A 288,358-nucleotide genomic window follows, 5' to 3' on the forward strand; every position below is an offset into this window, starting at 1 on the left:
ATTTCTGATTTTGTTTATTTGGGTCTTCTCTCTTTGCTTCTTGGTGAGCCTGGCTAGAGGTTCATCAATCTTGTTTATCCTTTCAAAGAACCAGCTCTTGGTTTCGTTGATTTTATGTATTTTTTTTTTTGGTCTCTATGTCATTCATTTCTGCTTTAATCTTTATTATCTCCTTCCTTCTGCTCACTCTGGGGTTTTCTTGTTGCCCTCTTTCTAATTTTTTGAGATGTAGATTTAGATGATTTACTACCATTTTTTCTTGTTTTTTGAGATTGGCCTGTAGAGCTATAAACTTCCCTCTCAGGACTGCTTTCATTGTGTCCCATAGGTTTTGGATTGTTGTGTTTTCATTGTCATTAGTTTCCAGGATGTTTTTAATTTCTTCTTTGATCTCATTGATAACCCAGTCAATATCTAATAACATGCTATTCAGCTTCCAAGTGTTTGCGTATTTTGGGTTGTTTTTATTGTAGTTTATTTCTAATATTATGCCATCGTGGTCTGAGAAATTGCTTGGTATGATTTCAATCTTCTTGAATTTGGGGAGACTTTGTTTGTGACCCAATATGTGGTCTATTTTTGACTATGTCCTATGAGCACTTGAGTAGAATGTATATTCCGTGGCTTTGGGGTGAAGTGTTCTGAAGATGTCTATTAAGTCCATCTGATCTAGTGAGTCATTTAGGATTGCTGTTTCTTTGCTGATATTTTTGTCTAGAGAATTTATCCAATGATGTCAGTGGTGTATTAAAGTCCCCTACTATGATTGTATTGTTGTCGATCTCTCCCTTGCTATCTTCCTGGAGTTTTTTTTATGTATTTGGGTGCTCCTGCATTGGGTGCATATATGTCTATCGGGGTTATATCCTCTTGTTGTATTGATCCCTTTAGGCCACTTCATAATGGCCTCCCTTATCTCTTGTTATGGTCTTCACTTTGAGGTCTCTTTTGTCTGATATAAGTATTGCTACCCCAGCTTTTTTTTTTCATTTCCATTTGCCTGAAAGATATTTTTCCATCCCTTCACTTTCAGTCTGTGTGCGTCCCTTCTTCTGAGGTGAGTCTCTTGTAGACAGCAAATGTATGGGTCATGTTTTTTTTATCCATTCAGCCACTCGGTGTCTTTTGGTTGGAGCATTTAGTCCATTTACGTTTAAAGTTATTATTGAGCCCTAACTGGTTTGGCTCAGTGGATAGCGCATCGGCCTGCAGACTGAAAGGTCCCAGGTTCGATTCCGGTCAAGGGCATGTACCTTGGTTGCGGGCACATCCCCAGTAGTGGGTGTGCAGGAGGCAGCCGATCGATGTTTCTCTCTCATCGATGTTTCTAACTCTCTGTCCCTCTCCCTTCCTCTCTGTAAAAAAATCAATAAAATGTATTTAAAAAAATAAAAAAATAAAGTTATTATTGAAAGGTACTTGTTGGTAGCCATTTCTTTTTTTGTGTGTCTATTTTCTTTCTGAGCTTTTTATTTCATCTTTTTACACCAGTCCCTTTAGCATTTCTTGCATTGCTGGCTTGGTGGTGATAAACTCCCTTAGGCTTTTTTTGTCTGTGAAGCTTCTTATTTCCCCTTCAATTTTGAATGATAGCTTTGCTGGATAGAGTATTCTTGGATTCAGTCCTTTGCTTTGCATCACTTTGTAAATTTCCATCCATTCTTTTCTGGCCTGATGTGTTTCTGTTGAGAAATCATTTGATAATCTAATGGGAGATCCCTTGTATGTAACTTTCCATCTCTCTCTTGCAGCCTGTAAGATTCTCTCTTTGTCCTGAACATTTGCCATGGTAATTATGATGTGTCTTGGTGCGGGTCTTTTTGGGTTCACCTTGTTTGGGACTCTCTGTGCTTGTGTGACTTATATTTCTATCATCTTTTCTTTTCTTTATAAGCCGTCCCAAATCCCTGGTAAAATTATGAGGTAGTTATGCTTTTATCTACCAATAATATTAACCATTGAGTTAGCTCATGATCTCCCTGTTACTTTAAACAGATCTTTGCTCTGGGAACATTAGCCTTTAAGAGGCAATATATCAAGTAGTTAGAAGTAGTGGACTAGCCTGCCCGAGTTTCAGTTCTGGCTCTGCCATCTACTTACTGTGTGACCTTGAGCAGATTCCTAAGCTCTCTGTGCTTTAGTTTTCCAAACTGCAAAGTGGGGCCCTAGCTGGTTTGGCTCAGTGGATAGAGTGTCAGCCTGCGGACTGAAGGGTCCCAGGTTCAATTCCCGTCAAGGGCACATACTCAGATTTCAGGTTCAATCGCCAGTAGGGGATGTGCAGGAGGCAGCCGATGGATGATTAACTCTCATCATTGATGTTTCTATTGCTCTCTCCCTCTCCCTTCCTCTCTGAAATCAATAAAAATATTTTTTAAAAAATATATAAAAATCAAACTGCAAAGTGGGCACAATGAGAACCTACACAGAATGCTGTGAACACTACATTAGATAATACACATACATGGCTATGAGAACAGTGCCTGGCAAACAGTAAGTGACCAGAAATGGTTCCTATTTTAACTAAAAAGGGAAGTTCAACAAGCAATGAGGTATCAGAGATGGTGCAAAGTTGTGTGTGAGATGTTCAAGAAATGAAAGCAGACCTGACTCTAGGCCTCATACTGCAGAGAAGCTGTAGCTCCAGCCTCTCGCAGGCCCAGGTGGGGCTGCGACCTCTGTGGGGAGGCGAGCGTGGGAGTGTCTCCAGTGTAGGGTGTAGCCAGGACAGCAAAGGCTGCAGCTGAAGGAGTGGCCAGGAGCTGGGAGGTGGTGGCCTCTCCTGCTGTGGGGCTGGGACGCAGTGGGGGACATGCTGGGCTGGGAGTCAGCAAGCCTGGGTTTTCCGGTCACTAACTGTGTCTCTTCTTAAAAAATATATCTTTATTGATTTTAGAGAGGAAAAGGGAGAGGGAGAGGAAGAGAGAAAAACATCAATGATGAGAGAGAATCATTGACTGCTGCCTCCTGCACGCCCCACATTGGGGAACGAGCCCACAGTCTGGGCATGTGCCCTGACCAGGAATCAAACCATGACCTCCTGGATCATAGGTCAATGCTCAACCACTGAGCCATGCCAGCTGGGCTATGTCTCTTTGCAAAAGTCCCGGAGTTACTCTTAGGGACTTGGTTGCAATTAGAGTAGGAGGTTTCTAACTCCTGATGCCCCACACCTGCGGTCCCAAGACAGACTTGCTCCCTCTGCAGCAGGGCAAGGGTCACTTGACTGACTGCTTCTCTTCCCACTTTGACGCATTTCCCTCCTAAATTTTATGAAGTTGGAAGAAACAAAGAGTTAAGATGAATAAAGCCAAGAAAGATACTACATGATGGAATTCATTATAAGCCAATAAAAATGATTGGAATCAACAAGCAGTAAGTTAATGTGTATTTATGATATTGCCTTTAGAAATTGTGCTAAATTGTCTCTTAGGTCACTGAACCCAAGCAGTACCTTGCATAATTGTTTGGAAAATGTGATATATGGCCTATGAGGATGAAGGGTGGTGGTTAAAAGAGAAGAGACCCATTTCCCCAGGGCCTAGTGACCCACTCCCCCCTGGGCCTAGTGACCCATTTTTCCTGGGCCTAGTGATCCACTCCCCCTGGGCCTAGTGACCCACTCCCCCTGGGCCTAGTGACCCACTTTCCCCTGGGCCTAGTGACCCACTTCCCCCTGGGCCTAGTGACCCACTCCCCTTGGGCCTAGTGACCCTATTCCCCCTGGGCCTAGTGACCCACTCCCCCCTGGGCCTAGTGACCCACTTCCCCCTGGGCCTAGTGACCCAATTCCCCCTGGGCCTAGTGACCCACTCCCCCTGGGCCTAGTGACCCACTCCCCCCTGGGCCTAGTGACCCACTCCCCCCTGGGCCTAGTGACCCACTCCCCCTGGGCCTAGTGACCCACTCCCCCCTGGGCCTAGTGACCCACTCCCCCCTGGGCCTAGTGACCCACTCCCCCCTGGGCCTAGTGACCCACTCCCCCTGGGCCTAGTGACCCAATTCCTCCTGGGCCTAGTGACCCACTCCCCCTGGGCCTAGTGACCCAATTCCCCCTGGGCCTAGTGACCCAATTCCCCCTGGGCCTAGTGACCCACTCCCCCTGGGCCTAGTGACCCAATTCCCCCTGGGCCTAGTGACCCAATTCCCCCTGGGCCTAGTGACCCACTTCCCCCTGGGCCTAGTGACCCACTTCCCCCTGGGCCTAGTGACCCATTTTCCCCTGGGCCTAGTGACCCACTTCCCCCTGGGCCTAATGACCCATTTTTCCTGGGCCTAGTGACCCACTTCCCCCTGGGCCTAGTGACCCACTTCCCCCTGGGCCTAGTGACCCACTCCCCCCTGGGCCTAGTGACCCACTTCCCCCTGGGCCTAATGACCCATTTTTCCTGGGCCTAGTGACAACTGGAGGAGAGGCATCAGGCCCTGCTTGTGAGGGTTAATTCTGTGTCAACATGGCTGGGTGACTGGGCCGCGGGCACCCAGATGATTGGTTAAGTTATATGGTGTGTGTCTGGGAGGGTGTTTTTCTGGGTTATATTAGCATTTGCATCTGTAGACTGAGCAAAACAGATGGGCCTCCGCAGGGGTGCAGATCTCATCCTCACCAAATCGTCTGTCTGAGGTCTGAGAGAACAAAAGGGGTGACTGTTTTGGTGCTGGGATATGGGTCTTCTCCTGAACGTGAGATGGAACTATGTCATCAGTTCTCCTGGGTCTCTGGACTTCAGATCGTGGGACTTGTCAGTCTCCATGTTCATGTGAGCCAACTTCCTATGTATGTATGTATGTATGAATGATCTGTCTATATCAGCTGTGGGCAAACTACGGCCCGCGGGCCAGATCCGGCCCATTTGAAATGAATAAAACTAAAAAAAAAAAAAGACCATACCCTTTTATTTTTTATTTTTTTTATATATTTTATTGATTTTTTACAGAGAGGAAGGGAGAGAGATAGAGAGTCAGAAACATCGATGGGAGAGAAACATTGATCAGCCGCCTCCTGCACATCTCCTACTGGGGATGTGCCCGCAACCCAGGTACATGCCCTTGACTGGAATCGAACCCAGGACCCTTCAGTCCGCAGGCCGACGCTCTATCCACTGAGCCAAACCGGTTTCGGCTGTACCCTTTTATGTAATGATGTTTACTTTGAATTTATATTAGTTCACACAAACACTCCATCCATGCTTTTGTTCCGGCCCTCCGGTCCAGTTTAAGAACCAATTGTGGCCCTCGAGTCAAAAAGTTTGCCCACCCCTGGTCTATGTCCTCATCTATCTGTGCACCTCTGTCATCTATCTCCTATTGGTTCTGTTTCTCTGGAGAGCACCAACACACCTGGACCTCAGGGTAGAGAGAGGTTAGTACTTACTGGAATGTTTGAATGCATACTCAGGAATTAGTGAGCCAGACGGACCTGGGCTCCAGGGTGGGCTATGTAAACTGGGTCAGGTACTTACCTGTCCAAGCCTCAGGGTCTTTGATGGTAACATGGAGCTGATGACCTACTTCATAGCGTTACTGCGATGGGTCCATTATGTGACGTATGAAGACCCCTGGGATATGGTGGTCGTTCTACAAAAGCTAGCTCCCCAAGGCCCTGTCTCTCCCACTCATGTGTACAGGAAGTGCTGACTTAGAATGCAAGGACACAGGTGAACGGCTCGGGAGTGTAACTGCTGTCATTCTGGCTGCTCCTGGCTCCCCGAGAGCACGGAAGTATCTCCTCCCATGGGTGTCCACAGCTGTGAGTGCCTGAGCGAGGGAGGAGACTGGCACTGTCAGGGGAGACTGTGGAGGACAGTGGCCTGAATCTGAACAGGAAGGGAAGGCTGTGGGCTGGGTGGGGTGCTGGGAAGGCAGCAGGGCTGGAGAGAGGGGAAGCCAGGCTGCAGGAAAGGGCTCTTAGAGAAAGAATTGGGGACAAGGGCTGGAAGGAGCTCCCATAAAGCTGACACCTGATTTCTCATCAGAAACTCTACACCCAGAAGGGAATAACATGAAGTACTCAAGGTAATGGAAAGCAAGGATCTGAAACCAAGATTATTATATCCAGCAAGGCTATCATTCAAAATAGATGGCCAAATAAAGAGCTTCCTGGATAAAAAAGGTTAAAGGAGTATATCACCACCAAGCCAGTATTACAAGAAATGACAAAGGGATTGCTGTAATGAGAAGAAGAAACAGAGAAAGAAACATAGCCATACAGAAATATAATAGCAATATATAAGTACCTATCAATAACCCTAAATGTAAGTGCATTAAATGCTCTAATCATTCTCACAGCCAGTTGGCCTGGAGGTCAAATCCCCCTAGTATTAACTAAATGCTCTAATCAAAAGGCATAGGGTAGCTGAATGGATAGGAAAGCCTGACTCAACTATATGTGGCTACAAGAGACCCACCTCAGAACAAAAGACTCACACAGGATGAAAGTGAAAGGATGGGAAAAAAATTTCCATGCAAATGGAAAAGAAAAAAAAAGCTGGAGCAGCAATACTCATATCTGACAAAATAGACTTCAAAATGAAGGGCATCACAAGAGACAACAAAGGTCACTACATAATACTAAAGGGACTGATCCAACAAGAGAACATAACCCTGGTAAACATATATGCACTCAATATTGGATCATCCAAATATATAAAAAAAACTTCTAGAAGACTTTAAGGGAGAGATAGACAACAATATAGTCATAGTAGGGAAACTTTAACAACCTGCTGACTCCACTGGATAAATCTTCCAGACAAAAACCTAACAAAGAAACAGTGACTCTAAAGGACACACTGGATCAGATGGATGTAACTGACATTTATAGAACATTTCACTGCAAAGCTACAGAATGTACATTCTTTTCAAGTGCACATGGATCATTCACAAAAATAGACCACATGTTAGGACACAAAACATATCTTTACAAGTTCAAGAAGATTGAAATCAAATCAAGCATTTTCTCAGATCAAAGTGGAATGAAATTAGAAATCAACTACAGTAGAAACTGTAGAGAGCGCCTGGGAAAGGCCCCTGAGCTGATTGTCATCTGAATCCAGCGGTGCCCAGCAGAGCCATGCCCTGGAAACATACCTTGCCAGAGGCAGGGGTGTTGTCAGCATGGCCTTCAGCTCAGACACCAGGGGGTGGGTTTCATTATCTAAATCCAGCCAAGCACAAGGAATGAATATGACTCAGGCCCATCCAAGAATGCACATAATCTCCTTTGTCTTGGGCTTTAGTAAAACTTCCTGGTATTTTGCTGTATAAAATAAATGCGCTATATTGGCTTGGGTCACTGTCTCTTCATCAGCGGACAACTGTCCCACCCGGCCCCAGCTTTTTCCTTCTATCTCTGTGTCTGTCTCTTCCTTTCATTTTCTCAATCCCCTGCTGCCCCTACTCAGGAACCGGACCGCTCTCTAGCCACGCTGGATGTGGGAAAGAGAGAAATATTTATAAAAAACACCTCAAAACATTCAAACACATGGATGCTAAATAGCATGTTATTAAACAACTAGTAGCCCTGTGCACAAAATTCATGCACATTGAAAAGGGAATTAATTAGAGGAACGTAATTTGGACTCACTAGCTAATATCAATAATATGTGAGCGTGAGGCAATCCGCGTTTCTGAAATTCAATGACATGAATTTTAGCTATTACTTTGCCAAATAAATGGGATTTACAGATATCATTTAAAGAGCATTCAGCTTAATATTAAAAACTCTGGCTACCAAGTCAGGTCTGTTTTCAACTTTTTGCCGTCGTTGTATATTGTTTGCAATATCTGCCCATTTGGGGTTGTATGTCATGGTTATGAATACATGGGGCTTGCCATACTTTGTTACAATTGCCATAGCATACTGATATCACTGCTGCATATTTCTGGGACTACCCTCAGAAGATGATGGAAGTATTATCATTTTTCCAATTGGCACATTGTCATTTTCAGATCTAGATTTGAGATAATCCATCAAACCACTATATTTTTCAACTCCCAACTTAGATAGGTTTAATTTGATGAAATTTATCTGATTGGCCTCCATTTTTGAATATGAATCCACGATAAACTGTTGAGTTAATTTTCCTGCATCTAAAATAGGATTGAACGTGTCCCACACAGAGAGATGAAATTCATAATACTGCATTTGTGTGACTCGTGTCCTTACATTTTGTCTAGTATTATTGTTGATGACACTATTACCTCTGAGTCTTAATGCAATATCTGTTCCCCAGCCTTTTTCACCATGTTGAAAAAGAATAGGATATGTCATTGCATCTAATGTAGGAAACAGGATATTGATTTATTTCATTTTAGTGGCATTTGGATTATTGGGATCTGGCTTATAATGAATGAGCAAGTCCCTTTCAAAAGGAGGTTCTCAATCTTCGTTTCTGAATATGACAGCAACCTCGGTTACACGGGGAGAATTATATCTACGCTTATATTTAATCGCCATTGTTACTTCTGTGGGAGAATACCCTTTGCTGCTGCTTCAGATTGGGCTTCCTTTTCTACCTCATGTAGCATCTGTACGATTTTGTTAATTCACTTATTTCATGCATGAGGTTGTTGACGTTGATCATGAGTCTTTCTGAGCAGCCCTGGTTTTCTGGCACTGCTAATCTTTTACTTGTAGCTTCGGCTGTATCCAAAATATAGAGTTGAGCAAACTTCCGAGAAACACCATCCGAAGGGTGTGAAGTTCCAGTAGGGTGATAAACTTGTCCGTGTATTCTAAAACAGTATGGCCCATATCCTGATGGTGATGCAATATTAGCACCCATGGAAGCAAAAGCAAAAGAACTATTTATGGAATGAACATTTTCCATGAAATTTTTACTGTCAGAATCTTCGTTTGTCATTAATCTTTTTAAATATGCCGGGTAATCTGAAAAATGTATATCATTTGGACAGACTTTCCCTCTGCTACAACACGGAGTAAATTTCCCATCGGATGATTTTTCACCAGAGAAATTTAGTGATAGGCAAAATTCACATCGAACAGTCATTCCACCTATGTTCGAGGATTGTATCGTCATGTACTCCATTTTCGCTGAGAAGGCAGTTCCTACCGGTATTGGTAGTACTTGCTGATTACTGTTCTCTAAACATATTCTGTCGTTGCCACCACCTTCTTTCAACTTCAAAGGCACGTTGGTCTTTAGACATTTTCTGTCGATAACACCAGTGTTCTTCGGCATCAGAGCGACGTTTATCCAGTAGCTGGTGTTCAGATACATCCTGTCACAGGCGCTGCCTTCTTTCAAGATCAGACACACACTGCTCTGCAGACACTTTCTGTCGATAATGCCGGCATCTTTCAGCTGCAGAGCTACATTTTATTAATGGTTGTTCTTTAGATATCGTCCCACCTCTCTACTGTCACGGTCTGAGATGCAGGTGAATGAGAGTCCTGGCTATCAGGCCGCTGAGAGCTGTCTGACCAATGGCTGATTCTGGCTGATTCTGTGGGGGTGGGACTTCCTCCTCCCTGCTGTCAGTTTCCACAGCTGTGATGAAGAAGGTGGGGTGACAGAGGGAGCCGCACCCTCCAAGCTGCCCTCTCTCTCCCTCTGCTCTATGCCCAGCGGTCTCCTGCTCTGCCAAGCCCTCCAAAACTCCTGCTCTCCGCCGCCAAGGTCCCAGGAGCCCGCAGGTGTGGCAAGGCGCGGGTGGCCTCGGCTCCCTGACCGGCGAAAGTCCCAGGAGCCCGTGGGCACGGTTACGGCCTCGCCTCTCGGGGCCGGCGAAGGTCCTGTGAGGCCGTAGGCATGGCTAGGCACAGGTGGCCTCATCTCTCCCACTAGTGAAAGTCCCAGGAGCCCGTGGGCGTGGCTAGGCGCAGGTGGCCTCGCCTCCCGGGGCCAGCGAAGGTCCTGGGAGCCCGTGGGCATGGCTTGGTGAGGCAGGCCTTGCCTCCTGTGTGGGCAATGGTCCTGGGAGCCCGCGGCCGCCGTCGTCTCCTGGGGCGCCTGATACCTGTGTATGCAAATTAACAGCCATCTTTGTTGGGTTAATTTGCATAGTCACTCTGATCGGCCTGTGGGTGTGGCCTGTGGGCGTGGCTTGAGCATAGTGGAGGGACAGCTAATTTGCATGTTTCTCTTTTATTATATAGGCCTAGGGGCCTAGTGCATGAATTCGTGCACCTTGAAAGGAACTGTGGACTGTAAGGCTGCGGTGGGCACAGGGGTGAGTCTCAGCCCATCCTCTGCGTCCTTGCCTGGCCCCGTCCACCGTGGCCCCCTGGTCTCCTCTCTGCCAGTAGCCCTGCTCCTGCTGCCACCGCTCCCATGTGCTTATGCCACCAGCCCTGCTTGCACCCGCTGATGGTGCAGAGTGACTGGGGCCAGCACCAGCAGCAGGTTCAAATGGGGCCAGCACCATCAGCAGGTGCAAGTGGTGGTTGCTGCCCTGATTGCCTCTCAGGAGCAGGGGGAGGTGTAGAAACCCTCAGCGGTGATTGGGGCTGGCAGCCACTGCTTGCACCCGCTGATGGCGCTGAGTGATCAGGATCAGTGCCGGGCACTGGCAGCGGGTGTGAGTGGTGGCTTTGGCGCCAGCTGTGGGTGCAAGCAGGGTTGGCACTGGCAGTGGGTGCAAGTGGCAGCTCAGGTGCTGGCAGTGGGTATGAGCAGGATCGTCACCAGCAGCAGTGTAAGAGGTGGCTGCCAGCCCCAATTGCCCCTCAGGAGCAGGGGGAGGTGGAGAAGCCCGGAGGGGCAATCAGGGCTGGAAGCCACCTCTCGCACCTGCTGACGGCGCCAAGTGATCAGGACTGATGCCGGCAGCAGGTGCAAGTGCCGGGTGGGACCGTGGTGCACAGGAGCAAAGAATTTTCAGTAACCACCAGAGGCTTGTCCCGATGATAGCTACTGGTGCCCTGCCTTGGTCTGGGGCCCCACTCACCTGGTCCACCATCCCACTGTGGCCAAAGCCCAACATGTTCCATACTCTGCTGCCTGCTGCCGATGCCTACCATGTTCCACCTGCGCCCCCTGGTGGTCAGCGCACATCACAGAGACCAGTTGTTCGGTTGTTCTTCTGTTCAGTCTATTTGCATATTAGGGTTTTATATATATAGACCAGCGGTTCTCAACCTGTGGGTCGCGACCCCTTTGGGGGTCGAACGACCCTTTCATAGGGGTCGCCTAAGACCATCAGAAAGCATATATAATTACATATTGTTTTTGTGATTAATCACTATGCTTTAATTATATTCAATTTGTAACAATGAAAATATATCCTGCATATCAGATATTTACATTAGGATTCATAACAGTAGCAAAATTACAATTATGAAGTAGCAAAGAAAATAATTTTATGGTTGGGTTCACTACAACATGAGGAACTGTATTAAAGGGTCACGGCATTAGGAAGGGTGAGAACCACTGATATAGATGAATGGGTTACCAATGAGATCAACAAAGAAATCAAAAACTTCATGGGAACAAATGAAAATGAACACACAACAACCCCAAATCTCTGGGACACAGCAAAAGCAGTCCTGAGAGGGAAGTTCATAGCACTAGAGGCCTACCTCATCAACAATAAACTATTTAACCCTACAGCTTAAAGAACTGGAAAGGGAACAACAAGAAAACCCAGAGTAAGTGGGAAGGAAATAATATAGATTAGAGCAGAGCCCTGGCTGGTTTGGCTCAATGGATAGAGCGTCAACCTTCGGATTGAAGGGTCCCAGGTTTGATTCCAGTCAAGAGCACATGCCTAAGTTGTGGACTCAATACCCAGTGAGGGTCGTTCAGGAGGTGGCCAATTGATGATTCTATCTCATAACTGATATTTCTATCTCTCTCTCCCTTCTCCCTTCCTCTCTGAAATCAATAAAAAAATATTTTAAAAAGATTAGAGCAGAAATAAATGATATAGAGACTAAAAAAAAAATACAAAAAAATCAATGAAACCAAGAACTGGCTGTTTGACAGGATAGACAAAATTAATGAACTGTTAGCTAGATTCATGAAGAAACAAAGAGTGAGGACCCAAAGGATTGTAAGGAAATACTATGAACAACTATATGCCAACAAATTGGACAATGCGGATAAAACGAACAAATTCCTAGAAAATACAATCTCCCAAAACTGAATCAGGAGGAATCAGAAAACCTGATTAGGCCAATAACAACTGATGAAATAGAAGCAGTAATAATAATAAAAAAAACCCCAAAGCCCAGCAAACAAAAGCCCGGGTCCAGACAGCTTCACAGGAGAGTTTTAGCAAACATTCAAAGAAGAACTAACACTATACTTCTCAAACTATTCCAAAAAAATCCAAGAGAAAGGAACGCTTCCAACCTCTTTTTATGAGGCCAGCATTACCCTAATTCCAAAACCAGATTAAGACACTACAAAGAGGGAGAATTACAGGCCAATATCCCTATGAACATAGATGCTAAAATCCTCAACAAAATATTAGCAAATCCGATCCAGCAATATATTAAAAAGATCATACACCATCAGCAAGTGGGATTTATTCCATGGATGCAAGGCTGGCACAATATTCACAAATCAATAAATGTGACACATCACATAAACAGATTGAAAGACAAAAAGCACATGATCATATCAATAGATGCAGAAAAAGCATTTGAGAAAATGCAAAACCCATTTTGATAAAAACTCTCAGCAAAATGGGAAGAGAGGGAGCATATCTCAACATGCTAAAGGCCATATATGACAAACCTACAGTGGACATCGTACTCAATGGGCAAAAGCTAAAACCATTTCCCTTAAGAACAGTAACAAGACAGGATGTCTGCTTACACCACTCTGATTCAACAGAGTACTGGAAGTCCTACCACAGTGATCAGACAAGAAGAAGAAATAAAAGGCATCCAATTTGGAAAGGAGAAAGTAAAACTCTCTTTACTTGCAGATGACATGATATTGTATATAGAAAACCCTAAAGACCCCACCAAAAAACTTCTAGATTTAATAAATGAATTTCGCAATGTAGCAGGATACAAAATCAACACCCAAAAATTGATGGATTTTTTATATGCCAATAATGAATTCTCAGAAAGAGAAACAAAACAAGCAATCCCATTTACCATTGCAACAAAAAAATAAAAAATGTAGGAATAAACTTAACCAAGGAGGCAAAAGACCTGTACTGGGAAAACTACAGGAAGTTGAAAAAAGAAAGAAAAGAAGATATAAACAAGTGGAAGAATATACCATGTTCATGGATTGGTAGAATCAACATCATTAAAATGTCCATACCCAAGGCACTCTACAGATTCAATTCAATCCCCATTAAAATACAATGGCATATCTCACAGATCTAGAACAAATACTCCAGAAATTTATATGGAACCCCCAAAGACCCTGAATAGCTGCAGCAATCTTGAGAAAGAAGAAAGTTGGAGGAATCACAATACCAGATCTCAAGTTATACTACAAAGCCACCGTAATCAAAACAGCCTGATACTGGCACAAGAACAGGCATATAGAGCAATGGAGCAGAACAGAGACCCCAGAAATCAACCCAAGCCATTATGCTCAATATTTGACAAAGGAGGCAAGAGCATATAATGGAGTCAAGACAGTCTCTTCAATAAATGGTGTTGGGAAAATTGGACAGATATATGCAAAAAAATGAAACTAGATCACCAATTTACACCATACACAAGAATAAAATAAAAATGGATAAAAGACTTAAATGTAAGTCGTGAAACCATAAAAATCCTAGGAGAAACCATAGGTAGCAAAATCTCAGACATCTCTCATAGCAGTATGTTTATGGATACATCTCCTAGGGCAAAGGAAACTAAGGAGAAAATAAAGAAATGGACTATGTCAAAATAAAAAGCTTCTGCACAGCAAAAGAAACCATCAACAAAATGGAAAGGGAGCCCACTGTATGGGAAAACATATTTGGTAATGATACATCTGATAAAGGGTTAATATAAAAAATATATTAGAAAGTTATACAACTTAACAGAAGAAGATAAACAATCCAATTTAAAAATGGGCAAAGGACCTAAATAAACACTTCTCCAAAGAGGACATAGAGATGTCCAAGAGACATGACAAAATGCTCAAAGTCACTGATCATCCGAGAGATGCAAATTAAAACCACAATGAGGTATCACCTCACACCTGTCAGAATGGCTACCATCAACAAATCAACAAGGGACAAGTGCTGGCAAGGATGTGGAGAAAAGGGAACCCTCATGCACTGCTGGTGACAATGCAGACTGGTGCAGCCATTATGGAAAGCAGTATGGAGTTACCTCAAAAAATTAAATATGGAACTCCCATTTCACCCAATGATCTCACTACTAGGAATATAACCTAAGAAACCCGAAGCACTAATCAGAAAGAATGTATAACCCCTATGTTCATAGCAGCACAATTTACAATAGCTAAGATCTGAAAACAGCCCCAGTGCCCATCAGTAGATGAGTGGATAAAAAGTTGTGGAACATTTATACCGTGGAACACTATGCAGCAGTAAAAAAGCAGAATCTCTTACCCTGTGAGACAGCATGGAGGGACCTGGAGAGTATCATGCTAAGTGAAATAAGCCAGTCAGAGAAAGACAAGTATCACGTGATCTCACTCATATGTGGAATATAAGTAACAAAATAAACTGATGAACTGAGTGGACCCAGAGACTCAAAGCTTGGAAAAGAGTGCAGAATCTTGGAGGGTAGGTGGGGGAGGGTGGGTGGGTGCATGTTTGGCGGTCCCCCTAATAAACATGCTGTCTTGGGTTTGTAGGGGGTCATAACCGCACTTGGCGAGGCGCACATTCAGGCTATCTACGTTTTCCAGGTGGGCAACCCAGGCTCCTTATCAGACCCAGAGAAGCCAGGTTTCCGCCCAAACCGGGTCCTCAAACAAACAACTGCCAGCCGACCTTTACTTGCAGACGGAAAGTTTCTGTGGGAGAGCTCCTGCCCGACTGCCCACAGCTCTGCAGACTGCGCCGGGTGCTGGGCACTAACAGGCATTGCGTTACATGACTAACTCCCGTGGGGCACAGCGCCAATATCTCAGGCCGCGTCTGCACCTTCACCCTCATGGCCGGAGAACAGCCTCCAAGAGCTTCCCCAGTCGCATCCTCACTCATTCCCGTCTGCCTCCGCCCAAGGGGGCATGGATGCAAGCCCCGCCCCCGCCCCAGGCCCCGCCCCTGCCCACAGGCCCCCGCCCACCACCGCCCCCCCCGCAACAGGCCTCGGCACTACTTCAGGCCCCGCCCCTCCCACTATCTCAGGCCCCGCCCCGCCCCTTCTGCCTTAGGTCCGCAGACGCTCGGCGCGCTCCCCCGTCGCACGGCGCCTTTCTCTGACGTAGCCTCGGCCCCGCCCCGCCCCGGGTCGCGCTGTGCCCGCCCTCCAGCCGAGCGGCGGCTCCTGAGGCGGCGGCGGTGGTGGTCGCGGTCCCTGCCCAGCCGCTTCCGCCCGCTGTGGTCCCTGGTCAGCGCGGCGGCCACCCAGCCCCTCGGGCCGGCGGGCGATGGTGCGGCGGGGCGCGCGGACGCGGGCATGACGGAGGATGGAAGCACAGGACGAGGTGTCGGCGCGGGAGCAGCACTTCCACAGCCAAGTGCGGGAGTCCACGGTGAGCGGCGGCCGGGCGCCGGCCCGTCCCTGCGGCCCCCACCCTGTGCCCCTTCCCTGCGCCCCGGCGGCCGCTTCTCCTAGGCCACCTGCGCCGCCGCCCGGCCCACCCCTTCTGCGCGCCCACCCGCCCTCTCCTGCGCGCAGTCGCCTCGAGTCACCTGCCTTCGCGGGCAGCGCTGCGGGACCACCTGCGCCCGCACCGCCTCGTACCTGCGCCCGCACCGCCGCGGCTCTAAGTGGGCCGGTGGCCGGGCCGGCGGGCAGACAGGTGTGCGCGCAGCCCCGCTCCGCCCCTCAGCGGCGGCCTCGGCCCCACTTGCTTTCAGGCCGAAACCTGCTGTGGGTGGGAAGACGGCGGATTGGAGGGGAGGCAGCTCCTCGGGAGGCCACCCTTTCTCGTCCCGGCTCGGTCTGCGCTGCTGCCCGCGGTCCGGAACCGGCGTGGCCTCGGGAGCCTGCTCTGATGCTCTGCCTTTTCATGGTGCACGGAACACAGTGTCGTGCTATTTGTGTTTGCAGGACGGCAAAGACACAGCAACTTCACGCAGTGGCACTGGCCCTTCTTTCTAACTTCTCTCGGATTGTCACACTTGGTTTGAGGTGAAACATTGTGGTTTACAGTGGCCTCATGCGTGTAGTTATTGATCTTGAAAATTGAGAATCACTTTGCCAAGTCATGTTCTGGAATAAAGAGGAGATGCAAAGTCTGAGCTGGTGGAATTTGACACAGTACATTTAGTTTAGTGTTTAAATTGAAGCTAAAATGGCACAGAGGAGTGCACAATCTTACATGAACGGCTTGAAGCATTTCACATGAGATTGAGAAAGGCTGTGACGGGCGTCTGGAGGCCCATCCCTACCCCTTTCCCGTCACTCTAGTCTAGCTCCTGGACAGTAACCCCTCTCCTGGCTTTAATAGGTTAGCGTTGCTTAGTTGTGAACTTGGATATAAACGGAACCTCTTCGTATGCACTGTGTCTAGTTTCTTCCATTGAACAATGTCTGTGCAATTTCTCTGTATTATATGTGGTTGTAATCCATTCAGCTGTAGCTGTGAGATAGTAGCACAGTTCATGTTTGTTTTGCTGTTGGTGCACACTCCCTGATTTTGGCTCCGAATATTCTGGGACATATCTTTTGGTGAACATGGCTGTGCATTTCTGTCAGGTAGATACCTAGGAATGAGACCACTAGGTTACATAGGCTTGCACTTACTAGGTGCTTTTAAACAGTTGGCCAATTTACCCCCCCAGCAGCACTGTAAGGGAGGTGTGCTTGCTTCCCATCTTTACAACACAGTATTTTCTGCCCTTTTTATTTATTTATTTATTTATTTATTTATTTATTTATTATATTTTTATTGATTTTAGAGTGAGAGGAAGGGAGAGGAAGAGAGAGAAGCATCAATCGGCTGCCTCCTGAAGGCCCCCTAATGCTAATTGAGCCAGCAACCCGGGCATGTGCCCTGACTTATTCTTGGAGACCTCTTGGTTCACGGGCAGTAATCTGCCAACTAAGCCACACTGGCTAGGGCTTCTGCCCTTTTAAATATTAGCTACTCTAATGTGTCATAGTATTTATTGCACGAAAGGTTTTACTTGCATTTCCCTGATGATCAATGCATTTGAGAACCTTTTCAAAAATTTATTGGTCATTTGGAAATCTTTTGTGTCTTCAAGTCTTTTTCCCATTAGTTTGTTTATCTTTTTAATATTGATTTACAAGAGTTTTTTATTCGAGATATGATACTTTGGTCAGAGAAATATATATATAGCGACCCCGGCTCCCCCCCCCCCCCCCCCATTGTGTTGATATTTTCTGATGAGCAGAAATTCTTAATTTTAATATGGCTTACTTTATTAATTTTTTTCTTTTATTGTCAGTGCTTTTTAAAAAAATATATTCCATTGACTTTTCTACAGAGAGGAAGGGAGAGGGATAGAGAGTTAGAAACATCGATGAGACAGAAACATTGATCAGCCGCCTCCTGCACACTCCCTACTGGGGATGTGCCCGCAACCAAGGTACATGCCCTTCACCAGAATCGAACCTGGGACCCTTGAGTCTGCAGGCCGACACTCTATCCACTGAGCCAAACCGGTTAGGGCAGTGCTTTTTTGTTTAATGTTCCATTTAAGAAATCTTTGCTTAATCCAAGGTTATGAGGATGTCTCTTGTGCTTTTCCCTAAGTGCTTAATCGATTTGCTCTTCCCATTGAGATCTGAGTTCACCTTACGTGTGCTGTGGAGTAGGAGTCATACGTGTTTCTTCACATGGATGTCCAATTGTTTAAGCACCATTATGAGCTTTGTCACAATTTAGGTAACTGTATATTTGTGGGGCTTAAGTTTGGACTCGATGCTGTTCCATTGGTCTATTTGTGTTTTTTTTTTTTGCTTTATTTTTAATTAATTAGCTATTATGTCATTTGGATTGAGATCTCATGTTATAGTAGCCAGGAGCTTTATTACTTTGTCTATGCCACCCCTTAACTATCACATCAGTCAGGTTTCTGTATGATAACAAGGGGTTAGAGTCAGACTCTATTTAAGAAGGAGTCTCTAGAGAAAATCAAAGGCAACGGGGGCAACAGAAACAAGAACACTAGAGGAAATTCTAGCCTCTGATGCCCACAGTGACATCTGACAGCAAACACAGCCTGACTCACAGCTAGATACATAAAGCCTCACAGTGTAGGTGTACTTACTTCAGTTCTTTTTACCTTATACGTAATGCCTGACTTTCAACAAAAACAGTGCAAGGGATATTAAAAAGCAAACACAGTCTCAAGAGACAAAGCAAGCATCAGAACCAGATTCAGGTATGACAGAGATTTGGGAATTATAAAGCCAGAATTTAAAATAACTGACTAATATGCTTAGGGCTCTAATGGAAAAAAATGCATGAAAGATTTTACTTGCATTTCCCTGATGATTAATGCATTTGAAATGGAAACTCAAAAAGAATGGTAGAAGTCAAGTAAACTGTAATAGAAATGAAGAATGCCTTTAATGGGCTTATCAGTTGACTGCACAGGACCAAAGAAAGAATGAGTGAGCTAGAAGATATGTCAATACACACTGTCCAAACTGAAAAGCAAAGAGCAAAAAAAGAGGTTAAAAAAGGGAACAGAACAGCCAAGAACTGTAGGATAATTACAAAAGGTATAATCTACATGTATTGGAAATGCCAGAAAGAGAAGCACACAGAAAGGAACAGGAGAGAGATTTGAAGCAACAATGCCAGATAATTTTCCTAAAATTAATACAGATACCAAACCACAGATCTAGCAAGCTCAGAGACCACCAATGAGGACAAATACCAAAAAATCTACATCTAGGCATATCATCAGACTGCAGAAAATTAGAGACAAAGAGAACAGAGGAAAGAAGGCAGGGCAACAAAAGCACCTTACAGAATAGAGGATCAAGAATAAGAATTATATCAGATTTCTCTTCAGAAATCATGCAAGCAAGAAAGAGAGGAGTGAAATATTTAAAATGTTAATAGGGAAAAAAAACCCCACATAAATCAACCAACCTAGAATTCTGTATCTAGCAAAATTAATCATCTATAATAATAAAAGTGTAATATGCTAATTAGCTGGGGCTGCAAGGGAAGCCCGAGTCCCGGGTGCCTGCCGATGGCCTGAGGGAAGCCTGGGTCCCAGGTGCCAGAGGGAAGCCAGTGGTGGCAGCAGGGAGAAGGAAGACCTACTCTTGCATGAATTTTGTGCATCGGGCCTCTAGTGTAAATGAAAGGAGAAATAAACACTTTCTCAGACAAACAAACATTAAGGGAAGTTGTTGCTAGTAAAGCTGATACTAAAACCAGATAAAGACATTGAACAAAGGAAAACTACAGACTGCTATCGCTCATAAAGATATTGAGTATAGATGCACAATTCTGCAAGAAAATATTAGCAAGCTGAATTCAACAGTATACAAAAGGAATTACACACCATGACCCGGGGGATGTGTCCTAGGTATGCAAGGCTGGCTCAACATTAGAAAATCACTTAATGTAACCCATTACATTGACAGGACCTTTTTATTTATACACTAGAGGCCCAGTGCACAAAAATTTGTGCACTCAGGGGTGTCCCTCAGCCCGGCCTGTGCCCTCTTGCAGTCTGGGACCCCTTGGGGGATGACCACCGGCTGGCTTAGGCCTGCTCCCTGGAGGATCGGGCCTAAGCTGGCAGTCAGACATCCCTCTGGCAGCCTAGGAGTCTTCGGAGGATGTCCACTTGCCAGCGGGGAGCAGGCCTAAGCTGCAGTCGGACATCCTTAGCTCTGCTGAGGAGGTGGGAGAGGCTCCCACCACCACCACTGTACTGGCAGCCATCAGTCTGGCTTGTGGCAGAGCAGAGCTCCCCCTGTGGGAGCACACTGACAACCAGGGGTCAGCTCCTGCATTGAGCATCTGCCCCCTGGTGCTCAGTGTGTGTCATAGTGACCAGTCATTCCCAGTCGTTCTGCTGTTAGGGTCAATTTGCATATTACCCTTTTATTATATAGGAGAGCCTGGCCAGCCTGGGTGAGGTGCTGATGGCTGTTTGCAGGCTGGCCACAACTCCCAGCCACCCAAGCTCCCAGTGGAGGCTGGCTGGAAGCAGGTATCTGGGATTTGTTTATCTTCTATAATTGAAACTTTGTTGCCTTGAGCGGAGGCCACAGCTGGCTCAGGGCTGGTGGGAAGCTTGGCTTCCTCCATCGCCGGGGCAACCGAGCCTCCTGCTTGCTCTAGCTCCGTGGCTGCTGGCCGCCATCTTGGTTGGGTTAATTTTCATATAGTCACTCTGATTGGCTGGTGGGCATGGCTTAGGGCATAGCGAAGGTATGGTCAGTTAGCATCTTTGTCTTTTATTAGTGTAGATACATGTGGAGATAGGCAAAAATATCTGAAAGGAAAGCTTTCAGCCACTAGCAACTCAATATTCATGTGTTTTAAATCAAACATGGGTTTTTTTTTTCTTGTAAAGCTCTGCAGCAGTGAAATACTGATATATGCTACAACATGGATGCTAAATGAAAGAAGCTAGACACAAAAAGCCACATACGGTACGATTCATTTATATGAAATATTTAGAAGATATTAATTCAAGTCCATAGAAACAGAAAGCAAATTAGTGGTTGCAAAGGGCTAGGGCAGTGGGGTGGCAGTGTATGGGATACATAGGGGCATGGAGCATTGAGTATGAGAAACACTTATTTACTAGAATCTTATGACTTTTAAAAATGCATATTTTTTATTATGTATTTGGTTTGGGTTTACTTTTTCTTTTATGGCGAATTAGTCTCCTAACTAAAGTAGTGTTTTATTTTTTCCTTGCATATTCAATTTTTAAAAATGTGTTTTGGTACTATGTGTTTTTTGGTGCATGCAGATTTTTTCCTCATCATGGCTTACGCCATTGTTCATAAAGTGTCTGACTGTCTTACTTCACATCTTTTGCCTTACATTCAGCCTTGTCTGAGAGTAGAAAAAAATTGACAGCTTAACTTTCTCCTTTGTTAGCATCTGCCTTTTAATAGTTTGTCTCTTTTACAATTATGATTTTAATATGTTCCATATCTAATTACTGTTATTTTTGTGTTTTCCTGCCTTTTACAACATACTGTAGATTTTTTCCTTTTATATTTATTTTCCTGGTCCTTAGGGTAATTTAAGCAATTTTTTAAAATTTAGTTTTAAAATTACAGGTGACATACAATATTATATTAGTTTAGGTGTACAACAAAGTGGTTAGACATTTCTATATCTTACGAAGTGCTCACCCCAAGATAAGTCTAGTACCCACCAGGCACCATCCATAGAGGCCCATGCACGAATTCGTGCACAGGTGGGATCCCTTGGGGTGGCCTGCAGGGATCGTGCCCCAGCTCGCACCCCCAGGCTCGCAGCCCTAGCTCGCACTCCCAGCCTTGCAGCCCCGCAGCCTCGCCGTGGCCTGGTGCTGCCCCCTCACCTGCTCTACCATCCCGCCTGCTGGGCGATCGGTCGGGGCTGGGCCCCTCCACCGGCTCCCCCAGCTCCTGGGAGCCAGGCGACGGCCCTGCATCCTGCTGTTGCCACTGGTTGCCGTCTACGGCAGTGGTTCTCAACCTTTATAATGCTGTGACCCTTTAATACAGTTCCTCATGTTGTGGTGACCCCCAACCATAAAATTATTTTCGTTGCTACTTCATAACTGTAATTTTGCTACTGTTATGAATCGTAATGTAAATATCTGATATGCAGGATGTATTTTCATTGTTGGCGACCCACAGGTTGAAACTGCTGGTCTACGGGGTGATTGGCAGGGCGATTGGGCCCCTGCACACACCTGCCTTAGCCTGGTGCTGTCCGCTCACCTGCTCCACCATCCCTCTGCTGTCCTGCTCTTGTCGGGGCCCATCAGGGCCAACAGCGCCTCCATTGCTGCCTGCTTCCAGTGCCACGTCGCCGATGCCCACCATGTCTGCGCCACCCCCTGGTGGTCAGTGCACATCATAGCGAGCAATTTGCATATTAGGCTTTTGTTATATAGGATTATTAACTATATTTTCATTCCTGTGACTATTTTGTAACTGCCAATTTGTACTTCTTAATCCCTTCATCTTTTTCACTCAGTCTGTCTCCCCTCGGGCAACTCTTAGTTTGTTGAAAGAATTATAATTTTAATTTTAGCTATTGTAGTGGTTAGCTTGTAACTTTAAAGGATAGAACTGAAAGATGGTGGCATAGGTAAATGCCTGTACTTGCCACCTCCCACAACCATGTGAAAATTACAATTAAAATACAGAACAACCATCATTCAGAACCATCTGAAAGCTGGCTGAGTAGAGGTCTTACAACTAGAGAAGTAAAGAAGAAAGCACATTGAGACTGGTGGGAGGGGTGGAGGTGCAGAATGGGCTGGTCTGACACCCACGTGTGGTGTGTTTTTAATCAGGAGGGATAGCTTGGCCTCAGAGGCCTCCAGTGAGGAGCAAGGGGTCCCAGCCCCACACCAGACCCCCAGCCGAGAGTTCCAGTGCTGTGAAGAGAAGCCCTGCAACTTCAGGCTCTAATATCCAGCCGGGATTGTGGCTGAGTGACATGGAGGCTACTGGAGACACAGACAGTTCCTCTTAAAGAGCCAGCACACAAACTTACGTGGTCCTGCTCCCTCTGAGCTCCAGAGCTGGATGGCAGCTTTGGGGGATCCAAGGACATACAGGTAGGAACTGGATTGTTTGGCATCAGGGCAGGAACTCAGCAGCGGCTTTCTCCCAGATGGGTGCTTGTAGGGATCATTGTTTCTATGCTGAGAGCTCCCTTGTCGCAGAGCTGACTGGTAGCCATATCTACATTTCCATCAGCCTGGCCCACACTGTTCACTTTGCCCTGGTGATTCCCTGAGACCCTGCCCCATCCAATTTGCAGCCCCACCCAAGCTGTTTGTAAGGGCCTTCCCATATGAATGGCCTCTCTTGGCTCAGGCTTCAGACTTTTCTAAAATCTCTTAAACGAGTAGCAGTTGGCTTCATCAAAGACCTAATACAAGCCTGCCTTGTTTCACAGGTTGGCCTTGCCTGGGCACTTACAAGCCTAACACAATTAGCTCCTGCTGGCTGGCCCCAGGCAATGGCTGACTTTGCACCTCTGGGATACCCCAGAGCCAGTGCATCCAGTGGACAGCTTCAGACCATACCAGATTTCAACTCTGCCATCCATAAGTGACACACTCAAGGGATAGACTCAGTGAGCACCAAAGCTGCACTGAAGCAAGTCCTACTCCATAGGGGTGTCTCCTGCACAGTAGCTCTTCCACTATAGTCACAGCTAGTCCTCACAGCCAGTTGAACTGGAGGTCAATTCCTCCCAGTGACACCAACAGCAATCAGGGCTCAACTACAACAAGACTGTGCACACAGCCCACACAGGGGTGTACCTGAAGTGCTCAGCTTAGGTGACTGGGGAGACTGAGCCATTGGGCTCTATAGGACACTAACTACACAAGGCCACTCTACCAACTCCAGGAGACATAGCAGCTCTACCTAATATGTGGAAACAAACACAGGGAAGCAGCCAAAATGTGGAGACAAAGAAATATGTCACAAATGAAAGAACAGGAGAAATCTCCAGAAAAAGAATGAAATGAAATGAAATGGAAGCAAGCAAATTACTAGATACAGAGTTCAAAGCAATGGTTTTAAGGATGCTCAAGGAACTTAATGAGAATTTCAAGGAATTTAGTGAGACTTTCAAGGATCTTAGTGAGAACATCAAAAACATGAAAAAGGACCAGTCAGAAATGAAGGATAATTTACAGGGAATCAACAGTAGAGTAGAGGACACCAAGAATCAAATCAGCAATTTGGAATATGAGAGAGCAATAAACACCCAAACAGAAGAGCAAATAAAAGAAAATAAAAGAATCCAAAAATATGAAGCTAGTGTAAGGAGCCTCTGGGACAACCTCAAGCATACAACCATTCTCATCATGGGGGTACCAGAAGGAGAAGAGAGAGAGAAAGATATTGAAAACCTATTTGAAGAAATAATGACAGAAAAGTTCCCCTACTTGTGAAAGAAATAGACTTATACTAGTAAGTCCAGGAAGCACAGAGGTTCTCACATAAGAGGAACCCAAAGAGGCCCACACCAAGACACATCATAATTAAAACGCTAAAGGTTAAAAACAAAGAGATAATGTTAAAAGCAGCAAGAGAAAAGCAGTTAATTATCTATAAGGGAGCACTCATATGACTCAGCTGATTTCTCAACAGAAACTTTTCAGGCCAGAAAGGAGTGGCAAGAAAAATTCAAAGTGATGAATAGCAAGAAGCTACAACCAAGATTACTCTACCCAACAAAGCTATCATTTAGAACTGAAGATCAGATAAAAAGCTTCACAGACAAGAAAAAGCCAAAGGAGTTCATCACCACCAATGCAGTATTACCTTAAATGTTGAAGGCTATTCTTTAAAAAGAGAAAGAAGGAGAAGAAGAAGAGGAAGAAGAAGGAGAAAAAGGTAAAAAATATGAACAATAAAATGGCAGTGAATACATATCTATTGAAAATTGAATCTAAAAATCAAAATAAAGGAACAAAGAATCTAATGAACAAATAGACTGATAAATAAAATAGAACCAGAGGCATGGAACCATGGAGCAGACTGATGTATCTCACAGGGAAGGGGGGAGGGGGGTGGGAAGAGATTAACCAAGAATTTCTATGCATATAATATGCATTCCTATGGACACAGACAATAGGGTGGTGAAGGCCTGGGGTGGGGCGGGAACCAGGTGGAGGGAGGCAATGGGGGAGAAAAGGGGAACATCTGTAATATTCCCAACAAGAAAGATGTTTTAAAAAAGCATACTCAATGTCTCAAATTGTTTTGATTTAGCAACTTTAAAATGAAGCTGTATGCATTGGCTTTCACTTGTCTTCTCTTCCATGATTTTGTTAGAAATGTGTTGGTGGTTGCAGTCCTTGAGCCATTGGCACCCATCTAACTGAGCCACCCGGCCTTGGCGACAGTGTATCTTAAATGTATTATTAGGTTACTTGTTAGCATCAGGACTAATGGGGCTCCAGAGAGGGCTGAAGAGCCTGTCCTCTGGGTCAGCTGGCACAGGACAAGCTCCCTGTATGGTTTCTGCTGGCGAGCTCCCATCGCCTCGCTCTTCCTTCCCCGCGTCTCCTCCAGAACCATGAGGGCCTCCTCTCCTTGTCACAGTTTCCTCCTGTCCGTGGGTAGGTATTTCCTGTTGTCCCACCTGCTATCAGAGAACAGGAGGTGTCTTTGGTCTTGCTTGCATTTCACGCATCTTTTGGGTCTGTCTCTCTGCTGAAGACACTCATTTAGGGGAACTGGGGAAACAGTCCAGCCAGGCCTGTGACGTCTGTTCCAGTTGTATTTTTATTTCCGAGTGAGGAATATGTTTGCTTTTGTGATTGCTAATCTCGCTTCTGCCCTTGAATGACTTGCTTTCTATTAGTCTTTTCGTTCCATGCCACGCACTTTAGTGCCTTGATTTCCTTTTGGTGGTTAACTTTCATGCCTTCTCATCTACCACTTCTGCACTAACTCCCCAGAATTCCTGAAACTAATAAAAAAAAATCCCAAACATCCCTTAAGCACAACCATCTACTTCTCCAGCTCCGTTGCTCAAGTTCTTTTATTGCAGCTGCTTCTCCATGGGATCCTCCGCTCCCATCCATCACCCATCCTGGTTTCTCTGGTCTCTGGTGTACTTAGGGTTCATGGGCAGTCATTTCACTCACTCTTGCTAATGCCTAAACCTGTGTTGCTCAAATAGTGGCCCAGGGATTTCTGGGCATTGGTGGTTAAATCCCTGGGGCAGATGAGGTTACCTATGCAGCTTGTGGAATGAGAATCGATATCTGGTTCAGCCCAGGAATCACAGAGAAGGATGACGTTTAAAGGCTGGCAGGAGGGGGAACCAGTGATGTTGCCTGGGAGCGCAGGAGAGGAGGAGGAAGCATGTGGCTTGCAAGTTGCTGCGTGGAGGTTGAGTGAATTTGTGAACTGGGCTGTTGGGTCGCTGCTGACCACTGCCAGGGCATGCCGAGTTGGGCAGTGGGTGTGAGGTGACACGGCTGGCTGGCAGAGTGAGGGAGGTGGAGTGTGAAGTCTGAAGGTGTAGGCTGTAAAGGACATCAGATGTCTGCCTGCATTGGCCTCAGCTCTGGGAACCAGGCCACTTGTCAGACAGTGCCCCCAGGCCTCCCATGCTGCTTGGAGTTCTGGACTAGTGGGCCTGGAACTTTAAAGGCTATTTCATCTTACCGTGCTGCTCTTGTCTGGTATATTTCTCTACTCCATTTAATCTCCCACTCTCCATGAATTTGCTTCCATTTCGTTGACAACACAGAAGCCACCAGAAGAGAATATTTTGGTCTCCACCACTCACGTGCTTACCCACGCGCAGCGGCACTTGTATGTCTGTCTCCTGCTCTTCCTCCTCTTCCTGCTTCTCCTCTCCCTCCTCTTCCTTTCAGGTGGATTTTATACCTAGTCCCTCACCTTGGGCTCATTTCTTCAGCAAGTCTATGTTTTTTTTTCTCACATCAGTGATTTCTCTTTCCTGGCTATTCCTAGAACCATTGTAACTTTTCCCAACGTAAAAACTGCTCATGATTTCCCAATTCCTTCATATCTCCTTTGCTTCCCGTTATCATAAAACTCCTGGCAGAACTGTCTGCTTATATTTGTTTCCAGTTCTTTCATCATCAGCTTCGGTCAGGCTTTGCCTTCCAGCCCTCCAGATCTCTATGCTTTGCCCTCTCCTCGCCTATGACTTTCCTCAGATGTCACCTTGTTAGTGAGGTGGCCCTCACCCTCCTGGTACTCCCTGTCCCCTCCTCCCGCACTGGTTGTCCTCTGACACTCTGTGGACTGACGCATTTATTATCCGTTTTCTTACTGGAGTGGAAACTCAGTGAGGCGGAACTCGGTTGTGCTCCTGCTGTGCTCTCAGTTCTTGGGAGAGCACCTGGTGTCTGGCGGCCCACAGTGCGTACTTGCTGAATGAAAGAGTTCTGGTCAGCCCCGTCAGATTCCCTTGTCATTTGATCTCTCTGGCTTTGACCTCTTATTTCACAGTGTTTCTGGCCAGTGACTTCTCCCATTGCTCTTCCAGCCTCTGGGACTTGCTTTTCATTGTAGACAACGTGCTGACTTCTTCTGTTTACATTTCTGCACCAATAACTGCTGCCCCTTTCTGACCGTCTCCCACACTGGGGAGGCTTAGGGAGGAGGTGGTGATGGTGGTACCTTCTCTTACCGGCCAGGGCTCCTGTGGGCTCCCAGCAGCAGGCTGTCCTGGATGCTCCTGACTGCTCCTCTGAGTCACTGTCAGTATTGTTTCCTGTCACTGTCCGCATGTAACGGGAGAACTTTGACAGGAGGCTCATAGTGGTCCTCTCCTCCTCAGTTTGTCATTCCCTAGGTTATTAAACTGAGGTTATTAAATAAGGCATGTGGCCCGCCAGCCGCGAGTTTGACATGCTTGCTATACAGTATATGTCCATCACGCAGGTCCAAGGTCGCTCTCAGTTACACACTACCAACTGTTGCTTAGAAATCCACCTATGGGGTGCTCCCTAGACTTCATCATCACCTGAATGCTTTGATTTGAGAGTCTTGAGTCTTTTACTATAGTCCCTGCACTGATGAGCCTTTCTTTCCAGCACACCTGGTCTTTGACTGTGACAAGATCTGTTTCTGGACCCATCCTTGTGGCCTGTCATGTCCCAGATCTGATAGAAATGAAATGGAATTTAATATTAAAGCCTTGTTTAACTGCTGTTTATTCTGATATGTGGTATGCTTATCTAATAATTATTGTCACATTAATTAGTGATGCCTCTGTGTGTATAACATGTTATACCATTTTCATACAATAGACTGTTGTATTGCTCTCTCTGGTGCTGCCAGTACACCTTTTCTATGTGACCAGAGCTTCATGTTATGTTTAAACATTTGGAGTGGGGGGCGCTGGTAGCCTCTACCTGACTTTATTTTCAGAGTTGTCAGTGATGTCCTGGTTTTTATATAGTCACATGATTTTGAAAACAATTTGGTCAAGTTATGAAAAGAAAAATCTCCACTGAAAATGGTATTAAAACTAGTTCACGTAAATTAATATTTCATCTAAACTTAATATTAGCAAAATATTTAAAATGTTCACTTTGTAATAAATCCTTTTTTTCTATAAATACCAAGGATGTATTGTCTATTATTTAAAAAAAGATATGCAAAAAATGTAAATGATGTGTTAAATTTGTTCTGTTTCAGATATGTTTCCTTCTCTTTGCCATTCTTTACATCGTTTCCTATTTCATCATCACAAGATACAAGAGGAAATCAGGCAAGTAAAACATGTAATGGAAACTTTGATTTTCATGCTTGGTGGTCTAGGCCTGATACAAGGCGCCACAGTGCCCGTCCGTGTGGCACTGTATTCACCATGCCCGTGCTGAAGCAAGCAGTTGCCTGGGACTAAGAGCACTAAAATAACCGCCAGGGAACCTGACTACTGTAGGGTCGTCCTCTTAGGCCTTAGCCCTTGTTTGTCACATTCTTAGGGCCCAGCTAAGAATAGCGCGGGCCCTTTCGTTCACTGGAAATTCCTGTGACTGGCTCTGAATTTGAACACACTCAGCCCCATCCCATTGTTGCTCTAACTACCAGAATACTTTTCTTTCTCTAAAGCAGGGGTGGGGAACCTTTTTTTCTGCCAAGGGCCTTTGGATTATAACGTTTGCGGGCCATACAGAATTATCAACTTAAAAATTAACCTGCTATATTGGTCAGACATTTAATTAACTCACTCCGAATGCCTTGCCAGGGCCACACTGAATGATTTCGCTGGCCTTATACGGCCTGAGCGCCCGACGTGCCCCTGCCCCCAAAGTGATACAGAATGTATCCCTAACCCCATATCCTTTCAGTATTTCATATATAGGGTGTCCCAAAAAATGTATACACACTTTGAGTGACTATAAAGTCAGTGTTTATTAACATAGAGTTCATTTTAAAATTTAAAAGAATCTATAGAAATGAATTTTTTTTTTTTTTTTTTTTGTCAATACCTGTTTCCAAACTGATGACCGTTCTGGTCCAGGCTCTGCTGATAACGCGAAGCAATGGAATTGCAAACATCAAGAATCATTTCATTGGGTATTTGTGTGCCCTCAATTCGTTAACTGTTGCCGGTTGTGTACTGTAAACCTTATCTTTTATGTATCTCCACACAAAGTCTAGTGGATAAATTTTCTTTGTTCAAAGCTTAGTTGGCTTCACATATTTCAAATCAGTTAAACCTGAAAAGGAGTGGAAATTGAGTTATCAGCTGTTAAAGTGTGTATACATAATATACACTTTGAATAATTATAAAGGCAGTGTTGTACTTCAACTGCATTTTTAAATCCAGGAGCATTTAGGATGAATTTTCTTTGTTCAAAGCTTAGTCTGGCTGAAAAGAAAGAAACATCAATTGAGCCAGCAGCTGTTACAGTGTGTGTACATGTTTTGGGACATGCCGTATATCCTGTCTCGCCAGAGGGACCACTATATCTTTATTCTTTTTTAAAAGAACTTTTTGCTGCTTAATAATTCACAGATTTTTGTGCCAGGGTTTTATAAGCACCTAAGCAGTTACCTCACTGCCGTCTGTTAAATCTCAGCTGTTTTCCAGAAATGACAGGATCTTCTGCCTGTGATGTTGTGCTAATAAAACTAGTGCTGTATGAGTACTGGGGTTCCATATATCGAAGGTCCCTTGCATTATGTTAGCCTGTCGCACTCGTCTGTCAGACATTTGAAAGCAGTCAGGGACTACTCTTTGCTCTGAGATGTTACTTTAGAACTTGGCTCTGTGACGGCACTGACAGACTCCTGGGATTCCGTAATCTCTCAAAATTTTGCAGACCTGGGATCCAAGACAGTATCTTAGCTAGTTTCAAAGATGTTTTGACATCAGATTTCATAGATTATGGACACAGAAGTAGAGCGGGGGAGAAAGAGAGAGAGAGGGTGGGGGGAGGTAGGCGATATTAATGACTGAATATAAAGCAGTGTTTTAGAGGAAATTAGGGATGATGAGCAGGAAAAGTGGAGGTTTATTAGATGCTTTTTTTGAGTAATCAAGGGGAGGAGGTGATGAGGACTCTGGACCTAGTTGGCGGAGTGTTGAGATGTAATTGACAAAAAGCATTTTTTAAGGTTTGATGGTTGATTGGAGAGGGCACCACAGTATAAAAGTCAGTTGTGACTACATTATTTTGTGGTCCCTTTGGTTGTAAAGCTATTTAGAGCAGCCTGTAATTCGGAATGGAGATTGGACTATGAGAATGGCCCAAGCGGGCCATTGGCAGGGAAGCAGGTGGGCACTCAGAATTGCAGAGGCCTGCAGAGAGCCTTTGAGGACAAGCCCCTAGGCATTGGGGGGACAGGGGCTGGGTGTTGTGCAGTGTCCTTGTAACTGGGTCAAAGTTTCTTGGTAAGTTTACATGGGAGGACAGAGGAGATGGCTGGCAGCCGTGATGGGGGCTGAGTGAGCACCGGCAAAGCGGACATATTCTTGTATGTACCTTGGACGGTCATGATGAAGTGTGGTGCAGTGGGGCCCCAGGTGGGTTAGGGTGGCCTACTGCCAATGACAAACTCAAACTCTAGGAAAGTACATGAGTCCTGAGTTTCTGAATTTTAATTTTATAGCAGACATTTTTTTTTTTTGGCTGTTAACCAGAAAATCTCATTCATTAGCAACTTCACTTACATTTTATAACAGTAAGCGTGATAGTGGTCTTAAGGGCCTACTAAGCTTCATTTTCTTGAGCACTGAATGTTTGGGATATTTTAATTACATGTGGCTATTTTGTTAATAAGGATTTTGATTAATTAAAACACTATTCTTTTAATCATATTCTCTCCTATCTCATTTAATGAAATTTAAATTTGGATCTGTGCTGAAATAAACACAGTGCTGTTTAAAAATGTTTCCATTCAATAATTGCTGCTTTCAATTTATGTTTGTTTTTCATAATGAATGAAACATCTTGTTGGAAGAGAAAATAATGTTAATACCTTAAACATTTTTGCAGATGAACAAGAAGATGAAGATGCCATAGTCAACAGGATTTCGTATGTATTTTAAAGTTTAATTGTTTTGTTTATAATTCTGGAGTCATAAATTCTCAAAATTTAATTCTACTTTTTGGGCAGAAATATGGAAGAAATTTACCTAAGGTATTACAACACTTTCATCAATATTAATCCTATCCTCAGGAAACACACATAGGCAAGTATGCATGAATAATGAAGGATTGATTATCTCCTGTTAAATTAGCTTATTTAAGGAACTGATAGATTTTTTTTGTTAATCCTCACCCAAGGATATATATTTTTTTCCACTGATTTTTAGTTGAAGGGAGGGAGGGAGGGAGACAGAGACACATGGATTGGTTGCCTCCCTCACATGCCCCAACTGGGATCGAACCTGGGGACCCTTCAGTTCTCAGGCCGACACTCCAACCACTGAGGAAGCCAGCTAGGTAGGGCAAGCCGACAGGTTTTAATTTCAGAAGATTTAGCCTGGAAATGGGCTTCAGGTTGGGAAAGTTGCTGGGCCATTAAGAAAGCAAACTCCCGGCTTCTGAATGGTCTGTTGAGCAGCCTGGATGGGTTTAGAGGAGGGGGCACCATCTGTTTGGTTACAGACCTCCTATGAGCAGGGAGATAGTCCTTTCAGGGCCCAGAGCTCTTCTGCTATGGACGCTGGTGATACAGGATAGAAATACCCTTTAATTTTCCTGAGGAATCAAACTACTCTAGGTGGAAAGCAGTGAATTCTTTTCTATCAGGTTTGCTCAGTGAAACTGAAATTCTACAGCTTTGCCTACTACATAGGAGACATCTGTTTTTTGATTGTTTTCATTGATACTTTAAAAATGTTTTGAAGTAGTCAAAAATTTGCAGGAAAGTTAGAAATACAGTACAAAGACTTTTGTTTCCTGAGCCCTTGGAGAAGTTGCTGACTGGATGCTCCATTTTTGCAGGATACTTTTGTATCTAATTCCTATAAACAGTGAATTCTCCTGCAAGTCCACCATCACGAAGTTGGCATTGACACAGTCCCAGCTGTGCTGCTTTCCAGTTTGCTGTTGTCCCCGTGATGTCCCTGGTTAAGAACCTCACACTGCAGGGAGCAGCTGTGGCCCTGTGGTCGCCCGCAGACGAAACTCGACTTCAGTATTTCCTTTGACTCCCTGACCTTGTCATCACATTTGTACATTTCAGGCCGGTCATGTGGTTTGTCTGTTGTCCCTTCATGGTTAGTGTCAGATTACCCAGCTTCTGCTGAGGTGCTGGGGAGGAGGAGAGGAGAAGGGAGAAAGACAGGCAGCATGTTCTCTCTCTCTCTCTCTCTCTCTCTCTCTCTCTCTCTCTCACACACACACACACACACACACACACACACACACATGCATGCACACGCTTCCCCCTACACAGGAGCATTACTTGGCCATGAAGAGGAATGCAGACACCTGCTACCACATGCATGAACCCCTAAGACATGATGCTGGGTGAGATGAGCCAGTCACCAAAGGTCACCAGTGTTGATTCCATTTATGAGAAACGTCCAGAATAGGTAAATTCAGCAAAAGCAGATTGGCGGTTACTAGTGGCTGAGAGGAGGAGAATGGAGAGCAACTGCTTAGTGGGTTTGGGGTTTTACTTTGTTGGGGTGGCAAGAATGTTCTGGTTGCACAACACTGGTAATGTTCTACATCTACTGACTTGTTTGCATCAAAGTGGTTGATTTTACTCAATAAGGCAATGCTTTCAACTAACAAAGGATTTGATTTATTACTGAAAAATGAGTGTGGATGGATCCTGCTGCACTGGATTTGGATTTAAATTATTTAAACACCCAGGGAAAGCAGCTGTGACTCCATCCTGGGCATTCTCTATATGGATTTAATACTTAGGCCCAAAACGTGATGCTTTAAATGTGCAGGATTAGGGATCTTAGGTTTCAGTCCCAGCACATGACATTTGGGAACATTCTTTGTTCCAGTTCCTGCTCCCGTAAAAACACAATAACACACTCACTTCAGAAAGCCACAGAGGGTCCCACACTGGCTGCCCGGTGGGCAGGAACTGTGTCCAGCGAAACCCTCCAGGTTGAAGTACTGAGGTTGCGCCTCTCTCCTCTGCGTGGTCTCTGCTCCACTTTGGTGGTACAATTACTGAAATGTATTTGTAGATCAATAATTTATGAATCGATTAGTGCCGGTCATGTTGGCCATTCCCCTTGCAGTATAATTTAGGAAAATACGCTGTTTCCTGGTGGCAAGGCTCTGGAGGGGCCCCGCCCCTCAACCTGATTTGGCCAGGCGGCGCGGTGTGTCTGAGTGTCATGTGATGACACGGACACCTTCCTGAGGGAGATGCTGTGCACCCACTGCGGAGTGAGGAGGCAGCCTGGAGGGGGAGGCACCCAGTCCATCCCCTGGACCCCTCACCCAGTGCTCTTTCTGTCACGCACTCCCTGTTCTTCCTTCTGTGATGGAATGAGTGAGAACTAGACCTGGGTTCAAATTCTGAACCCGGATTCATTTGAGTCCAGGCAAGATGGAGAAGCTGAGACTTGTGTTTGGCACGTGAGCTGGGCGTGTGCCTGCTGTGTGGTGCTGCTGTGCGGATAAACAGCATAGGCACAAGCAGGGTTCGGGCTTCTGCATGGTGGCCGTGGTCTCAGGGTCGTCCCCTGCGCCCTGACCCTCTTCCTGGCCTTCCTTCCTCCCACTGAAGGGAGCTGTGGGGGCCCTGAAGAGGGTGAAACAGCAGAGGCTGAGCCTGAGCAGGAAACGTGGATATGGTCAGCGTTCTGAGAGTTCTGCAGTACGGTGCCTGCAAGCCGCCTGCACAGAGAGGGCTCCAGGGTGACTCCAGCGCTGCCGGCACGGAACCCCTCCTGTGCCTCCCACCTTGCTCCAGAGCCCACTTTCATGTTCTCGTTTGCTCCTCAGGGCCTTCATTCTGCCCTCTGTCTGTCTCCTTGTGCCCCCAGGTTAACTCCCTCTGCCCTCCCCAACCAGAATTACACTTGCTCACAGCGACTCTCTGCTTGTCACTGGATTGGAATAGAAGTGGTTGATATAAAATGCATGCCTAACTGGCGAAACAGCCTGTGCGGAGCATGCCGAGCCCACGCAGGTGAACAGAGAGCCTCGCACGTGTCCCACCCTGGAGGGTGGTCGGAGTGGGCTAAGGGTTTGAAAGCAGGGAGGAAAATTCCCTGCAGAGGGCGATCCTGGCATGGGGTATCACCTGAGGGTGAGGTGGGACACCACATGTTTGGGGGTGCTGTACCACAGGGAGCCAGAGCCAGTGCAGGGTAGGGAGGGTGTCTGTGCAGGATGGCAGAGCCCTCGAGGCATGGCCTGGCCTGGGTGTGACAGCTCAGGTGGGGGGGGGCATAGGGCAGGAGGGTCCAAAATGGGGGGTCACCTGAGCAGCAGGCACCTCTGCATAGAGTGGGTGTCAGTGTGATGGGAGACTGATCGCGGATGTGGGACCGGTCCCAGTCGGGGCGAGGGGGACGACGAAAGGGAACACTGAGTTGTCGCAGTGGAGTGGGGGTGTTACTGTGGCCCCATGGTTTCCAGCACAGAGAGTTACTGGGTCACTGCAGAAGTGCGTGTGGGTGCGTGCATGTACACGCAGCGCCAGTGCACCCTGGGTTGGCCTGCCACTGGGCCTGGGAGCGCAGCCCCCAAGAGCCGCCAGTGCCTCCGAGTACAGCTTTCAGGACAGGAGTAGGGCCCCGGGAAGCACTGGCTGCAGGGCTTCCGTGTACCTTGTCCTGTGGGGCGCAGGGACGTGCCAGAGGGTGAGGGCGCATGTCAGAAAGACTCCGGCCTTCAAGGGCTTTCTCGCCAAACCAGGGACAGTCTGATCATCACAGTAATGGGTGCAACGGATCCTGCACAGATGAAATAGCGCCTGAGTGCCCATGGCTGTCACCAAAGGGATAAGTTTGACCAGGAACAGCACATGTTCTTGGTTTCCTTAGCTTCCCACACAGTGCTTATGATGAAAGGGAGGAGTAGCTTTACCTTGGAGGGTCCTGGCAGACACCACCTTGAGCAGTGATGAGAGGACATGACCAGTATGGGGCAGGCAGAGAGTCAAGGCCATTGGAGGGCCTGCCATGAGAAGTCCAGAGATGGTTGTGACAGTCGTCTCATGGACATGGCAGCCTGCAAGTGTCCCAGCTGAACTCCTTGTTCCTCTGCTGCAGCCTCCTCCATCGTGGCTGATTAGTGCGACTGTCCACATCCTCAGGCTAAAACCCAGGAGTGGTTCTTTTTTTTTTTTTTTTAAATATATTTTATTGATTTTTTACAGAGAGGAAGGGAGAGAGATAGAGAGTTAGAAACATCGATGAGAGAGAAACATAGATCAGCTGCCTCCTGCACATCTCCCACTGGGGATATGCCCGCAACCCAGGCACATGCCCTTGACCGGAATCGAACCTGGGACCTTTCAGTCCGCAGGCCGACGCTCTATCCACTGAGCCAAACCGGTTTCGGCCCAGGAGTGGTTCTTGACCCCTCTCGTCACACACAGGTACTGCGGTTCTGTCCACAGAGCCCTCCGTGCAGAAGGGGCGTTTCTTTTCTTTTTTTTTTTTAATTAAATCTTTATTGTTCAGATTATTACATTAGTTACTCTTTTTTCCCCACCATAACTCCCCTCCACCCAGTTCCTACCCCACCCTCTGCCCTCACTCCCCACCCACTGTCCTCATCTATAGGTGCACGATTATTGTCCAATCTCTTCCCTCACCCCCACACCCCCCCCCCAAGAATAGTCAGTCCATTCCCTTTCTATGTCCCTGATTCTATTACAATCACCAGTTCATACTGTTCATCAGATTATTTATTCACTTGATTTTTAGATTCACTTACTGATAGATGTGTATTTGTTGTTCATAGTTTGTATCTTTACCTTTTTCTTCTTCTTCCTCTTCTTAAAGGATACTTTTCAGCATTTCATATAATACTGGTTTGGTGGTGATGAACTCCTTTAGCTTTTTCTTATCTGTGAAGCTCTTTATCTGGCCTTCACTTCTGAATGATACCTTTGCTGGATAAAGTAGTCTTGGTTGTAGGTTCTTGGTATTCATCACTTTGAATATTTCTTGCCACTCCCTTCTGGCCTGCAAAGTTTCTGTTGAGAAATCAGCTGACAGTCGTATGGGTACGCCCTTGTAGGTAACTGAGTTTCTTTCTCTTGCTGCTTTTAAGATTCTCTCTTTGTCTTTTGCTCTTGGAATTTTAATTATGATGCGTCTTGGTGTGGTCCTCTTTGGATTCCTTTTGTTTGGGGTTCTCTGCGCTTCCTGGGCTTGTAAGTCTATTTCTTTCACCAGGTAGGGGAAGTTTTCTGTCATTATTTCTTTAAATAGGTTTTCAATATCTTGCTCTCTCTCTCCTTCTGGTACCCCTATAATTCTGATGTTGGTATGCTTGAAGCTGTCCCAGAGGCTCCTTACACTATCTTCGTATTTTTGGATTCTTTTTTCATTTTGCTTTTCCAGTTGGGTGTTTTTTGCTTCTTCGTATTTCAAATCTTTGACTTGATTCTTGCGACCCTCTTGTCGGCTGTTGGGAGTCTGTATAATATTCTTTATTTCAGTCAGTGTATGCTTAATTTCTAGTTGGTTCTTTATCACAACATTGAGGGTCTCATTAGATTTCTTGAGGATCTCACTACATTTATCGGCGGTCTCACCAGTCTTCTTGAAGATCTCACTACATTTATCGGCGGTCTCACCAGTCTTTTTGAGGGCCTCATTAAGTTTATCGGCGGCTTCTAGACAGTTCTTTAAAGACCTTAAAAGTGTGGTTTTGAACTCTATATCCAACAGTTTGCTTTCCTCCAATTCTGTCGTTTGTTTCCTGTTTCTTTGTCTTGGCATTTTTTATGCTTCGCTGTGTCGATAGAGTGCCTTTCTGTGCTAAGTGTCCCAATTACCTGAGGTAGACACTCTTGGTGCACCCTCTTGTGGGCTTTGTGCACAGTCTTGTTGTAGTTAAGCCTTGATTGTTGTAGTTATCACTGTGAGGAATTGCCCTCCAGGCCAATTGGCTGTGAGAATCAGCTGTGTCTGCAGTGGGAGAGCTTCTGTGCTGGAGACACCCCTCTGGGGCTAGACTTGCTTCGATGGGGCTTTGGTGCTCACTGAGTCTGCCCCCTAAGTGTGTCTGTTATGGTTCCACGGAGCTGCAAACTGGATGGTCCCACTCTGACCTCTGGGCTTCCTGGCTCCTGGATCTCTAGGGAGGTGCTAATCTAGCCTTTGCCTGAGGCTATCCAGCAAAAGTCTCCTTGCAGGGCTTGGGTGGAGCGGGTCCCATGGGATCAACAGGGCGGGGTTAGCAATTATGGCTGCTCTCAGTCTTGCCCTCAGAGGCTCTGCTTCTCAGTGTCCCAGTAATCGCTGCAAGCCCCACAGAGAGAAAGCTGCCCTAGAGTTCTGAGCGATGCCAGACAGTCCCGCTTCTCCTGTATGAGTCTGGGTCCCTAGAGACTCGCCCAGAACTGGAGCTCAGAGCCTGAGACTCCCTCCCGATTGAAAACGACAACCGCGCCCTCAGCCGCCAGCCCGCTCCGCATGCACTCCGCACCTTAGTATTTTACTTCAGCACTGCGCCTCCTCTGAGTCTCGGTATGCTTTCTCTTTCCTCCTAGTTGTAGAACTTCCACTCAGCCAGCCTTCCTGTGGTTCTGGATGATGTCTGTTCTGTCTTTTAGTTGTATTTTTGAAGTGGTTGTTCAAGGCAGCAAACTTCGGTGTTTACCTATGCTGCCAACTTGGTTTCCTCCCCCAGAAGGGGCCTTTCTGAAACCGTCCATCACTTCCGAGGGCACTTCCCTGCAGTTCCATAAGCAGCCACCACTCTGGCTACATGGCAGGGCCTCACCTTAGGGCCCCCACGCCAGCACCTTTTAAAAAAAATATTTTTAAAAATTGATTTCAGAGGAAGGGCGAGGGGGAGAGAGAGAAGACATTAATGATGAGAGAGAATCATTGATTGTCTGACACTGGGGATCGAGCCTGCAACCTGGGCATGTGTCCTGACTGGGAATCGAACCATGACTTCCTGGCTCATAGGTTGATGCTCAACCACTGAGCCACACCAGTGGGTCCCCATCGGCTTCTCAGGGGCAGCCCTCTTCCTAGCTCCCCAGGGCAGTTAGGGAGTATGCTGTGGTCTTTTTTTGTGTCTCCAGGGCCAACCCCAGCATTGGAAATGCGGTGGGCTACAGTCTTGGTAAGAGCTGCGGTCCAGTCACGGTGCCCATGTGATCAGGGTTTCCTGGGGCTCTGTGACTTCAAATACTCCATTTGTTTGCCCGCGGAAGCTTTGACAGGTCAGGGCTTTGATATGGAAATTGTGTCTGGCCTTCATTGCTGGGTCTGTGGTCCCGAGTGTCATGGGAGCCAAGAGTGGGGGAAGGGAAATGCTGAGGGATGTATAGGGCGACCCTGGGGACAGAGCCGACGATGGCCCTGGCCTGCAGCCCCAGAACCCACTCACATGTGGGGCACAAGGAGGTTAGGTGACTGACTGTGGGACTGTGGTGGCGGAGAGGGGTGTGGAAAAGCCTCGGTGGCTGTGCAGCACCTGGTGTGACCGGCTGAGGGTTGATTTCATTTCTAGCTTTGGAAGGAGGTGATGGAAGCCAACAGGACACTTCCTCACTGGCTGGAGGCCAAGACCGACGGCCCTCGCTCAAGGCCATTCGCCATCACTGCTGCAGGGGGCAGTGGCCCGGCGAGGCTTGTGCTCCTGCTCTGACCAGGAGACACGTCCCGTTAGCAGAGCCTTCAAGGTCGTCTCCTGGGTCTGGTTTGGATTGTGTTTTGGTGTGCGTCACGTGGTCTCATGTAAATCCATCAGTGACACTGAACAGGTTCCTGGTGGGTTGGCTCAAAGCAGGAAACACTTCTGTGGGCCACCACACGGTGGCATTGCTGCAAAGTTACTCCATCAGATGTGGATTTAGAGCAGGGGTCCTCAAACTATGGCCCGCGGGCCACATGCAAATACAAATATTGTATTTGTTCCCATTTTGTTTTTTTACTTCAAAATAAGATATGTGCAGTGTGCATAGGAATTTGTTCATAGTTTTTTTTTTAAACTATAGTCCGGTCCTCCAACGGTCTGAGGGACAGTGAACTGGCCCCCTGTTTAAAAAGTTTGAGGACCCCTGATTTAGAGCATTTGTGTGATGGTTTTCCTTACATTTTCACATTCTTCCTATATTTTCTTTAATGGGATGACTATTAAATTAAGTTTCCCTCTCTAATGTTGGTGAGACTCCTGTTTTCTTTGCTATTTAAAAAAGATCTTAAAAAATAGCTATAAAAATTTAAATGTTGCAGACGTGGGACTGAGAGTGAGCCCCTTGAAACCCGCTCTCCCCTGGACTTCGTTCTGTGCTGTGCTGGGGTCTCCACCTCTACTTTCCTGTGTGTATTTGTGAGCTCTTTTGCGGGGAGGGGCATGCTTTCTATTTATCATCTGTCTTATCTTCAATTTGTGTTCCTGACTTGTTTTAGACACCTTTCTAAATTAGTACATATTAGAGATATTTTTTAAAATGACAGAATAGTGTTTTAAATACTGTCTAATGATCCCTACTGTTGATTAGTACAATTTATTTACACTTTACCCATTTTAAGGGGTAGCAGACCAGTGGCTTTGTAAGTTTGCTCCTGAAATACGAGTTTTTCATACTGCGTTCACAGGTATTTTTTCACCTAAAACAGTTGTTGCCTTGCTTTTAGCATAGATTGCCAAAGCTATTAATCAAATGCAATGTGAAATGAACATCACATTTAAAGGAGGAGAGAGCCTACAGCTCATTCTCTGCGAGTGTGTGAGGCCTCTGCCTTCGGTACATGTGTCCTCTGGGGCCTCCTTGTTAGATCCACCAATCTCTGCAGAGTGAGGTGCTCTAGAGTTGATGTAGCTTAACTCTTAGGATCACGCATGTGTCATTTGTCTTCCAGTTGCATAGATTTCATGAAATTCTCCCATAATTTTTTTTAGATAAAAATTTCAGAATTTTTATTCGTTTTGAATGATGGTCGCATCCCCTGCTTCCCGGTCGCTGGTGACACGCCTCTCTTCTCTTCCAGGTTGTTTCTGTGCACGTTCACACTCGCAGTGTCCGCTGGGGCTGTGCTGCTCTTACCCTTCTCCATCATCAGCAACGAAATCCTACTTTCCTTTCCTCACAACTACTATATTCAGTGGCTCAATGGCTCCCTGATCCATGGTTAGTATGTGTGGCTTCATCACCACTAATGTTTTAATTTTGTACTACACTGTATTTTTAGGTTTTCCTTTTCATAGTTTCTTCATAATTTGCATCTTTCTTTGATAAATCACTTGAGTCCTTAGTAAAATCAGAAAACCAGATTTTATTCACCTCCCTGTTCCTGTTAGTTGTGAAAGGCTTCTCTGTTTTACTTACTCAAGGAGTAGTTTTAATACTGACCAGGATTCTGATAAGCACATTTTAATTTAAATATTTAGCAAGAGAATTTTGGTTTTATCTGAACCTGCCAGAAGAACCTAACCTCCATTGAAAACCTGAAAAAGGAGCCAAGTCTCCATTGTATTTATTTGCTGTTTCTCTAGACATTTCAAAATGTGTGGTAGAAGGGGAAACTCTTTTATCAAGTACAAACTTTAAAGTTGATGTGGTTTTTAATACAGTCATGAGTTATCATAGGCAACATGGTATATTACTTTAAAGCCAAAGAGATCTATCTGCATTCTAATCTTAGCTCTGCCATTTTCTAGAAATTTTTAGTGAGGTAGGGCATTTTCATTTGTAATATAACTGTCTATCTAAAAAGGTCTAATGTGTATATTTTTATGTCGCATAGTCCCTGCTCCTCTTTTTTTTCTATATTGAACTATGTGATCTCTTTATGTGTCAAACACAGCTTTTATCCGATTTTTATAGATATGTTTTTCTAGTTGTTATTTTGCTTTTGAATTTTATTTGTTTTTTTTATTTATATAAGTTTTACATTTTTATGTTGTACAGTCTTTTTCTTCCTTTGGTTTCTCTAATGGTTTTTGTGTTTAGAAGATCCCTTCGCTTCCTCAGATGTGACAGATACTTCCTTTTTCTCTGTTGGAGTGTTGTCCTGTATAGCTAAAGGGTTGTGGGTTTGATTCCCGATTGGGTTGTGTACAGGAGGCAATTGATTGATATTTCTCTCTCACATTGATGTTTCTCTCCCCCCTCCCCCTTCAAATCAATAAATATATCCTCGGTGAGGATTAAAAAAATTTTAAAAAATGGTTTTGTTTGCATTTAACTGTTTAATTCACCTGGAGTTTATACATATACCTTTTCTCTTACTCCTTTGTATGTATTTAAAGAAATTCATGTTTGCTGTAGAAAATTTGGAAAACAACATTTATAGGGAAGAAAATCACTCTTCTTCACAATCCTTTGTGGTGGAAAGTACTGTGGACACCGTGGCCTGCAGCATACCACTGACGGAGGGCACCTGCTGTGCTCACTGCTGCCTTGTGTCCTTCCCCATCCATGGCTGCAGTGCCACCTAGAGCCATTATGATCATGGTTCTTCCAGGTTTTTAATTAGAAAGCTACAGTTGTCACCTTATAAATAAATATTTGCCCTTAAATTTATGCAATTCACTTTCCAGGTAAGCATACTTTACAAGTTTTTAAAAAGAGATTTCCCCTTTATTCTTCAGAAAAAACTACGAATTTTTCAGGCGGCTTCATCCTGGCCAGTATGCAAGCGTCTGTGTTCCCAGAGTGTGTCTTTACCAAGTTTGGTTGTTAGTGAAAACAAACCTACCAATCGAATAGAGGAAACATTTCCCCTTAAATTTCTATTTCCTTAGTTACTAGTGCAGGTGGACATTTACAAGGCACACTTATAGGTCATTCATATTTTTTAGTAAATTGCCTACCTGTGTTCTCTTTGCTTATTTTCGCAGTGTTTTTATTTTAAGTAATTAGTTGTCTATCAGGTTAATTGCAAACATTTTCCTCCCAATTGTCCTTTAGTATTGCTTAAGCTATTTTTTGACGTAAAAATTTTAAAATTCATCCTAATTGCATATTTTAGTCTGGCCTTGTGGTCACTATCATGCTTGACACTGGAAACAATGGAGTCGTTGACACTCTGAGGACCAGATGAATTCAGTAAGGTTAGGACTAGTTATTAAGTGAATAAAAAAATTACTCTATTTTTCAATTGGTTAGCAATTGAAAAACTCAAATAAGGAAAATAAGGTGTTTACTGAAATGGACACAGAAAGTAAGTCTGAAAAGTCACTGGTTACTCTGAAAGGCAGGAAGCAGCCTGGAAGGTCATGGCTACGGTTCCTGGAGTTGTCTTTAGATGACAGAGCTATTTGTGATGAACTAACACCTTGGTAGCCACATATAATCCACAGGTGGTTCTTGTATGTGTTGTCCAACGTGTTTGGGGAAGACTGGCATGCTTCCCTCTGGCCGCTTTTCTGTGAGACTGTGGGTGCCACGTGCGTGCCTTCCTGAGTGCCGGGCTCCGGGTTTTCACCGGCAGTGAGGTGGCTAAGGCTGGGCTGACCGGTGTGACACGTGCATTTACCTTTGTTTTCAGTTTTATTCGTAGAAATGGCCTTCATTTACTCTAAATCAGGGCTATTTCCTTGTTCTGCTTATGGACAAGGTAAGAGCTATCAACACATGACGTGCCCTATATTTGGTACAAGAGGCCTTCACCTTGGAAGTGATATTTGTTTGTATGGGTTGTCTTTCTCATTATGATGTAAGGGTGTAAGCTCAGGCATGTAATTTTGTTTTTAAACCAGGGCTTAGGACAGTGCTTTCCACAGAGTGGTTGCCCAGTAAACAAGACAAAAGGACGTTAATGTATAGTAAACACATGAGCTGAAAGTTGAGGAGCAAGAGGAAGAAGCATCTAAATGGTGGTATTGCTTCTAAATCGTTCTGGGCACAGTCTAGGCGGCCTGGCTGCCAGCCCTGGGGCTCGCTCTGGAGGCTTTTATGACCCTGGTCTTCCTTCTACTTTGATTCTTTGCTCGATCTGTGTCCTCTGTTGCATGTAGTGAATCTCCTGAAGCTTCCCTCTGGTCTTTGTCTTCTGAACTTAGCGCTTTCTGTAAGCTGTGTCTGACATCCGAAGGAATGCTCACTAGTCCCTCAGGTTGTCTTGAGGCTAAGAGCTGTCAGTCTGAGATGCTTGCTGCTTGGCTTCTCGGAAATGATACCCATTAACAAGGCCACACTGTTGTGAAGCAGACACAGGAGAGCTGATGGTGTCGTTCCAGTCCGGTTGGAAGGCCTGAGAACCAGGGAAGCTGGTGGAGTCAGTTTTAGTCTGAGTCTGAAGGCCAGAGAAGACCAGTATCTGAGCGGGAAGACAGGCAGAAAGAAAGAGTTCCTGTTCCTCGGCCTCTTGTTCTGTTCAGGCCTTCCACGGATTGGGCGGGCCACCACGTGGGGAGGGCAGCCTGCTGTCCTCAGGCTACCAGTGCAAACGTGGATCTTTTATTTTTATTTAAAAAATATATATATATTTTATTGATTTTTTTACAGAGAGGAAGGGAGAAGGATAGAGAGTTAGAAACATCGATGAGAGAGGAACATCGATCAGCTGCCTCCTGCACACCCCGCACCGGGGATGTGCCCGCAACCAAGGCACATGCCCTTGACTGGAATCGAACCCGGGACCCTTTAGTCCGCAAGCCGACGCTCTATCCACTGAGCCAAACCAGTCAGGGCACAAACGTGTATCTTTTAGAAACACACTCGCAGGCAGACTCAGAAATTGATCAAATATCTGGGTACCCTGCAGCCCCATCACATTGACACATAAAATTAACCATCACAAGTCTGTCCTTTGTTACCAATTTTCCAATCACGTTCTTTCCAAGATCCTGACCATCCAGCCAACCTATTGGTTGCAGCCATGAATCAGCATATAGTCACACGTCTGGCCATGTCTCCTTCCAAGCAAAGGAATGACCAGGTGCACTGCTCGAGGTCCCGCCCCCTGGCAGATTTCCTCAGCGCTGCCCCTCAGAGGTGTCCTTAGAAGCAATGCCTTCCTGTGCTGCCTGCACGGAAGGCCCAAGTCTTCTCCGCTGGCAGCTCACTTTGGGGCCCTCCCCACGAGGGCAGGGTGCATGCGGGAGAGAAGGATGGAGACCATGGGCATTTGGGCCAGTTCCTCCCATAGCTCACTTGTGCCTTCAGGCCTGTTCAGGCCTCATGACACATGTGGCACTTCCGTTTGTGTGCAAAGGGCTGCCATGCATGCCCAGCTATGTGCCTGGTGGCTCAGATGACATCCTGTTCACGTTGAGCAGCTAGGTCGCCTGGGCAGCCCATGGGCAAGTGTTCAGTCTCTGCGGAGGCCCAGGGGCTGCAAGAGCTGTTTCTCAAATGGAGGGTAGTTATCCACACAGCACAGAGGCTTTCCTCCAGAATCCTACGGGCTTCACCCATTGGTGCTGTCCAAGGCTCCACACGGCACCCAGGTCTGCCGTGACACTCCAAGCACGGGGGGTCTGCTGGCTCATGTGGCCCAAGGGCAGAGCACAGCCTGGCCCGTCGCAGAGCTTCCTCTCCTGTTGGCCCCACTTGCAGCAACTCGAAGCCTTGCTGGCCACATGGTAAAGGCCCCGAGGAACACACCCAAGTGAGGAATGTTACTGCCAAGATCCAAAGAGGCCACTCGGCATGTGGGTTAGTTTTGGTGGTCGGAGGGTCAGGTGCAACCACATATCCTTCTCCTGGGAGGGCTCTCTCAGGGTGCCCAGACCCTGACCCCTAGACATCACTGAGTAGATGGCCCTGGAGTTGGTTGGATTTCTTTCCCCACCTCTGGCACACAGATGGATTACCCACACATCTAGAGCGGTTGCTACTTCTTGCTCACCAGGTCCAGTCAGCACAGTGCCGTCTGTATAATGGGCCTGGATGATGGGTGTGGAAGGAAAGGCGATCAGATCCCTGCAAACTGCGTTGTGACTCAGGCCTGTAGAGCTGTGGGCCCGAGGTGGGGCAATGGAGGTGATTGCTGGCCTTGCCAGCTGAGCAAACTGTCTGAAGGCCTTAGGGACAGCGCTGGAGAAGAGGCAGCCACAGTAGTACAAACGAGGGGCTGTGTTAGTTTTCTTAGGCAATGACACCACATCTGGTACAGCAGCTGCAATAGGAGGCCATGGCCTGACCAAGCTTACGATGACCCACTGTCCCTCCCCAAGGGCCATCTGTCTCGGGGTCTTTCCCATCCCAGGGGGCAGATTGCTGTGTGCTTTCCTTCCTGGTTGGAGGCAGTGCTGCCATTTGCATGGTAGTAGCCTCACTCCCCAGCCAGGGACAGTGGGGGGTTCTGCCCACTGCTAGTGTGGCCAGTTATGCATCCGGAACTGGAATATGACCACAGAACGGGTTCAGGGACCCACAGTGAGGCATGTGAGACCTGAGATAAACTCCCTGATTCACCTGACTTCCCTAAGTCCCCACTCTGACTGGGGACCACAGGGATGTGGGTGTCCTGGAATTAGTGGCAGCTCAGAGCCGGTGTTTAGTAGCCCCGAAAAGTGTGACTTTTTCCTTCACCCAGTGCAGTTATGTCATCCATGTTCATTTGCCAATCATTTACCATGATTGACAGGTGTGGGATTTTCTTGACTTGTTATTTGTCTTTCCTTTGTTAAACCTTTCATGAACTTATGCAAAATTCTTTTGAGGGCTCAGAATATGTGTTAAAATGTCAATCTCCCGTGGAGCACCAATTTCAGTGCTTTTACACTGAAAATGTTCAATAATGATTCATTGATCAAATGAGTAAAAGTTATTAATTGTATCATTAGGAATACTTAGTAAGAGTGAACTTACTTTGAAAAGAAATTTAATAGCTTACCTTATAAAATTGTCAATATATATGTTTTTGGTTGATTGTGCCTTTAATGTATAAATCACTAATGCTTCAGTTTGTATAAGTAAACTTCCCTTGGTTAAATACACTGTTTGGATTTTGGACATATGGGGTTGAGGTGTTACATGTTAACCAGATTACCTTGGGATGCCACTTCCCTTCTCTGGGCCAGAACTTAGCATCATAAAAAAATAAAATGTTAATCTGAATTCTAAATCTCTGTATTGTGAAGAAAGATATATCTCTTTCTATAAGGAGAAAATCATTAGAACAGCCTGAAGCATGCGATACACAGAAGTGGTGCTGAGGCTGGAGGGAGGCAGGATGGTGGGCCTCTGGCAGCCACTGCTCTGGCCGGGGGTCTTTGCCGCTTGCCAGCATGATGCTGTGAGGTGAGTCCCAGTGTTGTCTCAGTTCGGGCCATGACATGCCAGCAACTGCAGTTTATTGTGGGATGGTACAGGGGAGTAGAGATGACAAATTAAAATGGTAGCTAAACCTTACATAGTTACTTTTGTTGGTATGTATCAATATTAAACGGTAAAATTGGGCAGAAGAAAGGAAGTATACATTTGTAATCACTTTCTGTATTTTGTATATTAAAAATTAAGAAAAATAAGAAACTTCAGTTCCATAAATTGAAAAATGATGATACAGCTGCTTATGGGTTTTCCTTTAGGTGATGAAAACGTTTGGAACTAGATAGAGGGGTTAGTTGCACAACATTGTCAATGCACTAAATGCCACTGAATTGTTCACTTTAACCCTTTTCGGCCCAACCTCAAGGCTAACTCGACAGACCAGGCGCTAAGAGCATGTCCAACGTCGAGCAATAAGAACATTAAAAAGTTCAACATTCAATCCCGTCAATTAATTTGGACCAGACTGTTTGAAATCCAAAAATAACATTGGACCGCAAAGGGTTAAAGTGCTAATTCTATATAATAAAAGCCTAATATGCTAAGTGTCTGGTCATCCATTCAACCAAAGCGTAATATGCTAATGATATGCTAAGGCCACTCAACCGCTCACTATGACGTGCACTGACCACCAGAGGGCAGACAGTTGACCGGTCAACCAGTCACTATGATGTGCACTGACCACCAGGGGGTAGACGCTCCAACCGGTAGGTTAGTTTGCTGGTGGGGTCTGGCCGATCGGGACTGAGCAAGATGGGCCGGAAATGCCCTGGAGCCCTCCTGCAGTCCTTCCCCTGCTGGCCAACCTGTGCCCCTCCCCAGCCCCAACCGTGCACCGGTGGGGTCCCTCGGCCTGGCCTGCACCCTCTCACAATCCAGGAACCCTTAGTGGGTGTTGGAGAGCTGGTTTCTTCCTGATCCTGCAAGCCAGGCCGAGGGACCCCACTGGTGCACAAATTTGTGCACTGGTCCTCTAGTTTTATATAATGTGAGTTTAAAATTAAAATAAAGCCCAAACAACGACACATCCTGGAAGGTAGGAGAGTGGTGGTATTAAAATTGCAGCTTTAAAGTCAGGAAATAATTCTTTAGTTATTGAGGCATTTTCCCCTGAGGGGTTCAGTTTTGACTAAGCTGTCCATTCTTAATTGTGACCAGGGAGAAACAGACTTTTATAATGTGATTGCCCAGTTTGAGGTTTGCTCTGTTGAAAGATAACCACAGTGACTCTGACTAGTCTCTGTGAGGTACGTGTTTTGATTTGTCAACAGGAATAGACAATAGCTGTTTGGGGCACCCTGAAGGACAGTATAAAATCCACTTTTGTTTTATCCATTTTCACATTCCACAGATTTTTAAAAATCCATACTTTTATTTATTTATTTATTTAAATTTTATTGATTTCAGAGAGGAAGGGAGAGGGGGAGAGAGAGATAGAAACATCAATGATGAGAGAGAATCATTGATCAGTTGCCTTCTGTATGGCCCCACTGGGGATTGAACTCATAACCTGGGCATGTGCCCTTGATTGGAATCAAACCTGGGACCCTTCAGTCCACGGGCTGACACTCTATCCATTGAGCCAAACTGGCTAGGGCAAAAAAATCTATACTTTTAGATACTATTTATCTTATGTATAAATATTAAAACTCAGCCATTAATAAATTTAATGTACCTTTGTTAGTTAAATGTTACCAATAATTTCTATTTACTAATTAAATTTTGGTAGATCCAAACAGTGGAGTGCTTTCTTGGCCGGGATAGATGATGGTGTAGATGAGTATTTAATGATACAGAAAGATGTTGAAAAAGTGTTTTTCTCTGGGTGGTAGGATAATATGATATAAAGTTTTAATTTGGTATTTACATTGAGTAATGTTTCTACAGTGGGCATGTGTTGCTTCTTTGCTATAAGAAAAAAGTTATCTATATATATAAAACCCTAATATGCAAATAGACCGAATGGAGGAACAACCAAACAACTGGTCGCTATAACATGCACTGACCACCAGCGGGCGCACGCTGAACATGACGGGCATCGGCAGCAGGAAGCAGAGCAAGGAATGTGGTGGGCTTCGGCCACGGCGGGATGGTGGAGTAGGTGAGCTGGTTGCTGTCATCGAGATGAGCCTCTGATGGTTACTGAAAATTCTTTGCTCCCGTGCGCCGCAGTCCCGCCCAGCGCTTGCACCTGCTGCTGGCGCCGGCCCCGCTTGCACCTGCTGCTGGCGCTGGAGCCGCCGCTCGTACCCATTGATGGCGCATGGCACCAGCCCCAAACGCTCAGCACCGTCAGTGGGTATGAGCGGCTGCTGCCAACCCTGATTGCCCCTCAGGGCTTCTCCACCTCCCCCTGCTCCTGAGGGGCAATCAGGGCAGCAGCTGCCACTCGCACCCACTACCGGCACTGGCCCCACTCACACCCACTGCTGGCGCCGGCCCCAGTCACTCCATGCAGTCAGCAGGTGCAAGCGGGGCCAGCGCCATCAGTGCGTGGGAGCGGCAGCAGTGGGAGCGGGGCTGCCAGCAGACAGAAGACTGAGGGCCAGGTGTGGGCACAGAGGATGGGCCAAGACCTGCCCCTGTGCCCACTGCAGCCTGCAGCCCACAGTCCCTTTCAAGGTGCATGAATTCGTGCACTGGGCCCCTAGTATTAATATAAAAAATTTCACAGATCATTGCTAAAATTGTTCCTTATTTGTTGTTTTCTACGCAAATAAATAGAAGCTATTCTAGTTTTGAAGTTCTCACAATATTGACTCTTCAAACATAAACTTGTCTTTTAAATCTATGCTTTCTTGGTAGAATTTTAAAAATTATCTGAGTCCCTTTTTGACAATCAATTCCACTGAAATATTGGTTTTAACTTAGTTTTGTCATTTTGGAAATTATTGACAGTGGTTGAACTCGGATTCATTTTCTTGTTTAAATTCGTTGAGGTTTCCATGTGATGAAGGTGGGAGCTTAGGTGCCTCACAGTGTTGTACTATCCTGTTACTCCAGCAGATGGCGCTAGAAGTTAACACGTCTTGTGGTGATCTGGCATTCTGTCAGGTGTGGCTTAGTTTGGCTTTAAACTCAGTATTTGGGGATTATTAAATAATCTTTGTTTAAATTCAGACACTTCTTTCAGGGATAGGCATTGGCTGTCTTTCAAAAAGGTTGTCATTGATACTGACTTAGACAAACTAAAGGATTCTGAATTTTTAAGATTCTACTACTGTGTTGGAGCATGTAATTTTAACTTTGTGAAGTGGTGGAATTTGACTTATATTTTTTTTTATCTTATAAGCTGACATGTAATAAAATAAAGGCAGTGGTAGCATGTTATGTTTATTAGCCCTAATTTTTAATTTAGGAATGCTTTATCAAATTATAGGCTATTCTTAGGAACATTATGTGTGTATGTTTGTAAGATGCTGGGAACTTACTAAGTTTTAGATAGTTGTTAAGAATATAATTACTACTTGGGAATGTTTGATAGACCTATTATTTTTCTGTATATTAGATGTTCTCACAGTAACTCTAGCTTTCTATATTTTGCGAAATTGATAATTAAGTTAGCATAAGTTAAGTCTAAAACATTCACATTTATTTACTCTTGTTAATAAACTTGATTTGTTGCATTTAATTATTTGGACTTTGAAAAAAGCTTTTTATGTGGATGATTAAGTAGGATAAAACTATCAACTCTCAAATTCATAATGTTAAGTGAATATTTCTTACAAAAATAAATGCAGTCATGCACAGCTTAACGGCTGGGATATGTTCTGAAAAATGCATCATTAGGCGTTTTTGTTGTTGTGTGAACATCATCACGGGCCTCTGCACAAACCTAGACGGTACAGCCCACTGCACATGGCACGGCACAGTGCTCCTGGCTGTCAGCCTGTGCAGCCCATCGCTGTGCAAACAATGCGAGATTGGAGCAGGCCTGAGAGAAATGATGCCATCAGGAGACACGATCAGATAAACATGAGATGTATGAGGCTACCGCAGGCTTAACACAGCTACTGTTTTACAGTAGACTTTTTATTTAAATGTTGAAAGAGTGCATCCTAAAATAACATTAAAAGTATAGAAAATACATGAAGTAGTACCGTAGTCGTTTATTATTACCAAGTACTATGCACTGTAGGTGATTGTATTGCTGCACTGGGATACAACTGGCGGAGGGTAATATGACGCGTTGCGACGTTATGATGGCTACGAGGTCAGTGGGTGGTAGGAGTTTCTCACTCCGTAACCATGCATGGACTACTGTGTATGTATGATCACTGACCAGTGTGTTCAGATGTGGGCTGGACGGCACAGGGAAGGTCTAGATCAGTAATGGCGAACCTATGACACGCGTGTCAGAGGTGACACGCGAACTCATTTTTTTGGTTGATTTTTCTTTGTTAAATGGCATTTAAATATATAAGATAAATATCAAAAATATAAATCTGTTTTACTGTGGTTGCAAATATCAAAAAAGTTCTATATGTGACACGGCACCAGAGTTAAGTTAGGGTTTTTCAAAATGCTGACACGCCGAGCTCAAAAGGTTCACCATCACTGGTCTAGATCAAGCATGTCAAACTCGCAAGCTGGTGGGCCGAATGCCTAGGCTGCGAGTTTGACATCCTTGATCTAGATTATATCCCTTCCGAGAGCCAGCAGTCATGTTGAGTCTCTGGAGAAAGAACAGATGGGGCGGGGGGGGGGGGGGAGAATAACATTTAAATTCTATAGAATGTATATTTAAAGTTCCACAGGTAAAAGAAGGCACCCGATTTACTGACAGGCTAACCAGTTGGTGTTCAGACTGTACTCATCGATGGTCTTTCTCCCTGGTCCAGCGGACACTCTGCTTGTTAACATCCACAGGAGCAGATGTCTTTGGGTCGCTGTTCATAACTGCCTTGTTTTCCATGTGCTGGCTGCTCAGAGGAGGTGCTTTTACTGCTGTGTGAGCTTTTGCCCCAGGCCGAGTTTTATATCTTAACTTTTGACTTCTAGAGAAGAATTTGAATTTGTAGTTTTCATGGCATGAAAGCGGCATGTATGATCAGAAAGATAAATTCTGGATGCCTGTATATTTATAGATCACTAACAATAAGAAACCTCCTTTTGTGCTATGCATGACAGTTGATTATTTCAAATTGCAAAAACTAAATGAAATCCCCCCCCCCCCCCCAATTATAGAGTAGCGTGGACTCTAAGCAGTCAAGGATTTGCATTCTTGGTTGCACCTTGTTGGGAGCAGTCGTTGGAGCTCCCTGCCATGTGCTAACATGCGACCTCACTCAGGCCAGATTCGAGCTGTGCATCGGGGAGACCGGGGAATTGGTGGCGGTGTGCCGCGGGCCCCCGGCATGCCCAGCTCCAGTCAGCTCTGCTGCCCTCTGCCCTGTGACATAGGGACATGGAGAATTTTGAGTTTCACAACTGGGTTTAAATATATGTGTCATGGTTTTTAAGGGTCTTTATGTGCCTTAAAGAAAACAGAATATGTAGAAGAGCAGGAAGAAAAAAAATCATTGATAATTTTACTATGTTCACATTGTTAATAGTTTGGTGTCTTTCTTTGCATTTTATTTTCTATGCCAGTTTTTGTCATTGTTTTTATATTTGTTAATGCCATGTGCACAGGTTTTTATTGTATACTTTTTTGGTGTAATTAATGGTAACACTTCTTTAGGGAAAGGGTTGGGAGCTAATTTTAGATGTAACTGGCATCACTTCCTTGCCTTGGTCTAAATGCTGGTAGGCATTAGAGTTTTTCAGTGTTTTGGCCACTCGCTGTGTTGAGACAGGGCGGGCTGAGACGCTGAAAGTGTTTAACGTGGTGGTGCGTTATTTCTCTGTGTTCGTCACGAGAGCCCAGTGAGTTAGGGTACAGCGTGTTTTATACAGGAGGAGGCAGGGCCCAGGACAGCTGCAAACCAGCTGGTTAGACAGACAGACAGACAGACAATGCCGTCAGGACGGGGAAGGTTGTTCTGTTGTAGGACATATAGTACACAGTACAGACCCACATTAAATGTTTTATGGACGTGGGATGTGTTTTAAAAAGGTTTTGGTGTGTTAAGGTGTGGGTGTACTTGTGCACACAAATTTGAACAAATACAGAAATATAACCATAGGAAACTGTGGGAAAGAGAAACACCCAGACGAAAACTGACAGGAGAAGCTGACCAGGGCTCCAGTGACATAATGCTCCTGAAGGAAGGAGCGTTCGGAAACAGTTTTGAAAAATTAGCAGCAGGAAATTGTCAAGATAGGTGAAACCTATAAGCCCACTGGTCCAAGAAGCTCAGCCAGCCTTCTATGCCAGAAAGCCTGTGTGCAAGGAACTATGCCAGGCCATGAAATTGGCCAGCACCAGTGACAGAGGGAATCTGGAAGCAGAGAAAAGGACATATAAGTGCAGAGGAGTCAGGATAAGAATTGGCATTTTTCTTGTGGGAAAAAAAGCCAGTCCATCCTAAACCTGCCAACCTAAATCCAGTGAGAATGTTTTTCCAAGACAAAGGCAAAATAAAGGCAGTGTCAGAAATACAGAAGCTAGAGATTCATCACCAGCAAACTGTGCTCCAAGAAGCAGTGCTGCCAGTAGCACAGAGGGAGGAGAGAGGAGTCGCTGCCCTGTGCCAGCATGCCGTTTGTTGGTGAACATACAAGTTTTCCTTTGTCATTTGTCTTATTAAAAGAAGATTAGCCCTGACCGGTTTGGCTCAGTGTATAGAGCGTCGGCCTGCGGACTGAAGGGTCCCGGGTTCGATTCCAGTCAAGGGCATGTGCCTTGGTTGCGGGCACATCCCCAGTGGGGCCGTGCAGGAGGCAGCTGATAGATGTTTCTAACTCCCTATCCCTCTCCCTCTCTGTATAAAATCAATAAAATATATTTTTTTTAAAAAAGAAGATTGTTGAAATAAATAGTAGCAGTGTATTGTGAGTTGTATAACATGTACAAGTACCACAGCAGTACAGAGGCGGGGAGAAGGAAATGGAAACACACTGGTACAGGTTCTGTGCTGCCCACGAAGTGATACTACGGGAGGCGCAGTGTGTGGAGTTAGAGGTGTGCACGATAACCCCCAGCCCCTGAAACAGCTCAGCAAGGAGGTGCAGTCAGTAAGCAAATAAAGGAAACAAAGTGGAGTCATAGCAAAGAGCTAATACGAAGGAGCACAGAAAAGGAAGGAGAAGGGAAGACAGAACAGTGGGTGAATAGAAAACAGAGCAAGCTGGTAGCCTTGAACCTGACCACAGCAGTAGTCTGAACACCCCAGTTAGAAGGCAGAGATGGTCAGATTGAATAAATAAGGAAGACACAAGTAGATGCTGCTTACGAGAAACCACTTGAACTAGAAAGACAACTAGGTTAACAACAAAGGAGGAAAAGGTTTACCATCCTAATGCTAGCAAAAAGAAAGCCAGAGTAGGTATATTATTAGCAGAAAAGAGTAAGGAATAAAGAAGATAATTTCATAATGGTGAAGGGGTTCATTCACCAAAAGAACATAATAAACATTTATCTACCTAATATTAAATATGTGAAGCAAAACTTATAGAAATGAAAGAGTTAACAGTCAACATCACACCTATATTCAGATATATCTATATCCCCTTTTCAATAATAGAACAAGTAGAAAGGAAAACTTGAGGAAATAGAAGACTTGAATAACATTCTTAACCAGCTTGACCTAATTTACATTTATTAGCACTTTCTGCCCAACAGTAGTAGAACACATTCTTTTCAAGTACACTGGGAACATTTATTAAGACAGCCACACCCAATGGCATAAATAAGTCTCCATACTTTAGAAGGATTTAAGTCATACAAGGTATGTTCTCTGACAATGCTGAGATCAAATGGATATCAGTGACAGAACGTATCTGGAAAGTGCCTCAAGTCTTTGGTAACTAATTATCATACTTCCCAATAGGGCATAGGTCAAAGAAGAAGTAAAAAAGGAAATTTCAAAGGTACTTTAACTGAATAAAAATGGAAAGAAATCATTTCAAAATGTTTACAGCACTGAAATGCATGTTTTAGAAAAGAAAAAGGCCCAAATTCCTACAGTTTCCACCTTAAGAAACTAGAAAAAGGAGAGCAAGTGAATCCCAAAGGAAGAAGATGGGGTATTAAAAAAGATGAGAGGAGAAATCAGTGAAATAGAAAACAGAAAATGTAGAACATAGAAGATCAATATCATTGAAAAGCAAAAATAATAAAAGAGAAAACGCCAGTGATCAATTTCAGGAACAAGAGAGGGTGACATCACTACACATCGCACAGCTATTGCAAGGATAATTAGTGCATATTATTAACATTGTTATTCCAGTAAATCCAACAATTTAGAGAAATGAAAAAATTCCTTGAATGGCAGAATAACTGAATCCCTTTCAGACATTGTGGAAATGCTACAAACATTCTCATAAATAAAACTCTAGGACAAGAGGGCTTCACTGACAGCCCTACCAAATATTTAAGGAAGAAATAATACCAGTTCCACACAGACATTTTCAGGAAATTGAAATTAACCAAAGATCTTATATGCATAACCCCTGGATATAGTCAATAGTGTGGTGAAGGCCTGGAGTGGGGGGAGAGGTTGGGCTAGAAGGGGTCAATGGGGAAAATAAGGGTACACCTGTATTATTTTCAATAATAAAGATAAACTTAAAAAAAGAGAAAAAGAAAATGAGGGGACACTTCCTAACTCATTGAGGCCAGTATTACCCTGATGCCAAAACCAGACAGACATTACATGAAAACTATAGACCAATATCCCTTAGGAACATAGATTCCTAAATTCTAAAAAAAATAATAGCAAGTCAAATATAACAATATTTAAAAAGGAGACTAGATCATAACTTATGAAAAAAAATCAGTGAATGTAATTTATCATATTCACATACTAAAGAAGACATATGCTCATCACTGTTTATGTAGAAAAATCATCTGACAAAATTCAGCGTTCATTCCTGATAAAATCTCTCAGGCAGCTGGGCATGAAAGGGGATTTCCTCATTCTAATAAAGAGCATCTAGGAAAACCTTACAGATAACATCATACTTAATAGTGAAAGACTGAAAGCTTTTCCCCTGAGATCAGAGCGAGGATGTCCCTCTCACCACTACTACCCAACATCATTTTGGTGAGTTTTAAAAAGTAAAGAACATTCAGGCTAGAAAGGAAAAAGGAAAACTATTAACAGTTGATATGATTGTCTATATAGAAATTCTGATGGGATTTATTTTTAAAAAGCTATTAGAACCAATAGTTGAATTTTGCACGGTTGCAGGATACAAGATTAGTATACAAAACTCAATTGCATTTATGTATGCTAGCAATGAAAAATTGGAAGTTGACTTAAAAACCAATGCCAGTTAAGTACAATGGCATAAAAAATACGAAATAGCTTAGGGGTGTGTGGACTGCATGCTATAAACCGTGAACACCACTGAGAAATATTAAAGTCTACCACACTAAATGGAGAGATAAACTGTGTTCATGGGTTAGAGGAGAGTACACTTCCAACGCCTGTCCTCCCCAGATTGATCTGTGGATTCAACGCAATCCTACTCAAAATCTCAGCAGACCTTTTTTTGTAGAAATTGACAAGCTGATCTAAGATTCATAAGGGAATTCAAAGAACTTAGAATTGACAGAACAACTGGAGGTCTTAGTACTTGACTCAAAGACTTTTAAAGCCGCAGTAATTGAGACCATGTGGTATCAGCATAAAGATAGACAAATAGCTGAGCTCAGTCGAATATAGAGTCCAGCAAAGTATCCACACATACATTGTCAATTCACTTTCAACAAAGGTGCAAGCTGATTTGGTGGAAAAGGGGTATTTGCCACAAATGGTGTCAGAACAACTGGATAATCATGCACAAAAATGATGAACTTCAATCCATACCGGATCATCTACAAAATGCAGCTCAAGAGGATTGTAGACCTGAATGTAAATCCTAAAGCTGGAGTCCATGTAGGGAACCTTAGGGGGAAGCCTGTGGCACTGGACCAGGCCATAGTTTTTTTTGGGTGGAAATTACTGTATTTTTCCATGTATAAGACACTATTTTTTTCTGAAATCGTTAGACTGAAAATCAAGGGGCATCTTATACACGGAAGTCAGCTGAGGAGGGAGCCTTGAGGGTGCACAGCTGCCCATACCTTGTCAAACAGGCCTCGTCCAATCATGAGCCTTATTGTTACTGATGTCAGCTGATGCTGTAATTGGAGGTGGAGAGTGCAACAGGGACCTGAGCGTTCTGAGCCCATAAAGATGTCAGAAATAAAAAGGTAAATACCGGTAAGCGACCGTCTTACTCTGCAGAATTTAAACTGAATGTGATCAGCTGTGCAAAGAGCATGGCCATAGAGCTGCAGAGAGACAGTTTGGTCCTCCCACTGAGTGTATAATCAGACCGTGTAGAAAACAGGAAGAACAGCTCCTTAAGATGCCAAAAAGGAAGAAGGCCTTAAGAGGAAAACCAGTAAAATGTTTAAAATATTGATTTCTTAATTTTGGGTTGGAAAAGTGGAGGGCATCTAATGCATGGGGGTGTCTTATACATGGAAAAATATGGTACCTTTTAAAGCAAAAAAGAGAATTGATAAACTGGACTTTATAAAGATGAAGAAATTTTGTTCTTTGAAAGATACTGTTAAGAGGATAGAAAGACAATGCACAGTCTGGCAGAAAATGCCTGTGGCTCACTTCCCTGACCCAGGACTTGTGTTCAGAGCAGATAAAGAAATTGCCACACTCGTGACAGGTGAACAGACAACCCAGGGAACAGTGGGCAGCAGATTCGAAGAGACATCACCAAAGACCATAAGCATGTGGCAAGCAAGTTTATGAAGAGATGCCCACAGCCTTATTAGGGAGATGCCAGTCGACACAATAATGAGCTGCCACTGTACCCTCACTGGAATGGGCAGAGACCAATGTTTTGGCAAAATGCAAGTGAAATTTGAACTCTGCTGCTGGGAATGTAAAATTATATAACCACTTTGGAAAACTTGTCAGCAGTTTCTTAAAATGTTAAACATCCACCTGCTATACAATCCAACCACTTTCTGCTCACATATTTACCCCAAAGAAATGAAAGCATATGTCCATATAGAGGCCTGGACAAAGAGTCTGCAGTGGCTTTCGTGGTGAGCGCCACACATTGGCAACGACCAGGGAGAGTTTGCAGGTGAATGGTGCAGTGTGAGAGCTGGATTCCACGGATTCGGATGGAAGGGCCAACGACTGATCCATGTCACAGTGTTGGAAAAGCTCTGGAAGCTGTGCGAGGCGACAGAAGCCAGACAAGACTATATTACACACACTGTGAATATAAAATTCTAAATGTGCTGTCTTTCTGAACTTCGTGTGGACGTTGTGGCTGCCGGGAGGAGGGCTGGGAGTGTCGGGCGCTGTGATTATAAAGTGGGTGGAGGAAACGGGTGTGTGCTCATTATCTTGATTACGGTGGTGCTGTCACTGGTGAGTCCTTAGGTCAGAACTGATGAAATTTTACACCTTCAGTATGCAGTTTATGTCAGTTATCACTCGGTGAATTGGTTAAAATGAATATTTTTAATTTTTATCTGTGTTGTGATTCCCTTCATTGTGCATTGACAATGGAGAATTATTCTCAATCTACTTCCTTAGTTGGCCTGTGAGCTTTTACTGAGGGTGTTTCCTGGTCAACATTGGTGCTACAGAATGTCATGCGTGTTCTGCCACGCAGGATGGAATCCTGGCCCTGGAGCCAGCGCCGGGGTGGGGGGGCACGGTGCCGCCCCGCTGGGAGCCTGGCTCTGGGGAGCTGCGCTGTAGCGTGCAGGCACCTGTGAAGAAGATGAGGGTGTGGGAATGGGTGCTGATATTGCTAAAATGGGGCAGCACTTGGGAAGAGTGGCTGCCGTTTCCCGCTGTGGGCAAAGGCGTGTTTCTGAGCTGGAAGGCATCTGTACGCTAGAGAGCTTACCTTATCAGGGAGAGTTTGGTGTGGTGCCAAAGCATCCAGAACATGCCTGAGATGCTAGGGACTTAACAGGAGATAGAATACACAAACTTTTATCTCTTCAGCACAAATGATTGAAAACCGCAGTTTCCCTGTTTTCCACCAGACCTAATCAAAGCAACATACAGCAGTCACGGTTCTCCACCAAAAGAATATAATGTGCTATGAATCGTCTAGATCAGTGGTCGGCAAACTGCGGCTCGCGAGCCGCATGCAGCTCTTTGGCCCCTTGAGTGTGGCCGTGAAGTTTCAGTCGCACTGGAAGTAACTTACTTGGAAACCCTATGGAGGGAGGTCAAGTGCTGTTGAGCAAAGTGAGGCCAAAGACCACTGAAGTTTGTGAACTTGACCTGGAGGGCACAGCTCTGATTGAGGCCCATCAGCTCTTCGGCACATGTGTGTAGATGGTGCCCATCCCCACCTCTCTTGGGGGAGGGGAGAGATTATTGTTGGACATGTGCAAACTGCTGGTGACAAAAAGCAAGAGCTGATACTCCTGGCAGGAAGGGAGTAGGGAAGTCATCCCGCCTGTTAGCACCTCTGGGGCTGTGGCTGTTACAGAAGCAGAAAGTCACGCAGTGCTTTTGTGTGTGCCAGGTGTGCTGATTGTCCTACGTGCGTTGTTTCACTTAGTTCTCAACACCACCTGTAGGCTGGGTCCTCGCCTCGCTTTATAGGGAAGAACCTGCGCCTCAGTAGGTTGGCACATGGACATGCTGATGGGGCTGGAGCCCAGGTGTCTGACACTCCAGGTGGGGCATTGAGCCACTGTCCTGTGAGCCCTTCCAGTTATTAATGCAATAAAACAATCGACTCTGATGATAACCCCTTTGGGTGATCATGTGTTGAAAGCGAAGGTGTTGAAAGCCTGGAAAGTAGAAAAGTACTTTAGAACAATTTTTATTTTAAAAAGTTCAAATTAAAGTTTTTCCACTGAAAGATGTTTCCCCCCAAAATCTGTGAAACATTTTAGTTCCTGCTAAGTAAGTTGTCAATTTCATTAAATTTGCCTACATTTTTGAATAAGAAACTGTAAGTTGAATTTTTAAATTCTGCCCCCTTCCCTACTGACGGTCAGTCTCTCTATCTAGATCAGCGGTCGCCAGCCTTTCGGACCTCGCGGGCCACCTGCTGGCGACAGCTGCTCTAGAAGCTCCACAGGATGCACTGCCCTTTCTGTTTGTGTCCCCTGCTGTTCCGATGGGGCTGGGCGGTGAGGACTCACGGATGTTAATATGTAACCACCATCTTGGTCCCCTGAGAGCTCACGTGCAGTGTCTGTTGCCTGGATTGAGAGCTGCAACCACATAGGTGTGTGTTCTGCTCTCTAGTGGCTGTGTCCCCAGAGCCCGGCATCACGCCTTGGAAATCCAGGGGGGAAGAAAGCAGGTGCCCGCTTCAAACGCACGGAATTCTAATCATAGCATAATTTTTATCTTTGACTCTGGATTTTGTAAATTTTATAAAGATTATAGCCATCATTTTGAAAATCAGTTTTAAATTTCAGTGTTTTACCTTTTTTAAAATTTTATTTTATTACCAGAGACCTGATGCAGGAAATTGAATTCATACAAGGGGCTTGGCCCTTGTAGCCACGGTGGCTGCCTCAGCCCTTGTAGCCCAGGCTTGGTCCAGATGGTCGTCCAGAAGGACATCCAGAAGGACGTCCAGTCTAATTAGCATGTTATACTTTTATTATTATAGATTTATTTCAGAGGGGACAGGAGAGGGAGACTGAGGGGGGGGGGAGAGAGAGAGAGAGAGAGAGAGAAAGAGAGAGAGAAACATCAATGATGAGAGAGAATCATTGATCAGCTGCCTCCTGAATGCCTCCTACTAGGGATCGAGCCTGCAACCTGGGCATGTGCGCTTGACCGGAATTGAACCCAGGACCCTTCAGTCTGCAGGCCGATGCTCTATCCACTGAGCAACACCAGCTGGAGCTCAGTTTTTTACTTTTAAAAAGTAGGAGGTGTTGGGCCAAGTTCTGTCCCAAGGACACACCTAAAGTTCTTTTTTTCCAAATTTGTTCTTAGTTGCTTTTTACAGGGGTTTCTAAAAGAGTGTGGTGTATGTGAGAACGGGAAAAGGGTATATAAGCTTCCCTTCTCTTTCCCACTTGGAATTGCTTACTAAAACGTCTGTGGTGTGGTGTTTTTTAAAAATCCCAGGAGCTGGCGCAGCCACAGGCTGGCTGTGCACCTCGGCCAGTCTGGTGACTGCCTCCACCGCTGTCGTGTTGGGCGGCTGCTGGGACGAGTAAATGAGTTCGCATCATATCTGTAAATCACTTAGAATAGTGCTTGGCACATAAGGGCTCCATAAATGCTAATTATTACTTTTAGGGTTTTTATGAGGCTTAAATTAAATGAGATTATGCATGTAAAATGTTTAGTAGAGTATCTGGAATTTATTAAGTGCTCAATAAATGCTAGTGGCTCTAATGTAAATATTCAGGTGCCAATATGTCTAAAGAAGCTATGTCTGTGGGTCTCTGCACATGTCATATCTGTAGTGACTTTATTTCAGGGTGTGAGGAAAAATTCATTCCTATCTTGGCTTTTACCAGTAGGTACATGTGACAAAGTTGCACACAATTTAAATAGGTAATTACTTTCTGATTTCTAAGGTTAGGCCATTTGTTAGGCCACTCTCTTCAAGTTTATGTTTATTTCACTGTTAGAAAGCACAGCGCTCTAATGCCACAGCTTAGCGTGGCCATCTCTCCGCCGAGCGTGTCGTGTCCGTCCCTGACCTGGCTGTCCTCTGTGTTGCCCTCTAGGTCTGTGGAACCTCGCTTCTCTCTTCTCCAACCTCTGTTTGTTTGTCCTGATGCCCTTTGCCTTCTTCTTCCTGGAATCGGAAGGTTTTGCCGGCCTGAAAAAGGTGAGTGGCCGTGTTTTGGAATTAAATTAGTTACATGGAGAAGTAAGTACCATTCATGTTGAACTATAAAAAGTTGGCTTAAACAGCCATTTGACGGGAATGTAATAAGTTTAATTAATAACAACATCTTGTTACTATTACTATTAAGAGTATCTTAGTAACATTGCTTATGAACTGACTGTGAGTCCACAGGGACCAGGGCGTCTTTGACCTTTGAGTGCTCCTGGGGGGCTGCTGCCTGGCGGAGTGTGCCATGTGGAATGGGACACCAGCGCAGTAGCTGTTACTCTCTCTTAGGCTCTCTCCTCTCCTTCGGTTTAAAGCATGGAACAAAATTCTAGAAGCTTAGAATGTATCTTGATGGAAGTTATTTCATGTCCAGTGTTTTCAGGATTGTAGCCTGTTAGAGCAGTAGACATGCTCCATTAGACAATCAGATTCCCAGGGTGCTGCAGGCCACTCCTGTGAGTGGGTGGGAGGTAGGAGTGGGCCAATGGGAGACTTCGTAAGAGCATCTCAGTTAGTCAGACTCTCTAAGTGGTAAGGACTTCGTCCATCCTTGAATATGGCATTTTAAAATGAAAGGAATATTTTTTATTTATAGTCTGTGGAGCTCTTTGCTATAATTTTTGGAATATAATGCAAAGGTTTAAGTAGCTAGTACTTTTTGGGTGACTTTTAAACTTGACAAAATGAGCTTGTGTTACAGTTTATTTATAGCACAGCATGCCTTTTCATTTTTAGTCTATTCATGCAACATATGGGGGAAAGTGTGCTGTGGACCTTGTGGAACAGTACTGCAATGTCATGGAAATAAAGTTGGCTTGGGAGATTGTAAACTGTACTTTTTGTTTCACGTCACCTTTTGTGGGTTCTTAGGAATGAGATTGTTTAGCCAGTGTTTGAGGACTCTGTTGTACGCCTGAAGTTCAGCACGGTTTGGGCCTGCTCACCAGAGGGCCCAGGGGAGCCCCTGAGGGTGAGGTGAAAGTGTGTCGGTGGGCCTGCCTCTCTGGTTTCCAGACCTGGTTCATAGGTCAGCGCTTAGTCGCTGAGCCACACTGGCCGGACATCACTGGCTTTTATTTATTGGAGTTGTTTTTTATTGTGATGCGTTTAAATTACCTAAGTCATCTATATAATGTGAAAAATTACATAGTTTGGAAAGCTCTTTGTTGTAATTTCTTGAAGAAATTATAGGAAGTGTTGCTGAAAGGGATTTCGTTCAAACCCTCCTTTTATAAGGAGACATCTGAGGCCCAGCGATATTAAATGTTATTAAATTGTCTACAAAGCTCATATGTGCAGGTGCAGAATTAGTACTAAACCCAGGGGTTGCTGCTGAGCTTCTGAAGTGTTTGTGTTGTTTGCAGCCAGCACTGCAGGGAGCACAGTGAGGGCCATCAGGTGGGAGCCGGCCAGGGACAGTGAGATGGGGACGAGAGGCCAGTGGGTTGGGGAAGGAGAGGCCAGATGATTGGCGGAGGTCGGTAGGGGGTCGCCTCGGGGCAGGTGCTGTGGGTGCAAGGAGTGGAGCAGAGCGTGCTCCTGGACCATCCCTGGTAGTCGAGAACGGCTTGTACACTACAGCATTCAGGAGGGCCGGAAGAATGAGCATCGAGAAGAAATGAGGTACTTGAGAAACCAATTGCGTAGAATTTGGGAGCCTTGATGAATATTCATTCATCTGACAGTTTTACTAAGCATGTACTAGGTAGTAATTATCCTGCTATTATAGAAGCTTGCCAGGGACAGAAATGGAAAGACAGGTTCCTGACTGGAAGGGTGTCGAGGGAAGTCAGGCAGGTGAGTAGACTGCGGGGTGGTGGACTATAGACGGCAGCCGCTGCGGAGGTGCAGAGGAGCACAGGTCCTGGTTCTGCGAGCCCTGAGAGCCCCGGGAGGTACAGAGGCTGCCTGCTCTGGAGCTGGGACCCGCCCGCAAAGCAGGAGGAGTAGGCGGAGCAGGAGGAGCAGGCGGGTGTTGGCCTAGTGCAGTGGTTCTCAACCTTCCTAATGCCGTGACCCTTCAATACAGTTCCTCATGTTGTGGTGACCCCCAACCAAAAATTATTTTCGTTGCTACTTCATAACTGTAATTTTGCTACTGTTATGAATCGTAATGTAAATATCTGATATGCAGGATGTATTGTCATTGTTAAGAATTGAACATGCTCTAGCCAGTTTGGCTCACTGGGTAGAGCGTCGACCTGAGGACTGAAGGGTCCCAGGTTCGATTCCGGTCAAGGGCATGTACCTTGGTTGCGGGCACATCCCCAGTGGAGAGTGTGCAGGAGGCAGCTGATAGATGCTTCTCTCTCATCGATGTTTCTAACTCTCTATCCCTCTCCCTTCCTCTCTGTCAAAAAAAAAAAAAAATATATATATATATTTTTTATATATTTTATTTATTGATTTTTTACAGAGAGGAAGGGAAAGGGATAGAGAGTTAGAAACATCGATCAGCTGCCTCCTGCACACCCCTTACTGGGGATGTGCGCGCAACCACGGTACATGCCCTTGACCGGAATCGAACCTGGGACCTTTCAGTCCACAGACCGACGCTCTATCCACTGAGCCAAACCGGTTAGGGCAATAAAATATATATTTAAAAAAATTGAACATAATTAAAGCATAGTGATTAATCACAAAAACAATATGTAATTGTATATGTGTTTTCCGATGGTCTTAGACAACCCCTGTGAAAGGGTCGTTCGACCCCCAAGGGGGTCGCGACCCACAGGTTGAGAACCGCTGGCCTAGTGCATCCCAGACATGAGCAGTACGTGAGCTTCTCTGAGAAGGGGAATGCCTGGTGCGGAGACTGGTTGAGCAGCCCGAGTCCTCCGCCGGGTTGTTGGGATTTTATGGGTAGGTGGCAGGGAGTGGGCACAGGACTTCTGTAAAGGATTTTTGCATCCACTGTTTTATCTAAGTCACTAAAGGAAGGTGAGACGCCGTGTGGTGGTGGCACCGGCATATGAAGCTGTCTCAGCGCCTGGCCCATCACATAGCGCCGGGCACACGTCCCTATAGTCGCTGTTGGCGTTGGCCTTACACATGCAGAACCCTCTTTTCTGTCTCTGCCGTGTGTGAATCTGCCCGCTGCAGACAACAGCCTGGAAAGCTTAGTGTTAAATACAGTTTCACATTTGGTCTCATAGGTGTACCTACTTTTATGCTTTTTATAAAAGTCTAGTTATTAGTTAAATAATTTTTAAAATCTGCAAATAATTGCCTCCCAATTATTTCCCCCTTCTTGTGAACTAACCAACTAGAAAGGGACTTGGCTTGAATTATTGGAGCTGAATTAGCAACTATCTCTAGAATTAAAAAAAAACTGGACACAAAAACCGTGACATGTCACTCTTCTCTTGGGCAAAGGAAAACCGCCGAGCCCCCGAAGTGTTGTGCTGTAGCATGTGGTGCGGAGGAGGGGTCCGGAGGCGAGGCAGCACCTCACCCCTCCGTTGTGCAGCTTTCTTTTTTAAACTTTATCTTTGTTGAAAGTATTACAGATGTTCCCCCTTTACCCCCGACTGACCCCCTCCGACTCCGCCCCGCAGGCCTTCACCACACTCTTGTCTGTGTCCATGGGTTTTGCATATATGCATAATAGTTCTTTGGTTGATCTCTTCCCAGCCCCCCACCACCCATACAGCATTCTTTCCTCTAAGTTATGTGCTTCCAGTTTCTCTCTACATGAGGGAAAGAACATTCACTCTGTTACTGTCATCAGATCCCTCTGGCTCACCAGCTCCTCTGTGGGATCACAAAGGGCGCTGACGTGGTGAATGAAGAGTTGTGGGGCACGGCTGCCCAAGTAATTCCCAAACAGCCAAGAATTTTAACAGACGGCGAGGAGGCAGCACTCAAGATATTGCTGTTGATCTGACTAGATGGTGGTGGAATGAAGGAGGCTGTAGAAACCAACTCAAAGAGCGGGTCCTTAGTGCCTCTGAGGGAGGAGGGTGACAGTGACGGAGGGAGGAGTGGCCTGGAGCAGGGGAGGCTGAGTGCTGGGGAAGGCCGGAGTGCAGAGGCGAGACGCCCAAGCTTACGGTTCCTCTGAGGTGAGTGGCCTTGTGTATGGGGGCCCAACGGGAGGAGGTCGCATGTAAAGCAAAGCCCGCAGTCCTGGGCCAGCCCCTGGACGTCAGCTGTCCTGGCCGTCCTCCCAGAGCTGCCTGCGTTGACTAGTACCTGTCCTAGAAAATGCAGTGGTGTCGGGGGTCGTCCGAGGCCACTGAGCAGAGGCGGCTCATTGTTCCCACAGCTTGGAGATTGCAGGTCCCATTTTGATTCCCATTTTAGAATGACCTAGACCAGGGGTGGGCAAACTGTTTGACTCAAGGGCCACAATGGGTTCTTAAACTGGACCGGAGGGCCGGAACAAAAGCATGGATGGAGTGTTTGTGTGAACTAATATAAATTCAAAGTAAACATCATTACATAAAAGGGTACGGTCTTTTTTTTTCAATAGTTTTATTCATTTCAAATGGGCCGGATCCGGCCCGCGGGCCGTAGTTTGCCCACGGCTGACCTAGACTGAAGCAGGGTCACCCCTCTGCCAGACTAGGCTGCCAGGCTGTCCTAGGGATGTTTGGGAAGCTTTCCAGGGAAGGTGATCATGACATGTTATTTAAAAATATTCATACTCTTTCGGTTTTAAATCAATTACAGGGAAGTTGTAAGGGTTATTAGCATTGTCCAGTTGAGTGTGAATGTGCACAGGACACGGGAGCTTCAGGCTGTGCCTTTCTGTGAAGGAAGGCAGCAGTATGGCCGCAGGCCCGCCTCCTGGTAAGCTGCGATGTTCTGGGCCCAGCGCTGTAGGGGTACCGGTCACTGGCTGTGGCCTCCTCGAGTCGCTGGCATGTTCCCTCGGCTGGCAAGTACATGTATTTCTGTTGATGCCTTTGAAGCTCTTTGCTCGCTGGTGACGTTGGGCACATCAGTTCCCAGCGACATTGAAGAGAGCTTAGAAAACACCTCTAATTGGTAGCCAGCACAATAACCTGAGTAATGACAAACTTGTAATATGGTTGAGTTCAAGTCGCTTTATATTCCTCGGCCACCCTCCTGGTGCGTTTTACTGTGTCTCAGTCTGTGGTGTCCCTGACGGCCTGTGGCCCCTCCTCCATCGATTCCCCTGGGCATCGATTTTAAAGCAGCCCCTTGCATATTGTGCCGAGATGCGGAAATTGGCCACTCGCCACGGGCGGATGCAGAGCTTGAATTGAAAATCAAATTAAGCAGAATTCTCTACATAGTTTTTAATTAAACCACCATGTTAATTCAGACAGGACATTTCAGGCCTGGGGGGCTGGCCGGGTCCCTAAAAGCCTTTCTCTTCCTTCCCCTGCGGGTTCCTGTGCTGTGGGCCATCTCTTAGCTGTCCCCACTCCATGTCAGCACGGTTGGCGCATGGAAATGGCTCTGAAGAAGCAGCTGTTTCAGTGACTTTTCTCTTGGAGCTCTAACTTATTGTTACAGTGAAATGTGTATCACGTTTAGATGATTTCCCTGTCGTCTACACATATTCTATGTTCATGTGTGTTTGAGCCTGACCCCATGCAGATATCTTAATGTTTCTGATGAAAAGGTCGCCTCTGTTGGTTTTTGTTTGTTTTGTGGGAGACTCTTTCTCTGCAGTTTTTATCTCAATCACTCAGAGGTACACTGAGGGTCTTGGGGCCGGCAGTGCGTTTTCCTGTCGCCTTGCAGGTAGCTGTGCGGGTTTCTCTGCCCGCCTCGCCCCGCCTCGCCTCGCCTTGGGGAGGCCTCTGGACCGCCTGGGCCATGTCTTACGGTGTTTTCCCTTCGTATAAGGACCCTGACGGATTTGGGTGGGTTAGGAATGTGTTCCTTTCATATTGTATTTTAACATCTTACTTTGGATTAAAATGTTGGGAGGAAAAAATTCAACAACTTAATGAAAGTGAAAAAAAACCTCATCAGTGATGGATTAATTCAAAACCAAAGATGTTTCTGGGAGTAACTTTACAGTGTGCCTCACCTTACTGCCCACCTTTTATTTGAAGTCATAGCATAAAATTTAACATGAGTGACAGCAACATCCTGACCAATTACCAGGCCTGGCAGACATCCCCCAGTGTCCAGAGCAGAGCGCGCGGTCTGCGGGATTAAGAGGTTAACTCCTGTAACTTCAAACGGAGTGCTTGATAATAAAAGCAAAAAGTACAGAATTTGGGGTAACTTCCTTCCTAATTAATTAGACTGACCAGGTGGAGCGAGGGGCTGGGTGCTGGTGCGGGAAGTCTATAAAGCGAGCGCCATGACAGCCGCGCACGAGGCCGAGCGCTTTAATATGTCTCTATCCTGTGTCACAGTTTGAGATTGTCCTGGTTTATGTCCCTTTTGGCAAACTTACATAAAAGTGACCCTGTACTGTATTTTATGGCCAGACGGCTCTCCCGCGGCTAATTTGTATCAGGCCTCTGTCTTCAAGGGCCGCAGACGCGAGTAGGAAGTCCAGTGCGGTCCGGGGAGCTTTCATTGCGTTCTTTCATTATTTTTGCTCGTTTTTTGCCACTGATCATCCATAAATTGTTGGAAATGAGTGATTAAGGAAGTGCTGCTTAGTGTTAGTGGCACAGCGCATATTTGGCTGGGCTTCGGGTGGGAGGAAGTCCCGTCCGTACAGAAAGGAAAACGCCTGCTGGGAGCCTTGCACGGAAACTCACCCAGGGTCGCGTTTTGATCTTGGTGTTTATTACGGAAAATGGAGTCATATCTCACTCACTGTTGTTATGTGTTAATTTGATTTCCCCAACACCTTTGAGAAAAAAATCATTCAGTAATTTATTAATAGAATTCCTCTGCCCTCCCCCTGTGGGAGGACTGGTATTTTTCCAGAGCACCAACGTGGACGAGAATGATAATGTAGAGCTGCCCGGTTCTGGCCATGTTATAAGCTGGGTCCCTTTGCACCCTTACTCGGCTGTAAAAGGTGCGACTATAGTGATACACTGAGCGATTCCCACCTGTAAGCATGGCATGGAGCATCTCCGAGGATAGAAAAGTATTATTTTGAGGGAAAGAGTACACGTGTTTCATTTAAAAATTATTTGAGTTTATAAAGATTTTAAACTAACCATCCTTCAGTTCCTGGACGAAAATAATTTTGTCACTGTGTCAGTGCAGTTGTCTGTTGGACGGAGGGAGGCAGCCTCATGGCATCACTGCTGGTTGCCTGGCAGAGGAGTTTCCACCACCCACTCACTCCCCTGCACTTGGCGATAGTCGCATCCTTGGAACTGGAGTTCCACAGGCTTCCAACCTCTCTGCTGCCAGAGCAGGAGCGTCCCACCTCAGCCCGACGCCTCTCCACTGCCTGACAGTGCCGTGCAGGGGCTTGCACCCTGGCGTTCTCCTTGCTGAAGGGTCCTCAGGCGCGTTTTCTCCATGTCTGCACCTGTGGAATGGGCTGGCTGTTCTCACTGAGGGGCACCATCACCTCACCTCTCTGCTTGCGAAGTACCGTGGCCCAAAGCGGCGTGATTGTCAGGGACCAGCCAGGCGTGTCAGCGAGGAGAGTTGTTACAGAAGCACCAGGAAGATTTGTGTGGGATCACTTTCTGTGCTAGCAAAGCAATGTGAGAACTTAGGTGTCACAGACAGAGCCCACTCCATTCATTTACCTTTTGTCTTCTCCTAGTACAGGCAGTAAACAAAGGTATTATGTTTAATAGGTATCTAAACTCCAAACTTTATTTTATATGATGATTAAATTACTAACAAAGGTTTCATAATCCAGGGCTCTCTGTTAAATGAGGAGAAGTTTGGGGAGGGAGGAAATAAAAATCACCAGGTTAGATATTAAAGTAATTGTACTTTTAACTAAACTGGCCCTAATACTTCCAGTATTCATGAAACAATTGAATGAAATAGTCATTGTTAATTAGTCTCTTTTCTAAAACATTTTTTGGGGGAATTGAAAACTATCCACACTTGGTTAGAAAGAACTTTATTTGAAAGTAAAGTTAAATGTCAGATTTAATGCTGACTAGAGAGCTTTTTACATAATTATGATCCACCCCACAGACCTGTTGGACCAGGGCTCACCCTAGAGGCTGGTGTTTGGATTGTTAAAATCTTATATTTATTTGGCATTTAGACTCATATTTGTCAGTAAATTGATTTATTCAGCATGTCACAGTGATAATCTTCTGATCTCTATGAAGTATTGGCCAAGTGTAGCTTCAACTTGGGATGTCACTTTATACAGCCCGTATTTGGCCCATTTCTACCAGCGTCCCCAATGGCTCTTTCTCTCCTCTGTTAGTTTACTGGCCCTTTATCTGGAACATAGTAGTAACTCAGTTATTTGTTAATTTGGGGCCTTTTTTGACCTTTTTCCAAATCTGGAAGGCTTTGTGATCCCTACTTGAATCAGCTCTGAATTTGTCAACGGGTGGGACCCAGTCTTTTCTTCGGGCCTCTGCTCCCGGGCACACAGCCTGGGCACCTGGGCTCTGGAATGGAGCCCGAGCACTTGGGTTGCTTTTCTGCTGACTTGGCTGTCTTAGGCTCCTTAGGTGTCAGCCTGTGGGAAACCCAGAGCTGTGCAGATGCATTCTGTCGGCTGGAGAGGCGATTGATTTCCTCCAGGTACACAGGCTAGCCCCCACATTTCCTTTTGTTGTCCTATTGGATATTAGCCAGTCTTGCATCTATTAGCAAATTGATATTAGCATTTCCAATTGTCTAAGTATATCTGGATTCCTCCAATTCTCCTCTGAGGTGGTTTTAATAAAAACTGAGACCGTGTGGCTGTGAGGAACAGAGAGAGCCGGATGCTGGGGGCCCACGTCAGCACCCAGCACAGCACTGACTCTGCCGAAGTAGAGAGTGTGGGCCCTGCTGTCTGAGAGCTAGGCCAGCACTCGCACGTGTAGGTGGCGCTACCGCGACATCTCACCCCAAACCAGACCCATCGTCCCAAGAGGCAGGAGGTGACAGGACATGCAGGACAAGGGGTCGACATGTAAAGATGAGAGGGACTCTGATGACGACCAGACGTCTGGAAAAGCCAGCACTGCGAGGAGTAGCAGATGCAGTGGACCCACGGAGTTAGTGGACAAGCAGGTTCCAGGGGATTCCAGCTAGCATTCCAGCTGATTTTTAGCAGAAGGAATTAATGCCCTCTCATCCTCAATATTGCCAGAAAGAAACGTTCTACAGACTCATTTTGATAGAAAGAAAATGAGGAACAGACAATTTCCAGGACATTTCTACCAGACTTCAAAGAATAGTTAACTCTAGCAATTTCATACAAATTTGTCTAGAGACTTGGAGATGGAGCACTCACAGTTTTATGTTATGGGACCAGTGTGATCTTGTTACCGAAAGCAGACAGAGATAGTATGAGAAAGGAGCATGGTGCACCATTCTTTATGAATACTTGTGAATCCCAAAATACTAAGCTGAATCCAGCCATGTATACAAAAGATCATCACAGAAAGTGTATTTCATGTGTGCAAGTTGGTTCACCATAGGAAACCTATGACGAATTCATATGAGGAGAGTAAATGCGAATGCAGTCAAGGGATCATGTCCGACGGGCAGTCACCAGTGAGATTGGACAGCAAGCTGAGAACTCGAGAGTCTCCTAACCTGATGAAGACACCCACCCTGAGCCTACAAATGGCATTGTACTTCATGGTAAAATGTTAAAGTACTCATTTTAAAATTTGGAAGCCAACGTAAATATTTTTATTTCCAATAATAAATACCACTGTAGTCGAGTTCTTTGCTAGTGCAGTTAGAGAAGAAAAGGAGCCCAGCCGGTGTGGCTCAGTGATTGAGTGTTGACCCATGAACCAAGAGATTGTGGTTCAATTCTGGGTCATGGCATGTGCCTAGGTTGCAGGCTCAATCCCCAGTGGGGGTGTGTAGGAGGCAGCTGATCGATTGATTGATGTTTCTCTCATTAGTGTTTCTAGCTCTCTATCCCTCTCCCTTCATCTTTCCTAAAATCAGTAAAAACATATTAAAAAATAAGCGAAACAACAAATTGATATTTAAAACAAAAAAGAAGAAGAGGAAAAATGGAAAGAAACAAACAAAATGGTCATTATTAACAGATGATTTGTCTGTTAAAAAGTCCTATAGAATCTAAAGATAAATTGTTAATTCAAATAGGAAAATTTACTGTGGAAGGTGGATATAGAATTAATATAGAAAATCAATAAATAACAGCAACAAATAAAATATAATTTAAAATACATTTTTAATAGCAAGGCAGTCCAAGGTATCCTAATACATAAAAGCCCAGGGTTGTAACGACCGAAGGCTGACCAAACCGGAAGTCCTTCAGTCAGCATTGGGATGCCCTGGCAACCCAGCACTGACGGCCCAGGGGGCTGAGACCCAGAGAGAGAGGCAGGGTTTGGTCTGCAGCCTCAGTGGCAGCTGTTGATCAGTACTTGCCTCTCTCTTTCTTTCTCTTTCTTTCTGGGCTTCTCCAGCAGCCGGGCCTTTCTTTCTCTCCCTGCCTCCATGGGGGCGGCTGTTTAGCCCCGCCTCTCTGATCAGGCCCGGAGATAGGCCTGGAGATGCTGACTGGCATAGGAACCAACCAATCAGAACCAAATGTGGGTGCTGTGAAGAACCAATGGCTGTCTAGGTGGTGGAGCTTTTGACGCTGATTGGCATAGGAACTGACCAATCAGAACCAAATGTGGGTGCTGTGAAGAACCAATGGCTGCCTAAAAGGCGGAGCTTCTCACACTGACTGGCATAGACACCGACCAATCAGAACCAAATGTGGGTGCTGTGGGGAGGCAATGGCTGCCTAGGAGGCGGAGCTTCTGACACTGATTGGCATAGAAACTGACCAATCAGAACCAAATTGGCCAGCAGAGGAGGGCAGTTGGGGGCGAGATCAGGCCGGCAGAGGAGGGCCATTGGGAGCGAAATCAGGTTGGCAGGGGAAGGCAGTTAGGGGTGATCAGGCTGGCAGGCAGAGGCAGTTTAGGGTCAATCAGGCAGTCAGGCAAGTGAGTAGTTAATAGACAGCAGTTCCAGATTGTGAGAGGGATGTCTGACTGCCAGTTTAGGCCCCATCCCACAGGCAGTTGGACAATTGGAGAGGGTGCAGGCTGGGCTGAGGGACCCCCACCCCCTCCGTGCATGAATTTTGTACACCAGGCCTCTAGTCTATCCTATCTAATAATAGAGAAACATGGTAATTAACTAACTTTGCTACCCTTCCCATTGGCTAATCAGCGAGATATGCAAATTAACTGCCAACCAAGATGGCAGCCGGCAGCCTGGCAGCTGAAGCGAACAGGAGGCTTGCTTGCTCCAGTGATAGAGGAAGCTAAGGTTCCCCGCCTGCCACTGCTGGCCTCTGAGCTTGCACTCTAAGCAACTATGTTGCAATTATAGAACCTAAACAAACCCCAGAAACCTGCTTTCAGCTGTCAGAGCTGGAGCGAGCAGGACCGCAACAGTGTTACAATTATAGAACCCAAACAAACCAGATACCTGCTTTCAGCAGCCGAGGTCTCAGAGCTGGAGCCGAGCCTCAGAGCTAAAGCCGGCTCTCAGCGCCAGTGACAGCCATAGAAGGTAAATAAATCCCAGAATAAAAGAAAAAAGAAAAAAAGGAGAGGTTGGGAGCTTCAGTCACCTGCCAGCCTGAAAACGGCCCTCAGCCCCTCACCCAGACTGGCCAGGCACCCCAGTGGGGACCCCCACCCTGAAGGGGGTGTGACCAGCTGCAAACAGCCATCATCCCCTCATCCAGGCTGGCCAGGCACCCAAGTGGGACCCCACCCTGATCCAGGACACCCTTCAGGGCAAACCAGCCGGCCCCCACCCGTGCACCAGGCCTCTATCCTATATAGTAAAAGGGTAATATGCCTCTTAGCACCGGGATCAGCAGAGCCGCGAGGCCTCCCAAACCCGGGATCAGCGGAGCCACGAGGCCTCACACCCCGGGATCAGTGGAGCTGCAAGGCCTCCTAGCACTGGGATCAGCGGAGCCTCCCAGCAGCAGGATCAGCGGAGCAGCGAGGCCTCCCAGCACTGGGATCAGCTGAGCAGCGAGGCCTCACTGCCCCGGTGTCAAGCGGAGCCACGAGGCCTCCCAGCACTGGGATCAGCGGACCCACGAGGCCTCCTGGCCCCTGGAGCAGCGTGACAGGGGGCAGCGCCCAAACCTCCTGATTGCCCTGTGGCTCTGTGTGTGACAGGGGCGGGGCCACAACCTCCCTATCCACCCTTCTCTGTTCGTGACAGGGGAAGGCACCCCAACCCCCTGATCGGCCCTGCTCTGTGCCTGATAGGGGGGAGCTCCCCAACCCCCTGATCGGCCCTGCTCTGTGTATGACAGGGTGTGGCGCCCCAACCCCCCCATGGGCCCTGCTCTGTGTGTGACGGGGTGGAGCCACATCCTCCCCATCGGCCTTGCCCTGAGTGTGATAGGGGGTAGTGCCCCAACCCCCTGATCGGCCCTGCTCTGTGTGTGACAGGGTATAGAGCCCCAACCCCCCTGATGGGTCCTGCTCTGTGCGTGACAGGGGGCAGCGCCCCAACCCCTTGATCGGCCCTGCTCTGTGTGAGATGGGGTGGCGCCGCAACCTCCCCATCGACCCTGCCTTGAGTGTGACAGGGGGTGGCGCCCCAACCCCCAATCAGCCTTACCCTGAGCATGACTGGGGGTGGCATTGCAACCTCCTGATCCACCCTGCTCTGTGCATGACAGGGGGTGGCGCTCCAACTCCCCAATCGGCCCTGCTCTGAGCCCGACCAGGGGCTGCACCTAGGGATTGGGCCTGCCCTCTGCCACCCGGGAGCGGGCCTAAGCCAGCAGGCCGTTATCTCCGAGGGGTCCCAGACTGTGAGAGGGCACAAGTGGGGCTGAGGGACATCCCCCACCCCCCGCCAGTGCACAAATTTTTGTGCACCGGGCTTCTAGTTTATATATAAAAGCCTAAGTGACTGTTATGACTGGTCAACTGGTCGCTATGATGTGCACTGACCACCAGGGGGCAGACGCTCAATGCAGGAGCTGCCCCTTGGTGGTCAGTGTGCTCCTACAGCCAACCTCCCACAGCCGGCTAACCTCCCGTGGCTGGCCAACCTCTTGTGGTCCGTCCCATCCCCTCTCTCCTCCACCCTTGCCAGCCGGCCCAATCGGCCCTGTTGGAGACTGGGTGAGATGGCCTCGATTGGCCCTGATTAACGGCCAGGCCAAGGGACCCCACCCATGCCCAAATTCATGCACCAGGTCTCTAGTGTTGAAATAAATCCAATAAATGATATGTAAAACCTTTATGGAAATAATATATGAAACCAAAAATCCTATTGAAAGATGTTAAGAAAGACCTAAGTAAATGGATAGATATTTCTATCTTTATGAATTTCTTTATATGATGAACATATCAGTTGTCAAATTATTTTTTAGAATCAGTGCAATTCTAATAAAAATTCCAAGAGGTTACCTTATGGAATGGACCAGCAGGGAGTCAGGTTCTCAGGGAAGAGCAGAGAGCCAAGGCAGCCAGAGCAGCTGTCAGGAACATGACAGTGATGGGACTTATCAACATTAAAAAAGGAGCAAAGGACTTACATAAACACTTCTCAAAGGAGGTATGCACATGGCCAGTAAGCACATGAAAAGGCCTCGACACCACCAGTCAGGAAAACAAACAAAACAACCAGAAACAACAAATATTGGTGAGGATGTAGAGAAATCAGAACTCCTAAACAATTTTTTTTATTGATTTGAGAAAGAGAGAAAGGTCGATTGGTTGTTGCACTTATTTCTGCCTTCATTAGTTGCTCTGTGCATGTGTCCTGACTGGAGGATTGAACCCATAACCTTGATGTATCTGGATGACACTCTAACTAACTGAGCTACCCAGCCAGGGCCAAGAAATACACTGTTGGTAAGAATGTAAAATGGAGGTTGCTCAAAAATTAAGAATAGAATTACCATATGATTCAGCAATTCCACTTCTGGTTATGTGCCCAGAAGAATTGAAAGCAAGGACTTCACAGATATTTACACACCCATTTTCATGGCAGCATAATTAACAATAGCCCAAAGATGGAAACAACCAAGTATTCATCAATGCATTATAAATAAAAAAATGTGGTTTGCACATACCATAGAATCTTACTAAGCCTAAAAAAGGAAGGACATTCTAGCACATGCTACAACATGGATGAATCTTAAGAACATTATGGTAAGTGAAATGTCAGATACAATAAGACAAACAAAGTGATTCCACTTATGTGAGGTCCCTCGAGGATTCAAATTCATAGAGACAGAGAGTAGCCTGTGGGGGCCATGGCTGGGGGGAGAGGGAAGAGAGTGAGTGTTTAAGGGGGGCAGAGTTTCAATTTGGGAAGTTGAGAAAGTTCTGGAGATGATGGTGGTGATGGTTGCACAACAGTATGAATGTGTTTAATGCCACTGATCTATACACTTAAACATGGTTAACATGGTAAATTTTATATATATTTTGCCACAATAAAAATGTATAGCAATAATGAACATAACAGTTTGAATTGGTGGTTACCTCTGGGCAGGATGGTGTGAAGGTTTCAGTTGGAAGGTTTCAGTTGGTGATGCTCCTTTTAGTTGGGCGGTATGTCCTCAGGTATTTTACAGCCATACAAGCTACACAATGTACTTTCATTGTTTAAAAATAGAAAGAAAAAAAAGGTGATTTATATCTTGGTGATAGGCTCATATTACTCAAACCGGCTGATAGGTACAGCCAAAATGCCAATCGACTGGTTCTCATTAGAAAACAATGAAATTCTCACACATGTGTGCACCCCAAATAGCTGTTATTGAGCATGGGAGGGGTTGGGCCATGTGTGTGTGTGCGCGCGCGCGCGTGCGCACACGCAAAGGCACATACTCTTCTGTGGTATTTTACAGTTCCTACTGCTTTTTGTGTAAATGCCCTCATTGCCACATAAGCAGTCTGACACTGTTACCTAAATTGCCGTGTGGCATTGCTTTAGATTCTGTCCTGCACCTTCATATCTGTACACTGGGCTGTCGCAGTGTGTGGGACCACCCTGTGATCCTCCTGCTGCAAGTCATCCGGGCTGGCACCTGGCTGTGCCACTTCTGTACGCGAAGTGCCTTGTAGGACTGAGCCTCTGACCCCAGGACGATCTTGCTGTTATGGAAAAGAATGTTCCAGTAGAAGAAGCCTTGGTTTATGTTGTTTGATTTCTTTACTAAAACGGTAGGTTTGCCTTAAGTATGTTTTAAGCATTTCCCTCCTCCCTGTTTCCAGGCCATTTTGTCTTTTGTGTCTATTTCTGTTGGGGTTGGAGGCTCGGGCCAACCTGCCCAATTGTAACCACCAATTCAAACTGGTATGTTCATTACTGATACACTTTTTTATTGTGGCAAAATATATATGATATACAATTTTATACCTTTCAGGGGATGGTGAAGATTCAGTGACATAAAAAGCAGCTGGCAGCTCTTCACACGGTGGTCCCAGGTCCTCTTGTCCATGCAGCTTATAACTAGAGACTTGTTGGAACAGAACTAGAGGAAAGACCCTCTGGCTGACCGTTACCTCATCACAGTGTGAGGCCCTGTACGGAGAGGTTTTCTTCCAAATTTAGAATTACGTTTCAGATTTTTGATGTAAAGTCCCAGCAGTCTTTTAACAATTCAGTTCTTTCATTTACGTTTTGGAAACTTACCGCATTAATTATTTACCTGCAGTCTGGTGGGTTTTTGTTTTGCTAATATCATGAGAAAATTCTGCCTATGAATTTGAGTACAATGCACATCTTAGTTCAGTGAACTAGTGATGTTAGAGTTTTTATTTTAACTTCACCTAAACTACTTTCTTTCTGTCAAGTTTTAAGAACTTCAGCGCTTCATAGTTTAAATTTTCCCTATCTTGTATAGACTACATTAAGTGAGTATGTATATAATAGCTGCAGGAAATATTGATATTGAAAAACATTTCCCTATAGAATTTCACAAAGCTTTCTATAAAGCTGTTTCTTTTTGCTTGTGACCAAAACTCTGGGTGTCCTGCTCTTACAATGACTTTGAGAGCAAAGAGGGCCATGCTGGACCCTCATGGCTGTGTGTGTAAACTTCCTTCGCAGTAAAGAGGATTCGCATCTGCCTTTATTTCCTGTCCCTCATAGAGCTTCTATCCATCTTCCCGCCGGCGGCATGCGTGTTTGGTGCGGTCTGCGTGTCATGCTGAGCAAACCCGATCCTCATGTTACTAAGAGACCCTTTTTGTTAGCTGAAAACAATGGCTCGATATCTATTTTAAATGTCCTGTGAGTGCAGAAATGTTCCCAGGCTTTCCTGATGGGTGGAGACATAGTATATAAAGTGGTGTTTACATGCCGTCCCAGGGGTCAGGATGTCCAGGCCACGTTTTGTTTACATGTTCATCACCATAGAAACATATCAGCGTATTGTTAGTGCTTTTGTAAGTACATTGTGCTTTTTACGTTATTGATGTTTGGTACAGAGCTAAATGTATGGTTGACCAGCACAAAGATTTCAAGAAGCAGTTATAACCATTTTAGTGTTTTAACCTTGCACATTCAGCACTTTTTAAATCTAAAAAGAGATTTACGAGTCTATGTGTATTTAGTTACTAGCTTTTTAAATCTAATTTGAGCTGTTAGTGTTGAGGTATTGTAATTTCCAAAATAATACTGGTATGAGACTATTGTACTTAATTATATAGCCCACTTTTCTTAAACGCTCTATGGTATTTCATTGGCAGAAAGTACTTTGTTTCGATGGTGCTCTTTACTAATATACTGAGTGCTTGTAACCCTACGATCTTAATTAAAGGGATGGAGTTTAATTACAATAAGTTAGATTTATGGTTTGGGGGAGGGATTAGAGTAGGTGTTCATACTGGGGATAAAAATGTCACGAAGTTCATGGCATCCTGGCGCGAGGTGGTAGTCGCGGCCTTCACAGCAGTGTGTCGCGTGCACTGGTGGCGGTAAGTCCCCTGCTGCGGCTCTGAGCTGTTCAGCAGACGCCTTGCTTTTCAGATGAACAGTGGAAGCCTCCTCCTTCTCACAGTGTTTTGGCACTTGGTGTTGGCAGGATGTCTCAGGAAGGTCCTCTGACATCTGGCCCTCTGAGCTCAGCGTATACCAGAGGGAGTTTATGGGAACCTTCCCCTTGGGGCCTCCTTGCTCCCGATTCGGGCTCCTAATGGAAAGATGAGTAGTGGGCATATTTTTTGCTTATATGCTGTCTTGCTGGTGATTAATGGTGGTGATAAAGGCTCCTACAATGCTTTTCATTACTTTGCAGACAGACTCACACACAAAAATTTAAAAACCTCAACACTACACATTGCAAAGCCCATGTAGGCTTTGTGATATTTTTATGATCCCAAGAAAAGTATAGGTAACAGTTGATGTGTTTTGGGTACCTGGATGAGCCAGGCTGAATTAACAAATGGAGCTTCTGGTTATTTGTGGTCCCATCACCCTTCTTCTATGTCCTGAAGTGGTTAAAGGTAAAAATCTGCACATTGCATGTAATGAACAAGTTTATGTTTTCTACTAGTTTAGCTATAGCTCATACTTGTGACACTTGGTTGATTTCAAGTTGAGCTGATTTTGTCTCATTTAATCACAAAGGGAATAAAACTAACAAGAGAGAAACATAATGGTCCTAGCCGTCTAGTGGATTCAGTCAGAATGACAGTTATTTCTTACTACATCGATTATCTTCAATATTTCATGAACGGCACTCACATTCAGTAACGTGGACACCTGCTCTGTGGCAGCCTTTCCTATGAATGTGTTTGCTCGTTTACTCTTTTAAAATGGAGGTTGATAGCTGAAATGGACAGGCTTCCTTCTGTGAGTTATTCACTATCTTTCAAAAGGAATATTAATAAATTTGAAGTAAATTTTTGAAGAGTTTATGATATGCCTGCAGAGGGTTTTTTGTTTGTTAAATATTTCTTATTTGACCACTTAAGCATGTGAATATATATTTCAGACATTTCTTCTTGGTATTACTAATACACCTATAACCGAAACGCATCCTCCTGGAGTTATATAGCTTGTATCTTTTTAGAAAGACTGTTGTTCACATATAATTTTTAAAACACACACAAGTTTTCTTTTGGTGGAGGACTTTATAAGTCTATGTGGACAAATATGTGCCTATTTAATCCTAGTAACACTTTCAGGTAGGGTTATATTTAGGTTGCATTTTAAATACTATCTATTTTTCTAAAGGAGAGAATATACTCTTTTTTAAAAATAGAAGTGGGAAGTTTCTGAATTTAATAGATTTCCTTTTTTTGACATAAATTCTACTTAAAACTCTATATAGAGCTATAACTTGTTGAATGAGGAGGTAACTGTAACTAAACTGCTTTTCAAAGGATTTAAAATCAAGGTTAACTGTAGGAAAATGACCAGAAAGTGCCTGAGAACAGAGCGCTTGCATCGGATTTTGTTAGGGGCAGGCTTCTTACAGTCTGCTCTGACCGGCATGGTGGCCACCACCCAGGCGGGACTGTATGAGCTTAAATACTTAAAATGAAATGAAGTTAAAATTCAGCTCTTCCGCCACAGGGGCCGCGGTCTGAGCACTCAGGCAGCAGCCGCTGCCTGGGGTCTCCCTTGGCCCAGGGAAGCCGCTGTGCAGCGGGCTCTCTGCTGTGGAATTGCAACTCCCCCTCCCTCCACCAGTGGCAGGAGGAGCGAGGTGACTGTAAATGGTAAATGTGTGGCACCTCCCTGGTGGGGGTGGCGCTCACGAGACTGGATATTTCCTCTGTGTGCTTGGGTTCATGCCTCTGTTTCCCAGTTGAGATTGAGAGTGACACGACCCGATTTGCATTTGTTTTTTTTAAAATATATTTTATTGATTTTTTACAGAGAGGAAGTGAGAGAGACACAGAGTTAGAAACATCAATGAGAGAGAAACACTGATCAGCTGCCTCCTGCACACTGCCCACTGGAGATAGGCCCGCAACCAAGGTACATGCCCTTGACCGGAATCGAACCTGGGACCTTTCAGCCCGCAGGCCGACGCTCTATCCACTGAGCCAAACCGGTTATGGCCCGATTTGCGTTTTGAAAAGATCACATTTGCTCTGAGACGGACGGTGCGCAGTAGGACTGGAAGGAGCAGGTGTGTGCATGGGCAGCCGCAGCAGGAAGGCTTGCAGGGATGGGCCCAGAGCTTCTTGCAGAAACAGCAGCTGGATAAGGAAGCACCTAGTGAGGCCTGTGCATGAGGGGGACAGGTTTCCAGGTGGAACGGGGAGTTTGGCTTAGAATTCAGTTGGAGGGACCTGTGAGGCTGGGATTGTGCATCTTGGCCTCAATGGTAAGATTTGGACTAAAGACATAAACGCTAGAGTCCTTGGCCAAATGAGGGGACAAGATCACCCAGGGGAGGAGCAGAGCAGTCTGCAGGGAGCACCCTCATGGGGAGGGCACAGTGCCACCTGGGCTGGTCTGCAGGTGCTGGCGAGCCCTGGGGAATTCTGGTGCTGCTGGAGTTTGAGAGGTGCCGGTCCAGCGTATGCAAGCATGACTGTCTACGGCTGCGCCCTGGGAGAGGACCTTAGCCAGCGGAGGACATAATGATGGAGATGGAGAAACTGAGTGTGGGGGGAGGACGCTGAGGGATGTGCAGGCGGCCCAGCTCTGTCTCAGTGAGGCGGAAGCATGGGCAGCTGCAGCTGTAAGAAAGTTAGTAGGGGTGAGATTAGGACCCTGGAGGATGGAGAACATTTAAAAATCATGAGGGAGTAGCCCTGGCTGATGTGGTAGTTGGTTGTGCACCAAAAGGTTGACAATTCAATTCCTGGTCAGGGCATATGCTCTAGTTTTGGGCTTGATCCCCAGTAGGGGGTGTGCAGGAGACAGTGATCAATATCACACTCTCACACTGATGTTTTTCTCTCTCTGCCTCTTGCTCCCCTGGGTGATTGAGGCCAATATGCATATACCTCTTAGAGGTCTCACAGGTACCTTCAACTTAATTCTAAAACCAAACTCACCATTCCTCTCTCTAAAAATCAATAAACTATTATATTAAAAAATCATGAGGGAGTTGTGAGTCAGCCAGAGATCCATGGAAAGATTGCTAGGTAACATGGGCCCATGTGGGAATGTGGTAGCAAACATTTCTCATGACTGTGTCATTTCTTTAACAGGTTGAGAAGTCAGGAGGGAGCCATTCATGGACTGAAGTGGGGCTGGAGGAAGCCAAGGGGATGGGAGTACTAGAGTGTGGTTGATGCTGGACTATTAAGGTAGACAGGTTCACCATAGGGTCCAGGCAGGTGAAACAGGCTGGTGGAGAGCTAGGGGGCCTGGGAGTGGGTTAGTGGGTCAGAGAGAGAGAAATGTGGGGGAGTGCACGTGTGCGGTTGACCGTAAAATGAGCTGTGTGTCTCTTGGAATAACTGGGGAGGTGGTCAGATGCTAAGAAAGATGGGATTGCTTCCTATAGGTCTGTACATGGTAGTGACGAAGATGGGACGTGGGCGTAAGCTGGCCTTAGAAGGTGGTACACATGTAACTCAGAAGCACAAGTGACCGTGAGCTCCCAAGGCCAACCCAGTGACCGAGGCAGGGCGTCTCAACCGGGCCGGAGCGTTCTCGGCACCATGTCACATATATTAACTCACTTGATCCTGAAACACTGACCAGGCAGGGGCATTACTAATAAACCCATTGACAAAGGGGAAACTGAGGCACACAAGGTTTAGGAATCGCCTGAAGTGGTAGGTGGTCAGCTATGGAACCAGCATTTGCACCCTTGCCGTCTGTGGCTAGAGCTGGGGGGCTGGCCCCCCACTCACTGCCTCGTAAGCGGACTGGGGATGCTTAAAAGGTTAATTCTTTTAAGAAAAAAAATAGGAAATAAAAAATAATAGTTTATTCTCATAGTATTTATGTCATATCTATCCACTCTAGAAAATACAGAAGAGCGCCAGGTATACAAGAAACAGTTCCCCATGGCTGTAGTTGGAGCAACGGGACAGTCCCTTCTGGCTGACCTCGCAGGGCCTGCTGGTCTCCTGTGCCCAGGGCACCCCTTCCTGCTCCTGCCCGGAGAGGAGCTGCCCCAAGCTGCCCATGGGTTATCTCAGTCCCTTCATAGCTCAGCTCCTGGCCTGGGTCAGTGGTTGCCAGGGACCCTTCTCCCGCCTGCTTGAGAGTTCACTGCCAGATCCTGGAGTTTCTCATGGCCATAATCCACCCCTCGTGGCCCTGTGCGCTCTCTAGAGCACCTTGTTCGCTTCTCCCCTTGTCACCCAGCTGTCCCGACTGCAGGGGCTCCCAGACTACTGGCCAGTCAGGTGCTATTGTGATGGCTCCTGGGTCGGAGACAGAGGACCTTGCACTCAGGCCTCAGGCATGGGAGCTGCTGGCTCCTGTCAGTGCCCCGACCCCAGCCCAGAGGCCACATGGCTGGGGCTGCTCCCACAGTGGGCCCGTCCCGCCCAGGAGCCTGAGCGTAGGGAACCATACCATTTAAAATGGCTGCAAGCAAACCCTCCATCCTTTGCTCTGTAGGTTACATTGCCATTGTCATTCTAGACAGTAAAGCCCTGCCCTGCTTCAGAGACTCCTGGCTGTCGTCCGAGGCTTCACAGGGGGGACCCTGGAGCCTCCCCCGACAGCGCACAGGAAAACAAGCTTCACCGCTAAGAAATGCCAGAGGAGCCCTAACCGGTTTGGCTCAATGGATAGAGTGTTGGCCTGCAGACTAAAGGTCCCAGGTTTGATTCTGGTCAAGGGCATGTACCTTGGTTGCGGGCACATCCCCAGTAGGAGGCGTGCAGGAGGCAGCTAATTGATGTTTCTCTCTCATCGATGTTTCTAACTCTCTATCCTCTCTGTAAAAAATCAATAAAATATATTTTAAAAAAAATGTCAGAGGAAGTGCGCAGGCCTACTGGCGAGTCATTTCCTACATGGATCATCATCATCTTAACCCTTATGCTGTACTTGTGGTTACATCATTATAATTGTTTAATATAATAACTAATAGAGGCCTGTTGCACCGATTTGTGCACCGGTGGGGTCCCTTGGCCTGGCCTGCACCCTCTCACAATCCGGGAGCCCTCGGGGGATGTCAGAGAGCCGGTTTTGGCCTGATCCCTGCAGGCCAGGCCAACGGACCCCACTGGTGCACTAATCTGTACACCAGGCTTCTAAGATCTTTGGTTAATCTTTCCCTGCCCTCCCCCCTTCCCTCTGAGATTTATCAGTCTGTTCCATGTGTCCATGCCTGTACGTTGAGCGTCTGCCTCCTGGTGGTCAGTGCGCATGAGCTGCAGAGGAAACACCTTTTCTGACCACTCATTGGCTAAGCTCCCGGTACGCCACTCACAGTATTCTTAGTAACTTGGGTAATAAGAATCCAAGAAGGTGATTTAGGGTTTTTCCACCTCACTCCTCCCCTCCCCTTCGCACCCCTCCCCCCCCCCTCCCCTCCCCTCTCCTGGCCTGCACTTGGCCGCAGTGGCTTGGGCAGGCCCCCCTGTCTTCGTCTCCGCTCCGGGCCTCGCCTGTGCAGGTAGCCTCCTCCTGACTGGTCGTGACTGTTACGGCATCACAGCTAATTTGCATATTACCTCTTTTTATACACACACACACACACACACACATATAATATATTATTAAAACAGTTTTGTTTGGGCAGCGGATCTCAGATAGTTCCTGGAGTACTGTTGCTCCGTTTCTATCTGTCAACACTGCTGTGTGACTTTGCTCATATGTCGCAGTGCTTATGACACACTGTAACATGTTGTGGGAGCCCTGGCACTTCTGGCTCATTGCGGGCGGCTAGCGTGGGGCACACACAGAGCGCCCACTCTTTTTATCTGTCTCACTCAGAGGCTTTCCATACAATATTTAATGGGCAACAGAAAATTCTTGCTTAGAAAAACACATTATTGCCTAGAAAGAGGAAGAAGGAGAAAGAAATCACTATTTTTAAAAATATATATATTTTATTGATTTTTTACAGAGAGGAAGGGAGAGGGATAGAGAGTTAGAAACATTGATGAGAGAGAAACATTAATCAGCTGCCTCCTGCACACTCCCTACTGGGAATGTGCCTACAACCAAGGTACATGACCTTGACCGGAATCGAACCTGGGACCCCTTGGTCCGCAGGCCGACGCTCTATCCACTGAGCCAAACTGGTTAGGGCAAGAAATCACTATTAAAAAGTGGTGTGCTTTGGTGCCAGAGTGCTGTGCCAGGGCAAGGTTCAGAGCTGTGAGACTCTTCTGTGAACTGGGAGTGTGTTCTGTGACCATTCCTACCTCATGTTCCTGTGGAAACAGCCACTGTCCCAGGCCCAGCACTGCTGGGCAGAACCTACGCTTACACCAGAACAGGCGCCTGTCCTGCCCGGGCACTGCATGGGCCTGGGCCAGGGGAAAGGCCATGCCACTCCGAGTCTTCATCGAGGCCGAGGAATGCCACTCTCCCGGTCTCAGGACACGCCCTGTCCCTGTCACACACGAGGCACAGGTGCCACAGTCTAAGGGCAGCCTGTTCCTTTAAACCAGAAAGTGGAAAATAATGTTTAGGGCAGAATCGGGCTAAGTGGGCGTGTAGGTTCTTTATTTGTAACTCATATCTTTAAGTTCTTTTCGATGTGGAAGGGAAGGTTACATGGTTTATTAAGAAACATGGATGTACTTATCATTTTGTTTGTCATGGTAGGTGTAGATTAGTGCATTACAGTATCAATGTGCATCTTTAAGTTCAGCTTCAGATCAGTCATTTGGTGACTTTTCAGGAACATAAGGAAGTTTTTATTTTGCCTTGTCTAGTGGGTTTCAGTTTAAAAATATGGTCTCTAGTTTGGCCTTGAGGCCAGTATTGTTTATATTGAAAACAAATGGTGCATAATGACTGTTAGGTCCCAGCCTCATGGAGTAGGGAGAAGGCTCTAATCCAGCCGTGGGCAAACTACGGCCTGTTTGAAATGAATAAAACTAAAAAAAAAAAAAAAAAGACGGTACCCTTTTATGTAATGATGTTTACTTTGAATTTATATTAGTTAACACAAACACTCCATCCATGCTTTTGCTCCGGCCCTCCGGTTGGAAGAACCCATTGTGGCCCTCAAGTCAAAAAGTTTGCCCACCCCTGCTCTAATGGGAAGGGGAGGCTTTATCTGTATCCCTGGTATAAACAGACCATCTCTGGTCTCTCCTGCCGGGCTAGTCCTCCGCTGCTCACTAGAGGGCGCTGGAGGCCGGGAGCTGCGAGAGGTCTGCTGGCCCAGCGCCTGGATGGGCCTGTTCCCTTGATTAGGATCACAGGTAAAGACTGGGTAATCTGCTTCCTTGATGTGTTAGGAAAGTAATTAATTGTTTAGGATGATTCTGCAAAATGTTTTGGATCAATATTTTTTTGTACTTTCCTCAAAGCTAATGCTAGTTTACATAATTTTGGAAAAATCAGTCTCAACATTACAAACTGTAAGCACTTCATGTTTTTTCCTGCTGATAAATATAAATTTCCGCCCCTTCTCAAGGAATTTTATGCTTTCTATCTATAGCTAGAAACATACTTGTTCATGAGATGTAATACAATATTAAAATCATGCCTCTGCTTACTTTTCAGGGACTCCGAGCCCGAATCTTGGAGACGCTGGTCATGCTCCTGCTCCTGGCGCTGCTGGTCCTGGGGATGGTGTGGGTGGCCTCCGCGCTCGTGGACAAGGACGCGGCGAGCAGGGAGTCTCTGTACGGTGCGCTCACGGCTTGAACCGGTTTCTCCCATGGAGCCCTGCTCACCACTCACTTTTAAAGCATTGAAGTAGTTTTTCGTGTAGTGAGCCCTTGTTAGTTTACAGAAGTAAGAAACCTTTAGAGACATGTAGGAAAGCAAAGACTGCTCAGGTGTTACCTGTGTGCAGAGTATCTTTTTGTTGTTAACTGGTTTCTGTTCTTAAAATTCCACAGAGGCTTTTTTCTCCTTCTAGACAAGTGTTGCAAAGGGGTTATTTTAGGTCTTTTTGTTGTGCTGTTTAGAAATTATATGGTTTAGGCCCAAATAGGCAGTTATGATGTTTACTGTACATTAATTCATAGTCAGCCTCTATCTCAATGTACAGTGTTTTGGATTTACTAAAAAACATTGACTTTTTTCACAGATCTCTGGGAATTCTACCTGCCCTATTTGTACTCTTGTGTATCACTCATGGGATGTTTGCTGCTTCTCTGTAAGTATTTTTCTGACTTAATATTGATCGGAAAAGAGAGTTCTTCTGTGTTCTAGAGAATTATGGGAAATTTTCCATTGACATTCCTTACAGCTTGGAGAGTTTGAAAAAGTTGACCCTTTATTTTTTATATTTTTATTGATTTTAGAGAGGGAGAGAGAGATAGAAACATCAGTGATGAGAGAGAACCATTGATCGGCTGCCTCCTGCATGCCCCACACCGGGGATTGAGCCCACAACCCAGGCATGTGCTCTGACCTGGAATCGAACTGTGACCTCCTGGTTCATAGGTTGACATGCAACCAGTGAGCTACGCCGGCCGGGTGGCCCTTAACTTTTTTTATGTTCAAGGTAAATTTTGATAAACTGAAACCTTGAAATAATAAGTCACTTGTGTTGTTCTCTAAGAAAAACTTCTTTCACAGGGTTGGGGTAAAGGGTGGGTGGAGGGGGAGATACACACATGGTTGCACACATGCTCACATGCAGACACACCCCCCCCCCCAAACACAGACATAGATACACATGTGCACTAGCACAGACACACATTCAGGGACATACACACACACACAGATATGCACACAGACACGTGCACATGCTGGCATTCGCACACACAGGCACATGAACACATAGACACACCATACATGCACAGACATGCACATATACATGCACATAGACATAGACATACGCGTGCACATGTACAAACCCTGCACACACAGACACATCCATAGATATGCACACAGACACACATGCACACAGACATGCACATATTCACATGCACGCACATGGCCCCCATACCCTTAACTATTCTGACACTAGACTCTACTTTTGAATGGTAATGATAGAATTGTGTGTGATCAATTATGGTCTTTATTTTAAAGCTTGATTAGTTTTACTTAAGACGTCACCACATGTCTCAGGGATATTATAAATAAGTGTTGTTATAAGGATTTAAGATGATAGTTGTCACTTTTAGACATTCTTGTCTGCTTCTCAGTTTCATTAGTGCTTGAAATCAGTCTGTTCTTTAGTTGGTTTTCTTTAGCTTCTTGTAAGTGAAAATGCTTATAATTCAGCTGCTAGAGCAGCGGTTCTCAACCTGTGGCTCGCGACCCCTTTGGGGGTCGAACGACCCTTTCACAGGGGTTGCCTAAATACATCCTGCATATCAGATATTTACATTACGATTCATAACAGTAGCAACTTACAGTTATGAAGTAGCAACGAAAATAATTTTATGGTTGGGTCACAACATGAGGAACTGTGTTAAAGGGTCGTGGCATTAGGAAGGTTGAGAACCACTGTGGTAGAGGCTCGCATGTCCTCAGTCTTTAGCCATCACCTGTCCCTCGTCACATATAAGAAGTGACTCGCCAACCTCTTGACCATGCTGAGTAGCTTCCGACAGACACCGCGAGTGTGAAGCGGAGACAGCACTTTCTGAGAGCCAGTCTGACTTCGCGCGGTGTGCAGGCTGGCGGTCTGTGTGCTCGCAGTAAGCGTTGTCTGCCTCTCCCCGCAGTGTGCACCCCGGTTGGCCTGTCTCGCATGTTCGCCGTCATGGGCCAGCTGCTGGTGAAGCCGGCGGTGAGTAGTGGGAACCGTGTTGCATCCCCAGCCTTTGGTTGTGAACGCGCACTCAGACACAGCAGAAGACTATTTCTGTGGGTTTATGATCCAAATTGTGGTTGTTTTAATCCTTTTCATTTTTGGAAAGCACATTTGTTTTTGCTTTTAAAATACTAACTGTAGGCACTCAGGTAAAAAGTCTGTAGAAGTTTTAAGACAAGGTTTACGAATACTTACAGATATTGTAGGTGTTCGTTACCTTAGATCAAATAATAGCTGTTATGTTTCAAAATCTACTACATGGGCTATTTGATTTACAAAGCAGTTATGTTTCTGAAAATTTGCTGCATATTAGATCTTGTCCCTTTATTCTCAGAAGTACTGTATATTCATTTTCAATTAGTACTAACTCGAACAATCTGTCCCTAAGTTTCTTTGGCCTCTAGGTATTTTGTCAAATATTTCATAATATGAAAGCAGTTCTTAGCTGTATCTAGGACATTTGTCACTCAAATCACTGTCATGGATCCTCACTGCCTACAAACTGTAAACTATCAACATGCTACCACACCTTCCACAGTCTCCGCACTGAGTGTACCTGTAGCCGCCACCCTCCTGCACTCCCTGCCCCAAGTGACTTTACCTGTAGACTCCGCGGCCCTGCTGTGCTCCAGGCGCTGTGCCCAGGGCCGCTCCCTCGGCGCCGCCGCCCCCCAAGCCCTGCTGGCCTCCTCCAGTGGCTCTGCGCTCCGCTGCCCTCTGCCACCTCCGAGCCGGCCCCACTGCTTTTAGCCAGAGTAGCTGGGCTCCTCCAGCTCTCACTCCCCTCTGTGGCTTACCAGTCGTGCTTACTACATTTTCATGGTCATAGGTTCGCTTTTCTTAGGGAGAAAATAAGGAAATGTAATAGATATTCTTTTAGTAAATGTTTGCTTAATTTTGAAAGTGTTTTTTGTTTTTTTTAATCCTCACCGGAGGATATTTTTTCCATTGGTTTTTAGAGAGAATGGGAGGGAGAGTAGGAAGAAGGGAGGGAGTGGAGGGAAGAGAGAGAGAAACATTGATGCGAGAGAGACACATCAATTGGTTGTCTCCTGCATGCACCCTGACTGGGGCAGGGATCTGACCTGCAACCCAGGTGCATGTCTTTGACCAGGAATCGAACCCGAGACCCTTTGGTGCACAGGCCATGCTCTAACCACTGAGCATGCTAGCCAGGGCTTGGGCTTTTTTTTAATTTCTTTATTGATTTCAGAGAGGAAGGGAGAAGGAGAGAGAGATGGAAACATCAGTGATGATAGAGAACCATTGATCAGCTGCCTCCTGCACGCCCCCTACTGGGGATCGAGCTCGCAACCCAGGCATGTGCCATTGGCCGGAATTGAACCTGGGACCCTTCAGTCCGCAGGCTGACGCTCTATCCACTGAGCCAAGTCGGCTAGGGCTTGGGCTTTTTTAATAAATGTCAATCTCTTCCTATCTTCTTTAAACTAAAATTGGACTTCTTACTTGCTTCCTAAATGTGCACACAGCAGTTACCATGTACACCAAGCATGTCAAACTTAAAGGCTAACACGGGCCAAATAAACAAGGTTTAAGTTATGTGGGCTGCAAAAAAAATAAAAGCTTCAATTTTCATAGAAATGTAGGTTTATTTCGATAGAGACATGAGTAATCGTTAACATAAAATAATAGAACATTTTAATGAAAATTAATATTTTTTCTTGAACATTAACTTACCAGACACTGAATAACTGCACAAATTAATAAGCGTAACACAAATAAACCTATTTTTCTTGTTCTCTGAAAGCGAAATATTTCCTGTTGCGCACACCAAACAAGTCAGTCCAAGACTAATGATGTGGCCATAGCCTGCTAAAGTATTCGCCGCTAGTATTAGTGGAGAGAAATGGTACGCATGCACGTAAGGTGTGTAAGGGAAATGAATGCAACATGATTATAGTAATTAGTCATTAGTGAACGTTGTAGTTCATTATTAATTATGTATAACATATTATAAAAATTAAGTTACAAAATTTTTATTAAAACATTTCTTATATACCTTTATATTGGCTGGGCCACAAAAATATTCGTTGTGGGCCGCGAGTTTGACATGCTTGATGTACACACAGTCCACCCAAGAACCACTGCTCTTGGAGACAGATGCGGTGGCCCCGCGTGCATTCACTTTCTTCCTTTCTCTGGTTTGTTTACGCATCTTGGCCTCTTTCTCCAGTAGCACCTCCTGCCCTAAATTTTGGCAGAGGTGTGACGTCCCGAGTGTGGTCTCGGGCTGCGTTCTGCTCTCGGAATGGCCACTTCTCCCTCTGTGCCTGACCCTGGTGAGGAAAGGCAGTGAGAACAAGCTCACGCACAAAACCAACACCTTCTTCATAGCCCCTCCCACGCTTATTTTCCCCAGATTTGTTTATTATTAAGAGGATCCTAAAAACACTCATTATCTCTGCTGTGTCCTTGCACACGTAATTCACTCCCTCCCCTCTGGTGGCAGCTGTGCAGGCTCGGGGGTGGCTTCTCATTGGCTGGCTGAGTCACCTGCAGCTCTGGGAGTGGGACGCTTGCTCCAGGTCACAGGCTGAGGGGACAGCAGGGCTGGGTGAGAGCCTGGCTCTGGGCGCCGTGGCCCGCAGAGCTCCAGCATCCTCACCCGCTGCCGCGAGCACTGTGGGCGTGGTGTCACCTCTGGCTGGTGCCTCACTTCCTTTTGGTGCATTCAGCCACCAGGGAAGGCACTGCCACCACCAGCAGCACTGGCTAAGACCTTTCTCCGCAGCGGAGGTTGGGGATCTTTCTTTCCCTGTCCTTCTGTAACTGTATTTTCACTGCAGTTGTGACGTTTAAGTCATGTTTTGAGCTTATCACATCTTTTCTGGGTGCTGGAACACATGCCATGGAGGTCCAGGCCTGTGTCTGACCCGAGTGGTTAAGGCGCAGGCTCCAAAGGCAGATGATTCTTCTTCACCAAACCCTTACTCCTTGGCGATTCCAAGACGGGGTGGTGGCAGTATGTTTTTAGGGTATTGTAGACTCAAGGGCACAGTGCATGCAAACTCTTTCCTCACATACAGGGGTGGGCAGAAGTGGGCCTGCAGCTGTGTGCGTGGAGAAAGGCAGGCACGCTCTGATGCTCGCAGGAGCTTTAGCAACTGTCACCCCACTTCTGCTCCCCCCCGCTGCCCCCGGGTGCTCCCGCCGTCATTCTCACCAGCAGACCTGTGGGTCAGTCAGTATCTGACTGTTGCCAGTGTGAGGACGTCCTTTGTGCGTGTCAGACCTTAGGAAAGTATCAACTGTCACCTGTGGTCCAGACAGGAGGCCCCAGGCGGGAAGGTCAGTCCCTGCACTCCACACACTCAGAGCCCGCCAGGTCCCCCAGCCGCCTGGTCCCCCAGCCCCACCTCCTCTGGGGCTTTTAGGGGAGCCCTCCTTTCCCAACTGGAAGGGACCCGAGTATTGTCCTCAGAGAGCGCTGTCTTCCCATCCCGCCTGGTCCAGGATGCTCCTCTTCTGTAGTTATTGGTACTCATTGCTATGCATGCTTCTTTTGTTATTAGTTCAGGCCAGAGGAGAGAGGCTGTCAGTACTTGTTCAGATCCTGGGAACTGTTGGGTTGCCAGCAGTCTGATGTGAATTCTGCAGACTTGGCACCTGGCGGGATCGTCAGCAGGAGCAGAGAGGCTAGGCGGCTCCATCCTGTTCTGTCCCTGCTCCTCACAGTCACTGCGCAGCTGGGAGAGTGGTCGGGAGTTAATCGCACAGAACATGGTGCCACTCTGGCGTCCCCCCTGTTAGCACAGCTGTGACGGGACATTCAGGGGGATTGTTTTGGGGACAGTGCGGATCACACCCACATGACTGGCTATTGACCGTGGTTTTGTTGTTCCTTATTTGTGTTGGATGGCGTGACAGTGAGGGTGCGTTCGTCAGCCTAGTTTCTCCAGGCTCTTGTCTAAAGGGTGGTCTCAGCAACACCGTGAGGAACATTTGCGGGAAATTTCTAGTGTAGAGATGTCGATAGAAAGCATTGCCTGGTAGTGGGTCAGTTTATGGATTTCTGGTTCTGAACATGATGTGAGAAGTAGAGATGAGGAGCCAGTGTTGGGTGGGCGGCCTGCCTTCAGTTCTACACACTGGCCGGCATGGGGAGCCCCCTGCAGTGAGCCTGCGACGTTTAGAGTCTGCACTTTGTCTGCCAGTGAGAACTGCAGAGTGGTTTCATCCTTTAAACTTAAAAAATACCCAATTAAATATATGTAGATTTTGTGGTTATCAGCTTTTGATGTATGTAGTTATACACTGAAATATTTTTACTTAATTTGTAAATCAAGTAGTTTGAGCATTTTTATTTTAGACTAGAGGCCCAGTGCACGGAATTGTGCATAGGGGGGGTGGTCCCTCAGCCCAGCCTGCACCCTCTTCAATCCAGGACCCCTCGGGGCATGTCCGACTGCTGGTGTAGTCCCGATCCCGCAATCCGGACATCCCTCTCGCAATCCGGGACCACTGGCTCCTAACCGCTCACCTGTCTGCCTACCTGATCACCCCTCTGCCTGCCTGCCTGATCACCCTTAACCTCTACCCCCCTGCCAGCCTGATCACCCCTAACTGCTCTGCCTCGGCCCCCGCCACTGTAGCTTTGTCTGGAAGACATCCGGTCTATCCAGTCTAATTAGCATATTACCCTTCTGTTAGTATAGATTCCTAGTCATTGAATGGTAATCTGAATCCCAGGCCCAACAGCCGCTATTCTCATCAACGTGATTTTGTGACATTGCCGCATTCAACAGCCTGGTCTTCCCTTTAGATTCTGGAGGACCTGGACGAGCAGATGTACATTGTTGCCCTCGAGGAGGAGGCGCTGCAGAGACGGCTCGCCGGTATGTACCAGAGCACTGAGACGGGGACCCTGGCATGTAGCTCAGAGAAGACAGGGTCTGGTGCAGCGTCTCAGGCCTCTGCTCTGCACGTGGCAGCACTCAGAGTGAAAGGGCCTTTGGGAGGAAGGGCTGTGAGACTGGCGGCTTTTGGTCACACTCCCATGATTCCCTGGCTGATCCCCTAAAATTGAGCAGGGCTGGTTCAGTTCCGAGACCCTGGCCACCACGCTGTGCCCACTTCCCTGTCCTTGTGTGGCAGCACCGCGACCCTGGCTGCTGAGGTGGCAAAGCTGCATGTTGTCCAGTGAGTCACACCGCGTCTCATTCCCTCCTGCGGACTCGGGGGTAGACGCATGTGTCCCTGTGGCACTGAGGCTGTGACCTGCTCTGGGTGGCACCTGGGACTCTGCTGGCATGTGGGAAGGCATTCATCGTCAGCTGATGACTAAGTGAGCACAGCACAAATTTTAAAGTTTAACTTCTAATTACTGGTTATTTTTGGCTTTAAATGAAGAACCAACAAAGAAAAGAGTAATGATATGATGAAAAATGACAGTTTGTGTAAGTTTTATTTTTATTTTACTTGGGTGATTTTTACCCTGCACACTTTTCTCTTACAAAGTAATTTTAATGTTGAAAATCTGCCACCAAGTTCAGGTTATGGATAGCTAACTGTATTTCAGAATCCTAATTCAAGGGTAGGTATAAAGTGAAAGGTTACTTTAAGTATAAAATATTGAGAAATAGGAAGACATATATCTACTTTCTTTAATTACAAATAATGAATTTAAATCTTCAACCCAAGAGCGTTCATAACATTTAGAGCGTGTTCTTAGCGGAAAGAATTTCAGGTTGTATCTATTCTAGAGAATTCTTGTCAGTAATATTTGTGCATTTTGATACCAGTAACTTTTAGAGTGGAACTACATGTATCTTTTATCCTTCTAACTTTATTGAAGTTACTTTAAGATTTAAACCTATTTAATTCAAGAATTGTAACTTCAGTCAGTGCTGTTGACTTTATAACATATTAAAGTGGCAAATATAATGATAAATTTGTCTTATTTAGAGAATCATGTGGGTGTGTAATAAACACGCCAGAATTGTAGGAACCAGCGGTCGCCAACCTTTTGGACCTCACGGACCACCAGTTGCCCCCGGACCACCGGTTGGCAACTGCCGGTAGGAACCATGTCGAGCAGACGCCCCAGTATGGGGACTGTTTGCACCAACCCATGCGCTATTTCAACCTCCAGGCCAGGGGCTGCGACCCAGGGAGGTAAAATATAGTGCTCCATGAATTAAAGAATTTGAGTCAAATCTAATCCAAACCAAATCAAATCAAAACCATAGCCTTTACTCACTTTGCCCTTCACAGCAGGAAAATGATGCGGCAGAATCCTTCTAGATGCTTTGGCTGCTCCAATCCAAATGGGTTTACTACACCCAGAGACACTGAAAGGGAAATGTCTGCCAGAGGCTGATGTGTTACAAGAGGAAGCTAAGCCAGAATGGCAGACCCCCAACCAGCTCAGAAATGTCTGCGGCAGCGGGGGCGGTGATGGGAGCACCAATGCTGGGTGGAATCTACCTGCCTCGGGGAGATGGGAGCCAGCACTGAGATCTGTGTCTGCCCTCGGGGAGATGGGGAGAGATGGGGGCCAGTGCTGAGATCTGTGTCTGCCCTCAGGAAGATGTGGGGAGATAGAGAGATGGGGGGAAATGGGGAGAGATGGGGGCCAGTGCTGAGATCTGTGTCTGCCCTCGGGGAGATGGGGGAAGATGGGGAGCGATGGGGGGAGATGGGGAGAGATGGGGGGAGATGGGGGCCAGCGCTGAGATCTGTGTCTGCCCTCGGGGAGATGGGAAGAGATGGGGGGAGATGGGGGCCAGCGCTGAGATCTGTGTCTGCCCTCGGGGAGATGGGAAGAGATGGGGAGAGATGGGGGCCAGCGCTGAGATCTGTGTCTGCCGTCGGGGAGATGGGGGAGATGGGGAGAGATGGGGGGAGATGGGGGCCAGCGCTGAGATCTGTGTCTGCCATCGGAGAGATGGGGGGAGATGGGGGCCAGCGCTGAGATCTGTGTCTGCCCTCGGGGAGATGGGAAGAGATGGGGGCCAGCGCTGAGATCTGTGTCTGCCGTCGGAGAGATGGGGGGAGATGGGGGGAGATGGGGGCCAGCGCTGAGATCTGTGTCTGCCGTCGGAGAGATGGGGGGAGATAGGGGGAGATGGGGGCCAGCGCTGAGATCTGTGTCTGCCGTCGGGATCTACCCTGACCGCTCTGCTGGCGGGTGGGTCACAGTCTCCCCGCCAGACTCCACCTGCTGGTGAGCCAGTGGCTGTAGTTTTGCTGTTTGCCGCTGGTGGACTGTTTCAGGTGGAAACAGGCTTGGAACAGAAATAGCTCCGGGACAGAATGGACATTTGGACTAATTACATGATGGACTGTGAGCTTCAGTGTGTCTGTCAGTGTTGTGCAGAGGGAAAAAACAAGAGGCAACGGAACAGCATTTTATGATTTGCTGTTTTAAAGAAAATGGAGATCCTAGAGGTTAGTAACAGAAATCATCCCCGTGGGTTTATTACTCTAGGATTATGTGAAATGTATTGTGTTGTAGTTATATTTTAAATCATTTTTTAAAATTGAAGTTTAACTTTTTTATTCTGGGCTACTAAAAAGAATTGCAGTATGATCAAAGTAAAAAACACTTAAAACAATAATGCAGATGACACGGTGACGAACCCAGAATGCAGGGCGGTGTTCTGCTGATGGCACACAAGCATGCAGCACGCATCCCATGAGACTCGGACATCCGTGTGGTTTGCTCTGAGCCCCGCTTCCCGGGACCTGGAAAAGCCCGAGCCCCTGCCAGAAGCGTGTCCCTCAGGAGCAGCTCTGCCCGCTTCTGGGAGGCCCTCGACTGCTTTGGGGGTTATGACATCACTAGAGCTGAATTTTTGCGCTGGCTTTTCCAGGCAGCCTGGCTCTGAAGGCTGCCGGCCTGACTTCATGTTCCCGTCTGACACATGAGGGCCAGAGGCTGTGTCCTTGGTGACAGTGTCGCCGCTTCCTGAAGGCTGTGAGGAAGATGCGCTGCCTGCGTGCCACAGTCAGGCAGCATCCTCCCCTCCCGTGGGCTGTGAGGAAGATGCGCTGCCTGCGTGCCACGGTCAGGCAGCATCCTCCCCTCCCGTGGGCTGTGAGGAAGATGCGCTGCCTGCGTGCCACGGTCAGGCAGCATCCTCCCCTCCCGTGGGCTGTGAGGAAGATGCTCTGCCTGCGTGCCACGGTCAATCAGCTCCTCCCCATCCGTCGGCTGCGCGCCTTCTTCCCAGCAGCACTTTTGGGCAGGCGAGTTCCAGCTGCATCCCAAGTCCATGGACTAGCTGCCTGAAGACAGAGGAAAAGGGCGAGAATCTGCGAGACTCTCCGGGACTGCGACACTGGGAAAAGGCATCCTGGGGAGCAGGGAGGAAGCCCAGCTGTGCTGGTTCAGACAGCCCTCCGGCCCGTCCTCACGGCAGCATAGAGACCGTCTCCAGAGCCCCCGCGATCCTGGCAGGGCTCCCGCCACTTCGCCCAGCACCCGGTCTCCCAGCTGGTCAGCCTCCAGCTCCCCTCCCCTCGGACCCTCCTGCATCAGTCAGTCTGGGCGTCGTGCTCTCAGCCCTATAGTGCTCCTGCTTCAGTCGGAGACAAGCCCACCCACCCTCTCCTGCCTCTCCCCGCTGCTGCCCTCACTGTCCCCTCCCGCAGGCATCCAATGGTTGCCTCCCTGCTGCCCCACCCGCCCTGTCTGTGCCCCTTGAGCTTTTGGACTTGAGTCCCTGTTGTGAAGCTGATGCTGCCGCCACCCCTCCCTCCCCCTCATGTCCTGGTCCTCCCACTCTGTCCTCAGCGCTTTCCACCAACTGACTTCCTGTCTTCCTTTTCCCGTTGTGTCTCTGCAGTGGAGCAGGGACACCACAGGGCAGGGGTTTCTGTTTGTCCCTTCCGTGCCCCTGGCCTTGGGACATTGCCAAATGGCGTGGTGTGGTGGAGGGTGGCACTTCCCCAGGAGGTGAGGAAGATGCAGGGTGTGCTGGGGGCATGAAGGCAGAGTTTCAGGGACAGAGCCCAGGTCCCACAGCAGGGCCCCTGAGGACAGGCCGGGTCCAGGGGTGTTCCCTAGGAAGCAGAAGTAAGGGGACATTTCCCAGTTGGTCACGTGCAATATGAGCAGTGAAGATGCCTTCTCCAGACCCTACAGAGGAGCCCCATCGGTAGCTGTGGTGGGAAGCCCTTCGGACCTCCTGCCCAGGGCCGCGCACATCCTCAGCACACACACAGTGGCAGCGAGGCAGGAGCATTAGTGGAAATAGCGAGCCTTTGTGTGCATAGCCGATGGGTGTGCAGGTAACTGAGAAGCACCGCAATGGGCAGGGATTGGTTTTTGTTAAGTTCAGAACCTTCACAGTTCTTTTAATGTAATTTATTTAAATTTAATGTAATTTATTTTAAAATGTTGTAGGCTTTGAACTTGATTCAGTGCAGTTTTGTTAGGTACGATTTTTACCTTCATGATGAAAACTTAGTGTATCATTTTTGGTAGCAATTACTTTCCTGCTTGATTCTAACCTTTTTCAAAGCCTGGTCCTCCAAAGCTTCATTACTCCTTATTCTCAGAGGCATTTTCCCTGAGTGTCAGGTTGTAATGCCTTTGTATCTGAAGAATAAAGACTTTCAGGAATAACACATGGCCCTTCCGTGGCACGGGCGGCCGGCAGCATTGTGTCCTCAGTCCTGGAGTCTTGCTGTTCACAGCTGGGTGAGTTGCTTGGCGCTTTTAGGTGTTTGTGCTGCTCTAGAGTAATGGGTCCTGTCAGAGCACCTCCCAGCTTCCTGGGCAGACAGCTGGCTGACCGGTAATTACTTGCCTTACGTCTTCTCCTAACACCCTTAACAGTGTACAGAAGCTGAGGTCAGATTTCATCTGATGGCCTCCACCTCACTTTCATCTCGACGCTACGGTTCTTCTACGCCAGCATTGGGTATTTTAAGAATCCTGTGTACTGTGGGGTCTATCACGGAGTGACAGTAACTCAGATTTGCCGCCTCTGGGCCCTGGTGGTTTGGGCGTGGACACAGACAGCAGGCATTGCTGTGGGGAACGGCCCTTCTTTGGTAAGACTGTGATAGAGGAAAGTGTTTAGTAATATCCTGACGTCCCTAGTGCACAGAAACGAATATCGATCCTACTGGTAAAACTAGTTAAATGGCTTCTTTCTAGTAAGATATCAACGTTGTTTGGGTTTAAGGGTCTGAAACAGGAATTCTTTGTTACAGTTCATTCAGTTTTTAGGGTCATATCATCACTTTCTAGATAATAAAATGTGGCCCAAACAGATTGTTACCAGTGAGACGATGTGGCTGAAGAGATGTCAGCTAATGGGGAATGCTTTGGAGTAACCAGCTATAGAATATATTTGAGTCAGGTGTCATGTAGTCTCTGAAACTCAGAGAGTGATCGCTCTAAGTAATTGGTCCAAATTTGTTAGCAGAAGATGCATTTCATACACATGGGCTACTTGTTCAGCCACAGCCTGCTTGGATAACAGTATTCTCGATAGTAACATGTATAAATAAATAAGTTTGAAAAATAATCCAGGATAAGGTCTATCAGTAACTTATCTAAAGTAGAAAAAAGCCAAACTGTTACTTTAATTGTACATTTGTTTCAAATTTTCTATCTTGCATGTCATCATTGAAAGTATATTTACATTTTCAAAATTGTGCTGGATGTTGAAAGTTTTATGTTCCTTACTTAGCCATATATTTGTGGCTATGTCAGAAGTAAATAGAAACTCAAATTGTAACAAATATTAGCATTCTCATGGAGTAGAACTAGGGCTTCTGAGTGTGTGGTTGTCTGTCTCTGAATAGTAACAGTGTCTGTCTGTCCTGTGGAGGTGCTGTGGAGAGCTGAGGGTCCCGGCTTCAGCTTTCACAAGCGAGGCAGCACCTGGAGCTCGCTGGTGCTGGCGGAGGGGATGGAGCCTGTTCACTCTGAGTTATCCGGAGCCTTGGGATTTAACAACAGAATTGTTTGCCTAAATGATTTGAAGTAATTAGAAGTACTTGAGTGACTCCACATTCTTGGTTGTAGAGACCACCTTGGTCAGTTTAAAGTACAAAGTATAATCAACACTGTAAAGAGTTATTACTTAGATTTTCTAATCAACTTTTTTTGGTTATATGCTAAATTAAAAAGTTAGCTATGAAAATAATCAGTTTATTCTGGAGGTATCTACTTCCAAATATGTGACTAAGTTTAGGGTGCTGCTCGGCTTAGGGCTACCTGCCTATTGCTTCATGGTTTTGGACTGTTTACATACCAGGCTGGAGACTTACATTTGTTTTAAGAAATGCAACATTGTATATTTTAAATTAAATTGTTAGTGTCTGCTCTTGAACACATGAATGTCAGTTAGGACTGTCTTGTGTATTAAGAAAACGTATAAGGTCAGATTAGTTATTGAAGAAATGCTGGGCTTTGGGAAACTCTGCTATCTTGGAAGTAAAATATGAAAATATTTTCAATAGCACACTAGTTTTTCAGCTGGGAAAAGTTGCCTTCAGCTATTAGTTTTCCTGCATCCAAAGAGACGGGTGGAGCAGGATCAAAAATACTTATTTGATCAAAGTTATTGGCTCTGAAGTCATTCTTACCAGCGTGAGGAAGATGAAAGGCATTGTTTTTACTGCACGCTAGTAACAGCGTAATTTTGTACTAATTGGTGTTGAACTGCCAATCACCTGGGGGAATGCAAATAGATACTCTTACAGGTTCCTTTGAGGTAGGGGAGTCTTGTGTCGAGGCTGGAAGGAAAACAGAATAATACCGTTAAATTGACCTTAAATGAGCTGCCTTGTGGTTGTCTTGGAGAATCCCTTTTTATTTTTCCTGACTAGCCCCAACAGGCTTTGTCTACCAGTTTGACTTATGGACTAGACAGTGCTGACGGTGAACGTTCAGAAGCGTTTTGAAATAAAGTGGTGATGATATAATTCTGCAGATATCGTGGTGATTTCGTTGGTGCAACTTACGTGTGTGACATTCCAGGGTTTGTTTGCAGTTGTCATGGTTCCTCCCAGCAGCCATCCTGTCCTCTGGTCACTTACAGTGGAGCATTCTGCCCAGACAAAAGGTGGCTGTTCTCACGGGGATGGCGATGTGTACAGTAAAGGGCGGGGTGGCTTTGAAATCTGTTATTCCAGACGAAGCTAGTCATTTCATGAAAGCACCATTTTTCTGAGGACGGTCAGAATGTCTTCTTGATTTTTGTGTGCAAATCAGTATTTATTAACTGCCTACTGTGTACCTCGTATGTGTTACCCTAAAAAACTACAGCATTTCAGAATACCGCTTTCATTATTTTACTTGGAAAAATAGCACACTGGTTGGTCTAGGTATTTGTATTGAGGTTTGTAGACACCATGCCCACCAAATAGTGTCTCGCTTCTTAATTTTAAAGTGGCAGCAGCAGCCCAGTCTGTTCTGACAGCTGCCTCCTTTCAGAATTCGGGATGCTCGTTGGATGATTTTTGTAGTCCTGGGCTGGTTGCTGGAATAGCTCTTCTGTACAGGCAGAGGGAATGGGATGTATTTGGAATTGTATTGGTAATTAATCACATATAGAAGTTAAATGAGCATCACCCTATAAAAAGTAAAATATACTTATCTCTAAGACTATTCAAAGAGACTTGAAAATGGTACACTGCTCTGCCCCCTTCCTGTAGATCTCCTGTTAAATGGAAATATCCATTAACTTTGTAACTTAATTCCTTCCCTTTTTGCTTTGGCTACCAGAAACTCTGTATTTTCGTTGTTAAAATTGAGTAGTTTTGGGACATACTACCTGAATATCTCTGTACTCTCTTCATCCCCATTCTCTTATAATTGCATACTGAGCGTAAAATAATTAAACTCATGAGTTCTGGGGACACTGTGTATCATCCAGGGCATCGGAGGCCTCAGTGCCCCGAGCGAGAGGGTGTTGGGTCTGTCTCCAGTGAGCGATGGAGGGACAGTTCTCATCTCCTGGAAACCAAGGCAGGACTGAGGGCTCAGGAAAGAGGCCCCCGAGTCTCCTAGTGCACGCCCACTCCATGCCTGTGTGGGGAGCAGGGGAGAAAGGAGTGCTGCTTGCGCCCCCAGAGACCACATAGCACTCTAGGCTCCTTCCTCCTGAGTCCTGCTTCTGTCTGTCCATCCCGTCCCCAAGGACAGACATTGTGGGGCCTCCCGGCGGTTTCCTTGAGGCCCGTCTGACCTGACGAGGTGTGCAGGGTTCAGGCAGCGGGAAAGACAAACGACCTCTCCCCAGGCTGGTCTGTCTCCATGGGCCCCTTTTCTGTCCTAAGCAGTCAGTCCATTGCAGTGGCTTATGACAGTGACTGCTAACGGATAGAAGCTCACCCTCAAAGTATGTATCTTTCTCTCTCTCTCTCCTTCTTGTTTCTTATATGTAAGTAAGGCAGGTAAAAGCAAGAAGAAAGGGGAACTTAAAGTCCACAGAACAGAATTTAAGTTGCAAAGCATTAAATCAGAGGGTCGTTATGTGCTAATAGAAGGAGTGGTCCATAGGAAGCTGTAACAGTCCTGTAGGAACCAAAAGCACACACGCAGGACAACTTAGACAGATACAAACACATAATGAAAGTCCAAAACCGGGAGGGAGCCTCTCCCAAGGACAGCTGTCGTAGGGACTTCAGTTGTTCTGTGCCAGAGCTCAGCAGATACGAGAGAAAGAATATGGAGCTAGATAGACCTTCAGAGAAACCAGCAGGAAACACGACCAAGGCGAGCCCAGGTGTTGGATAAACACGAAAAGGTGACTGACCACCTTTAGGGAAATGCAAGTTAAGGTAACAATAAGGAAGCGTGGTGACAAATCAGATGGGCAAAACTTCAAGAGTTATGACATCCAGGCCAGGGAAGAGTATGGAAAAGGTACTTTCAAAAGCTGTTGATAGAAATGTAAATTATTGTGACAATATAGGCTATTATAATAAACTAGAGGCCCGGTACACGAAATTCATGCATGGGTGGGGTCCCTCTGCCTGGCCAGCAGTTGGGGATTGGGGCCGATCAGTACCATCTCACCCAGTCCCGATTGGGGCCGATCGGGGCCGGTGGCTGGGGAGGGACCATAGAGGGACCGCAGAAGGGCTCCAGGCCGTGTCTGGCCCCATCTCGCCCAGTCCCGATCGGTTGGACCCCAGCAGCAAGCTAACCTACTGGTTGGAGCATCTGCCCCCTGGTGGTCAGTGCACATTATAGCAACCGGTCGGTGGACCGCTGGGTCGGACACTTAGCATATTAGGCTTTTATATATATAGATTGTAACTTACAGCGCGGAATGCTCAGCATGCACTTTCCTTCCAGTCCCTGGTCTTAGAAACCTCATGTCCTTCCAAGGCTCTGCTCAGCCTCTTCAGCTGCCACATGAAGTTGCATCGTGTGTGTGGAAACCCTTTGCAGGCTCCATGGGTGTGTCTTTACTTCTCTTCAGTTCCAATTACCCAACATAAGGAGACACCCTCATTATCAGATAACACTGTCGTGGTAAGACCCCTGCTCAGCCTACTGCAGTGGTTTTAAATAGGTCATAGGTCACCCTAGATGGTTTGCCTCAGTGGATAGAGCCATGGCCTGCAGTCTGAAGGGTCCTGGGTTCGATTCTGGTCAAGGGCACATTCCTGGGTTGTGGGCTCAATCCCTAGTAGGGGGTGTGTGGGAGGCAGCAGATCAATTCTCTCTCATCATTGATGTTTCTCTCTCTCCCTCTGCTTTTCTCTCTGAAATCAATAAAAATGTATTAACAAAAATAATAAATAGGCCATGAATCAAACGTTGCTGCTCTCCTTCCAGTCCCCTCACCCCTCCTTTGTCTTTGCTGTCCTCCCCCCCCTCCCCCCCCACACACACACGTTCTGCTGGGGTCTGTAAAAGGATCAGGATTTCAGCTTCAACCAAGGATGACATTTCCACACGGCCCTCCTTCCCCGCCCATCTCTGTCCCCAGTCCTGTGGGGTCTCTCCTTCCCTCCCCTCCATCCAACTTGGTGGGCCCTGCTCTGCCCCCTCCTCCTGCAGCCTCCTGTCTCCAGCTTCCCCCTTTCTCCTCTGGGGGCAGAGCTCCCCAAAGGCAGTGTGGAGCAGGGCTGTGTGGGGTGGGGTTGTGTGCAGAATTGTGCGGGGGCTAGCCCAGGCGGGGCCTTGGAGGAGAGCTGGGGTGACGGGTCACAGGGAGGAGGAGGGAGGGATGTGGAGCCTGTCCTGTGGGAGAGGCACCAGGCTCCTCGGCTGCCCCCACCCAGCAGCTTTTTTAGGCTCCTTTGCAGCTGTCACCCTCCCCCCTCACTGCCTCCCACTTCCTTTCAAGTTTTGGACTCGGGTTTCTCCGACTCAGGCCCCCCCCCCCCCTCTGCTGAGTCCCCAGGAGCCCGAGGCTGCCCCTTGGCCTCGGGCAGGTGCACCTGGCCTGTCACCCCCCCCCCCCCCATGGTGCTACCCACTCTCTTGCAGTAGTTAGTGAAACTTAATAAAAAGAAGCAGCTCTGAAGATTATAAAGTGCATACTGAGAACACCACAGGCTGCGAAGGGCTGCCAGTCCACAGCTCTCGGATCAGGCCTCTCAGATCATGTGTAGCAGCCTCCCGTGCCAACCAGCCCCTCCTGGCTCCTGCCCGCCTCGCCCAGGGCTCGGGCCAAACCCTGGGAGCTTCCTGACGGCTCTCACCTCACACCTCACTTTCCAATCCAGCGCCTGCAGCAAGCTAGCCTATTGGTTGGAGCATCTGCCCACTGGTGGTCAGTGCGCATCATAGCAACTGGTCGAGGAGTCGAACTCCCAGTGAAATTCTGGTCGAGGGGACAATTTGCATGTTAGGCTTTTATTATATAGGATTATAATATTTTGGGGGAAGTAAACCTTTAACACGTTAAACGCCCAGTCAGTCACCAGTGACTGATACTATACTTTTTGTCCGGAAGACAAAACAGGCTGGGCGCTTAACGTGTTAAATATCTCCTATATGTCAGTGCTCACACCCTTTGACTCAGCAGTGTGTGTTTTGGGAATCTGCACTACAGAAATAACAGACCAGAATGACCTGGGTGTGCCTGTAGACGTGTGTACTGCAGCATTGTTTGTATGCATCCCATCGGAGGAACTTGACTATTCATAAGTGGAATAATCTTGAATAAAGCTGAAGGATGTCCACACTCTGGAATATTATGTATTCAGCTGTTAAGGACTTGTCACTGTCAATGTGGACACATCATTGACTAGGAAAGCAAGTGGAAAAATAATGCATCTGATTCAACCCATCCTTATAAACCCCATGTAAGATATATGTGAATGTGTGAATACGCACCTGAATATGAAGAAAGGCGTGGACGCATCAACCACATGGTCAACTGTTGTCACTGTAGGAAGGTGGGATGGAGAAGAGATCTTGATTTTCTTTGACTTTATAATAAGCACATAATACTTTTATAATTAACAAAAATTAATAATAGATCCATTAAGAATTTTACCAAAGTAATACATTTTCTAGGAAATGTAGTGTTTCATCATGGATGTTTTAAGTGGTTAAAAAATGTATGTACTTTTCTGTGAATCACAGCAGCATTTGTTTTCATTCTCTATAATCAGTATTTGCAATGTGTTATTTTTATATTTTAATGGGATGTGAGGGCCACCTGTTCTATACTTCTAGGTGTTCTGTTGTTTTACTTCTAAACTATGTTTGCTTTCCACAGGACTGTCTTCACCAGCGGACTACAATGTAATGGAGCTGGAACAAGAACTTGAAAATGTAAAGATTTTTAAGACAAAATTAGGTACATTTTCCCCCTTGACTTGATTTCTTATTAAAGTCTTTCCTGTAGTCTGAAATATTTAAAAACACATTAAATCTTTAGTTTATGTTACAAGCTTCAATCTGTCCAAGCCATTTGGGGAGAGGATAAGCATGCATCAACTCACTTTTTGTTTTGTTTTTTCATGTTTACAAAATGAATTTTGAAAACAAACTGATTTTTAAAGGTGTCGTTCTATTGTCTTTTCACTTGCATTATTCCTGACAAGTAATCATCTGTCATCTTTATCTTTTATTGTGTCTTTATCTTCTTTTCAGATCTCCTCTTTATCATTGATTTAGAACAATTTTATTGTGATGTGCCTTTGAGTAATTTTATTTATGTTTCTTATCCTTTGGGTTCATTGATTTTTTTTTTTGACCTGGGAAATTATAATTGTCATCTCATGTGGAAACTTTTTGCCATTACTTTTCCAAGTATTTTTTTCTTCTTCTGTCTGTGCCTCCCTTTCCAAGGACTCCAATTTCATGTACAGTAGCTCTTATAAAGTTGCCCCATAACTCAAGGATGTTCCCTTACTTTTCTTGTGGTTTGTTTTCCTCTGTGTGTTTCATTTCAGATAGTTTGTATTGCTATGTCTTCATGTTTACTAATTTTTTTCCTCTCAGTGTTAGTCTGCCTTTAATCCCACCTATTGTATTTATTTCTCAGACACTGCCATTTTTATCTCTTGAAGTTCTGTTTAGGCCTGTTTTATATCTTCCATATGTCTAATTAGCATCTTTAATTTGATACCCACCTTTTTGAAAATATGGAATACAGTTTTAATAACACTTGTAATGTTTTTGTCTGCTAATTCTAACATCTATGTTTATTCTAGAAGAGTTTCAATTGATTGACTTACTATATTTTTGTGCCTGTTTGCATGCATGGCAACTTTGGGTACTAGCTACTGTGAATCTTACATTGTTCGGTGCTAATGTTTTTGTATTCCTGTAAGTGAGGAACTTTGTTTTGGGATGCAGTGAAGTTACTTATAAACAGTTTGATATTATCAGGCCTTGCCTTGAAGACTTGTTAGGCTGGGCCAGAATGACATTTCGTCTAGGGCAGCGGTTCTCAACCTGTGGGTCACGACCCCTTTGGCGGTTGAACAACCCTTTCACAGGGGTCGCCTAAGACCATCCTGCATATCAGATATTTACATGACGATTCCTAACAGTAGCAACATTACAGTTATGGAGTAGCAACGAAAATAATTTTATGGTTGGTGGGGGGTCACAACATGAGGAACTGTTTTAAAGGGCCAGAAGGTTGAGAACTACTGGTCTAGGGCTACTAGTAGTAGTTCCCTGCTACATCCTACCCAGTGTCCCAGTGTCTTGAGGGAGCAGCATGGTTCTTGACCCTTTGTGATTGTTGTATGCTGTTCCTTTTACTCATTATGGGGTGGTGCTTTCATCAGCCGTGGGTGCTTTCTTCACATACCAGAACTGATCATTACCCTCCTTCAGTCCTCGGGGTTTCTCTGTGCAATAGTCTCCTCTCTGGCACTTGCTCTGCAAAATCCTGCTGACTTGGTCTCTCCAGACCCATTGTATGTCCTCAACTCAGGGATGGAACTGGGCTCTGCTTGGGTTCCTCCTCCCTGCACCAGGGCCCGCCTGGGAGCTCTCCCTAGACAGTGAGCTGGGGCAGACACAGGGCTTGAGGGTTTGTTCCCCATCTTTCAGAGGCCATTGCCCTGCAGTGATCAGATGTCCCAGGCTTGAAAGCTGTTGTTTCATATACATGTATTTTTTGGTCTTTAAATTGTTTCAGGCTGGACAGTAACTCTGGTCCCCAAGACAGTTGTTACTCTGTCTTCAGAAGGGCAAGCTGAATATTATGTCGTTGAAAATCATATATGCAGTTCAGTCATTTTCATTTCGTAAACATCATTACATTGCTGCAGGTTACTTCCTTCATCCTGCTGTTGACGGATGTTTGAAATGTTTCCAGTCTTGTGCTAATGTGAATACTATTGGTATAGACATTCTTCTACGTATCTCTTGGTACAAGCGAAATTATAGGGTCACTGGGTGTTTCTGTACAACGTTTTCAGACAACCCCAAACCTTCCCAGGTAGTTGTGTTACTTCGTATTCCTGTGAGGCACCAGTAAGGCTCCCTGCTGCCCCCCATCCTTGCCAGCAATCCGCGGTGTGGACTTCCCCATTTGTCCCAGTTCAGGGCATCCGATTTGGTGTTCAGTTTGCATGATCCTGATTTGTGTTCCCAGTGTTCATTTAGCTTCTGCTTGAAAAACATTTGTAAGTATTTCATTTAGTGCTGGTTTGCTGGCAACAAATTCTCTCAGTTTTTATCTGAAAACATTTTTACTTTGCTTTCTTGTTTGTGGGGCATTTACATGGAATTTGAACTCTTCTCGGGCAATTTTCATCATTGTAAAGATGCCATCCAGAGTTGTCTCAGTGCCCTTGGGTCGGGCTGCTAGATTTCCTTTTGTCTTTGTCTTTCTACTGATCTTCCTTCACTTCTTTTCAGCTGTTGTAACTGTCGTCAAAATGATCACACTCTTATCTTTAATTACAATATTTTTCAGTTCTAGAAATTCCATTTGATGATTTTTCTAGATTCAATGTGTGACATTTGCCATCTCATCATTTGTCTTAGTGAGCATGTTCCTCAGTTACTTTAAGGCCACTTCCTGATAAGCCCACTATCTGGATCAGCTGAAAGTGTTTCTGTTCTTTTTTCCTTTGTCCTGCCTCCGGTAATATTTGAATAAATGCTAGACACTTTTTATGTGTCACTGTAGAAACATGGTCATAGTCTCTTCTTTTTGAAAGGACTTCCTTTAGCTTCTGGCAGGCAGTTAGAGTAGGGACAGATCCCTTTAATCTGAGATAGTTGGAGACTGGGTTTTGGCCTTTACTAGGGGGTCTATTTCCAGTTTGGTGTTGCTCCTAGAGTATAGCTTCTCCTTGGTCCTGAAAGCCTGGTTGTTTCTTGTTGACTGTTATGCTGTCTTCTTCATGAACCTTGAACTCTAGTTTTACCTTTCAAGAAACATAAGCCCGATGGAGCTCAGCTTGGCTTCTCTACCCCGAGCCGCACTCTCTGTTCCTCTCCTCAGCGCCGAGCTTTGCAGGGGCAGTGGCTGCATCGGGCTCTCCTTCCTCTCCTCTTCTCTGTCATCCTAGCCTCTCAAGTGCTGACGGCCTCAGTCGCCCCAAACTTCAATTTTTGTCTCCTTGGCTCTGCTGAGTTTGCTGAAAGCTTTGCTTTAGGAAAGTGGGTTTTCTTTCACCCACTGATTTCTGCTTATTTCTCAGCCTTGTGGGTCCATGCAGTTACATCTGGAAAATGTCGGGGAAGGAGTGTGCCTTCATTTCACAGACACTGGCCCCTCAGTGTTGATTGTCATGGTGATTCTGACACCTTCATACAGATTTTCAATAAAGTGAGTTTGATCCACCTTCTCCAGGTGTTTATGGCCTGGGGCAGTGTGACGTGAGGGAGCCCCTTGCAGCCCAAAGTGGAAGTTTGCTCTCAGCCTCTAGCAATGGGAGTGATGTGAGAGTAGAGGGGATTTTTACTCCTGTTACTTTAGTCATTCAAATCTGTATCAATATGTAAACCCATGTCAAATAAAAATATCTCTATATTTTCAGAGTAAGCTATAAATTAGCATTTTATTTCATTAGCAATTAAAATGCCTTTAAAGAGCTAAAATTTAAGCATCACAGGACTAAGTTGTTTAATGTAGCAGACTAACTCTAAATCTCTGATTTTTATGGCTTGTGGAGGAAAATGTAAAATAATTTGTGTTTTTTAAAAATTATATAAAAATAATGCATTCTGGTTATAGTAGTAAGGAATAAAAATGGGAATGTGAAGAGGATTTTGGGCCGTTTCTGAAATCTTCTGTTGTGTTGTTTCTCCTACTAGAGAGGCGGAAGAAGGCGTCGGCTTGGGAAAGAAATTTGGTGTATCCTGCGGTCATGGTTCTCCTTCTCATTGAGACGGTAGGAATTGATTTGCCTGGTTGCATAAAGCAAATTATTTGATATTTACTTTACTGTTTGAATATGGCAATTCCCTCAGCGAAGTGCAGGTAAACTGGTTTTCTATTAGTAAGATTAAAATGCATCCATGCTTCTATGTGCAAAAACTTGATAGAACCAAAATAGAAATGAATAGTAATTTTTAAAAAGTCCTCAAGCTTATCTATTTCTTCGTGAAAGCAGGAAATTCATTCTTTGTTTCATTGAAAATGCAGAACAGAGGAGGTGCTGGAAACACTGTCAGCTCACGGGAGGCTGTGGGCGGGCGTCAGGGAGCCAGTTCTGATGGATTATAACTATTTGTAACTTGGGGTGGGGGAGGTTGGATTTCCAGTTGGTGAGATCAGTGAATAAGTGGATCTGTGTTATTAGCATTTGTCACAAGTTTTGAAATTATAATAATTTATAGAATGTTTTAGAATTTGTTCTGGGGTTTTGTAGACAGTCTAATGACTTTAGGGTTTTATGTAGAATTTTTGTTTGGACTACTTTTCTCTCCTCTGAAGCATACAGTTGGTTGGCCACTTAGATTTTAATATATACGTATTGGCAAAATGTCTTTGAAATGTAGAACTGACAACTGACTTTTTGTGTCGTAGTCCATCTCGGTCCTCCTGGTGGCTTGTAATATCCTTTGCCTGTTGGTTGATGAAACAGCAATGCCAAAGGGAACGAGGGTAAAGTAGAATGTTTAACATGTCTTTCTTTTGCAAGAGTATCTGCATGTACACCCTGAGTGCTTCAGATAAGCCAGTTAGTCACCTTTCTTATGCGTATACTTTACATTGTGTGAATTTCTTTATGCAAGGGGCCTTCATAAATAGCATTTATAAACTACTATAGGCCCAATGCACGAAATTCTTGCAAGGGGCTCAGCCCTCGCAGCCACGGCTGCTGCCTCGGCCCTTGCAGCCCTGGCTTTGTCTAGAAGGTCGTCTGGTCTAATTAGCATATTATGCTTTTACTAGAGGCCCTGTGCACCGGTTTGTGCACCAGTGGGGTCCCTCGGCATGGCCTGCAGGGATCAGGCTGAAACCAGCTCTCCGACATCCCCCGAGGGGTCCGGGATTGCGAGAGGGTGGTTCTTGGGTGACACACCCAGAATCGGGCTCATCACCCGAGAACCGCAGTTGCTAAGTCACGTTAGCTTGGCAGCTCCTGTGTTGAGTGTCTGCCCCCTGATGGCTCAGAGCAGGGCCGATTGGGGAGTTGGGGCGCCGCCCCCTGTCATGCACAGAGCAGGGCGGATTGGGAGGTTGCGATGCCACCCTCAGTCATGCTCAGGGTAGGGCCGATTGGGGGGTTGGGGCACCACCCCCTGCCACACTCAAGGCAGGGTCAATGGGGAGGTTGTGGCGCCACCCCCGTCACGCACAGAGCAGGGCCAATCGGGGTTGGGGCGCTGCCCCCTGTCACGCACAGAGCAGGGCCCATCAGGGGGTTGGGGAGCTCCCCACTGTCACGCACAGAGCAGGGCCCATCAGGGGGTTGGGACACCGCCACTCTCACACTCAGGGCAGGGCCGATGGGGAGGTTATGGCTCTACCCCGTCACACACAGAGCAGGGCCCGTGGGGTGGGGGGGTTGGGGCGCCGCACCCTGTCACACACAGAGCCGCAGGGTGATCAGGGGGTTGGGGAGCTCCCCCCTATCAGGCACAGAGCAGGGCCGATCAGGGGGTTGGGGCGCCTTCCCCTGTCACGAACAGAGCAGGGCCGATAGGGAGGTTGTGGCCCTGCCCCTGTCACACACAGAGCCGTAGGGCGATCAGGGGGTTTGGGCTCTGCCCCCTGTCACGCTGATCCCGGTGCCGGGAGGCATATTACCCTTTTACTATATAGAATAGAGGCCTGGTGCATGGGCGGGGGCCAGCTGGTTTGTCCTGAAGGGTGTCCTGGATCAGGGTGGGGGTCCCCACTGGGGTGCCTGGCCAGCCTGGATGAGGGGATGATGGCTGTTTGCAGCTGGTCACACACCCTCCAGGGTGGGGGTCCCCATTGGGGTGCCTGGCCAGTCTGGGTGAGGGGCTGAGGGCTGTTTTTAGGCTGGGACTGAAGTTCCCAACTGCTCCTTTTTTTCTTTTCTTTTTTTTTATTTTTTTTATTCTGGGCCAGCTTTAGCTCTGAGGCTTGGCTCCAGCTCTGAGGCCTCAACTGCTGAAAACAGGTATCTGGTTTGTTTCGGTTCTATAATCGAAACTCTGTATCAACTCCAGCTCTGAGATCCCGGCTGTCTGAAAGCTGGTTTCTGGGGTTTTGTTTAGCTTCTATATTTGTTACAATGTTTTTTAAACTGCAAGCTCAGAGGCCAGCAAGGCAGGTGGGGAATGTTGCAGTCCTCCGTCACTGAAGCAAGCAAGCCTCATGTTTAGTTTAAGCTGCCTGGCTGCCGGCCGCCATCTTGGCTGGCAGTTAATTTGCATATCTTGCTGATTAGCCAATGGGAAGGGTAGCGGTCGTACGCCAATTACCATGTTTCTCTTTTATTAGATAGGATTATAGATGGCTTTGTTTCTGGTATCTGGATTGGCCGGGCCTTTTATCAAAAATCAGATACACTTCATATCAGAGTTTATCTTTGTTTTACTGAAATTCATTACTTGTGATTTTTTTAAAAAAAATGTACACTCTGAAATAGTGACATATGAAGAGTTTATTAAATGGGTTCATTGGGTTTGTGAGAGACGCAACTGTGTGGTTGATGGGAGTCCCACTTCAGGAGAGTCTACACTTTATGACACTGAGTCAAAATGTTCAGTTACTGGCGAGAGTAAGAGGTATATCTTTTTATGAGTTAACTTAGTTTTCTCTCGTTAAAAGATTGATGATTTTATTAAAATCTGTCAATTAGCTGATTTGAATATATTTTCATCAAGAAGGTAGTTACTGCTAAATATTCATAGTTGACATAGTTTTTCTAGATATCTCTAAACTTTTACATACTTAAAGTAACATTTAAGTTTTGACATTTATTATATTTTTCCAAGTCAGCCACTTTCCTATTCCCCATAGAAATGACTTAAAAACTTTTAGACTTTTGATGCCCTTCTCTCTCTAATACACCTGTTCTCTCATAGAGAAAAGCCATTGTCTATCTTAATTCCTTCCCTTCGGTCTATGATGAAGATACCCTGTTCTTCCCAAAGCTAATTCATTCAGACCTAGTTCTCGATTTAGATCCCTCCTCACACCATTGTCCCTCTTGCCATCTGTCCCTGCCACTCTCTCCACAGGGTGAGCTACCAGCAGGCTCCAGGTGCCTCATTCCACTAACAAGCAGCAGCAACAGCCAGCCTTCTCCTACAAGTCCGGTCTTCGTCTTTTGTTTACTCCCAATCCCATTGATAAGAGCAAGAAGTCACCTACTGTGTTGACTTCTAGCTACTTTTTAACCCATTCTTATATACTATATACTAAGTAAATCTTACGTCATAGTAGAGAGGGACTTATACCTGGTAGGCTCCTTGCATGATTGTGTAAATAAATCAGGTCACCTTAATCCTACCTGTGTAGGCCTCTGAAGACAGGGAATAGTTCCAAAATGTTTTTTATCACAGTTGTTGGGGAGGAAAATTTTTTTCTTCTACCCTTCTAGGTTCATTTGTCTGGTCTAAGAATTAAATTGACAAAGAGACAGAAAAACAGGAGAAAATAAAATTTAATTACATAAGTATATAGAGACCCCATAGAATGAGATCTCAAGAAATGATCAAAGTAGGGAATATGTATACCATTCTTAGACAAAGAAACAGTTACTTATGAAGATCGCACAAAACAGAGAGTTTGTGTTTGGGTTAGGGACTTAATTGAAGAAGTAACAAAGTTTGTTTGTATAGCGACCTCGGCCCTGAACTCCCTCTCTCTGGCACAGGGAGCTTTGTTCCTTGTGTTAGGGGAACAGGAGGCCAGAGTGTGCTTCTTGTACTGGCGGGCTTTCCAGCAACTAATTTGAAATGACCAACATGCCGCCGTGGCCTATTTCGGGGCAGCCTGCCCGAGTCCCATTGCAGTCAGTATGCTTATTATGCCTAAGTTAGAATGTATAGAGAATATTTATTATTTCTTGTTTTTGTTTTCTTAGTGTGACTATACATTTTTTTATCCTGGTATTTCTCTTAGATGTAATAGAAGCTGATGGTAAATAAGTCATTCATATTCATATAGTTGCTTTAATTAATAAGCTATGGAAATATTGTTCCCACTTCATTAAGAAATAATTTTTCTCTTGTTTGGTCTCATTGACAAAACTACTTCTCTGTTTGTTTTTTGAGTCCTAGATAAAGATAGTTTTTGAGAATAGGTACAATGTTTAGGAAAAAATTTATAGCATTACATTTTTTAAAATCTGGGTTTATTAAGTTATATCTTTTAAAACTCCCAAGTTTCCAAGGAAGATTTGGGGAAAGGACATTTCTAAGGGTTAGAAACAGGGTATGCACATTCACCTTCTTTCTGTGCTTAGCTTACTTTTGACATTTTTTTAATTGTATAATTTTTATATGTCGCCTCAGGGTTCGGATAATTATATATTTTATCCCTATTGTACTGTTATTGAAAGGTTAGCATGGAAGGTTAGCATGGTGGTCTGCCCGGGAAGGCTAAATAGCCACCTCTGAGGGTGATTAAGGAAAATGGAATTTCTTTAAGAAAAGGGCTGCACAGCACTGAGCCGGGGGACGTTGGGGTGATGATGGCGGCTCCAGGAGCTGAGTGTCATCCTTATACATTGTCACTGGCAGGACACTGCCATCAGTGGTTTGGGGGCTGAGTCGTGGGCTTGGAATGTGGGTGGAATGCATGTGAGTGATCAGGTGCCTTCAGGACAATTTCAGTTCCTTGTATGGTCTGACTCCTGGTGTCCGGCATCATGTTCCTGGTCTTTGTCTCCGGTTGGGGGAAGTGGCCATTAAGGGTTGTGTTGCCCTTGTTAGCGTAAGAAACATTCAGACCTCTGAAGAGTTTTTGTGAGTTTATTTGAGCCAAACTGCTGACAATTGCTGGGAAGCAGAATCTCAACATATTGGGATCATGCTCCTGAGAATGGCGGTTTTTCACCTAGTTTTGCAGGTTACCTCAAGGAGGAGATGTAAGTGGGTTACCTGAAATCCACGGGTGATCAGGGAGGTGAGAGAAAGCAAAGCGGGGAACCTCTGGGATTGGGGAAAAGTAAAATGATAGACACTTACCTACCATGATCAGGAAGCTGGTTTTCCCAGGGCGATGCTTATCCATTGCATTTGGATGTGCTGGCCCCTGCGATTTCCCAAAACACATAAAGTGAAATGATAGACACATGCTTCTTTTGCATAGGTGGGTACAGGATAGTTGACAGTCAGCAATGAACCTGATAACAGTAACAATGAGGGAATTTTTGGTCTCCATCCTGGTGCATTGGTTGTGCCCTAAGGGGTCCCCAAAAAGGGAAGTTACAAGTTACCCTGACATTCCACAGGTATGTTATCATAGATGCAAAAAGACAATAGGCTTGGTAGAGACTAGGACATGACTACCCACTGTAAATTTTTTAATTTAAAAAAGTTTTAATTTCAGGCCATCCTTTCTGGTTACTTTAAGTCCCTGAGTTAGCAAGGCCTCCACGCAGGCCTTCCATGAGCTAGTCAGGTTAGCATGTGGCCCCTTTTCGTCCACACCCTGTAGTCCTAACATATATTTTTAAAGGATTTCTTCCAAGCATATTGAAGAATTCACAAAATGCTCATATTATTTTGATAAGTAACTTAAATTTAAAATAAATCAGAAATATTTTGAGCCTGTTAAAATTGTTAACATGTGGTTGAGTTAGTTGATGAACTCTGTCTAATGTCAAGTTTTATTAGACCAAGTTCCTAATTTCAGCTGTCCTATATTTGTGAAACAACAATTTTAGGGAAACCAAATATAATAGTGTCATTGAATTCTGAAAAGTGTTTTTCCCCCCAGGGGCCTGGGATAGGAAATGCCTCGCTCTCAGCTTTTGGTTTTGTGGGAGCGGCACTTGAAATCATTTTGATTTTGTATCCTTTCTTTCACTGAAGCTCTGTCTGTTAACAAGTTTTCTGTCCAGTTTTCTGGGACAGTGGTAATTTACTAAGACACTTGCCCCGAGAAAAAACAAGGCATTCTTCCCCAGGCACTCCAAGTGGCTTTTGGTTTTGTTTTGAGTTTCCTTTGGGCCTTCAGACTTGGAGACTACTGAGAACTGAAGGCAGCTCACATTCTTTGGAGGTGTTTTCCTTGATTCTCACAGCTATCTGATGGTGTCCTCTGTCGTCGGTTTCTATAGCCTCCGCTTTTTTGGAGACTTTATTCCCAAAAAGGATGACACGACCATGACAAAGGTAAGGTGGTCTCGGGCGACGGTGCCTCCCCTTTGCCTTCCAAGCCAACCCGTGTGCTTTATTTAGTAATCGCCCTGCACGCTTCCGCCCAGCAGAGGCATTTGTAAATTGCGCAAACACAAACTGGAAGGTTTTCGGGTGGGAGCTGCCAGGGTGCCCTGTGTGGCTTGGACGACGTCCATTCACTTGTAAATGCGGAGGAGCCTAGCTTGTTAGCTGGCACAGAGGCTCTGAAAAGACGCTTTTCCTCCAAAGAAAATGCTCCGCTAATGAGTCACTTGGGCTGTGCTGACTGCACTTCAGGGAGCTCCTTTGAGATCTGAAGAACCTCTGTTGCTACAAGTAGTGGAGACAAAGTGTTTCAAATTTGAATAATTAAAGCAAGACGGAAGAGGCCTATTCAGAAACATTTTGCAATCTGAGGCTGATTTGACTTCCTACAATATGTCCTTGGCTACGGGAATAGCGCAGGCTGTGGCACAATGGGTGCTGCTCTGTAAAATGTTCCCACCGGCTGAAATGAGCGGCAACTACAGGAGCTGTGGGCTTCTTTTATGTTATTAAATATTCCATATTGTTATCCTATTTTAAGAGGGAACTTATTTCCTGTTCATCTCTCGATGTACCTAACACACTGTGAGTTTTTGAAACTCTGAGCGTAGCTTAAGTGATCACAGGTCTGATCAGCATTTCCAGCTCTTATTTATGATGAAGGAACTAGAGGCCTGATGCATGAAATTCTTGCAAGAGCAGGCCTTCCTTCCCCTAGCTGCTGGCACCGGCTTCCCTCTGGCACCCGGGACCTGGGCTTCCCTCGCAGCCCTGGCTTCGTCTGGAAGGTTGTCTGGAAGGACATCTGGTCTAATTAGCATATTATGCTTTTATTATTATAGATAAGCATAGGGTACATTGAAAATGAATGACTGGAATATATGTGTTTTGGATTTTGAGCTTTTTGATATTAAAATCTTATAACGTCAACATGTTAGAAGTAGATCTTATATAAATTATGAGCAGTAGTTGGCTTTAAAAACAGAGTCAGATATTAAGTGCATTAATTATTTAAAGAAATATATTTTTCTTGATTTCAGAGAGGAAGGGAGAGGGAGAGAGAGATAGAAACATCAATGGTGAGACAGAATCATTGATCCCTGGCCCCTGCACACCCCATACTGGGAATCGAGCCTGCAATCAGAGTATGTGCCCTGACCAGGAATCGAACCATGACCTCCTGGTTCATAGGTTGATGCTCAACCACTGAGCCTGGCTGGCTGGGCTAGGCATTAATTCTTTTTCACTTGACAAGCAAGCTGTTTTGAAATTGGCAACATCAGTCAATGATGTAAAATGCATTGTCTGAGGTAGAAAGTAACTTAAGTGTTCTGTAGCTTTACATTTGTGCCAGGCACTACCAATATTTTCTAGAACATACAGGTAGCACGTTAAATGTCTATAGGCAGTTTCTTCTTATTTTTCAATTCTATTGTGAAGAGTATGATTAAGAAGTTAGCAAGGTGCAGTAGGCACCTGGAGTGAACAGCTTCCCAGAGGGGATGGGTTCCGCTTATCATCCCGGTGCGTGACCGCCTGCTGCTCTTGTGTCTCCTGGCAGATCATTGGGAACTGCGTGTCGCTGCTGGTCCTGAGCTCCGCTCTGCCTGTGATGTCCAGAACCCTGGGTGAGTCCAAGCGGGATGTTCCACTCCACTCCACTCCTTCCCTCCAGTTTCCAAAGATCATCCTTCGAGAGACACCACTTCCTACTTCACGCCTTTACTCCTGCACTTCGTGATTTAGGGCTACACCAGAACACGCTTCTATCAAACGAAGGCCACTGATTTTTTAAAATTCTAATAATATGTCTTCTCAAACAGTGGACTTCTTTGTTCACTGACTAGTTAAGCTTTTGAGTCTCTAGTGAGGAAACTGATTTTTACTTTTAAAAATGTTTAATGTTTAGAAAATATTAAACTAATTTTTCTTAATATGAAATGTTTTAAAACATAATTGTATTTTAAAAAATTGAAAATCTGTCAGACTAATTTTAAGCTGCTCTATGTCATGAAGTGGGCATAAAGGCAGAGAGGTCTCGGAGAACCACGGGGACTTAAAGGGCAGCCTTTAGTTTAAGGATCTCATGTGCCTGTCATCCACGAAGTTTTCCTGTTTACAGAATTTTGATTCTCTAAAAGGAAAGCGTCCCACATTCTAGTGGCTGGGAAGCTTCCTGTGGCCCCTCCCCGCCTGTAAAGCCCTGTGGGCTCGGGATGCTCAGGGCTGGGCTTAACTATTACTCCGCGTGTTCAGTAGGAGCTCCGTTTTCCAGACTTAGGGTTTGACCTGAGAGTGTTCACCAACGATTAGGAAAAATCCCACCATTCAACCTCAGCAACTTGCTCACAACAAAAATGACAAGTCCGAGCTGCTTTTGTTTCAACTGGTGTATCGCATCATCATTTATTCAAGACCCACCCATCAGGGATGCGGGCGGTGCCAAAAAGCAGGCGTTATCCTCGTCTCTAATTCTCACAGGAATTTCATCTTTTAATAAAGAGTGAAATCTCCAATGAGTAGAGAGGGACCCCTCTCCACAAACTGACAGAGCTCGCTCACGCCTCACTCTTTTGTGTTTGCTTACAGGGCTTGTTATTGTTTTGACATCTGCTTATGGTGTGCTAATCTTGAAAATGCCAAAAATCTGCACTTTCGTTACTTGATTTGTAGCTAAATGTCATATGTATCATGACAGTCCAACAAATAATTTCTGTGTTATTACAGCTACCCTACCATTAGGTCACTTATGAAACCTACTGTGCTCTGTTATTTAAAATTGTTCATAGCAGTACTAGTATATACTTGTTTACGGAAGAAAATTACATGCTGAGTATAGTTTTAATACAAAGAAAACGAATGGCAAAATTTGCTTTTTTAAAGATCAACACATTAAATTCCTGAGTAGTTTGCCATAGAGATAAATAAAAAGGAGAAAAGGAAAGATGGAACAATTAAAAGGCAGCTAACAAATGCCCGGACCCAGCTGTCCAAACAGGATTAATGGCGTGCATTAGGGCGCAGTGGTCACGTGCTCCGCCCGGCACAGCACGCACGCACTACCTGTTATGCCAGTGGCACTGAATAGATGAAAAGGAGTAAGTGCACTGAACAGAGTCACAGAGGCTTTTCACAGCGTTAAAAAAGCAAATTTCTAGACAAAAAGAATAAGCTTTATTTAGTATTATGGGAAATGCAAACTTGGGAGTTACTTTGTAATTCCTCGGTTAACTCTTTAGAAGTGAGTCTTTGATTCTAAGAAGATAAAATATAGGGAATTGTCATGACTATTATCCTACAGTATAACGGGACTTTGATTTACTGGCTGAAAAGCTTATCAGACCAGAATAGAGGGTGTGCTTAAGCACGGATTCCAGGCTGTGGCGTCTCCTCTGTCTCATGCCTCCCACAGGGAGAGCCTGACCCCAGGAACTCAGCCCGCAGCAGCCCGCCACTCACAGTTAAATGAGACGCGAAGCAACAAGGAGCCTCATCACCTCCATTACTTGCAGCTCTTCTCTTAGTTTAATAGTTTTAAGTGATGATTATAAATTCAATTATAAATTGAAAATATATTGAATCCTGTATAAAAAATTAATTTGATGTTCTGGGAGGTTTTTTCTTTTAAATTTGCCAACTGCTACTGTTACTGTGTGGTAGGCATAAACTGTAGCTTTAGACTTACATGTCTGGTGTGACATGACACTTTTATTAAGAAATTCCTTTGGAATAGTTTCTTATATTTGAATATGGAAAACTGCACTAATTGAAAAATTAGTGCCAATTATGCTAATTTAAAAGTGACCACTAAGTAGATTTTATAAGCATATCATTTGCCACAAGGTCTGTGAAAAAAATTTTGACCTTTTATTTTCAGTCAAATATAATTAATATAGATGATCATTTTGTCACTTATAGGAAACACAACACATCTGTGCTTAACATTGTTTATTCGAACTCTTTAAACCCTTTGCGAGTGAGTAATGACACTCCTGGAGTTGGTGACCAGACTGGCTGGCTGCATGGTCAGACTTCAGTTTTGAAGAATGCAACATCTGGGGGATTTGGTGGCCAGATATTTAGTAAACAAAGGGGTCTCAAGGTGATTAGAGGAGATGGTTGACAGGTGAAATTAGAACATGATCAGGCCTAGTAAATGAACTATGGATGCTGGAGTTTTCTATAATAAAATATTTTAAAGGTAGCAGAGCATTTTGTAAGAACAGATTTTGTCTGGTTGCTGACATGTTCTTTTTTAAAAAAATATTTTTTTTATTGATTTCAGAGAGGAAGGGAAAGAGAAAGAGAGAAATATCAATGATGAGTGAGAATCCTTGATCCGCTGCCTCCTACTGGGGATCGAGCCCGCAACCCCACCATGTGCCCTGACTGGGAATCTAACCATGACCTTCTAATTCATGGGTTGATGCTCAACCACTGGGCTGCACCAGCCGGGCTGACGTGATTTTTATTATGCTCAATCAAGAAACAACAGAAGGATTGACATTTTTTGCATTCTTTATTTGAAATCTCCTTGAACCAGAAAATTTTTCTCAACTGTAACCAAAAGACTTTGTAGTACTTCTCCTAATTTCTATTTTAAAATTATTTTCTTCATTTTGAGGTTCTTTCTGTGACTTGTTAGTGGTGCAGGTTCCAAATGCAGATTTAAAAAATGTGTTTGTGGTATGAACACAAAAACTCGTACCCTTTTGAACCAGCCTGTTATTTGTGTCCTGTGCCCGTATTTCTCACTGGGGTCTCATACAGGAGAGCAAGTGCATTATTTGCTTTTGTTCTTTGATGAAAGAGTCCTGTTTCATTTCTGTCCTTTTGGAGAGGTTTTCTTTTGGGGTTTTGTAAATATATTCCTAATTTTTACACTGGGCCTTCTTTCCTTCTCCAGTTCTCAGTGTGAAATAGAAGTATAAATTATCATATAATTATGACTTTGATATAGAAATACTTTCAAACCTCATATTGAAAATTTCTCAACAAAACAATGTGTATATGACTTAGTCATGGTCAGTTATTTTGTAGAAAATAATAAATGAGTGGTACTGATGAACTTTTTAAAAAAATTTATTGACTTCAGAGATGGAGAGGGAGAAAGAGATAGAAACATCAATGATGAGAGAGAATCAATGATTGGTTGCCTCCTGCCTGCTCCCTCCTGGGGATCGAGCCCGCAATCCAGGCATGAATCTAACCTGGGACCAGAATCTAACCTGGGACCCCTCAGCCTGCAGGCCGATGCTCTATCCACTAAGCCATAACAGCAAGGGTACTGATGAACTTCTGATTGATTACTAATGTCCTCATGTCTGAACAGTCAGTTTGTATATCTAGTTAGGATTTTTAATAAAGAGGCAGTATTCTGAGTCAAATGTCTAAGAGTCTGGAAAGTAACCATGGCTCATGCTACACGCCCTCATTCCCAGTACCTTGTCATGTTCTGACACTGTCCTAGTTTTAGGGCTCACAGTCGCTCCCAAGAAAACATCAGGGCCACACATTATCCAAATAACTTAGCCATCTGTTGACACACAACCAAATACCTTAACTTTTAGTTTGTTATAAAATAATTTTCATATGAAAATAATTCCAGTTAGGATTATTTTGCTTGAAGAAGCCTTAAGATACAGTTTTAGAATGTTAACAATTAAAACTAGACTGTGAACTATAGTGAGGGACTAATTTGTACCAAGAATCAAGAGTGCTAACCTGGCTGAGAATATACATAGTATTGGCTGCCTCTTGCATGTCCCTCTGGGAGATGGAGCCCACAACCTCGTGGTGCATGGGGTCAAGGGTCAACCACTGAGCCACAGGCTGGGCGTTATGATTATTTTTTAATTGACCATATTGCTATTTATTTTCTATTTGACCTGTCTCTTCTTTGTTCCCCTTTATCTGCATTCTTACCTATTTAGTTGGCCTACTTGCTATAACTCCATTGTATTACTTGGATAGTTGTTTTATGGTTTATAGTATACATTTTATTATTATTTATATTTTTTTATTGGTTTCAGAGAGGAAGGGAGAGGGAAAGAGAGAGAGAAACATCAATGATGAGAGAGAATTATTGATCAGCTGCCTCCTGCACACCCCCTACTGGGGATCGAGCCCATAACCCAGGCATGTGCCCCTGACTGGAATCGAACCCGGGACCCTTCAGTCTGCAGGCCGACGCTCTATCCACTGAGCCAAACCAGCTAGGACCATTTTATTATTATTATTTTTAATAATTCTTTATTGTTGAAATTTTTATATATGTCCCCTTTTTCCTCTCATTGACGCCTCCTTCAGCCCTCCCCCGCCACCCCCCATCCCTGCCCCAGGCTTTCAGCACCCTATTGTCTGTTTCCATGGGCCATGCATATATGCATACAAGGTCTTTGGTTGATTATCTCCCACCCACCCATGCTCCACTGCCTTCCCTCTGAGATTCCGCACTCTGTTCCATGCTTCCATGTCTCTGAATCCACTCTGTTCATCAGTTTATTTTGTTATTTGGATTCCACATATGAGTGTGATCATGTGACACTTGTCTTTCTCTCACTGGCTTATTTCACTTAGCATGATACTCTCCAGGTCCCTCCATGCTGTCTCACAGGGTAAGAGATCCTTCTTTTTTACAGCTGCAGAGTGTTCCACAGCCTTTTTATCCACTCGTCTACTGATGGGCACTGGGCTGTTTTCAGATCTTAGCTATTGTGAATTGTGAATTGTGCTGCTATGAACATAGGGGTGTGTACATTCTTTCTGATTGGTGCTTCGGGTTTCTTAGGATATACATTCCTAGAAGTCAGATCACTGGGTCAAATGGGAGTTCCATATTTAATTTTCTGAGGAAACACCATACAGTGTTCCATAATGGCTGCATCAGTCTACATTCCCACCAGCAGTGTACGAGGGTTCCCTTTTCTCCACATCCTTGCCAGCACTTGTCCTTTGTTAATTTGTTGATGGTAGCCATTCTGACAGGTGTCATTTTAATTTGCATCTCTCTGATGATCATTGACTTTGAGCATTTTGTCATGTCTCTTGGCCATCTGTATGTCCTCTTTGGAGAACTGTTTATTTAGGTCCTTTGCCATTTTTTTTTTTTAACTGGGTTGTTTGTCTTCCTTTTGTTGAGTTGTATGAGTTCCTTATATATTTTGGATATTAACCCTTTATCAGATGTATCATCATCAAATATGTTCTCCCATAGCATGGATTCTCTTTTCATTTTGTTGATGGTTTCTTTTGCTGTGCAGAAGCTTTTTATTTTGATATCGTCCCATTTGTTTTCTCCTTAGTTTCCTTTGTCTCAGGAGATCTATAATAATAAAAGCCTAAGCAACCATCGCAACCGAACGGACGACTGAACAGGCTGCGTGGGGCGACCAGGCCGGCAGGGGGGTTAGTGAGGTGCAACCAAACGACTGAGCAGCATGCTGCGTGGGGCGACCAGGCCAGCAGCGGGGTTAGTGAGGGGCAACCAAACAATTGAACAGCAGGCTACATGGAGTGACCTGGCCAACAGGGGGGGCAGTTGTGGGTGACCATGCAGGCAGGGGAGGGCAGTGAGGGGCGACCAAACAACCCAATAGCAGGTTGTGTGGGGTGACCAAGTTGGCAGGGGGGTTAGTGAGGGGTGACCAAACGACTGAGCAGCAGGCTGCGTGGGGTGACCAGGCCTGCAGGGGGGCAGTTGGGGGCAACCAGGCAGGCAGGGGGTAGGGGCAATAAGGGGCAACCAGGCCGGTGGGGGGGAGAAGTTGGGGGTGACCAGGCCAACATGGGGGATAATTAGGGGCAATCAGGCAGGCAGTCAGGTGAGCAGTTAGGAGCCAGTGGTCCCGGATTTGAGAGGGATGTCCGAGGGGTCCCGGATTAGAGAAGGTGCAGGCTGGGCTGAGGGGAACCCCCCCCCCCCCCATGCACAAATTTTGTGCACCGGGCCACTAGTATATCTGTAAACATATTGCTATGAGAGATGTCTGAGATTTTGCTGCCTGTGGTTTCTTCTAGGATTTTTATAGTTTGACAACTTACATTTAAGTCCTTTATCCATTTTAAGTTTATTCTTGTGTATGGTATAAGTTGATGGTCTAGTTTCATTTTTTTGCATGTATCTGTCCAATTTTCCCAGCACCATTTATTGAAGAGACTCTCTTGACTCCATTGTATGCTCTTGCCTCCTTTGTTAAATGTTAATTAAGTGAAATGGCTTGGGTCAATTTTGGGGTTCTCTGTTCTTTTCCATTGATTGATACCTGTTCTTGTGCCAGTACCAGGCTGTTTTGATTATGGTGGCTTTGTAGTATAACTTGAGATCTGGTATTGTGATTCCTCCAATTTTGTTTTTCTTTCTCAAAATTGCTGCAGCTATTCGGGGTCTTTTTGAGTTCATATAAATTTTTGGAGTATTTGTTCTAGATCTGTGAAATATGCCATTGGTATTTTAATAGGGATTGCATTGAATCTGTAGAGTGCCTTGGGTAGTATGGACATTTTAATAATGTTGATTCTACCAATCCATGCACACGGAATATTTTTCCACTTGTTTATATCTTCTTCTATCTCCTTTTTCAATGTCCTGTAGTTTTCCAAATACAGATCTTTTGCCTCCTTGGTTAAGTTTATTCCTAAGTATCTTAATTTCTTTTGTTGCAATGGGATTGTTCATTTAGTTTCTCTTTGTGAGAATTTATTATTGGTGTATTAAAAACCATTGATTTTTGGGTGTTGATTTTGTATCCTGCTACATTGCCAAGTTTATTTATTAAATCTAGTAGTTTTTTGTTGGAGTCTTTAGGGTTTTCTATGTACAATATCATGTCATCTGCGAATAACGAGAGTTTTACTTCCTCCTTTCCAATTTGGATGCCTTTTGTTTCTTCTTCTTGTCTGATCGCTGTGGTTAGAACTTCCTGTACTCTGTTGAATAGAGTGGTGAAAACGGACATGCCTGTCTTATTCCTATTCTTAGGGGAAATGCTGTTAGTTTTTGTCCATAGGCTTGTCATATATGGCCTTTATCATGTTGAGAGTTTTTATCAAAATGGATGTTGGATTTTGGCGAATGCTTTTTCTGCGTCTTTCGATGTGATCATATGATTTTTGTCTTTCAATTTGTTTATGTGATGTATCACGTTTATTGATTTGCAAATATTATACCAGCCTTGCATCCCTGGAATAAATCCCACTTGGTCATGGTATATGATCTTTTTAATATATTGCTGGATGTGATTCGCTAATAGGTTATTGAGGATTTTAGTATCTATGTTCATCAGGGATATTGTCTTATAATGGTCTTTCTTTGGTTTTGGAATTAAGATAATGCTGGCCTCATATAAAGAGTTTGAAAGTGTTCCTTCCTCTTGGATTTTTTGAAATAGTTTGAGGGGGTATAGGTGTTAGTTCTTCTTTGAATGTTGGATAAAACTCCCCTGTGAAGCCATCTGGACCTGGGCTTTTGTTTGCTGGGAGTTTTTTGATTACTGCTTCTATTTCATCAATTGTTATTGGCCTAATCAGGTTTTCTGATTCCTCCTGATTCAGTTTTGGGAGATTGTATTTTTCTAGGAATTTTTCCATTTCATCCACATTGTCCAGGTTGTTGGCATATAGTTCTTCATAGTATTTTCTTATAATCCTTTGCATTTCTGTGGTGTCAGTGGTTATTTCTCCATTTTTGTTTGTGATTTTATTTACTTGGGTCCTCTCTCTTTGTTTCTTGATGAGTCTGGCTAATGGTTTATCAGTTTTGTTTATCCTTTCAAAGAACCAGTTGTTTGTTTCATTGATTTTTTTGTATTTTTTTTTTAGCCCCTATGTCATTTATTTCTGCTCTAATCTTTATTATTTCCTTTCTTCTACTTACTTTGGGCTTTTCTTCTTTTCTCTTTCTAATTCTTTAAGTGAAATAGTTTATTGTTTAAGTTAAATAGTTAGGGTTAAATAGTTGTTTTTTCTTGTGTTTTGAGGTAGGTCTGTAGTGCTATGATAAGTTTGTATATGAACTTCCCTCTCAAGACTGCTTTTGCTGTGTCCCAGAAATTTTGGGTTGTTTTGTGTTCATTTTCCTTTGTTTCCGTGAAGTTTTTGATTTCTTTCTTGATCTCGTTCGTAACCCATTTGTTGTTTAATAACATGCTATTTCGCCTCCATGTGTTTGAATGTTTTTGGGTGTTTTTTTTTCTGTAGTTAATTTCTAATTTTATTCCACTGTGATCTGAGAAAATGCTTGATAGGATTTCAGTCTTCTTGAACAAGTAGAGACTTGTTTTGTGTCCTAACATGTGGTCTCTTTTTGTGAATGATCCATGTGCACTTGAAAAGAATGTATATCCTGCAGCTTTGGGGTGAAATATTCTATAAATGTCTATTACATCCATCTGATCCAGTGTGTCCTTTAGAGTCACTGTTTCCTTGTTAGGTTTTTGTCTGGAAGATCTATCCAGTGAAGTCAGTGGGGTGTTAAAGTCCCCTACTATGACTGTATTGTTGTCGATCTCACCCATAAAGTTCTCTAGAAGTTTTTTTAAATATATTTAGGTGCTTCTATATTGGGTGCAGGATTACCAAGGTTATATCCTCTTACTGGATCATCCTTTTAGTATTATGTAGTGACTTTTGTTGTCTCTTGTGATTGCCTTCATTTTGAAGTCTATTTTGTTGGATATGAGTATTGCCACTCCAGCTTTTTATTCTTTTCCATTTGCATGGAAAAAATTTTTCATCCCTTTTACTCTCATCCCGTGTGTGTCTTTTGTTCTGAGGTGGGTCTCTTGTAGACAGCATATGTTGGCTCATGTTTTTATATTCATTTAGCTACCCTATGCCTTTTGATTGGAGCATTTAATCCAGTAACATTGAGAGTTTTACTGATAGGTACTTATTCATTGCCATTTTAATTCTGTATGGCTAGGTTTCTCTCTCTGTTTCTTCTTCTCATTACAGCAGTCCCTTTAGCATTTCTTGTAACACCAGTATAAGCCCCCCCCCCCTTTTTTTTTGTCTTGGAAGCTCTTTATTTGACCGTCTATTTTGAATGATAGCCTTGCTGGATATAGTAATCTTGGTCTCAGCTCCTTGCTTTCCATTACCTTGAGTACTTATGCCATTCCCTTCTGGCCTGTAGAGTTTCTGATGAGAAATCAGGTGTCAGCCTTATGGGAACTCCTTTGTAGGTAACAGTTTTCTTTTCTCTTGCTGCCTTTAAGATTTCTCTTTGTCTTTAATTTTTGGCATTTTAATTACGATGTGTCTGGGCATAGGCCTGTTTGGGTTCTTCTTGCTTGGGGTTCTCTCTGCCTCCTGAATTAGTGTGACTTTTTCCTTTACCAGGTTAGGGAAATTTTCTGCCATTATTTCTTCACACACATTCTGTATCTCTTCTTTTCTGCCTCTTCTGGCACACCTGCTATTCTAATGTTATGTTTCCCACAGCTCCCTTAAGCTATCTTCCTGTTTTTTAATTGTTTTTTTCTCTTTGGTTCTCTAATTGAGTGATATTTTTCTACCCTGTTTTCTAATTTTCTGATTCAATCCTCAGCGTCCCCTAATCTGCTGTGCATTCCTTTCCTTGTGTTCTTTGTGTTATGTCATTCTTTATCTCAGATTATTCTTTTTTCATGATTACTATATCTTTTTTCATGCTGGTGGGCATCTTTACTATCATTACTCTGAACTCTGTTTCAGATAAATTTCTTATCTCTGCTTCATTTATCTCTTCTTCTAGAGAATTCTCTTATTCTGTCATTTAGGGGTTGTTTTTTTATCTCTTTATTTTGGCTGTCTGTCTGGGTTTGTGACTATGTATTAGGTAGATCGTCTATGCCAAGCATGTCAAACTCAAAGGCTAACGGGCCAAATAAGCAAGGTGTAAGTTTATGTGGGCTGCAAAAAAAACCCAAAAGCTTCAATTTTCATGGATATGTAGGTTTATTTAGATAGAGACATGCTGAATACAAAGGGCTTAAATAAATGAGTCATCGTTAACATAAAATAACACTTTAATAAACATTGATATTTTTTCTTGAACATTAACTTACCAGACACTGAATAACTGCACAAATTAATAAGCATAACGCAAATAAACCTATTTTTCTTGTTCTCCGAAAGCGAAATATTTCCTGTTGCGCACACCAGACAAGTCAGTACAAGACTAATGACGTGGCAATCAGCTGCTAAAGTATTCGCTGCTAGATTTAGGGGAGAGGAATGGTGCACCTGCCATAAGGCGCGTAAGGGAAATGAATGCAACACGATTATAGTAATCAGTCATTAGCGAATGTAGTAGTTCAATATTAATAACTAGAGGCCTGGAGTACAAAATGAATTCATGCATGGGTGGTGTCTGGCTCCCCGCCCCTGATTGAAGTGGGGGGGGGGGCGGGCGACGAACGGGGGCTGGGTCGGTGGGTAGAGTTATTTCTGTCAAAGATCTTTGCAGGATGCGTACACGTTTGCTGTTGGCTTTTGGATGAGTTGAAGCTTCAAAGGCGCTTCAATGTCAGGGACACTTACAGCTTCTGTTTCTAAGCCTCCCCCTAGACAGGTCATGCAGGTTAGTTCCCTGCTGACAAGCCCTGTAAAGAGAGGCCATGGTGTGATGTGGCTGCCCTCTTTGGTAGGAAGCAGTGGAGAGAATGCAGGAAGATGGTGGTTGTGCTGGGCACCTCTCCTGGACACCTGACTGACGGTGCTGACCATGAGCAGTTTTCCTCCTGATCACTTGTCATTCAGGTTCCTGGTCTATGAAGGCTGGAGAGTGTTTACTTACTTAGAATCACTGAAGGTCACACTTCAGTGATCGGGAGTGGGGCGGGAGAGATGGTCGTGGGCGGGGCTGGCAGGATGGAGGGGCCGCAGGCAGTTGGCTGGCCGGGCCCAGCCCCGATCAGGCTGGTTGGTCACTGCAATGTGTGTCATAGCCACCGGTCATTCTGGTCGTTCTGCTGTTCGGACGCTTGGCATATAGATAGATAGATAGATAGATAGATAGATAGATAGATAGATAGATAGATTATGTATAACAGGATATTGTAAAAATTAAGTTGCGAAATTTTTATTAAAATGTTTCTTACATATTGTTACATTGGCTGGGCTGTAAAAATATTCATTGTGGGCCACATGCAAACCACGGGCCATGAGTTTGACATACGTGCTTTATGCCCCTCAATCTCTTGTTTAGGGCAGTGTTAAATGCTGTTTCTGACTGATTAGATCAGGCAAAGACTCAAAGCTTCCAGAGATCGCTTCGTCAATAGACGATTGACCCTTGAAGAACAGTCTGCCTACAGACTGATAGGATTCAGATATGAATTGCCCCAGGCAATCATCCTCAGGTGTGGAGACTTTTTTCCAACAGGGTGGGGCAGTTGCTCCTGCCTGGAGACTAGTTGTTACTTATAGTCTCTGAAGTGCCTCAGGGAAAATTGTTTTCCAATAGGGTATGTCATTGTCTTCCCCCAGGCAAGGCAAATGTCTATTTGGCAAAGATGTCCTCTGCTGCATGAGGGAATGATTCAGCACAGGAAACCGGGGGTGTCTGCCTTCTGAGTTCTATACTCCCAGTTCCTAGTCCTGAGTTCTGCTCATATAGCTCCAGTACACTTCACCCTCCCTCTGCCGGAGCACAAGGTGGGTGGCTCCACAGGGAATTTTGTGCATTGACCCTTTAAGAGGTTGCCTGGATTCCCAGCTTTCTCCCTGGCAGAAAGCACCCCACTGCTTTTCATAGCCAGATATTATGGGTACCCTCTTCAGTTCTGGTGCTCTCTGCTGGGGGGCCCAGCTTGGGGATTAGGTCCCAGACTTCTCAGTGGCCCCCCCCCCCCCCCCCCCACAGCTGAGATATCTCTCCGGGACTTAGCTGCTGTCTATGGGTACCTGGCCAGCCCTTTTGCACCTCTGCCCCTCCCACCAGTCTCTATGCCGTCTCCACTTTCAGTCCTCAGGCATCAGGGTTCTCTCCTGTGAGTCTTCTGTTGATTATTCAGGAAGTTTTTCCTTTGCAACAGCATGGATGGAACTGCAGATTATCAGCAGTGATAATTTAAAAGAAGGCTAGGATAGGAGGGTAGGCAAAGCTTATTCTATCAGCTAGCTGCTGTCCCAAGTCCTTAATCTATAGTATACATTTTAAACTTATCACAGTCTACCTTCAGGTTATAGTTGGTGTAAGAACCTTATAACAATAGACGATTGACCCTTGAAGAACATAGGGGCTACGGGTGCCAAACCACTGCACAGTCAAAAATCCACATATAACTTTTGACTCCCCCAGAATTTATTTGTTCTTAGGGGATTGGTTCCAGCATCCCCCCAGGTATCAAAATCAGCAGATGCTTAAGTCCCATATATAAAAAGGTATAGATCAAAGCATACAGCCAGCCCTCAGATTTCCAACTGGGATCAAAAATAGTACAGGTGTTTATTTAAAAAAATATGTCTATAAGTGGGCCTACACAGTTCAAACCTGTGTTGTTCCATTTTTTCCCTATCAGCTTTTGTGCTACTGTTGTCATACATTTTACTTGTACATGTTATAAACCCCACTAGAGGCCCAGTGCACAAAATTCATGCATTGGGTGAGAGGAGGGGAGTCCCTCAACCTGGCCTGCTCCCTCCCCTGGGGGAGTGGGCCTAAGCTGGCAGGTGGACATCTCTCTCACAGTCCAGGACCACTTGCTCTTTACAACCCACCTGCTTGCTGCTCCTTACCACTCAGCTCACTGCTCCTTAGTGTGAGGTTGGCCTCTGGCTGAGCAGGGGGAGCACACTGACCTCCAGGGGACAGCTCCTGTGTTGAGCGTCTGCCCCTGGTGGTCAGTGTGCATCATAGTGACCCGTTGTTCTGGTCGTTCCGCTGTAATGGTCACTTAGGCTTTTATTATATAGACTAGAGGCCCGGTGCACAAAAATTTGTGCACTTTTGGGGGGGGGGGCGGCCCTCAGCCTGGCTTGTGCCCTCTCGCACTCTGGGACCCCTCGGGGGATGACCACCTGCTGGCTTAGGCCTGCTCCCTGGGGCGATTGGGCCTAAGCTGGCAATCATACATCCCTCTGGCAGCCTGGCAGCCCTCAGGGGATGTCCACTTGCCAGCAGGGAGCAGACCTAAGCTGCAGTCGGACATCCTTAGCGCTGCTGAGGAGGCAGGAGAGGCTCCCACCACCACCACTGTACTGGCAGCCATCAGCCTGGATTGTGGCTGAGCAGAGCTACCCCATGTGGGAGCACACTGACACCAGAGGGCAGCTTCTGCTTGAGCGTCTCCCCCTGGTGGTCAGTGTGTGTCATAGTGACCAGTCTTTATGCTGTTAGGGTCAGTTTGCATATTACCCTTTTACTATATAGGATAGAGGCCTGGTGCACAGGTGGGGGCCGGCTGGTTTGCCCTGAAGGGTGTCCCGGATCAGGGTGGGGGTCTCACTTGGGTGCCTGGCCAGCCTGGATGAGGGGCTGATGGCAGTTTTCAGGCTGGCCACACCCCCTTTAGGTTGGGGTTCTCCACTGGGGTGCCTGGCCAGTCTGGGTGAGGGGCTGAAGGCTGTTTTCAGACTGGCCGGAGACTAAAGCTCCCAGCCTCTCCTTTTTTTCTTTTTTTTTTAATTCTGGGATTTATTTACCTTCTATAATTGAAACTTTGTTGCCGTCACTGGAACTGAGAGCTGGCTCTTGCTCGCTCCAGCTCTGAGGCCACGGTCTGCTGAAAGCAGGTATTTGGGGTTTGTTTAGCTTCTATAATTGAAACTTTGTTGCCATCACTGGAGCTAAGAGCCAGCTCCAGCTCCGTGGCCACAGCTGGCTGAAAGCAGGTAGGCATCTGGGGTTTGTTTAGCTTCTATAATTGAAACTTTGTTGCTTTTGGAACTTAGATCCGGGCCGTGGCAGGCGGGGAACCTTGGCTTCCTCCATCACTGGAGCAAGCAAGCCTCCTGTTCGCTTCAGCTGCATGGCTGCCGGCCGCCATCTTGGTTGGTGGTTAATTTGCATATCGCCCTGATTAGCCAATGGGAAGCATAGTGAAGGTACGGTCAATTACCCTTTTTGTCTTTTATTAGATAGGACTAGAGGCCGGTTGCACAAAGAGATTCGTGCAATAGGCCTTTCCTTACCCTGGCTGCCGGCACTGGTTTTCCTCTGGCACCCGGGACCCAGGACTTCACTGCTCCACCCAGAGCCTTCAGTCTTTGCGGCTCCAGCCAGAGCCTTCAGTCTTCCTTCCGCCGCTTTGTGCCTATGTATGTAAATTAACCGCCATCTTTGTTAGGTTAATTTGCATACTTTCCTGATTGGCTGGTGAGCATAGCGGAGGGCTGGTCAGTTTACATGTTTGTCTATTATTAGGTAAGATGGTACATTGTTTTTATTTTTGCTTCAAACAATGATCTTTTGCAGAGATTTCAAACTAAAAATTTTTTTCTGTGTAGCCACATAGTAATCATTTCTGTTGCGTCACATTCACTGTTAGCTCACACCAGTGGTTTCAAACGTGGAGTCTGGGCCCCAGGAATTCACAAAGGAAGACTTGGCTGTGTGAACAAATCAGTAGAACTTGCGTTTACCTTTATTTTTGGGACTTTTTAGCTGAGCCTTTGTTTTGTCTATGTGTAATGTGTATGCCAGTGAATAGCATCATTTATAAATAATTGCACACACATCTGTTGGGTATATGTGCTCTCATTTTGTTTTGCTAACGGTGCTGTCTGATCAAGAAGGTTCAGACTAGATAAGGCTCTGAGGAGTGTCCGGCAAGGATTCTGTCCTGTGGCCTTCCAGCTCCTCCATCAGTGAGTGTCATGATATGAAAGATTTGTGCATTTATGTGCTTTCTTATGAAAAGAGCCATGGTTTCCACTAGATTCTCAAAGGCATCGTTGGCCCTGAAGGTCAAATATCTCTGGGCTGAAACCAATGAAGCTTGTTTGGAAGGACTCAGTCTTGTTTACAGATACCTTCTTAGGCTAAATTAAAGGGTATTCTATTTGAAAAATAAAATATATAATTAGACATGTATTCCTTTTAACAAGTAAATTTTCACCAAGACTTCCGAGGAGCTGCAGCCACGGCCATTGCCATGGTCTTGTGGTGTGGGGCCGTGCAGCATCCCTGGCTGGACTCTGGGTCCCTGTTGCCTTTAGAAAGATTTTGTTGTTTATATGTTTTCATTAATCTTCTGGCTCCTTAAAACATTATTGTAGATTATTGTCTCTCAAAGTCAAAGTCATTGGCGCTGGGTAGATGTGACTACAAAAGAGTTACTTTTGGAAACATCTTGTTTTCCTGCCTGTTTGGTATGAAGAGTTTTCTGCTGTCTCTATGGGTTGCTTTTGTAGAGTCTGCCCTGGGCAGGTGATGGGATTGCATTGGGGTGGGGATGAGAGTGAAGTCTGAAAGCTGGCTGACAAGGTGAAATGGAGGTTAGTCAAAGTCTTTCTTGAAACCCTTAGAGCACTCATAAAATAAAGGGTTGTGTTTTTAAAAAAATATATTTTATTGATTTTTTTACAGAAAGGAAGGGAGGGGGATAGAGAGTTAGAAGCAAAGATGAGAGAGAAACATCGATCAGCTGCCTCCTGCACACCTCCTACTGGGGATGTGCCTGCAACCAAGGTACATGTCCTTGACTGGAACCGAACCTGGGACCTTTCAGTCCGCAGGCCGATGCTCTATCCACTGAGCCAAACCGATCAGGGCTAAAATAAAGGTTTTGATTTATAGTCCTTTGTGGTTAAATTTTTATATGACCCTCTGTAGCTCTTTAAGTTCTTCCTTGAGAGATGGCAACAGTATACCAATGGTCAGAAAATCTTACCATTCACACATCCTTTTCAGTAAGTATGGGCCAAGGCACATGCTCATTGAAGAGAAGGGCTATTTAAATTATTGCTTTTATAAGCGTGTACAGGTGAGTTAAAGGGACTTCCTTGCAATATGACACAACCACGCTGCATTTCCAGCTGTGCCATTTTATTCGTCAAACCTGTAGCATCTGATTCCCATGAATGATTTTTTCCTGAAAAGGCCTCACCTGTGTGTTTATTAATTTACTAGAGGCCCGGTGCACAAGATTCATGCACTCAGGAGGGTCCCTCAGCCCAGCCTGTGCCCTCTCACAGTCTGGGAGCCCTCAAGTGATGTCTGACTGATGGCTTAGGCCACTCTCCCCCCCACCCCTTCCCGGGAGCAGTCAGACAGACATCCTTAGCACTGCCTCGGAGGTGGGAGAGGCTCCCGCCACTGCTGCTGCATTTGCCAGCCATGAGCCTGGCTTCTGGCTCAGCGGTGCTCCCCCTGTGGGAGCGCACTGACCACCAGGGGGCAGCTCCTGCATTGAGCATCTGCCCCCTGGTAGTCAGTGCGTGCCATAGCTACCAGTGGTTCCACTGTTCAATCAATTTGCATATTACCCTTTTATTATATATAGGATTATTATATAGGCTGTAGTAAGTATTGAGTGTATGCAAGGCTTTGCTCTGGCATTGGGACCACAGGAGTCAGAAAGATGAAGCCCCTGCTCTCAGGACTCATCCTGTGGGGAAAGGAGGCAGTAAAGCAGCCAGAGGAGGCAAAGCTGTTCCAGGTCACATGTGCGATGGAGAAACAGAATTTGAGTCGAGGGCATGGAGAGGCAGGCACCCTCTCCAAGGACATGGACAGGCGGGGATGGGGAAGGAGTGGGTTGTCAGGTGTCTTTTTCTATCAGACCCCTGTTTCCTGGGTCAGTGTTCACTCGCCCCCACATCCTCCTCCCCCCCCCCCCCCCCCCAGCAGCAGGGCAGTTCTGGTCAGTGTGAGCATGACCTCTGTGTGACCTCTGTGTGAGTAGCACGTGGGGGAGCAGGCAGGGCGGACGGGTCTGGTTCCACAAGGCATAGTCACTGACAGAAACGGGAAAGGCCAAGGAATTGATCTGATTTGCACTTTATTTTGTGATGTCTGTGAACACATCATACCTGATTTTAAGGGCTGTTTGTTTTTAACAGGAATCACTAGATTCGATCTTCTGGGAGACTTCGGAAGGTTTAACTGGCTGGGAAATTTCTATATTGTGTTATCCTACAATTTGCTTTTCGCTGTGGTGACAACACTGTGTCTGGTCAGAAAATTCACCTCTGCGGTCCGGGAAGAGCTCCTCAAGGCCCTAGGTAATCCGCCGGTGCTGCGTGGTTTCTCTCTGCCTACTAATTCGTAACTTCACATGAGAGCTAATTTTCAGTTTTCACTCACTCATTTCTCCAAGTGTGTGAGCCCTTGGAGGTCACAGTCCTAACCCTGGTGTGAGTCCTCCCTCACCTGTCAGGCTCCTCCTGAGGACTGCGGGGCGACAGACACACTTCTCAGGAGGCTGAGCCCGCCCTGCGCGGTCGGAGCAGGAGGCGGCAGCTCTTTGTCTGTGCCGGGTGCTGGGAGGGAGTGGGGAGGGCGGGAGGATATTTTCTGGGAAGGACACCGCCTTCTGTTTCTGTGCAGGATTTTCATGAGCTTTGGGTTTTGCAAGTGTCAGGCCGACCCCCAGTTCTCTTCTGTGAGCTCCACACAGCTCAGGATAAAGCACAGTGTTCTCGCATTCCTAGGAGCGAAGCATCCTGACCCCGTCTCCATGGCCACAGGACAGTGGGCGCGACTCCTCAGTGGGTGTAAATGTGTGTTGGTCCAGCTTACGTCAGCAGTAACCTAAGCACGTTCCAGCCTTTAGGTGTTGGGAGCCCCAGGTCAATAGAAAGGACCACACATCAGCCTTCTGGGGTGTGGGCATGAACCTTTATAGCAAAAAGGGAAAGGCAGCAGTTGATGCTTGACAGTCCTGACGTGAGCTCACCCCCTGCACTGGCCGCGCTGGGCGCTTACACTCCACGCTTCACTGTGTTTCCAGCTCCTGGACAAGGCAGCCTGATGCTGGGCTCACTGAGGCCTTCCCAGCCCAGGGATTGAAAGGGTGACCTTTGGGCCTGGCTGGCGTGCTCAGTGGTGGAATGTGAACCTAGGAACCAGGAGGTCAGGGTTTGATTCCCGTCAGGGCACATGCCTGGGTTGTGGGCTCAGTCCCCAGTGTGGGGCGTGCAGGAGGCAGCTGATCAATGATTCTCTCATCATTGATGTTTCCATCTCTCTCTGTTCTTCTCTGAAATCAATTATATATATACACACACACACACACACACACACACACACATTTTTTAAATAAAGAAAGGGTGACCTTGGGGAAGGAGAAAAGATTTCGGATTATTTGTGTTTTACTTTATACTAACCCTGTAAGGAGGTGGCTGATGAAATATTGGCCCGAAAGGGAAAAGTTACGCCTCACTTCAGCCGGAGCACCAGAAAGTGTGTGGGTCCCTGCCCAGGTGTGGGATTCTGGCTGTGGGGTCTGCACAGTGGCTGGGATCAGGCAGTTCTGGCAGGCAGTGTCCAGAGTTAAACCGCAAGGCCGCCGAGCTGTAAGCTCACTCAGCTCCCGCGGGCACCTCTGCGAGAGGGCGGCTGTACCCGCAGCGGGGCCGCTGCATGCAGGGTCCTGGATGCCCCGTCAGGGCATCTGCACACAGTGGACGCTCAGTTTAGCTACGGATGATGGTGCCCATGGCGGCTTCTGCACAAGACAGACACTGGTTCCTCCAAACCCCAGCCCAGGCAGCACCCATGTTTCAGAAGGAACCCCCCACCCAGGAGGGCTGTGTCCTGTCCCCTCTCCCGCGGGTGCAGTGTTCTGTGTTGGGTTCCGTGGAAGTGGTGGCTCAGAGGCACAGGTTGCTGTGACTCACATAAATACTTTTTATTCTCTGAAATATCATCTTTGTTCAACTTGTTGCTTTGCCATTTCTTTTTCTTTTGGGAAATGTTTTCCATTGCCTTTCTTTTTAAATACGTGCTTCATATTTTGCTGTGTCTGTCAATGCATTTTCCTGTGTTCTTCATATGTGTGTATTTTGAAACACAAATGGATGATGCTTGTTTGGGGTTGGGCTCCCTGGGAAGCGCCCTTGGGGTAGGAACAGGCTTGCAGGAGGATCAGTGCTGAGGGTGGGTGAGTGGGGCGGGACCTTCATGGGGCGCTATGTGTGCCACGGGGCTGGCCCGGGCCCAGGTGGAAGAGCGACCCCTTGGAGGTGTCCCCAGCACCGCCACCCCCACCCGCCTGGGGCAGAGCCTCCTCTCACCATTTCCTCCTCCCCGCAGGACTCCATAAGCTGCACTTATCCAGGGCGCCCCGGGAGTCGGACACCGCCAAGCCGTCTGCCAATGGGCACCAGAAAGTCCTGTGAGGCCGCTCCGCTCTCAGCGCAGATGCGGGAGGACTCGGACATTCCTGGTCCCAGGAGTGGCGGCCCCACTCACTTTCTAATTGTCCTCTGGGAACCTGCGGGGCGTGGGTTCCAGCCCCACACCCACGTCTGCTCTGTCGGGACGGCCACCAGAAGGCAGCCGGGAAGCTAGGGCTTCCGAGGACTTGCTCCAGCCCAGGACCTGCACACGTGGAGGCTGCTGGCGGCACCTGTTGCTGGGACAGGAGGTGACCAAGGGCGTGGGGCGAGGCCAAGGGCGTGTACAAGGTGCGGGAATGTCTGTGCCTGGGACGTGGGAGCTGGCATGGCGCCTGATATTTTCCACGTCCTTGATGCAGGAACAAAGCACAGTTCAGATTTAGTTACGGATGTGAGTCCAGGGGACACAGGGAACTCTTACCCCCACGCTTGGGCAACCCTGCGTCAGCAAGGTGGGATGGAGGGGCCAGCCAGTTCCAAGTTCATGGCCAGTCAGTGTCACCTCTCCTGGCACAGCTGCCAGTGTGAGACCCTGGGACCAGCGCCCGCCTTACAGGCTGTATGACACCATTTTTTAAGCCCTTTTTTCTAAACTCCCTTAACTCCTCATGCTCCTCCGTCCATCCTAAACTAAGCCCTCTGGGTAGAAGCCCCTTTCTTTTGCCGCTGCTTCAGGCTTCGCTACTTTTGCCATTTAAACCTCAGACCCGGAAAAGCAACCAGTTTAGCACCAAACGCACAGCATTTGGTTCTGGCATAAGAAGAGTTTGGCCGACTATCGTGATCTGCTAGCCACTCAGTTCTTAAGCTGTAAATAATTCTCGGGGTCGTGTCGTGGCCCCACGTCCACTGAATAAAGTTGTTCCCCAGGAGACCGAGTTCTGTCAGTCGAGCGTGCAGGATCCGAGGGCCCCCGCACAGCCCCACACCCGGTCTCTACATACACACGTATGTTCACATGTCTGTAAATACATACACATATTCATGTGCACTGTGTGTGTGCGATGAACCATCTATGCAGGCAACAGTAAAATAACTTTTTTCTCAAATTGTTGCATTTAAAGCTTTTTTTTTGAGGGGAGGGAGCAATTATGAAAACCAGGCTGTGTATATTGGACATCAAAACATTTCCACTTAGAGTCAAAATATTAAGAAAAATGAATGGTTATGTTTGTAAGCTCCACTGACTGCCTGTCCTCCATGTACACCCACACTTCCTTCGGAGCCACGTGGAAATGCAGGCCGCTTAAAAGATAGTTGAGGATTGTGAACAGCACTCAGTAAGCCTCGTGCTCGCGCTGGTGACGGCCAGCATGGGACGCGCCCGAGGAGGCGCACGCAGGCGTGCTTTCTCGTTCCTGCACCTGCCCGTGTGGGCATCAGCTGCCAGCTGTGGCTTTCGCGGGAACTCTGGGAGTCGCCCTGGGACAGACGGCCATGGGAGCAGACACTCTTCTTTCAGTAGAGTGGCACTGCCCAGTCAGCCCAGTTCAGGCACGTCCCGGGAGAGTTCTGGGCCGGGGCCTGCAGCCACCTGTCAGTGAGGGCTGGTGAAGGCCAGCAGCCATCCCGAAAGTGGCGCTGCCCCTCGTGACCACAGGCCTCCCCCTTCCCATCTCCCCCGTCTTTTCTTATGGCGTTAGGCCTGGGGGTATAGGTTTCTTGAGGAGACTCAGCTAACTCCTGTCATTAATTGGTTCTGCATATTTAAATATTTTAAAATTATAAAACTTACAGATGATAACTTTTGTAATGATTTTCCAACCTATTTCTTAGATTTAATGTTTTCTTAGCTTTATGAACATTCTCTCTAAGCTAGATCTGTTCTAAGTAAACACAAACACATTCACATTAGCGCTCAGTGCACAGTGGGTTGTGGGTGGGAGGGAACTTTCCCGTGTTCCTGACTCCCAGGTGCGTTAAAGGTGTGCGCACACCTGGTCTTTGGGGCACCCGCACCTGCCTGACTTTGCTGGGCCACAGTGGTCCCCCATGGCCTCGGTCACCCTGAATCTGTCCACAGCACAGGTTGGAAGCCTTGTTGCTTTCTGGTCGTTTGCATAGTATTTAATGAATAAAGAGAATTCTTACAGTAATTTTAAAAAAATATATGGGCGTATATACAGTACTGACTTTTTAAACTTTAAAAAATCTGGTCTGATGTTACTTTAAAAATAATGTTTGGAGGCACTGGTAGATTTGTTTACAGGGCATTGTTTTTTTGTTTTGTTTGTTTTTTACAAATTGTTACTCCTGTTTCTATGAGATATTGTCAGTGTGACCATTTAAATGTCTTAGAAATTAAAGTTTTACAAAAATGAGTGCTTATAAGCACTGAAATGTGTTTTTCTAAAAAATCGGAAATACCATCATGTCTAAAACTTCAGGGTATGTATAGGTACTTCCATTTCCTTGTATAAAGAGCAGTAATTCTGGTGAGACACTGAATGGAGGCAGAAGCCGCTCTTTTCTCTCTTTATGGTGGAGATACTGGTAGGCCAGTTTCTTGCACTCTGAGATGGAGCCTCAATCGCGGAAATGATGTGTTATCCTGACTGAGTACCTAGATTTGTGTGCTTCCCCTGGTCTCTCCCACAGAAGGCTCGGCCGCACTGAGTGTGGTCCAGGCAGCGCAGCGAGCGCTCGGGACAGGACGGACGTTAGCCGCTGGTGCAGGCACCGACAGGCAGTGCTTTACGCTTTCTGACCACAGAAGAGACACACTGTACATGTGAGTCAGCACGCGCAGCCACACGCACACACTTCTGTCCGTATAAACGAACATTTAACCAGGAGGGCCTCCTTTCACGTGTGTGATGTATGCTGGCATTTTCTATTCCATTTCGTTATTTTTTTAACATAAACCACTAAGTCATTTCCTGACCTGTATTAATGGATGGTAAACTTTAGTTTGAAAGACACCACGTTGAGGGCTGTGAAAATTGTTCATCAGATGAAATGTGTTATCCCAGATACCTGAGGCAGAAGTCCTAGGCGTGCAGAGTCCTTGTTGCCCGCAAAAATGTACTTAAAATCAGTCGAAATTGCTGAACCGCTAACACATGGATTATAACATTTCAAAACTAGGTGATTGATCCCTATGTCTGGAAGGGGAGAGCTGGGAGCTAGTTTTTGAGAGAAGTGATTTAACCTCCTGTTGTGTGTAACTCAATTAGGAAGGTGTCTTTCAAGTTCAAATGTAACCAAATAGGAAATCCAGACGGAGACAGCTCCTCTTGGTGTCTCACTGCTCAGCTCTCCCAAGCAGAGGCCCAGCCGCCGGGCCAGCAGGACGCCGGGCCGGGAGCAGGGCCGCCAGTGTCCGCCACGGGGCAGGCCCTGGCTGGGAGTGAGGCCGAGGCGGTGGTCACTGCGCCTTGTCTATGAGACGCTGTTACTGAAGACGAGGCCGCTGCAGGGATGAGGGGCAGCCCTGGAAACTGCACGGTTTTTTGTATCAGCAGACGGTGGATTTGGACAGTCAAGTGCCAGCTCCTCATGCGATGCCAGTGTGGTCGCTTCCCATGTGGCCCTCGGTCCTCTGGGCGCGTCTCCGCCTCCAGCATCCACAACGGCCGCCTCCTCTCGCTGTGTCCTCACTGTGGCCTTGGAGGTGCAGCGGCGGCGGGGGCGAGCCTGCCGTTTGCGGGGAGACCTTGGCCTCGGTCTCCCCGGTCTCCCCGAGCGCAGGCCCAGGCCCTGCTGGCGTCGGTCGTGGGGTGCCGAGGGGTGGGGACGTGGCAGCAGCCGGCCTCCGTGCGCTCGGCTTGCCCAGCCAAAGGCACTGGGTTCCAGAGCGAGGCTGCCAGGCGCTCCGCAGCGCTGCCCACGCCAGGGGATGGGAAGCTGGATTCTAAGGTGAGACTGATGTTATGTATGTCGCTTGCAAAAGGGACCGCCTGCTTTAAAATAGTGATGACAAGAACACTCCCAACAGCAGCCACTTGGTGCTCCCGGCGCCAGGCTTTGCTTTAGCGTTTAATTTGTGTGAAAGTGCATTTACATATGTCATTTATTCAGTCCCCATGGTGACCCTGTGAGGTGTGTACTGTTAGTAACAGTATTATTCCCACTTTGTAGGTGAGGAAGCTGAAGCACAGAGAGGTTAAGTAACCTGTCCAGGGGCCCACAGGATTCAGAATTCAAATCCCTGGCCAGCTCCTAAGTCCTGCCCTTAACCACTATATACACCACCTCTCAGAGACGTTTTACTCCCACTGACGGCCAAGGAGCGTCCCCCCCCCCCCCCCATTCCCAGGACTGGATGACAGAGCCCCTCTACCTCCAAACAGTTTCCGCTCTTCTAAACCAAAAAGGCGTGGCTCAGAGCTGTCACCTCAGTCTTGGTGGGGACAGTAAACCAGGTAGAGAACACGTGTGAGACATTTGCGCCTTAAGAACGCTACTTGATTGCCTTGAAAGGAATTGTGAGAAATCCTCACCTGTCCGAATTCAAGTAACGGACTCAGAGACAGAAGTATGGAAAAAATCAGACTTTTAATAAGTTCTCAAGAGCGGGTGCCTGTCCAGTTGTACAGGTACATCTGGGGCAGCAAACACAGCCTGTTTATTCAGTCCCTCCTCCGGGTCCTCATTGGCTGAGTACTGTGGGGTCACCTGTTTCCTCATATGTCGCCTAGGTCTTGCTGTCTCCCATTGGGCCATTTAAAAAAATTGGGCTGAAGCCTCTTCTAGTTGCCTCCACCTCCCCCAGTCTAGTTGAGGCAGGTACCTCGGGGGTTTCCACCATGATGCTGGCCGCAGTGCTTTGTTCTATATCCTCCTCCCTCCTCCCTACGGTCTGCTTGCCCTGGGGAAACTCAGCAACCATTTCCATCAAAAGCCGACCATGCTGGAGATGGGTCACGGAGGCCCATTTCCTACAGAAGGAGGTGGTTGGGAAGTTCTCTTTGGCTCCCGCTTGAACGCACAGGCCCAGATCTGGGGACCTGCAGCCCCAGGACGGGTGGCGGAGGCCTGGGCTTCCTGTGCAAAGCGGCTGTGCAGAACCTGGGCTGTGAGGAGGACCAGGAAGAGTGGCCACAGCCACCGCACTCACCTCCAAGGGCAGAAGTGGGACGCGGGAGACTTGCATGTTGACAGCATTTTACACGGACACCCGCCCTGCGTGGCTGACGCGTCTGAGTGCAGGCGCTCGTTAAGTGTCAGCTGTTATTTGAAAATATTTAAATATTTTAATTGCTCGGCCTTTCTGAGACAATGTCGTCATTAGCCTATAAAGGACTGTAGCCTTTAACTTTTAGCAGTGGGCTGCTAGAAACAGCCGGCAACATTTAAAAGTCCTTAAAAGTCGTGCAGCGCTGGATTCGGTGCTTCAGAACATTGCTTTATAAAACCCTGTGATGTGGATATGAAATATTTGCTGGGTGTGTCGTTAATACTTTTCCTGGTTATTTTTTAACTTTATTTTTGATTATTTTTAAAGTTTATTTTTATTGTTGACACTGTTATAGGAGTTCTCATTCCTGCCCTTTGTTTTTGGGTGTTAGGAAATTTAAAAATTTGAAGTCGTCAAAATCTGAAATTTCCCATGAGTACTGAAAGAGCCCCCCCTCCCCTACGGTGTGAAAGAATCCTGTTGGTTTTCTTCCTCACTAGTTCATTGAGACGTAATACACATCCATAAGGTCGCTCTCCAGCGCAAGTCGGTGCTCAGGGCCCTGCTCTGCCCCGCGGGTCTGTCTGTGCCCGCACCAGCCGGCTGTCAACAGGCTCACACACTGAGTCCCACGTTTCGGGATCACAGACCTGACTGACCATCGCCTCCCTCACCGTCGGTCAACTGGTGGCCACCGCTGCAGCAGAGCCAGCACCAGAACCCCGAGGATGTGGGCAGGGGGTCCTGGAGCTGGGGCTCCCCTCAGAGCTGGCGGCCCGTCCCCAGGACTCTGGCCCCACCTCGGGGCGCACCCCGTGCACGCGGGCTTCCCGCGGGAGAAGCAAGCCTGCTGCCTCCAGGGGCGGCGCCCTCACTGTGAGTCGCTCCATCAGAGAAGCGGGGACAGGCCGCGCCCCTAAGGCCCAAGCGGCTCAGCCTGGATGGCACAGGGTCCCCATGGAAGCGGCAGTCACCCGCCCCGTGAGGGACACGGCAGCCTCTCCCTGAATCTGCACCTTCGTGTGGCACCAACAGGAACCCCATTTTGCTTACGTCCCCCAGTGGCCGTTTTGTGGGAAGCCATGTCTGAGCTGAGTATGAAGCTGTCTGGGAGGCGGTGCACCTTCGGGCCGGAGCACCTTTGGGCGAACCTATGGTGGGGCCTCGGCCTGGGTGCCCAGCAGCGGCGGGAGCAGGTGCCAGGAGGGACGTGAGCCTCGGGCGGGGTGAGGGGCGGCTCTGCCCACACGCTGTCCTCTGGGACCCCCAATAGCACTCGTCACTGAGGGAGTGACACTTGCCTTGCTGTCACTCGGGTCGCAGGTGCCAGAAACCCAAGTCCAGACGCTCGGGGTCCTCAAGTCGGGTGCTGAGTCATGTGCAGTGCGCCCAGGGGGCGGGAGCCGGGACCAGGAGCGCGTGGTCTTGGAGCCGTCGGAGGGGCAGCGACTCCACGCACCCACCTCACTGCTTTGTGGTCAGCTCGGAGTGGCTGCACGAGACCACCTGAGCACTCGGGGATCGCTGCCTCCCTCCCCATGGCCACTGCACATGACTTGGATCGGGCTTGGGGAGTCTCCCCACCGGGAGACCGGTGGCTGGCGATGGGTTTATACCAGCGGTTCTCAACCTGTGGGTCGTAAACAATGGAAGGAGGGGGAGCCACAGTGCGCCCAGGGGACCCCCCCAGACCAGCCAGCCCCACCCGATGGTGGGGAACATGTGCTTGTTGTGACACCATGACAGCAAAATCGATTCCCTCAGCACATGAAACAAAACTGGAATTTACTATTAAAAGGTAACACGATAGGCAACCACCTGAACTGCAAACACGCTACTTCAGTGATGGCGAACCTATGACACACGTGTCAGAGGTGACACGTGAACTCATTTTGGTTGATTTTTCTTTGTTAAATGGCATTTAAATATATAAAATAAATATCAAAAATATAAGTCTTTGTTTTACTATGGTTGCAAATATCAAAAAATTTCTATATGTGACACGGCACCAGAGTTAAGGTAGGGTTTTTCAGAATGCTGACACGCCGAGCTCAAAAGGTTTGCCATCACTGGGCTACTTTTAAATCACTCGGGAGACCGGTGGCTGGCGATGGGTTTATACCAGCGGTTCTCAACCTGTGGGTCGTAAACAATGGAAATACATCCTGCATATCAGATATTTACATGACGATTCATAACAGTAGCAAAATTACAGTTATGAAGTAGCAACGAAAATAATGTTATGGTTGGGGGTCACCACAACATGAGGAGCTGTATTAAAGGGTTGGGGCATTAGGAAGGTTGAAACCCTGTCACAGAACCGCGCTCCTAACCCCCCTCCCCCACCCCCCCAGCTCGCTTTCCTTGGGGCCCAACTCCCTCCTGGTCACTGACCTGCTTTCGCACCTGGAAGTTTGCAGGAGCCGGGACCAGGAGCGCGTGGTCTTGGAGCCGTCGGAGGGGCAGCGACTCCACGCACCCACCTCACTGCTTTGTGGTCAGCTCGGAGTGGCTGCACGAGACCACCTGAGCACTCGGGGATCGCTGCCTCCCTCCCCATGGCCAGCCCCAGGCCATCCCCCCGGCTTCCTGCAGCTGGTGCTTGTTGGTCAAGCCCCGGTTGGAAGAACAGAGGATGTGGGCAGCTCACAGACTTGGGGAAGCTGGAGATCGGGCTTGGGGAGCCCAGGAACAGGGCCCCGGCGCCTCATGGCGTGATGCAGGCATCGCTGGCCTCCCTCTAGATCCCAGGTTTGGGGCAGTGGACTTGCCTGCTCTGGCCACGGCGACCCGGCTCTGCCCACCGGTCAGGGCCTTCGAAGGGGACGGCGGGGCCAGTGCCCACTCCCCCTGGCTCTCTGTTGGTCAGACCGTGCGGTCCGTCTCCCACTGGGCGACGCTCCGTTGGAACGGCGCTCGAGCTCTGATTCCTGAGTGGTAGGAATCAGTCCAGAGAAGTGAAGAGCACGCTAGCGTTTTAAGAGGATGAGAATAGTAATGAGGAGGCTGTGCATCCCAGCATTCGGTCCCATTTGGCGCCCTTGACAGGTGCACCCTTGTCACCCTGTGTGCCCACCGCGGGCTCGCGGGCTCCCCGCCTGCCCTGGGCTGTGGCTGCAGTGATGTGGTCCCAATGCCCACGCACGGTCCATGGGCATCGCCGCCTGCTCTTCCCAGCGGTAGCACCCTTGTGGGGACTCGGGGGACGGGGGAGAGCCACGAGCTGGGCGGAGCCATGAGTGGAGCGGTGGAGGGCTGAGAAGGGCTGGTCTGCTGCAGGGGTCCCAGGGGCAGGACGCTGCGGTAGAGCAGCTCCTGGGGTTCCTCAGGGCTGAGCTGAAACGGGATGTGTGGCCCTAAGTTGTGAACATGGGATTGACCATCTTCCGATGCCGACCCCCACCGAGTATTTTATCGTTTACACATTCCAGGGCTGAAGCACAAGGGGGATTTCTTACAGAGCAGGGAAGCACCCAGGGAGCCAGCAGGAGGATGATGGCGGGGCCTCCAGACCCTTGTTGGTCAGACACCAGCCACGGCAGCACCGCGCTGTGTGGGTGCCCAGCAGAGCCCCGTGGAAATGGGCCAGGTAGACCTCCGGAGAGGAAGGGGCACTTTCTGTTCTGAGCAACCCCGGCCAGGCCACTCGGCACAAGTCAGCAGTTACAGAACCTCAGGAACTCAAGTTACATCCGTCCCTCTCCTGTTTCAACGGATTAAACTCATGAATCTGGAATGTTCTTTTTACAGAGTGAAGACGGACACTGGATGAGTTGTCAGCTTTTTAAATCTCGTTATGTTTCCTATGCACAACTGTGAGGGTCCTTCCCTGGAGAACAAATTGCACTGCAGCACTTAACCCCAAATCCCCACGGTTTGTCAGAAGTTAAGGTAGACTTTGCCCCAGAGTGGCGCAACTTCTCCCTGACCATGACATTCAGCTTTGAAGAATTTTCTTCTGGTAGCAGGCGCGGCAGAGGGGGCAGGCGTGGAAGGGCGAGCTGTCGCCCCAGGAGAACTGCTCCAGAGCGAGCAGGCACACGTGGTGAAACACGTGGGAGCAGGACAGCAGCACGGCCTCCCGGGGGCGCCGGCCGCTCCCCGCCAGCGGCGCCAGGCAGATGGAGCACTCGGAGGCCTCCCGCTGCAGGGCCTGCAACACAGAGGGAGAGCCTCTCAGGGTCTCGGTTCATCCAGATTAGGAGAGACCGAGGTCCTGAGAGACAGGGATCTGCTCAAATGAATGAGTCTCGTCCTGTGTTAAAATAACGCTAAACACATGTTAATTCTATACACATCCTGTTACTCCTGTGAAAATGAAAGGGGGTTGGACCCGTCTGTGGTAAGACATTTAGAAACAAAATCCTTTATAAAATACTGAGCATCGACAATACAGAATTACTTCTAATTAAGCAATAGAATGGTCTTTTTCAGAAAACAGCTCTATGTAGCTGTTAAACATCATTATAAATGTTCTTATTTTTATGACATTCAAGTAAGTTTTGCCTCTGTTGGATACTCAGTGGCCCTTCCTCCCATGGTCCCTGCAGACCCAGGGGGAGCGCATGGAGCGGTGAGGTCGGTGGCGCCCGGGCAGTCCGTTCCCTTTGGTGTTTCCACTGTTCACAAGTTGGCATCATCAGAGCAGAACTTCAGAGGAAGGGCCTCGCAGTCACCCAGAGCCGGTGTGTGTGTGTGTGTGTGTGTGTGTGTGTGTGTGTGTGAAGGTCAAGGTCCTTAGGCCTCCCTCCAAGGTCGCCACTTCCCTGTGGAGGGCCTACCTGTGCCTGGATCTCCTGCCAGTCGTCGTCCGTGAGCCTGCGGCCACACTGCCCGTCCAGCTGCTGCAGGACGCTGCGGTTGATGGCCAGGCAGTGGTCGATCTCGGCGAAGAGCTCGTCGATGTCGGTGTGGTAGGAGCAGAGCATGCGCCGGCTGATCTCTGTGAACTGGGAACGGAGCGCCGGTGGCTGAGCGTGACTCGGTGCGGTGGCAGGGGGTCGGCCACGCTTGTCACCAGCTCCCCTCAGGCCTCTGCCTTTGGGGAAACGGGCGTCTGGCTGTCCGTCTGTCTAATAACTCCTTGTCCAGGTAATTCAGGCCGAGAGGTTACCATAAAGATCCCCTGGCTGTTAGCCTTGATGGTTGTCAGCAAGGAATACACAGAAATCAAAAGTTGACAGGAGAAAGCAGCTGGGCTTTTACGAACTTAGTCACCTACCACCTGTGGCACCACTTACTGTGCCTTAGGGAGGACGGTCACGCACAGGCCATGATCTCCTGCTGCGACCATAGGCAGCGGAACCAGTGCTGGTTCTTGGTGTCTGCTGGCCATCTTCCCTCTGTGGTCGCTGATTATGAATGATCATTTTTGTGTGGCCATAGAAAAGGAAATCAAGCCCTAGCGGGTTTGGCTCAGTGGATGGAGCATCGGCCTGCGGACTGAAGGGCCCCAGGTTCGATTCCAGTCAAGGGCACATGCCCAGGTTGCGGGCTCGATCCCCAGTGTGGAGAGTGCAGGAGGCAGCCGATCAATGATTCTCTCTCATCATTGATGCTTCTGTCTCTCTCTCTCTCTCTCTCTCCCTCTCCCTTCCTCTTTGAAATCAATAAAAATATATTTTAAAGAAAGAAAAGGAAATAAAAAGACAGATGATCACCTTCTGTTAAACTAACCATTCCGTTTGCTTTCTCGCCAAACTCTGAAAGCACAGTCTGAAACCCACTGTGTAAGGACCTACAGGGTTCTTACCAGCCAGTGCGATCCGTTCACGGATGGCTCTGTCCCTTTGCCACAGAGCACAGCGGGCGCAGCATTTTACATTTCATGGCAAACACTGAAGCAGTGTGTTTGACGGTAGTGTGCACAAGTGCAGTCTCTATTGCTCCCCACGCCCAGTTCTTTCTTTAAGGTACTACCGTTTCCACACAAAAAGATTTAGAGAAGCTTGGCCACCTTGTGACCAAGTATTTAACTGGACATTATTGGCTGGTTGTGGCACAGCATGTTATCTCCTCCTGCTGGCAGAAACCGGAATTGCAAGCATGAAGCAAGCCGATTGCAGGCCTGGCTACAATGTGCATTTGCTGCTGTGTGATTAGTAAAGTGCAATGTTTCTGGATAGTGTGGGTAACGGACTCAGGGGTGACTGCCCTTGGTAGGCCCCATTGTAACCTGGCATCCTTCAGTGTCCTTGGGACTCTGTTTGGCCATGCACCCCAATCACTATGTGATTCTCCCTGATCTCTGTGATTTTAAAAATATATATTTTTATTGATTTGAGAGAGGAAGGGAGAGGGAGAGAGAGATAGAAACATCAATGATGAAATAGAGTCATTTGCCTCCTGCACACCCTCCCAGCCCCACTGGGGATTGAGCTCGAAACCCGGGAATGTGCCCTGACCAGTGACCTCCTGGTTCATAGTTCGACACCCAACCACTGAGCCATGCTAGCTGGGCTCTGTGAATTTTTGTTGTTGTTGTTAATCCTCACCTGAGGATATTTTTTCCATTGATTTTTAAAGAGAGTGGAAGGGAGAAAGGGAGAGGGAGAGAGAGAGAAACATTGACTTGAGAGAGACACACTGGTTGCCTCCTGCACAAGTCCTGATGGGGGTGGGGTGGGGGAAGAAAGAGAGCAAACCTGCAACCCAGGTACATGCCCTTGACTTGGAATCAAACCCAGGTCCCTTTGGTCCTTGGGCGGATGCTTCAAACACTGAGCAACACCATCCAGGGCTCTGAATTCTTAAAAATTGATTCTTTTTTTGGGGGGGTGGGGTGGGGGGAGAGAGAGGTGAGAAACATCGACTTGTTCTTCCACTTATTTATCCATCCATTGGTTCATTCTTGTCTGTGCCCTGACTGGGGATCGAACCTGCAATCTTGCATTTTGGGATAATGCTCTAGCTGTGCTACCTGGCCTGGGCATCTCTGAATTTTAATATCCAGAATTAGGAACCATCCATCCTTTTGTAGATACCATCAACTCCTTCCATCAAGATGCCATCAACTCCTTTTTCAAAAGGTGAAGTCCTATAGTTATTGGTTTATTAGGAATTTAATGTCTTCAACTTTAGTAGGGCTTTAAATAAGCACAGTGATTGCTTTTGTTAGTGTTTTGGTTACAGGTGTACATGTTGCAGGTGGTTTGCCCATTTTCCCATGAGTCCTGCAGGGTTTTTCAGGAGGCGATGATGAGGTGATGAAGGCCAGCCTCAGGTGGCTGCGGAGGAGGAGCAGGGTCATGGCTTCAGTTCAGCTGTGCCGGCCCGGAGTCTCGGGGGCAGAGGATGACCTCGCTGCTGAGCATGTCTTATGAAGAAAGATTGGGAAGAGCAGGGGCACAAGGGGGGAGGGGGGGAGGCGCAGGGTGCCATTGGAAGGCCAATGGACTTTGATATTCAGCAGGGCTGAAAATCAGCATAATATTGCCCTGCTGTGGGCTCAATGGCTGAAGGCAATTCCCTAACCTGATAACCCTTTTACTGTTTACCAAACTTTATCTTTGATATGCCTGTACGCATTCCTAAAGGGCAAATGTATATTCAAGTGAATAAAAGCAGACAGGACTGAGTTTTCAGCGAGCTTCTGCACCAGAGGGAAGTTTCCACCTGGCCCCCATGCCTTCTAAATTCATATTTCTTGTCTAGTGTTTTCATTTGTGCACGGCTCCTTCTTCAGATCCTGAACCCTAGCCGTAAATGGATATGGCACAGGGTTTGGGGGTGGGGGGTGGGGGGGGGGGTAGGACTGTATTTGATTTCTTTATTTTCCTCTCCCAGTCATCTCAAAGTGGTGTATGATATACTGAGAGAAAAAACTTCTTAGTGTAATTGTTTTAAGAACTTTCTAAAATTTAAGACTTGGGAACTTACTCTAGGTTGGCACTGCCCAACAGAAATGTACCCTGAGCCACATCTGAAATCTTAAAACTTCTAGGAGCTGGATTTTAAAAAGTTGAAATTATTTTTTTGACAGTTGAAAGGGGGCCATTTATTATCACTGTTCCAAATGTACAAAAAAAATTAGAAAATAACCCCAACTCAATTCCCTCCACGCCCAGCAGCACAAATAATTGTTCCCAAAAGCACAGACATAAACTGGTCCTGGTATTTCCACGAATAGTGCAGCTAAGAAACAGTTTAGAGAAAATTTAACAGGATTTAGATAATATGCATCTATCCTCTCAGCCCTGAGAGGTAATAATCCCATATGGGTACCAGTCCTTCCCTAACGGTTTTCCCAGCTCTGGTGGAGGAGTTCTTTACAAAGTGGCATGTTTGGCTGCTGCTTTAGAGATCCTCCTGTCCGCTGCCTTCTTGGTTTTCTTCTTGAATTATAGGGGGTTTGTAGCCTCTCGTTGCTGTAGATAGCTAATAAAATTACCTAATTCATGGCCACCTTCATATTTCTTTGGATCTAGCTTCTTGTTGGCTGGAGAGAAGTAGATGGTAGGAAAATCTCTGACTTCATATGGAGAAGGCACATCATTGGCTGTGGCATCCATCTTGGCTATAATAATATTTGGGTCTTTTCTGAGCTTCTCTCCCAGTTCTTTATACTTAGGTTCCAGATTCTTACAGTGGCCACACCAAGGAGCATAGAATTCAATCAGCACATCTTTATTTACATCATTCACGATCTCATCAAAATTCTGCTAACACTACCTTTACGGGCCCATCATTGCTCTCTGTGATTGGCTCAGATTTTAGGTATCTCTTCAGGTTGCCATCAAAGTAATTGTGCAGGAATCTCTCAAGAGCCTTGCCATCACGCAAGAATTCCTCCTGCATGACAAACTTCTCACCTTCTGCAGTTCTGAGAGCAACAACAGGAGTCCCTCTGGCAGTGCTTTCCAAACCCAAATCGGAAAGATCATGGCTAAAGCTTTTGCAGCTAGCTACAAAGTTAAGTTAGTGTCCAGCATCCGGGAATTTCTTTGCTACCATCATCACTCGGTTTCTCCAGTCGCTGGAACCATTAGCATTCTTTTCGTAGCCCACGTCATAGTCCGCCACAAGTAAGTCCTTGCCCTGTATTAAGTCTTTATCTATCTTCTGTCATGTGAGGGCAGATACCAAAAATGTTTTCCTGGATAATTTTTTTAAATCTTGCCCCTGGTCATTTTCTGTACTTTATATGCTGAAATTTTGTCTTCAAACTTGTTCATCAGATGTGAAGGATGAAGCAAGGTGATACCTTCTCCATCATCATCATCATACTTGTTCACCAGAGACTCAATATTGGTGTGTGCAAATCGGTAGTTATCCCTCACGTTGCTGGCTGCTTTTAGAAATTCAGAGTGAGCTTCACTGAATAAATCCTTGGAAAAACCCACCACAGAAGCATCTCTATCACCAATGAACTTGTCACCTTCTTCCTCAGGCCTGAGAGGAACTGCAGCTGGTCGGCTTGCTTCTTCAGGGGGCTGCCGATCCCACCAGCAGGCCTGGGCCATCATAAGCACCTGAAGAATCACCATCTCTAAATACCTTCGGGGTTGGCTATCCGCTGACTCCATACTTGTTACAGGTGTTTGTGTTGGCAGCACAATCAAACTTTGCTAATGGGACTGTTCCTTTTAATCGAGTAGCTGCAGCTTCATGCTCGGAGTCCACACCAGCAGGAGGCCCGCAGGGCCGGCCGGAGACGCGACTCTCGAAGCTGTCCGTGAGTTCCAGCGTGGGGGGCGTGGGGGGGGGGGGGGCTCCTGTCGGGCCTCCGAGGCTGCGCTCGGCGCAGAGGAGTGTGCGGTGTGGAGGGCGGGGCCAGGCGGCCCACCCCTGGGTCTCTTCCTTGCCCTCCCCCAGCACGGAGCGGCCCACAGAAGTTGCGCCTCACCCAGGGGCCACATGTCCGGTTCCCCGGGCCAGGCGGGGCCACATGGCTCTTCCAAGTGGAAGCGGGGTGTCGGGAGAACACACCGGGCTCCGAGGCCCAGGGGATGGCCACGCAGGAGGAGGAGGGCTAGTGCGCCCGCTGCACTGCGGCCGGAAGCCTCCATCTTCAGTCACGGCGTTAGGGGTTGCTCCTTCCAGCCACGGCCCCTGGCTCCTGGTTCACCTGTGTCTCCGGGAACTGGGCTGAGGAACCAAGCCCCGCAGAACCACGCAGACGCTCAGACGTGTGATGCGGGGACATACGTTCTATGCGGTTGGACTTCGCACCTTGCAGTGCAGTCACGTGCCGCTGAGCAACGGATGGCTGGGAAGGTGCTGTTCGATTCCGTCCTTGTGTGAAGGGCCCCGCAGACACACACAACCTACACGGGCCGCCCCGTGCACAGCGGGCTACACACCGCAGGAGGTTACATCAGGGAGCAGTGCCGCCGCCAGGAGGTCACCGGCCACTGCTCACAGCAAACCTGACTGGAGAGCGCGCTCTCTGCAGTGTGGGGGCCGCAGGCACAGGCAGCAGAGGGTCGTGGAAGGCGCTGCACGGGACTGCTTCGCGGTCCTTTACACCCGGGGGGCACATGGCTGCTTCCTGTGCGCGCCCTGCCCAGACAGGACCGCACGCTGGGCTCGGACCGTGCTGCCCGTGGAGCCGCCAGGCCCCCACCTCCCGGCCCCGCCGCCCTGCCCACTCTGCCCCCGCCCACTCTGCCCCGCCCACTCTGCCCCGCCCACTCTGCCCCGCCCACTCTGCCCCCGCCCATCTGGCCCCGCCCACTCTGGCCCCGCCCACTCTGGCCCCGCCCCTGCCGGCCCCCCTCTGCGGCAGCCACTGCAATCACGCGGGAGGACGTCAGGTCAGAGGTCAGGCACCTCAGGCTGCGTGGGGCCAGGGCGGTGAGGGCGGCCCAGGCGAGGTGGGTGCGAGTGGTCACATTCCCGCTTCTGCTCGGTCCGCGGTCCCCATCCCAGGATGCACCGCACCGGTTCCCCTGAGCAGGTCCCTGGACACGGAGGTGCCGGGACGCGTGGCGCCTGGGTCCCTCAGGTGGGCTCTCCCGAGGGCACCTGGGCACCTGTGCACCTGCGCCCAGGAGCGCTCCTTCCTGCGCAGCCGCAGTCGGCCTGGGCGCGGTGCCGACTTCACGGGCCCCCAGGGGGCGCTCCACCACGCAGGTGATGGAGGCACCCGCGTCCTCCCGCACCGGTGGGTTCTTCCCGGAGACCCCGCAGTGGACACGGCTCCTGACACCTGCGGGCCTTCTGAGCGGCGAGCCGCATCACGGCGACTCGGTGGCCCTGACACGGACCTGACTGTCAGGGTTTTCCCGTCACTGCATCACTCGCTCCGGCCTTGGTGGGCGCGGACGGACGTCGGTCCTTGTTGGAAGTCAGTTTTCTGTGAGCCTGAGCGCGGGGTCTGAATGCTAATTGGCGAAGCAGCAGAAAGGCAGGCGGATCGGCAAGGGCTGCGTGTCAGAACCACAGCGCTGGACTCGGGACCGCACCTTGTGCGGAAGCAGCAGCCATTGCTGTAGTCTCAGGCCGCAAATCCTCCTATGTGTTTTGCTTTTACTTCAGAGTATTTTCTAGCTTTTCAACCCAAACCGCCCTTTTCCAGTAATTTACCAAAATGACTACCACAGAGGGAGAACAGAGAGGCTCGCCATGCCCTCCGGCCTGTGAGGGAACAGGGAGTCGCTCCTTTGGCCACATAATGTGAGTCCACAAGAACGGCGCTGTGTGGACATCGAGGGAATGGGCGCTGCTCAAAGGAGTGCCCCGCAGGGTTCCCTGGCAAAACCGGAGGAGCCCAGTGTCCCCCAGCCTGCGGCGGGCATCGTGGTGGACACACAAGGGAAGGGTGAGGTTCTTCAAGAGAATGAATGTAGGTATTGAGCATGTGAAGCACGAAGAGCGAGACAGCTTCCTGAGCGTGTGGAGGAACGTGACCTGGAAGAGAAGGAAGCCGGGGAGTGGACCTGGGTGCCCTGGGCCCAGCTGCTCCTCCAACATGGGAAGGACCATGACCAGGAAGAGAAGGAAGCCGGGGAGTGGACCTGGGTGCACTGGGCCCAGCTGCTCCTCCAATATGGGAAGGACCATGACCAGGAAGAGAAGGAAGCCGGGGAGTGGACCTGGGTGCCCTGGGCCCAGCTGCTCCTCCAACATGGGAAGGACCATGACCAGGAAGAGAAGGAAGCCGGGGAGTGGACCTGGGTGCACTGGGCCCAGCTGCTCCTCCAATATGGGAAGGACCATGACCAGGAAGAGAAGGGAGCAGGAGAGGGGACCTGGGTGCACTGTGCCCAGCTGCTCCTCCAACATGGGAAGGACCATGACCAGGAAGAGAAGGAAGCCGGGGAGTGGACCTGGGTGCCCTGGGCCCAGCTGCTCCTCCAACATGGGAAGGACCATGACCAGGAAGAGAAGGAAGCAGGAGAGGGGACCTGGGCGCACTGAGCCCAGCTGGTCCTCCAACATGGGAAGGGCCATGACCAGGAAGAGAAGGAAGCAGGAGAGGGGACCTGGGTGCACTGAGCCCAGCTGTTCCTCCAACATGGGAAGGAACGTGACCAGGAAGAGAAGGAAACCAGAGAGGGGACCTGGGTGCACTGGGCCCAGCTGTTCCTCCAACATGGGAAGGACCATGACCAGGAAGAGAAGGAAGCCAGGGAGGGGACCTGGGCGCACTGAGCCCAGTTGTTCCTCCAACATGGGAAGGACCATGACCAGGAAGAGAAGGAAGCCCGAGAGGGGACCTGGGTGCACTGGGCCCAGCTGCTCCGCCAACATGGGGAGGACCATGACCAGGAAGAGAAGGAAGCAGGAGCGGGGACCTGGGTGCACTGGGCCCAGCTGCTCCACCAACATGGGGAGGACCATGACTAGGAAGAGAAGGAAGCAGGAAAGGGGACCTGGGTGCACTGAGCCCAGCTGCTCCGCCCAGAGAGGCTCCTGTGGGGACCAGTGGAAAGGAGCCGGGACTGCGGAACCCACTCCCTGTGAACTCGTGGCATGGTAAGTGCAGGAGAAAGACCTCTGCACTGGTAAAAAAGACAAAATCAAAATATTTTCTAATTTCCATTGCAATATGTTTTGACTAGGTTATTCCTAATTTGCAAACATCTGAAATATTTTTGGTTCTTAAAAAATTATTTCTAAAGCACACTGTGTCAGACAGAGAGCATGCTTTGTGCATTTTAAATAGCTTAAACTATGATGAAGAATTTTATGGTCGGTGTTTTGAAGTGCTCTGTTTGCACTGAAAGAATGTGTGTTCCAGCTGCAGGGGGCAGTGTTCTACGCTGTGAGCGCTAATGCTTGGCTCTGATATCTGTCTGGGACCAGAACTGCAGCTCTTCCTATTGCGTTCTCTTGGTAAGTACATATAGTCACACTTTATTTCTATTTTTTCGCACGTATTTCTTTTATAGCTGCATTTATTTTTTATGGGCACATTCAGTCCAACCTGTAATTACCATCGACTGAGCCCGTCCTGTCCCGTCCTCTAGTTGTCCCACCGTTGCTTGGTCTTTATCTCTGCTCTTCTTCCCAGTGGACATTTGCTATCTCAGTTTTGTCTCTACTGCTTTGAAGGTTAGAACTGTGTTTGTGTTCTTTCAGCTGTTACCCTAGAGATGCATTCAGGATTTTTGTCCTCATACAGTGATCTTCTCCTGGGTTAGGTCACTGTCATTCTTGCATTGAGTCAGTGTCTGTTGGGTTTACCCACACTTTGCCATGTCCCTTCACTGTACTCTGCATCTGGGAGCCTGATGCCATTCTCTTCCTCACGAAAGGCACCCTAGTTCCCTTTGATGAAGGCATTTTGGTGGCACTCTCCCAGCTTTTGTCTGAAACTGCCTTTCTGGTGCCTCCGCCTGACTGGATTTCCATGTACGTGTGCAGTTCTAGACTGCTGTCCCATCTCTGTCATGACCTGTGATGTCCTGCTAGGTGTTCTGGCTTCTGCTGCGGTTGCTCCTGGGAGCATCGCCTGCCCTTTGCTGTCCTGCTTCGAGAGTTCTGCCTTCAGTGTTGTGCAGCTTCTGGACAATCTGCCGCTGTTGCCTTCATCATGGTTGTCCCCTCCCCTTCCCCTTCCCCTTCCCCTCCCCCTCCCCTCCCCTCCCCCTCCCCTACCTCTCCCCCTCCCCTCCCCCTCCCCCTCCTCCTTCCTCTTCCTTTTCCTCTAAACTGTACTGGAGTTCCTTGGGCTACTTAATCTGTGTTTGTATTGCCTTCTGATCTGGCAAATTCTTAGCCCTTCTGCTTCCAGCTACAGCTACTGTCCCCATGTCCTATTTTTCTTCTGAATTCTGGTTATGGATGGAACCCTCTCATGTCCTTGCTTGGGTACATCCCTTCCCTGTAGCCACTCAAACTGAAAATGATGACGCTGGAGAAGAGGGACACACGGTAGATGCTGCAAATAAAAACCATGTGACAACATGACATAGTGAGGCTGCCACAGAAGGAAGTTCCACATTTAGTGCCCTTAGTGGCATTTTCCTCCAGACTTTGAACAGGGTGGCTTTCACTGAGTATGGTGTCCCCTGCGTTCTCTCAGCCAGACCCTAAGGGACCAGGTAGAGACCTGCTGCTCTCCCCCGGCGCCCTGCCCCTCCACGCAGACACCCACTGGCACCACCTGCCCGGGATGTGAGGGCTCTGTCACCTCCCACAGTGCAGGGGAACCTGCCGCAGCGCTGGCAGTCCAGCCCCCAGGTTCACGCAGTTCAGCTTCTCACAGCTTCTGTCACAACTAGTCACTTCCCCTCTCTGGACACAAGCTGTGTCCTCCACTCTCCTCTGGTCTCAGCAGCCACTCCCAGGGCCAGGACTGGATCTTGCCAGGCCCGCCTTGCCTCATCCCTCTAGTCTGTCGTCCCCTGGCCTGGCCATGCTGGCCTCTGTCCCTCACATGTCTGATGTCCCCCTCTACCTGGAAAACTCCTCACCTCCATGCCTGTTCCTCACTCAGGACCGAAGTCTGCGAAATGCAGGCCCAGCAGGTGTCCTCGCTGGAGGCTACTAGTTAGATTTAATTTACATGTTCATGTCCACTCAGCTTTTATAACAAACACATCACACCCTTGCTAACAAAGCATTAAAAACTTTCATTTAGCCCTAGCTGGTTTGGCTCAGTGGATGGAGTGTCAGCCTGTGGACTGAAGGGTCCTGGGTTCGATTCTGGTTGAGGGCACGTGCCCAGGGTTGCGGGCTTGATCCGCAGTAGGGGGTGTGCAGGAGGCAGCCAATCAGTGATTCCCTCTTATCATTGATGTTTCTATCTCTCTCTCCCTCTCCCTCTCTCTTCCTCTCTGAAATCAATAAAAAAAATTGTCATTTAATCCTCAGTTATATGCTTTTCATCGAGAAAAATAATAATTTCTTTTATATGTAATGGTGGCTAAAGACTATTAGCCTAGCTGGCAAGGTTCAGTGGTTGAATGTTGACCTACGAACTAGGAGGTCACGGTTTGATTCCTGGTTAGGGCACGGTTGTGGGCTCAATCCCCAGTGTGGGGCCTGTAGGAGGCAGCAGATCAATGATTCTCTTTCATCATTGATGTTTCTCTCTCCCTCTCCCTTTCTCTCTGAAATAAAAAAAAACACATTAAAAAATAAAATAATTTTAGCTTTATCATGTAGTGCTTGCACAGTGCGTGATTGGAAGGCCTGGAACAGTTCCTAAAGTTGTTGAGTCAGCAGTTTGGGAATCGCAGAGCTACTTTGGGTGGGCTCTGTGCCAGCCCGGGCCCATGTGACCAGGACCTTTTTCTTTAGCGACAGGGCTCCCACATAGCAGGAAGGCGGGGTGGGAGCACCAAGAATCAGGAGGCGGGAGGGGCAAGCAGGTGTGTGCCCAGGGAAGGGTGGCTGTGCGGCAGGATGTGCACCTGATGCCCATATTACCACTGGCATCACCCTCCCCACATTTCACTTATCCAACTTCTCCTTTGCATACCCTCTAGAGCAGTGGTTGTCAACCTTCCTAATGCCGCGACCCTTTAATACAGTTCCTCATGTTGTGGTGACCCCCAACCATAAAATTATTTTCATTGCTACTTCATAACTGTAATTTTGCTACTGTAAACAATATGTAATTATACATGTGTTTTCCGATGGTCTCAGGTGACCCCTGTGAAAGGGTCGTTCAACCCCCAAAGGGGTCGTGTCCCACAGGTTGAGAACCGTTGCTCTAGAGGCTGAGGGTCTATGGGCCTCGCGCCAACACCCCTCCCCGCCTCACTGCTTTCCTGCGTGAATCTTCAGGACTGGCCAGCCTCCTTCCCTCACTCGTTTCCATGACTCCATGCCTGTGCGTCCCTGCTCTCAACTCTCTGAGTATCTCTGGCCCCTTCCTTTGCCACCCCTCAGGGCTGGATGCTGTTATCTTGTTCCTGTGTGTACTCACTGCTCCAGTGAGTTCCGTAGATTCGGGGAATCACCTCATTCATCTTGGTGAGGCCCTTAGCATTCAGTAAAAGTTTGACTTTAAATTTGCAGTAGTTAGAAACGAGGACACACATGCCCCGTGCACATATTCTGATGGGATGGATGGCTGACAGTTTTCTTTCTGGGGTTAAAAAACAATAATGTTTGTGTGCAATGATTTTAAAGTTACTGTCAGTTTCAAGATTCCATAAAAGATCAGTGTTTAGCTAATAACCATAACATTGACATTAGCTTGTTAATAAATGTACTGAAATCCTTTAGTGTATATTTAAGGCAAATTTCTGAATGTGAACTGGTGTGACTTTATTCTTATAGTTTCAAGTATTTGGAAGTTCATAAGGGAAATATTTTAAGATGTTAAATCAACATATATTTATTGACTACCTACTGTAACCCATTCAAAGCCATGTCCAAAGTGTAACTTTTATGAAATATTTCTTAAATGTCAAATTCTCACATGCTCAGTGTCCACCTTCCTGTACTAACTCCCTCTAGGTTACATGGATCAGATGCCTTAGTAAGTGAAGAGCAAGAACTAGCAAAGAAAAAAAAAAGACACAAGTGCAAGTTTTTAAATGAATGGCTATTATTAATTATTCAGAAATGGAAAAATGCATAACATTTTCAATTTTAATAAGAATGACTGTCTTCATATAGTTTTCCTTCTAAGTCTCATATTTCAGATATTTGATAAGTAATTAAGAGTTCAGGTTATGGATATATAAAGCAATTTCTGGTTATTTACAAGTAATGTACCGACGAACCATTAAAAAAAAAGTATGCTCACAACAGTACCCAGGTGAACTCTGACTGCCCAGGAGGCCTCTCGGAGTGATCCATCTTGATGTCAGCAAATTGCTTACTAATGTGTTGACTTAGGGCCACCCTCCAAAGCAAAATGAAAAGCCTGGAATTTACAGCATATCAATGAATCAGTTGATAAGCTTTTACTGGTTTAATATCCTCACAGTCTTGCTGCTTGGAGCCACTTCAAGTTAGCAACAGAATGTTTGCCATCTCTATGTGATAAAGGAACTCAAAGGACTAAACAAACTTTCAGACCATTACGCTGTTTGGTGAGATGTAAATGAAAAAAGTAGGATAAATCTCACGCAGGAGGGTGCGGGAGCAAGCAGCCCCTAAAGTCAACCAGTGTCTGACAAATCACTAACTTTTTACACAATGGTCAGGACTTTTAGCTGGGGTGGAGATGATATAGTGCATTTGAAAAGTTTTAATTGCAGTCATAAAAGGCCATGCCTCAATTATATGACATATGCTAGCAGAACTTCCAGATAAGGATCAAAGGCTTTCACCGAGCAGCCGCTGCATTCTGGGCAGCACTTGGCCTCCCTGTGGGCCGGAGGCAGTCATGGGCTCGGGACCTCTGCAGGTGGCTTTGATCTGAGCTCAGGATGCACCAGGACAGCCATGTTGTCCTCACAGCTCTGCGTCCTCCCCGACAAAGCACTGCTGACTCAAGGTCAGTTCTGGACGCTTGCTCACGGCGCAGAGCTCAGCATCTGATCTGCTGGTTCTTACTCAGGACACTGTCTGTCTGAAAGAACCTACAGGCAGCATGGCATCGCTTTGCTCGGGTGTAGTCTTGTTAGGAATGTGCCAGGGTCATCTTAAAGCAGTGGGGTCATCTTAAATTCTCAGTGTGTGGAGGCATTAGTATTTGTAGAAAGACGGCCTCTGTATTTTACCCAGTAACACCCAGTAGATGCATGAAAACCAAGCAGGAAGAGACTTCCTGAATCCCCCTGTAGGACAGGAATGGGAATGCACGGCCACAGCTCTCCCAAGGGAGACAGACTGACTCATAAAAATAACGGGCCAAGCTCAGCTGGAGGGTTAAACACATACCTGTCTTCTCCCACTCCTGGAACTTTAAAGGAAATAAGCACTTCCTAATTTACTGTGCCTAAGAACACCCCATTGTTGCCTCTCTTTTCTATTGATTAGACTTTTTCCCTGACAGTAACTTATTGGTCTCAACCAGTGGTTCCCAAGGGCAGCAAAGAAGTTTTCACCCACTTCCAGGATGAAAGAAAAAAATAACTTCAGTGGAGTGTTTTTATACAGCTAAATGTCTGCAGTGTAAAGAGATCTCCTTCAGTGTGTGGCCAAATATTCCTCCTCTTCTGGTGTTAAAATAGTCTTTCTTAAATGAGATGATTCTGATGGTGTGTCATGTGTTAATCCCAGCAGTCTGGAGACAGCGGGTACAGCACCGCATGGGCTGCTGGTTCATTGGCTGGTGAGGCCGTGGAGCCGATATTTACCACCGTTGACTACGGGATGTAGCACATGATTTATTTTTCCTAGTAATGTGCAGTTTCAGTTTGCATGAATTTAACATTCACCAGTGGTCAGAATGGAGCTAGCGCTTAGGCATGTGGCTGCTGGGTGCACGTCACCCCAGAGCAAAGACGGGCTGCTCCACAGGTGACTGAGAATCGCCATACCCGATACTGTGGTTCCTGCGCAGTGTGCTTTGCAAACTCTCCAGTTTCTAAAGTTGGACAGTAGGTCTCTAGTGGCTCTGTGCACACGTATGTTGTGGGAGGGTGACGGGTGAGGCCTGTGTCAGAGCCGAGCTGAAAGGCAGGCCTCTGCAGGCATGTCACCGCCTGGGTCACAGAGCAAGTCTCCCACCCAGGAGCCTCAACACAGCCATTGTTCATTTTAGCTGTGGGATTTCTTTATTTTTAAGTGGGTGTATTCCCAGGAAACCTGCAGACACTGGCTCTTCTGAAGTTGGAGTTTAGTACACGTGTCAGTTCTGGAAAATGGGGGTGAATATTGAGAAACCCAGACCAAGAGTTATAGTTATATTTTAAATATCTCAGTCTGTGACTTTTAGATTTTAATTGACACATAACATTGGGTAAGTTTGAGGCATACAATGTGATGGTTTGATATACTTATATGTTGTGAAATTATTACCACAGTAGGGTTAGCTAATACTGCCAACACCTCACATGATTTTCTGTGGTAGGTAAGATTTACTGTCTGAGCAACTTCCAAGCATATAATACAGCTTTGTTAACAGTAGTCACCATGCTGTACATCAGATCTGTAGAACTTGTTCATCTTATAATTGGGAGTGTGTATACTCTGACCAATATCTCCCAATTCTCTGGCAGCTACCATTCTATTCTCTGGTTCTGAGTTTGACTGTTTTAGATTTCACAGATAAGTGGCACTGTATAATATTTGTCTGATTTACGTCACTTAGCATAATATCCTCAAGGTCCATTCCTCGTGTTTTTGCAAATGGTAGGATTTCTTTCTTTCTCATGGCTGAGTAATACTCTATCATCTGCCTGCCTGCCTGCCTGCTTGCCTGCCTGCTTACCTGCCTGCCTACCTGCCTACCTACCTACCTACCTACCTACCTACCTACCTACCTCATCTTCTTTATCATTCATCTGTGGATGGACCCTTAAGTTGTTCCCATGTGCTAGCTATTGTGAATAATGCTTCACTGAAGGGGTGCAGATATCTCATTGTTGTCCCGATTTCATATCCTTTGGATCAGTACTCAGAAGTGGGATTGCTGGGTCACATGGTAGTTGTATTTTTAATTTTTAAGGAACATCCATACTGTTTCCATAGAGATTGCACCAATTACATTCCCACCACCAGGTCACCGGGTTCCCTTTTCCCGTGTCTTTGCCAGCACTTGTTATCTCTTGTCTTTTGATGACAGCCATCCTACCGGGTGGGAGGTGGTTTCTCATTGTGGTTTTGGTTTGCGTTTCCCTGATGACTAGTGATGTTGAGCACCTTTTCATGTACTTGTTGGCCATCTGGATATCCTCTTTGGAAAAATGTCTGTTCAGATCCTCTGCCCATTTTTTACCGGTAATCAGATGTGGATTTTTAAAAACTATTAAGTTGTATGAGTTTCTTATATATTTTAGATGTTAATCTCTTATCAGATACATGATTTGCAAATATTTTCTGCCCTTCTGTAGGTTGTTTCCTTGCTGTGCGGAAGCTTTTTAGTTTGATGTAGTCCCATTTATTTATTTTTGCTTTTGCTTTTCATGTTACATTCAAAAAATCATTGCCAAGACCAATGTTAAGGAGACTTTTCTCAATATTTTCTTCTAGGAGCTTTATGGTTTCAGGTCTTAAGTCTTTAATCCATTTTGAGTTGATTTTTGTTATATCCTCTTGATGAGTTGACCCCTTTATCATTATATAATGATCTTTGTCTCTTGTTACAGCTTTTGAGTTAAAGTCTATTTTGTCTGCTAGAATATGCAAGACTGCTGTCTTTTGTACGGAATATTTTTTTCCACAGTTTCACTTTGAGCCTGTGTGTGTCCTTGAAGCTGAAGTGAGTCTCTGGTTGGATCCTGTATTTTACCCATTGAGTCATTCTATGCCCTTTGATTGGAGAAATTAACCTATTTACATTAAGAGTAACCATTGATAGGTAAGGACTCACTAATGCCATCTTATTGTTTTATAACTGTTTTGTAGTTCCATTTTATTCTAGAATATTCCACAGTGTTTTTTTTTTTTTATTTGTCTTTATGGCACTGATGTTTTATAGTCACAGCCAGCTGTTTTGCAGAACAGTCCTCATTTTGGATTTACCTGATTGCATGTTTTCTCATGACTGGGTTGGGTTAGCATTTTTGGCATGAAAGTGCACAGGTGATGTTTTGTCCCCACGCACCTGCCACATTAGGGTCACTGGTGTCAGTTCACCCAGTTATTGGTAATCATGTTCGTTGAGTTTAGGAGATGTCCACCAGACCTTTCCAATTTAAAGACTTCTCATTCTATTTGTAAATTATAAGTGATCTGTGGTTGGTACTTTTGAGACTGTGGGAGTATCCTATTCCTCAACAGTCCTTCACCCTGTAATTTACAGTAATTTGATTTATTGACATAAGTTCTCAAACTATCATTTGTGTAATAATCATATAGTTTGGATGCATCTGTAGCATCCTGGGTAATGTGACAGTGAATAATATAGTTCAATAATCTTGGAGATTCCATTAAAATATACTGGCATTTTAAAATTGTAGGTTAAAATTATAGATTTTTATTTCCTAGCCCATGCCTATAGCTCACAAAGTGAATTCTATCAAGTTGGAAAACATAGGAAAAATCATGAAATTGCGAGAATCACTCAGAAATGACTAAGAAGCCTCTGGGCTCTGCTGGCACAGGTGTTTAAGTACACGAGGCAGCTAGGAAGGAGGCAGGCGTGCACACCTGCCGCTAACACAGTGTCTGGCATTGGATCACTTCGTCCATTTAAGGTGAGGGTTTGGTTTGCAGGTTCACACGTTAAAGGCCACAGGGGATGAGGGAGCTGGGGAGGTGTGAAGGGATTGCAGGGAAGACGGGAAGTGAGCACACGTGGCGGGGATTCTGTAACTCATGAAACACAGGAAGCACAGAATATACAGAATGCAGAGGCCTAGTAAAAGCTCCGTGTGCAACAGACTGGCCTCACTGACTCATACTTTTGGTGAAGAAAGATCTCAGTTGTGTGTGTATGTGCGTGTGCAGATGTACAATCGGTTGAGTCTCATGGCACTGCTTTATGTGAAAGCAAAGTGTGGCCTATGTTTTTAAAAGTTCAAGTGTGTGCAGATGAAACAATATTTATACTCATAAGGTAAAATGACTATCAAATCTGTAAAATTCTGTAACAGAAAACAAGTAAATTCTGATTGGAGAGCCAACACTATCATACTCCGGAATTACGAAGTAACTCAGAGGAAACGGGATGGAGCAAAGCCTGGAGAGGAGTCGGAAGGATGAAAACAGGTGTGACCTAAGAATGAATGACAACATGAGATGACCAGTCCCTGATGAAGGAGGAAAGACATTGCTGAGAAGATGATAACTGTCCAGAAACCAGGTTTCCTGCAGGGAGTGAGCATGAAGGCTGTAGGTTGGGCTGAAACGTCATTGTGGTCAAGGACAAGGACTTTTTAAAAGTAGATAAACTCTGAGGAACTGCGATCCAGAGAGGAGGTGGCACACTGTTTATCCAGAGGCTCACCAGGACCGTGCTGGCTGCGCCCTCCTGCCAAGCAGGGATGCCTGAGGGAGTTAGACGGCCTTTCCCTGGACCCTGTCCCCTTTCCCTAAGTAAGGGGCATGGCTGAGTTGGACATATAACTTCCTCACAGACATGTCGAAAAATGTGTGCCTGCAGCCCCTCTGTCCATGGCCTCTGGGTTCCCTCTGCGGCTCCCCCCACAGGGCCAGCCCCACCTGTGGAGGGGACACCTCCAGTGTCGGGACAGGGACGGCACTGCGGCCTCTCAGCCAGCACTCTGACGCTCTTACTAGGGAAATTCCTCTCTCCACCCCTGGCAGCAGCTTTGTCATCAAGATAAGCAGTATTTTAGGTCATTTGCTCACATAGTACATTTTGTGTTATTCTGCTGCTGAGGGCAAATCAAGTATATTTCTTGATTAAATCTGAGGCATAATGATGTCACAGCAAGCTAAGAGTCTGACTTTCTTGTGCATATTCTGGTACCTCATTGCTGGGACAGCGACCTGAGTGACAGGAAGGGCACTGGGAGGACTCTGTTGTCCACTGCGGCAGAGTGAAGGCCACGGCCACTGCCTGCAGGATGCCTGTGCAGCCCTGGGACTAAGTAAAGGGACGGCGTGAGCCAGAGACCAGCTCTTTGGGCTGACTGGGCATCTGCGGAACCAGGGCTGCATGTGAACATCACCTTTTCTCCCCAAGCTCAGGACGGGGCCACTTGGTTTCGCGCTCAGCGCAGGACAGCGAGAGACAGAGGGTCCCTCTATGGATGGAGCAGTTATGTCACTCTTTACCCCATTTGGAGGGCAGGGAGGTGCAGACGGATCTAAACCCCATGCACAGTGAGCCTGGACATGACCGCGAGGGTCTGGCCCTGCCTGAGGGTCTGGGCCAGTGTCCTGTCTGAGCGGCCAGCTCCCCTGAGCTGCTATGATAGAGACGTGCCTGAGCACATAGGAACATAGAGTAAATACACTTCTAAGCGCCTACTGTGTGCTAGGCCTTTGTAGACACTATAGAATAGCTCTGTAAGGTAGAAGTCACTCCTTCATGTGACAGATGAGGAAACTGAAGCCACAAAGCTGGTGGAACACCATTAAACAAGCCAACAAAAGGTCAAAATAAAAAATGGCTAAAAGAAAAGGTAGAAACGGAAGTTTCTGGAGAATTAAGGGTCTGTACTTACCTTTTCTTCAAAGAATTTTCTCCTCAACTTGGTATCTGTGGGTGGCATCGTCCTCCTCAGATCCTGGTACCACTTCCTAACCACGTGTCCCCTCCAGCAAGCTTGGATCCTAGAACATGGGTTGGAGAGGGCTGATCAGGTGGCTGTCCTATGCGGGGTGGGAGGAAGGAAACACCCCCCCAAAAGGAAACACCCACCCCCACTGTGACACCAGCCATTGGCGTGACCTCTGAGCACCTCCTGCCACTGTGGGTGCCCTGGACGGGGCCTTCTCACCGGATCGCACACTTGGCTTTGAAGAGCCGGGCCGCGTCATGGATCACTCGGGTTTGATACTGGCTTTTCCTGCAGAGGGGACAGGTCTTCTTACTTGTGAACTTCTCGAAGGCCTGAAGGCACGCCTGCGGGGAAACATTTCCCTTAAATGACAAGTAATTACTCAGGCACCACGTTTTCACTCCTCATGTAATTACAGTGTTCTGTTCTCGTAATTATGAGGCTCCATCCAATTTAGATCATGAAGAAGTTTCAACAGATGTGAACACCTTCCTCACGTAACTTGTTCCAAATGATCTTTTACAAGAATACACACGCACATACATCAAAACCTTCTGAAAACAAGTCCCGTGCAGGAGAGGAGACTGTGGGCGGTGACCGCAGTGAGCCCAGGACCTGCTGCCCACGCTTGTACTGCCATGCAAACGTCTGGGGTCCCGTCCATAAAATTCACCACTTTCTAAGCAGGATGAAGTGCACGGTAGCCCAGAGTCACATTTCTAGCTGTGAAAGATGATTACAGATAAAAACAGCGGGCCTGTGAGCAGACTTAGCAGGATGGCCCCGTCTCCCGAAGCCACAGGCAACGCTTCGCACACGTGAGCACAAGCGCAGCTACTCACCCTGTGAAACACGTGGGAACATGAAAGCAGCACCTGCCACGGGAGACAAAAAATGTTTGAAGTTTCAATTAGTGTAACAGAGAAGCAGCATAAATGCATTAATTAGAAAATTCTGAGTGCTTGAAAGGTAAGCTTGTTTCTTTGAAAAATTAAAAAAGCAAATTAATAACCTCCATATTCATAATATTTAGTGTTTTTAGTATGGCACAGGTATATAATCTCAACAAGAAAAGCTAAGTTAAACATCAAACACACACATGAAATTTGCTATTAAGCCATTAAAAAGAGTGTATATTTAAAAATGAAACAGTTATGAAGTGGATGCATTTCCTGGGCAGATCCTGGGCGGGGGGAGCGGGGGAGAGAAGCAGAGAAAAATACCTTTTTCAGGCTTTGTACAACTACATTGCACTCTTTAATTTTTTAAAATCACAGCTTTATTGAGATATAATTCTGACACTCTAAATCAGTGGTTCTCAACCTTCCTAATGCCACGACCCTTTAATACAGTTCCTCATGTTGTGGTGACCCCCAATTTCATTGTTACAAATTGAACATAATTAAAGCACAGTGAATAATCACAAAAACAATATGTAATTATATATGTGTTTTCCGATGGTCTTAGGCGACCCCTGTGAAAGGGTCATTCGACCCCCAAAGGGCTCGCGACCCACAGGTTGAGAACTGCTGCTCTAAATAGTAATAAGTGCTGGATACATATGAATCAGTTGTTTTTTTTTTTTTTTTTTTTTTTAAATGTAGGGAAAGTGTGGTTAGGAGAAAATGTTCCCTTTCTGTGACCCAGATTCCCACAAATGGTGATATTCTGGGTTGTGACAAAAGACAGAAGCTTAGACCCAATAAAGAAAAAGGTAGCTGGTCTTCCGGAAGGGGAGCTGGGCAGGGCAGGGCTGGGAGAGGAAGGAGGGATGGGGAAATGCAGGCTGGTTGTGGCAGAACAGTCCTGGGTGGAAGGTGCAGCAGGGGGTGCCATTGATAGTATCCTGATAACTAGGTCTGTGTCGGGTGGTGTGAGATTTACTGAGATGACCACTTTGTGACTTGTGATGTCTAATCTTTGGGGTGTACACCTGAAACTAATATAATACTGTATGTCAACTGTAATTAAAAGTAAAAAATGATTTTAAAAGCTGAAGAAAATTAAAGAAAGAAAGAGGTTGCCAGGCCAGCAAGACAACCATGGCTTCATTAACTCTCTTCTACACTAAAATGCTGCCCTATCCCAGATGGTAATCTTGTAGCTTAAGGGCTAAAATCTTTTGAAATACCCAAGTTTCACAGACATAAGGTTAGGTCCTAATGGAGAACTGGAATATAACCAGTAGTGAATTCAAATTAGTAAAGACCAACAATTTTATTGTGAACTAACTCATTAACAGTAAACCTTTGAAAAGAAATGAAGTTTGAGATGTTATGTGCCAGGGAGCAAGTGAAGCAGGCTCTTGACTCTGCTGCATATCCCAGCAAACATCAAGGGCCTACCCATGGGAGGCACAGCCTTGAATGGAGATGACTGGGACGGAAGGGCAGGTTACAGTTAACCAGGCACACGGAATCAGCATAAAGAAACACCGTGACAGAGGTAGAGTATATATACTCTATAGTGTGACAAACTCTCATGAATAAAGTTAGATATTACTTAGAGTATCTTCCACAAATTATTTCAAGACACTCAAGCCTAATTTTTCTTTTATATTTCAACTAGAGGCCCGGTGCACGAAATTCATGCACTCAGGAAGGGGCCGTCCCCCAGCCCGGCCTGGGCCCTCTTGCAGTCCAGGAGTCCTTGGGGGATGTCTGATTGACAGCTTAGGCTAAACCATCAGTCGGACATTCTCAGCACTGCCGTGGAGGTGGAAGAGGCTCCTGCCACCACCGCTGCACTCACCAGCCGTGAGCCTGGCTCAGGGCTTCTGGCTGAACAGCACTCCCCCTGTGGGAGTGCACTGACCACCAGGGGGCAGCTACTGCGTTGAGTGTCTGCCCCCTGGTGGTCAGTGCACATCATAGCAACTGGTTGTTCTGCTGTTTGGTTGATTTACATATTAGCTTTTTATTATATAGGATTCACATAATAGCTTAAAAATGCCTTCTAGCTTTCATGCTTTCCACTTGGGGACAGACGCTCCTGTCGGCATCCTGACTGCTCAGGTCTTGTGGCTGGTGGCACAGGGCTTTCTGTCCAGTCTTTGTGCTTGAGAATTACTGTCCAGTCAGTGAACAGCATTGCTAACTACAGTGTTTAGCTCTTCCTCACACATGTAACTTTAGTAAATGGACAAGAAAATGTAAGTTATCTGAGGGTCACAGGAAGAAAAAACCTGTGTGTGTGTGTGTGTGTGTGTGTGTGTGTGTACCTAATGCCTCCTATTAAAGTGCACGGGGAAGAACATGGGAGTCTTAAGCTCCAGCTCAGCACCTCCCAGCGAGGGGCCCAGGCTGCTCACCTGGCCTCCTGCTACCCACCTGGGGCTGGAGCTGGAACTCCTCCCTGCAGATCGGGCAGGGCTGCGAGGAGTCCCCCTGCGAGGTGGCCCTCCACTTCACCTGCTCCCACTCATCTGAGGAGAGAGGCACCGGGGGAGGCTCACACAGGCCCAGCTTCTGCGCTAAAGTGAAAACAGTGCGGTGTGAGTTAACGGCTTACCATGTGGGCTCACTCACACCTTAATGACACCGAGCCTCATCTGGAACACAGCCAGTGCTGTTCGCGGTTTAGAGCGAAACAGGAAGGTGCTCCGGGTATCGCTGTGGCAGCGGGTCCCCTCCACGTGGTGCCCCTCCATCTGTCACACGTGCGCGGGGACACAGTGCCCCAGACACACCTATTTTCTACTCCCAGCATAATTTTTAAATATTTTCTATTTCTCACTTTCAGTTTAAAATAATTTCAGACTTGCAAAAGGTAAAACAGTTAAAGAGTCCTTGTGTCTCTCACCAGCTTCCCTGCAGTTAACGTTTTCATAGCCCGCATGCAAGGGTCAAACCAGGAAAAGGGTGTTGACCTAACCCTGCCCGTCTGTTCCTGTCTCACTCGGCCCTCTTTTCTGACCCGACTCCACTCAGTGGCCATGTCTCTGTAGCAACAGAATGGTGTTAGACATGCGTCTCCTGCCGCCTGCGCCAGGGCCTCCATCTTTAGCTGCTTTTCTTAACACTTGGGAGGAGTGCTGTCCAGGGACCATGTCGAGTGTCCTTCAATTTAGGTTTGTCTGATGTTTCCTCAGGTTAAATTCGGATGTGCACTTCAGTGAGGCTACCACAGCAGGGATGCCGCACCCTCCCGGCGCCACCAGCGGCACCAGTGGGGGTGTCTATCGGGGTCAAGTGCAGTTTGCCCCATGTTACCCTTGTAAAGCTATGGTTGTGCCCTTGCAATGAGCGTGTGCGTGTGGGACCGTGTCACAGCGTGACTTTCCCACCCATGGTGTCATCGCTGTACTGCTTGCCAAATGGTGCCGTTCCAGTTCTAGCCCTGCGCCTGGGCTTCCGGGTGTCATTCTCCGGCAGAAAGAGTGTTCACTTCCCATCGGCCACATCATCCCTTGTTTCTGTCGGCGTGGATGAGTGATGTGTCATTTCACGATTTTGCTTATTCTACTGTCATAACTATCGCTATTTACTATTTAGTTGTCCCCATCATTGCTTTCAAACTTTAGCACATACACATTTTTCTATAAGGTCACACATTTATAGACCTCAGCAGAGAAAATTTTACTTTTAACCTCAACCAAATTCTTTAGCTTGAATAAGCCAAACATGAAGGGCGAGGCCAGCTTACCTAAAGTTAATGGAGGCGGCTTTGGATCAAGAACATATTCTTTTTCTGGATCTTCCTCTTCGGGGCCTTGTATAGTCTTTTGAAGTCCTGTATCTTTAACAGCTTTCATATTTCTTTTTAGAGACTTTGATGTGTTCTCTCTCTTCGGTACCTTTGTCTTGGAATGATCGGCCACTGAAAGATTCCGCAGTTGAAGATCATGTAAAATGTGATCTTGTAAAGCAACTGCAGTGACTGCTAAGTTCTCTCGTTTAGATGAATGACCCTGAAAAGTAGGAACAAGGCCATATAGACAGAACATTCTGTAACATATCGTTTAGAAGAAAGCCGAGGCTTTCCTACTCCACCTGGAAAGCCTAGACCCAGTGTCCCAGGAAAGGCTGCTCCACCCCTTGTCGCTGGATGGGAGCAGAGCCGTCTCCTCATTATGGTGATAACATAGTCACAGCTGTTCATTTGGCCTCTGCGGATTAATTACAATGCAGATAAATTCATTATGACCTAGAAAGCGGCAGTCACCAACCGGTGGTCTGCGGACCTCTGGCGGTCCGTGAGGTCCAACAGGTTGGCGCCCGCTGCTATACAGGGTGTGCGTGCCTAAACACATTCTGTCTCACTCTAATTAAGTTAGACTGCAGGCCAATCTTGCTCTGCTATACCAGAGCATCTTGCATTTAGTAGATGCTTTTTTGGTGAAAACTCAATGGAATAAAATTGCCATGCAGCTAAGAGGTGCTGTGAATACAGTGGGCAGTTCCTCAGTGAAGTGAGGCTTGCCAGCTGTTTTTATACTCTCACATAGCTGAAGTAAAGCACATCCATGACCACAACCAGGTGTATGTTTCAGAAAAGAGTTGTATACCTTATTTTTTAACATGCTAAGTCAGAGTGTTGCCACTTGCTTGGCTCTATCACATTCTGTCAGCATGGCATTGCATTCCTTTCATTCTTCTGCTTAGAAACATAGTCCACAGCAGGTCAGGGGGAGACTGCACAGGAGAGCGAGACGACAGAACGGTGTTACACAGGAGTGCAAAAACCTCTGGTCAGAGACTCCTCCAGAGAGAGCACTCGCTGGGGCCTGGAGGACGCCGGGAAGTGAACACACTACAGCACGTACACGAAGAGACTCAGCACGTGTTTCTCGCCCTGGGGAGAAAGGGGACAGTGAATGCAGTGAATGCAGGGGGCAGAGAGGAACGCTGGCTCACCTCAATGTGGCCACCGCGCACACACACACACACACACACCCCCCATGTGGGGGCACCCTGGGGGTCCAGCCTTGCCCCACCTGTTTGCCGGGCAGTTTACTTTGCATATGAGTCAGCGTCCTTACCTTTAAACAGGTACAATAACACACACACACTTTGCAGGGTTAGTGTTATGATTACAGGAGGCAGTTTTTGCAAAGTGTCTTCTGCAGGCCTTTCACACCCAAGATACTCTGTGAATGGTCATTATTGCCCACGTCCCTCCAGGCTGCTGCAAGACTGGGCTTGGCTCTTAGAAACTTAACCCTTGCCCCATATTAAGAGCTGAAGTTAATAGGAATATTCTTTCTTTGTAAACTCCAGTATTACCAAGAGGTAGGTTGGTAACGAAAAATACCATTGTGGTGACAATTAGTTACCAATTTGTTTAAGTGACCTTAAGCTAATTAATAAACGTGCCAATTAAAAACACGCACATAAGAGATATACCATTTTAAGTACAATTGGCCATACTGTCTTATTTTTCGTAACTTGTGAATTCCTTGTTTGCGTGTTTTTGGTGAGATCACAGCTGGTACGGCCAGAAGCATACAGACAAATGTAAAATTAAATTGTTAAATTCTCTGCAAAAACACGGCCGGGCCTTTGGATTCGGTTCCCTCTTATTCCCTCTTAAGTATCGGGTAGCGATAGGTTTCAAAAATCACCGATTTCAGACTGTTGATATTTTCAGGCCTCACCAAGGCAGGTCACCCTGGGCTGCCCTGGACGGAGGGGCTCCCTGCCGGGCAGGCGTGGCCCAGGAGCCAGCCCCGCCTCTTCACCTGCTGCCGACAGCGCCCTGCGGCTCACCTCTAGCTCTGGGTGGTACCCGCCCAGGTAACGGACCCCAGTCCTCCGCGCCCCCACCACGGCCTGCTTCCCCACCTTTGTGACCGCTCGCCGTTGCCTAGCAACTGCCGCCTCCGCAGTCACCCCCCTCCCACCCAGTGCGCATGCTCAAAGGCCAGTCTTGCCAGCGACAAGTTCTGGACACGGCCTCGGGGTCAGGCACAGCCCCTCTCTGCACATGGCTACTCTGCGCATGCTTGCCGGCCCCCCCCCCCCCCCCCCCGGGCACAGGGCCGCACTGCGCATGCTCCACTGGCCGGAGGGCCCCCACCACGCTCCCTAAAATACGGTGCTTCTAGGGGCCCTGCGGGTTTTCTTTTAAGCTTTGTGCTGGGAGGTCACTGGCTTCTTGGATCTGCAGTTTTCAGGACATTTGACAAAACTTGAGCCATTTATTTTTATTTTTTAAATATGTTTTTATTGACGAGAGAGAGAGAGAGAGAGAGAGAGAGAGAGAGAGAGAGAGAGATACAGAACATTGATGAGAGAGAAACATCGATGGGCTGCATCCTGCACCCCCACTGAGCCTGCTACCCAGGCATGTGCCATGACCAGGAATGGAACCGGCGGCCTCTTGGTGCATGGGTGGATGCCCAACCGAGTGAGGTACACTGGTCAGGGCAGCCATTTATTGGCTCCACTACCTTTTCTGCCTCTACCCCACCCTTCTCTGCTCTGGATTCCGGTTACATTTATATCAGACTTCTCTGTATGTATATGTGCACACGTCGGCAACATGCTTTTTCAGCTGGACAGTGGTGCGAAAGCGTGTGCATTTGGTGGAAACCATACGCTAACTTTGAATTTGCACTTGCCCAGGCTGGGGATAGGCAGTAAGATGCTGTGTGGTGCTGGGCAGCGTCGGTAAGCCGCAGCCCCGGTTAGCCAGGCCACCATGAGGCACACAGCCAGTACTCTACAGCGTAGTGTTAAAATCCGTTTTCCACTTACGGCATTTTCAACTTACGATGGCTTCATTAGGTTGTAACCCCATCATAAGTCAGAGAGCCCTGGGGATTCTGGGATGAAACGCATGACCAGCCTAAGCTGGTCAGGAGATCACAGTGCCCTGGCAGCACTACTTAATTGGGATGGATATCTGACTGAGGCAGGCTGACTGGATGGACTCAGTGTGTTAGTGGAAGCTACTGGAAAATTCCTTTAATTCTTCCTACTGAGGATGAACAAGAAGAGCCTGGAGATGACAGTGGTGCTGGCTCTCTCATCCAGTGAGAGCCCGGAGCTGCTGAGGACCCGCCAGGGCCTCGGGGCGCCTGGGCAGGGGTGGAGGCTGGGGCGAGGCCAGCCCTGGCGCTGTCGTTTCAGCCTGCTGCTGACACGTCTCTCAGTCTCCTCACTCACCCGAGTGACTGAAGTCCCTTCACGCTTCAGCCAGTTTTGGTCTGTTTTTCTGTTACTTGTAACGGGGAGTATTCAGTTGATAAATAGGTGTACTATCACCACCGTAGGGCTGAGGTGTGATGAAAACCTCCCGTGTGTGTGAACTCTTTATATCCATGTATTCCTTTCCTCTATCCACATATTTAACATTTCACGACAGTTTTACTACCTGCATGCTCTATCCCAAAGAAATGGGTGTTTCTTTTTTTTGTTAATCCTCACTGGAGGACATTTTTTTCTATTGATTTTTTTTTTTTTTTAAAGAGAGCGTGGAAGGGAGGGAGGGAGGGGAATAAGAGAGAGAAACACCGCTGCCTCCCACACTCACCCTGACCAGGCTGCAACCCAGGCAGGCACATGTCCTTGAACAGGAATGGAGCCCAAGACCCTCTGGTGCATGGGCTGGCACTCTAACCCACTGAGCACACTGGCCTGGGCAGACATGGGTGTTTCTTGTTAGCTACACGGAATATTTTTCTGCAGGCCTTTGTTTGAAAATTTAACCTTGCAGCTATAACTTTGTAATTCTTGACAGAAGCCTGGCTGACAAGATGGGCATCTTAGTCCTCCTCCAGATGCAGTCCCATCCTTGGCCTAAGACACATGGCCGGGAGCGGGTTCTTGGATGGGGATCATTAGCACGTTGCACTCCGCGCGGCTCTCAGTGGTTGGTGTTTTATGTTGGGTTAGCGTTTTTGCTTGGTTGTTTAAAGAGGGGCCTAGGAAATGGCCCGGATGCAGAGCATGTGCGACTTCCAAGCACCCTCTCTGTGCACACCTCGTCCCGCCCAGACCCGGGTGCAAGCCCTCGCACGGCGCGTTTATTGTAGAATTCCGGTCACAACGGGATACTCTGATACTGGTCTGAAGAGGAAGTTAGAGAACCAGTGGGCAGCAAGACGTGTCGGCTGCTCTGTTGAGTTGCTTGGAGAAGGACACGGATGTGCTTAGAGCAGCGTTTCTCAACCTGTGGGTCGCGACCCCTTTGGGGGTCGAACGACCCTTTCACAGGGGTCGCCTAAATACATCCTGCATATCAGATATTTACATTACGATTCATAACAGTAGCAAAATTACAGTTATGAAGTAGCAACGAAAATAATTTTATGGTTGGGAGTCACACTATGAGGAACTGTATTAAAGGGTCACGGCATTAGGAAGGTTGAGAACCACTGGCTTAGAGTGAACAGGCTGCGCCCACGCCCCCACTGTGCTGAAGAAATCAGCTGTTCTGTGGACTGTATTTAAGGGCTATGTGTGTACACACGTGACAAGAAAGGTCATTGTGCCGCACATCTCATAGGACGGGCAGCCGTGATGGAAGGGCTATGTGTGTGGGTAAGTGTTGGATGAAGGGGAATCTTACTCTGTGTCTTGTCTGTGCAGAAGCAATGCAGGAATGTGGCCAGGTACTGACAGCCATGGAGCCTGTCTTCTGGTTGAGGAGGAGGTGGTCCCACACTTACACTAGAGACAAGTTTGTCTTTTGCTTTTTCTGTGAAGTGATAGATATTTGTCATAAAATTCCTCACACTATGCAGTTATACAAAGAAGAAAGTAAACATGTTTGCACCTAAATCTCACAACCCAGAGTAATTCCCAAGAGCAGATTCCCAAGGCCTGTGCATAGCTAAAATAAAAAGTATCGAGTTTTAGATAAAAATCTTGTACTACAAATTTTTGTTTCTAAATGATCTTTCTAAAATGTGGGGGAGATTAAGAAAACATGAAGGTATTGATATCCCCGTTGCATTATCCCATTGCTCTGCTCACCCATTTATAAAATGAGCTCTGTGCAAACACCCTCCCACGCCTCGCTGTCACTGTGCCATCGGCCTCTTTGTGAGTCTCACAGACAGAGGACACCATAAACTGTTAAGAATACAAGGCAAATAGGTTGCAAAGCTGAATGACAAGCCTTGTGAAAGACTCGGGATTTAATGTAGCTGATGAAAGTGCCGGTGGACTCCAGGTAAAGCCGTCGCTGACTGGAGATCTGGGAGAATTAGGCCAGGTGATGATTTGACAAGGGCGCTGGCCGGGAAGGAGCTTCAAAAGACCAGGTTTGCCAGTCGAGGGATTAAGAGGAGCCCTTGGGAACACACTGAAGAATTTAAAATCATATGTAAAGAAAAGCCTGCTTTAAAAGTCCAAGTTGAAGTGAGCGAAGGTCACTCTGGTTTTCAGTCTGGTCCTGTTTATTCACACAGCCATGGTCTGGCCCGGGGCCCTCCTTTGGCTTCTGGCCGTGGCTTTGTTGTCGCCTGTAATCATGGCCCCTTCTCGACTCCTGCCTGTTCTGGAGACAAGGGACTCACAAGTGAGCACCCAGGCCCTTCATTCAGAGCTCGCTGGGCCAGGGCGGGGGTAGGGCACCGCAGGGGGAACGGGGCGTGGGGTGCCTGATGCAGGCAGTGGGCATGGGGGGCCGAATAGAAGAGGGACACTTCTCCGACGGGGCTGGGTGTGTCTGGCTTTCTCGGCTGGTCCCGAGTCCAGACAGATAGAGGCTGCAGTCACCACCGGGTCCGCCGTTTGGGGCTGGCTGCTGCTGAGGTTGTGGCCTCAGTTCTGTGGTCATGTCCGACTGGCCATCGTCCATTTGCATACTCTCCCCCTCAGTGTTTGTGCTGCGTCACTGTCTGTTGTGACCATAACACTGCAATGCAAGCCCCTCTCCCCTAAACTCAGCGGTTTCAAGCGAGAGGCTTTGCTTTACTTACGAGGACGCCTCAGGCGGGCACTAGGGGCTGGGCTGAGTGGGCGCCGACATCACTTCCCATCTGCACAGGCCATTGCAGAGGAAGCATCCAAGAAGAGAGGCCATGTGCCGGCTCCGGAGGCCGCTGCCTGCCCGGGCCGCCGAAGCGTGCCCTCCTCCAGCCGCGGCCTGTGCCAGGCGGGGCGCTTGCGGAGCGCCTGTCGACACGCCTGTTAGATGCCTAGGCCAAGCAAGTCACGTGTGGAGCCCAAACTTAGGACGCGGGCTTGCAGGGCTGCCCAGTGGGCGCGTGGGTGCAGAGAGCAGGGCGATGGCCAGCTCTGCCCTGGACACGGGCCCGCCGCCCTCACCCTGCGCGACCACAGTTTGCTCTGTGCAGGCAAGCGAGACGTTGGGTGTAAGAAAGCAAGGAGTGGGCCTTGGTTGTCAGTTGTTCTCAAGTATGACAGCATCAGTGGCTTTCCAATGGGGTCTTCGCCCCTGAGTCCAGGACTTGTTAATTTGCAGGTCAGATGTTCGCATAGATCACGAACCTGCTTTTCTGTAGTTCACATACGTGTTTTGTTCAAAGCATAAGTAATTGGAGGTCAAAGTTTTTGTGAAACTCTGATGTCGTATGTGACATGGGGGCAGGATTTTCACCATTACTTGCCTCCTCTCGCTGGTGGTGAAGGCTCCATTCATTTCTTCTGCATTGGCTTTCTTTCTTAGTCATGAGCCTTTCGGTAGCAACTGTCTCGCATGTTATACTTCCCATTCCTATGAAGTCCTATTATAATAACTGTCACTGTCTCTTTATTACCTTCAAAATGAATCCTAAAGCCAGGGAGCGGGGGCCTGAAGGGCGGCAGGTGTGTGCATCTGGGCAGATGGCATCACATCTGTGTACACAGCAGTGCCTGGGGCGGGACTGAAAGGGTCCAGCCGCCCGGGCCCCAACAGCGCCCCATTGTGACCGCCTGGAAACGCTTTATGACCCTTGGCAGACTCACGCCGACCGGAGCAGACACTCTCTCAGAGCAAAGGCCGTGGAAGAGCTTTTACCAAGTCGCACCTCTTTAACAGAAAGAGGCTTAGTGACACGCAAGTGCCAAAAGACACTGAGAATAAAGGAGCGATACAGGCAGTCCTCTTTTTCTGAAATTGCTCTCTTTTGTTATAATCCTGTCAGTGGTTTGGTGTGTGAGTATTTTCATGTATATTTAAAACAAAATTTTCCTTTTTTTTTTTTACTTTTCAATTGCAGTTTACATTCAATATTATTTTGTATTAGTTTCAGGTGTACAGCATAGTTTCCATGTGTATTTTAACTGTTGTCCATTTCTGTGTTATTCTCAGCATAACAATATGCTCAGTGTGGCTCAGCGGTTGAGCGTCGACCTATGAACCAGGAGGTGATGGTTCTGTTCCAGTCAGGGCACATGCCTGGGTTGCGAGCTTGATCCCCAGTAGGGGGCGTGCAGGAGGCAGCCGATCAATGATTCTCTTTCATCACTGATGGTTCTCTCTCTCTCTCTCTTTCTCTCTCCCTTCTTCTCTGAATCAATAATATATATATATACACACACATATATTATATATATAATATATATACTTCTTTTACAGAGAGGAAGGGAGAGGGATAGAGAGTTAGAAACATCGATGAGAGAGAAACATTGATCAGCTGCCTTCTGCACACCTCCTACTGGGGATGTGCCCGCAACCAAGGTACATGCCCCTGACCGGAACTGAACCTGGGACCCTTCAGTCTGCAGACTGACGCTCTATCCACTGAGCCAAACCGGTTACAACTGTGTGTGTGTATATATATATATATATATATATATAAATAAATATAATTTTTAAAAGCATAACCAAGTTAGGAGAACAGGTTGCTCTGTCTTTACTTCCAGGTTTGACCCATTTGTTCCCCTAATACTTGTTAAATGCCTGTTGTGTGACAGTACCACACCGGGACCTACGGAGACCACCAAGTGAAATCAGTTCAGAGCCAGCTCTCAGGTCACAGACTGGAAGGAGAAGAGGAATGACATGAAGACCTGGTGCTATTCGGTGGCAACGGGGGACGCGGGGCCAGTGCGGGGAGACACGGCCATCACTGCACTGTGGTGAGACTGACCGCCGGCAGGCGCAGAGTCCCCGGAAGGAGGGGCGTGGAGCTGGGCAGAGCACTCTGCAGGCTGAAGGTGATGGAGCCAGTGTGGGGGAGGGGGCCCAGGCGCTCTCCGTGGCCGGGCAGTAGGGCAGGTTCCTGGGAAGGAGGCAAAGGGGCTTCGAGGGTCGGGTCCTTGGAGGGTCAGAGCCCAGGTGTGTGGAGGAGTGAGGGCATTCCTACATCGATTCAGGTGACCAAAGCTCATTAAAAATAGTTTAATGTGAAAAGAAAAGAGCTTTAGATTCCTAGTTGAAAGTTTTCTTATCCTTTTTTTTCCTGGAGGGATTTCTAGAATAACCTTTAAAAAAGATGTTGACAGCTGTACAATGTAAATATCACTGGGGAAGTCCAGTGGGGGGCTCTGAGCTTGGGCCGGTGCTGACGATGCCTTTGCTGTCCCCGCCAGCGTTTGGTCAACGGGCGTTGAGACGCTGGTCGCCTGCCTGCGCACAGTGCCGATGGGGGGGGCCAGCAGCTGTCACTCAGCAGTGTGCTGTTTCTGCGTTCGCTTTGGTGATTACCAGTTGCTGTCCTAATCACACAGATTGTGTTCGCTAATTATTCAGGGTCATTGTAGGGGCCAGAAGCGTTAGTGAAAGCTTGAAATGTTGACTGGTTAGTTAAATTTTAGATCTACCAATTTGTAGTTTCTAGCAGGACATCTGAATCCAAAAATACATTTTTCAGATAAATCCAGAACATACTTCTCTGAACAAAATAAAAAAGAACTCGCGTTCTCAGTTATGGTACCCCCAGCATCCTGTCAGTACCCCGTCTGTACCCAGTGAGTTTTGTTGCATTCATAATTTTCCACGTTGGGAGGCCCATGCCATTTAAACCACTCTGGAAGGGGTAAAGTAGGGGAGCTTTTAGATTCAGGAAGGCGTTTGAAAGAAAAGATCAGTGCATCACTTCTTAAGCCATTATAGTCACTCATGTGTATTAGAGTGAAATGTTCTTACCCTGGTGCCACAAAGCTGGGGTTTTGGAAGTAAAGGGGCGTAGTTCAAACCCAGGCTCTGTCACTCACTAGACGTGTGTGATCCGGGGCAAACTATTTAACTTCTTTGTGACTTAGTTTCCTCATCTGGAAAATGGGAATAATGATATCTACCTCGCAGGACTTCTTAGAGATTATATGAGGTAATATGTGTAAAGCACTGAGCCAGTCCCTAGCAGACAGCAAGCGCTCAGGAAACAGTCATGGTCCTTGCTGTTCGTAGTGGTCACAGCCCAGGTCCGGCCAACCCCGGCTACCTTTGTCTCTGTTCCAGTTACTTAATTACCAGTCCTTGCTCAAGGGCCCCTCATGATAAACGTTCACACAGGAAATGAACAGGTAGTTGCAGTGCTGCTGAATCATTTAGCTTCTTTTGATACAGTTTGTGGGGCACAGATATACCACAAATTACTTTTCAACCAAGAACAGAGACACTTTAACATGTTTTATCTGAACGTGCCCTACTTGGTTTAAATATTGCAGCGCGTTTCAGACAAGAGCGAAGTGAAACCACAGGCCTTTGAACAGCGAGACTCAGCGCTTGCAGAATGTGATTCTTCTTACGTCTTCTCCTCATTTAAAGCTCTCTGCTCTTTGAGAATGTGGCGGAGCTCTGTCATTTCAGACTTCAGAATTAGCACTGAAAACAGGGGATTCTTTACCTGGATGGATGAAAGTGATTTATTGTTTGCTGGGTCAAACACAGCATGCTATTTGTCACACTGTGGTTTGTGTACTTTCTAGAAGCTTTCAACTTTGATCTGAGTCAAAGTACACTCAGTAGCACAGATGACAGAGTTAAAAAAACCCCGTGATGTGCATTGTCACTCATAGAAACTCTAAGTCAACAAGTACAGAGACGCAGAGTCAAAACCTATTCCTTTAAAGAGGCTTGTACGTTCTTGTGAGGAGCAGACCCCTGCCTTTCTTGGGCGAGACAAAGGTGTGGGACAATTTATTAGTTAAAGATTGAGTTCACGATGTGCAATCAAAAGGCGCCTCTTCAAGGCCAGCTCCCAGCCCTGGCCTGTAGTTTTAGGTAAACACCCGCGTTTGAAAGGCCTTGCCGAGCAGGGCTCCGGGCACATAAAAGCGGCTTTCTTAAACTGTCATCAGAGTGGATTTCAGGACGTGCTTTTAATACTTACAAGGTTGATGTTTGCCTTTTAAAAAATGCTATTCGAGATAGCTTTTTATTTAACTTTCCCCCCGGCATGCCTTTCACCTGATCGAGGCAGCATTAAGAAACTCACCTTGTTGTGAGACCAGACAAAGATTTAGGGAAATGTCGCGCATGTGACCTTTTGAAAGTCAAGGCTTAAAAAAAAGAATCCTTGTTTAAACACTATAAAGACGAGGCGGGAAACAAAGGCACATACTCTTCAGCTGGACATTTGGTTTCAGATTCTTTTTCTTGTGCTTGGGTGGATGACGCTGTGAGGTTGTTTTCCAGGATGGCTCTGTGCTTCCATTTCCTCTGGTTTTAACAAGCCATGACTCAGATCAATGAAAAGGCGAAACACAGAGGTTTGGGGTATCTGCACTTAAGTCTTGCTCTTCTCCATTATGGTTCTCTTAAAAGAAATTTATCGCTGCTGCTCAACCTGCATTTGTAGTTAATGATTAGTAGGAACTTTAAGCTTGATTATTAATATTAATAGCTGCAATAGAATACACCATATGAATGTAGCATTATTTATTTAGGGTGACTGTATTTATTAGTATTCCTTTTACTTCCTGTTTTGAAACAACTTTCCTATAAATTTATATTTCTATTCTAGTACATTGTTAAATCAAGTATGTTGAGGTAAAAATTATATACACCTTTTAATTGTACAGTTTCATGCATTTGATCAAAGCAAATAGTCACTGAACTACCATCAAAATTAAGATTTTAAAAATACCCACCACCACAAAGAGTTTACCTGCCTCCATTTATAATCCATACCAGCCTCCCCCCTCAGCCTCTGACAGCCACTCATCCGTTTTCTGTCCGCATAATTTTGCCTGTTCCAGAGGGTCTCATACACGAAATCGTACAGTATAGGACCCTTTGAATATGCCTTTCCACGTTAGCACGATGCACGCGAGAGTCAATCATGCCGTGACATGCATGCGCGCTTCCTTTTCATTGCTGAACCTATTCCACCCGTGAGCGTACCTCGCTCTGGTTGTCCACCCCCAGGCGGATGGACAGGGGGCTTGTTTCCAGTTCTTGGCAATTATGAATAAAAGCACTGCAAACATTCGGGTCCCGGTGTCTGTGTGAGTATATGTTTTCATTTCCGTGGGTAAACATTTGGGCGTGGGATTGTAGGGTCTTATGGTCAGTGCTTATCTTTGTAACACACGGTCAGCCGCTCTGTCAGAGTGCATCGTGGGAATGGCGGGCGCTCGAGCTGCCCATCACCTGGCGGTGCCAGGCTTCCGCTCAGGGCCAGCCCCGCAATGCCTGTGGCGTGGCTTCGGTTTCTGACGATGCCGTTGAGGTCCAGAATCATCTCGGCTGCTCCTTTTCCATCTGTAGATGCTCTTTGGTAAAGTATTAGTTCAGGTCTTTCTTTGCTTGTTTTTAAAAATTGGGTTGTTGTAAATTTTGTATTTTCTGTACACAGTCTTTTATTGGATCACTGATTTGCAAATATTTTCCCCCAAGTCTACAGCAGATCATATTGTTTTCTTAACAATGCTTTTGCAGAACAAATATTTCTCGTTTTGATGATGCTCAAGTCGTCAATTTTTGTTTTTCATGGATTGTGCTGTTGGTGTCATATCTAAATTACCTATCTAAGTCCAGGTCACAGATACTGCTTCTGTGATTTCTTCTAAAAGTTTTACAGATTAACATTTTCTGTTAGATCTCTGATGCCCTGGGTTAATCTATATATATAAAAGCCTATCTGACCGAACGACCAAATGACTGAACCACCGGTTGCTATGACGCGCACTGACCACCAGGGAGCAGATGATCAGCACAGGAGCTGCCCCGTGGCGGTCAGTGTGCTCCCAAAGTGGGAGTGTTGCTCAGCTGACTGCTCCATCCTGGTGACCCACCAGCCCAGTGGCAGCCACTCACTCCCTCAGTAGTCCTACAGGTTCAATCTCTGGAGAATGGGCCAGGCACCGACGCTGGCATGATCCTGACAGCACCACTGGCCTCCTGGAAGTCAGCCTCGGGCACTGCAGCTGCTTCCCCTCCCTAGATGCTCTGCAAGGAAGAAATGATCTACTAAAAGTGTCTGCCAGGTGGCTCCCAACAACCGGCGCGAACATCAGTGAGATAGATCCGAATCCTGGGCCTGCAAGGGCGTCCCACCGCCCGCCTGGAGGGCCGATTGCGTCCTGCCACCCCCACCCCCCACCCTTGGGACAGGCGCCAGACGCAGGGCTCATGGGTGGCGAGTGCCGCTGTGGCGGCGCCAGCCTCTCCTGATCAGGAATGACTGGGCACGAACCCGCTGCAGGCACAGTGGGGCTGGGATGAGTGGGAGTGGCAGGCAGGAGTGGCAGGCGGCATTGGACTGCTGGTTTCGGCCCAATCCCCGCAGGCCACACTGAGGGACCCCACCCATGCATGAATTCGTGCACAGAGTCTCTAGTTTTTATATATGGAGTGAGGTTTAGATCACAGTTATTTTTTTTGCATAGGGATGGTCAATTATTCCAAGTAGCATTTGTTGAAAAGACTATCGTTTTTTCCTCTAAGTGTCTTTGTCCTTTTGTCAAAGATTGAATGGTTGTATTTGGTGGGTCTATTTCTGAACTCTATTCTGTTGCACTGACACCTGTTTCTATTTCTGTGCCAATACCGCACTGTCTTGATTGCTGTATCTTTATAACTTGGACTAGAGGCCCGGGATTCATGCACTGGTGGGGTCCCTCAGTGTGGCCTGTGGGGATTGGGCAGAAACTGGTGGTCCAACACTGCCTGCTGCTCCTGCTCATCCTGGCCCCGCTGCGCCTGCTGCCGCAGCTCGGAAGGCTCGCTGCCACTCCGCTGTGGTCTCCAGGCTGTGGCGGCCAGCCATGAGCCCTGCATCTGGTGCCCGTTGGTCAACTGAGCAGTACTCCCACTGTGGGTGTGCACTGACCACCAGGGGGCAGCTCCTGCATTGAGCGTCTTCCCCCTGGTGGTCAGTGCATGTCATAGCGACTGGTTGACCAGGGTCATTTGGTTGTTCAGTTGCTTAGACTTTTATATATATAGATAGCGGGAGTCCTCCAACTTTGCTCTTCTTTTTTATAGTTGTTTGGCTATTTTGGATGCTTTGCAGTTCCATAGCAGTTTTGGGATCAGCTTGGATGTGTACACAACAGTCCTGCTAGGATTCTGATTGGAATTGCATTCAGTCTGTAGGCTGGTTGGGGTCAGTCTTCCAATCCAAGAAATTTGTATGTCTCTCCATCTAAGTAGGTCTTCCTTCCTTTCATTCATCAGGATTTTATAATTTTCAGAGTATGTTTGTACTTATGCCTAAACATATAATTTCTGGAGCGATTGTATATGGTATTACTATTATTTTTGTTTGTTGTTGTTAAACCTCACTGGAGGATGTTTTTCCCATTGTTTTTAAGAGAGTGGGAGGGAGGAAGGGAGGGACAGAGAGGGAGAGAAACATCGATGTGAGAGACAAATTGACTGGGGGCCTCCCGCACCCATCCTGACCAGAAGCGGAGAGTGAACCTGCAACCCGGGTTCGTGCCCTGGACCAGGAATTGAACTCGAGACCCTCTGGTGTACGGCCAGTGCTCTAACCAGTGAGCACACTGGCCATGGCAGTATTGTTTTTAAATGTTTTCTTCCTCATGATTTATTGCTTATATATAGGGTGTCCCAAAAATGTGTACACACTTTAACAACTGATAGCTGTAGATTCGATTACATTTTGAAAATAAAATGTATTTTAATAGACACTGCCTTTATAATGTGTATACATGTTGGGACACATGATTTTTGTGGGTTGACCCTCTTGCTAAACTCACTTATTAATTTTAGGAGGTGGTTTGGGACATTCTTTGGGAACTTATACAATCATGTCTCATGAGAATAGGGCAAATTTTCTGTATGCCTGTTCTTTTCTTCCTTTTTCTTCATATTGAACTGGCTAAGACCTCCAGTGTGATGGTGAATAGGAGTGGTGGGTGGTTTCCTTGTTTTAAGCAAAAGCATTCAATCTTTCATTATTACATAAAATGTTAGCTCTAGGTTTTTTGTAGGCGCCCCTTATCAGATTAAGGATTTTCCCTTTACTCCCAGTTTACTGAGTATTTTATCATGAGCTGCTGTTGAGTTTTGTTAAGTGCTTTTCGGCATCCATTCATGTGACCGTGTGGTTTCTTTTGTTGGCTTGTATGATGGATCACTGTGATTGATAAGCCATCTGATAGTGGAGTATTATCCTTTTCCATGTACTGCTAGATTCAATCTGCTAGTATTTTGTTGAGAATTTCTGCATCTATATTCATGAGGGATATTGGTTTTCGTTTCTTATACTGGGTTTGCCTGGTTTGGTATAAGGTAAGGTAGGGTTCAGTTCCTTTTTCTTATCTATTATGTATAAATATGCATGTGAAAGTTTAATAACATAACATGTGAACCCACGATGGCAACGTTGGGCTGAAAGATTACCAGTCCTCCTCCGTGCATCCTGTCCATGTGTTTCTCTTCATCGAGGATCATGTACCTTTTCCTTGGGTACTGATGTATAGTGCTTTATGTCTTCTGAGTGGGGGTCCTTTGCCAGTTAGATGTGAGGCTGATGTCCAAGGGTGTGAGTTATTTTTAATTTTCTTTATATTATTTTTTGATGAAGAGAAGTTCTTTTTTCCCCTTCATTAAATAAGATATTACAAATATGTCCTTATCCCCCCATGTCCCCTCATCCCCCCAATCCTGCCCTCACCCTCACCCCCTGTTGTCCACATCCATCACTTATGCTTATATGCATGCATACAAGTCCTTTGGTTGATCTTTCCCCCTGATGAAGAGAAGTTCTTAATTTTATTTATTTTTTTACAATGCAAGCATTCCAGTCACCTGCAAATTGACATTTTTTAATTTTTTTAAAAATATTTTTATTGATTTCAGAAAGGAAAGGAGAGGGAGAGAGAGATAGAAACATCAATGATGAGAGAGAATCATTGATTGGCTGCCTCATGCATGCGCCCTACTGGGGATCGAGCCCACAACCCAGGCATGTGCCCTTGACCAGAATTGAACCTGGGACCCTTCAGTCCCCAGGCCAACGCTCTATCCACTGAGCCAAACCAGCTAGGGCAAGTTCTTAATTTTAATGTAGTCTAATTTATCGAACTTTCTCTTTCTAGACCTACTTTTTCTGTTTTGTTTAAGAGTATTTCTCTACGCTGAGATCATGAAGATATTCACCTAAGTGTCTTTGATTGACTTGGAATAGAGTTTTATTTATGAGATACTGTAGGGATCCAAGCTGATTTTTTTTCCTGTATAGATACCTAACTTTCCCAGGACCGTCTAATAAGTAGCTATTCTTTCTTCAGTAGTTTACAAAACTGTCTCTGTTTTCTATCAATTCTCCATGCATGTTTGGGTCTAATTGTGGGCCTTCTATTCCTTTCCACTGGCCAGTTGTCTGGCTGTGTCATCACCTTGCATAGTCTACACTTACAGCATTTCTTGTGACCTGGTGGGCACCTCCCCACTGTCCCTGTCCTGGGGGGAATCGTGGCTGCTCCTGGCCTTTGGTTGCCTTGTATGAATTTTAAAGTCAGTCCATCACGTTCCGTAAAAACCCTCATCCAAACTGAGATTCTGACTCCACGGCGCCTGCATCAGCTGCAGGGAGCTCACCTGGGCCGCTCTTCCTGTGCATAACAGTGTGTCTCTTGCCACTTGTTTTGTGGTTATTTTTAAAGCCTTTCTTTAAAAAAAAAATAGTTTTATTGATTTCAGAGAGGAAGGGAGAGGGAGGGAGATAGAAAAGTCAGTGATGAGAGAGAATCATTGATCGGCTGCCTCCTGCACGCCCCCTGCTGGGGATCGAGCCCATAACCCAGGCCTGTGCCCTCACTGGGAATCAAACGGTGAGCTCCTGGTTCATAGGTCAGCACTCAAGAGCCACGCTGGCCGGGCTTTAGTGACTTTCAATCAAACTTGAAGAAAATGTTTCCATGCAGGTTTTGCCTGTCTCATGTCAGCCTCATCCCTCATGATCTCTAGAGGTTTTTCCCTGCTATTTGAATGATATTACATTTTTTCCCTTTCTGTCACTGGTCAAGAAATAATGTTGGTTGTTGTATGTGGATCATATAATAAGCTATTTTGATAAACTGACTATTTTGATAAACTCTATCAGCTTATCTGAATATTCTTTTGGGGTTTCTGGACAGCTGGGTAATCTGTAAATAATAAAATCCCTTTCTTTTAATTCTCACGTCTTTAATTTCTTCCTTCCTAACTATGCGAGCCGCGCCAGTGTCCCCTGGAAGAGGGCAGCATGGCTTCTGGTGGGGACGTTTCACACCAGCGCCTGCGGGGCGGGGCTGCGGGAGCTGCTGTCGCTGAGCTCAGCTGGTGCTGGGCTCAGGTATGACCTGCTCCTGGGGAGTCTGATGAAGTCACGTGAAACCACCTGAGTGTGGCGTTTTCTCAGGGGAAGAACTATTGATTCCATTTCATGGTTTTGGGACCCTCTCAGGCTTTATTTGATTTCCTGAGTCAGTTTGCTTAGTTATATTTTTTTCCAATATTAGTTACATGTTAGGAATTTTTCAGTTTGCTCCGAATTCTCACATTTGTAGGTACAGTATTGTCTTATAACTCCTGAAATGTCCGTAGTGATGTAGGATTGTCATTCCTGGTGTTGGTGGTGTGTTCCTTGTCTTTATTCCCACTTTTTCTTTCTTTATTTTTCCACCCCCATTGATACCCTCTCTGCCCTCTTCCACCTCCCTCGCCTGTCCCGCAGTCACTGTCCTGCTGCCCACGTCCACGAGACTCTCTCGGTTTTCTCTTTGCGCAGCCCCGAGCCGGCTGCTGCTTTGAGTCTTTATTTATTTTTACTTTTTTTGTTTTTTTCCTTTATTGATTAAGATATTACGAATGTGTTCTTATCCCCCCAATGTCCTCTCATCCCCCCAATCTGCCCTCACCCTCACCCTCACCCCCTGTTGTCCACATCCATCGCTTATGCTTATATGCATGCATACAAGTCCTTTGGTTGATCTCTCCCCCTCCCCCCTCCCCTCCCCTACCTTCCCTCTGAGGTTTGAGCATCTGATCGATGCTTCTGTCTCTAAATCTGTTTTTGTTCACCGGTTTATGTTGTTCATTATAATCCACAAATGAGTGAGAGCATGTGATGTTTATCTTTCTCTGACTGACTTATTTCACTTGGCATAATGCTCAAAAAACTGGCACATCTACACGATGGAATACGCTGCTGCTGTAAAAAGAAAGGAACTCCTACCATTTGCAACAGCACGAATAGAGCTGGAGTCTTTAGATTCTTGTTCGGGGGTCAGGAGGTTGTGAACCTCACTAATCACGTCAAAGAACACACGTTTGGCCTTCGCTTCTCCTTATCGAACATTTGCTTTTATTAGATAATTTCAGCTCTTTATTATTTCTTTCTCTTCTTTTCTTTGGTTTATTTTACATTTTCTTCTTATTTTTTTGAGATGGATGCTTTGCTCATTTATATGTGGCTTTCTTCTTTTCTAACATACATTTACTAGTAGGACTACAGCTTTTCCATTTTGATGGCTCTAGCTGAAGTCTATAAATTTAATATGTAATATTTTCTTTATGATTCTTTACTACTACCTTTACCTCGAATCTGCTGAAACCTCTTCAAGTGAATATTTTCTGTCTTATGTATTATCAGCATGGGGCTCGGGGGGAAGGACAGGCCCTTAGTCCGTATGCACATGAGCACTTTGATGGGAGTAGGTGGCGCAGACGCGGTAGGTCAGGGCGAAAGCTAGTTAACTATCCCGATGTTGATTGACTGAGGTAGCAAGGGGAGGTATCGAACAACGTGACTGCTACAGAACTGCCTGTAAGTCTGTCAAAGCATAAACATCACAGAGCTCGTACAGTCAGTGTGACAGTGCTCACCAGCTGTTGCACACATGCAGGACACGCTGACTTCTTGGAGTTGGAAGCTGAATGGACACACTTGCTGCCTGTGAGCACCTGGGATTTCAGGTGGACCTGGTCCCAGTCTGTTTTTTCCCTCTTGGAGGCGGCAGGATTGGGGTGGGGACATGTCGGGGTTACATTTCATGGTAAGTAATGAAGCTGTGATTCCAGTCACTTAAACACAAGGAATCTGGCAGACGGGGGCCAGAGTGGCAGCTCCCCCAAATAATCTGACCCTCAAGATCCTCCTTTTCTGCTGCTGGAGTGATTGCATTCTCGAGGTCACTGCATCCGCTCAAGTAGCTTCTGAAGCTGCTGCCGTCTTGACAGAGGAAGGAAAGGAAGAAAGAAAGAGACCTTTCTTAGCTGGTTGGCTCCCTCACAGACCCCCCCCCCCCGCCTGCCCCCCACACACACACCCTGGCCGAATGCAGGCACAAGCCCACCCCTAGTTTCCAGGAAGGATGGGGAGCATGGTCTTTCATTCCTGGGAGCGAGGTGCCCAGCCAAAACCAGGCTGTTACGAGGAGGAGGGGATGGGCGTTGGGTGGGCCGCCAGCAGCCCTGGCCACAGCGAACAGGTCACAGTGGGCGGCGGGGGTGGGGAGGCAGAGACAGAGACAGAGCCATGAAGCAGCCGAGCTGTTTTTAGGAGAGGCATCTCCACGTCCAGCCCGGTTACTAGGTTATACAGTCGGGTGGGGGTAGGTAGACTTGGTGTTCTTGGCCCAGTCATGGTTTTCCATGTAACCTCCTCTAGGTTCGTGGCGACTGACGTGGTGCTGAGGGGCTGGGCTTGGAGAGCCCTGGGTCCCGTGGCCAGAAGTCATGACAGAGGTCCTCTTTGTCTCTTTATTTCCAGCAATTAAGAAAAACCAGCCCGGCCGGCCTGGCTCAGTGGTTGAGTGTCGACCTATGAACCAGGAGATTGCAGTTCGATTCCTGATCAGGGCACATGCCTGGGTTGTGGGCTCAATCCCCAGTGGGAGGCGTGCAGGAGGCAGCTGATCAATGTTGCTCTCTCATTATTGATGTTTCTATCTCTCTCCCTCTCTGAAATCAATAAAAATATATTTTTTAAAAAAGAAAAACCATATGCTTGATGTGTCAACTGAGTAGTTCAGAGGCCAGCCGCTGCCATCGATGGTAATTGAACTTTTCGTAAGTCATTGTGCTCAGCAATCAGGTGGATGAAAAGACTGGAAAGCTGAACAGGTGAGTTCACTTTCAAGCAGACAGGGCACTGTTCACGTGCTCAGTGGCGACTTGTGTATTTTCTGTGGAGAAATGTCCATTCAACTCCTCGTCATTTGGGAATCGGGGTGTTGAGTTGGGATTCTTTATAGATGCTGGGTATCTACACTCCCTGTGAGGTCTGTGGTTTGCAAACACGGCCCCCCACCCCATGGGCTGCCTTTACCTCTGCTGATATTCTCTGCTTTCCCTCATTTTTTTTCTTTTTTCTTTTTTGCTGATAGTCTCCTTTCATGCACAGAAGTAATGCTACCTTGAAGATTTAAAGGTGTAGAAGCCTTTCTTAGAAATAAATGCATTTGCAAAGTACAATTTCCTCACTGGCTTGCTTCATGGGGCATTACAAATGTAATCATACTTATAAGTCCCCTCATCCACAAATTAACAATGACAGTGTACAATTCCGGGAAACTGTTACTCCTGGGGGCAGTGAAAAAACACACGAATCGTCAGCTCCGTTTCCAGGGGAACAAGTAGAACGCTGTGCGGGTTTTTTAGTGTCCCGGCTCAGTGCTGCCATTTTGACCTGGGATCCAGTCAACACGAATCTCTGTGTTGAAACCGAGGAAATGTGGCCTCACTCTGTGGCGTCTTCACTGCGAGTGGGGTTCCGCCAAGCGAGGGCGCGGTTTGAGTTCGTGTCAGATCCCCGCTCTTAATCACAGCGGCGTTAAAGGGATCGGCGCGCAGGTGGCCGATGGGCTTTGCAGCTGCTGTTTTATGGAGCTATTAACACAGAGACACCATTACTTAAATGTAATTTTTATTATCACAATTAAAGACTGATTTGATTTTATGAGATCATGCATTCTTATTTTATGAAAGCCTTATAGTAAATTCAATTTAAAAGATGGCTCTGTGTTTAAAGTAACATATAAACAGGTGTAGTATTAAAGTTGTACTCTACTTCTTTTGTAAATTTGGTGTTAAGTTTTCATGCAGAGGGTGACTTCGGTAGGAACAAGTGTTTCCTGTTCTAACTGCGTAAAAACGATCTTGGCTTATTTTATTTGTGAAATTACAAGCAATTGTTTGCCTATTAAATACATCATTAGGCATATTGTCGGTTTCTGTGAACGCCGCTTTCCTGGCCCCGATGGATCGGGGTGCGCGCTCACCGCTGTCTCCCTGCGGGCAGAGTGGCCTCAGTGGCTACCGGCCCTGGTGCCGACACCTCACAAAGGGCGGCGTTTAGGAGCTGAGACCTGCACAGTGATCACGTGGCCGGGCCAGCTTAGGGGTTTGGAAGTTTGCATGCTGTATTTGCAGGCTTTTTTGTTTTGTTTTGATGGTGGCAAAGAATGTAAACGAGTGTTTGCACTAAATAGAATAAGCTGTTAGTAAACACGTCCCTTTAAATTAACTGATGTGTGGACAAAGGAAGTGCTTTGTTGTTGTCAGCTGGGCTTGCCTGCAGTCACAGGGACCAACAAGTGGGGCCGGGCCCTCTCTACACCTCCTGGGAGGAGGTCAGAGGTTAATCAGAAAGGGTCTGTGAAGCGAGAAATGGGTCGGATTCTCCCTCCCACTCACGGGGCTGAAAGCTTGCTCTCCTCTCTCTCCAACCTTTCTTAGGGGAAACCTGGGTTTCCAATATCAAGTCAGCATCGGAGCAAACTGCTCTGCAGTGTGAGTGCCTTTCAAGGTCTCGGCACTTCGTCCTGCGTGTCAGGTCTGATGGCACGCCCCTGTGGCCGTCCCAGCGCCTGACGGTGATCATTCACCTCACCATCAGCCGCCACACAGAGGCCGCTTGTTCCTGCTGATGGGGGGCTGATGGGGGGCTGGTGGGGGGCTGATGGGGGGCTGATGGGGGGCTAAAGGCTGGGCCGAGCCCTAAGAGGCTGGCCTTGTGTGCTCACCCTTTGCGAGCACACTGCGCAGTCACTGGACCTGTCACTTGTTTGGGAGAGAAAGGGAAAGAGAGGGCCTGGGCTCAAGGCCTTTGTGGGGAAGGTCCTGGAAGGGGATGTGGCCCAAAGGAGGAGAAATGGCCCTAAGACCCGGGCATGAAGGGGCAGCGTCTCCTCAGGCCCCAGGGTCTGGGCGGAACATGGCGAGTGTCCACCACGCAAGAGCCAGCGCTGAGGTCGAAGACGTGGGCGCGGAGTGTCTCCTCCATTCCATCGTGTCTGCTTAAGGAGTAACTAGTCAGTGACCAAGTGAAGGTCGGGCTGTCCATAGTCGGGTTCACGAGGAAAAGTGGAAACGCCTGAAAGGAGGCATCCTGGGTCTTTCCAGCAGAATGTCAGCTTCCTGCAGGAGGTCTCAGAAGCTGTGGGCGAAGGGAAAGGCCCCGCTCCCCGCCCCAGGCCCTGCAGGGGCGCCCTGGAGGGCACGTCTGTAGACAGGCAAGGGCCTGCGATGCAGGTGTACCCCTGCTCTGGAGGCCTCAGCACCCTGGGGTCGGACTCTGTGCTCATTTCCCACGTGTCAGCGGGAATCCGAGCTGAGTGCAGGGCCTGGGGGACAGGGCCTGGATCTTTTTGTGCTTTTGAGGCCTCCCAGGAGCTTGTCATCTCAGAGTCTTGAGCTCACAGGGTGGTCATGTTCACTGATAACAACAAGCGGACTTGGCTGTGACAGGGCTTAGTGCACGTTGCCCCCCCCCCCATTCCGGAGTCCAGCCAGTGTAGATACTGTGCCCCCCCCCCGCTTCCCCCCTCCCGAATCCCGGAGTCCAGCCAGTGTAGATACTGCACCCCCCCCCGCTCCCCCCCTCCCGAATCCCGGAGTCCAGCCAATGAAGATACTGTGCCCCCCCCCGCTCCCCCCCTCCCGAATCCCGGGGTCCGGCCAGTGTAGATACTGCACCCCCCCGCTCCCCCCCTCCCGAATCCCAGAGTCCAGCCAGTGTAGATACTGCGCCCCCCCCTGCTTCCCCCCTCCCCAATCCCGGAGTCCAGCCAATGTAGATACTGTGCCCCCCCCGCTCCCCCCTCCCCAATCCCAGAGTCCAGCCAGTGTAGATACTGCGCCCCCCCCCCCCCCCGCTTCCCCCTCCTGAATCCCGGAGTCCAGCCAGTGTAGATACTGCGCCCCCCCCCCACTCCCCCCCTCCCCAATCCCGGAGTCCAGCCAGTGTAGATACTGCGCCCCCCCCCACTCCCCCCCTCCCCAATCCCGGAGTCCAGCCAGTGTAGATACTGCGCCCCCCCCCGCTCCCCCCCTCCCGAATCCCGGAGTCCAGCCAATGAAGATACTGCGCCCCCCCCCCCCCCCGCTTCCCCCCTCCCGAATCCCGGAGTCCAGCCAGTGTAGATACTGCGCCCCCCCCCCCCCCCGCTTCCCCACTCCCCAATCCCGGAGTCCAGCCAGTGCAGACACAGCCCCGCACATCCTCTCGCCCTAGCTCTTGTCTCACACTGAGTTTTGTTGGCTGTTTCTGAATTTGCAGCATCTTTACTTCTTAGCCCTCATGACTCAGATTAAGACCAGCCCAGCTGGTGTTGCTCAGTGGTTGAGCATCGACCTATGAACCAGGAGATCACGGTTCGATTCCTGGTCACAGGCTCGATCCCATTGTGGGATGTGCAAGAGGCAGCCGATCAATGATTCTCTCCATCATTGATGTTTTTCTCTCTCCCTCTTCCTTCCTCTCTCAAATCAGTAAAAATATGTTAAAAAATAAAAAGAGCATTAGATGAGTCACTGCTCACCTGTGACTCTGTGATCTTGTCACGACACATGATCACCAGGTCACCGCCCGGAGCAGGGCCCTGTCTGCAGCCTCGCCGGCCAGTGACGGGGCAGAGCCCGCCGCACACGGTGCCATCGCCACGCCCTGTCACTCAGGTGTGGTCACCGGAGTGTAGCCAGGGAACGTGAGCAGAAGGCTGGTCCTGCTCCTGGTCTGATCCTAGACACTTCCCAGGATGGAACCTCTGAACTGTCCCCATCTGCATGGACGTGGGCACCTGACCAGCCTCAGCAGCCACAGACCAGATGGGGAAGCCCAGCGGCACTGACCCTGGAGGCACACTTTCTTTCCACAACTGGAGGCTGGTCCCTCAGTCCCTGTGCCAGAAGACAGCAGCAGCGTTAATATTTTCTTTATTCTCATTTTTAGGCTAACTCCAAAGTTTGTGTTGTTTTATTCTAACTTTTTAAGTGATCTGAGGCTTCAGAGAGAGCTGCAGACCGCTTGTGGTGGCTAAGTGTCTATCACCAGCTTCCTCTTGTGCCAGCTCACAGCCATCACTCAGTAACCCAACCAGGCATTCACGTGGGCACAACTCTACAACAGAACCGCCGATGCCACCAACTTCACCCGCTCAGGGACCTGGTAAGACATGGTAGGAGCAGAACAGGCGGGTGCTCTGTAGCTTGGATCATAGACGCCAAGTATGGTTTGCACGTAGTGGGACGACAACCAGCCACGCTTGGGGTGATCAACAAAGAGACTCCGCAGGCAGCAGACACGTGTCCTAAGAAAACTGATGAGCCCGCGTGATCATATGTGCCCTGTGGGGCTTGGCGAGGTGAGAGACATGATTTGAATGAAGCTAGCCATTGATGACATGCAGGGTCTGCAGGTGCACACAGGTGCAAGTGAGGCCTGTGCACACCTGCTGTGGGGCTGGTCGTGCCTCTCCAGTGCCTGGTGGAGGGAGCGGTGTCCAGGTGGCACCATGTGTCCCCGCCTGTGCTGCTGCCACCCCTGCACTGAGCTGGGAGCTGGGTGGGGCGGCCTCTCGTCAGAGCAGCTGGGCATCCCATCGCGTGGATGCTGCCTTTCCCCTCCCCGTTGTCTGGAAGGTGAGGGGCACCTGCCTGGGGCGATGGGCTGTGGATATGACAGCAGAGTCTGTCTGAGGATGCTGAGCTTCCTCGTGGGCTCCAGCTGCCCTTCACGGGAGCAGCACCCCGCCCCCTCCATTCCCTTGGCGCCTCCTCTCTCACACATGAGGCTGCACACACAGGACTGCTGGGTTTTGGGTTGAGGGTGGGAAAAGGCTCTATGTAGGAGCTGCTAGAGGGGTCAAGTGGGAGTGGGAGGAGCCATACTTGGGGGTTCCCTGGGTGCTGGGAGGGAGGGGAAGGTCCAGGAAGAAGGGGAGAGAGGCAGGGTCTGTGTCCTGTGGTGTGGACTGCACCCGTGTGTTAGTGTCCTTGGGCTGTCATACAAAACACCACCGACTGTGTGGTCCAAGCAACAGGGATTTAATTCTCAGAGTCTGGGGCGATAAACCCAAGCTCAAGGTGCGGCAGGCGGGCTTCTCCTGAGGCCTCTCTCTCTGACTTGTAGGCGGCAGCCTGCTCACTGTGTCCTCCATGGTCGTCTTTGTGAGCCTCCCGGTCTCTCCCTCTTCTCATGAGGACACCAGTTGTACGGGACCAGACCCCACCCTATGACCTCACTTGACCTTTATTCCTTCTCTAAAGGCCCCGTCTCCAAATAGGCTCACATTTGGGGTTAGGGCTTTGGCGATAGAAGTTTTTCTTTTTTGGGGTGGGGGACACACACTTCAGTTGACAACAGCCACATTGACTGTGTGATCAGTAGATCTGAGCCATGGGCTAGGATATAATCAGTTTTGCATGAGAATAGGGGACACGCTTGCCTACAGAATAACCTATCTGGTAAATACTCAAATGGCCCTTTCACTTCTGAAGCCTCAGATGCTAGAAACAGAAATCAGCCAACGTGCCAACAGGCGCGTTCCACACAGAGCGCCGACCTGGAGTCACTCCCGAATTTTCCGTTTTGTATGGAAACAGCGCCCCAGAGGGAGAGTGAGAGTGGGAGTCCCACCCCCAGCTCTGCCCCAACAGTTCGACTCGATCTGCCTCCCCGCCTCGTAGGTCTTCCTGCGATGGGACCAGAGTGTAGAAGATCCTACAGTGAAGCCCTTGGCTGTCCGGGGACTGAAATAACTCAGTCTGGCTTTTGGATTCCATAGCTACTATTTATTGAGAGTTTACTATCTTCCAGGAGGTATTGGGGATACAAAATGTAAAGGCATTTTTTTTCTTGTTTTCAAACCAAAGGAAGCCCAGGGGGCGGTGACCTCATACACAGGTCATTTCAGGAGGGCAGAGGCGGGCACGACATGCTGTTTGGGTGGACAGCTGGCTCAGCCTGGGCTGGAGGCGGGTGGTCAGAGAGAATTCTAATGTTAACCTACTCACCTAGTTGAGGTAAACTGGAAACATAATTCCTGCATATTTCTTTAAAAATAGAGTCATCATTGCTACTGAGGAAATCACTCAGCAAATAGAAAATAGTTCAGAGATTGGATTCTGATACTGCACAAATAGTGTACATTGGAAACCCAAAGGAACCTGCAGGCAAACTTAGAATTAATAGGGAGCTTTTAAGGTTGCAGGACATAAGTTAATAGTAATTGCATTTCTGCACACTGTTTTTAGACAATTAGAAATAAAGTTTTAATAAAGTACCTGTAACATCACAAACGTGAAACACCTAACCGCAGCCACAGGAAGATGGGCCGGCGCCCTGCGCGCGCTATGAGATGCTGCTGGAGCAAATGAAAGAAGACCCCTGCCTGTGGAGACACTTGCTGTGTCATCCATGAATTGGAAGCCACATTTCTGTAAAAACGTCATTATTCCCAAATGCATCCGGTAGGTTCAATGCAATGCCAGTAAAAAGCCTGCAACGTTTTATGGAAATGAATTGAGTCTGAGTCTGTGAGAAAATGAAAAGGGCCAAGGATAGCAAAGGCAGTTTTGAAGAAGAAAAATGGAGAATAACATGTCTGGTAAATACTCAAAGTTATAGATTAAAATGGCCCAGGGAATCCATGGAGGCCACGCGTTGTAAAGCAGGTGAAGCCTCGGGAGGCCTTTGTGCTTGAGCTCTCCCAGGCCTTGCGGTGTGTGCAGGAGCTGGTGGCTGCCAGCCTGGTCTCCAGCCCCAGGTCCAGGGCCCCAAAGTGTCTGGGCACACTCCCCTCTGGCTTCTCTTTTTACTCAGCCTCTGGGATTTTTTTTCTTTCTGTGAGCTCAGCTGTGTTCAAGCATAGTTTTTAACAGATACATATGTTTTTATTGATTTCAGAGAGGGAGAGGGAGAGAGAGAAACATCAGTGCTGAGAGAATCATTGATCGGCTGCCTCCTGCACCCCCCCCCCCCACACTGGGGATGGAGCCCACAACCCGGGCATATGCCCTGACCTGGAATTGAACTCTGACCTCCTCGTTCATAGGTCGATGCTCAACCACTGAACCACCCCAGCTGGGCTTTCCCCCGCTTTTTCTTAAAGTAAAGGACCCACCTTCAACTGGCCGGGAGTGAGGGAGACTATAGTAAAGAAAAAGTAGTTTGTACAATTCAACCTATACTTTCCCAATGAAAACTTGAATTCTGATTAAATTGTTGGCATTAGCATGTCCCCTGCTCGGCTACGTGTGGCTGAGGCTCAGGGACCTGCCACTTCCTGCAGCCTGCTGAGGGGGTGAGGCTGGGTGTCCACCAGGAAGAGCTGCTATTCCCCGGGCCCCGGCTCTGCCCACACACATCGCCTGTCTGCTCACCTAGTACTGCCACGTGCAGCTGGGCCCCTCTCTCCTCCGTGCTTCCTTTCCGTGTTGATTGAAGTGAAAATCCATTGAGGACCAACTATATTTGTAGAAAATGAAATCCTGAAGACGTCTCAGGACCCTCTGGGAAGAAATGGGTCGCCCTATAGAAATGATCCCCGGAGCATATTAAACAGTCTCAGGGAAGTGCCTTTGGGGCACCTAATTATTCACACCCTCTTCCTTTCCTGTTTTGTCGACTTACATAAAAAGCTCAAATGATAAAAGTGAAGCAACTATCTTCACGTTGGCTGCCTGCCTGGAGTTGTGTTAAATTGGATCTTATAAATATTCCATAAGCCCTAGCTAGGCAATGGCTGCTTTTTACTGGCAGAACGCCTGTGGGGATGGCATCAAACATTTATGCCATTTTTGCAAAACTTGACAAAAACATTTCAGGCATTAATAGTTGTGTTAATAAATTACTCAGCACCAAAAACTATATATTATTTAAGAAAGTCCTTGGGACCCACAGCTCTGCTGTTTTATTTTTGACTCTTGGTAAGACATCGCAAGCCTACAAAGCATCTAGTCCTGTACCTCGGAGGGAGCCCCCGGAGGCGCTGCTGTGAACCCCGAGGAGGAGAGCAGCGGTCAGAGGGGGTTGCTGGTGGCCCCCGAGTTCACCCCTGGCCCCCGCACGTGGGCCAGACAGCTCTCAAGCCGTCAGGACGTCCACAGCCAGGCAGCGAGCACACGGGCCATTGACGCCAACGCACATTTTCAGACAGAATTTAAACTGCCTCAGGAAATGGAGGCGAAAATAACATCCTCAAATTGCATTATGTTCCATGTTTAACGCATTGGAAAATATCGAACCATTAAGACATTGGTTCATGTTTCTAGATTGATCTCCTTTGGGAAACTAAGATGAAGACACCCATCCTCTGGGAGCGCACATTGAACCCCTTACAAAGCTTATTCATCTAAAGAGGTACAGTCCCCAGTGATCACTTTGCAAAAACCCCGAACAAATTCAGGCTTGTGGTTCCTACTAACATCAAATTCTATAAAAGATCATGCAACCCCAGCGCGTGTGTGTGGTGTGTGGTGTGTGGTGTGTGTGTGTGTGTGTGTGTGTGTGAGTGTGTGTGTGTGTGTGCGCGCTGTGAACGGCTCTGTGGTGTGTGGTGTGTGTGGTATGTCTGTGTGTGAGTGTGTGTGTGTGTGCCGTGAACGGCTCTGTGGTATGTTGTGTGTGTGGTATGTCTATTTGTGTGTCTGTGTGTGTGTGTGTGTGTGTGTGCCGTGAACGGCTCTGTGGTGTGTGGTGTGTGTGGTATGTCTATTTGTGTGTGTGTGTGTGTGTGCCGTGAACGGCTCTGTGGTATGTTGTGTGTGTGGTATGTCTATTTGTGTGTGTGTGTGTGTGTGTGTGTGCCGTGAACGGCTCTGTGGTATGTTGTGTGTGTGGTATGTCTATTTGTGTGTGTGTGTGTGTGTGTGCTGTGAACGGCTCTGTGGTGTGTGTGTGTGTGTGTGTGCCGTGAACGGCTCTGTGGTGTGTGGTGTGTGTGGTATGTCTGTGTGTGTGTGTGTGTGTGTGTGCTGTGAACGGCTCTGTGGTGTGTGTGTGTGTGTGTGTGTGTGCGCCGTGAACGGCTCTGTGGTGTGTGGTGTGTGTGGTATGTCTATTTGTGTGTGTGTGTGTGTGTGTGCTGTGAACGGCTCTGTGGTGTGTGTGTGTGTGTGCCGTGAACAGCTCTGTGGTGTGTGGTGTGTGTGGTATGTCTGTGTGTGTGTGTGTGTGTGTGTGTGCTGTGAACGGCTCTGTGGTGTGTGTGTGTGTGTGTGTGTGCGCCGTGAACGGCTCTGTGGTGTGTGGTGTGTGTGGTATGTCTGTGTGTGTGTGTGTGTGTGTGTGTGCGCCGTGAACGGCTCTGTGGTGTGTGGTGTGTGTGGTATGTCTGTGTGTGTGTGTGTGTGTGTGTGCTGTGAACGGCTCTGTGGTGTGTGTGTGTGTGTGTGTGTGTGTGCGCCGTGAACGGCTCTGTGGTGTGTGGTGTGTGTGGTATGTCTGTGTGTGTGTGTGTGTGTGTGTGTGCTGTGTGCTGCTCCTTGGAGTGGGAAGCAGCTGGAGGGTTTACTTGGACGTGCCCAGCGCTGGCCTGTCATCAGTGGTGCCGTTGCAAGCGGACCCCAGCTGGGGCCCTGCCTGGTGCTCCAGGGAAGTGACGCCTCGTTATCGTCTCTACTAGAAAGTAGGGTGACGCAGCGCGAAGGAGCTGCTAGGAGCCCAGCGCTGAGGTGAGGGCTTGGCCCCCTGAGGCAGTCCTGGCCCCCCCTCATGCCGGTCCCTCACACTGTCCGGGGCCCCTCATGCCGTCCCTCATGCCATCACACTGTCCCTCACACCGTCCCTCACGCCGTCACACTGTCCCTCACGCCGTCCCTCATGCCGTCACACTGTCCCTCACACCGTCCCTCACGCCATCACACTGTCCCTCACACCGTCCCTCATGCCGTCACACTGTCCCTCACACCGTCCCTCATGCCGTCACACTGTCCCTCACACCGTCCCTCACGCCGTCACACTGTCCCTCACGCCGTCCCTCACACCGTCCCTCACACCGTCCCTCACACCGTCCCTCACGCCGTCCCTCACACCGTCCCTCACGCCGTCCCTCACACCGTCCCTCACGCCGTCCCTCACACCGTCCCTCACGCCGTCCCTCACGCCGTCCCTCATGCCGTCCCTACACCGTCCCTCACACCGTCCCTCATGCCGTCCCTCACACCGTCCCTCACGCCGTCCCTCACACCGTCCCTCACGCCGTCCCTCACACCATCCCTCACGCCGTCCCTCACGCCGTCCCTCATGCCGTCCCTACACCGTCCCTCACACCGTCCCTCACGCCGTCCCTCACGCCGTCCCTCACGCCGTCCCTACACCGTCCCTCACGCCGTCCCTCACGCCGTCCCTCACACCGTCCCTCACGCCGTCCCTCATGCCGTCACACCGTCCCTCATGCCGTCCCTCACGCCGTCCCTCACGCCGTCCCTCACACCGTCCCTCACGCCGTCCCTCACGCCGTCCCTACACCGTCCCTCACACCGTCCCTCACGCCGTCCCTACACCGTCCCTCATGCCGTCCCTCACACCGTCCCTCACGCCGTCCCTACACCGTCCCTCACGCCGTCCCTCACGCCGTCCCTACACCGTCCCTCACGCCGTCCCTCACGCCGTCCCTCACGCCGTCCCTACACTGTCCCTCACACCGTCCCTCATGCCGTCCCTACACCGTCCCTCACACCGTCCCTCACGCCGTCCCTCACACCGTCCCTCACGCCGTCCCTACACCGTCCCTCACACCGTCCCTCATGCCGTCCCTCACACCGTCCCTCACGCCGTCCCTCACGCCGTCCCTCACGCCGTCCCTCACACCGTCCCTCACGCCGTCCCTCATGCCGTCACACCGTCCCTCATGCCGTCCCTCACGCCGTCCCTCACGCCGTCCCTTACGCCGTCCCTCACGCCGTCCCTCACGCCGTCCCTCACACCGTCCCTCACGCCGTCACACTGTCCCTCACACTCACGCCGTCCCTCACACCGTCCCTCACGCCGTCCCTCACGCCGTCACACTGTCCCTCACACTCACGCCGTCCCTCACACCGTCCCTCACGCCGTCCCTCACGCCGTCACACTGTCTCTCACACTGTCCCTCACGCCGTCCCTCACACTGTCCCTCACGCCGTCACACTGTCTCTCACACTGTCCCTCACGCCGTCCCTCACACTGTTCGTCACGCCGTTCTGCCCCCCTCCTGTGTCCAGGGCCCCCTCAGCCTCCGGGGCGCAGGTGCAGGGCCCAGGGCAGGAGGCGCCCAGCGGGTGGGAGAGCCCGCACTGCAGCGCCTCCGTGTGAGGCGTGGGCCTCCTGCTCTCACCCCGCCCTGGGGAGTGTGCTTCCCTCACGCAGAAGCCCCCGCGGCCTTCCCACCCCGCAGCCCCATGCTGAGAGAGAATCATGGGCCGGCTCCTCCTGCGTGCCGCCCCCCTCCCTCCCCGGCGCACCCCCTGGGGATCGAACCCGCAACCCCAGGCACGTGCCCTGACTGGGAATTGAACCGTGGTCTCCTGGTTCCTAGGTCAGTGCTCAACCCCTGAGCCACGCCCGCCCGCCGGGCCCCCTTGATGCTTTTAATTAATAGCCTGTCAAGGGGCAAAGTTCAGAAACGTGACCTAAGGCCAGGGCTATGGTTGGTGGATCACCACGTCCTCATTAGCTTGTCTCCTTGGGGACCTGCTCACCCAGCGGCTCGACGGAGGGGAAGACCTGCGTGATCGGAAAAGATATTTTACAGAACTTTCGAAAAATTTCCAAGAAAAGTTGATCCTCGGGTGACAAAGAGTGGGCGCTCTGCCTTTGTAGTCATTCCCCTGGCTATTGGGAAGTGACACGAGGGGCTCCTGTTTTTATTCTTTTTTTTTTAATATATGTATATATAGATTTCAGAGAGGAAGGGAAAGGGAGAGAGAGAGAGAAACATCCATGATGAGAGGGAATCATTGATCGGCCACCTCCTGCACGTCCCCTACTGGGGATTGAACCCGCAACCCGGGCATGTGCCCTTGGTCACAATCGAACCCGGGACCCTTCAGCCCATAGGCCCACGCTCTACCCACTGAGCAAGACCAGCCAGGGCTCCTGTTTTTATTTGTGAAGAAGGAGCAGGGCTGCGCAGTCCCGGGAGTGTGCTCTCCGCCCGCCCTCCGGGCTCATCTGCTAAGTGCAGCGTTACCTCGCCCGCGGCTCCGCTGTGGATTGCCCATAAATCTCCCCGGCCCACTGATAACCGCTCCGCACACCAGGCGGGCAGTGCTTATTAGCACTTGAGGCGTTACTGACGCTCATCTTGATTAATCTTCTCGTGGCCCCGCAGTATTAATTCTGGGGAAGAGACCATGCTCTGCCCACGTGGGGTTCACATGGCTTCCACCCCAATTCCAGGGCTCTGGGTGCCCACGGCCACAAGTCCCATTCTGGCTTTTCTAGGACAGATTGTTTTGGGTCTCTATGAACAATGAGCATTTTAAAATTAATTTTCAAGAAATGCCAGTAAGATGAAAAGTATGGCCAAAAAGAGTGTTTTATAATTAAGGGTGAAAAGGAATTTTTAATTTGTGCTTTAAAATAAAGTTTACTTTTTTTGATTATATAAATTTAAAAACATGTATCGTTTTTTTGGTGAGTGGGTTATTTTGGTGGTGACTTTTTTTTTTTGGTAATGTGGAAATTCTTTAAACATTTTTATTTTATTTTTAAATTTTCGATGACAGTTGATATACAGTATCATGTTAGTGGAGGTGTATAACAGTGTTAGACATTTATATACTTTACAGAGCGATCCCCCATAGGTCTGGCACCATACTTGTGACTGCAATGTTACCGAAGGCATTTCTATGCTGTACTGAGCATCCGCAGGGCTATGTCTATGGCTGGCGATTTGTACTTCTCATCCCTTCCCTGTTCCCCCACCCTGACGCCAGGGTGCTGAGATCACTGCTGGACGCTGTGGGCACTAGAGCTGCAGCGTGTGTGTGTGTGTGTGTGTGTGTGTGTGTGTGTGGTGGGGGAGGGGGGTTGCCTGGCGGGTGAGGAAGCCCCTCGCAGGGAGCAGGGAGTCTGGGGGAGGTACAGAGGGTGTGGGAGGAAGGGGCAGGGACAGCCCCTGGCTTCAAGCAGGGGCATTTTGAAGCTACATTTGCAAAGCACTTGATTTAAAACTTGTGAAAGTAGGGCCCGCTGGTCCCGCCCCCCCCCCCCCCATTTCTGCTTCACCACTGTCCTAGGACCGGTGGCTGATCCACCCGGGTGGGGGGTGCTGGCTCGAGGCAAAGTGTTTCCAAGTTTCCTCATAAAGAACAGTGTCTTCTGGGTGGGGCCACACTGTCAGCTCCTGTCCCTGAGCTGAGACTGGTCTGCACTTCCCGGCATCAGCGCCCGTGTGTGTGATTCACCTGAACCAGCCTCAGTCAGGCCATTAGTCAACACCTGTGGCGGGGGCACCTTCGGGCGGAGGCCCCCGCAGAAGGAGCGGAGGGACGGGAGGGGTGGGAGGCAGGGCCCCACTTCTGGCCCTGGAATCTGGGCCGGGTCACTGGGCAGCTCTCGTCACAGTCTGGGTTACGATGTGAAACGTGATCTGATTTAACGGCAACAAAGGTACATGCAGCGGACACTGACGTGTCAGAATTCTATTTGTGACTCTTGTTTCCAGCTTCCATTAAATCACCTTTCCTCAAGAAGGGCCATTTTTCAGGGAAGTTTTAGGTAATGTTTGCCAACGAATGTGCAAATGTCATGAATCTGAAATGCCTTCTATCTCTGTCGTCATTTTGCAGGTGATGAAACTATGGCGAGATGCAGAAATCTGCCCCTGACCGCGAGGCCCAGCCAGTGGCCCAGCGCTGACCTCAGTTGGAAAGGCAGTGGCGCCGTGTTGGCGCGCGGGTTCGGAGCTGTGGCTTCTGCTTTCAGCTCGGTTCCTCTCTGGTCTGTGCGCTCTGGGACTGGGATTCATGTGTAAAGGCATGTTCTGATTAATTGAGAGGTAAACAGTAAAGCTCATTAGTTTTTAACTGATATCCAAATTCAGAGAAATATCTGATTTGAACACCATTCCCATTGTTGACCGGCTTTTTAAACTCCGGCAAATTACTTACTCTCTCATCTGTGCCTCAGAGGGTTCTTGTGAGGATTAAATTGGGAGAAATGGGCCCAACACTCAGGTGATGCTCAAAATGTTGTAGCTCTTATTTACTGATGTGAGTTCTCCTGAAAGCACCGGCGGAAGTAATCAAATCCTTCTGCAATGGCTGGTGTCGGACTAGCTCCGTGGTTGGCAAACTGCGACTCACGAGCCATATGCGGCCCTTTGGCCCCTTGAGTGTGGCTCTTCCTAAGCCTTAGGAGTACCCTAATTAAGTTAATAACAGTGTACCTACCTATATAGTTTAAGTTTAAAAAATTTGGCTCTCAAAAGAAATTTGAATCAACAAATCAACAAACGACAAGTGCTGGAGAGGATGTGGAGAAAAAGGAACACTTGTGCACTGCTGGTGGGAATGCAGACTGGTGCAGCCACTATGGAAGACAGTATGGAGTTTCCTCAAAAAACTAAAAATGGAACTCCCATTGGACCCATTGATCTCACTGCTAGGAATATATCCCAAGAAACCAGAAACACCAATCAGAAAGGATATAGGCACCCATATGTTCATAGCAGCACAGTTCACCATAGCTAAGATCTGGAAACAGCCTAAGTGCCCATCAGTAGATGAATGGATTAGAAAACTGTGGTACATCTACACGATGGAGTACTATGCTGCTGTAAAAAGGAAGGACCTCTTACCATTTGCAACGACATGGATGGAACTGGAGAGCATTATGCTAAGTGAAATAAGCCAATCAATGAAGGAAAAATACCACATGATCTCACTCATTCATGGATAATAGAGACCATTATAATCTTTTGAACAAAAATAGATACAGAGGCAGAGCAGCCTCAAACAGATTGTCAAACTGCAGTGGGAAGGCCGGGGAGGGTTGGGGGGCAGGAGGGAGGAGGGTGGGAGATCAACCGAAGGACTTGCATGCATGCATATAAGCATAACCAATGGACATAAGACACTGGGGGGCAGGGGAGGCCAGGGGATTGTCAAGGGCGGGGGGAAAAAAAGGACACATATGTAATACCCTTTGTAATACGTTAAGCAATAAAAAAATAAATAATAATAATAAAAAAAGAAATTTGAATTGTACTGTTGATATTTGGCTCTGTTGACTAATGAGTTTGCAACCACTGGACTAGCTGATAGCTTGTGCCAGGAATCGGGACCATAAAGACAGGAAGTCCCCATACCCCGGGGCCACAGTCCTGGTGAGCCTTTACTGGAGCAGTAAGTTCCTGGGAGCCCCTTCTCTGGGGCTGACAGCGCGGACAGGGAAGCTGAGGGCTGGCTCCCGTGGCTGCGGAGAAGGCTAAGGCTTGAAATTCTTGTCTTCAATTCAATGTCCACTTTCTTCCTGACACAGGTGATGCCGATGAGAAAGGTGGAGGCTGGGGCTTTTCAGGCTTAAACAGGTGAGATGTTAAGATTTGGGAAGAGAGGAAGCGGCAACAGGAAAGCCCAGAGGTATGACATTTCCGGATGTGTTTCTGGGATGATGAGCAGGTCTGAACATTAAGAAGGAAATTAAGTCAGCAAGGAAATGGCTCTGATGGTTAAAGGGGAAAGTGGGCCTGGAGAGAACTGTGTCAATCTTGAGTTTCATCCCAGCTCAGTAGAGAGCCCCTCAAAGGCAGTCAAGTGGCTTTGCTGGAACCATGTGTAACACGACAGCTGTCCTGCCATCTGGGCCGAGAGGATCAGTCCATCTGGAGCAGTGGTTCTCAGCCGTGGCTGCACATTAGAATCACCTGGGAATCTTTTTAAAATCCTGATTTCTGGGCCTCATCCTCCGGAAATTCTGTTTCTTTGTTATGGGGTGGGGCCACAACATTAGTAACAGAGAAACAGAATTTCCGGAGGATGAAGCCCAGAAATCAGGATTTTAAAAAGATTCCCAGGTGATTCTAATGTGCAGCCACGGTTGAGAACCACTGGTCTGGAGGGTCTGGGAGATTAAATTGGGAGAAATGGGCCCTAACACTCAGGTGATGCTCAAAATGTTGTAGCTATTATTTACTGGCGTGAGCTCCTGCCCTCCCCTCCCCCCTCCCCCACTTTCTTTCTTCCATGGAGGACAAAACTTTTTTCCTGGACCCTCCTAGGGTCCATGCTGGGTCTGACAAAGACACATTAGCAGGGGAAAAGCACAAATTTATTTATGATAACCAGAACCCCAAATTCGCGTCTTTAAAAGTTAGATCTTTCCTAGCTTCTCTTAGCGGCTATTTGTGGTTTGGATATTATCATTTTATCCCAACCATTCTGAAATCCACATCCATTTTCTGCTTCCATTACCCCCTGAGGTAATGAATTTAATCAATGGGGTGTCTGTGGAGTTTACAGGACTGGTGGTGAGCCTGCTGGGGTGAAGATAATGGGGGAGAAGGAGAAAAGAATCATAGATAGAGAATGAAGCATAATTTTGGGGGGACGTACATACCCACTCTCCACAGCCCTGAGGAGTGGGTAATGCAATTTTCTAGGGCAAACGCATCTGTTTTGCTCAAGCTCACCAATTCCTTCTTTCTGGTTTGGATCAATCATCTTGAAAGCCTCTTGGAATTACTAAATTCACGACGAATCTCCTGTGATTATTACGAATGTGAATGAAGAAGAAGAAATCATTGCAATTTAATTATTTAGTTTAATTAAACCGAAGGGCTGGGCCTGGCAGTCCTCCCTACCCTCACTGAGCAGAGAGAATGGCACACACATATGACTCAGGACTACAGTGAAGTAAGATAAAGACATCTCTCATCTTATGATAGATGTTAGCATAGATCACTAGCTCGAATGCATTTTCTTCCTGAATACTGTAGGGGCACATGGGGAAACTACAGAATAGGCACATTTAGGGGGCATTTGACCACTGAGCCAGCCTCCTGTCTTTGAGTCCCTGACACATGCAGGTGCATTAAGTAAAAGACACATTTGGTGTGGCCTGACCACTGTGGCCCAATGGATTGGACCAGTGCAGACACTGACTTAGGCTCAGCCAATCAGATTCTCCAAAAGGTTTGAACTTGGAGTCTGCTTCCACCTGGACTGTAGGAGCAGCTCATGAGCCGAGAAAGGTCAAGGCAGCCGAGAGAGGGACCGAGTGGGAGGCCTATTGAGGGCTGGGTCTCCTGCAGTTCCTCCGGTCTGCGTGGGTCTGACTGTGTGTTAGGAAAGTGGGCCACCAGGCTTCTCCAGTCTCAACCGCGAGAGAACATGCCATTGGATGGAAAGTGCTCTTCCCACAGCAAGAGCCTGGGTGAGGGTGGGTGGCATTGCCAGGGGTGCACTGCACCGGTTCCCACCCGGTGGGCCAGCTCAGTCTCCCCACGGGCTTGCTTGGTTTTAATGTTTTCCTGTCTTCGAGTGGACAGTAGTTGAAACAGATTTATTCTCTAAATTATCCCTCAGTTCAGGATTCACTTAGAAAATTGGGCCATAAAATGAAGCGTCCACGGCCCAGTGCAATCTGGGGGATAGGCTAGTGAAGGCCAGTGCCCACCACCCAAACATGCCCTGTGGAACATGAAGGAGTTCTTCACATTTGGAAAGCTCATAATATTATAAATTGGGTGTAACATCATCCTTTACCTCATTTAGAAAGATTGTCAGAAGGTCCAGGCCATTGCAGATGTGGTACTTTCAAAAATGACTGGGGCCCCGGGAACACTGGCCTGGATGATACCTGATAATTTTCTCTTCCTTCCTGTGGCTGCACTCGTCATCTCTCTTCCTTCCCTGGAGTTAGTCCTTCCCAGCTCTCCTTTCCCCTTCTCCCCTCACACACCTGCCTCCTGAGAGTGTCTAGGGGTCACCAGGCAGATTCGCCCCTTCCCATTCTGCTCACCCCCAGGTACAAAGTTCCCTGGACCTCACCTCACCTTCTTTCCCATGAGACTCCTAGTGCTGAGAGAAATCCCAGGAGATCCGCTACATTGATGTTTCCTCTGAAAAAGGTAAATCTTCCTCTAGCTCTTCATCCAATATTTGGTAAATGCCTATAGGAGTGCACTTAGTAGGTCATAAATCCTGAGGATCCAAAAATTAAATTAGGGAGTCACTTATTCCTGGGAGCCTAATCTGTATGGGAAGGCAGACTAGCCAAAGATCCTAATAAAATAATTGTTGTAGAGGAGACAGATTCTGAGGAGGGCTTCCCAGTGGCCTGGGGGAGTAGAGTGGCTACTACAGACAGGAAGCAAGTCACAAAAACCTGCAAGCTGAGTGAGCACATGTACACACACACACACACACACACACACACACACAGTGGTGGTGCAAATAGCTGAGAATCACTGAAAATTATAGTGTAAGAAAGGGCATGAGGCTGGGAGCTGGGTGGGGCCAGATGATAAGACCTTTCCTGCCCAAAAAGGAGTGTAGATTCATCCCAGAGAGCTATAGACACTCAGCATGTTCACACCACAGTCAGGGGAGCAATAGACACGCAGCATGTTCACACCACAGGCAGGGGAGCTATAGACACGCAGCATGTTCACACCACAGGCAGGGGAGCAATAGACACGCAGCATGTTCACACCACAGGCAGGGGAGCTATAGACACTCGGCATGTTCACACCACAGTCAGGGGAGCAATAGACACGCAGCATGTTCACACCATAGGCAGGGGAGCTATAGACACTCGGCATGTTCACACCACAGGCTGGGGAGCAATAGACACTCAGCATATTCAAACCACAGGCAGGGGAGCTATAGACACTTGGCATATTCACACCACGGGCAGGGGAGCTATAGACACTCAGCATGTTCACAGGGCAGGAGAGCTATGGACACTCAGCCTGGCAGTGTTGAGGGGATGGCCAGGCAAAGTTCATGTGGCTGTCTCCCAAGACATCTTGTGGGATGGCATCATGGTTTCTTGGGGTTCAGGATCTGACCTTAGAATTTTGAAAGTCTCAGGAACAAATTTACCCTAAATAAATGTGTGATACGAATGCATAAAACCAGAGTGCTGCTTATCTATCTATCTATCTATCTATCTATCTATCTATCTATCTATCTAAAGGCAGTGACCGTGACGACTGAAACGACTGTTTGACCGGTCACCATGCGGTGCTAGCATAGATGCGTAGACACAGGTCAAGTCTATGAGTGAACTAAGAATGAACAAGACAAATGCTTGCCTTCACAGAGCTCTCACCGTAAGAAGGTTAGGTCAGGGACGAGCATTCAAAGTTGCCACCAGCACAGACCTGAGGTGCCGCTTCTCAGAGCGGCCAGAGATACACCTGGTAGCAGACTGGAGGCATGACTGAAGGGCTGGCGCCGACATGAAGGCTGGGCCGTTCTGGATTTCCCAGAGGAGCCAATGGCTGCCTAGGAAGTGGAGCTTTTGATGCTGACTGGCATCAAAACCAATCAATCAGAACCTAATCTGGGTGAACTGCGAAGGCAGAACCTAAGGTGGGGGCTGAAGAGGGGTTTTAAGGGCAACAGCTGTCTGGTGTAAGGTGTAAGAAAGCTTATTCAATTTTTAAATAACCGGTTTGGCAGTATAGTGCATATGGCTGGCTATCAGTCCAGATATAGGGGTTGTGTGTTTTTGTCTGCCAAGAGCATCTCCTCCTGCTGAAAAAGGCTTCCTTCCTCTCCCCTCCCCCCATTTAAGCAATCCTATCCTATATAATCTATCTATACTGATAAAAGGGTAATATGCTAATTAGATCGAGTCGACTGGCCATCTTCCAATGTTCGACTTCCTTTTGGACAAAGCCATGGTGGTGGGGGATGAGGCAGAGGCAGTTAGGGGCAAGATCAGGTTGGCAGGGGAGGGCAGTTGGGGGCAAGATCAGGCCAGCAGGGGAGGGCAGTTGGGGGCGTTAGGCAGGCAGGCAGATGAGTGGTTAGGAGCCAGTGGTCCTGGATTGGAGAGGATTCAGGCTGGGCTGAGGGACACCCTCCACCACGCATGAATTTCGTGCAGCGGGCCTCTAGTCCTATATAATAAAGAGCTAATATGCAAATGGTCATCATGCCCTCACTCTGTCATGCGGTAATGGCTCAGACACTCAACACTGGGAAGAGAGGAATGGGACCAGCCAGGCACAAATGAGCTTGCAAGAGAGGAATGTGGACCAGCCAGACCCAAATGAGCTTGCGAGAGAGAAATGCAGACCAGCCAGACACAAATGAGCTTTCGAGAGAGGAATGCGGACCAGCCAGGCTACGGCCCAGTAGAGGGACAAGCTGCCCGCCTGTAGTCCCCTGCAGTTGGCCCGGGCGAAGCTGGCCCGGATCCTTGGTGCCTGCGGCTGGCCAGAGGGAGGGAAGCCCGGGTCCCAGTGCCTGTGACCAGCCAGAGGAGGGAATACTGGGTCCTGGGTGTGGGGCAAGGCAGAAGTGGTTAGGGGCGATCAGGCCAGCAGGGGAGCAGTTAGGGGCAATCAGGCAGGCAGGCAGAGGTGGTTAGGGGCTATCAGGCAGGCAGGCAGGGGTGGTTAGGGGTGATCAGGCCGGCAGGCAGGCGAGCGGTTAGGAGCCAGTGGTCCTGGATTGCAGGAGGCAGTCAGACATTCCCCAAGGGGTCCTGGACTGGAGAAGGTGCAGGCTGGGCTGAGGAACCCCCTCCTGTGCATGAATTTTGTGTACCGGGCCTCTAGTTAATTTATAATGCAGAATAGCAGTGGAGGTCTGAGAGTTCTAGAAACATCTACATGGAGAGTACACTTTCTCCCCTGTAGGCCAACTTACTGAATTGTGGTCAGAGGGCTGGTGAGCACACCCTGAGGGAATGTGGAGGACTCGCATGCCCCCCACAGAGATGACTGTGTCACCCAAGGGGAAGCTTTACCCAGGGGTCTGGGTTCTCAAACTTTCTCTGCCCAGGACATGCTGGTTTGTGCTGAGCCAAAACTTATGTCTGAGCTTGTATGTGGATTGCATGGTCAACCAAGTATGTAGACCCCCTGGGTGTTGCCTATAGACTAGCATGTCCTATAAGGCCAGAGAGAAATGTGGCAAGCTTGGGAGGCACGCTCCTTCAGGTGGCGTAGGCACCTAGGAAGGCAGTATCTGGACCAAACAGAAAGGACAGTGGCACGAATTCCCTTTATTTGTTGTTAATCCTCATCCACCTGACCGGAGGATATTGTTTCCATGATTTTTACAGAATGGAAGGGAGGGGCTGAGGGCAGGAGAGGGATAGAGAAAGAGGGAGGGAGAGAGGGAGGGAAAGAGGAAGAGAGAGAGAGAGAGAGGGAGGGGGAAGCATCGGTGTGAGAGACACATCAATTAGTTGCCTCCGGCATGTGCCCTCACCAGGGCGGGTGTGGGGTTGGGGCGGGGGCGTCAAACCTATAACCCAGGTACATGCCCTTGTTGGACTGATGCTCTAACCACTTTGCTAGCAACACTGGCCAGGGCTGATTCCCATTATTTTAAAGGAAAACTTCTGAGATGTATAGATGTGGGACTGATTCAACTTAAGCCTGTGCTAGGTCTTCATTTTCTGCTGGTGCAGTTCTTAATGGGAAAGCAAGCTGGGTCCCAAGCCATTCATTTGTGCACTGGAGTGTGCAGGCCCTGGCCAGGGTCTTTCTCCCCACAGGACCTGCCCTCCCCAACCATGCCCTCCACTCCACCCCCTGCCCTCGACCCACCCATCTGCCCAAGGCTTGTTCCACCAGCAGCTCTTTTGCCCCCAAGATCCAATCAGAGAATCTAATTATTTTAACAATTACTTATCTCATTCAAGGATCCAAATTTAAAAATTATAAAATTCAACACATTTCTCTGACTATGTCATGCCGACTCTACAAATGCCTATTTACTTTTTAACACAAAACTCCTGGATGGATTCTAAACATAAACAATATCACTTTTAGGTGGTTCTCTTTTTCAGGGAGGAAAAAAATCACATTTTATAGGAATCCCAATAAATATCCTGTCTGGCACCTACTTCACTTAATTTCCAAATTTAGATCATAAACAACATTAACAACCAACGAAACACCTGTCATAACATGCACCGGGAAATCCTGGGACGCTTTTATGAAAAATCGTTACGCCTACACTTTCTCCTGTCTTCTGTGCTCTTTGCATTGACTTCCAAGGCGCCCGATGCCCCTGCCTGCTTAAGTATGCATCCCCACCAGCTATGACATCACAGCTCATTAATCAGGCGACCAGCCAGCTGAGTGAGATCAGAATGTGGGGCGGCCAGCGTTCCCGAGTGATCGCCAGGTGTTTGATCAGTGTGGTCACGGGCTGGGTGCTTCTGCCAACGGAATACCTTCACACCACAGTGTCCACAGGAGCTGCTGTGAAGGCGAGGGGTCAAACACACTCATACCCGCCTTTAAATCGGTAACTAAAGTGGTGGATTAGCAATTAGTGAATGATCGTTATGGAAAGCTCAGCGAGCAGAGGCAGCTTTAGAGGAAAAAGGAAAATCACTCAGCTCGTACTATGTATTAACACTCATTTAAAAATCCTTCCAGATTTTTTTGTTATGAATACACACAAAGGCACTCTCAAAGGACATGAAACATTTATGCCAGGTTTATTATTTCATAACCTGTTTCTCATGTTATATTTTGAATATATTTCCAATTCAGCACATAGACTCATATCATCATAATTGATGTCCGCTGACCCTTCCATTGTCTGATGTAACCTAATTTTTTATTTTCATTTTGGCACTTCTAATTTTTGCTTTAAAATTTTTAAAAATTTTAGTTGACATACAACATTATATTAGTTTCAGGTGGGCAACATAGTAACCTAATTTATGTAGTGGTATTGTTTTAATATCCACTTCTGTTGTTTGCTCTGATTCTCTCCAGCCTGTGTGACGGAGCAGCGCTGCGGGCGGGCATTCTGGGTGCTCGCGCGCGCCTAGGTCGCGGTCAGTGTGCTAAGCAGCCTGCAGAGCGTCCACGCCAGTCAGATCCGAGACGTGTGGTCTCTGCCAAAGGTCAGGTGAGTTGTAAAAATTAACCTTTATTGTTACATTTTTCTCCAGAAAGTTTGTGTCAACTTGCACTTCTTATTTTAAAGGTTTTTATTTATTGATTTTAGAAAGAAAAGGAGGGAGAAACATCACTTTGTTGTTCCACTTATTGATGCATTCATTGGTTGATTCTTTTTAAAAAATATATTTTTATTGATCTCAGAGAGGAAGGGAGAGGGACAGAGAGATAGACACATCAATGATGAGAGAGAATTACTGATCGGCTGCTTCCTGCATGCCCCACATTGGGGATCAAGCCTGCAACCCAGGGAATGTGCCCTTGACCGGAATCGAACCTTCAATCTGCAGGCCGATGCTCTATCCACTGAGCAAACCAGCCAGGGCCATTGTTTGATTCTTGCATGTGCCCTGAGCAGGGATCAAACTCACAACATTGGTGCATAGGAAGGACACTGTCCCTGCTGAGCCCTGGCCAGGGCGTTTGCACTTCGCACAGCATCCAGTTCTTCCAGCTCCTCCCACATTAGCGGCATTTTAGAAAACAGAGTTTTACAGGAAGTTTCAAATTACTAACGCAATTTCCTTTAATTTTTTTTGCACCTCTCTGCATTTTTAAATTTCTTTTTCAGTTGATTGTGTATTTCACAAAATTCATAAATTTTGTGTAAATTGTTAAAACATTGTCATAAAGTAGTTCATAATATTTCCCTGTTATCTTTATGATATCTGTAAGATTTATTGTGATTTCTCTTTTATTCCTAATTCTGGAAATGTGCATTTTTTTCTCTTTCTTTCTACCTAAAATTTATTATTTTATTAATTGTTCAGAAAACCATTGTTTTTTTTCTATTGTTAGTTTATTTTTAAATTTTATTTTAGCTCTTTATTATTTTTCTTCTGTCTACTAACTTTGGGTTCAATTTGATTCATATCCCTTGATCAACCAAAATAATTTATTTTTTATTTTATCACAATATAACCTTATAAAACATCTTCATTGTAAAACATTCGAAGGACATACAGGAGAAAGTAACTTCCCTGCAGTGCTGCGCAGTAGTGGCAAACCCCAACATCCCACAGACATTCCAATGCACCCAGTGGGTGCAGGTGGAACCTTTGCGCGCACGCACCCCTTCCCCCCCCCCCGCCCCTCGTCCACTCCCCGTGCAGTCCTTCTGAGGGTTCCTACTGCTCCACGTGCCTGTGCAATAACCAGCACATATTCTGGCATATATATTTTTTGAATCATTATTTTATAGAAATACATTTACAGTGGGGCCTTGACTTACGAGTGTCCCGACTAACGAGTTTTTTGAGATACCAGCTGTCTCTCGGCCGATTTTTTGCATTGAGTTGATAGAGTAATTGAGTAATTTGAGTTAACGAGCTCCTTAACGAGCTCCTTAATGAGCTCGGTCTCGGAATGAATTAAACTCGTAAGTCAAAACCCCACTGTATATTCATTTCCATATGTCTTACTTTTTCTTATATATTCCTTATAATCAATACATAATCAATAAGTAATAGACACAGCAATCCTTCCAAGTTCATTGGTCAAGTTCTGTCTCATCCTTTTTAATGGGCTGCACGCGTTGTGCTGTGTGTACAGCCAGACCCAGTGTTAGTTCCCCTCCTTGTGGCAGGGAAGCCAGGCGGCTGCAGCCTGTGTGTCTGCCTCTGCTCCCATCGCCACTCGCAGCTCCTGGGAGAGGGATCCAGCGGGAGGCCGATGGGGAGACACGTGCCTTCCTCCTGTGCCGCTAGGTTTGGTTGTAGAAATGTGTAACAACACATGTTTCTATACTCAGCCAACGAGCGTTCCCTTTATCCAGATCTCACTTTCATAATTTACCGCAATTCTTCGATTAACACTTTGGACGGGTCTTCTTTATTTCATTGTACGACTGAAGATTTAATTTCAATATGGTGATATTTCTATTTTCATTTTAATCAGTAAACAGTGCTTTTGGCACGCAGATATTTTACACCTCACTCCTCCAGCCTTTATGGTTCTGCTTTGATGTCAGTCTTCGCTGCCGTCACCTGGAGATTATAGGCAGTCATCTAATTACTTCTGCTATCTCTCCGGTCTTGTTCTCTCCCCTTTCATCTCCAGTCTACCTATAATTTATTTGAATATAAGGCGTGAGAGATGGATCAGACATAATTTTTTTCCAAATGCAGTTGTTCTAAGAAGCATTTCTTGGGTAGGCCGTCTCTCCCGCAGTGAGTGAGCGCCTCCTCTATTGCAGGGTTAGTTCTGGGTGTTCTGGGGTCTATGTTTGGAGCCCGTTTTTGTTCCACTGATGCAAATAACCATTTCTCCCACGTGTTCTGCACTGTTATGGTCCTTGTTTGTCTGTGTAATTACCTGGTAGTACAAGCCCCCTTAATTTTCCTCCTTTTTGTATATATGAAAGGCTCCTGGTGAATTGCACAACTGTTCAAATTTCTAAAATAATCTCATTAAGAGTCATATGGAAATTATATTACTTATTTAGGGAGAAATGACATTCTTTTTGTTAATCCTCACCAAGTATATTTTTCCCATTGATTTTTAGAGAGACTGGAAGGAAGGGGGGAGAGAGAGAGAGAGAAACATCAATGTGAGAGAGACACATTGATTGATTGCCTCCTGCACGTACCCCAACTGAGACTGGGGGATCGAACATGCAACTCAGGTAGGCACCCTTGACCGGGAATCGAACCCATGACCCTCTGGTGCTCAGGCTGAGGCCTGGCCACCGAGAAAATTGTATTTGTTCTATTTATTCTATAAATTGGCATCTCAGTCATTCTCCTACTGTGGCAAAGTGAGCTCTCAGGAGGGCCTTAGTGTGTCCGGTCAGGTCAGCTCCCCTGGGAGTGCAGAGTGGGGGCTTCTGGAGGGCACCCCACCTTGACCTTCCCCCTGGCAGGTCCTGCGGGAAAGGTGAGGAACATGGTTGGTTGTGCATCTGTGAAGGACGCACGCCGAGGCCTGCTCAGCCCAGCCAGGCTCAGGCAGACCCACTGCCTCGGGGCGGGTGATCTGTGGGGTCCAAGCGCTGGTTCTTGGGGTTCTGAGTTGGCTCCCTCACCCCCACCGTCCTACTAGTTTCTGGAGAATCGGAAAGCTGCCGCTGCGCCTGGCGCTCCTGCACCTGGGCGTGTGGCCTGCACCTGAGCTGGGGGGGGAGACAGCGCAGCCTCCGGCCGAGCACGGCAGAGCCCACTGCCAGCCGGGCCCTCAAGGGGCAGAGGCCACAGCGGGCAGCACGACTGTACGTGACACAGGAGAGAAGCACGCCGTCTCTGCAGCCCGCTGTGGGGCTCTTCCTGGTCAGCCGCCTCCTCCGCAGCAGGAGGCCCCAGGAGGCAGACACTGTGCCTGTGCTGGGTACTTGTGGGCCCTGGGAGCGGCTGCAACTAGTGCGTGTGACCACCCGGAGCCGGAGCCGGGGCTGAGCACGGCCTCAGCAGCCACGACGCTGGGGAAGCGTCTCGGGAAAATGACAGGTTTCAGTGCGTGTGGATCCTTCCTTCCCACTCACAGTCACGCGCTGCGAGAGAGCACGGCCGGCGAGGACTGGCTGCGCAAGTAGAAAGGGAGGGCCCTCCTGTGAGGCCTCCGGACCTGTGACATAAACCATGCGCTGGTTTTAAAAACGGATTTGTTGCCCTGGCTGGGGTGGCTCAGTGGGTGGAGTGTCGTCGCGTGCACTGAAGGGTCATGGGTTTGATTCCAGGACAGGGCACATACCCAAGTTGCGGGTTTGATCCTCAAGAGTATGGGAGGCAACCGACTGATCTCTCTCTCTCTCTCTCTCTCTCTCTCTCTCCCCTTTAGTTTGGACACTCTCTGTTGACCTGTCTTCTGTTCATGAGCCTTTTCTTTTATTGCATGTCATCTCCTGTCAAGCCCATCTTTGGAGTTCTCAATTTCCATTACTATATTTTCCAGTTCTAAAATTTCTAGTTGATTCTTTTTAATGGGTTTCAATTTTCTGATGAGATTATCCCCTTTTTTCATTGTTTTCCCCACCATTTCCTTGAACATATTCATAACTATTATAAGTTCCTTATCTGATAATTTCAGTATTTCCATCAAATGTGGGTCTGTTTCTATGAGATTGATGGTTTCCTTGACATTTGGTTAAATGGTTTTGTCTCTCTCTTTTGAAAATCCTCACCTAAGGATATATTTATTGATTTTTAGGGAGAGAGAAAGGGAGAGGGAGAGAGGGAGGAAGGGAAGGAGGGAGGGAGAGAGTGAGAGAGAGAGAGGGAGAGAGAGAGAGAGAGAGAGAGAGACATTGACTATCGCAAGTAGGGATCAAACCTGCACCCTAGGCGTGTGCCCTTATGGAAAATCGGACATACAACCTTTGGATGCAGAGGACGATGCTCCAACCAGCTGAGCCGCTGGCCAGGGCTGAATGGTTCTGTCTCTTTATACACAAGACGCTTCACCTCCCTGAGGCTGACGCTGTATATGAGCAGCTGTGCCTCCTGCTGTCTTCCCTCCAGAGGCTCACGCGTTCTTTGCTGGGAAGCCAGGTGGGGTGTGATGGCCTCTGTGCAGCCCTGTGCTGAGCTGACTTGATTCTGGGCTGTAACTCTCTTGTCAGCCCTTCTACCAGGTATTTTAACTGCAGCGATCACCTGGGCGCCCCCCCCCCCCCCCCCCGCCCCACGTCATCCTCACCTCTAATCCTTGACAGGAACCACTGGCTGCACATCTCAGCGTGGCCTGCTTCCTTTTGACGCAGTGCTTCCTGCCTCAGCACTGTCACCCAGCACGTGCCTGGAGGAGAGCTCTGGGCAGCAGGGCCCTGCTCATCCCTCCCTCCCTTCTCACTGGGGCCTGGCCTCCCGGCTCTGCTCTTCCTCTCTGTGTGCGGGAGGCGCCAGACCTGGTGGGTGTCTGACTGATCGTGGCTGTCAGGTGGCCCCTTGTTTAGGTCCACAATCTCGCTCTGTACCAGAGTCAGCAATTGCATTGATTGAGGAGCCGCAGATGCTGCTCCCCTCCCCTCTTCCCTCCCCTCCCCTCCCCCTCCCCTCCCTCTCCCCTCTCCCTCCCCTCCCCCTCCGCTCCCCCTCACCTCTCCCCTCACCTCTCCCCTCACCTCCCCCCCTCACCTCCCTGGAGAAGCCACAGATGCCCCTTCCCTCCCCTCTCCCCTCCCCCCTCACCTCCTTCCTCACCTCCCTTTTCCCTCTCCCCTCCCCCTTCACTCCCCCTCACCTCCCCCCTCTCCTCCCAGGAGAAACCACAGATGCCCCTCTCCTCCCCCCTCACCTCCCCACTCAGCTCCCCATCACCTCCCCGGAGAAGCTGCGATGTCCCTCACGTCCCTGTGTGATTTCCTGACCTGCTTCCCCAAGTCCTCGTTGCCGCAGTGGCTCTCCAATGTTTTCAACAACTTTTTGGGTATTTCCCTCCCAAATTTTCCATTTATTCTTGGAGGGACCAGGGTTTGCCACCAGCTTCTTCACCATCGTTGGGAGGGAAGCCCACTGTAGGTTCTCTGTGATCTTTCTTGGGGGTAGAAAAATTTAAGTTAAGGAAATACCTTTCTAGTGTCTATATTGTTTCAACACATGAATGATGGTTAATTTTATAAAATGGTAGCTCTAAATCCGTTCAGGCAACCATATGGCTTTTCTTTTTAAATCCAACAGGCTAATTTGGTAGATCACCTGATTAAATGTTCTGATGCTGAACCACTTACATTATTTTTTAAAAAATATATTCTTATTAATTTCAGAGAGGAAAGGAGAGGGAGAGCAGCAGAATCATCAATGATGAGAGAGCATCATGGATCAGATGCCTCCTGCACGCTCCCTACTGGGGACCCAGCCCACAACCCGGGCCTGTGCCCTTGACCGGAAACGAAGCACGACCTGCTGGTTCCCAGGTGGATGCTCAGCCCGGCACCAGGCCGGCCGGGCACCGTGTGTCCTTAAGCGAGGCCCTGCTTTGTCCGATAATGTGTCTGCCAGTGCTGACGGTGGGCTTTATTTGGAAGCTCTGTGCTGGGGCGAGGAGGAGGAGGGGTGCCCGCCGCTCCTGTCCGCACTGGCGCTCTGCTGCATTTTAAACCAGCCAGATGCCCGCCCGGGCTCGGCCGCTGTCAGCTCCGGGCGCTGGCGTCGGCAGGTGCTGCCAGCCCGGCCCGGCCGCCTCCTCTCGGCTTCACCTTGGGGGCACCGTGGCTCACAGAGCTTGGTCACCGCATTCTGTTGTTTCGTGGCGGAAACATTGGAAAGTAAGTCTCAGGTTCTCCATCACCTCGCTCGGTCCCTCACGTGCGGCCCCCGAGCGTCCTGGGCCTGGAAGCAAGCGCCCCGGTGGCTCCGGACAGGCGGCCCCTCGCTGCTCCCGGGCACAGCGCAGCCAGGGCGCCCGTCCAGCGGCGGGTCAGTGCCGCGGCCTTGCTCCCGCCTTCGCTCCCGGCCAGCCCTGAGTGAGCAGCGAGCGGCGCAGGCCTTCGCGGTGCGTGTGCCCAGGCCGGCGCGGCTGCGAGCGCGGAGCCTGGGGCGCTGGGGTGGTGCCTGGTGCTCGGACAGGCGGCTGGAGAACCGACCCGTCACCTGCTTCCGTGCGACCGGCAGACGCAGCCTCAAGTGTTCCACGCTTGGGTGTTATCCTAACGGCTGTTAACAACGGGACGTTTGACATCTTCAACTCAGAGGACAAGTCTGGCTGCGTTCATTCCGTCTGTGGTCTGTGCCTGGATGCGCGCTTGGGAGAGCCCCTGGGCGGGGCCTGTGCCGCCCGCGTGTTTCCAGGGTCCGTGATGCGGGGGCGCCCCGCACGCCGCCGCCGCGCCTGGGCGCCGAGCTCCAGGGTGGGAGCCGGTTGCTGACCGGTCCGTCCAAACAAACACATCAGCTCCCGGCGACCGGCGGTCCCGAGGCTGCACTGCCGGAGGCTCCCTCTCCTCGCCTGCCTCAGGTGGTGTGTCTTGGGACTGTGCAGCTCCGTACTGAAGGCTGACACACTGCCTGCGGGTAGCTCGGTGGTTGCAGCATGTCCGTGCACCGAAAAGGGTGCAGGTTCCATCCCCCGTCGGGCTAGGGGTTCAATCCCCAGTCAGGGTTCATACTGGAGGCAACAGAGCGATGTTTCTCCCTCCCTCCTCCTTCCTCTCTCTCTAAAATCAGTAAAAACATATGCTCATGTGAGGATAAAGAAAAGAAAAAGGGGCCCTAGCTGGTTTGGCTCAGTGGATAGAGGGTCGGACTGTGGACTGAAGGGTCCCGGGTTCGATTCTGGTCAAGGGCACATGCCTGGGTTTCAGGCTCGATCCCCAGTGTGGGGAGTGCAGGAGGCAGCCAATCAATGATTTTCTCTCATCACTGATGTTTCTATCTCTCTCTCCCTCTCCCTTCTGGTCTGAAATCAACAAAAATAAATAAATAAAATCAATAAAAACATTCTTAGAAAGAAAGGCGGACTTACCTCCTGCCCGTTGTTTTTGGGTTCAGACCTGGGCAGCTGTGATGTGTGAGGTGCATGCCAGCTGCCAGGGCCTGCGAGCTGTGCCCCCTTGCCTGCACCCCTCGCCCACACCCCGCACCTGCACCCCTCACCTGCAGCCCTCGTCTGCACCGCCTCGCCTTCACCCCCCCTGCCTGAACCCCCTCACCCGCACCCCACTCCTGCACCCCTCACTCACACCCCTTGCCTGCACCCCCTTGGCCACACCCCTCGCCTACACCCCCTCGCCTGCACCCCTCGCCTGCACCCCTCGCCTGCTCCCCATAGCCCACATCACCTGCACTCCTCGCCTGCACCCCCTCGCCTGCACCCCTCATCTGCACCGCCTTGCCTTCACCCCTCACCCGCACCCCTTGCCTGCACCCCTTGCCTGCACCCCCTCGCCTATACCTCCACTTGCTCTGGGGGCGCCCAGCACGGCCACCATTCCCACGAAAAGGCACGAGGAGTGCAGCTGAGCCGCTCCAGCTGGACCCAGCACATGGCAGCTGACCGCCAGCGGCCTGCAGACGGGGGAGGACACCACGCTTCCCTTGGGCTCCTGGACTGTGTGGTACTGACAGGCAGCGTCACTGCACCTGCAGGGACCCTCCTGACGTCAGCGGTCGGGCAAGCCTTGCATCTTTGTCTGAACTGAACGTGGTACAAAAATATGGTACTTACCCATGATGTGTGTTTCCTTTTTGACAGTGTTTGTAATAAAAACAATCAACAACTATAAGCGCGCGTGTTTCCTCCTGGTGACTCTGGGTGTGTGTCCTTTGTCAACGAGGAGGAAGCAGCACGATGAGTTAGGGCTGCGCCCGGCTTCTGGGCTTCAGTCCAACGCTCTTCACTCCACATCTAGACAGTCTTACGTAACGAAAACAGCGGCAGGACCCACACTGGTGTGCTGTGCACGCCAAGCGAGCAGTTAAAAGCCACCGCCCCTGCATGGAGGCCTGCGCCTGCGGAAGCAGGTCTAGCACCGAAACCGAAACCGTATGGAACTGGCTCAGCGCGGAGGCCTCAGGCCCCAGATTCCAGCTGAGAAATGGCGGTTGCTGGGGACGCCTGTGCTCATAGGCACAAGATGTCACTCTTGTGCGTGCTGTGCAGATAACACTCTTGTTGAAATTTTAATGCCTTTAATGATTTGCCTTTTTAGCCCAGAGTGAACTAATCAGACAGCCTGTGCCGAGACATAAATCACGGCATCTTCCTGGGGAACCTCAGGTGACATAAATCAAGATTCTTTTTTCCATCAGCTCTTCATTCTTCTTAGTCACGCAGAAAATATGGCCCGCACTGTATTTACACTCTGATGGTAAGGAGATGTTTAACATCAATGCGGGAGATTAAAAATGACAAGTTATATGGTGAAGAGTGTGAAAAGGTGTTTACACTGACACGTAATATCTGGGTTGATCTACAACTCAGTAATAGGTCCCATCCATCTGGCAGGCACGCGAGTGTGGGCGTGGGTAAGCGAATGCGGGGGTCAGCGTGCGCACGAGGCACATACCCGCGTGGAGGAGACGAGAGCACTGGTCAGGGCTGACCAGCGCCTGTGGGATGCGCACCTGAGCGGCGAGCGCTGTCCTTCTGGGGGAGTGGCTGCGGGCACCGCCTCTCACCCCCGACACCCACTGTTCCTGATTCCTGCAGATGTCGTGCCTGAGACCCACACACCCATTTCCTCTTCCTGTTCAAAGAATTAAAATGTTTTCCAGCCCTGCCGGTGTGGCTCCCTGGTTGAGTGTCAACCCAGGAACCAGGAGCTCATCACTTCGATTCTCGTAGGGCACATGCCCGGGCTTCCTGCTCCATTCCCAATGGGGAATGCGCAGGAGGCAGCTGATTGATGTTTTTCTCTCATCGATGTTTCTCTCTCTCTCTCTCTCCCTCTCTCATCCTCTCTCTCTAAAAAGCAATACAAAAAAAATCTGAAACTAAAAACACTAACAACAAAAACCATGTTTTTCTGATTTATGTGAGTGAAGAACAAACCCAAGAAAACAATGTTTTTATTCCACTTCTGCTCCCAAACACCTTCTAATTCCTGCAAGACAATTGGGGATTACAGATGTTTTGGGATTTTTATCTAAAAAATGAGTCTTATGTAAAACATTCAGTGTAAAAACTTGACAGACACTAAGATTATTAAAGTTATATGTAAAGTAAGAAGTGAGTTTGCTCTGAGAGCCGAAAGGCCTCTCACCAGCTTGTGCTCCCAGCTTGTGGGGCTGGCCGCCTCCCTAGTTCCCTGTCTCTCTGCCCAAATCGACATTTATCTGAACTTACACACACACACACACACACACACACACACACGCACACAACACCCCCCCCACACACACACCATACACACACCACACACACACCACACACACACCACACACACACCACACACACCACACACCACACAGCACACCCACACACACACCACATAGCATAGACACACCACATACACCACACACACACACACACCATACACACACCACACACACTACACACACACACAGACACACAAATTCCACCCACACCCCCCCCACACCACACACCCACCATACACACACCACACACACCACATACACCACACCACACACCACACACACACACACACACACAACACACCCCCCCACACACCATACACACACCACACACACACCACACACACACCACACACACACCACACACACCACACACCACACAGCACACACACACACACACACCACATAGCATACACACACCACATACACCACACACACACACCATACACACACCACACACACCACACACACACACAGACACACAAATTCCACCCACACCCCCCCCCACACCACACACCCACCATACACACACCACACACACCACATACACCACACCACACACACCACACACACCACACACACAACAGGTTCCATGCTTCTCAGCTATGTGACAGGCTGATGGTTTTGAACATGGGATGGATAATGGGTTTGTACCAGTCTATTCACACTCATTTGAATGCGATTGCATCTGATACCAATAGGTGGTATGTACTAGATAATGACCCCAGTTGTGGGATCCCTGCGTAGCAATAACTTCTTATGAATTTCGCTTATATTTAGTAAGTACTTGTTGAAAGCCCATCACATTATAGCAAAACGCGGCTGCTGAGGACTTAAAGGGACCCAGGCCATGGCTCTTCCCAGGGCAGCTCACTCCATCTGGAAAGATAACAGATGCACATTCTGCTAATTAAATCATGTTAGAATCAACGGAACTGGCTCAGCCCCATCTAGAAAACAAAAATATTTGACCAGAGAAAAACAATGACTTTAAAAAAGAAATAATTTTAGCCAATGGTCTGTTGTAATTTTTTAAACCCCATTTCACAATAGTATACAATGTAAGGATTTCTGTGGCAGGATAATTCTTTTCACAGCATATCATTTTCATTTTTCCAGACTCTCTTCCACCCATGCATGTTATTTAAGACTAGAGGCCCGGTGCACGAATTCGTGCACCATGAAAGGAACTGTGGGCCACGAGGCTGCGGTGGGCACAGGGGCAGGTCTCGGCCCATCCTCCACACCCCTGCTCAGCCCCTCTCGCTGCACCCATGGTCCCCTGTCTGCTGGCAGCCCCGCTCCCACTGCTGCCACTCCCATGCGCTGATGGCACCAGCCCTGCTTGCACCTGCTGAAGGTGTGGAGCAATTGGGGCTGGTGCCAACAGCGGGTGCGAGTTGGGCCAGTGCTGTCCGCGGGTCAAGTGGTGGCTGCTGCCCCAATCGCCCCTCAGGAGCAGGGGGAGGTGGAGAAGCCCTCAGGGGTGATTGGGGCTGGCGGCCACCACTCGCACTTGCTGACAGCGCCGAGCGATCGGGACCAGCACCGGGCACCGGCAGTGGGTGCGAGCAGTAGCTCAGCCTCCTGCTGCAGTGTGAGTGGAGACAGTGCAGGCAGTGGGTGTGAGTGGCAGCTCTGACACTGGCAGGGGGTGCGAGTGGCAGCTCTGACACTAGCAGCGGGTGCAAGCAGTGGTTGCCGGTCCTGATCGCCCCTCAGGACGAGGGGGAGATGGAGAAGTCCTGAGGGGCGATTTGGGCCAGCAGCCGCCACTCGCACCTGCTGACGGCACCAACTAATTGAGGCAGGTTCTGGGCGCCAGCAGTGGGTGTGAATGGGGTCAGTGCTGGCAGCAGGTGCGAGTGCCGGGTGGGACTGCAGCATGCAGGAGCAAAGAATTTCCAGTAACTACCAGAGGCTCGCCCAGATGACAGCGACCAGTGCCCTGCCTTGTTCTGGCACCCCAGTTCACCTGCTCCACCATCCCGCCATGGCCAATGCCCACCATGTTCCATGCTCTGTTGCCTGCTGCTGACACCTGCCATGTTCCGTGCACGTCCCCTGTTGGTCAGCGCCCATCATAGCGACCAGTTTTTCAGTTGTTCAGTTGTTCCACTGTTCAGTCTATTTGCATATTAGCTTTTTATTATATAGGATGACTGGAGTTGGTGAAGCCACTGTAGTGCCAGGGCTGGCTTCCTGCATCTGCCTCTCTAGCTTACCTTTCTAGGAGGGCCTCTGCCCACCACATCTCCTGGCCATTGCACACCCTCCTCTCCCCTCTTCTTCATCCTCCTTCTCATGATGTCTTCTCAGGTCTGGGAGTTGCAACCTGGCCTCACTGTCTTACCTTGTCCCAGGCAGGCTGTATTCACATCATTCATCTGCATTTCTGAAAAATTTGTGATATCATTTCCTATATTCCTGCCTGGTACTTAATAGTAAAACCTCAGAGGAAATCCTGCTAAAAACATGTAAAACTGTGAGTGCTTAGTAACCTGATCATTATTTAATGCTATTCTGAAAATCCTAGCAATTACAAAAATGATCTATTTCTCTATATAAAAGCCTAAGAAACGGTCGACCAGGCGCTAAATGTGCACTGACCACTAGGGGGCAGATGCTCAATGCAGGAGCTGCCCCCTGGTGGTCAGTGCGCTCCCACAGCCAACCTCAGTCCCTCCCACAGTCCCACAGTCCCTCCCCCCAGCCGTCTGGCCCCCATCTGCCCCTGGGCTAAACGATTCATAGACAACCTGCTTCTGGGTTGGAGTCTTGTATGTAGCAGAGCAGCTTCCTTGCTGCGATCTATTAAGAGTCAGCCCTCGACATAAGGGTTTGTCTTGCTCCCTTCCTCTCCCTTTTCCGGGGGCTGGCGTGGCGGCGAGGGAAGGAGGGGGCGAGGCAGGGAACCGTGTGGTGGCGGAGCACGGACCCCACCCCTAATTGGACTCTCCCACCACGATCAAGGGTGGGGCAGCTGGCCACTGCCCCCCGTGCCCCTTCCCCCCGGCTGGCCCCACCCCCAATGGGCTCCCACCACCCTGATTGGCCCGCAGGCCCTTCCCCCAGGTGGCCTTGTGCCAAAAGGGGGTGGGGCCGGCCAGCCAACCTCCTGCAGCCCCTCCCCCCCCTCTCAGCCCCACCCCAGATTTGCCCTCCCACCCCAACCAGGGGTGGGGCCAGCCAGCCAACTGCCTTGTGGCCCCTACTCCCTGGCCGGCCCTGCCCCCGATGGGCCCTCCACCCCATTTTGGGGCAGGGCTGGCCAGCCCACAGCCCACAGCCCCTCCCCACCGTCAACCCCACCCCCGATCAGCTGCCACCACCCCAATTGGCCCATGGCCCCTCCCCCCAGCCAGCTACGCCCCCAGATTGATCCCCCACCCCAAATCAGGGGTAGGACTGGCCAGCCAACCTCCCAAGGCCCCTCCCCCAGCTGCTGACCCCTGATTGGCCCATTTGGGGGTGGGGCCAGCCGGCCCACCACTCATAGTCCCTCCATAGCCCCATGCTGGCCCTGCCCCCAATCGGCCCCCCCACCCCAATTGGGGGTGGGGTCCACCAGCCAATTGCCCACAGCCCCTCCCCCTAGCAGGTATGGCCCTGATCGGGCCCTGATCTAGGTGGGCTGGCCAACCTCCCACTGTCTTCTCCTCCCAACAGGCCCAGCCTGATCTGCCTCAATTGGGGCCAGGCCGGCTGGAACCCACCTGTGCACGAATTTGTGCACTGGACCTCTAGTATATATATAAAAGCCTAAGTGACCATTATGACTGAATGACTGAACTACTGAACAACTGGTCCACTGGTTGCTATGATGCACACTGTCCATCGGGGGCAGACACTCAGTGCAGGAGCTGCCCCCTGGTGGTCAGTGTGCTCCCACAGCCAACTTTCCACAGCTGGTCAACCACCTGTGACCCCTCCCTCCTGGTCAGCCAACCTCCCACGGCTCCCCATCCTTGTCTGGCCAACTTCCTGTGGCCCCAGTCGGCCCTGATTGGCCCCGACCACTGGCCAGGCCCAGGGACCCCACCTGTGCATGAATTTGTGCACCAGGCCTTTAGTATGACAATAAGAATACATTTTTAAAATTGGGGGGAATCAATTGTTAAGTGTAAGAACTGAAAACTCTAAAAGGAATCAAGTTAAAACAATTGGATTTGGTGAGTGGAGTAGCTCCTGGATACATAATAAATACACAAATGCCAAGATTATCACTATGTACAGGGTGAAGGTGTGGGGACAATGAAAGCAAGTCCTGCTGATGACAAAAGTGTGTGTCCTGTCTGGGAACCCTGCCAGGTAGGCCTGAGCTGCTGACTGCACTTCTAGGGATCTTGCCCGCTGTGCCCACCCCTCCCCAGAGCAGTCTCCCACTTGGCCTGTGCTGCTCATGCCTCTCACCACACACCCTCCCCTCCCAGATGGGAAGGGCTGGCCCAGGGTGAAATGTTCCTCCAAGCCAGCCATGACCAGCCAACAGCAAGCACACTGGGTTTCTCTCCTGCGAATAAGAACCACAGAGAGGACACTTCACTGGTGGGACAGCAGGGCAAAATTCTCCTGGGGTGGATGTGGGCCGTGACGAACCAAAGCCCTGTGCCAACTAAAACCACCAGCGCTATGGAGGAGCAGGGACCATGAGTCAGCAGAGAAGTTGGTCTGGGCCCAGCCACTTGTCAATCATGATGCTCCACCTTTACCCCGGAGCTCCCACTGGGCTGCAGAGCCGCGTGGAAGCCCAAGGCCTCCCCCAGCTCCCGTCCTCTCCCTTTGCCTCCTACAGGTGTCAGGCCGAAGACTCCCCTGGAGCTGTGCCTGCCTCCTCCGCTCGCTCTGCCCGTCCCTCCACGGTGCTGCCCACAGGAGTCACCTGCATGGCTAACTCTGCTCTGACATCTTCCCAGGCCCCTGAGCGGACCCAGCAGGCGCCCCGGGGGCTGAAACTGAGGAGATGGTTTTGGGTGTCTGTGGTGTCCTGAAGTGGGGGGATAAATTGCTTTGAGTAACACAGACATATTCGGTGCACAACCAGTGTGAGGCCACATTCTTGGAAGATTATGAATACTCCACTAAGGAAGGCAAAGTCTGCCCTCGCTGGTGTGGCTCTGTGGATAGAGCGTCATCCTGCGGACTGAAGGGTCCTGGGTTTGATTCTGGTCAAGGGCTCATGCCCGGGTTGTGGGCTCGATCCCCAATAGTGGGCATACTGGAGGCAGCCGATCAATGATTCTTTCTCATCACTGATGTTTCTCTCCCTCTCCCTTTCGCTCTTAAATCAATAAAAATATATTTTAAAAAAGAAAGGCAACTTTTACTCAAAAAGACAGCGGGAACCGAGACCCTGTCCAACCAGAAACAGGCTAAGCCCTGGGAGTGTCGGTGGGAGCTGGACGCGGTGCACACAGGCGGCCCCTGACGGCTGGTGGAGGTGCCCCAATGGCGCTGAGTAAATCGTGTCGCGCGGCCACGTGTCTTATCCAGAGATAAGATGGAGATACTTGAGCATCTCCACCTGACAGCACACACGCCTATGTTCCCAACACGCATGTACTGAGGTCCTAACCCCCATGGCCCCTTCATTCCACCTTGCCCTGTTTGATTTTTTTAAATGCATTTTTTCCCATTTTTGATGCAATCACAACTGGCTTTCTACCGTCAATAAGCTTTTGTGGGGAAAGGTTTTCCGATGGGGCCGGTTGTGCCAGTCGTCGTGAGCGGTGGGCTGTGGGTGGTAGGCTGTGGGTGGTGGGTGCTGAGCTCCAGGGGGCTCGCTGAGAGAAAGGCGCGGGGTCTATCTGGCTGCTGTTTTACCTGCTGTCCCTACAGGCACGCGGGGCCTCTGGGGTGGGGCGCAGGCGGGTGGGCTGGCGCTGCCATCGCCAGGGGCCTCAGTGTCTGGGACGGAACCAGCGCAACTTGAAGGATGTCCTGTGCAAGGTCCTTGGTGGATGCAGAGCCTGCGCCCTGCACCCAGAGTGTTGGCCGCAGCCCTGATGGTCATTCTCTTCCTCAAGGGGAAAGGCCAGGCGCCTGCTGCCCCGTTCGTTTCATGCTGGAGTGAGGCAACGAGGACACGGAGTGCTGCCTGGCGCTCTCTGTTGGGTTAGGTCTCTCCCTCATCCCCCCACTGCCGCCCTGTCAGTCTCCTGGCGGGAGGGAGTGGATGGAGATGTGGGGGCTGTAAGGAAGGGGCCGCTCAGGGCGAGTTTAAAAAACCACCGGGCAGCAGCAGCGGCACCGGAGCCTCGGGGCTGTGAGCTGCCGGGAGGGACCGGGCAGGGGGTGCACTTGCCGTCAGTCTGTCCGTCCATGTGCAGTGGGGGCGGCCTCCTTCAGTGTTTCTGCTGCGGGCCCTCCAGGCTCTGAGGCCCTGGCTGCCCCTCGCTGTCAGCCAGGGAGAGGGTGACGTCCAGGCGGTGCAGCTGCCGTCCGTCCATGTGGCTGCGGGAGGAGGGGCCGAGGACGGGCGTCTGGGGACGGGAGCCACAGAGGCTCCGGGCAGCACACGGGGCCACGTGGGGCCGCCTGGCGCTGTCTGGAAGCCAGGAGCCGGGGTCAGTGGGAGCACAGCCCGCCTGGCCTGCTGCGCGGGGTGGGGACTCCACTTCCCCTCCCGCAGCCACGTTGGCAGTAGGGCCCTCGTCACCCTCGCTCTGTCAGTCCTGCTGTGGAGCTGGTGGGAACCCAGTGCCCGCGTCTCTAGGGAGTCGCCCTGCCCACACCCTGGACAGCCTCCCTCCACCACCCGCCCCGCTGCCCGCTGGCGCTCCTCTGGGTCCCACCTCATCCCCCTCGCAGCTCAGCTCTGGGTCGGCTCCGGGCCAGCACTTGGGCCTGACCTCAGGCACCTGGGGCGGCCCTGCGTGTTGGCCTCCCACACGAAGGGAAGAGGGGACCTGGCTCGCTGGTGTCTACCTGCCCCCCTGTCCGCTGGCCCGGACCCAGGGCGTCCCCCATGAGGCCATGAAGCCGGGGCCTTCGTGCCATAGGTGCGGCATCCTTATTAGACAAGGGAGGGACACAGGGGTGTGCGCACAGGGCAGCATGCGGAGAGGCACCAGGAGGGTGGCATCTGCAAGTCCAGGAGCGAGGCCTCAGGCAGCGGGCCCACCCTGGACTGGGAGGAGGCAGGACTGTTCGTGCAGCCGTCCGAGTGCCAGGTGGAGCGGACTAACCACTCACAGGCGGGCGCCACGCCCTCGGCCCTGGCCGGCCATTCTAGGAGGTGCCCAGGCTGTTCATTTAGCCATTCATTCAACAAATGTCCACGTTCCCAGCACCAGACTGCAGGCGAGCCATGTAGGTGCTGGTGCGCCGGACTCAGGAAGGGAAACAGCCTTAAAGCTGGTGATTTTAGGGACTAAGTCCCCTCAGACAGCATGTAACATAAACTTGTAACTAACTATGTTTTATGAAAAAGTGATTGACCTTATCAGCCACTGTTACTGTTTTAAAGGACTATTAGAAAATAAAACTGTACAGGTTTACGCATGCATCCTTTACCCCAATCAGAAAAGGGCAAGGCCTCCTGCAGGTCAGGACATCACAGCAATGATAATACTTCTAGCCCTAACCTTCAGCCACTTCTCCTGACAGGCCCGTCTCCTCCAGGTGGGGAAGGCGAGCACCTCTTGTCATGAGAAGACAATGTGGCCCTGTGAATGCACACATATCATGCCAAACATCACACCGCAGCCATGGCACAACAGGCACACACGTAGACACACATAGGCACACATGGGCACACACAGTCACACACAGGCACACACAGCCACATACAGGCTCAACAGGTACACACACAGGCACACATACAGGGACACACAGTCACACACAGGCACACACAGCCATACATGCAGTCACACACAAAGAGGCACACGTAGGCTCACACAGGCACACACACAGGCACACACAGCCACACACGCAGTCACACACAGAGGGGCACACACAGGCACACACACAGACACACAGGCACACACAGACACACAGGCACAACAGGTACACACAGGCGCACACACAGGGACACACACAGGCGCACACACAGGCACACATGCAGGCACAAAAAGATACACACAGGCACACACAGGTGTACACACAGCCACACACAGTCATACACAGAGGGGTACACACAGGCTTACACAGGTGCACACACATCCACACACGTGGTCACACACAGGTGCACACAGGCAAACACACAGTCACACACAGGCACACATAGGCACACACTGGCACACACAGAGACACACGCAGACACAACAGGTACACTCAGGCACACACAGGCACACATGTGTGCACACAGTCACACACAGGGGCACACATAGGCACACACAGCCACATGCACACATGCACATACAGGCACACACAGCCACATGCACACATGCACACACATTTCACGAGGACAGACCCCCCTGCAGGCATCATCCCCTTTGTTGTGTCACTAGCATCACATCAAAGCAAAGCTGCTGCTTGTCTGAAGTGACAAAACGTGTTGTGAATGCATCTGGGTACACAGACACGCAGCCATTCCCAGCATTGACCTCCTGGCGTGGGTCTGGTTCCCTCAGCCTGTGCTGTGTGCAATGTTCTCGTGGGTCCATGCCCGGCAGGCAGAGCCAGAGGGACCTGGCCAGCTTGAAACACCCAGGTCAGGAGGTGGCAGTGTTTGTGGTGAGCACAGAGAGGCCTGGATCTGAGCAGGAGTGAGTGGGGCCATGGGCAGGGCTCTGGTTAAAAATAAAAGTACGAACAAGAGGAGGACGCAGGGGCTGCAGCTGGAGGACAAGGCCGGCTCGTGGCCATCATCCTGGACGGCACTGTTTGCCTTGGCGCGTCTTCTGAGGGCTTTCTGACATGTCCGAGCCAAGGACAGGCCTCTGCGGCCCGAGGCAGTGGCTCCCCAAGGTGGCGGTGACCCGGCACACACAGGCACACACACAGGTGCACACACAGCACACACAGGTGCACACAGACACACACAGCACACAGAGGCACACACAGGTGCACACAGGCACACACAGCACACACAGGCACACACAGGTGCACACAGGCACACACAGCACACACAGGCACACGTAGTTGTACACACAGGCACACACAGGCACACACAGGCACACACAGGCGCACACAGACACACAGGCATACACAGGCACACACAGACACACAGGCACACACAAAGCACACATAGGTGTGCACACAGGCACACATAGGCGCACACATAGGCACACACAGGCACATACACAGCCATACCTCTGTCAGGCTCTGCAGGACTGGGACTCCGTGCCTCAGGTTGCACATTAATGACAGGGGCACACATATGTGCATTCCTCCTGACCCTCTGATGTGCAGCACAGATGGGACGTTATACGGGGTGACCTTATTTGATTTTGTCTTCAACTTATGAAAAGTTTCAACCATAAAGAAGCGAGTAGGATAATGGCCGTATATCCTATCTAATAATAGACAAACATGGTAATTAACCATACCTTTGCTACCATCGCCATTGGCTGATCAGCATGATATGCAAATTAACTGCCAACAAAGATGGCGGCTAATTTACATACTGCAGGCAGGGCGGAACACCGGGAGCCGCCATCCAGGCCCCTGTGTGGGACCCCAGGAGCCGTCGGAAAGCCAGGCTGCAGGCAAGGTGGCCTCCTGAGACCCAGGAGCCCATTGGCGAGGTCTGCAGGCAAAGCAGCGATCAAGCTATGAGGGGGAGGGGGAGGGGCGGAAGGAGCTACAGGAGCAGCTCTGGCCGGAGACTGAAGACTCCGGCCGGAGCGAGGAGCAAAGCCTGAAGGCTCCAGCCGCAGCGAAGACTGTCCAGAGCGAAGATGGAAGGCGGTGGCCAAAGTGGAGGTCTGGGCCCCGGTGCCGGAGGAAAACTGGTGCAGGCAGCCAGGGGAAGAAGGCCTATTGCAGGAGTCTTCATGCAGTGGGCCTCTTGTCTTTCAATAATTGTTAACACGTTGCCCTAATGTTTTTGCTGAAACGTCATAAATTAAAGATGTTATAGATATCAGGGCACTTTATCCTCCAAAACATGGGCACCTGCCGTTTCAAAACAAGGAGATTTGTTATGTAAACACAATGCCATCATCACCGTTACATCCGCCTCATGCCGGGTCCTGGTCACACTTCACAAATCGCTCCCAGTTCCCGGCAGCGGCCTCATCCCCCACTCCCTGCGGTGGTCACTACCGAGCGTGAGCCTCAGACACGGAGTCACTTGTAAAACTGAAAGACTGTATTAACGTGGGGGAGTATTTTTAGGAGGAAATGAGGTTTCTCAGAGATAAATAGCGTAGGATCTCCCATGTGGAGCGTCACTGCGGCAGACAGAAGTGCCAGAGGTACGTGAGAGACGGGGTTGTGCTCAGGGACAGTGGAGCTGGGAAGGCCGCACCCCTTACATCCCGTGGGGGCAGGGCACAGAGATGGGAGCCAGGGGCAAAAGCCACACCTTCGGAGGCGGCTTGTGGGGCGGCCTGAAGGGGTGTCAGCCCCTCAGGGTTCCTCCAGCTCTGCGCCCTCAGCACTCCACCATGATGTCTCTCCAACGGAACCTCATTTCCGTGGTTTGGTCAGAAATGTGACCATTGCTGTGAAATGTCGCCTCATGAAGTCTGGCACTTCTTGGATTCTGTTCTGGGTTAGAGACATGGAAGCATGGAACAGAGTGGAATCCCGGAGGGAAGGTGGGAGGCAATCCACTGAGGACCTTGTATGTGTGTACATATATGCATGGCCCCTGGACACAGACTGGGATGGTGAGGGCCTGGGGGCGGGCGGGAGGGGTCAATAGGGGAAAAGGGGACACCCCAGACTTTCAACAATAGAGACTTATTTTAAAAATGCTCTGGGGTCTGGTCTCTGCAATAAATGGTTAGTCCCCCCCGTCGCCCCCCCCCCCCCCCCCCCCGCTGGGGCAGTAGCTCAGGGCTTCTGGGCACAGACAGGCGGCTGAGCGTGCACACGGCGCCCAGATCATCGCCATGGCTCAGCAGGGGAGACGCCTTCTTCATTCCTGAACAGTAAGTGAAGAACAAGGAAGGCGCCAATTCTATAATTTTGATTAATTTAGCACCTAAAAGGGAAACAGAGCCTTTTTAATAATTGAATTTATGGTGTAAGGTACCTGGTGTCTCTTGTTGCCACTCTTCTGGGAAATGCTTTATGTCCTTTAAAGATTTGACCTCACATTCCAGTTGGGCATCGCAGAAGGGAGCAGCGGTTTGTGGGGCGCCTCCCACGGGGGGTGGGGACTGTGGGGCGCCTCCCACGGGGGGTGGGGACTGTGGGGCGCCTCCCACGGGGGGTGGGGACTGTGGGACGCCTCCCATGGCACCATTGCAGAGGACGAGGAGTCTGGCCAGATGGACACACAAGACCCAGGACACACCCGCGGTCTCAGCGACTAGCTCAGCCTTGCAGTTCACTGACGGAAGGAACACCCCCACGCAAACGGCGGGGCCTCTTCTCCTGGTGGAGCACCTGTCTGTGATGTTCCAACCTCGTGTCTCCTCGCCTGTGATTCACAGGCCTGAGCGCTGAGCCCCAGAGTCTCAGTGCGTGTGGCGCTGAAGGGCTGGGGGTGTGTGTGGGGGGAGCTCTGGCCCTGGCGCTGACTGCGGGCACCTAAGGCTGGTTTTCTCCTTTGAAAGCGGGAGTGGCAGCGGCGCCTCTCAGAGATGGTCAGTGTGGCGCGGGCGCTAGCAGTGCTCAGTGAGCCCTGGCTCTTTTTGCTGTTCATACGGTGACTTACACGGGCCTCCACCCGGCAGCGCATGTCCGTGGGGGACTGAACAGAAAGGGGCCGCGCGCGGAGCCTCCGCAGGCTGTTAGTGCTGCCACCGGTGCCGCTGCAGCCCAGGGGGCGCGCTGGGTGCGAGGGGCGTGATGCTGCCACCGTGTCTCCTCCCCAGCGCTGAGCGGCGGGTGCTCCGGGGAAAGCCTTCAAGGTCAGGTGCACGCTTGAGACAAACGTGGGTTTAAATGTCTGAATTAAAGAAACCTGGTTAATTTGGTTAAATGCAAAATTTCTTGAAGTTATTTGTCTATTTTTCTTCCTCTTTTGAGTTCGTTTGGCCCCGTCTGCATTCGGCGCCGGTGCTCCCCGAGCGCTCGGAGAAGGCTGCCATCCCCCCTCGGCGGAGTCTCCGGGAGCCGCGCCCTGGAGTCCTCACACCTGCAGGCCTCCGCATGCGCCCTCGGGCCCCTCGGAGGAAGCTGTGTTTCTAGAACTGTTTAGATGTTGCAAAAGTATGTGTACTGCCAGGCCCCCAAATCCAACTTGATATAATAAAGTAGAATAAAATGGAATTATTAATTTCCATGAAGGACAAGAAATAATGACCACAAAATCAGCACCAGCTTAGCCTGTGAACTGAAAGTCCGCTTCCCCGATGGGGTGGCTGGGTGGGTGAGCGTCAATCCATGAACCAGGAGGTTGCAATTTGATTCCCGGTCAGGGCACATGCGCTGGTTGTGGGCTTGGTCCCCTGTGTGGGGCGTGCAGGAGGCAGCCAATCAATGATTCTCTCTCATCATGGATGTTTCTATCGCTCTCTCCCTCTCCCTTCCTCTCTGAAATCAATAAAAATATATTAAAAAGAAGGTCCACTTATAAAGCCCAACACATGGCCATTTAGAGTGATGATGGGTAATAATTACATTAACACTTATTCTCTTCTTAGGAGTCAGAATTTCAAGGGGAATGAATAAAAGAAATGAATCTAGTTATTTATAACTTCCTTTAGCTGGAGACACCGGTTTTAATGTTAAAATTTAGCTAGTATGCTCATTTAATCATCTTTCAAAATTCATGAGTCGCCAGGGTCCATTGGAGATGAAAATTATTCTCATTTGTACAGAATGTGAGGAGGGGGACGCTGGCGGGCCCGGGCGCGGGCAGTTAGCTCCGGAGCTCAGGGCGACCCGCTCACCACCGCTGCCCACCTGCCTGCTGCTCGCCGGGGAGGCCGAAGCCCTGTTCCTTTTCTCCCTCAGTCACGAAGGTCTTGCCGAAGGAATGAGCGCGGCGGCTATTTTTTATGGGAAGCAACAGCAGGGAACAAAACGCAGTCTTTCTCGTGTGCCGGGACACCTGCAATTGTCTGGGCCGTGATTCTGAAAGCTAATTTGGTTTGCCCAGGAGGTTGCCATGGCGGCTGGACAGTGGCCGTGCGGCAGAGCCCTGCTTGGCGCCGACGGGGAGTGAGCCAAGCCTTGGCGCCCGCGGGGAAGCTGAAGAGAGAGCAGAGGGCCTCTCAGTGTCGCGAAGAGGCTGCTCCAGACCGGCCCGCAGCTTCCCATTGTGCTTGCCTGTGGCACCTGACCCATGCTGGCTCTTGCATGAATCAGATATCGAAAGGAATAGAGTGCGGTGTGTAGCAGGACTTTGCTGAGCAGAGGCGCCTTCCTACAAAAACGGAGGCCACCAAAATAATGTTTAATTGAGGTTTTTGCCTAATTGAATTCTGCCATTCTCTACAGGGAGAAATCAGGGACATCCCAGCCTTAATAAAGAAGAATAAAAAGGAACATATTTAGCCAAGAAATGTGAACCAAGGAGCGTTGATGAAGAAGGTTCCGTGGAACCCTGGGAAGACCGCCAGAGCGCCGTCGTCCCGTCCGCGAGTCTGCAACGTGGATCTGCGCAGTCAGATGCAGCTCCCTGCCAGGGGCTGAATTGTGCCGCCCCCCCCCCCCCGCATTTATATGTAGAAGTCTGACCTCCATGGCCTTATTTGGAAACAGTGTTGTAGATGTAATCACGTCAAGTCAAGATGAGCCCATCAGGGTGGGGTCTACCCCAACACCGCTGGTTTTCACATAAAAAGGGAAAATGCGACACAGACAGGTGCATGGAGAGAGCCAGGTGACGATGAAGATGTTTATTGACAAGTAGAGGGGCGAGGCCTGGAACAAACCAAACCCGCTGACACCTGGAATCAGACTCTGGCCTCCAGAATGGGGACAATTTCTGTTGTTCAAGCTACAAAGTTTGTGATACTCGGTGACGGCAGTGCCAGCAAATGACACATCATTAAAATCCTTTGAGTTTCCACCTAGACTTTGGTTACAGTGGTCAGCGGCTCCTGATGTGAATCACTCCCCTGAATTTCCCTGGTACTTCACACCGTGGTCCTTCTCTTCGTATTTCTTCTGCAGGATTGCCCACCTGTTGCTTTTTCATCAGTCAAAGTTCTCATCAATCTCTGTTTCAGTTCAAGAGCCACTTTCTTTGTGTAGCTTTTCTTAACAGTGCTACATCATCCATCCATCCATCCATCCATCCATCCATCCATCATCCATCCATCCATCATCCATTCATCTGTCCATTCACCTATCCATACATTCATCATCTATTCATTATCTATCTATTCTTGATCCATCCATCCATCCATCCATCCATCCATTCAACATCCATCCTTGATCCATCTATCCATCTATCCATCATCCATCCATTCATCCACCCACCATCCATCATCCATCCATCCATCCATCCATCCATCCATCCATCCATCTATCCATCCATCCATCATGCATTCATCATCCATCCATCAATCCATCCATCTATCTATCCATCATCCATCCACCCATCACCCATCCATCCATTCATCCATCAATCTATCCATTCACCCACCCATTTGCTGGCTCACTCATTTAGACCTATTACCTTAATGCAGCACCTACGGGGCGCAGGTTTAGTCCTTCCTTTCTCTAGTTGTCAGAGGTCTGTTTAAAAAAACCTATAATAATAAGAGAGTAATATGCTAATTAGACTGGACAGCTGAATGACCTTCCAGACGTCATTCCGGACATACTTCTGGATGAAGCCATGGCAGTGGGGGCTGAGGTAGAGGCGGTTAGGAGTGATCAGGCAGGCAAGCAAGCAGTTAGGGGCAATCAGGCAGGCAGGCAGAGTGGTTAGGGGCAATCAGGCAGGCAGGTAGGCATGTGGTTAGGGGCGATCAGGCAGGCAGGCAGAGTGGTTAGGGGCAATGAGGCAGGGAGGCAAGTGGTTAGGGGTGATGAGGCAGGAAGGTGAGTGGTTAGGGGTGACGAGGCAGGCAGGCAGGTGGGCTGTTAGGAACCAGTGCTCCTGGATTGCGAGAGGGTGCAGGCCGGACTGAGGGACCACCCCCCCACCCCCCCACCCCCCCCCGCCGTGCATGAATTCCATGCACCGGGCCTCTAGTGTGTGTGTGTGTGTGTGTGTGTGTGTGTGTATATTTCAGAGAGGAAGGGAGAGGGAGAGAGATAGAAACATCAATGATGAGAGAGAATCATTGATTGGCTGCCTCCTGCACGCCCCCAACTGGGGATTGAGCTGCAACCTGGGCATGTACCGTTGACCAGAGTTGAATCTGGGACACTTCAGTCCACAGGCCAGCTCCCTATCACTGAGCCAACCAGCAGGGCTGTGGTCTGCTTTGTGTAACTAGGCAGCACTATGGGCTGTATTGTTCGTAGGCTGTTCTCCACCTCAGTGCAGTAGGTGGTGTGCACAACAGGCGCTGGGATGTTACAGAGGAGCACGATGATGTAAAGAAATGAGGGGCATTAACTTTTGGAAGAAAATATATCTTTCTTAATTTACCTCTTGTGTGAATTAAGACGTTTCCATTTCATGTGTTGGGTTACCTTAAAGCAAGCAACCTTCTTAGGGAATTCAGTGCCTGAGAAGACAGACTATTTACTATATTTCACCAATACTCCTAACTTCTAACTTTATACCTACAGTCATCTCTGACACCAGCTTTAAGTGCTGAAACACTGAATGGGAGGGTATTTCCATAATTTAAATGCAAGTTTTACCTGAAGAGATGAGTTGTGGTGAATCAACTGAAAGCATCCCTGGGGCTTATTTTATTTTTTAAATATATTTTGATTGATTTCAGAGCATAAGGGAGAAAGAGAGAGAGAGAGAGAGAGAGAGAGAGAGAGAGAGAGAGAGAGAGAAAGAAAGAAACATCAATGATGAGAGAAAATTATTGATTGGCTGCCTTCTGCACACCCCCGACTGGGGATCAAGCCCACAACCTGGGCATGTGCCCTGACTGGGAATCGAATGGTGACCTCCTGGTTCCTAGGTTGATGCTCAACCACTGAGCCACACCAGCCAAGCCCTGCGTTTTATCTCTTTAACCAGATTCAGGAGGAGTTACTTCCTCAGCACAATCTAAGCTGTTATTGTGAATATCACTCCTAAGTGCTTAGGTCTGTTTCCTTCCTGGTAACAGTGCCATGACTGTTCCCTCTTTCAGAGCTTATCTCCCTCCTGGATTGGCTGCTGGCTTTGTTGCCATGTCCCTCACTTCTTGTTTTTTGTTTTGTTTTTTAATTTCAGAAAGGAGGTTCACTGCTCTTTCTATTTCAAGGGCGATTGCTACCAATGCTGCAAGGAAACGGACAGTAGGATCACACAGTACGTTTGTGGATGTGACCCCACAGTGAACCTGCGTCTGGAGCTGTGCTTCTTGGGACTGTGCTGTCACTGGCTCCTGCACTCTCTTTGGGGCTTTTCTTCGTTTCTCCATTTTGTGGAGGAAGCCTGTGTGTCCTCTCTTCTCTTTGGTCATATTTGCATCTTTTTGATTTTTTTCTGTTCTTCCTTCTGAGTTGTTGAAGGTAATTAAGCCCCAAGTATATGCTGAATGTGGTGCTAGGCACTCCCCAGGGATTGTATGGAACCTGGAGAGTACGCTGAGTGAAATAAGCCAGTCAGAGAAAGGCAAGCGTCATATGACCTCACTCATATGTGGAATCTAATGAACAAAATAAACTGATGAACGGAGTGGATCCAGAGGCATGGGAAGCAGGGAACTGTGTGGAATCTCAGAGGGAAGGCGGGGGAGGGTGGGTGGGTGGGAAGAGATCAACCAAAGTCCTTGTATGCATGGCCCATGGACACAGAGGATAGAGTGGTGAGGGCCAGGGGTGGGGGGCGGGGCCAAGGGTGGGCTAGAAGGAGTCAATGTGGGGGGGGGAAGGGGACATATGTAATACTTTCAACAACAAAGACTTAGAACAAACAAACAAACAAACAAACAAACAAAAAAGATTCTTATAACTATGATTAAGCCAAGCAGGACAAATCTACTAAATAAACGAATGAAGGAAAAGTACATGACATTGTATGATGACGTCCTAAAAGTTGTACATTATTTCCTCCATGGAAACAGGGGAGGTAAAAAGTGGCAAGAGTTTTCTGGCAATAGAGGACATAAAATAAGAACGCTGCAATCCACTTATTTTGCAGTGGAGTTTGTGTTCGAGGGGGGATAGCTAAAGGTTAAATTGAGCCAGGCTGACCTGACCAAGAGCTTCCCGGGCGGGTGCGAAGGGCATAGCGCGAGCGCGGCGTGGGGACGAGCAGGACGAAGCTGGACGTGCAGCGTGGCCGCTGTGCCCGCAGCCTGCTCGGCTGTGTTTCTAGGGGCCGTGCCCTGGAAAGGGCCCTGCCCAGTCACCCCGTCCGCACCGCCCAGCCGCGTGTCTTCGCCACCGGGCCTGGCACATTTCCGTGCTGGCTTGTCATGGTTTACACACCCATCTTTCCAGGGAGGCGTGTGTGTGTGTGCGTGCGCGCGCGCGTGTGTGTGTGTGTGTGCGCGCGCGCGCGCGCGCGCGTGTGTGTGTGTGTGTGTGTGTGTGTGTGTGTGTGTAGGGTGGGGGTGGGGAGGCAGAGTGTCCCTGGCGCAGCGCCTCCTGCAGGAGGGACGCCAGGAACGGGGGCCCTGAGGCGTTTGACTAACCTCAAGGTTGTTCTCTGAAGGTCAAATGAGACAATGCGTGTGAAGCCTTGACATTTTAGAGGAACAGCCACAGAACTCACTTTTGTTGAGCCCGTACTGCTGCCAGCCCTGGACGCTGGTCGCTGACTTGGCTTCTCTTATGGGGCGAGCGCCTGTGGCAGCCGGGCAGCCCCGGGAAACCGCGGATGCTCCTAGGTGTGGGGTCCAGCAGGACTGAGCACCATGCCACGTCGCTCTACCAGGCGCAGTGAACTCCCGAGGGAGTTGGTGCAGCTGTCTATTAAATCCACATTTATTAATTTCCCACAGTTTGTAGCTTCCTACCCCTTGTAGTCGTTATTCCTCCTGAAAGAGACTTTTATTTGAAACTCTTTCTAAAGTAATGGATTTGTTTGTGGATTTCTTTCCATCTATATTACCAGAGATGTAGAAAAACCAAAACCCAAATCTTCACGGTCACTGGCTTCTCTGAAAGCAAGTGCTGTTGGAAGAGTAAGAAAGCCCCGCCACGTGGCTCAGTGGCTGAGCGTTGACCTATGAACCAGGAGGTCACTGTTCGATTCCTGGTGGGGGCACATGCTTGGTTTTCGGCTCAATCCCCAGGAGGGGGCGTGCAGGAGGCAGCCAACCATGTTTCTCTCTCATCAATGCTTCTATCTCTCTATCCCTCTCCCTTCTTCTCTCTCTAAAAATTCAATAAAAAATTATTTTTTTTAAAAAAAGAAAGAGTAAGGAAACTGTAGGATGTTGGGCCAGGGAAGCACTAATGAAAACCTCCAGGTACCAGGTAAAGAGAGAGCCTGGGGTGGGGGGGAGGCACAAGGCATCCTTTCGCTGTGGCCCAGCCCCTGGGAGGTGTCCTGAGGGTTGGGGCAGTTCGCAGCCCCGAGAAGGAACCTGCTCTGTCACAGTGATTTATGGGCCCAGCTCCGTTACAAGGGCATAGGGTTACTTGTATTTATAACCTATCAGTTGGCAGATAATAAACACTCCTGATGTATTCCTGCTATTAGATTGATAGTTTTGTTTTTAAATAGGACAGAAAAGAATGAGTTTGTCTAAAAATAGAATTGAATTAGCCATCATATCTTTGCACTTTCCTCCGATATCTTCTGGTTGATATTTAGTAGCTTTGTGTCTGCCATCTGGTTTCTCTTTAGTGACACCATTTGGCCAGTAATCAAAGAAAACTCCGTTATAGCTTTTCTAAAAAAGGTGAACATAATGAAGACTTTGGTTTTGAGCATAAGGTCAAGAAATGTCAAACATAGACCATCAAATTAAGTAACTAAATCAATAACATTAGGGGGCTAAAAATACTTCTCAACATGGGGAAACTCATAGCCTATGAAGGCATAAGATTAAAAAGGTGTTAATACAATGGAACACATTTCAAAAAATTCAAAGCACAAATGAGAAAGGAAGGAGGAATAAGAGGTAAATCTTGCCTTTACCAGGGAAGGTGGACGCTAAATAGATAAATGTATAGACACATCCCAACTTGGTGATGTTGGACTTTCATCAGTGGAGGTTGTCAATGTCCATGGGAAGGTTTTTCCATATTAAAGCGAGCATACCCCCCCCCCCCCCCCACACACACACACACACACTCCCTACATCAAGGAGAGAGCGTCACAGGCCAGTCTCTCGTGGCACCTCAGCCTCCTGTCTGACCCTAATGCTCCTAAATTCCTGCGGAATTGGCCCCACGCACGTTTTGTGGGTCAAGTGCCAGGAGGGGCCTCTGGCCCTAGGCCCGCAGTAACCCTGCTCTCACTCTTGTTTCCTCGTCAGTGAAACAGGAATCTGTGTATTACTTTCCCTGGTTGCAACTTTTTTTATAGAGGTGAAATTCTCCTAACATGAAAGTACTCATGTTCAAGTGCACGCTGCAGTGCTGGTTAGTATATTCCCACTGTCTGGTCCCAGACGTGTTCACCGCCCAAAGGAAACGCCACGCCCACCCGGCAGTGCTCCCTGCTCCCCTCTGCCAGCCCTGTTGCCACCGGCCTGCTTTCTCGCTATGGGTTTACCTGCTCGGCATATGTCACATAAACAGAATTGTACAGCATGTGATCTTTGCGTCTGGCTTCTCTCACGTACAGTATTCAAGGTTCAGCTCCTGTGGCAGGTGGCAGGGCTCCATCCCTTTTTCATGGCCAAGTAACATTCTTGCTTATGTATGTGTCAGTGTGTGGCCATTCGGGTAATTCCGACCCCTTGGCTGTTATGAAGCGTGCTGCCGTGAATGTTCCTTCACACAGATCTTGTGTGAGTCCCTGTTCTACCTGGGAGTGGAATTGCTGAGTCATATGTTAATTCTGTGTTTAGCTTTTCAAGAAAATGCTACATTTCTTTCCACAGCAGTTGAACGATTTTACATTCTCCAACCAACACATGAGGGTGCCTTCAGAGAATCTTGAACAGAGCTTTGAGCTAATTGCATCTGCTCTGGGGACGGATTGAAAGGCAGTGGGGCTGGGGGCAGGCTTTGAGGGCGGTCTCCTGGCTAAGGTTGGGCTTCTTCTAGAGCTGCCGCCTGCCTGTGGGGCAGGAGGGAAGGAAATGCTCAGGAAGGCGCTCCACTCCCCCACACGGCCGCCTGGTGACCACAGGGATGCGCCCCACTCACCCTCTGCCCCTACCATGGCTCCAGCCGTCTCTGAGGAGTGGTCCCCATGGCCCCAGCTGCTGCAGCAAACACACCGAGGGCCCCTCACACGCCCCTCTTTATCCTCCCCAGGACTCGGCTCGCACTCTCCGCCCCCCAAACCCCAACCCCCCCACCCCCGTCCCAGGGCTCTGGGGAGGGACAGCTCAGCACTGGAACCCGGGTCCTGGCCCAGTGCAGGTGCCAGAGGAGCAGGTGCATAGAGCGGCAGGCAGTGCCGCAGGCTCACCACTTCCTACGACGGGCGGGACGTCAAATGAGACCTGACTCACGGGGTGCCCGACACCCCCTCTGAGAGACACCCCAGCCTTGGGTTATGAAGGGTCACAGGTCACCCCTTTTACAAACTTGCCTTCCTCAGTCAGACGCTCACCTGGTCAGGGCGGAGAGGACAGTGATGGGTCATGGTTCTAAAGTCCCATGGGTGAGCCCTGGCTGGTGTTGCTCAGTGGTTAGAGCATTGGTCTGTGGACTGAAGGGTCCCAGGTTCGATTCCAATCAAGGGCACACACCCGGGTTGCAGGCTCGATCCCCAGTAGGGGGCGTGCAGGGGGCAGCCGATGCATGATCCTCTCTCGTTGATGTTTCTCTCTCTCCCTCTCCCTTCCTCTTGGAAATCTATAAAAACATTTTGAAAAGTGCCGTGGGGGGCACGTGTGGAGAAAAGTGCACATGGGGGGCTGCGTTCTGCAGAGGGCTCAGCACAGGGGGCGCTACAAAGGTATGAGCAGAAGGTGGCCCTGAGGAAGGCCGACCACACGGGAGTGCAGTCAGGGTGGGCCCCGGCCCTGCGTGACCGACGTTCCAGAGCAAACCGCGGGTCTCTGCGCTCCAGCTCGTCCGGCCTCTCCGGGGCGGGCACCGGTCTTTTCTCTTAAAAACAAGCTCAACTATTTTCCACCGACAGCCGACAGTCGCTGTTATTCTGTGTGGGCGTCGGGTGTGGGCGCAGCGGTCAGACCGTGCGCTCCCCGCCCCGCCCACAGCTGTCACTCCCTGCTGGCTGCACTCCCCGCGACTGTCCCCGCGACTCAGCCCGCCCGCCCCCCGCGCCCCCCTTTCCCTCCGGGCACCAGAGTCTTAACCTGCAGTCCCCCAGGGGGGAGGCACGCCAGTCCTTGGCGACGGTGCCCGGGGAGAGGTGGCACGGAGCTCCACTGGGCAGCGACGGGCTGAGCGGAGCGCCCCTCCTGGGACAGACGGCGGTGGCCACGCAGCAGAGCGTCATCAGCAGGCTGTTAGGGGATGGCGCTCACTGAGCGCTCCGCCAGCCCGTCTCAGCCTCTCTCGGCACTGCCACCGCCGAGGGGCGCTAGTGCTATTGTGCAGCCAGGGTTCCGAGGGAAACTGAGGCACGGACAGAGGAAGGGCTCTCCGCAGTCAGCACAAGGAAGGGCCACTGCCTGTGGCTTCCGACGCAACCTCCTCCTCCAGGACGACGTGGCCGAGCCGTCCTCGCCGGGGAGGACCCGCTGCCCCAGGCCTGCCCGGTTCTTCTCCCAGGACCGTCGCAGGGCTTCCCCCGCCGCTGCCCGCGGGGTCCTGAGAAGCCTCCTCGCCTGTGGGAACCTGGGAGCCTTCTTCCCGCTGTGCGTGGCCTGAGATGACACGGCTCCTCTCCGTGCAGGGGATGCGGGGGACCAGCCACCGGTCAGTTCCCACGCTCACGGCCAAGCATGGGCATGTGTCCCCCACCCCCGAGTTATTTGTACACAAACAAATTCCCCGAGAACCGCTTCCTGGACAACATGTGCCATGGAGACAAAATGTTGTTAATGTGGGAGGACATCTGGGCCCAAACTTAAATGAAATTTACATGAAAGAAGCAAAGCGGGGAGTTCTGGGAAATACACTTCTGAATTCCCCAACTTACTCCTCTACGTCCTCCTTGTCTAGGAGGCCATGCTAACCTCTCAGTGACGCCAACACTCCCGTCCATTCGTCCTGAGCACTGTGCTGGGAGCTAGGCCACAAGGCAAAGCCCTGCCTCCACCCAGGAGCTGATGACCTCGTTAGGACAGGATCCGCACAGTGAGGTAGTAGCGTGTGTGAGGGTCCCGAGAGGCAGGGTGCTCCAGGCGGAGGAGCTATTGATCCGGAGCGGAAGGAGGGGAGAGGCTTGGGTGCTGATGAGCTGCACGGATGCCCAGGAGAGGCGACGAGGAGGGAGCGAGACTCTGAAGATACCTGGGAACAATCCCGGTCCACAGTGAATGGGGGCCGCCTCCTAAATTACAGGAAAGGGCTTTTAGGCTCCGAAGATGGATATGAAATACGACTTGGGCATTAGTGGTTTAATGAGAGGCAAGTCTCTAAACACGAGACCAGCATGTTTACGACACTGGCTGCAACTCAGATGCGAGGCCCACTGGTGGGGGACAGAGGGAGGGTCGGAGGGAAAGGAAGCCATAAATACAGGAGACAGTTTAAAGGGACACCTCAGAGCCACTGGCTATAGAGAAGGTCAGACATTTAATTAGAACATAATTGTTGATCTCGTGTGTGTAAAGTCCTGTCTTAATTATGTGGAGATGTGAAAAATGAATCAGGTCGGCCATATTGTTGGGGGAAGATAAACACACACTAGGTATGAGCTTATGCAATCCAGTTTCTGAATGTGGGTGACTAAGGGATGATGTGTCGGGTGGGGATGGTAAAGGGGCTACAGAGGCCGCCTGGGGGGGGGTGGGGAGGTGCAGAGCTCGGCTGCTCTAAGTGAGGTACGTGAGGGCGAGGTCGCACGGGATGGAGGTATAAGGCTGGAGGACGGGGGACAGTGTAAGGACTCAAGGCAGAGATTTAAAAGCCACCTCAGGGAGGGTTTGTGAAACTGTGTGAGTGGGTAAGTACTTTGATCAAAAATTTATAGGAAGCCAAGCCGAGGGTTGAGCCTTGGGAATGTCCAGCTCTGGGCTGGGAGGGGAAAGAGCAGCAGAAGCAAAGGCAGGTGCGGAACTGTGGGGCGGCCAATGGCTGGGGTGTCTCAGGAAGGAGAGTGACCATCAGGAAGGTGCTGCGACAATGGCCCAGCTGTTGTCAATCAGGTGACCCACCACCACCCGCTGCCAGGGCTCAGGAGGGCATGTGGCGACAGGACTGAGAATTTGTTCAACAAATGCTTAGTGAGTGCCAACTGTGGTGATGAGTATTGGAATGCAACGGTTGTTGATAGAGCAGCCCCTCCGTGAGGGAAATGGAAGGCATTACCCAAGTGGCCGTGGCAGATGGTGTGCAGGGAGGGCAAGGGAGCAAGGGCAGGTGCTGGTGTGGCTCAGAGGAGGGGAATGGTGTTTCTAGCTTGGGGAGCCCATGCAGTAGAGATGGGAAGGAGGGTGGGGGGGTCAGAAATGAACCAGGCAGGAAGTGAGGTGAGTTGGGTCTTGACAGATCACTAGGATTTGAATGTCTGCAGATGGTGCGATAGGATTTTAAGAAGCCTGATCAGAAGGGGCAAATAGTTTGGGTTTGAAAACAATAGTGGTAAGATGTGTAGGGTAGGAGGAGTCATCTGCAAGGTGATAATGGGTGAACGGCTAAAGCGATCACAGAAAGCTGATTCTGGAGGGCCTTGGTGGGCAGCACTGCATGCCTTTCAAGTAAGCAATGTGGGGTTTATACGAGTGTGCACGCGCTCACACTGTATTCCTTTGCCTATCTCCACCTCCACCTCCACCTCTATCTCTACCTCTATCTCTACCTCCATTTCTCTATCTTTATTGAGAGTATAATTTAGCCCCCCCGCCCCAGCCCCCCGGCCTGCTGTAAACACTGACTGCCGCATAGTTCTGTCTTTCCTGGGTTCTCTCGTACAGGACCTCACAGCGTGCCTAGTCTTTGCCTGGCTTCCCTCAGGAATATCTACATGGCTGTATGTGTTGGTGGTTGAGTCACTTTTTGTGGCTGAATAACGTTTCATGTGTTGGATACAATACATTTTGTTTATCTGTCCACCAGTGATGGACTTTGTGTCCTTTCCAATTTTTGGCTGTTATGGATCCTACTATGCACATTCACATGAAAGTTGTGGGTGGGCATATTATTACTTCACTAGGGGCCCAGTGCACAAATTCGTGCACCTTGAAAGGAACTGTGGGCTGTGAGGCTGCAGTAGGCACAGGGGTGGGTCTTGGCCCATTGTCTGTGCTCCCGCCCGGCCCGTCCCACCTCGGCCCCGGTTCCAGTCTGCAGGCAGTCCTGCTCCTGCCGCTGCGGCTCCCAGGCACTGATGGGGCTGGCCCCACTCACACCCACTGATGGCGTGGGCGATTGAGGCCGGTGCCAGCAGCGGGTGCAAACAGCGGCTGCTGCCCCAACTGCTCCTCAGGAGCAGGGGAAGGTGGAGAAGCACCGAGTGATTGGGACCGGCACCGGGCACTGGCAGCGGGTGCAAGGGGTGGCTCTGGCACCAGCTGTGGGTGCGAGTGGGGCTGGCACTGGTGGTGGGGGCGAGCGGCAGCTGCTGCCACGATTGCCCCTCAGGGGCAATCAGGGCTGGCAGCACCCGCTGATGGTGCCAAGAGATTGGGACTGGTGCCGGGCACTGGCAGTGGGTTCAAGGGGTGGCTCTGGCGCCAGCAGTGGGTGCGAACCGTGGCTGCCAGCCCAGATCTCCCCTCAGAAGCAGGGGCAGGTGTAGAAGCCCTGAGGGGGTGATCAGGCTGGCAGCCGCTGCTCATACTCATGGACAGCGCAGAGCAATCAGGGCCGGTGCTGGGCGCTGGCAATGGGTGTGAGTGCCGGGTGGGACCATGGCACAAGGGAGCAAAGAATTTTCAGTAACCACCAGAGGCTCGCCCCAGTGACAGCGACTGGCACCCCTCCTTGGTCTGGTGCTCCCGCTCCCTTGCTCCACCATCCTGCCTCGGCTGATGCCCCCCATGTTCTGTTCCCGCCCCCTGGTGGTCAGCGCACATCATAGCAACCGGTTGTTTTCAGTTGTTCACAGTTGTTCCAGTTGTTCCGCTGTTTGGTCTATTTGCATATTAGCCTTTTATTATATAGGATTTTTCTTGGGTAGATGGGTCTGTTGGTAAGTGTGTTTACTTTAACATGAAGCTGCCAACCTTTTTTTTCCATTTTCTACTCCCAGTATTAATGCATGTATATTATTTCATGATGTTAGCTAAAGGTTTAAAAATTTTATTGATATCTTCAAAGATTTTGGTTTCATTGATTTTTGTCATTTCATGATTTTTATACTATCTTTCCTTCTCACTTTAGATTTAATTTGTTCTTATTTTTATGGCTTCCTAAAGAAGAATTTTATATAATTGATTATAGAGTTTCTACTTTAAAAATATTTTTATTGATTCTTTTATTTTAGAAAGAGAGAGAAAAAGGGAGAAGTAGAGAGAAACATCGATCGGCTACCTCCTGCATGGCCCCCCACCCCTCAATGGGGATCAAGCCCAAGGAATTGAACACACGACTTTTTGGTGTACGGGATGACATTCAACCCACTGGGCCACATGGGCCAGGGCTAGAGTTTCTACTTTTCTAATATACTAGTAAGTTTTTAGTGATGAATTTCCCTCTAAGCATGACTTTAGCTGCATCTCACAAATTTTGATATATTGTGTTTTCATTTTCATTATGTTCAAGCTATATTTTCCTGATGATTTCTCCTTTGATCTCTTGATTATTTATAAGTGTATTATAGTCTTTCCACATATTTGGGGATTTACCAGACTTTTTTTTCCCATTACTAACTTAAAATCTAATTCTGTTGTGGTCAGAGAATATGGTCTTTATGATCTCAGTCTTTTTAGATTTATTGGGACTTGTATTATGGCTCAGCACGTGCTTGTCATGGTGAATGTTGCATGTGGTTTGAAATAATATTTTGTTGTGATATTCTGAATATTTTGCCTATTTTGCTATTCTTGGGTGTTTTATAGGTGTCAATTATTTGATAGTGTTGCTTAAGTCTTCTATTTCCTTGCTGGTTTTCTGTCTACTTGCTCTATGAGTTATGGAGAGAAGAGAAGTAAAACTCCAGGTATAATTATTTGTCTGCCTCTTCTTTCAATCCTGTCGGTTGCTGCTTCGTAGTCTTTGGAGCTCTGTTGTCAGGTTCATATGTGTCTACATCAGTGGTTCTCAACCTTGGCTGCACATTAGAATCACCTGGGAATCTTTTTAAAATCCTGATTTCTGGGCCTCATCCTCCGGAAATTCTGTTTCTTTGTTATGGGGTGGGGCCACAACATTAGTAACAAAGAAACAGAAGTGTGTTAAAATAAACATTCCCAGCGAGACCGCAGGATCATGGCAAAGACTGTCTGCGGGCAGGTCTCTGGATACCTTCAAATCGCACCTACTTCAGGACCACGAAGAACATGACCTCCCGGCAGAGCTGGTGGCAAGCACCAGGCCTCACGGTTCCTGGTCCCCCCTTTCATGACCCACACCAGCTCACAAGCCCATTCCCAGCATCAAGGTCACGTGTCATCACCAGGGTCACGTAATAATTTGTTCTCTGCTTCGCTCAGGCAACATACTGTTTACTGGCCCAGGTCAGCCTCTCTGACTGGGCCATCCGCACCCCCCCTTGTCCTGCTTTTTAACCATTTTTAATATAACTTGCTGCTCACTTATGCCACGGGCTTCGTGGGCAGGGGCGTGTCGACACTGCCATTACCCAGACCGAGAGGCACTAGCTGTCCAGTGAGGAGCAGGGCATGTGCCCGTGCGGCGTTGGGAGGAAGCTCCTCTGTCGTCACCGTGGAAACTGGGGCAGATGCTGCTGCACCTCAGATGTAACATCCAAATAGTGACCATGACTCAAGCCTATTTCCACATGTGGGTCGCCTGTCGCTTGGACCTCCCCTCGACCTTCCTCTGCCTGCAGGTTGCAGGGCGCTCCACCTGGAACCACGCACTAGTTGCCCTGGTTCCCGTTAGGCTCTTGTTATGGTCTCTTGTATTCATCTTTTCATTGATGTTTTTTGGAGCAAGAGAAAGAGAAGGGAGAGAGAGAGAGAGAGAGAGAGAGAGAGAGAGAGAGAGAGAGAGAGAGACATCAATTGGCTGCCTCCCGCATGCACCCTGGGCATGTGCCTTGACTGGGAGTCGAATCGGCAACCTTTTAGTTCACAGGACAACGCTCAACCAACCAAGCCACTCCAGCCAGGGCTTGGATTCATCTTTTTAATTTCCAACAACTCAGTTTGGAGTTTGAGTTCCAACAATCGTCCTGAAAGCTAACCATGGACTCATCACTCGGTGCCTCCTCCTGCCACTCCCTCCCCACCACCCTGGCTCTGAACGCGCCCACCTCCAGGCTCTTGCCATTGCCCACCCAGTTCACATATTCGCCCCCACTGGCCTCCCTAAAAACAAACCTGGATCATTTCTAAAGTAAAATGTTTCCCATAATGACATCATGACAATATTAGACGGTGCATTTTTGACCAATTAAACTGTGAGGATTTGGAGTCATCATTTGCATGAGGATCGACCAATCAGAGAACAGTGTCAGGGACTTTTCTCTATATAAGTCAGCTCCCTTCTGGCTTGAGAAGCACATGTTCTCTTTCCACTGAAGACTGTGCTTCCCCAGCTGGAGCTGAAACAATGGAGATATTTCAGCAGAGCAGAGCAAGGGGCCTTGCAGCCATGCTGGACCCTGCATGTGGCTCCATCGAGTAGTCCACAGCCCGCTGGATCACTGCCCCCAAATGGGGATTCTGTTGGTGCTGAATGGGTGCCGATGGCCACTGGTTGACACAACAAATAACTTCTGCAGTGTAAGTGTGTGTATGAGCTATTTGAAATACACTTATACTGACACATGATTTGTTGTTGGTTTGGAATTCCAGCCTACCGGTGTTGTGTATTCATTGGTTTGCTCACTCTCACAGCCCCAGCTAGCGTGTGGCTCTCATGAACGTGGGCAGCTGCCTTTTCCCTTTTACAGACCCGACCCTCGCTGTCAGTCAGGCTGCTTAGGACAGGTCGTGGGAGGCTGCAGGCCCCAGCCCCGCAGGGCAGCACAGTCTCCGTGGGGAAAGCCGCCGGGTCAGAATGACCGTGGTGGTGGCAGAAGCCAAAGGATGATTAGAAACATGTGGGTTTTGGGACCCCAGTTTTCACCATTCTGCTTTCCTGTTCAATTCTAGGCATAGCTGACCCAGGTGGTTGTGTTCAGAGGGAGAAAGTTCTGGGTCTGACGTAGACCCTGTTAAGAATTGTGGAAGAGTAAGACCCCTGGTTCGAACCCCAACCCCAACCCACAGCTGTCAGCACTGAGCCCTCTCCGCTGTGGGACGGTGGGGGCTGGGAAGGACACGTGACTCTCGTGGCGCCCTCCCTTCCCACTCCCCTGTCTCTGTGACTGGGCCGGGGAAGGGCTGCTGCTGTGAGTCCTGCCAGATTCTGGGGTTGGGAGCTGCGTTTGTAAATGGACCTGCAGCACAAGAGAAAAGAAAACTGTTACCTACAAAGGAGTTCCCATAAGGCTGACACCTGATTTCTCATCAGAAACTCTACAGGCCAGAAGGGAATGGCATAAGTACTCAAGGTAATGGAAAGCAAGGAGCTGAGACCAAGATTACCATATCCAGCAAGGCTATCATTCAAAATAGACAGTCAAATAAAGAGCTTCCCAGACAAAAAAAGCCTAAAGGAGTTCATCCCCACCAAGCCAGCATTACAAGAAATGCTAAAGGGACTGCTGTAAGGGATTGCTGAGAAGAAGATACAGAGAGAGAAACCTAGCCATGCAGAATTAAAATGGCTATAAATAGGTACCTCTCAATAATAACCCTCAATGTAAATGGATTAAATGCTCCAATCAAAAGGTGTAGGGTAGCGGAATGGATACAAAAACATGACCCAACTATATGCTGTCTACAAGAGACCCACCTCAAAGCAAAAGACACACAAAGGATGAAAGTGAAGGGATTGAAAAAAATTCTATTCAAATGGAAAAGAAAATAAAGCTGGAGTAGCAATACTCATATCCGACAAAATAGACTTTAAAAGCATCATGCTAAGCAAAATAACCCAGTCAGAGAAAGATAAATATCATATGATCTCACTCACTTGTGGAATATAATGAACAGCATAAACTGATGAACTAAAATAGAGCCAGAGGGGAAAAATATACTAGAATACAAAAGAAGTAATCTTGTTATTTGCAGATTTTTAATATTTCCTACAACTTTTGTGATATCATACTATGTTAGTATAGTTTTGGTAATATCATTATACTTAAAATCCATTTATTCTTGAAATATTAATGTTTATTGCATTAATATTACTATATGTAAGATCATTTTTCTTGAATAATTGGTGTTTATTGCATGTAACATTATCATATTTAAAATCATTTTTCTTGAGATAAAAAAATGAAAAAAATCACTGTCCTCAAGGTACAAGGCAGTGTGAGCAAGAGGAAGTCAGGGGCACCTGTTGGTGTAGTTGACCTTTGAGAAAGGATTTGCTATAATACAAAGTCCTGATTGCTTTCAATAACAGAGGGCAAAGACAATGAGCTACCTGGAAGTTCTAAGCTGACCCAAAGTGAAGGAATGAATTGGGCCCTGACCTTCCCACTTCCCAGAATCCTGACAGCGTGACAGGACGTGGACCGCCTGTAAGATTTATACATTTTGTAAAGTCTCAAGGCTGGCAGGGGCCTAGGAACGGGCGCTGGGCCCAGCTCCGCGTCTGAACCGAGCTGCTTCTGTGGGCCTTCTGCTGATGGGAAACCCATACTCTCCAAAGTGGCTGCTATGTGCTCCCAGGCTCGAGCAGGGGTTTTGCTGAATTCCATTCATGTGCAACCTATCCATTACTGGCAAGTCAGGTGACCGCATGCCTGGGGAGAAAACATCATACCTGCTGTCTGCCTCATGCCCACGGAGTTTGAGCCGGCGCATTCTCCACGTTCCTTTCTGGTGGGAGTCAAGGGTCCACTTCCCACCTGCAGGAAGCCAGCCTGGGACCCGCTCCAGGAGGTTTTACGAGGAAAACCCAGTTCCTCACATTAACATTCTTTTCTGGTTTTAAAGCTGTAGTTAAGCATGGGGGAGTGACGGGAAGTTGTTTGCTGGGTAGATGGCCTGTGGCGGGTACGGTGGTGTTTCGTTGAAGAGCCAGAGCCGGCAGAGACTGAAGGTTGTGCTATTGTGGACATGTGGGTTTTACTTGTTTTAAGAAAAAGATACGTCTCATCCAATGTGCTGCTGTTTGTGTATCCATTTCCTTGATCAATCAGCCAGGTTCTTGGACACCATTTGTTTGGGTGGCTCGCCACTCAGCGTGGGTGGGTGGGGACCCACTGGCTCTGACCTGCACAGGGGCCAGGAAGGGCCACGCCCCGGGCGGACAGAGGGGCGAGTGGGACCTTGGCCTCAAGAATCTTGTAGATGGTGCCGAGAAAGGAGATAAAGCAGAGGCCAGCAAGGGCAGAAATGCAAAACGTGGCTGGTGGGCTGCACAGGAGACATGGGGAAGGTGCAAGCTGATAGGTTTTGACTCTGACATTGGGAGCAGGGCCTTGGGGACCACACGAGGCCAGATTTCACCCAATAGCCATGACTCGTTGCTCTCTTTATTGATTGTGAGATTTAAAAATAATTATTACCTTGGAAAAGATACTTTCCAGACGCCAAACCCCGCCGTTCTCTTGGTTGGGCTAATGCATTATGGCCATTAGCTTCCAAGGGACAGGAGCAGGCTCGCATCGATCCCGCCATCGATTTGCAAGAATGAGGCTGCCAGATGCACCTGGAATTCTAGAAGCTTCCGAGTGATTCTGAAACAAGGAAGGAACATGCTCTTCCCATATTCCTCCCAACTGATCTTCAGAAAAAAACCACGAGTTTTGCCTTAAATCACAGGAGAAGCCAGCAACTCTGCGTTGACTCCTTTTGATGCCAAGTTTACTGGACGGTTTAACGGGAATGTCTTATTGGAACACAAATGTGAACCCTGCGTTAGTGAGAGCCAGCGCCCTTCTCACAGTAAACTTTAAAACCAGTCAACACGCGGTGAAAACATAGTCCCTTTACACCGGGTGAGGGTGCAGGAGGGCGCTGCCCAGGGAGGGGCGGCAGGAGTGGGCCTGAGTGCACAGCGGGACACCGTTTATCCACAGGGTGACGCCAGGCACCGTCCAACTTCTACAAGGAGCCGAAAGTGACAAATAGTGTCATAACTTTGTGCTGAAATGTCTTTTTATTAAAATCACCACGCTCTTTCAGAATAAAGTGATTTCTAGGACATGGGTTAGGTCTGGAAATTTTGGGTAAACACCCCTCACCTTTTTGAAAGGACCTTAATAATTGTATGTACTGGAATGTTGGTAGAGGAGAAAATGGCATCATTTATTTCTTGATGTGGAGGGTTTTGGGTTTGGTGCTATGTATATGTTGTGAGATGACCTTACATGGTTGCACTTCTTTTTTCCGTGTGATGAGGACCTCTAAGATCTATGCTCTTAGCAACTTTTAAATATACAAAACAGTGTCATTACCTATTGTCATGAGAGAACTTCTATTTAGATGGAACATTTAGTCTCATGCAAATTTTTGGGACCATGTTTCCAAAAGAAAGGCAAACAGGGACAGTACATGGAAAGAGCTACAGGTGAGGTGCATGACGTGAGCGCGCACGCGCGCGCGCGTGTGTGTGTGTGTGTGTGCACACGCACGCGCATGCGTGTGTCCCGAGCGGCTCCCCACAGAGCCTCTGCTGTCTGCGCAGGAAATCCCGGGGCTGGTTCCCTGGGAGAGGCGTCGGCGACCCGCAGCCAGCGCAGCAAGCATCCGCCTGCTCCAGCGACGGCTGCGAAGCGAGTGCGTTCACCTCCCCTCTTAGTTTTCCTTTGCTTAATTGTAGGTGATGATTCAGAAAAAGCCTGCACCTGTTTCGCCTGGCTTTCATCTTTTGCAGACAAAGCCGGCCGGGGCCTGGCCTTGATCTGTGCGTGCTTGGGGCCGAGTATGAAAGGGCTGGGTTGCCCCCAGGCTTTTAAGGGTTTTTGGGTTAGATTGATGAACATGTATAATAAATTGAGGCTTTGTTGTTTGGCAGGTTTTTTGTATTTGTTATTCTTTTATCAGTTGAGAGATTCGGGGAGAGCACCAACCCCCACCCCCGTCTCAGATTTGCCCTCAGATGTAATTGACCGAGAGGGGTTTTGATATTACAAATATTTTTGTGTGTTTCTGTTTCTCAAGTAATTAGCCCCAATCCAAGAACCTGAGTGTCCACGTATCTGGTGCTGAAGTCCCAGCAGCGTGGGTGCTGGGCCCGGTGCCCCGCGGCCTTCCCGGTCTCTGCGGAGTGGCCAGACCCCCGTGCGAGTCCCGGGCACGCTCCTGCCACGCGAGGTGCCTGGTGAGCCTCCTCTGCGGGGTAAGGTGCTTTCCCTCAGTCCAGTCTGTAGTTTAGTTAGTTAGCTTGTTTAGAATTTCATTTTGTTCGAAGCAGACGCGAATGAGCCTGTGAGCATGTACACGGGGCCTGCTAGCCCGAGGGCTGCCGTGATCAGGAAGGCAGAGCAGATGCAGCCCCTGAGCTGTGAAGTCTGTGTGTGGTCCGAGTCGCACAAGCTGGTCGGGCTGTGAAGATGTGGCCCGCACTGGGTGCTCCTGTCCTCGATGGGCCAGTGAAAGGCTACAGCGCAGGGTACCTCTGCTTCTGACCTGGCAGAGTGCAAACAGTCTGCACATGTGTGTGTGCCGCAGGTGTGTGCAGTATGCACGTGTGTGTGCCTGTAGGCACATGTGTGTGCATGCATGTGTGTGCTCATGTGTGCCTGTACACACATGCGAGTGTATGCATGTGTGTATGTGCTTGTGTGCCTATACGCAAGTGTGTATGCACATGTGCATGTGTATGCATGTGTGTATGTGTGTGTGCATGTGCACCTAAATGCACATGTGAGTGTATGCATGTGTGTGCGTGTATGCATGTGTGTATGTGCGTATGTGGCTGTGTGCCGTGTGCCCATATGTGCAGGGTGCGTGTGCTGCCGCATTTATTTGGGTTGGAGGAGGGGACTTTTATGAAGCATTTCCTTTTCCCTTCACTGCAGCGGGCACCGTGCCCAGCAGCGTGTGGGGGAGCCCGAGAGCACACAGAGCGCGTGTTGACTTCGTGTCCGTCCCCTGGTTTCCATGGGTCGAGGGATGGGACGCTGCCTGAACTTGCTCAGATGCTCCGCTCCCTCTGCCGCTCTTTGTGAATAACACCAACTCCCTCCCTTGCACTGCAGCTCATCCTCGTTTCCTTCACGCTGCGATCCAGTCTACTCGTATCTCTGGGAAATGATATGGGAAGGTGAGGCTGTTTCACTCCATCGGATTTAATAAGTTTGGATGCTTTCCAAGCACCAGGCATTCATCATACTTCAATTTGCTGGGTGGTTCACCCACCCGGAGTGTTCGCGTCACAGACAGAAAGCGACCGGCCCTAATGCCCTGTCCTCTCCAACGGCCCTCACCTGGTGTGAAGAAACTCGCTTTGTGTCGAGGGGTCGGGTGAAGACTGGGGGTGGGGAGTTTTACATCATGGAAAGCGTTTCATGGATGACTTTTCCTCTCCTGTTGGAAAGCTTTGCAGAATTATATGGCAAAGGAATGAGCGGGGCTCGGAACAAGGAAGGATTGGTCCCGCGTGGCAGCGTGCAGGGTTCTGTGCCATCGAGGAGATGGAGAGCAGCATGGCGGACGCTCTCCGTTATGCGGCCTCCTCTCCGGGGAGACAGTGACCTGGGACAGCGACGTGTGCTCTCTCCAGGGGGTGGGTAAGGTGCTCCCTGGCTGAACTGCTTGCTCGATAGAAGGTAGGGCTGCAGGGACACAGGCAGAAATGACGATAAAGAACCACTTTCTTTGTCACCAGAGATGCTGGCTCGCGCCTCAGACGGGCCTTGCTGGGTCCTTTCTAATGGCTGCTTTCTGTCGCCCGCGGCCCTGTGCCAGAGGCCCTCTGAAACGCTGCCCTGAGTGTGTTTTGGGGGGGACGTCTTCCTATTGTCTTGGTGATTGCAGTGCCAAGCCAGAGTGATGCAGGGGCACCTGCTGGTGTCTGTGATGACTTGATGATGTCATCAGCAGAGACCGGCTCTGATGGACGAGGCGGTGGGAGAACAGAGTCTGCCTGTGGGCAGCACTCACCCTCGCCGGCGCTGACCCCGGTCACTTTGATTTGACGTCTGCACAGCATGTGCCCTGTGGACCCTCCTGGGCTGTGAGGCAGGAACACCTGCCAGCCAGCACATGTGCCTGCACCGTGCTCTTGGGATTAATCGCTGTAGGAGACACACGAGACAGTTTATGGTTCCGCAGTCTTATAGGCACCCTCTGTGCCACCTGACGGTGTCAGCGGGGGTGTAGACAGAGTTAAGCACCACTCACACCAGCTGTGGGGCTGGCTTCCTGGGTCAGGTGGGTGCAGATGGTGAAGCAGACGCTCCAGAAGGGCTGGCCGGGCCCAGAGATGCTGTGGGAGCGAGGGTGGAAGCCTGCCTCAGTCTGAGGCTGGAGGCCTTGTCTCTCTCAGTCGCTCACCGTCCCTGACTCTCCGGAGCCGCGCGGTCCTCGGCTGGCCGCTGCGGGCTCCACTGCTAGAGGGCCTTTCTCGGGAGCACGTGTGCGCCTGTTTTATTTCGTTGCAAGAAGACGCCACATACAAGATATTTCAGCTTTAATCTGAGGGTATAATAAAGTACCTGGAGAACAAGTAAGCAAACAAACATGCAGCCAACTAAAAATCCGAATACAGCAGGCAGTTCATGATCTTACAGCAATCGATTAGCATCAGGCAAGTTACTTATCTGGGAGATTGCTCTCACCTCTCTTTTTAAAAAAATTATTTTTTAAATTTATTTCAGAGAGGAAGAGAGAAGGAGGAGAGATAGAAACTTCAATGATAAGAGGGGATCATTGATCGGCTGCCTCCTGCACTGGGGATTGAGGTGGCAACCCAGGCATGTGCCCTGACCGGAGCTGAACCATGGCCTCCTGGTTCATAGGTCAACGCTCAACCCCTGAGCTTGTGGCCAGCCAGCCTCCCTTTTGGATGTGTCATGCTTAGGCGGAGTCTATCCTGAGAGAGTATGGCCCCGAATAGGCGGCTATCTGCTTCAAGTTGTGTGAGTGTCTAAAATTCCCGCTGGCCTCAGCATTGATGCTCAGGGTTTAGGATATGTTTAGCTGGGATTGTTTTATCCACTGGTCATAGATAAACACATCTGTGCATGCTTGCACACACAGGCCCAGAGTTTGTTTGGGACACACCTGGGACCATCACACGGTAGACGCTATGGCACTGCTCCCAGTGCTGACGCCGGTGGCAGGCTGCCCCTTAGGAAGTGGACAGTTTGTACAATGGTTGCAATCTTTCTTGGAAAACATCTTAATGAGCATGACCTCATCCTGTGAAGTAAGTTGCGCTGTCTGACTCATTCCCTCAGCATGAACTGGAGAGTATTTATGGAATGCCGTACGATCCAGGCTCCCTTGGTGGTGGTGGTGGTGGGGGGGTAAGGGGGGGTAGGGGGAGTGTGTGGGGGTGGGGTGGGGTGCAAGAGCAGGGAGCTGCATTCTCTTGGGAGGAGCCAGGGCAGCCATGTGGGGTCAGCACAGGGACGAGTGTAGGGCGATGAGGTAGGGAGCAGTGGGAAGGCTGACACTCGGTTGTGGCCAGAGAAGTCCCTGCTGATACAGGGCATGTGTCGAGGCCTGAATTCAGTGACCGAGTGGAACCTGGAGGCACCTGAGGGAAAGAACAGTCTAGAAGGAAGAGGAAGCATGAAGACTTGAAAAGTGTGTTGGTGTGTTCAGAAAACAAACACTGTTCTCTGATGGCATATATTGTCTGTATGAATAGATTTTTAACTTAACCAAGATTTTCAAGTATAAATTGCATCCACCCTCGTTATGTGTGTGAGGGCTGAGACGGGTGTATCTGTGTCTGGGCTTTAACAATGTTTAGCCTAATGGTGAATCATAACAAGTGCTTGACAAATGCAGGCTAACACGAATGGACCCAATGATTAAAATATTTACATTAACATTAACTGTAATGTGAAGGGTGTGTCGTGGATATACTAGTAGAACGGTTTCCAAGATAAAGAAAAAAATATTCGGCCATCTCAACCTTTTCTGTTTAGTTGCCTTTCCATTAAGATTTTATGTAGGCCCTGGCTGGGTTGCTCATTGGTTAGAGCATCATCCCCATACTCTCAGGTTGCAGGTTTGATCTCCAGTCAGGGCACATCTACTTCATGGATGGGGAGACCCTCATCTACCTCATGGAGGGGGAGACCCTCATCTACCTCATGAGGGGAGACCCTCATCTATACCATGGGGAGACCCTCATCTACCTCATGGAGGGGGAGACCCTCATCTACCTCATGAGGGGGAGACCCTCATCTATACCATGGGGAGACCCCTCATCTACCTCATGAGGGGAAAACCTCATCTACCTCATGAGGGGAGACCCTCATCTACCTCATGAGGGGAGACCCTCATCTACCTCATGGGGAAGCCCTTATCTACCTCATGAGGGGGAGACCCTCATCTACCTCATGAGGGGGAGACCCTCATTTACCTCATGGAATGGGAGGAGACCCTCATCTACCTCATGGGGAGGAGACCCTCACCTACCTCATGGGGAGGAGACCTTCATCTACCTCATGGGGAGGAGACCCTCATCTACCTCATGGGGAGGAGACCCTCATCTGCCTCATGGAGGGGGAGACCCTCATCTACCTCATGGGGGGGGAGACCCTCATCTACCTCATGGGGAGGAGGCCCTCATCTACCTCATGGGGAGGAGACCCTCATCTACCTCATGGGGAGGAGACCCTCACCTACCTCATGGGGAGGAGACCCTCACCTACCTCATGGAGGGGGAGACTCTCATCTACCTCATGGAAGGGGAGACCCTCATCTACCTCATGGGGGGGAGACCCTCATCTACCTCATGGGGGGGGAGACCCTCATCTACCTCATGAGGGGGAGACCCTCATCTACCTCATGGGGGGGAGACCCTCATCTACATCATGAGGGGGAGACCCTCATCTACCTCATGGAATGGGAGGAGACCCTCATCTACCTCATGGAAGGGGAGACCCTCATCTACCTCATGGGGGGGAGACCCTCATCTACTTCATGGGGGGGAGACCCTCATCTACCTCATGGGGGAGAGACTCTCATCTATCTCATGGAAGGGGAGACGCTCATCTACCTCATGGGGGGGAGACCCTCATCTACCTCATGGGGGGGGAGACCCTCATCTACCTCATGGAGGGGGAGACCCTCATCTACCTCATGGAGGGGGAGACCCTCATCTACCTCATGGAGAAGGAGGAGACCCTCATCTACCTCATGGGGAGGAGACCCTCATCTACCTCATGGGGAGGAGACCCTCATCTACCTCATGGGGAGGAGACCCTCATCTACCTCATGGAGGGGGAGACCCTCATCTACCTCATGGGGGGGAGACCCTTATCTACCTCATGGAGGAGGAGGAGACCCTCATCTACCTCATGGAGGAGGAGGAGACCCTCATCTACCTCATGGGGGGAGACCCTAAGCTGGGCAAACTCTGTACTCTGTAGAGGAAAATGCAAATGCAGAACCCCTTGTTCAAGAGTGATGAAAGTTCAGGACAGGACAGCCAGGCCCAGTGTGGAGCCAGGCGTGGAGCCATCTAGGTGAGGCCTGTATAAATCTGCACCCCAGATGGCAAGCCCTTGGCTCAGCTGCCTCACCCATGAGGTGTGCTCCTGAGCTGGTGTCTGCTGGGGGAACCCTGTGGATTCATAGGTGGTCCCTTGAGAAGGGGTGTCTCTTTCCAGTGTCCCCCTCCCGTTTGGAGGTTTGTAGGGCGCAGCTATAGGGTTAAGCCTCAGACTGACCTATTGGGAAAGCCACAAACAACTCCCAGCTTAGAGGGCACAGTCCTCTTAGCATAATTAGGCTTGACCTTATGACGCTCCCTAGATCTTATCTGGGAAGCTAATGGGCTGAGGGTGATGCAGCAAGTGCTGCCAAAACAAGTGAAACTCACAAGAACATTGTAACTATGGTGACCACTACCTTGTTTACCTCTGGCTATAAAATAAAGGCTCAGCTTGCCTCTGGATCTCTCTCTGTGGCCTCAGCCAGGCACAGGAAGATCCACCCAGCTATTCTCTCTGTCTGTCATTTCTTCATCCTTCACTGTCCTCACTCAGGCTTGCGGAACCCTTGGCTGAGCTGACTCGGCACAGAGGTTGTCTTGGGACCTCTGCTGCCCGGCATCCGCCTGCCCTGAGTGCAGAGGCCAGCGCACCCCAGGGCTGGGGAATGCCGCAGCCGTGGTGGCCCCAGGGCGGGTTGCACCTGCTGAGCGCGCTTGGGCCATGCACCTCCCAGAGGCCACTTCCCGGCAGAATGGGCAGGAGCCCCTTCTTGCCCCAGCCTCCAGCCCCAGAGCACATGCAGAAGGCAGCGTGGGCAGAGCGGGTTCTGCTGGGGCCCAGTGGGGACCCTTCCTTAGAACCTGAGGGCCATAGAGAGGGCGTCACGGCGGAGGCTCCCAGGCGTCCCTGTGGGAGTGGGGGAGGGGTCAGTGAGAAAAGCCTTCGCTTGGAAACTGCACAGACAGAACAAGCTACACTGTGAGGAGGAAGTGGACTGGGCGGCCATCACTCTTCTGTGCAGTCCTCTGGGGGATAGTGAAAATGCCCGGCCAGCGTGGCTCAGTGATTGAGTGTTGACCTATGAACCAGGAGGTCACAGTTTGATTCCCGTCAGGGCACATGCCCGGATTGTGGGCTGGATCCCAGTGTGGGGCGTGCAGGAGGCAGGCAATCCATGATTCTCTCTCATCATTGATGTTTCTATCTCTCCCTCTCCCGTCCCCTCTGAAATCAATAAAAATATATTAAAATTCCCCCAAATTTCACTGAACATGACACCACCAAGTACCAGCCGAGGAGGCGCCATGCCCATCACCATCAGGCTGTCTCAGGCTCCAGTTCTCTAGAGCAACAGCCAGGTCTCCTGGTTCCAAAGGGCTAGGAAGAGCCTCCATGTTCTTGGAGACCAGTGTGTGCTGGGTGTGTGTGTGTGATTGATGGGAAGCTACACGTTAAAAACTGCGGCTCTAAAAGATAGCCCGCAACCATCCTCTAGGAAGGCATGCTGCATCCCTTCCTTGGGACGTTACAACTTTTGTTGTTTTTAATCCTCGCCCAAGGATGTTTCCTCCTCCTCAGTCCTCCCCATTGAATTTTAGGGAGAGTGGAAGGGAGGGGGAGAGAAAGAGAAACATTGATGTGAGAGAGACACATCGATTGGTTGCCTCCGGTACGCAACCCGGATCAAACCTGCAACCAAGGTACCAACCCAAGACCCTTCAGTCTTCAGGCCGACGCTCTAACCACTGAGCAACTGGCTGGGGCAGAATTCACAACTCTTTACTGTACTTAATAAAGTGGCATGTTTTTCTAAATAATTCTGCACATGAAAATTATTATAGTCTGAACACGACACTCTTCTTACTAATCTGGGCCAGAGTCGGATTTTCCCAGCAGCTGCTTAGATTGGTCAGGATGTTCAAACGGGACCAAGAAAAATAATGAGGCCGTGCGTGACGGCAGCCAGGCGCGTGAAAGCTCCGACACCCTCCCGCACCACACACCGCAGCCCCGGGGAGAACGGCTCGGCCAGCAGGCTCCCGCCACTTGCGCCTGGTCGCGGAGCCCCTCGGAGAACTCGACCTGGTCCTGCAGGGGACCGCATGGGCCTAGGCCCAGTCGTGGGGGACACCTAGGCTTGCCTGTTCTCCTCCGAGGTTGCTGCTGTCTCCGGTCACTTTCCTTTCCAAGTCCTGCTTTACTTGCAAAGCACAATTGATAGGAAAAACCTGTCAGGAATCTTTCAAGACATTTCATGGAATTTATGTTCCCACCATCAACCTCTGACTCAGACAGAAATGGTTAACTGGGAAATTTGAATGATCTTACTATTGATTTAAGCCTTTAAATGGTCTTTTGGATGTTTTATCCTAATGCCATCATGAGACGTAGAAGGGCAGAAATGATTTTCTAATTTATGAAATTCCTACATTAAATGGCATAGCCAACGTGGAGACCCAGTCCCTTTTATATGTAACTTGTGCTTTAACGTTTGTGCATATTTTAAAAAGACAAGGTGGGTGCTCGTCCTGTGACGGATGCCCAGCTGGATTCATGCTTCTGGAGTGGAATCAAAAACCCGTGGCTTAGCAAGTGACGGCCAAGAATGTCATCTAACTGGTGATGTTGCCCAAACTAAAAATAATCATTTCTGGTGGCTGTCCTTTGGCTCCTTGGTGGGTGGTGTCACCTCCTCTATTAAAATAAGTGAGTGACTCTGCAGAGCTCACTCAGGTCCCCTGTTGGTCATCGCAGGAGAAGGGCATGGGGGTCCTGAAAGGAAGAGCTGGACGCTGGTAACTTCAAGACAAAGATACCACGGCCCGGCTTGTTGGCCCAGAACTTTGTGGCTTCAGGAAACCGCACACACTCACAAACACCGACTCCGCCCTGGGCTCCTGCTTCTCCCTCCCCACGGTGGCCTGTACACGAGGTGAGTTCTTGGCCTTTGTAACAGAGCAGTCCTTGCCATCCCCGTGGCTAACGTCTCTCAGCCTCGGTAGCTCCCTCTGGCGCGTGGAAGTCTGGATGACATGGCTGGTCTTTAGTCCAGGCGAGTGCTGACCAGTCACCGTCCCTAGCATTACGTCCATTTGAAAGAGAGACAGCACCCTGTAACCTGAGCCATAGCCGTTGGACCCTCAGAGGAGTGAATGTGCACAATTCTGCCCAACATTATGCCCATCAGGCCAGTGAGGCACAGCCACATGTAGGTTGAATTTGCAACTTTGGGGGAAGTTCCGTTGATAGAATCACATTGCTCAGGGCCCCTACAGCTCTGTCCCAGGACGGCACTACCTTCCTCTGAGCTGGTGTATCTACCTCAAATAAGGAGGACTTAACTCAACTCCAGGCGTACTGCAGGAAGTCTGTGTCTGTCCATCCATCCATCCATCCATCCATCCATCCATCCATCCATCCAACCATCATTCGTGGTGGCTCATTGTTTAGAGCATTGGCCTGAGCACTGAAGTATCTCAGGTTTGATTCCCAGCCAAGGGCACATACCTGAGTGCGTCTCTCTGTCTTTCTCCCTTCCCTCCTTCTCCCCCCACCACACTTGTTATTGCATTCATTGGTTGCTCCCTTCCCTTCTTCCCACGCTCTCTAAAAATCAATGGGGAAAACATCCTCGGGTGGGAATAGCAACAACAACAACAACAACAACAAAAGCCCATGGCTGTCAGCTGTTCTTATGCGAGACTTCACTCTTGCTAGTGCCACTACGTGACTAGCAAAGGACTGGCAGGCACATCATTCATTTTTATCCAAATAGTATTGAGTCCCTGCAAACAAAACGGAGGCAGCCCTTGCCCTCATAAACCTGCAGTCAAGCCACCAAGATTGAGTATCATTATGGGGAAGCAAAGGATGCTCACCTCAGGGATGGGGCCTCGAGCAAGCCGACCTGGGAGATGGAGGCCTGGCTGGGGAGGTGTCTGTGCAGGGAGGGTAGGGAGGGTGAACAGAGGGCGTGCCGGGCCTCTCCCAGCAGTCCTGCTGGTGTGGACCCAACCCCACCCCGTGTCCCGTGGAGCCTGGGCTGACCTCTGAGGCCGCATGGTCCTGGTTCATACTTGCTGGTGCTCTGCCTAGTAGTATTGTTGGCATTTTCTCTTCAGGCACAGAGGTATCTTTTTGCACCCAAGAACAGGCCCCTAAAATGTTTCATAAATACTTATTGCAAAGCAACTCTTATTATTTGAAAAATATAGTACTTAAACAGCACATATTTTTGGTAGAAGATACAGAGAAGCAAATAAGAGGAAATAAAATTCACCCATAACTCCACTAGAAAGAGAAACTTCTTAAACATTGAGGTGCAGGAAAAACCTAGCTGGCCTTCCAGGCATTTGTCTCTCCTGTAACTAGAGCATATGTATACAGGCAAACATATGCATATATATTATATGTATATTTATAAGCATAGCTGTACATATTCATATATAGCCACACAGGACACATATTTATAAACTACAAATTACTATTTTGTAAATTTTGCTTAATAATATATTATTAGCATCTTTCTATGTTAATATATATTTTTCTACAGCATTTTAGAGTTTGTTGCTTTTCATTGTAAACATGTTTAAAAATATTTCAGAAGATGCAGAAGTTTTAAGAAAGAAATTAAGAGCATTCATAATTTGATCATTCAGACATGGTTTTTAATGTTGAACTGGATTTATTTCACTTTATGACCAGCTCATAATGTAGCTGAACAATGGCCATTGCTGGACACCAACACTGTTTTTACTTTTTTCTGTGAAGATTAATGCTGTGATAAGAGCCGCATGGCCGAGTCTTTGCACCCACCCTACATTCTTTCCTGAAGATGGGTCCTTAGACGTGAAAGGGCAGCTCAGTGAATGTGTGCCATTTAAATGCTTATTGGGAAAAACTTCAAATTTCCTCCATCATATTTCCCATCAAATGGTTCACCATTTACACGTTCACCAATATTTTATGAGTATCCCTACACTAGGTCATTGGGATTGTCTTTTTAAGAGTGTATTTCTATTTTTTCTGATACAAGAACCATACACAGGGAGGGGGAAAGGAGGCGCCTACTGTTTGTATGGACCGTGACACAGTGATTGAAGCACAAGAATCAGCTCTGCTTTGCTCAGTAGCCACCCCCATTTTTTTTTCTTTTTGTTTTTGTTAATCCTCCCCCAAGGGTATTTTTCTATTGATTTTTAGAGAGAGTGGAAGCGAGAGGGAGAGACACAGAGAGAGAAACATCGATGTGAGAGAAATACAGCGATTGGTTGCCTCCTGCAGGAGCCCTGACCAGGGCCTTGGCTGGGGAGGAGCCTGCAACCAAGGTTCGTGCCCTTGTCCAGAATCGAACCCGGGACCCTTTGATCCACAGGCTGACACTGTTCCCACTGAGCCACACTGGCTAGGGTGCCCCCCTTTTGTTTTTAAGAATTGTTCACTCCCCCAATAACATCTTGAAGGGTCCAAGCGCAGGTGCTCGCCCTGAGCTTGGCGGGAGGGTGCAGGCCAGGTCTCCGCCAGCGGCGGGCACCCCTTTTCAGTGGCTCTTCCTGAGCATCCAGACAACGGGACGTTTTAACTTTATGAATCTTTCTTCTTCAAGCGCAGGGAGACTGGGAGTAGCCAATAGTTGAGATTAATCAGGCAGCTACAGTAGCACCAAGTGTCAGTCCACGTGGTGTATTCCAATGTTGCCCTGCCACCCTTTGACCCCACGTGAGTGCGTGGTGCAGAAGCCCCAGGAGGCGGAGAGGAAGAGGCTGTGGGTGGAGAGGCTGTAGGGTGGAGAGGATGTGGAGGGGAGGCTGTAGGGGGAGAGGTTGTAGGGTGGAGAGGCTGTAGGGGGGTGGAGAGGCTGCAGGAGGAAAGGCCCCAGTGGAGAGGCCACCGTAGCTGCATGCGCTGTGGGCCCCATGCTGCCTGTGATGAACGGTTGGCAGCATCTTCACCTGGTCAAGGTGAACCACGCCCACCAGTCACTTGCTCAGGGCTCAGAGCTGCAAATATGAGGATAGAGGCTTTAGTCCAATGGGGGGGGGGGCAGCGGATGTGCCCGTGGCCTCGGTGCAGTTGCTGTGGGTCTGGGCGCCCGCAGTCACTAGGGCGTCGTAAAGGACCCGGCAGTGAGGCCGTCTCTCTGAGTAGGTCGGAGATCTGGGAGCACTGTCATGTCTGTGAGCAGGATGTTGGCTTGAGGAGAGACATGGGCCTGTGATTCCTGTTGCTGACGACGTGGAGCCCAGGACCCAGCCCTCCCTCCATAACAGCCCCCCTGACCAGAAGGAAGTGATTTTGAAGGAGATCAGCCTGCGCCCCAGTCTTTCCTGTCTTGTCCCGTCTCTGCGTTCGTTTCGCTCCCTGACTTCTGGCAGTTCCTTGGGCCGCATATCAGAACCACCTGAGGTTTTTCTTCAGACTCCGCAGTCCAGGCTGCACCCCCAGCTGTCAGCCTTGCTGGGGGCGGTGGGGCGGGGGGGGGGGGCTGGGCCAGTATTTAGAACGACTGCAGGTGACCCACGCAGCCCGGCTGCAGAGCCCGGGGCCACACACCTCCCCACGCCACGGTCAGTGTGTCCCGCAAAGCTAGCCCTAATGGGGATCCTGGGGAAAGAACCTCTAGCATTTTGTTGTTACTAAACTCACCATCCGTAACTACAAACAATGTCACCCACTCGACCACAATCTTTGGTAAACTAGGAGGCCAGGAGGAGTGATGTTTAAATACTTTTTTGCTGCATGAGAACTTGCTGCGTCTCCTACATCTGGGATTTTCTGTCATCATCCATCTCTTGTTTTTCTCAACCACAGTCACCTCTTAGTTAAGTGTTTCCCTACAGGCACTCCAAGCCCCTCAAGTTGGGGTCCCTCCTCCTTTTATCTCTGTGTTTGCAGGGACTAAAGTCGCAATCTTCTCTTTCGTGGGCAGCACTGCCTTCCTCTGAGGCACCATGTACTGCAGCCTGGGCGCGCGCACGCTTTGGAGCCCAAGCTCCATGAAAAGTCGGTGCTGACCCCTGGCCCGCAGCTGGGAGGAAGGTGTGGTCCTGGGACCGGGGGGCCTCGTGGCTCTGGGAGGGGTGGCCGGGATGGTCGCAAAGCTTCTCCACTTGATCCCCGAGGACACCGAGACCTGCAGAGGCCAAGGAACTTGTCCGAGCTCATAAGTCAACCAAGTTCATGTCCTGGGAGTAGAGATAATAAAGTATCGATGGCAGAGCGTTTGAAACTGAAATGAGGTTTCTGGATTAGCCGTGGACTCCAGTGCCCGACGCCCCTCCCTGTGGACAGGCGCGCGGGTTCTTTAGAATAAGGGCTCATTTCGCAATGAGCTTGACCCAGAGAAAAATGGCAAAAATGAGTGGCACAAAAATGAATTTTCTATTTTTTATGGATCAAAAGCTAATTTTAGATTTTGGTGCTGCTCTAACAGGCTATTTCTAGCTCATGCTTATTGCTCCCTTTTATTGGCTCTAATTTTAGACTTGAGCTTGGAGAAGAAATTTGATAAGTTGGAACTTTTAGGCTTGAAAGAGGAAACTTGAATGAGACAATTTACAAGTAGTGACCGGGGAACTCAGGAGTGTAGGAATACATTCGCAGGTTATTACTCCTGTAAAAGTCACTCTTCACTTTCTGCCCAGCCTCTCAGGCTGGCACGCCTGCTCTGGGCTGGCTTCCTGCAGTCGCAGGACCATAGCTGACACTTACCCAGAGTGCACTGCTTCCGCGCCCCCATCCCCCCCCCGTCCCCCCCTCCCCCAGCGACCACTTCCTTCCATCTTCCTGGCTCCTGAGAGCTCGCCCAGCTCCCGTGCTGTTTAAACACACAAATGCGAGCCTGCTCAGGGCCTTTGCACGTACTGTCTCCATTCTGTGTGAGAGTCTTCATCTCATTCCATGTGTGGTTCCCATTGCCTTTGGTCCCTCCCCTTCCTTCCAGTGTGGACCGAGCTCTCGACCTAAATGACACTGCTTTCCACGCCTACCACCTCTCCATTCAGCATTGGGTTCCGTGTCTGCTTCTTAGAGCAGCCTCATCCAACCAGGGCACGAGCCGGACACCCAGGACTCGTCCTCAGCACTTCCCATTGCTACTGTGTTGCCACGGCCTCCTCCTCTCACTCCCAGACCCCGGGAACCTGCCTGCCTCTGGCCATGACTTTGCCCCAAATTCTTAACATCTCTTGCGTAAGCCATGCCAATCGTCTGCTAGTGTTGCCCTCTGATACACCCTTGCAGACTTTGAATAACAAGAGTTAGTCGTGACTTCCGGTATCTGATGGCTGTTCACGTTCATAGCCACATGCGCTTCCTTTGTGTGAACATGTCATGATGAATTCATTCATTCATTCATTCATTCAGCACGTGAGGCAATTGAGTTGTTTCTAGTCTTTTGCGATAATTGTCAACTATACTGCTTTTAACATCGTTGCATATTTTTCCTCAGGCACATGCCAGGGTTCCTCTGGGATAGAAGCACCCAGGAGTGGACTTGCTGGATATCCAAACGCTCAACTTCACAAAGTAATAGCAAGTGACTTTCCACCGCAGTTGTGCCCGTGTCCACCTGTGGCTCAGCAGGCTGTGGGGGGAGAGCATTTCCTGAGTCTGACTGTGTGTGGATACCGTGGGCACAGGATGCGACCTCATGTATTCGTAGTGTAAGAGCTGATTGCTAGTGAGACCGGACAGCTTTCCAGATGCTTGTGGTGTTTTCTGTATGTGCCTGCTGCATGTATAGGAAATGGTTTTGTGTCTTCCACGGCAGCCCTCACTGTGTTGCTGTCTCGCTTTCCTGACCTCACTGGCTCTGGTCTCGCTCCGGGAAAGGGGAGTCGGCAACAGCGGCCTGTCCTCGCCTCCCCGCAGGAGCTCCGTGCCCAGGGCTTCCTCAGGGAGGACTGTGCTTGGGGCGGAGATCTTACATGCAGTCTTCTCCACATTAAAGATGCTTCTCCCGTTCCCAGCTTGAATAATGTTTTATTATATTAAGTGTGTTTTTCTGATTTATTATAGAGATAGCCATATGATATTATTTTTTTTTTTTTTACAATATTCTTAATCTGATGAAATTGTGGATGAAGTTTATGGATTTTCCAACATTGAAACCCTCTTATATTTCTGAAATAAATCAAGCGTGGCCACCATGTTATTATATTTTTGTATTTACTGTGTATCTGGCTTACAATGTTCTATTAGGATTATACTCATGAGTGAGGTTGGTACTGTCTGCATTCAGCATCCCGGTGTCCCGCCTCCTGGGCTGACAGGGCCCTTCTGCCCGCCCTGGAGAAGTGGAAGGACCTGCTTCCTGAAGACTTGCGGGCGCACTGTTACCCCTGCCTGGGGCTGGCTTTCTGGGAAAACCCTTGACCGCTGCTTCGGTTCCTCGAACAGTGTAGAGTCTTCAAGGGTTCATTTACGCTTGAGTCCCTATAAATGATGAAGACCACATCCTTGCCCATGTCTGCAGTAATTAGTGCTGGCACATGTCCCTCAATATGTGGCTCTTATTACTTAGTTGTGTTTTTCTTTTATCAGTTTCTCCAAAATTGTCTATTATTGCTCTTCCCAAAGAACCAATGTGCAGCTTTGTTGATGGCCTCCAGGTTTCTGGAGACCGAGGAGAGGTTGTGCGTGCGGGGCAGAGTTCCCCAGCGATTAGAAACTGTATGGCTCCGGCTGTCATCCCGGTCGGGTTTGTACTGGTCACAAAATAACCACATTGCGAGGTTTGCTCCGGACGAGGTGATGCTGGGGAACAGTGAACTTTGGGAATGTCTTAACTTCAAGCTGTGACTTAGTCTGGAAGCAGGAGCAGGTAATTTACAATGCACAGGGGCCGGTGCCCTGGAGATGTGCTCACAGTACAGGGGGGGCTGGGGAGCGTAGAGCTTACCTTTCGAGGCCAAAGCTGAGTCAACAATTGGTCTTTCTTGTAAAATAGCCTACATTTTTTTAAGATTAAGTCTTTATTGTTCATATTATTACAGTTGTTCCTCTTTTTTCTCCCCATAGCTCCCCTCCACCAGGTTCCCACCCCACCCCATGCCCTTACCCTCCCGCTATTGTCCTCTTCCATAGGTGTAAGATTTTTGTCCAGTCTCTTCCCGCACCCCCCACACCCTCTTCCCCCCTGAGAATTGTCAGTCCACTCCCTTTCTATGCCCCTGATTCTATTATATTCACCAGTTTATTCTGTTCATCATATTTTTTATTCACTTGATTTTTAGATTCACTTGTTGATAGATATATATTTGTTGTCACTTTGTTGTTCATAATTTTTATCTTTTTAAAATTTTTTTATTTTTTCATCATTTTATTTTATTTTTTAAAATTTTATTTTATTGTTTAAAGCATTACAGACAGTAGTACATATGTCTCCTTTTTTCCCCCCATTAACCTTCCCCCCGGCCTCCCCTACCACCCCTCCCCCCCCGGCACATGCCCTCAGCCCACACCCCCAGTGTCTTACGTCCATTGGTTATGCTTATATGCATGCATACAAGTCCTTCAGTTGATCTCTTACCTCCCCCCCTCAGCACTCCCCAGCTTTACCGCTGTAATTTGACAGTCTGTTCGATGCTTCTCTGCCTCTGTATCTATCTTTTTGTTCATCAGGTTATAATGTTCTTTATTATCCATAAATGAGTGAGATCATGTGGTGTTTTTCTTTCACTTTCTGGCTTATTTCACTTAGCATAATGCTCTCCAGTTCCATCCATGCTGCTGCAAATGGTAAGAATTCCTTCTTTTTTACAGCAGCGTAGTATTCCATTGTGTAGATGTACCATAGTTTTCTAATCCACTCATCTGTTGATGGCCATTTAGGCTGTTTCCAGATCTTAGCTATGGTAAATTGTGCTGCTATGAACGTAGAGGTGCAGATATCCTTTCTGATTGGTGTTTCTGGTTTCTTGGTATATATTCCTAGAAGTGAGATTACTGGGTCAAATGGGAGTTCCATTTTTAACTTTTTGAGGAAACTCCATACTGTTCTCCATAATGGTTGCACCAGTCTGCATTCCCACCAGCAGTGCATGAGGGTTTCTTTTGTTTCTTTTTCTCCACATCCACGCCAGCACTTGTCATTTGTTGATTTGTTGATGGTAGCTATTCTGACAGGTGTGAGGTGGTACCTCATTGTTGTTTTGATTTGCATCTCTTGGATCATTAGTGACTTGAGCATGTTTTCAAGTGTCTCTTGGCTTTCTGACTGTCCTCTTTTGAAAAGAGTCTATTTAGGTCCTTTGCCCATTTTTTGATTGGATTGTTTATTTTCCTTTTGTTGAGTTGTATGAGTTCCCTGTAAATGTTGGAGATTAAACCTTTATTAGAGATAAAATTGGCAAATATGTTCTCCCATGCAGTGGGCTTTCTTATTGTTTTGTTGATGGTTTCTTTTGCTGTGCAGAAGCCTTTTATTTTGATGTAATCCCATGTGTTTATTTTCTCCTTAGTCTCTCTTGCCCTAGGATCTGTGTCTGTTAAGATATTGCTATGACATATGTCTGCAATTTTGCTGCCTATGGAGTCTTCTAGAATTTTTATGGTTTCCCATCTTACATTCAAGTCCTTTAGCCATTTTGAGTTTGTTTTTGTGTATGGTGTAAGTTGGTGATCTAGTTTCATTTTTTTTTGCATGTATCTGACCAAATTTCCCAGCACCATTTACTAAAGAGGCTGTTTTGACTCCGTTGTATGCTCTTGCTTCCTTTGTCAAATATTAATTGAGTATAATGGCTTGGGTCAATTTCTGGGTCCTCTATTCTGTTCCATTGGTCTATATGTCTGTTCTAATGCCAGTACCAGGCAGTTTTGAGAACCGTGGCTTGGTAATATAGTTTGATATCTGGTATTGTGATCCCTCCAACTTTGTTCTTCTTTCTCAGGATAGCTGTGGCTATTCGGGGTCTTTTAAAATTCCAGATGAATTTTTGGAGAGTTTGTTTTAGATCTTTGAAATATGGCATTGGTGTTTTAATAGGTATTGCACTGAATCTATAGATTGCTTTAGGTAGTATGGACATTTTAATGATGTTGATTCTACCAATCCATGAACATGGTATGTTCTTCCACTTGTTTATGTCTTCCTCTATCTCTTTTTTCAATGTCCTGTAATTTTCCGAGTACAGGACTTTTATGTCCTTGGTTAAGTTTATTCTTAGGTATCTTAATTTTTTTGGTGCAATGGTAAATGGGATTTTTTTTTTCATTTCTCTTTCTGTGAGTTCATTATTGATATATAAAAAGGCCATAGATTTCTGGGTGTTAATTTTGTATCCTGCTACATTGCCAAATTCATTTATTAGGTCTAGTAGTTTTTTGATGGAGTCTTTGGGGTTTTCTATGTATAATATTATGTTGTCTGCAAATAAGGACAGTTTTACTTCTTCTTTTCCAATTTGGATGCCTTTTATTTTTTCTTCTTGTCTGATACTATGGCTAGTACCTCTAGTACTGTGCCGAAAGGAGTGGTGAAAGTGGGCATCCTTGTCTTGTTCCTGTTCTTAGGGGAAATGGATTTAGTTTTTGCCCATTGAGTATGATGTTGGCTGTACGTTTTTCATATAGGGCTTTTATTATGTTGAGGTATGATCCCTCCATTCCCACTTTGCTGAGAGTTTTTCTCAAGGAAGGGTGTTGGATTTTGTCAAATGCTTTTTCTGCATCAATTGATATGATTATGTGATTTTTGTCTCTCAGTTTGTTTATGTGATGTATCACATTTATTAATTTGCAATATTGAACCATCCTTGCATCCCTGGAATAAATCCCACTTGGTCATGGTGTATGATCTTTCTAATGTATTGCTGAATCCAATTTGCTAGGATTTTGTTGAGGATTTTAGCATCTATGTTCATCAAGGATATTGGCCTGTTGTTCTCTTTTTTTTTTTTTAATATATTTTATTGATTTTTTACAGAGAGAAAGGGAGAGAGATAGAGAGTTAGAAACATCGATGAGAGAGAAACATCGACCAGCTGCCTCCTGCACATCTCCCACTGGGGATGTGCCCGCAACCCAGGTACATGCCCTTGACCGGAATCGAACCCAGGACCTCCCAGTCCGCAGGCCGACGCTCTACCCACTGAGCCAAACCGGTTTCGGCTGTTCTCTTTTTTTGTGGTGTCTTTATCTGGTTTTAGGATTAGGGTAATGCTGGCTTCATAGAAAGAGCTTGGAAGTGTGCCGTCCTCTTGAATTTTTTTGAAATAGTCTGAGGAGGATAGGTTTTAGTTCTTTGAATGCTTGGTAGAATTCCCCTGTAAAGCCGTCCGGACCAGAGCTTTTGTTTACTAGAAGATTTTTGATTGCTGTTTCAATTTCTTCGGTAGTTATTGACCTATTCAGGTTTTTTAACTGTTCTTGGTTGAGTTTTGGGAGCTTGTATTTTTCTAAGAATATGTCCATTTCATCTAGGTTATCCATTTTGTTGGAATAGAGTTGTTCATAGTATTTTTTCATAATCTTTTGTATTTCTGTGGGATCGGTTGTTATTTTGCCTCTTTCATTTTTGATTTTGTTTATTTGGGTCCTCTCTCTTTGCTTCTTGGTGAGCCTGGCTAGAGGTTCATCAATCTTGTTTATCCTTTCAAAGAACCAGCTCTTGGTTTTGTTGATGTTTTGTTTGTTTTTTTGTCTCTATGATGTTTATCTCTGCTCCGAACTTTATTATTTCCTTCCTTCTGCTTACACTGGGCTTTTCTTGTTGCTCTCTTTCTAACTCTGAATTTTAGGGTTAGATAATTTATTGCCAGTTTTTCTTGTTTTTTTTTTTTTTTTTTTTTTTTTTTTTGAGGCAGGCCTGTATAGCTATGAACTTCCCTCTCAAGACTGCTTTCACTGTGTCCCATAGATTTTGGATTGTTGTGTTTTCATTGTCAGTTGTTGCCATGATGCTTTTTATGTCTTCTTTGATCTCTCTGGTAACCCAGTCATTGTTTAATAGCATGCTATTTAGCCTCCAGGTGTTTGATTTTTTAAATTGTTTTTATTGTAGTTGATTTCTAGTTTTATGCCATTGTGATCTGAGATGGTGCGTGATATGATTTCTGTCTTCTTGAATTTGAAGAGACTTTGCCTGTGACCCAATATATGGTCTATCTTTGAAAATGACCCATGTGCACTTGAGAAGAATGTATATTCTGTGGCTTTGGGGTGAAATGTTCTGAAGATGTCAATTAATTCCATCTGATGTAGTGTGTCATTTAAGGTCGATGTTTCTTTGCTGATTTTTTGTTTAGAAGATTTGTCCAATGGTGATAATGGGGTATTAAAGTCCTCTACTATGACTGTATTACTATCAATCTCTCCCTTGATATCCTCCAGAAGTTTTTTTTATGTATTTGGGTGCTCCTGTATTGGGTGCATATATGTTTACCAGAGTTATATTTTCTTGTTGGATTGCTCCCTTTAGTATTATGAAGTGGCCTTCCTTATCTCTTGTTATGTCCTTCACTTTGAGGTTTAATTTGTCAGATATAAGTATTGCTACCCCAGCTTTCTTTTCATTTCCATTTGCCTGAAAAACCTTTTTCCATCCCTTCACCGTCAGTCTGTGTGAGTCCTTTTTTCTGAGGTAGGTTTCCTGTAGACAGCAGATATATGGGTCATGTTTTCTTATCCACTCAGCTACCCTTGTCTTTTGATTGGGGCATTTAATCCATTAACATTTAAAGTTATTATTGCTAGGTACTTATTTGTTGCCATTTTTATTCTTTATGCCTGCGCTCCTTCTTTGTTTCCTATTTCTTCTTTTTACAGCAGACCCTTTAGCATTTCTTGCATTGCTGGTTTGGTGGTAATAAACTCTTTTTTTTCTTTTTTAAATTAAATCTTTATTGTTCAGATTATTACAGTTGTTCCTCTTTTTTCTCCCCATAGCTCCCCTCCACCCAGTTCCCACCCCACCCTCTGCCCTTACCACCCCCCTCCCGCTGTCCTCATCCATAGGTGTACGATTTTTGTCCAGTCTCTTCCTGTACCCCCCACACCCCTTTCCCCCCCCAAGAATAGTCAGTCCACTCCCTTTCTATGCCCCTGATTCTATTATATTCACCAGTTTATTCTTTTCATCATATTTTTTATTCACTTGATTTTTAGATTCACTTGTGCATTTGTTGTTCATAATTTGTATCTTTACCTTTTTCTTCTTCTTCCTCTTCTTAAAGAATACCTTTCAGCATTTCATATAATCCTGGTTTGGTGGTGATGAACTCCTTTAGCTTTTCCTTATCTGTGAAGCTCTTTATCTGACCTTCAATTCCAAATGATAGCTTACCTGGATAGAGTAATCTTGGTTGTAGGTTCTTGCTATTCATCACTTTGAATATTTCTTGCCACTCCCTTCTGGCCTGCAAAGTTTCTGTTGAGAAATCAGCTAACAGACGTATGGGTACTCCCTTGTAGGTAACTGAATTTTTTTTCTCTTGCTGCTTTTAATATTCTCTCTTTGTTTTTTGCTCTTTACATTTTAATTATGATGTGTCTTGGTGTGGTCCTCTTTTGATTCCTTTTTTTGGGGGGTTCTCTGTGCTTCCTGGACTTGTAAATGTATTTCTTTCACCAGGTAGGGGAAGTTTTCTGTCATTATTTTTTCAAATAGGTTTTCAATATTTTGCTCTCTCTCTTCTTCTGGCACCCCCATAATTTGGATGTTGGTACGCTTGAAGCTGTCCCAGAGGCTCCTTACACTATCTTTCTATTTTTGGATTCTTTTTGTTTTTCCAGTTGGGTGTTTTTTGCTTCTTTGTATTTCAAATCTTTGACTTGATTCTTGCGATCCTCTAGTCTGCTGTTGGAACTCTGTATAATATTCTTTATTTCAGTCAGTGTATGCTTAATTTCTGGTTGGTCCTTTTTCATAACCTCGAGGGTCTCACTAGATTTCTTGAGGGTCTCCCTAAATTTATCAGTGGTTTCTAGAAAATTCTTGAAAAACCTTATAAGTGTGGTTTTGAACTCTATATCCTGTAGTTTTCTTTCCTCCATTTCTGTCATTTGTGACCTTTTTCCTTGTCTCTGCATTTTTTTATGCTTCCCTGTGTTGATAGAGTGGCTTTCTGTACTAGGTGTCCTATAGGGCCCAGTGGCTCAGCCTCTTCATTTACCTAAGGTGGACACTCTTGGTGAACCCCTCTGTGGGCTTTGTGCACAGCGTTGTTGTAGTTAAGCCTTGATTGTTGTAGGTATCACTGGGAGGAATTGACCTTCAGGCCAATTGGCTGTGAGAATCAGCTATGTCTGTAGTGGGAGAACTTCTGTGCTGGAGACACCCTTCTGGGGAAAGACTTGCTTCAGTGGGGCTTTGGTGCTCACTGAGTCTTCCCCCTGAGTGTGTCCCTTATGGATCTGAGGAGTTGTAATCTGGATGGTCCCACTCTGACCACTGGGTACACTGGCTCTTGGATCTAAGGAGGTGCTAATTTAGCCTCTGCCTGAGGCAACCCAGCAGGAGCTACAAAGAGATCTGCAGATTCCCCTTCTTTTGTGGGGGTTTGGAGGTGCCCAGATGAGGCCCAGCTGTGAAGCAATACAAGCTGCTGTGGGGCCTTGGGCCTTCTTTTGGAAGTTCTGGTTCTCTCTGACCCAGCTGCAGTTTGTTAGGTAATTTCCAGATTGCAAAGGGCCAGGCCTTTCATATGCAAAAGCCTCTGTGCACAGCTTGGGTGGGGCGGGGTCTCAGGGGATCAACAGGGTGGAGCAAGCAGCTATGGGTGATCCTCAGTCCTACCCTAAGAGGCCCCGCATCTCGGTGTCCTGGAAATTGCTGCAAGCACCTCTGAGAGAAAGCAGCCCTCGAGTTCCGACTGATTCCAGACAGTCCAGTTTCTCCCCTTATGAGTCTGGGTCCCCAGAGACTCTCCTGGAACTGGAGTTCAGAGCAGCTGGGAGCTTGTGTCTCCCTCCTGTTTGAAAAAGACAATCACGCCCTCAGTTGCCAGCCCTTCCCACGTGCACCTCCGTACCTCTGCACTTCACTTCTGCACCTCCTCTGAGTCTCAGTGTGCTTTTCTCTTTCCTTCTAGTTGTAGAATTTCAACTCAGCCAGCCTTCCTGTGGTTCTGGATGATGTCTGTTTTGTCTTTTAGTTGTATTTTTGAAGTGGTTGTGCGAGGCAGCAATTTCCCGTGTTTACCTATGCCACCATCTTGGTTTCTCCTAGGTAATAAACTCTTTTAGTCCTTTTTTGTCTGTGAAGCTCCTGATTTCACCCTCAATTTTGATTGATAGCCTTGCTGGGTACAGTATTCTTGGATTCAGACCCTTCCTTTGCATGACTTTGTATATTTCATTCCATTCCCTTCTTGCCTGATATGTTTCTGTTGAGAAATCAGTTGCTAGTCTGATGGGGGATCCTTTGTAGGTAACTTTCTGTTTCTCTCTGGCAGCTTTTAAGATTCTTGCTTTGTTGTTGGTGTTTGCCAATGTCATTATAATGTGCCTTGGTGTCAGTCTTTTGGGGTTCATTTTTTGGGGGACTCTGTGAGCTTCTTGGATTTGTGTGAGTTTTTTCTTCCCTATATCAGGGAAGTTTTCTGTCATTATTTCTTCAAACAGGTTTTTTATTCCTTGCTCAGTTTCCTCTCCTTCTGGCATCCCTATTATGTGGATGTTGTTTCGTTTCATATTGTTCCAAAGTTCCCTTAGGCTCTCCTCCTGTTTTTTAAGTTTTTTTTTTTTTCTAGATGCTGCTCTGCTTGGGTATTTTTTCCTACCTTGTCTTTTAGCTCACTGCTGCAGTCCTCTGCTTCTTCTATTCTACTGTTGATACTTTCTATTGAGTTCTTTATAGCAGTGATGTCATTTTTCATTTCTTCTTGGTTCTTACACATATTATTGAATTTGTCTTCCATTCTTTTCAGCCACCTTATGACCATTTCTCTGAATCCTTTCTCTGACATATTGCTTGCCTCCTTTTTGTTTACCTCCTTTTCTGGTGATGCCTCCTTTTCTTTCATTTGTGGGCTGTTTCTTTGTCTCCACATGATCTCTCTTCTCCAGGTGTGTGGTTATATAGATCTCTCTCTCCATCCAGCACTGCACACAATTCTCCAAACGTCTCTTCTGCACATCCTTCCCCCCCTGGCACTAAGCAGCCGGCACACTGGTAAAATCTGAGGCTGCCATTTTGTGCCCAGTCCAGCTATGGGCTGATTTTTAGAGTTCCCTTCTGCCAGCAGCCCTGCGGATCCCCTTCCACACTCATGGATCATGCTGGCCCCAATGGCCATGGACTTTGTGGGGTTCAGACTTTTCCCACGTTCATTTCTCTCTCCAACCTGGATTGCAGATCTCACCTTTCCCTAGGTGAAATCTGACCTTTCTGTAGGAGGAGCAGGGCTCGTCCTAGTCTATGTATTCGTGCTGCTTGAGATCCGATTTTCCTGGGTTCGTAGCTGGTCCCTGGGTGCCGTGGTTGCAGGGTCCCGGGATGTATATGCTTCCGATAACAGCCACTCTACCCTTCATGATAATATGGACTCCCTTTGCTGGACACAGAGCTGGGATGGTCATTGGATGCCTGGCAGAGGTCCCTGTGACCGCTGAGCAGGTGAGAGGTGCTCCCTGGCCAGAGGCAACAGCTGGGTATAGAATGCAGCATTGGGAAGCAACTCTGCCATTTCACCCATAATTTTTATCTTTACCTTTTTCTTCTTCTTCCTCTTCTTAAAGAATACCCTTTAGCATTTCATGTAATATTGGTTTGGTGGTGATGAACTCCTTTAGCTTTTTCTTATCTGTGAAGCTCTTTATCTGACCTTCAATTCCAAATGATAGCTTACCTGGATAGAGTAATATTGGTTGTAGGTTCTTGCTATTCATCACTTCGAATATTTCTTGCCGCTCCCTTCTGGCCTGCATAGTTTTTGTTGAGAAATCAGCTGACAGTCGTATGGGTACTCCCTTGTAGGTAACTAACTGTTTTTCTCTTGCTGCTTTTAATATTCTCTCTTTGTCTTTTGCTCTTGGAATTTTAATTATGATGTGTCTTGGTGTGGTCCTCTTTGGATTCCTTTTTTTGGGGGGTTCTCTGTGCTTCCTGGACTTATAAGTCTATTTCTTTCACCAGGTAGGGGAATTTTTCTGTCATTTTTTCTTCAAATAGGTTTTCAATATTTTGCTCTCTCTCTTCTTCTGGCATCCCCATAATTCGGATGTTGGTACGCTTGCAGTTGTCCCAGAGGCTCCTTACACTATCTTCCTATTTTTGGATTCTTTTTTCTTTTTTGTTTTTCTGGTTGGGTGTTTTTTGCTTCTTCATATTTAAAATCTTTGACTTGATTCTTGGGATCCTCTAGTCTGCTATTGGATCTCTGTATATTATTATTATTTTATTTCAGTCAGTGTATGCTTAATTTCTAATTGGTCCTTTTTCATATCTTTGAGGGTTTCACTAAATTTTTTGGAGGTTTCCAGAAGATTCTTGAGTAACCTTATAACCGTGGTTTTGAATTCTTTATCCAGTAGTTTGCTTTCCTCCATTTCTTTCATTTGTGACCTGTCTCTTTGTCACCACATTTTGGTTGCTTCCCTGTGTTGATAGAGTGGCTTTATGTGCTAGGTGTCCTATACGGCCCTGTGGCTCAGCCTCCCCAGTCACCTGAGGTGGACGCTCTCAGTGCACCCCTTTGTGGGCTGTATGCACAGTCTTGTTGTAGTTAAGCCTTGATTGTTGTAGAATTGACCTCCAGACCAATTGGCTGTGAGGACCAGTTGTGTCTACAATGGGAGAACTGCTGTGCTGGAAACACCCTTATGGGGCAGGACTTGCTTCAGTGGGGCTTTGGTGCTCACTGAGTCTGCCCCCTGAGCGTGTCCCTTATGGATCTGAGGAGTTGTAATCTGGTGTGGTCTCGCTATGACCACTGGGTACACTGGCTCTTGGATCTCCAAGAGGTGCAAAGTCAGCCACTGCCTGAGGCCAACCAGCAGGAGCTACAGAGAAATCTGCAGATTCCTCTTCTTTGTTTGGGGTTTGGAGGTGCCCAGATGAGGCACAGCTGTGAAACAATGCAGGCTGCTGATGAGCCTTAGGCCTTCTTTTGGAAGCTCTGTGGTTTTTTGACCCAGCTGCAGTTTGTTAGGTTAGGTTGCAAAAGGCCAGGCCATTCATATGCAAAAGCCTCTGTGTGGCAGCTTGGTTGGGGCGGGGTCTCAGGGAATCATCAGGGTGGAGCAAACCTCAATGGCTGCCAGTCTGCTCTGCCTCGGAGCGGTCCTGGGGTCTCTGTGTCCCCATCCCAGGCAGGAACAATGATCACTGCAAGCACCTCTGCAAGAAAGCTGCCCTCGTGTTCCGGCCCGATGCCAGACAGTCCAGTTTCTCCCTGTATGAGTGTGGGTCCCCAGAATCTCGCCTGAAACTTGAGTTCAAGCAATTGGGAGTTTGTATTTCCCTCCCGATTGAAAAGGACAACAGCATACCCAGTTGCCAGCCCGTTTCCATGCACGCCTCTGTACCTCTGCACTTCCGCACCTCTGCACCTCCTACCTGCTTCAGTTCGCTTTTCTCTTTCCTTCTAGTTGTAGAATTTTCACTCAGCCAGCCTTCCCGTGGTTCTGGTTGAGATCCGTTCCGTCTTTTAGTTGTATTTTTGATGTGGTGTGCGCTGCAGCAAGTATAAGTGTGTACCTATGCTGCCATCTTGGTTCCTCCTCACAGCCTACATTTTTAATGTTGACACAATGGCAGGTGTCCCCCTTCCTCCCACCCTTTGCCACCCCCCGGCCTTTACCACATTGTGGTCCATGCCTATGGGGGATGCATGTATGTCCTTTAGCTAATTCTTCACCTTCATTATACAGCCCCCCCATCGGGCATCGGCCAGTCCTTGAAGACAAATCGGGCTTCAATGGGCCATATGTGTGCTCAACAGGGCATTTTATCTGATCTTTCCCATTAATTAAGTTGAATTCACTAAGTATTGTCTCCGCCCATCCCCTTTTATTCCTCAGTGGCACTGTGGTGTCTGTCACCAAAACTCAGCTCAGCATTGAAGATGTGATGAGTCCCAGTGGTTGGGACCCCTGACTTATGCGAGAACATGTTGTAGCCTACATGCTACACAGAATCCAATTTCATTTAAAAAGTCTCCTAGTGTCATTCAATTCTCTAAGTTAGGAAAGTGTGGATCTTCCAAATACATGACAGGGAGAGATTTTGAATGATAAGATCTCAGGGAAAGAGTCGTTGAGGCCCTTTATCCTCTGTGAATGTCTCGGGTGGCGGGAGATGCTGTCTGTCTTCTAAGTCCTTCTCCCCCAGGGCTGGTCCCTGATGACTCAGAAGAACCACGTCACCTTTTGGGAAAACTCATGTGTCCAGAAGAGGTCGTGTTGGCTGTTACTTTGGTTTGTGGATTCTGTTCTGAGCAATTCTTTGTGTCTAGAAAGTTTCAGAATAACAGCCCTTACACCAAGCATGCCAAACTCAAAGGCTAACATGGGCCAAATAAACAAGGTTTAAGTTTGTGTGGGCCACAAAAAAACAAAAGCTTCCATTTTCATGGAAACATAGGTTTATTTTGATAAAGACATACGGACACAAAGGGCTGAAATAAATGAGTATTTGTTAATATAACAGAGCATTTTAATGAAAATTAATATTTTGTCTCGAGCATTAACTTACCCAACACTGAATAACTGCACAAATTAATAAGTGTAATGCAAATAAACCTATTTTTCTTGTTCTCTGAAAGTGAAATATTTCCTGTTGCGCACACCAAACAAGTCAGTACAAGACTAATGATGTGACCATCGGCTGCTAAAGTATTCGCTGCTAGTATTAGTGGAGAGAAATGGTGGGCCTGTGCATGAGGTGTGCAAGGGAAATGAATGCAACACGATTATAATAATCAGTCATTAGCGAATGTTGTAGTTTGTTATTAATAATTATGTATAACAGAATATTGTAAAAATTAAGTTGCAAAATTTTTATTAAAACATTTCTTACATACCGTTATATTGGCTGGGCTGCAAAAATATTCATTGTGGACCACATGTAGCCCGTGGGCCGTGAGTTTGACATGCTTGTCCTACACACACACACTCTCACACACTCTCACACACAATCACAAACACACACACACAGTCACACACACTCATGCACACCTACCCACTCACACACACTTACACACTTGTACACACACACACACACACACTCACACACACTCACATACACTCATGCACACCTACCCACTCACACACACTTACACACTTGTACACACACACACACACACACACACACATTATTGCAACATTGAAAATGCTCAGTGTTTGACTGCATACTTAGTGACCCTCTTTGTCACTCTCTCTTCCTCCCTCCCCCTCATCCTCCCCCTGTCTCTTCCTCCTTTCCCCTCCTGTCTCCCTCTCTCCTTGTTTCTCTCTACATAGACCAGCCATGATGCCCACAATTGCCCAAGACTGTCTTGTTTAAAGGACTATCAGTAGCATTATTACTCAGTCTTGGGGGCTGTTGCTCCATCTTTGCTTCAAGGGAAATATTAACTGATGTTATAATGCTAATGATGCAGGCCCGCCTCTCTTGAAAATCATTACAGATCAATAGGTTACGGCGTGGATTAGAACATAATTCACCACAGTGTTCCTTTAAATATTGACATAATAGTTTATTTAATTCATAAGACTGGTTATTTTTCCATTTTTATAACAATCGAGTAAAGCCACAGTAACATCATGATGGCCAGCAGTGTGCCCTTAGATGGGCATCTCCCGTCCTTCGCGTGGGTCCCTGCTCAGTGCCCCTGCTTTCCAGGTTTGGGGCCCTGCCCTCTGCTCAGGGGAAGTGGCTGGAGGCTCAGCTGGTCGACCCCTCGGTGAGCCGTGAGCATGGAGAAGCCCAAGCTGCGGAGCAGAACAGACAAGCTGGTGGTCAGCGTGACATCCCCAGGACAACATGTGACATGCCCAGGACAGCGTGTGACATCCCCAGGACAACATGTGACATGCCCAGGACAGCGTGTGACATGCCCAGGACAACATGTGATATTCCCAGGACACATGTGATATTCCCAGGACAACATGTGACATTCCCAGGACAGTGTGTGACATGCCCAGGACAGCATGTGACATTCCCAGGACATGTGACAACTGCAGGACAGCATGTGACATGCCCAGGACAATGTGCGACATCCCCAGGACAACATGTGACATTCCCAGGACAACATGTGACATTCCCAGGACATGTGACAACTGCAGGACAGCGTGTGACATGCCCAGGACAACGTGCAACATCTCCAGGACAACATGTGGCATTCCCAGGGCAACATGTGACATTCCCAGGACAGCATGTGGCATGTCCAGGATAGCATGTGATGTGCCCAGGACAGCGTGTGCCATGTCCAGGATAGCATGTGACATGCCCAGGACAGTGTGTGTCATGCCCAGGATAGCATGTGACATTCCCAGGACAGTGTGTGTCATGCCCAGGACAGCGTGTGACATGCCCAGGACAGCGTGTGACGTGCCCAGTCAGAACCTTGCCTGCAGCGGCCCAGGCTGCCAGGACTGGGGCACAGCCTTTGTGCTCAGAAGCAGCCGCGCCTCCTGTGGAAAGAGACCCAGTGATCCCCGTCAGAGAGTGGAGAGCAAGCCTTTCTCACCGGAGTTTGGTGCACTGGGGCCCCTAGTCCTGGGACCGAGATGAGGTGGACACGGCAGGCCTCACTCTCCTGCTGGGCCGACGGTCGGCCAACCTCAGGCTGAAGCAGTGCATCTCAGACGGCAGCGGATGCAGCCAGTTCACTGTTAACGCCGCTCGGGACCCTCTCTCACTGCAGAGTGCGCCTTGGTGCCAGGGCCATGACAGGCCGGGCGTCAGGGTCTCACGCTCGGAGCTGCTGCAAGGTGCCTGCCCTCCGAGGGCTCTCCGGACCCCCTGGCCCTCGACCAGGGGACCTGCAGGTGGGCTTTTCTGGCACGTAATTCAGGCTGTTTTTTTCCTTCTTTATTATTTTATTATTTTTTAAAAATATATTTTTATTGATTTTAGAGAAGGAGAGATAGAAACATCAATGATGAGAGAAAATCATTGATTGGCTGCCTTCTGCACGCCCTCGACTGGGGACCGAGCCCGCAACCTGGGCATGTGCCTGACTGGGAATCGAACCTGAGACCTCTGGTGCCTGGGGCCAAGCACCAGGTTAGGCCGTGTTTCTGTGCCGTGCGGGCTGTAGAAGAACCCACAGTGTGATTCTCTCATACCTACCAGAGTGAGTATTGGGCAGCTACTGACATTACACTGGCAGCAGGGTGGCTCCCCCACCGACTCAGAAGGAGTTCCAAGGGCCGACCTGTGGCTGAGACGCTTACTGCGATGAGAGTAATTCTGAAACAAAAATTGTAAGAAAAAGTGTGAATTGAGTTTAGCCCTAGTAAATGTTAATTTAAATAGAATGATTTCTTTACTTTTCTTTACTGAGGTGAAATTCGCCTTGCAAAAATTGGACCATTTTAAAGTGAATAATCTCATGACATTTGATACATCCCCATGTTGTACAACCATTGCATCTGCCTGGTTCCAAAACGTGGCCCCCCCAAGTGGCCCTTGTGCCCTGAGCAGCTCCCCCAGATCCGGGGGCCGAACCGTCCTTTATCCGCTCTTGCTCCCTCCGAGCATTTCATGTGAATGGACCGAGCAGCGGGACCTTGGCGGCTGCCTCCTGCACTGGCCGTCATGTCTTCACGGCTCACCTGCGTTGCAGTGTTGGTGTTGCATTTAAAAAAATCTTAATTGATTTTCAGAGAGAGACGTGGATTTGCTGTTCCACTCATTTACGCTTTCACTGGCCATGTTCTCCCCGTGTCCCAGCTGGCACTGCGCTCCGGCTGGGCCTGCGGCCTGTCTGCTGAGTCGTGCTCCACGTGTTCCCTGGTGGGGACGGCCACACTAAGCGTCGTCCAGGGAACACGGCTGCTTCTGCCCTGGGCTTTTGCGAACTGCAGCCATGAGCACATCTCAAGCGCGTTTGCCTGAGTGAAGCAGACGCAGCGTTCATTGGAAGGACACTCCTGTCCGGCCCGCGGACATTGCATTTAGAGGGGATGGTTTGGGACTTCTGAGAGCTGTTTGGGACTCCTGTATCTCGTTTGTCCAACAGCAAGGAACGTACAGGCTGGGTTCTCAGGGGGAGGCGGTGAGACTGGGCTCCTCCACCCGGGGCAGCGATGGGACCTGGGACCCTGCCGTCCTGCGCCTCCTCTTTCCCTTCCCTTCTCCTGTCTCTGCCCCTTCCCATTCGCCTGTCTCTCTGTCTCCCCATCCATCTGTTCATCCATTCATTCACTCAATCACTCACTCATTCATTCACTCACTCACTCACTCACTCACTCATTCACTCACTCACTCATTCACTCACTTGCTCACTCACTACCTCATTCACTCACTCACTCACTCACTCACTCACTCATTTGCTCACTCACTCGCTCACTCATTCATTCAATCACTCACTCACTCACTCATTCTCTCACTCATTTGCTCACTCATTTGCTCACTCACTCACTCACTCACTCATTCGCTCACTCACTCACTCAATCACTCACTCACTCATTCACTCACTCAATCACTCCCTCATTCACTCACTCACTCAATCACTCACTCACTCAACTCACTCATTTGCTCACTCACTCACTCACTCATTCGCTCACTCATTCACTCACTCACTCACTCACTTACTCATTCACTCACTCACTCACTCATTCACTCATTCACTCACTCATTCACTCACTCACTCATTTGCTCACTCATTCACTCACTCACTCACTCATTTGCTCACTCACTCACTCACTCACTTATTCACTCACTCAATCACTCACTCACTCACTCATTTGCTCACTCACTCACTCACTCATTCACTCACTCATTCACTCACACACTCACTCACTCATTCTCTCACTCATTTGCTCACTCACTCACTCATTCGCTCACTCATTTGCTCACTCACTCACTCACTCATTCGCTCACTCACTCACTCAATCACTCACTCACTCATTCACTCACTCAATCACTCCCTCATTCACTCACTCACTCACTCACTCACTCATTTGCTCACTCATTCACTCACTCATTCACTCACTCATTCACTCACACACTCACTCACTCATTCACTCAATCACTCACTCACTCACTCACTCACTCATTCATTCACTCATTCACTCACTCATTCACTCCCTTACTCATTTGCTCACTCACTCACTCACTCATTCACTCACACACTCACTCACTCACTCACTCACTCACTCCTCCAGCTGGGCCTGGCCGCACCCGCGTGTTTAATTGGGAAGATCCGGGTGGAGAATGCACTGCTCTGTGGTCAGGATGAGTGTGACTTTGCCCAGCTTAGTAAGAGGACAGGTGTCCTGGAAAGATGGGGGCTACACAAAGTCATGGGGACAGGAAAGACCAGGTCTCATCCGAGGGGATCAGGTTCATTTTCCACAGGGCTGTGGCTTGGTAAGGGGCAGGCAGTGACGGGGGCCCTGAGTGCACCAAAGGGCCACGCCTGCCCTGTGCCCACTTATAGCATGGTGAGGCCGGGCCGGCCCTGCAGATGGATGGAGGCCACCCTTTGTTGGGTGCTGGCCTTACTTAAAATTCTTTTTAATTGATCTTTTAGAGAGAGGAACATGGATGTGAGAGTGACACATTGATCGGCTGCCTCCTGCAGGCCCCCTACCGGGGATGGAGCTCCAAACCCAGGCATGTGCCCTGACCGGGAATCGAACCAGCAACCTCTCGGGCTTGGGATGACACTCAACCCACTGAGCCACCCAACCAGGGCTGCCTGCCTTTCATTTCTTGTTCAAGTTTCTTCTAACAGACCTGGTAGGTATTTCTTCCAATCCTCATGCCAACCCGGCAAATGGATCCTGTCGGCCCCCTGCAGGATGGGGGAGCGGGTCTAGAGACGGAAGGCGCGGCCTTCGATCCGGCGTGGTGAGCTGTTGCAGCGGACGAAGCTTGAGTTGAACAGACTTCAAATGCGGTGGTTCTTCCTAGTGCGCTGCCTCCTGCCTGTGCATGTGGACACGCGTGCTGTGGTGTGCACGCAGCATGGCCTGGGCAGGAGGCCCACGGGACCTGCCTGCTACCACTTTTCCAGTTCGGACACGGGGTTGCCGTTGGTCCTCATCCCTTCTTGTGTGTGCTGAGCCCATTCTTCAGGAGCCCTCTGTTTGTTTCTTTACTTATTTAATCCTCACGTGAGGATGTTCACCGAGACAGAGAGGAAGAGGGAGAGAGAAAACGTCCATCAGCTGCCTCACATGCCCACCCCACCTGGGTCAACCCACAGCCTCTCCTCCAGGGCCCCGGACGGCCTCCGCCCGCCGGGCCTCCTGTCCACCAGGGTGATGTGGAA

The 288,358-nt window shown here is 48.2% G+C and overlaps 2 protein-coding genes and 1 pseudogene across 5 annotated transcripts; 1 reads left to right on the forward strand and 2 right to left on the reverse strand.

Moving 5' to 3' along the window:
* Positions 1 to 15,365: 15,365 nt before the first annotated feature.
* LMBR1 (limb development membrane protein 1) lies at positions 15,366 to 139,090 on the forward strand (the record flags this gene model as incomplete). 3 transcript variants are annotated; one of them, XM_081101868.1, is made up of 17 exons in its annotated part: positions 15,366 to 15,590; positions 28,391 to 28,463; positions 31,201 to 31,240; positions 40,320 to 40,459; positions 61,353 to 61,456; positions 86,099 to 86,225; positions 86,631 to 86,699; positions 88,222 to 88,286; positions 93,094 to 93,166; positions 104,981 to 105,061; positions 108,994 to 109,070; positions 109,709 to 109,786; positions 115,049 to 115,122; positions 115,356 to 115,446; positions 117,059 to 117,125; positions 134,485 to 134,646; positions 136,679 to 139,085. In XM_081101868.1, the coding sequence occupies 17 exons, from the start codon at positions 15,525 to 15,527 to the stop codon at positions 136,762 to 136,764; spliced, it is 1,473 nt and encodes a 490-aa protein (XP_080957994.1). In that variant the 3' UTR covers positions 136,765 to 139,085. The 3 variants fall into 3 exon arrangements, with proteins under 3 accessions (XP_080957994.1, XP_080957995.1, XP_080957996.1); XM_081101869.1 differs by lacking the exon at positions 134,485 to 134,646; XM_081101870.1 differs by lacking the exons at positions 28,391 to 28,463; positions 134,485 to 134,646 and having other exon boundaries at positions 15,515 to 15,590; positions 136,679 to 139,090.
* A 6,730-nt stretch (positions 139,091 to 145,820) lies between these two features.
* On the reverse strand, positions 145,821 to 171,052 carry RNF32 (ring finger protein 32; the record flags this gene model as incomplete). The annotated part of the gene is made up of 8 exons (XM_081102300.1): positions 145,821 to 146,036; positions 146,665 to 146,832; positions 165,475 to 165,583; positions 165,751 to 165,875; positions 166,374 to 166,406; positions 168,861 to 169,003; positions 170,176 to 170,440; positions 171,038 to 171,052. 8 exons carry the CDS (start codon positions 171,050 to 171,052, stop codon positions 145,821 to 145,823), a joined length of 1,074 nt encoding a protein of 357 aa, XP_080958426.1.
* LOC308527250 (protein disulfide-isomerase A3-like) lies at positions 150,179 to 154,666 on the reverse strand (annotated as a pseudogene). Its single transcript has 2 exons — positions 153,693 to 154,666; positions 150,179 to 151,550 (listed from the first exon to the last, which is right to left on the reverse strand). The product of its transcript is annotated as a protein disulfide-isomerase A3-like (transcript).
* Positions 171,053 to 288,358: the final 117,306 nt, after the last annotated feature.

This window comes from Myotis nattereri, assembly GCF_964212035.1.
Source record: "Myotis nattereri genome assembly, chromosome: 11".
In the NCBI taxonomy this organism is placed as follows: Eukaryota; Metazoa; Chordata; class Mammalia; order Chiroptera; family Vespertilionidae; genus Myotis; species Myotis nattereri.